The 288,358-nt window shown below is 42.6% G+C and overlaps 4 protein-coding genes and 1 long non-coding RNA gene across 9 annotated transcripts; 2 read left to right on the top strand and 3 right to left on the bottom strand.

Annotated features, from left to right (window-relative positions):
* Positions 1-3,453: 3,453 nt before the first annotated feature.
* On the bottom strand, positions 3,454-4,089 carry LOC117065838 (thioredoxin-like). The gene is made up of 2 exons (XM_033181157.1): positions 3,847-4,089; positions 3,454-3,534 (listed from the first exon to the last, which is right to left on the bottom strand). The coding sequence occupies exons 1-2, from the start codon at positions 4,087-4,089 to the stop codon at positions 3,454-3,456; spliced, it is 324 nt and encodes a 107-aa protein (XP_033037048.1).
* A 12,311-nt stretch (positions 4,090-16,400) lies between these two features.
* LOC117065833 lies at positions 16,401-31,675 on the bottom strand. Its single transcript, XR_004430057.1, has 3 exons — positions 30,958-31,675; positions 18,144-18,285; positions 16,401-17,597 (listed from the first exon to the last, which is right to left on the bottom strand). It is a non-coding gene; the product is annotated as an uncharacterized LOC117065833 (long non-coding RNA).
* A 20,395-nt stretch (positions 31,676-52,070) lies between these two features.
* Positions 52,071-157,717, top strand: INPP5F (inositol polyphosphate-5-phosphatase F). 2 transcript variants are annotated; one of them, XM_033181111.1, is made up of 20 exons: positions 52,071-52,407; positions 75,995-76,075; positions 110,618-110,754; positions 121,761-121,889; positions 122,113-122,280; positions 122,401-122,457; positions 125,099-125,297; positions 125,835-126,014; positions 126,907-126,974; positions 133,449-133,573; positions 133,708-133,785; positions 134,681-134,801; positions 136,242-136,370; positions 138,406-138,523; positions 140,084-140,282; positions 149,183-149,254; positions 150,683-150,756; positions 151,314-151,442; positions 152,057-152,144; positions 155,216-157,717. In XM_033181111.1, the coding sequence occupies exons 1-20, from the start codon at positions 52,311-52,313 to the stop codon at positions 156,366-156,368; spliced, it is 3,402 nt and encodes a 1,133-aa protein (XP_033037002.1). In that variant the 5' UTR covers positions 52,071-52,310; the 3' UTR covers positions 156,369-157,717. The 2 variants fall into 2 exon arrangements, with proteins under 2 accessions (XP_033037002.1, XP_033037013.1); XM_033181122.1 differs by lacking the exons at positions 52,071-52,407; positions 75,995-76,075; positions 110,618-110,754; ... (10 more) ...; positions 138,406-138,523; positions 140,084-140,282 and adding an exon at positions 147,025-147,843.
* A 649-nt stretch (positions 157,718-158,366) lies between these two features.
* On the bottom strand, positions 158,367-204,695 carry MCMBP (minichromosome maintenance complex binding protein). 2 transcript variants are annotated; one of them, XM_033181133.1, is made up of 16 exons: positions 204,266-204,695; positions 190,911-190,996; positions 190,163-190,303; positions 190,006-190,047; positions 188,471-188,572; positions 183,889-184,033; positions 180,127-180,278; positions 178,369-178,469; positions 172,571-172,749; positions 171,780-171,903; positions 170,154-170,271; positions 167,516-167,681; positions 165,699-165,832; positions 164,352-164,516; positions 160,578-160,666; positions 158,367-160,171 (listed from the first exon to the last, which is right to left on the bottom strand). In XM_033181133.1, exons 1-16 carry the CDS (start codon positions 204,321-204,323, stop codon positions 160,045-160,047), a joined length of 1,929 nt encoding a protein of 642 aa, XP_033037024.1. In that variant the 5' UTR covers positions 204,324-204,695; the 3' UTR covers positions 158,367-160,044. The 2 variants fall into 2 exon arrangements, with proteins under 2 accessions (XP_033037024.1, XP_033037029.1); XM_033181138.1 differs by having other exon boundaries at positions 172,577-172,749.
* Positions 204,696-223,985: 19,290 nt separating this feature from the next.
* Positions 223,986-274,253, top strand: SEC23IP (SEC23 interacting protein). Of its 3 annotated transcripts, none has more exons than XM_033181096.1 (19): positions 223,986-224,368; positions 229,822-230,354; positions 234,653-234,863; positions 235,999-236,192; positions 240,251-240,340; positions 243,564-243,684; positions 246,413-246,502; positions 247,413-247,554; positions 249,488-249,696; positions 250,050-250,168; positions 251,087-251,239; positions 252,530-252,625; positions 258,039-258,230; positions 261,610-261,765; positions 262,339-262,441; positions 264,146-264,331; positions 265,054-265,213; positions 265,732-265,833; positions 272,716-274,253. In XM_033181096.1, exons 1-18 carry the CDS (start codon positions 224,206-224,208, stop codon positions 265,811-265,813), a joined length of 3,000 nt encoding a protein of 999 aa, XP_033036987.1. In that variant the 5' UTR covers positions 223,986-224,205; the 3' UTR covers positions 265,814-265,833; positions 272,716-274,253. The 3 variants fall into 3 exon arrangements, 2 of the variants coding, with proteins under 2 accessions (XP_033036987.1, XP_033036980.1); XM_033181089.1 differs by having other exon boundaries at positions 265,051-265,213; XR_004430047.1 differs by lacking the exon at positions 262,339-262,441 and having other exon boundaries at positions 265,051-265,213.
* The last annotated feature ends 14,105 nt before the right edge of the window (positions 274,254-288,358 follow it).

Here is a 288,358-nt window from a genome sequence, read left to right as displayed (position 1 = left end):
TGAGACATTCCATGGGCATCAGGACGGGAGTTATCCAGCGTGTGTTGGTGGCCCCTGGGCATAGAGCTAGCTGTACCCTCTTGGTGACTCAACTGTTTCGGCCCCTGTAAGCGCTGGGGGGCTACAGCCACTGAGCATCTACCGAGCGTCAGGGCTATTTCCTGCGATGCCTGCACGGGCCCCCCCATCTGCTTTTCCAAATCTTCCCACTCCCCCCCCCCTTTTTTTTTTTTTTTTTTTGAGACGGAGTCTCATTCTGTCACCCAGGCTGGAGTGCAGTGGTGCAATCTCAGCTCACTGAAACCTCTGCCTCCCGGGTTCAAGCAATTCTCCTGCCTCAGCCTCCTGAGCAGCCAGGATTATAGGCGTGCACCACCACGCCTGGCTAATTTTTGTATTTTTAGTAGAGATGGGGTTTTGCCATGTTGGCCAGTCTAGGATAGTCTCCTGACCTCAAGTGATCTGCCCGCCTCGGCCTCCCAAAGTGCTGGGATTACAGATGTGCGCCACCATGCCTGGCCTCCAGATCTTCCCACTCTGAGGCCCACCTTGGGTTGAAAGTTTCCCGGCCTGGACCACGCATTCCTTCTCAGACTCTCCCTTCCCAAAGCTCCCAGCACCCTTCTGTGCATTTGCCAAAGCCCAGTTGTTTTCTCAACACCCTGAGTCATTTCCTCAGCAAGACTGTGAATCCCCGGAGGGGTGGCAGGTCCATTCCAACACTTCCTTCTTCCCACACTGTTGTCCGGACCCGGGCACAGAGGCACCCTGAATGGCCAGGGGGTGCTTACAACTCCCTTCTGCTTAAGATGTGATGATTCTAAGGCTAAATTGATGTTCCTGCACAAATAAATACCATCTTTAGGAGATGTGAGTTTAGGACCAACTCTTTCACCAACTGCCTTTCATAATTCCCAGATACATAATTTATTTAAGTTAATTTATGTAAGTTATTTCCTCTCTCTGTGCCCTTTGCTCTCATCTGTGAAAGGAGGGCCTTGCCCAAGTCGCCTCTTGGTGATCTGGATGTTTCTGGCAGGTCTGCACTTGCTACTGTTGTGGTCTCTGCCTTGGTATTTCTCCCTTGGCAGCCTAGCCAGGATGCATAGCATGGAGTTCCATTATGGGCTGTGCGGTCCTGCAAGCCCCTGTGTGAGTGTGGCTGGCTGGCCGGCCCACTGTCTGTAACATTATACAAATGTAATCGAATGCCAACAGACAGGATCCAGGGTTGCAGTTATTTTGAGATGTGTAGAAGCCTGTGGGAAAATGCTGGAACATGTCTTAGTCACTTGGGCAAATACCTTTCTTTCCCTGTTTCAGCGTGTTTTGAACTTTCAGGCAGCACAAAAAAAGCTCCAGCAGGCACACCCACCCTTTGTGATTCTGGTGCCCTTCCACATCCTGTGGCTCTAAAAGTGTGAGTGCAGAGGGCTGAGAGCGGGGCTGGAGAAGCCCTAGACACCCACCTATGACAAAAATTGCAGCGCTTCCCTCAATACGTAATTCAAAATAAAAACAACAAAAGAAATGTAAGGAAGATCTGTAATTCCCACGTTATACTTTGTCGCTGTGTGAAAATTCCTCCACTCGTGTATGTGCACTTGGCCAGGTCCCTGCCTTCCTGCTACTCTAAGGTATTGTCCAGCACTACCCAGTAAGAACCAGTGGAGACCAGGAAGAGCTGCATCAGTCCCCGGGGAGCATCTGAGCAGGTGAGGAGGTGCAGGACCACAAGAGAGGGCAGCAGAAGCCAGCAATGGCGCCATCCTGTGCTTGGTGGAAGGGATGAGGAGGCAGCCACAGGTCCTCCTGATGGGCAGGGTCGCCCCCGTACCTCACAAGTGGGCCCAGAGTCCCTGGTGCAATTAGAAGCCAGCCTGAAGGTGCGAAGGGGGTTGGAAAAAGCATTCCAGATGGAAAGGGTCTTTTTCTAAAACATTCTCTTGCCTGTCCTTGCCTTCTCTAGCCAGAGCTTTGCCCTAGGATCTGGGCGGCTGCATGGAGGCTGAGCAAGAAGGTCTCCTCTAGTTTGAAGAGGGAAAATACTCCTGCCAGCCCCTCACTCACTGTCTTCCACTTCATCTCTTTCTCTCTCCACTGGCTCTTTTCTTCTCCTTAGCCTACAGGAAGCACAAACCAAAAAGAAACACTTCCTCCTCACTGTACCCCCGCCCTGACTTTTTTTTGGTGATACAGGGTCTTGCTCTGTTGCCCAGGCTGGAGTGAAGTGGTGCAATTTCAGCTCACTGCAACCTCCGCCTCCCAAGTTCAAGCGATTCTCCCACCTCAGCCTCCCGAGTAGCTGGGATTACAGACATGCGCCACCACACCCAGCTAAATTTTGTATTTTTAGTAGAGATGGGGTTTCACCATGTTGGCCAGGCTGCTCTTGAACTCCTGACCTCAAGTGATCCACCCACTTTGGCCTCCCAAAGTGCTGGGATTACAGTTGTGAGCCACCCTGCCCGGCTCACCGCCCCCGGCTCACCGTCCCCACCTTCTGATCACATGTCGTGGAAGAGTCAGCTAAGCCCCCTCACCTCCCACATCCTGATCCACCCATAGCCATCCATTCCTGCACTCACCCCTACCGAAACCACTCCTGTGGACACACTGTCACCAGTGTTATGCAATGTCTCCAGCTCTCCTCCCCAGCAGGCTCTGACTCACCCTCTTCCCTCGCCCTCTCTTCAACATCAAGGTCTCCAGGGTTCCTTCCTCAGCCGTGCTCTTCCCACCATGTGAGGGTGCTTCAGGCGGCACCTTGGCTGGACCATAGCACCCAGCTACTTCACTCCAACACTAGGTGCTGCTGAGCACATATTCTGCAGGCTCCGTTAACATATACCATCAGCTGACTTCTCCCGGAGAAGAAATTCTGCCTCAAGACTACAGCATGCACCCCAGCTGAGTTTCTAGCCTGATGCCCTGCCCTGCCCTGCCCTACAGCTTTCCAACTTGTCTGTCCTCACAATCATGTGAGCCAATTCTTAAAAAAAAAAAAAAAAAAAAAAAAATACACACATGGCTAGGTGTGGTGGCTCATGCCTGTAATCCCAGCGCTTTGGGAGACCGAGGAGGGTGGATTGCTTGAGCCCAGGAGTTCAAGACCAGCTTGGGAAACATGGCAAAAACCAGTCTCTATTTATAATAAAAATGAAACCCACACACACATACACATCCCCACCACACAAGCATTGTATGTTTTGTTTCTATGGGGAACCCTGACTGACGCATACTGTTCACGCTCACCAGTTCTCCAGCTTCCTCCTCCCAGACCCCAGTCATCTCTGGGTCTGTTTCTGGTACCCTCTTTTTTTTTGGGGGGGGGTAGAATTAATATTTTATTGTCATCCAGATGGCAGTTGGATTTATAGCCTCCATACTTTATACTTTATGTAAATAAAAATAATTACAAGTTTTAAATAGCCATGTTTTCAGAAAACATGATTAGACTAATTCATTAATGGTGGCTTCAAGCTTTTCCTTATTAGCTGCAGAAAATTCACCCACCTTTTGTCCCTTAAAAAACTGGAAGGGGCCAGGCGCGGTGGCTCACACCTGTAATCTCAGCACTTTAGGAGGCTGAGGTGGGTGGATCACCTGAGGTCAGGAGTTCGAGATCAGCCTGACCAACATGGAGAAACCCCATCTCTACTAAAAATACAAAACTTAGCCAGGCCTGGTGGCGCATGTCTGTAATCTCAGCTACTTGGGACGCTGAGGCAGGAGAATCACTTGAACCCAGGAGGTGGAGGTTGCGGTGAGCCGTGATCTTGCATTGCACTCCAGCCTGGGGGACAAGAGGAAAACTCTGTCTCAAAAACAAGCAAGCAAACAAACAAACAAAAACTGGAAGGTTGGCATGCATTTGACTTCACATTCTGAAGCAACATCCTGACAGTCAGCTACATGTACTTCAAAGAATACCATGTTGGAATACTTTTCAGAGAGGGAATGAAAGAAAAGCTTGATCTTTTTGCAAGGCCCACACCACGTGGCTGAGAAGTCAACTATGACAAGTTTATCACTTGCAGCCTCCAAGGCTTCCTGAAAAGCAAACTTGCTCTCAATTCGCTTCACCATCTTGGCTGCTAGGGTCTGAGGAGAACCGATGGAAATGGATCCAAAGCGCTGGAACAAGTTTGGAGCTCTGGTACCCTCTTTCTCCCGAACGCCAAACTTATCTATGCCTACAGGGCACACAGAAAGGAGCCTTCAGCTGATATCCTCCAGGAACCTGGAATTCAAATTCTGAGGTCCCTTCAGGGATCTCCCAGCACTGAGCCAGCTCTATCCCAGCACAAGCCTTCTACAAGGTGTGATCTCAAAGTTCACAAGACCAGCCAGGTGGAGGACTGACAGAGCCAAGCTGTCACAAGTGGGATGTAGGATGGGGGCAGACCCAGGGACTGAGGCTCGGCCCCAGGCAGCAATAGTCATGTGGAGCGTTGGTCCAGTGTCACAAGAGATTTCCAATTTTCCAGAAAGACCAGAAATTTGTTCCTGTGAAGTCTCTCAATTTTTATTTGTATGTATGTAGGTATTTATTTATTTAGAGATGGAATTTTACTCTTGTTGCCCAGGTTGGAGTACAGTGGTGCAATCTCAGCTCACAGCAACCTCCACCTCCCTGGTTCAAGTGATTCTCCCGTCTTAGCATCCCAAGTAGCTGGGATTACAGGCACCCGCCACCACGCCCGGCTAATTTTTGTATTTTTAGTATTTTTCTATTTCACCATGTTGCCCAGGCTGGTCTCAAACTCCTGACCTCAGATGATCTGCCTGCCTTGGCCTCCCAAAGTACTGGAATTACAGGCATGAGCCCCAGGCCAACAATGAAATTTGCCCATCAAGAGGTATTAAGGGAGGGACAGGCTTCATCAACCCTTTAAAAAAATGTTTGTCACTTTTCACTCAGGGCAACCAGTGCTTACTTGCCCTACATTTTCATAACCAAAAGAGTGCACACAAGACTCTTGCCTAAATGTGACTGTTCTCAGCCAACTCTGTCCAGCCTCTGACATTGAAGTAGCTGACATATTTTTAAAATGTTTCGGCCGGGAGCGGTGGTTCACGCCTATAATCCCAGCACTTTGGGAGGCCGAGGCGGGCGAATCGCGAGGTCAGGAGATTGAGACCATCCTGGCTAACACGATGAAACCCCGTCTCTACTAAAAATACAAAAAAAAAAAAAAAAATTAGCCGGGCGAGGTGGCGGGCGCCTGTAGTCCCAGCTACTTGGGAGGCTGAGGCAGGAGAATGGCGTGAACCTGGGAGGCGGAGCTTACAGTGAGCCAAGATTGCGCCACTGCACCCCAGCCTGGGCGACAGAGCGAGACTCCGTCTCAAAAGAAAAAAAAAAAGTCCCCCAAAAGGTGCCCAGTTTCATTAACATTTTTTGGAGATAATTTTGACTAATGATTGGGTCACAAATTTCCTTCAGACAAAAAAAAAAGACAAAAAGGTCCATTATCCCAAATATATACCTTTCAAACTCTTAGAATTTAAAAATATGAAAAACGGCCGGGCGCGGTGGCTCAAGCCTGTAATCCCAGCATTTTGGGAGGCCGAGACGGGCGGATCACGAGGTCAGGAGATCGAGACCATCCTGGCTAACACGGTGAAACCCCGTCTCTACTAAAAAATGCAAAAAACTAGCCGGGCGAGGTGGCGGGCGCCTGTAGTCCCAGCAACTCGGGAGGCTGAGGCAGGAGAATGGCGGGAACCCGGGAGGCGGAGCTTGCAGTAAGCTGAGATCCGGTCACTGCACTCCAGCCTGGGCCACAGAGCAAGACTCCGCCTCAAAAAAAAAAAAAAAAATATGAAAAACATGGTAACTTCTCCATTTTAGTGTTTTGTTCCTTATATTTCACTCTAATGAGCAAGATATAAGAAAATACATGGAGGCGATGGATATCTCGGCTACTCTGATTTGATCCTGTGCATTGTATACACGTATTAAAATATCACATGTATCCTCACAATAAGTACAACTATAGTATATCAACAGAAATTCAAAAATTAGGTCGGGTGCAGTGGCTCACGCCTGTAATCCCAGCACTTTGGGAGGCCGAGGTGGGCCGATAACGAAGTCAGGAGATGGAGACCATCCTGGCTAACACGGTAAAACCCCATCTCTACTAAAAATACAAAAAATTAGCCGGGCATGGTGGCGGGCGCCTGTAGTCCCAGCAGCTCGGGAGGCTGAGGCAGGAGAATGGCGTGAACCCAGAAGGCAGAACTTGCAGTGAGCCGAGATCCCGCCACTGCACTCCAGCACTCTAGCCTGGGTGACAGAGCGAGACTCCGCCTCAAAAAAAAAAAAAAAAAAAAAAAAAATTAAAAATTAAATTAATTAACAAAAGAGTCTGGGCATGGTGGCTCACGCCTGTAATCCCAGCATTTTGGGAGGCCGAGGCAGGTGGATCACTTGAGGTCAGGAGTTTGAGACCAACTTGGCCAACACGGCTAAACCCCATCTCTACTAAAAATACAAAAAAACAAACAAACAAAAAATAGCCTGGCTTCGGGGCGCATGCCTGTAATCCCGGCTACTTGGGAGGCTGAGACAGGAGACTAGCTTGAACCCAGGAAGGAGAGGTTGCAGTGAGCCGAGATCGCCCCACTGCACTCCAGCCTGGGCGACATAGGCTCTGTCTATAGAAAAGAAAAAAAAAAAAAAAAACTAAGAATTAACAAAAGAAAATATATTGTTTTAAAATAAAATTACTTTTAATAATCATTGCAAGAATAGATAAGGATGAAGTTTCAGGTTAGAATGAAAGAGAGAAGGCATGTGTTTACAAACAAGCACAAGGCCCAAGAATTACTTATTGATCAGTATAAAATGTAAATGGTTGATTTTGCACAGATGCGATTTTTTTTTTTTTTTTTGTGGTCCACTGGAATGAGAAACTCAAAATCTTTCTTTAGAGCTAAGGCTTTTTTTTTCAATCGAATTCCTCAGGTTGGAAGGAGTTAAGGCTTTACCAAAGCAATTTGAAAGTTTGAAATCTCCAGGGAGATTGATTTATGAGTACAGTACAAGTTAAGGCTACCTCTGACCTTGGCAGATTGTGGCTGTGAAATGAGGCCCTGGAGTCCTGAGACAGGGGCTCTTCATCTTAGCCTCCTTAGTATCTCACTGTGTGTTAGCAATTCCATGAATCCCGTTGGATTCATGAAATTTCATTCATGGAATTGGATTCCAGCTCATGGAATTTAATGTAATTCCATTGGATTCATGGAATTCCACTTCAGTTCTGGGATTCTCAGTACATTTTCTTTTCTTTTTCTTCTTTTCTTGAGACAAGGTTTCTCTCTGTCACCCAGTCTGGAGTGCAGTGGCATGATTTAGGCTCACTGCAACCTCTGTTGGCCTCCCCGGTTCAAGCAATTCTCCTGCCTCAGCATCCCCAGTAGTTGGACACCACCACACCCAGCTAATTTTCTTATTTTTATTTTTTGGTAGAGAGGGGGGTTTTGCCATGTTGGTCAGGCTGGTCTACACCTCCTGACCTCGTGATCCGCCCACCTCGGCCTCCCAAAGTGCTGGGATTACAGGCGTGAGCCACCGCGCCCGGCCAGTTCTGTGATTCTTTGGAGTGCACTGGCGCCATCTCGGCTCACCATAACCTCCGCCTCCCGGGTTCAAGCGATTCCCCTGCCTCAGCCTCCCAAGTAGCTGGAATTAACAGGCATGCACCACCACACCCAGCTAATTTTTGTTATTTTACCAGAGACGGGGTTTTAACCATGTTGGCCAGGCTGGTCTCAAACTCCTGGCCTCAAGTGATCCACCCGCCTCGGCCTCCCAAAGTGCTGGGGCTACAGGTGTGAGCCACTGTGCCCCGCCGCGCCCCGCCTCAAGTCTGAGGTTCCAGGCTGGAGTGCAGTGGCACAATCTCGGCTCACTGCAAGCTCCGCCTCCCGGGTTCACGCCATTCTCCTGCCTCAGGCTCCCGAGTAGCTGGGACCACAGGTGCCCGCCGCCACGCCCGGCTATTTAGTAGAGACAGGGTTTCGGGACAGGGTTTCAGCGTGTTAGCCAGGCTGGTAGCCAGGCTGGTGTCGATCTCCCGACCTCGTGATCCGCCCGCCTCGGCCTTCCGAGGTGCTGGGATTACAGGCGTGAGCCACCGCTCCCGGCCGGGTCTGAGGTTCTTAATTTAGGACTCATCCGCACTAATTTGGCCGGGCGCGGTGGCTCAAGCCTGTAATCCCAGCACTTTGGGAGGCCGAGGCGGGCGGATCACAAGGTCAGGAGATCGTAGACCATTCTGGCTAACACAGTGAAACCCCGTCTCTACTAAAAAAAGTACAAAAAACTAGCCGGGCGCGGTGGCGGGCGCCTGTAGTCCCAGCTACTCGGGAGGCTGTGGCAGGAGAATGGCGTGAACCCGGGAGGCGGAGCTTGCAGTGAGCTGAGATCTGGCCACTGCACTCCAGCTTGGGCGACAGAGCGAGACTCCGTCTCAAAAAAAAAAAAGAAAAGAAACCTGAGGTGAGGGATTTCTCCTCACTGACCAGTAGGGGGCGCATCGTGACTACGCCTTCTGCTTTCACTCCCCGCGCAGGGAAATCCTGTCCTGCCCTCTCAGGGAGCAGTTCCTGACTGTGGGCTCCATTTTATAATAAAATGACTCACCTGAAGAATCACTTCTGTCATTATTTCGTATTCCTTACAAAACCAGTGATACACCAAGGCCTCATCTGAAAACCAAGTAAAGGAAGCGAGCACAGGATGTCTGTGCGGGTCTGGTCGGCGTTTATCTCAGCTGGTGAGAACGCAACCATGCCTCCATTCACACTGTCATTCCTCCAGTAAATGAGACATCCCTGTTTTCTGAAGGAGGGAGATTTATGAGTCAGAAGTAATCGGATCCACAATCTGATTAGAATTCTATCCTAATAACGGGAGCTGACCGCATCCATTTGTGATCCGGCCCAGTCACCACTTGCTTGGTTTTCCAGCACTGTAAGCCAGACTTTGGGGTGGGGGGAAGGTGAACGCTCCCCGCTCTTTAATGCCAGGCTTATTCTTTCCTAAGGCGCAGGATCAAAATAACGTTAGCGGGAAAAATATGCTTCCTCGTATGAGACTGCAGCATTTTACCTTGTATGAGAAAGGAAAAATGAAGGGTGAGACCTGCTTGTTTCTTACATAACTAGGGAGAAATCCACCCCCTTCTCACCCCATAGCTCTTCCTGGTGGTAGTAATGATCAGAAACAGGAGTACCCAACTTCTTCCACGCTTGGGGGACTAGAGCTGCCCACTCTATGCAGAATGGGCAAAGTAAGGGCGGAGGAGAGAGTGTTAGCATCACAATAGGCCTAAAGCCTGCATTTGAAAGCTTCAAGAAAAGACTGAGAGGCAATCTCTTGCTGTTTCCCCTAAAGGCAGATTGGCAGATCAGCTCTCCTATCCAGAGCAGCTAGAAAAGCTGGCAAAACAAACAAGACATATTTGAAGGTGAGCCACCAAGGGGGTGCGGGGTTGAGGGTCAAGGTCCTGGAAAGAAGGGTTAGCAGAGCTTTGAATTTTGAGGCATTTGCCTATTTCATGAGGCAGAGAAGCGCCCAGCAGTCTCATGCTAAGGAAGGAAGAGCTCAAGTAGTCGTCGCCAGCTTTCAACTTCCAAAGGGCCTCACTCTTTAGAAGGAATAGGAATGAACATAGAGAAACTCTCACAAAAACTGAAACCCAGCTTCCCATTGGCTTAACGTTTGATTGTGTTACAGGAAAGGGGTCCTGATCCAGACCACAAGAGAAGTTTCTTGGATCTGGAGCAAGAAAGAATTCAGGGTGAGTCCATAGAATAAAGTGAAAGCAAGTTTACTAGGAAGGTAAAGGAATAAAAGAATGGCTACCACATAGGCAGAGCAGCCCCGAGGGCTGCCCGTTGCCCATTTTTATGGTTATTTCTTGATGATATGCTAAACAAGGGGTGGATTATTCATGCCTCCCCTTTTGAGACCATATAGGGTAACTTCCTGATGATGTCATGGCATTTGTAAACTGTCATGGCGCAAGTGGGAGTGTGGCAGTGAGGACAAGCAGAGGTCGGTCACTCTTGTTGCTATCTTGGCCTTCGTGGGTTTTCGCTGGCTTCTTTACTGCAACCTGGTTTATTAGCAAGGTCTTTATGACCTGTATCTTCTGCTGACCTCCTATCTCATCCCGTGACTCAGAATGCCTAACCTTCTAGGAATGCAGCCCAGCAGGTCTCAGCCTTATTTTACGCAGCCCCTACTCAGGATGGAGTTACTCTGGTTCAAACGCCTCCGATAATTGGATTAGTGCAAGCTTTCTCAACCTCAGTGCTATTGACACTGATATTGACATGATCGGTGGACCATCCGATGCAATGTTTAGCATTTCTGGCCTTTAACCACTGGATGCCAGTAGCAGCTCCCCTTCCTCAAATTCTGACAACCAGATTTTCTCCAGACATTGCCAAATGTCCCATGGCGGGGAAAATCACCTGTGGTTGAAAACCACTGGATTAAGGGTGTCTGCCCAGACCCCAGCTGCCTTTTTGCCACAAGCAAAAACAAATCTTACTATCATCTAGGGCCTCAAATGATATCTATCATTTTTCACACATGATGTGCAGCACCTAATAAAGAACAAAGCTTTAAAATACATAACAAAGTTGACAGAAGTAAAAAGAGAAATAGACAAATCCACAATCATAGTGGGAGATGTCAAGACACATTTCTGAGGAAATGCTGGACTAAGCAGGAAAAAAACAAGGTTAGGGTAACGGTAAACTGTGAAGAGAAGTATCTGGAGGAAAAGAGAAAGGTATCGGGTCTAGTTGCGGGAAAGGGGTTGGCAGGAAGAGGGGTATTGAGGGCAGATGGAGAAATGGAGAGAAGGGGAGGGTCTTTGTGTGCCCCTCTTTCTGGAGGCCTAATTCTGTAAGACCCCTTCAGCATGAATGGTACAAGGGAACTGCGTCGTTTCCTTTGTTCCTTCATCCAGACTGTACTGGCTGCTCTGTGAGATCTACCTGTACCTCCAGTCTATCAGGCATGTGAACCAGAGCAACTCCACCTTGAACATGAGCTGGGTAAAATGAGGCTGAAACCTACTCGGCTGCATTCCCAGAAGGTTAGGCATTCTAAGTCACAGGATGAGACGGGAGGTCAACACAAGATACAGGTCACAGAGACCTTGCTGATAAAACAGCCTGCAGTAGAGCAGCCAGCCAAAACCCACCGAAACCAAGATGGCAATGAGAGTGACCTCACTGCTATGCTCCCACCAGCACCGTGACAGTTTGCAAATGCCATGGCAACATCAGGAAATTACCCTATTTGGTCTCAAAAGGGGAGGCATGAATAGTCCACTGCTTGTTTAGCATATCATCAAGAAATAACCATAAAAACGGGCAAGCAGCAGCCCTTGGGGTTGCTCTGTCTTTGCTGTAGCTAATTTTTTTTTCTTTCTTTTTTTTCTTTTTTTGAGATGGAATCTCACTCTGTCGCCCAGGCTGGAGTGCAGTGGTGCGATCTCAGCTCACTGCAAGCTCTGCCTCCCAGGTTCACGCCATTCTCCTGCCTCAGCCTTCTGAGTAGCTGGGACTACAGGTGCGCGCCACCATGCCCGGCTAACTTTGGTATTTTTAGTAGAGACAGGGTTTCACCATACTTGTCAGGCTGGTCTTGAACTCCTGACCTCAGGTGATCCACCCGCCTCGGCTTCCCAAAGTGCTGGGATTACAGATGTGAGCCACCATGCCCAGGATTTGTTTTGTTTTGTTTTGTTTTGAGACAAATCAGCTCTGTCACACAGGCTGGAGTGCAGTGGCGCGATCTCGGCTCACTGCAATCTCTGCCTCCTGGGTTCAAGCGATTCTTCTGCCTCAGCCTCCTGAGTAGCTGGGATTACAGGCGTACGCCACCACACCCGGCTTATTTTTGTATTTTTAGTAGAGATGGGGTTTCACCATGTTGGTCAGGCTGGTCTCGAACTCCTGACCTCATGATCCGCCCCGCCTTGGCCTCCCAAAGTGCTGGAATTACAGGCATGAGCCATTGTGCCTGACCACACTAGCCATTCTTATATTCCTTTACTTTCTTAATAAACTTGCTTTCACTTTACCCTGCAGACTCACCCTGAATTCTTTCTTGTGAGAGATCCAAGAACACTCTCTTGGGGACCCCTTTCCCATAGCAAGTATGTTGTGGCCTCTTTAGCAGTCAGTGGGGACTAGTAAGGTGGCCAAACGGGTGGTAAGCACTTTCTGATCAACTGGGTGAGTGTCTCCAGCAGAGCTGTAGTCCTCCACCCCTGCCATGGAGGTGCCACCAGGTGTCACTAAACTTACAGAGTCCTATGGTCTGAGGCAGTTTCAAAATTGAGAGTGAGACTGAATATTTAATTCCTGTCCCATCTCTCCCTGCTGTATTTTAGCAAGAAGTACTCCAGGACACAGAAGAGAAGCCTGTCCTACGTGGATTACACAGGTATATTGATACCTACTATACAGCAGACATTATTCTAATTGCTGCTAAGAAACAGAGTAGGCCGGGCGCAGTGGCTCATGCCTGTAATCCCAGTACTTTGGGAGGGCAAAGTGGGAGGGTCATTTGAGCCTAGGAGACCAACCTGGGAAGCACGGTGCGACCTTGTCTCCCCTGAAAATACAAAATAAAAAAGCTGGGCATGATGGTGCATGCCTGTAGTCCCACCTACTTGGAAGGCTGAGGTAGGAGGATCACTTGAGCCCAGGAGTTCGAGGCTGCAGCAGTGAGCCATGATTGTGCCACTGCACTCCACAGCCTGGGTCATAGAGTGAGACCCTGTCTCAAAAAATAAAAAAGAAAAAGAAAAAGAAACACAGTGAGTTTCAGACTGGAATATAAAGATGGGTAAAACCTTTCCATTGTCTTCAGACCTAATAGGGGCAAGGGGGTAAGGGCAGTGAATCGAATAAACCAGCAGTTTGAATACAGTATGCTGGGGTAACTCAGGACAGAGCACAATAGGCTAAAAAGATGAAGAGTAATCGGGTGCTGGAGGGGGGAGAGAGAGACAGTAGATTAGGAGAATCTAGTTAAGAGTCTGAAATGGGAAGAGGATCTTCTGGGGAGCAGGAACATCATGAACAAAAGCCTGCAGGTGCGAAAGCATGACGTGCATTCAGGGAAAATTGTATCCCACAGGTATTACTGAATGCTACTCTATACCTGGCACTGTGCTAGGAGTTCGATGTACCTTGACGAACAAGACTCAGTCCTTCCCCGCAAATTGCTCAGGGATCTTTAGTAGGGCAGACTGAAAAGGAATGGGGAGCCGTTCTACCGTGAGCTGTCTGGAGCAGCTAGGGCATACAGTGTTTGCAAAGAAGTAATGAGAAATGGCCAGGTGTGGTGGCTTTGGCTGGGCGTGGTGGCTCATGCCTGTAATCCCAGCACTTTGGGAGGCCGAGGCGGGCGGATCACGAGGTCCGATCAAGACCGTCCTGGCTAACACGGTGAAACCCCGTCTCTACTAAAAATACAAAAAATTAGCTGGGTGTGGTGGTTGGCTCCTGTAGTTCTCCTACCTTAGAGGCTAAGGTAGGAGAATGGCGTGAACCTGGGAGGCGGAGCTTGCAGTGAGCCGAGATCACGCCACTGCACCCCAGCCTGGGCAACAGAGTGAGACTCCATCTCAAAAAAAAAAAAAAAAAGAATGAGAAATATGCCTGTCAGGTTACGAGGGGCTGTCGTACACCTTACGAGGTGAAGACACAGCCAGAATATAACCAGCTCCACCTTTGAAGCTCTGTATTAGAGCTGGGTGCTGCTCAAGAGTCCCAGCACAAGTGATCACACACAGCTGTCAATGCCTCCTGGACGTGACTTAGCAAGTCTGGGAGGCATTTGAAGTGAAATATCAGGCATCCAACCCAAGGTGCTAGCAGCCTGATTAGAAAGGCAGGGTTGATGAAGACAGGGCGGCAGTCACTGTGCCTCCTCACATTCCAGGGAGGTAAGAAAAGAAGAGGCCTCTGAGAGGAGACCCACCCTGTCCTGGGGAGGCCAAGGGCCCAATGCATTGATGTCAATGACATGGGGCTCACAGTCTCTGTTCGAAGACGATCCCACCATCCACTCTTCTGAGACCTTGATTTTTCAGTTGTCCCAGCTCTGTTGTGTGTCTAACTTCTCCTCTTGATTTATCCCAAGCAACATAAATATATCTTTAAGTTAATAGGCCTGGCGTGGTGGCTCGCTCACACCTGGATTCCCAGCACTTTGGGAGGCTGAGGTAGGTGGATCACGAGGTCAGGAGTTCAAGACCAGTCTGACCAATGTGATGAAACCCTGTCTCTACTAAAAATAGAAAACTTAGCAAGACATGGTGGTGGGCACCTGTAGTCCCAGCTACTCACGAGGCTGAGGCAGGAGAATCACTTGAACCCGGGAGGCAGAGGTTGCAGTGAGCCGAGATTGCGCCACTGCACCCCAGCCTGGATGACAGAGTGAGGCTCCATCTCAAAAAACAAACAAACAAACCAAAAAAACCATATCTATCTATCTATCTATCTATCTATATTTCTATATATCTTTAAGTTGTTCTCACCACTCTATCCTGTTGTTGCCCCATCTCTCTCCTCCCTGCAAAATTAAACTTCTTAAAGGAGTTATCCACACTCACTGCCTCTACCTCCTCACTTCCTGTTCTGTTCCCTCTACCTCCTCACTTCCTGTTCTGTTCCCTCTACCTCCTCACTTCCTGTTCTGTTCTAGTTCCTTTGGAATAGAGACCCATCTGGCTGGCTCTAGGGAGCTTCTTCCTGTAGGGACACACTGGCAACCAGGTGCAAATCTAGCAATAGATCCTCTGGGTCTGGATTTCCCTTTCTTTTCCAGAGTCCTTTCTAGCCCCTCTCCAGGCTGTCTCCCTCTACCACATGGCCTCAGTCACCTGCTCTACACAAATCCGTTCCGACTTTCTGTATCTTCTCATCCTCACCCCAGACCTCTTATCCAAGACGCTGAATGATAGCTGGCCTCATGGAAACCTGGAACAGAGGCTGCGAACTCGTCAGGATGGGCTCCTCCTCCTCTCTACCCTGCCCTCTCCTTCCTCATCTGTGTATGTGTGTGTGTGTGTGTGTGTCTGCGTGTCTGCTTCTCTCTGACCATCTCTGCCATTTCCCCCACTCTCTACTTACCCATCTGGCACCATCCCGTAATGACCACTCCAGCTTCAGTCAACTTCAGGATCTTTAGCCCAGCTCCTACCATCAGCAGATGCTCAAGAGATGGAACCTAATTAGCCTGGTAATTTCTCCAAGTGAGGAGACAAGTCATAGGTCACTGGCCTCAGATTACACGATGTGACTCTTTAGGGCCACAGGATGGTGGACAGGACAGCCTCCCTTAGAGGTGGGGGGGAGAGCAGGCCACGAGAAGCAGCTTTGTATGCCTTCCATTCACGCCTCCACCCAGGGCATTGGCCTATGTGCTCAGCAACCCGGAAACTGCTTTCACTGAGGTCATAAACAGTGTCGTTGTTGTTGAATCCGATGGACAGTATTCCTTTCTTCCTGTGTATGAATGTTCAGTGGCTTCTGGAGCTGTTGACCCTTTTCCTGCCCCCTTCCCTGTAACTCCCAAGAGATTTACCATCTTTAGTTTTCCTCTTGTATTTTGGCTATTTCTTTCCAGCCTATGTTGTGGGCTCCTCTTTCTCTGCTTGTGCTTTCAAAGCTGACCATCCCTTGGTCTGGATTTTCCTTTCCTTTCCAGAGTCCTTTCTAGTCCCTCTCCAGGCCATCTGCCTCTTCCACATGGCCTTGGTCACCTGCTCTATACGAATCCGTTCCGACTTTCTGTATGTGCACGACCTCATCCCAGACCTCATCCAGCTGGACAGCTCCACCTAGACGTCCCACAGGTATCTCAAAGTCACTGTATGCACAGTGGCACTCCATCCCCCTTCTACCTTCTTCTCCCTGATGTTTCCTACTTCAGGAGATGGTGCCACCCACTTGCCTAGGCCAGAAACAGCATCATGCTTAATACCTTCTTTCCTTCACTCTAAACCCAACTAAACACCAAACATGAAAGAATTGACAGGCCAGGTGCAGTGGATCACACCTGTAATCCCAGCACTTTGGGAGGCTGAGGTGGGTGGATCACCAGAGGTCAGGAGTTTGAGACCAGCCTGACCACATGGTGAAACCCCATCTCAAATACAAAAAATTAGCTGGGCATGGTGGTGTGTGCCTGTAATCCCAGCTACTTGCGAGGCTGAGGCAGGAGAATCACTTGAACCTGGGAGGCAGAGGTTTCAGTGAGCCGAGATTGTGCCACTGCACTCCAGCCTGGGCAACAAGAGCAAAACTCTTTTGCTCAAAAAAAAAAAAAAAAAAAATCAACAATAATCCCTTCATATATCAAATATCCAGTGTTCTACTTTCGGAGCTTCCATCTTTTCTTTTTCCTTCCTGCCACCACCATCATTCTTGGAGTCATTCTCCTAAACGGACTCTTCACTTACAGTCTTCCAACCACCCAATCCAGTAACCCCCACTGAGTTACTCTCCCCATGGCCAGAGGGCTATTTTCCTGCCTCCTTCCTCCTTTTTAAAAGAAATGTAGTTTTGTCACAGGATCCTTGGGGTGTCATTTTTCCAGATGGAAAACCTCTGTGGCCAGCAGCGCCTTCTGCCTGAATATTGCTCCTGCCCACTGGGCTCATCCCATCCACTTGGCCCGGTAGGCTGTGTCGGGTCCCACACCTGCCAAGGGCAAGCCAGGCGTGGAGTGGTGGGTGTGTGGGCGAGCAAGCATGGGGTCTGGCCACTGTGCACAGCCAGGAATGCTGGCTGCTATGGTGGGACAAGCAGCTCCAGGTGCCACCACAGGTGATGGCTCCATGAAAAGCTGTGGCTGGACCAGATGTACTGCATGTGGCTTCTGCTGCAGGCGCCCATGTCTGAATGAGGGTAATGTGGTGGCACCTGCAAACCTGGAGATGCCAGGAACTGCAGAGCCCCAAAGAGCTGTCGCAGCCCTGGCATGGAGAGCCCCTAGGTCTGAGGTCCCCGAAGGGCCAGAGCTCTTCTCTTCTTGTTGCCTGCAATGTGGTGAGCCAGGGGGTTGTGTTTCAGCCCTGTTTGTGTTACAGTTCTTCCGGTCCCACCATTCGGCAGGTCCCGAGTTCTTGTCATGCATCTAGGAAGAATGAGGTACACAGACAACTAGAGGGTGAGTGAGGTGGAGAGGAGCTTCATTGAGTGACAGAACAGCTCTCAGGAGACCCAAGTGGCTAGCTCCTATTCACAGGCAGGTCATTCTGACGAGTCAAGGAGACCGAAGCAGGTAGCTCCTTCCGGCAGCTGGTAGTCCCAACGTTGGTCTGTAGCCCTCAGCAGAGAGGAGTCCCAGAGCAGGTAGCTCCTATCTGCAGGCAGGTCGTCCCAATGTCTGCAGCCCTCAGTGGAGAGGAGACCCAGAGGAGTTAGCTCCTATCTGCAGCAGGTCATCCCAAAATCTCTGAGAGTCTGGTTGAGTTGAGGTTTTTTATGGGCTTCAGAAGGGAGAAAGTGTGTGCTGATTGGTCCATCGGTGGCCATGAGCGGGCCTGAAAAAAGCACCATAAGTTCTCACTTCAGGCTGCAGACTGCACCCAGAACTGACCACCCAGCCCCCATGATTTAGGCTCTCCCTGGCTTGAAGGTGGGGCTTCACTGGGGACCCACCTCTTTCCGCCCAGAAGCCTGTCTGCCTCCTGCCACCATCTACATGTCACCCACCACACTCAGGCTGTTCATGCTGAGGGTTTCCTGAAGACCCATGCCGAGCCACCCTCACCACCCGCTTGGCCTCCCTCCCATGATCTTTGGTGTCCAAAGTCTGGAGGGGGCCGAGGTGCCAGGGGACTGGTTTGTCAGCTCCACCCCAAGTGCATTCACACCCAGCTAGGTTTCAACAGCACATGGGCTTGGCCACAACTTTGCTCTGAATCAGAGCAGACACCAGGAGTGGGGAGAAACCAGGCAGGGGGAGCAGGTGCTTCCGAGCCTTCAGGGGCAGGGGGTCTTCCTGGGTCCCCGAGAGGGCAAGGGTTCCTGGGTCTGCAGCTGCGGCTGGGCAGCTGCAGCTGTGCCTAGGAGTGCAGGGCTCCCACCTGTTCTTGGCGCCGGCTCTGTGGAGCGCACAGCCAGGGCTGTGCCTCTGCTACTGCAGCTGGTGTCTTCACAGCGGCTGCTCGAGATGGGCCGCCACTCCCGTCGGTTTTAGTACTTTCATATATACACAGACTCAAACCACTATAAAAAAAAAAAATAGAGGCAGGACAGTTTCAATATAAATACATACATATGTTACTTTTTTTTTTTTTTTTGAGATGGAGTTTTGCTCTTGCTGCCCAGGCTGGAGTGCGGTGGCGTGATCTTGGCTCACTGCAACCTCCGCCTCCCAGGTTCAAGCAATACTCCTGCCTCAGCCTCCCGAGGAGCTGGGATTACAGGCATGCGTCACCATGCCAGGCTAATTTTGTATTTTTAGTAGAGATGGGGTTTCTCCATGTTGATCACGCTGGTCTTGAACTCCCCACCTCAGGTGATCCACCTGCCTCGGCCTCCCAAAGTTCTGGGATTACAGGCACGAGCCACCGTGCCCTCTTTTGTTACTTTTAACATTTTTATTGTGCAGGTTTTTTTTTTTTTTTTTTTTTTTTTGAGACAGGGTCTCACTCTACTGCCCAGGCTGGAGTACAGTAGTGTGAACACTGCTCACTGCAGCCTCAACCTTCTGAGCTCAAGTAATCCTCTCGCCTTGGCCTTCTAAGCAACTGGGCCACCATGCCTGGCCTAATTTTTGTTTTTGTATACATGGGGTTTTGCCATGTTGCCTGGGCTGGTCTTGAATTCCTGGGCTCAAACCATTCCCCCACCACAGCCTCCCAAGTGCTGGGATTACAGGCTTGAGCCACCATACCCGAACTATTATGCGGAGTGTTGAACATTCATTAAAGAAGACAGAATATTATAATGTTCCTGTGTTCCCATCCTCCCAATCCCAACAACCGTCAACCCGAACCAGGCCTACTCCATCCCTATCCTAATCCACTCCCTCTCACATCATATTTTGAATCACATCCCATACAACCTATCATTTCATTCATAAATATTTCAGTACGGATTTCTAAAAGATTAAGATTTTGGCCAGGTGAGGTGGCTCACACCTGTAATCCTAGCACTTTGGGAGGCCAAGGCAGGCAGATTGCCTGAGGTCGGGAGTTCAAGACCAGCCAGGACAACATGGCAAAACCCCATCTCTACTAAAACTACAAAAAATTAGCTGGGCACAGTGGCATACACCTGTAGTGCCAGGTACTTAGGAGACTGAGGCACAAGAATCGCTTGAGCCTGGGAGGTGGAGGTTGCAGTGAGTTGAGACTGCGCCACTACACTCTGGCCTGGGTGATAGAGACCCTATCTCAAAAAACAAATAAACAAAGATTTAAAAAATACTATTACCATATCTGAAAGAATGAACAATAATTCCTTAATATAATCATTAAATATCTCATAATCAGGTTTCTAATTATCTCACAAATGTAACACATTTATGAAAAATTAGGATCTAATTTAATACCTATAGATTGTGATTGGTTGCTGTAGCTTTAAATGTCTTCCAATTTTAGTTTCTCTTTCTAGCTCTTTTTCTTTTCCTTGCAGTTTATTTACCGAAATTAAAACAAAACAAACAAACAAAAAACAAATATATTGTCTCTTCTGGAGAGTTTCCCACAGTCTGGATTTTGTCCATTGAATCCCCATGGTATCATTTAACAAGATCCCCAGCCTTTTGTATTTCCTATAAATTGGTAGAGTATCTTTTTTTCTGCAGCATCATTTTGTCAGACATGTAACATGAAGATCTTAAGGTTAATCGGTTTTCCTTAGTAGTTTAAGCTGCCTTGCTTGCCCAGAAAAGGGACCTGAAAAAAATAAAACAAACTTCCTGTACAAGTTTCTAAATTGGATCTACTGAAAGTCCTTGACTGTCAAGTCCCCCATTTTCCTTAGGCTAGAGCCCATGGGAGGGAATCACACGATTATTTCTTAAGCACTGTGATTGGTCAAGGGTTGAGCATGTGACCCAAGCTGGGCCAATCAGAGCCCTTTCCCAGCTTTTTCTGCGTGAGCTGTGGGGACTCTGCTGTGGATTGATCCTAGGTGAGGTTCAGAGGGAAGCCTTTGCAAGTTTTATTGTTTCCACAAAGGGACTTCTGTTAGCAGGGATGGTTCTTAACTCTGGCTGTACAATCAGTGAGATTTCAAAAAAATACATAAACCCATGAAGGAAGCCAGGCACAAAAGGCCACATACTGTATGATTCCAATCATTTGAAATGCCCAGCAGGAGCATCTCCCTAGAGAAAGAAAGTAGCGGATGGACATGGTGGCTCACACCTGTAATCCCAGTACTTTGAAGGTGGAGGCGGGTGGATCACCTGAGGTCGGGAGTTCGAGACCAGCCTAACCAACATGGAGAAACCCCGTCTACTAAAAATACAAAAATTAGCCGGGCCTGGTGGCGCATGCCTATAATCCCAGCTACTCAGGAGGCTGAGCCAGGAGAATTGCTCGAACCCGGGAGGCAGAGGTTGTGGTGAGCCGAGATTGCTCCATTGCACTTCAGCCTAGGCAGCAAGAGTGAAACTCCGTCAAGCAAAGAAAAGAAAGAAAGGAAGGAAGGAAGGAAAAAGGAAAGAAAATAAAGAAGTTTGGTGGTTGCCAGGAGCTGGGAGTTGGGGGCAATGGGAAGGAATCTGATGGGTTTCTTTTTGCGGTGATGAAGATGTTCTGGAATTAGATAGTGGTGATAGTTGCCCAACTTTGTGAATATACTAAAAACTACTCAATTGTACACTTTAACAAGGTGCATAGAAACAATATACTTGTAACAAAACAAGCCCACATTTACCCCAGACCCGTTAAATAAAAACTCTACAGGAGGGGCCCAGATATTGACAAATTTCTTTTTTTTTTTTTTTTTTTTTTTTTTTGAGACGGAGTCTCGCAGTCGCCCTGGCTGGAGTGCAGTGGCCGGATCTCAGCTCACTGCAAGCTCCGCCTCCCGGGTTTACGCCATTCTCCTGCCTCAGCCTCTCGAGTAGCTGGGACTACAGGCGCCCGCCACCTCGCCCGGCTAGTTTTTTCTATTTTTTAGTAGAGACGGGGTTTCGCCGTGTTAGCCAGGATGGTCTCGATCTCCTGACCTCGCGATCCACCCGTCTCGGCCTCCCAAAGTGCTGGGATTACAGGCTTGAGCCACCGCGCCTAAAGTTCCCCCAGGTGAGTCTAAAGAACAGTATCTGAAGACCACTGTTTGAGTAAAAAGCCTGCTCTGTCTTCAAGAAGTAGGAAGACTGGAGAGAGAGGTTTCAGATGCTTGCTTGACTTGTGTCTCTGTCTCTTTCTCCGTTCCTCGTCTGGATCTCCTGACCTCCTAATCCGCTCGCCTCGGCCTCCCAAAGTGCTGGGATTACAGGAGTGAGCCGCCGCGCCCAGCGTATTTTTTTTTGTTTTTTTAGACGGAGTTTCGCTCTTTTTGCCCAGGCTGGAGTGCGGCGGCACGATCTAGGCTCACTGTAACCTCCATCTCCCGGGTTCGAGGGATTCTCCTGCCTCAGCCTTCCAAGTAGCTGGGATTACAGGCATGTGCCACCACGCCCGGCTAATTTTGTGTTTTTAGTAGAGACAGGGTTTCTCCATGTTGGTCAGGCTAGTCTGGTGTACTCTTTTTTAAAAAAAGAAGTAATTAAAGTTAAATGAGATCATAGGATGGGGTCCTAAGCTAATGCAACCAGAGGAATGAACACCAGGAACGTACCCCACACGGAGAACAGACTGTCTGCAAGCCAAGGAACGAGGCTTCAGGAGGAACCAAACCTGCTGAACTTTGATCTTGGACTTTCAGGTTCCAGAACTGTGAGAAAATAAATTCCTGTTGTGTAAACCCCCCAGTCTATGATATTTTGTTATGGTCACCCTAGTAGATTAAAATAAGGTCCAATCTAGCTGCTTCTGTAAGATGGCAAGAGGTAGACAATCATATCTATATTATGATTAATTATAAATTAATTTATCCTATGTTGCACCTCCTATTTTTTTCTTTTCTTTTCTTTTCTTTTTTAGACAGAGTCTCACTCTGTCACCCAGGCTGGAGTGCAGTGGTGCTATCTCAACTCACTGCAACCTCTATCTCTCAGGTTCAAGTGATCTCCTGCTTCAGCCTCCCGAGTAGCTGGGATTACAGGTGCTCACCACCATGACTGGCTAATTTTTTGTATTTTTAGTAGAGACGGGGTTTCACCATGTTGGCCAGGCTGGTCTTGAACTCCTGGCCTCAAGTAATCCACCTGCCATGGCCTCCCAAAGTGCTGGGATTACAGGTGTGAGTGACTGTGCCCAGCCTCTCTTATTCTTTTTATTGTGCTATTGCAGTGTCTAGCAAAAATGCTGAATAATATCAGGAATAACAAATATCCTTGTGTTCCTTGACTTAAAGAGAATGCTCCTGGCATTTCATGGATAAATATGATGTTTCCTGTTACTTTCTGATAGCCACCTTTCTTCAAATTAATCAGTCTTGACAAATCGTCTTGCACCTGCCTGGCTGCTTAGACACTTCTCCTGTTGTTTCCTCCACACAATGGCTATGCTTCAGACAAAATAAACTACTGACCCTTTTCTGGACTTGCCATGATCTTTTGTGGTTCCATGTCTTTGTATATCCTTCTCTTCAAGCCGTGAACACCCTCCCCAACTTCCAAATAGCTGGTAGCTTAAAGAGAACCAGATAGAAGTTTAGTTCCTCTTTAGACCCTGGATGTGGAGAAGATTTCTGCTTCTCTTCCTATTTGGAAGAACATTTTGAGGAAACACTTCCATCATCCTTCTCCTTTCCTTTAGTTGCTTCCTCCCAGGTGAGAGGTTGAAGATCTGATTGGGCCAGTCTCATTGGTGGGTAACTGGTCTTAAAGGCCAGACCGCAGGTCTCACCCTTCTTACTTTGCCTGAGCTCAGATATAATGCTTCTGTGGGGTTAGCACCCCTTGGCAGGACCACCTCTGTGGCAGAAGAAGCGAGGATCTATCATTCTCTTTCTTCCAACTTCTCCACTATGACTGGATGGGTAGGTCCAGTGACTCCTGCCCTGTGAATCTTCCTCTGTTCAGTTCAGTGGAAAAGGAGGATTATGTCTCCCTTAGGTCTAGGTTTAAGCCATGTTCAAATCCAGTTTTTACTAGAGCTTTGTGACAAGGTTGGTTTTCTGTTTCCTGCTTGGCTAGAGATCCTTGGACATATATTCTATTGGTGTGACTCTTAGAGTGGGGGTAGTGGGAGTGACTCCCTAGACCCTTCAACACTGAGTGTGTGCTCTCATCAAACGTTTGCTGGATACATGAATGAATTGATTGATGTACCCCAGCCTTTCTCACCTTCAACGATAACTGTTGTTTACTGAGTGCCTTCTGTGAGCCAGGCATTATTATCTCATTACATCCTCCCAACAACCATATCAAATAAGAATTAACATTTCCATTTTATGAAAAAGGGCATTTTATATTCCACTACCATATTAACTATCCTAAGGCAAATCACTGCTTTAAAAAAGTAGCAGTTTGGCTGAACGTGCAATGGCTTATGACTATAATCCCAGCAGTTTGGGAGGCTGAGGTGGGAAGATCAGAAGTTCAAGATCAGCCTGGGCAATGTAGTGAAACCCCATCTCTACAAACAATTTCTTTATTTAGCCAGGCCCGCTACTCGGGAGGCTGAGGTGGGAGGATTGCTTGAGCCTAGGAGTTTGAGGCTGCAGTGGGCTATGATGTTGCCACTACACTCCAGCCTGGGCATCAGAGTAAGACTCTGTCTCTAGAAAGTAGACTGTGTTTCCCATCCTTCCTTGCGTCTGGGCTTGGCTGTGGGAGGTAAGCGGAAGTGTGGGGTGCTACTCAAGATGTGTCCTCAAAGGGAGGGAGTGAGCTCCTTCTTTCCCCTTCCCATCCCAATGCTTGATGGATATGAAGCCTGGAGATCTATCTTGGATTATGCGGATGAGAGCCAACTTGTAGGGATAGTGGAAAGGAAGCTGGAAGTAGCCTGATCCCAGATGCCCCCCAAAACCATTATATCAGTGTTCTACAGTCACCATAACAATCACAAGCTAGGCGGCTTGAAACAATATAAAGTTATTCTCTCATAGTCCTGAAGGTTGGAAGTCTGAAATCAAGGTGTCAGCAGGGCCATGCTCCCTCTGAAGGCTCCAGGGAAGAATCCTTCCTGCCTCTTCCAGCTTCTGGTGGTCCCAGGTGTTCCTTGCCTTATGGCAGCATCACTGTAATCTCTGCCCCCATCTTCACATGACCTTTTTTTGTGTGTGTGTTCCTCTACGTCCTCTCCTTTCCTTATAAAGACACCAGTCGTTGGATTTAGGGTCCACCCTAAGTTCAGGATGAGTTCATCTCCAAATCCTTAACTAATTACATCTGTAGGGGCCCTGTTACCAAGTAAAGTTGCATTCTGAGATTCTGGGTGGATATGAATTTTTGGGAGATCCTATTCAATCCACGACAACTACCATATGAGCTCTAAGCTGCCTACATACAGCTGTTCAAGAAAGGAAACAAGAACTGCTTTATCTGTTGATACCGTTATTATTTGGGGTCTCTGAACCCATATCCCAACCAACAGAGTCATCTTGGAGGGAAGGCCTGTGGAGCCTGCCAGTGACTGCTTTTGGGTGACTGCCTACCCCACTCACAGCAGGGGCTGGAGGGCGGCAAGACCCTCCTCCAGTGACCATATTATGGGGCCACAAGCACACACTTAATTCAAGCTAAAGTAGTAATATTTTCTCTTGAGGGGATTGAGACTTTAGGGAATTAGCCTGAGAGACAGCCAATACCTGAACTTACTTGGATTGAGTGGAGGAAAAATTAATTTATGGATTATGGGATAGTTACCTTCTGTTTATCATGTGAAGAGAGAAGCAGAGAAAACTGATCTCTACATGAGAAAATAAAGAAACAGATGTTCCAAGAGGGGAAGAGATGTGACTCTGACAGGGCGTCTGAGTGGTTCTCATTCTTGGTTCTGGGGCTGACCCGAGGCTTGGCTGCATTTGTACTGACTGCCTAGCATGAGTCAGGGCCAAGTGCTTCACCTGCATTACTTGGTATTTGGTCCAAATAATATACCCTAGACCAGGCGTGGTGGCTCGTGCCTGTAATCCTGGCCCTTTGGGAGGCCAAGGTGGGCAGATCACTTGAGCTCAGGAGTTGAGACCAGCCTGGGCAACATGGTGAAATCCCATCTCTACAAAAAGTACAAAAATTAGCTGAGCATGGTGGCGTGTGCCTTTAGTCCCAGCTACTTGGGAAGCTGAGATGGGAGGATTGCTTGAGCCAGGAGGCAGAATTTGCAGTGAGCCACGATCGTGCCTCTGCACTCCAGCCTAGACGACAGAGCGAGACCCTGTCTCAAAACAAAACAAAACAAAACAACAACAACGAAAACCAATCTCTCCTAGCTTCTGCAATGTTTCAGTGGCTTAACACAATGCAAGTTTATTTCTTGGCTCACATGAAGTCCATAGGGGTCAGGCAGCCCCCTTCTAGCTTGTACCACTATCATCTGGAATAGTGGTCTGTAAGGTTGCTGGAATAGAGAAAGAAAGAGATAGAGGAGATATAGTTCCTCTTCTTCTCTTTTTGAGATTGCCATTTTCTTCTCTTTTTGAGATTGCCATTTATAGAAAACTATACACATTTTCCCTACCTTGCTTTTTTCTTTTTTTTAATTATGGGAAAATATGCATAACATGATATTTACTGTGTTAACCTTTTTTTTTTTTTTAGAGAGTGTCTCTCTCTTTATTTTATTCTGTAATTATATAAAATATCTACACAATTTCAAAATCTAATCTACAAAGCAAGGTATATTCAAATAAGTCTAGCTTATATCCCTGTGTTTTCTACCCTGTTGTCTCTTTTCCACTATAGTTAACAATTTAAAATTTAAATCTATTTTTCTTTGTAATATATAAGTAATAATATATCTAGATTTATCTCCCTCCTTACTCAAAACTATACACATTTTCCCTACCTTGCTTTTTTCTTTTTTTTAAATTATGGGAAAATATGCATAACACGATATTTACTGTGTTAACCTGTTTTTTTTTTTTTTAGACAGTGTCTCTCTCTGTCACCCAGGCTGAAGTGCAGTGGCGCAATCATGGCTCACTGCAACCTCCACCTCCCTGGCTCAAGCAATTCTCCTGCCTCACTCAGCCTCCCGAGTAGCTGGGACTACAGGCACATGCCACAACACCCAGCTAATTTTTGTATTTTGGTACAGATAGGATTTCACCATGTTGGCCAGGCTGGTCTTGAACTCCTGACCTCAGGTGATCCACCCGCCTCGGCCTCCCAAAGTGCTGGGATAATAGGCATGAGCTACCGCACCTGGCTGGATTCTTTCTTTCTAACTGGTAATATTCTTGTGCTGCTTTTCAAAATTAGAATTAGAATATTGGCATTAAAAGAACCCTGAATCCAGAGTTGAGTCGATCTTCTAATTTAACTTTCTCTAGACCACATATTTATGTCAGTCAACATTTATTAGACAAAGTGCACGGAGCACTTGGGATGCATCAAGAACTGTTGGGATTGTGGGGACACAACATTGTATAAAATTTGCTTCCACTCTAATTAGTTAAAACATCAGACTGTAATTACTTGTTTGACCTATGACCCAAGTGTTTTATTATTAGATTGTGCTACTGACTGAAATCTTATGAGTATACCATGAGCATATTTTTGAGTTGTACAATTTCACTTCCTCTTTCTTTCTCAAGAATTACCACTTTTACTACTGGTAAAACTGTATCAAAATTTCCCCTTTTGTTCTTTGTATTTCTCTTTTTCATAAAATTAAATAAGGAAGCTGCATTTCACAGATTTCATGAAATCGTCTGCCATCTACTCAGAAAAATGACACCTCAAACCTTTTAAGCACCAGAATAACTAACTCTATACTTGCAGTGAGCCAAGATCACACCACTGCACTCCAGCCTGGGCAACAGAGACCCTGTCTCAAAAATAAAAATAAATAAATAAATCCATACTTGATGGCCCGGAGCCTACGATTTGACATTAATATGCAGCACAAGAGATCAGCAAGTATGGCAGGGATATGAAGATATCTTATATGAAGGTGGCATTAGATATAAAGAAGGAATTGGAGCTGTATTCAGGTAACCAGGACACTTGGGTTCCAGTGCCAGGTCCTCCCACAAATTAACTGGAATACTTTGAACAAATTAACTGGAATACTTTGAACAAATTCCCTAAACCTTAGCTCTTCATCTGTAAAATGGTGCTGCTAAACTAACTGAAAGTCCCTTTTCATATTAAATTTCTACACTTTTATGATTCTAGAGAGAACCATAAGAAAGAGAGAGTGGGCTGGGTGCGGTGGCTCAAGCCTGTAATCCCAGCACTTTGGGAGGCTGAGACGGGCAGATCACAAGGTCAGGAGATCGAGACCATCCTAGCTAACACGGTGAAACCCCGTCTCTACTAAAAAATACAAAAAGCTAGCCAGGCGAGGTGGCGGGCGCCTGTAGTCCCAGCTACTCGGGAGGCTGAGGCAGGAGAATGGCGTGAACCCGGGAGGCGGAGCTTGCAGTGAGCTGAGATCTGGCCACTGCACTCCAGCCTGGGCGACAGAGCGAGACTCCGTCTCAAAAAAAAAAAAAAAAGAAAGAAAGAGAGAGTGAAATAGCTGGGACAATTAGGAAACTGAAGAAGAGGGGGAAAAATGGGGGCAAAGGAAAATTCTAAGAACAAAGAAGGCAATAAAATAATTCAGAACAGCAGAAAGCAAGAGAGTAAAGTAAAGTATGGTAAAAAGGAGAAAATAAAACATTAAATATTTTCTTGGAATTGCAAAGATAAATCACATGAGATTTCATTTTTAAGTCCAAAGAGAAAGAAGAAATCTGGTTATTTGTATTTCTCTTGCATTAAGAGACAATCTTCAGGAGTTATTTTGACTTGTCTCTCTATGGTTTCGCAATTCTAAAGAAAAAAAAAAAAGCCGGGTGCGGTGGCTCACGCCTGTAATCCCAGTACTTTGGGAGGCTGAGGTGGGTGAATCACGAGGTCAGGAGTTCGAGACCAGCCTGGTCAACATGGTGAAACTCTGTCTCTACTAAAAATACAAAAAATTAGCCGGACGTGGTGGCGCATGCCTGTAATCCGAGCTACTCAGGAGGCTGAGGCAGAAGAATCGCTTGAACCCTGGAGGTGGAGGTTGTAGTGAGCCAAGATTGAGCCACTGCTACTCCAACTCCAGCCTGGGCGACAGAGCTAGACTTCGTCTCAAAAAAAAAAAAAAAAAAAAAAAGACCAGGTGCGGTGGCTCAAGCCTGTAATCCCAGCACTTTGGGAGGCCGAGAAGGGCGGATCACGAGGTCAGGAGATGGAGACCATCCTGGCTAACACGGTGAAACCCCGTCTCTACTAAAAAATCCAAAAAACTAGCCGGGCGAGGTGGCGGGCGCCTGTAGTCCCAGCTACTCTGGAGGCTGAGGCAGGAGAATGGCCTAAACCCGGGAGGTGGAGCTTGCAGTGAGCTGGGATCCGGCCACTGCACCCCAGCCTGGGCAACAGAGCGAGACTCTGTCTCAAAAAAAAAAAAAGAGAGAGAGCTGATGTCTACCTCTTTGAGTTGTCAGATTGTTAAAACTAGCACACAGCAGTTGTTGAGTGAATAAATGCTTTTGTAGGAGAGGGTGGAGAAAGAATATTTGGGGTCAAAGGAGGTAGCTGGGGTCAGGAATGAATCATTGAATTGTGTTGGGCTGCTTCCAGGCTCAGAAAGAATGCTTACATTTCATGATTTCATCCAACCTCCAAACAACGCCCGTGACAGAAACAGATCAGGGGAATAATGCTTAGCTCTCAGCCACCTGACTTCCATGACAATGGGTCCCTGTTGTCGGGTGTTGTGTGAGTGGCTTATTCTGGTTCTGTTGGTAGGTCAAAAATTTGCTGAGGTGCAGAAGCAGCACTGCACAAACGGGAAACAGTGGCTCCTGAACAAACAGCTGCTTGGTACAAAAGAAAAGAAGGAAGCTTCTGTTCCTGGCCTTTCTCATCCCATCCTCTCTACTCTTTTCACCTGTCCTAGTTTTGTTGCTCTTGGGGTCAGAAGTAGGGTGCATCTGTCTGTAGCTTACCCTTTACCCTCTTACGGTCCGTGAGACCTTGGCAAGTTCCTTTTGTGCCCCGCCCCTCATTTTCCATGCCCCTAAATGGACACGGTCACGTGTATTAAACAGACTGATGGTGTCTACCACAGTCTTAAGCAGAATGGAAGCTCAAATATGTTGATTATTCTTAATATATGTTTTTCCGTCTGTGAACATCCCTCTCCTTTCCTTCTAAAGAATACATGAACTGTTTAGAACAAAACACTCCATTTCAGGACAAGTTTCCTCTAAAAAAAACAAAAACAAAAACAAAAAAACGCTGTTACCAGCTTCAAGGATGGGGATGTGAAAATGTTGTAATGGAAAAACTGCATATAGAGAGACAGTCTGTGACATGGTAAGTTTCAAGTCATAGAATCATGAGTCTTAGAGGTGGGAAGAACATCTAGAGAGAGCTTACTGAGAAAGACATTCCAGGCTATTTCAACAGTAAATATGATGCTATCTCCATTTTTGGGGGGAGAGTCATGGCCTTTGGTAGTTTTAAGTGTATTTACCACTAGGTAGTAATATCTTGTTTTCAAACTGATTGTTGCTGATTGAATCATGTCCCCTTAAAGATTTGCTCAAGTCCTGATCCCTGGTACCTATGAACGTGATTTTACTTGGAAATAGATCCTTTGTAGATCTAAAGAAGTTAAGAGGAGGTTTTACTGGAACACTAGTTCAATGACTGGTACCTTTATAAGGGGAGAAAAATTTGAACACTGATACAGACACAGACATACAGGGAGAGTGCCGTGTGGCAAATGAGACAGAAATTGGAGTGATATATGTACAACCCAAGGAACACCAAGAATTGCAGGCAGCCTCCAGACGCTGGAAAAGGCAAGGAAGGATTCTCTCCTGGAGGCTTCACAGGGAGCCTGGCCCAGCCAACACCTTGATTTTGGATTTCTAGCCTCCAGAATTGTGAGAAAATACATTTCTGTTGTTTACTGCAACCCACTTTATGGTCATTGTTACAGCAGCCCTAGAAAACCAATATACTGATCAAATGACCACATCTCTTTGTCCCCTCTCTTATTTTATTTATTTATTAATTCACTTATGTTTTATACAGATGGGGTCTCACTATGTTGCTGAAGCTGGTCTCAAACTCCTGGGCTCAAGTAATCCTCCCACCTCAGCCTCCCAAAGTGCTGGAATTACAGGCATGAGCCACTGTGCCCAGCCCCTTCTCTTATTGTAATCAGTAGACTAATCCTGGTTCTCAATAGCCTTGAGATTTCTGATAGAAATTGTAATATCATTATTAACATATTTTTTTGTTTTGTTTTTTTGAGACAGAGTCTCGCACTGTTGCCCAGGCTGGGGTGCAGTGGTACGATCTTGGCTCACTGCAAGCTCCGCCTCTTGGGTTCACACCATTCTCCTGCCTCAGCCTCCTGAGTAGCTGGGACTACAGGCGCCCACCACAGCGTCCAGCTATGTTTTATATTTTTAGTAGAGACGGGGTTTCACCGTGTTAGCCAGGATGGTCTCCATCTCCTGACCTCGTAATCTTCCCAAAGTGTTGGGATTACAGGCGTGAGCCACTGTGCCCAGACAATATATTCTATTTTTACATTAAAATAAAATATATTTGGATTGGGGAAACCTTCTGATGACTGAGTTGGTAAGCTCCTAGGAAAGACAGAAACTCACTCTCCGGGCACCGTCCTGCGCAGCTACCAGATGCTGCAGGGAGAACTAGGCATCCCCCAATGATGTGATGCTTCAGTTTCACCATCTGTAAACGCTGCTGATATTTCCTTCCTGCTACTTCAGAATAAAAATACGTCTTTAAAGTATTTTGAGCTCTATGGAGCCTGCTATAGAAACTTAGAGGTAGCATCATGATAATCTTCCTTCATCTCCTTTTTTTTTTAAGTCTCACTAGGTCGCCCAGGGGGCTGCTTTTTTTTTTTTTTTTTTCTTTTTTGACTTCCCTTCTTCTGAACTTGCTATTCACATCTTGTCCTCAAGACATTTTCTCCTTGGTACCTAGCAATAATTTTTGTTCTGATGTCATTGGTGATTCCACACCTATGGAAAGGTGTTATTTTCCATTTTATCAGGAACTCAGGGATTTATTTCAATCTGTTCGTAGCAGAGAAGAATATTTCTGTTGACTATTCCTGCTCTTGTTAGGTTGTAAAGATAAGTAGAATGGGATGCCTCGCTAGCGCTGTGAGCTGTTGTTGTTGTTTGTAATATGTGAAATTGATGTAAACTCTCCCGACTTCAAGTGTTTGAAACCTCCCACTACTGCAATGAGTCAGATAGAACCAGGAACTGACACTAAGCTGATGACCCGAAAAGGGATCCTTTGTTGAATTACACCATCATTAGTGAGAAACTCCCTGATCTCCTACTTGCTAACTCCAAGGAAGGTTCTTTTTTTTTTTTTTTTTTTTTTTTGAGGCGGAGTCTCGCTCTGTCGCCCGGACTGGAATGCAGTGGCCAGATCTCAGCTTGCTGCAAGTTCCGCCTCCCAGGTTTACGTCATTCTCCTGCCTCAGCCTCCCGAGTAGCTGGGACTACAGGCGCCCGCCACCTCGCCCGGCTAGTTTTTTTTTGTATTTTTAGTAGAGTCGGGGTTTCACCGTGTTAGCCAGGATGGTCTCGATCTCCTGACCTCGTGATCCGCCCGTCTCGGCCTCCCAAAGTGCTGGGATTACAGGCTTGAGCCACCGCGCCCGGCCAGGAAGGTTCTATTTTGCCAGTTGACAGAGAAACCCAGCCACAGGTGGTGGCGTATGCCTATAATTCCAGCACTTTGGGAGGCTGAGGCAGAAGGATCACTTGAGGCCCAGAGTTCAAGACCAGCCTAGGCAACATAGTGAGACCTTGTCTTTACAAAAATAGATAGGGATATTTTTGTATGCTTCCTTTCTGGCTCCATTATAACCTTCTTCTAGAGCGTCTTTGTCCTCAAACCCTAAGGAAAATATGAATAGCTGTTTGGTTTTGTTTTTCAGTGCATACAACCTTTGGGCTCTTATTCTGTCTGTAAAATCTAGACATTTTTGTTGCTCATTGCTCATCGTCTTAATTTTTTTTTTTTTTTTTTTTGTGAGACAGACTTTTGCTCTGTTGCCCAGGCTGGAGTGCAATGGCGCAATCTTGGCTCACTGCAACCTCTGCCTCCTGGGCTGAAGCGATTCTCCTGCCTCAGCCTCCCAAGCAGCTGGGATTACAGGTGCCTGCCATCCAACTAATTTTTGTATTTTTAGTAGAGATGGGGTTTCACCATGTTGACCAGGCTGGTCTCGAAGTCCTGTGATCCGCCCACCTCAGCCTCCCAAAGTGCTGGGACTATAGGCGTAAGCCACCGCACCCAGCCACCTTCTTAATATTTTTAAGAGGAAGATACTTTCCCACATTGGGTGTTGATTATGATTGACGTTTTTGTGATTTAAAAAAAAAACCTGTTTATTCTCAGTGTGCTTACTCAGTCAGAGAGTCTGAGTATTATTTTTAGCACACAGCAAACATGTTATTTTAGATTAGACTAATAATGAAACTATGTCAGTTTCTTGACTTTTTTTTTCCACTTTCTCAGTTAAAACATATTTTCAAGATGTCTCTGAAAGGATCTTATTGATTGATTGACTGAGACTGGGTCTTGCTCTGTCGCCCTGGCTGGTGCTCAGTGGCACAATCATAGCTCACTGTAGCCTTGATTTCAAGTGACCCTCCAGCCTCAACTTCCCAAGTAGCTGGGACTACAGGCATTTGCCACAACACCTAGCTGATTTTTTTTTTTTTTTTTTTAATTTAGTAGATACAAGGTCTCGCTTTGTTGCCTAGGCTGGTCTTGAACTCCTGAGTTCAAGCAATCCTCCCACCTGGGCTTCCCAAAGTGATGGGATTATAGGTGTGAGCCACTGTGTCTGGCCTGAATCATTTTTAATAGGCACTCCCATTTATCCAAGAACCTTAAGAGTGTATCAGTCATGAATAGGTTGTTGCAAGCATCTGGTTTCTATATGTCTATATTATTTCATATATTTCATATTGTGCATAGGGAAGGGACTCCACATTTTGTAGGGCAATTTGGATAGGCCCTAAGGTAGGGAATGATGGGGGGAAGAGGGAAGAGCAGGTAAGCTGATGATAAGATCTTTGGCTGGTGTTATGGGCTGAACTGTGCCTTCCTGAAATCTACATGTTGAAGTCCAAACCCCCAAGTACCTCAGACTGTGACTGGGTTTGAAGACAGGGCTCTTAAAGAGCTGATTAAGGTAAAATGAGGTCAATAGGTTGGGCCCTAATACAATATGACTGATGTCCTTGTATGAAGAGAAGATCAGTACACACACAACACATAAACCTGAGATAATTATGTGAGGACGCAGCAAGAAGAGGCCAATGGTAAGTGAAGGAGACAGACTGCAGAAGAAATCAACCCTGCCAACACCTTGGTCTTGGACTTTGATATGGTTTTGCTGTGTCCCTACCAAAATCTCATCTTGAACTGTAGCTCCCAAAATCCCCATATGTTGTGGGAGGGGCCCAGTGGGAGGTAATTGAATCATGGGGGTGGTTACCTCCATGCTGTTCTTGTGAGAGCAAGTGAGTTCTCACCAGATCTAATAGTTTTTTTTTTTGTTTTTTGTTTTTTTTGAGACGGGGTCTCGCTCTGTGGCCCAGGCTGGAGAGCAGTGGCCGGATCTCAGCTCACTGCAAGCTCCGCCTCCCGGGTTCACGCCATTCTCCTGCCTCAGTCTCCCGAGTAGCTGGGACCACAGGCGCCCACCACCACACCCGGCTAGTTTTTTGTATTTTTTTTAGTAGAGACGGGGTTTCACCGTGTTAGCCAGGATGGTCTCAATCTCCTGACCTCGTGATCCGCCAGTCTTGGACTCCCAAAGTGCTGGGATTACAGGTTTGAGCCACCGCGCCCGGCAATAGTTTTTTTATAAGGGAATTTTCCCTGCTTCACTCTGCTTCTCCTTGCTGCTGCCATGTGAAGGACATGCTTGCTTTCCCTTCCGTCATGATTATAACTTTCCTGAAACCTCGTGAGTCAATTAAACTTCTTTCCTTTATAAATTATCCAGTCTCATGTATGTCCTTGTAGCAGTGTAAGAATGGACTAATACAGACTTCTAGCATCCAAAAGTGTGAGGATGTAAATTTCTCTTGGCTAAGCCTGCCACTCTGTCACACTTTGTCAGTTAGACTGCAGCTTGAGCAGTCTAAGACAGCTGGGTCCTGGCCACATGATCTTCCCCATTCTGGAGCTCAGCTTGAAGGGTAGGGGAGGGGCGGGGAGGAGGATGAATGACAAAGCCATCTATTTGGCCATCTGCTTCATACAGCTTTGAGAGCTCTGAGCAAGTCGTCAGATACAGGTTGGCTGCAGAGTTGGAGCCTTCTTGAGAGCAGGGAAGGGGAGAGGAAGTATGAATAACAATAAAACATACTCAGGTAGTGGGGGCAGTGGGAGAGGCTGCAAATAGTCACTATTTAACAGTTTGGCTGCTGTCATACTTCATTCCCTCATGCTGATGTTTTACTTTTCCTTAAGAGTAAATAGATCTGTACTCTTTAAAAATAGAAGGAAACAATATGATTAATTTAAACAGGCTTCTATTACTCTCTACATGGCTTTTTCTTTCTGAGTGACTATATTAGTCCATTTTCATGCTGCTGATAAAGACATACCCGAGACTGGGTAATTTATAAAGAAAAAGAGGTTTAATGGACTCACAGTTCCTCGTGGCTGGGGTGGGGCTCACAATCATGGTGAAAGGTGAAAGGCACGTTTTACATGGTGGCAGGCAAGAGAGAATGAGAGCCAAGTGAAAGGGAAAACTGCTTATAAAATCATCAGATCTCGTGAAACTTATTCACTAGCATGAGAACAGTATGGGGGAAACCACCCCCATGATTCAACTATCTCCCGCTGGGTTCCTCCCGCAACACACGGGAATGATGGGAGCTACAATTCAAGATGAGATTGGGGACACAGCCACACCATATCAGTGACATAGGAATTGGTATATTAAAGGGAGCAGTAGAAGCCATTCAAAAAAAGGTACAATCCCCCTTGGGCACGTTTACTGGGTTAGTGTTCTCCCCAAATTCCTGTCCACCAGCAACCTGTGAATGTGACCTTATTTGGAGATAGGGCTTTTGGCAGATGTAATTAGTCATTAAAATGAGATCCTACTGGATTAGGGGGGTGGGTGGGCTCTACATCCAATTTGACTGGTGCCCTTATAAGAAGAAGAGAACTGGGTGGGTGCGGTAGCTCACACCTGTAATCTCAGCACTTTGGGAGGCCAAGGCTAGAGGATCATTCGAGCCCAGGAATTCGAGACTAGTCTGGGCAACATAGGGAGGCCCTACCTTTCCAAAAAAATAAATAAGCCAGGCATGATGGCATGTGCCTGTGGTCCCAGCTATTTGGGAGGCTGAGGTGGGAAGATTTCTTGAGCCCAGGAGGTTGAGGCTGTGGTAAGCTGTGATGGCACCACTGTACTCCAGCCTGGGAAACAGAGTGAGACCCCAACTCTTAGGAAAAAAAAAGAAGAATGGAACTGAGAGAGACACGTGCAGACAGACAGGAGGAAAATGCCATGTGACAGTGGAGGCAGACATTGGAATGATGCAGCCACATGCGAAGGAACGCCAAGGGGTTGCCAGAAGCCATGAGAAACTAGGAAGAGGCAAGGGAGGATCCTCCCCCACTGCCTTCAGAGAGCACATGGCCTTGCCAATGCCTTGATTTCAGACCTCTAGCCTCCAGAATTGTGAGATAATAGATTTCCATTGTTTTCAGCCACCCAGTTTGTGGCATCTGGTGATGGCAGCCCTAGAGAGCTGATACAGGGAGCAGTGCAGGGACAGGTGCAGTGCTTGACAAGTGCTTGTGAATTTCGTACAGTAGCTGCAGGTCCAAAGAAGAGATCTCAAACCTGTGTTAGGATTATACAAGTGGTACAGTGTCAGCTGGGTGCAGTGGCTCACACTTGTAATTCCAGCACTTTGGGAGGCTGAGGCAGGTGGATTGCCTGAGCTTATGAGTTTGAGACCAGCCTGGCCAACATGGCAAAACCCCACCTCTACTAAAAATACAAAAAAAAAAAAAAAAAAAAAAAAATTAGCAGGGTGTGGTGGCGTGTGCCTGTAATCCCAGCTACTTGGGAGGCTGAGGCAGGAGAATCACTTGACCCCGGGAGGTGGAGGTGCAGTGAGTCAAGATCATACCAGTGCACTCCAGCCTGGGCAACAGAGTGAGACTCTGCCTCCAAAACAAAACAAAACAAAACAAAAAAAGAAAAGCAAGTGGTGTGAATTATCTAGCACACACCCACAGAAATAGTTTCCTTCCCTTTCAAACATACTGCACGACAGCAACTACTGACCAAAATCCCTTGAGGAGATCTCTTGAGGGTATTCATCTGCACAAGTAACACGTACAAAGGGCTTTAGAGCCAGAGAACTCATCACGAACTGAGAGGTGATTATTTTTCCTTCAGTGCAAAGAATCTTCTACATTCTGAAACATCAGGATAGCTGCTTAGGGGCATAAAGGCAGCTAGCTTTTGAGAAATTTTTCCATTTATGAGAAAGAAAATCATCATTTAGCAACAAGAACAGGAAGATAAGTATTGGAATCATAATGTTTTCTTAAATTTTTCAGACATCAACTTGAAGTATGGAAGTATGACGCCCATGTTTAGTGTATGGTAGGCTTGTCTTTTCTGCCAAAAGGGATTGTATGAAGATTGGCAATGCAGATATTTGAAGCTGATTTTATTTGTTTGTTTGTTTTGAGGCAGGGTCTCCCTCTGTTGCCCAGGGTGGCTATAGTCTTGAATTCCTGGGTTCAAGTAAGCCTCCCACCTCAGCCTCCCAAAGCAATGGGATTACAGGCATGAGCCACTTCACCTGGTCTGAAGCTGATTTTGAATGGAATAGCATTGTTCCCAGGTAGGGAGTTACGTGAGAAGCTGAGTGGTGCAGTGGAAATCATGCTGGGTTAGAGATTCTGATATTGGTTTCTATGAGGCCTGTTGTCAGAAATTTGTTGCCTGACTGTGGGCAAGTTGCTGCAACTTGCCAAGTCTTCATTAGGCTGGGTAAGTGACTGCTGGATTCTCTATCCTTCCCCCACTGAGTGGGAGGGGAGGATATTAGCCCCTGTAATGAATGTCCTTCCAAAAGATATGTCCAAGTCATAATTCTCAGTACTTGTGAATGTGACTTTATTTGGAAGTAGAGTTTTTGAAGATGCAATTAATTTAAGGATCTTGGGATAAGATCACCCTGGATTAGGATGGGCCCTAAATCCAATGACCTGTGTCCTTTCAAGAGACAGAAAAGGGGAAGACACACAGAAACATGGGGAGGCCTGGCGTGGTGGCATAAGCCTATAATCCCAACACTGTGGGAGGCAGAGGCAGGAGGATCAATTGAGGCCAGGAGTTCAAGACCAGCCTGGGCAACATAGCAAGACCCTGTCTGTATGAAAAAAAAAAAGTATATGTTAGGCTGGGCATGATACCTAATGCCTGTAATCCCAGCACTTTGGGAGGCTGAGGTGGGTGGATTGCTTGAGTCCGGGAGTTTGAGAGCAGCCTAGACTATATGGCAAGATCCGGTCTCTATAAAGTATACAAAAATTAGGCATGGTGGTGCATCCCTGTAGTCCCAGCTACTCTGGAGGCTGAAGTGAGAGGATCACCTGAACCCAGAAGGTTGAGGCTGCAGTGAGCCATGATCATGCTATTGCACTCCAGCCAGGGCAACAAAGTGAGACTCTGTCTCAAAAAAAAGAAAAAAAAAAAAAAAGAAAATCACACACACACACATACACACACACACACACACACACAAATAAATAGAAACCCATGGAAGAAGGCCTAGTGAAGATTCATATGAGGGTGGAGTCAGAGATTGGAGTGATGCACTATAAGCCAACACACACCAAGGGTTGCGGGAGCCACCAGAAGGTAGGAGAGAGGCATGGAACGGATTTGCTCACAGAGTCTCCACGAGAAATTGACCCTGTCAACACCATGACTTTGGACTTGGCCTCCAGAACAGTGAGATAATCAATTTCTGTTGTTTTAAGCCACCAAGTTTGTGGTCAATTGTATGGCAGCTCTAGGAAACTCATATAGACCTCTACAGGTTAGGAAGGGGCACTGGCCCAGCAGGCCCTCTGATATGCTTTGGCTGTGTCCTCATCCAAATCTCATCTTGAATTCCCACGTGTTGTGGAAGGGACCTGATGGGAGGTAACTGATTCATGGGGGCAGGTCTTTCCTGTGCTGTTCTTATGATAGTAAGTCTCACGAGATCTAATGGTTATTATAAGGGGGAGTTTCCCTGCACAAGCCCTCTCTTTGCCTGCTGCCATCCATGTAAGATGTGACTTTGCCCCTCTTTGCCTTCTGCCATGATTGTGAGGCTTCCCCGTCCATGTGGAACTGTAGGTCCATTAAACTTCTTTCTTTTATAAATTGCCCAGTCTCAGGTATGCCCTTATCAGCGGCGTGAAAACGGACTAACACACCGTCTCCACTAGGAACCCCCCAGGAATCATCACTGCGTCTGATGATGAGACGCCAGGGCTGCCCATCTTTGTCAGGCCACACGCATGGGATTCTGAAAGAGGTTGTATTTGTTTCCTGTGGCTGCCATAACAAATTAGGACAAACTTGGTGGCTTAAAACAACACACTTTTATGCTTTTAAAGTTCTGTAGCACAAAAGTCTAAAATCAGTCTCACTGGGCCAAAATCAAGGTGTTGGCAGTGCCTTTCTCCCTTCAGAGGCTCTAGGGGAGAATCAGTTTCTTGTCTCTTCCAGTGTCCAGTGGGGGCTGGCATTTCTTGGCTTGCTCATCCTTTTTTTTTTTTTTTTTTTTAAGACAGAGTCTCACTCTGTCGTCCAGGCTGAAGTGCAGTGGCATGATCTCAGTTCACTGCAACCTCCGCCTCCCGGGTTCAAGTGATTCTCCTGCCTCAGCCTCTTGAGTAGCTGGGACTACAGGTGCATGCCACCACACCCGGCTAATTTTTTGTATTTTTAGTTGAGATGGGGTTTCACCATGTTGGCCAGATTGGTCTCAAACTCCTGACCTTGTGATATGCCCGCCTTGGCCTCCCAAAGTGCTGGGATTACAGGCGTGGGCCACTGCGCCCAGCCCAGTTTGCCCATCTTAAAGAACAGCACCTTCAAATATCTCTTGGCTTTGTCTTCCTACACTTTCTCCCATGTGTGTAAAATCTCCCTCTGCCTCCTTTTTTTTTTTTTTTTTAGACAGAGTCTTGCTCTTGTTGCCCAGTCTTGAGCGTAGTGGTGCGATCTCGGCTCACTGCTGCAACCCCTGACTCCTGGGTTCAAGCAATTTTCCTACCTCAGCCTCCCGAGTAGCTGGGATTACAGGCACCCATCACCACACCTGGCTACATTTGTGTATTTTTAGTACAGATGGGGTTTCACCATTTTGGCCAGGCTGGTCTTGAACTCCTAACCTCAGATGATCTACCTGGTTCGGCCTCCCAAAGTGCAGGGATTACAGGCGTGAGCCACCATGCCCAGCCCTCTGCCGCCTTCTTACTCACATACACGTGATTGCATTTAGGGCCCACCTGGATATTCCAGGATAAGATCCTTAATCACATCTGCAAAGACCCTTTTTCCATATAGATAACATTTACAGGATTCTGATATCATTGAGGGCCATTACTCAGCTGACTGCAGGGGGTTAGACATGATGGAAATGTCAGACAAGCGAGTGAAAGCCATCCCCGGATAGGAAGCTGCACCTTCATCCCACCATACCACTCAGGGTGAAAGTAACGTGGGGCAGGCCTCTCCGTTCAGGGCTTCAGAGATTATTCTGAAGATGTGCTTAGGCAAAGCTCCCAGCTCTCCAAGGTCCGTTTCTCCCTATGTAAAATGGAGATAAAATATAAAATTTTCTCTACAAAGTTGTTAGCAGAACTATATGAAGTTTTTGAAAGGGTGTCTTAAACTATAGTGTTACAGAAATGTTTATACTTTTAAAAAATCTATTTTATATGTAAAGTTTTCCTTCCCAAAATCATTATTTGACAAATTCCTAACATATGTGTGTGTGTATATGTATATGTGTGTATATATATGTATGTGGGTATATATATGTGTATATATATACACACACACATACATATATATAATAGTAACAAAATTAAATGTATTAAGAGAATATTCTGGCCCAGGCACGGGTGGCTCAGGCCTGTAATCCCAACACTTTGGGAGGCGGAGGTGGGTGGATCACAAGGTCAGGAGTTTGAGACCACCCTGACCAATATGGTGAAACCCTATCTCTACTAAAAATACAAAAATTAGCCGGGCGTGGTGGGGGGCACCTGTAGTCTCAGCTACGCAGGAGGCTGAGGCAGAAGAATCATTTGAACCCAGGAGGCGGAGGTTGTAGTGAGCTGAGATGGCACCACTGCACTCCAGCCTGGGCGACAGAGCAAGACTCTGTCTCAAAAAACAAAACAAACAAACAAAAACAACAAAAAAAGAGAATATTCTGAATGGATACTATGTGTTTTCTCCAATTTTTTTTTTTGAGACAGAGTCTTGCTTTATCACCCAGCCTGGAGTATAGTGGCGTAATCTCAGTTCACTACAAAATCCACCTCCAGGGGTCAAGTGATTCTCGTGTCTCAGCCTCCCAAGTAGCTGGGGTTACAGGCATGCACTACCACGCCTGGTTAATTTTTGTATTTTCAGTAGAGACGGGGTTTCACCATGTTGGCCAGGCTGGCCTCCAACTCCTGGCCTCAAGTGATCTGCCTACGTCAGCCTCCTAAAGTGCTGGGATTACAGGCATGAGCCACCGCGCCTGGTTTTCCCCTAATTTTGGATTGTCTCCTGCTCTCCTTTAATTCCCCTCCCAGTACGAAATGTCCTAACCCCTACCTTGGAAATTCCAACCCTTCCCACAGGCTGGAACCTGCCTTCTATCTCCCCAAGTATCCCATAATCCCTACCACTACAGCTCTGATGGCTCTGGAGTTGGGGGGCAGTGAGCCTGGATTCCTATGAATTGGTGGAGGACTGTGATTCCTTGCTGCTTCCAGGCAGTGCCTTAACCAGCAGTGGCTGAGGCCAGGTTGGTCCTGAATCCCCCAAGGACAAGCACGCCTTGCCACTGAGTATTACATTTTTTCCTGAAACCACCCAGTCTAGCATCACACGATGAAAACACTCTCTGCCTATTAATAGTACTTTTGAATCTACTCCTGGAAAATCTATACCCTGGCATTACTGAATCAAAGATGCTTCCTAGCTCTATTTTCAATATAAGGGCTCCACATGAACTGGGAATAGCTCTGTCTGAGTCATTGGGATGAATGGTGCCATCTTTAAACATAGTTTCCCATCTCTAAATTTATCTCTAAAACAAATGTGTGTATGTGTGTGCATGTGCTCATCCAGCTCCATAATTGTTAGTGGATTAGAGAACTGGAGGGAGCAGAAAGTGTATCTGAGCTCAGAAGAGGAGGAGTGGCTAAAAGGACATGACAGAATGATCACAGAGGGGAGACAAGCCAAGAGAAGACAACGAATAGGCACAGATCCTCCTGGGATGTAGAAGCACAGAAAGTTCTTTGCTGCTAGCGATGGGGCAAGAACTGTGATGCCTGAAGCTTCTTCCAATAAGGAGGGTCCTCTTTAGAAAGGAGAATACAAAATAGTGAATACAGAATTAGGGCTTTGGATGAAATCAAGGAGTCTTGAAGCTTAAGTTTCTTTTGCCTTAGGACAAATCCTCTGTCTCTGGCTGGGAATCAAGGCCAACATCCAACTTATAGTTACATAATTAACGTCCATTACTTCTATATTCTGGTGATGTGAATTGAGCTAAAAACGTGAATCCCTTACATATATAAAATTAAAATGTGTTTAGTTTTACATATATATGTTACTATATATATTAAAATATATATATTATATATATGTTAGGAAATTGTCAAATAATGAGTGTAGAGGGGAAAACTTTACACATAAAATAGGTTTTTTTTTTTGAGACAGAGTCTCGCTCAGTCAGCCAGGCTGGAGTGCAATGGCATGATCATGGCTCATTGCAACCTCTGCCTCCTGAGCTCAAGTGATCTTCCCACCTCAGCCTCTTGGGTAGCTGGGACTATAGGTGCGCACCACCACACCCAGCTAACTTTTTCATATTTTTTGTAGAGATGGGGTCTTGCCATGTTGCCCAGGCTTGTCTTCAACTCCTGGACTCAAGTGATCCATTCATGTCAGCCTCCCAAAGTGCTGGGATTATAGGCCTAAACCACCGTGCCCAGCCATAAAATAGATTTTTAAAAAATATATGCAAAATAATGTTTTGATAACTCTTTAGAGTTTAAGACACCCTTTCAAAGAGATGACTTCATTTAGTTCTGATGACAACCTTGTGAAGAACATTTTATATCTTTTTTTTTTTTTGAGATGGAGTCTCGCTCTGTCGCCCAGGCTGGAGTGCAGTGGCCGGATCGCAGCTCACTGCAAGCTCCGCCTCCCAGGTTTACGCCATTCTCCCGCCTCAGCCTCCCGAGTAGCCGGGACTACAGGCGCCCGCCATCTCGCCCGGCTAGTTTTTTGTATTTTTTAGTAGAGACGGGGTTTCAAGAACATTTTATATCTTATCTCCATTTTGCCTAGGGGGAAACTGATTTAGGACAGCTGCGAGATTGGCCTTAGCACATCTGGCTGGTGAATAGGTGAGGTGGGTTGGGACCCCAGTGACACTTGCCAGTGTTGACTGGGGGGTATATACAATTGGCAGGCTGTTCTGCTTCCCAGGGCTGGGGGTGGGTAGAGGAGAACAAGAGAGCAGAGGCCACCGCAGCTGCCCCTTGGCACTCATTTCTTCCCTTGGATTTCTCAGCTCCAGGCTCCACAGGCAGAAGAATCAGTAATTCGCTCCAAATAGGAGCAAATGCGGGGGCGCGGGGGGAGGCTCTGGGGAATCACTTCAGATCCAGTGCTTGTCCCTCTCTGCAGGCAGGCAGCCCTGCAAACTTGCTGTCCTCCTCTGAACCAGACTGTCTAGTTCCAATTAGGAAATCACAAGGGAAAAAAAGTCCAGAGACCAGCCGGCAGCCTTTGAATGTACGGACCCTGCATCAAATTGTTTATAGGACACATTTTGTTCCCATTCAAAATGAAAACACTTGTTACTGAATCCCAAAGGGGAAATATGTTTATGCTGAGATGATGGGCTAGACTTGTCAATGTTTGAGCGTTTCTAGCCTTTCCTCTTCCCCCTGCCCCAGCCGCAGCTAGAGTTTTCTGGCTTAGCTTTGTGCTTTTTTCTCCCCACTGCGCCCCCCCCCCCGCGCTCCCCCTCACCCTCTAGAGAAGGCCAGGCCTTGCCAGGGGAAATAGCCCTAAGTGGTTTCGTCAGATTTCACAACAAAGAACTGAAAAAGGTGCTGGAGGGAGAAAGCTTTCTTGAATTTTGAGAGGAGAGATATGGGAATATTTGTGCTAGATGAGGACAATGGTGAGAAGAAAAAAAAAGATGTAAAAGAAATTATACAGGGCTTTAGAATATTTGAGAAATACACACAAAGGATTTGAGTTTTCTCAAATTGTTTTTAATTGTATAGAATGAGTTTTTTTTTTAACCTCAATGTTGCCTGGACTGAATCCCACGGATTGTAGCTTTATAAGCATCGTACCTACAAGTTAGAATCCCCACTCGATTAACTCAGAGAACAGCAATGAGAAAAGCCATGAGAAATGATGTGCCACTTGGGAGTAACTGAAATGTGAATATCTTGCAGGGTTTCAGAAGCAGCAACAGCACTCTAATCCTGAAATTAGCGTGAGGGCCAAATTTTCAAAATATATTTGCCACATTTTTGCAGTTGGTGTCTGGTTACCCATCAGAGTTAAAATCACCATCTTGGGAACTTGTAAATCACATTTCATGCTTCATTCGCTCCCCCCGCCGCCCCCGCCTCTATACCCCCATGGCTTTGCTTCTGTAGTCAGAAGCTGTCCAAACACCCCCACCTGCAACACACATCCCCTCACTGTACTTCTCAGTCTTGTTGGAGGATTGCTGTAAAATTGAAGGGAAAGAACAGCACTATTAGGAAAACCAAAACCCCATGTTTCCTTGTCACTAAGTGCAACTTTTATTAAATGGTGAAACACTGTAGGATATTATTTTCTTTAACCAGGAGAAGTAACAATAAGTTCAAAATCCACTGGGCAGCTTTTAGGATGTACCAACTTTCTACCAGAGTAACATCCCCCTGTTGTTTTTCTGCGCAGTGCAAAGCATGATTTGAAAAATCTCTAACATGATTATCTAACAATGCATTTTTTTTTTTGAGACTGAGTTTCTCTCTTGTTGCTTAGGCTGGAGTGCAATGGCATGATGTTGGCTCACTGCGACCTCTGCCTCCTGGGTTCAAGCAATTCTCCTGCCTCAGCCTCCTGAATAGCTGGGTTACAGGTGCGCTCCACCACGCTCAGCAATTTTTTTTTTTTATTTTTAGTAGAGATGGGGTTTCTCCATGTTGGCCAGGCTGGTCTCAAACTCCTGACCTCAGATGATCCACCCGCCTCGGTCTCCCAAAGTGCTGGGATTACAGGCGTGAGCCACTGTGCCCGGCCAGAGGTAAAAGACTTTAGATCCTTAGGTAATACACTGCCTAAAAATATGTTTTGATGTGTGGTAGAGGACTGATTTGTGTATATATATATATACACATATATACATGTATATACACACACATTAGTTTTTTAAGGTGTAAAACATTAAGAGCACATGGTTTTTTTTTTTTTTTTGAGACGGAGTCTCGCTCTGTCGCCCGGGCTGGAGTGCAGTGGCCAGATCTCAGCTCACTGAAAGCTCCGCCTCCCAGGTTTCCGCCATTCTCCTGCCTCAGCCTCCCGAGTAGCTGGGACTACAGGCGCCCGCCACCTCGCCCGGCTAGTTTTTTGTATTTTTTAGTAGAGACGGGGTTTCACCGTGCTAGCCAGGATGGTCTCGATCTCCTGACCTCGTGATCCGCCCGCCTCGGCCTCCCAAAGTGCTGGGATTACAGGCTTGAGCCACCGCGCCCGGCCTAGCACATGTTTTTTTAAAAAATCAAGAGCATAAAGCTGTATCAAGACATCTCATGTATCCCATAAATATACACATCTACTATATATCCACAAAATTTTTTTAAAAAAAAGTGCATAGGAATATAAAGTGAAAAACGTCTCCACCCTCCTTCCTATGTTCCTCATTTGCTTTCACAGCCCCTCTACTCACCACCCCCATTTCTATCCCTCAAAGGGAACTAGATTTTGTGTTTTGTTTCAGAAATGTTCTGGACTTATAAAAATATAATCTCTCTTCCATTCCCTCATTTTAAAAACTCAAATGGGATACTAGAAAATTCTGTTCTGCAATTTGGACTTTTTTTTTTCTTTTCTTTTTCTTTTTGAGACAGGGTCTCACTCTGTCACCCAGGCTGGAGTGCAATGGTGTGATCTCAGTTCACTGCAACCTCTGCCTCCCAGGTTCAAGCGATTCTCCCTCCTTCAACCTCCTGATTAGCTGGGAGTACAGGTGCATGCCACCATGTCCAGCTAATTTTTGTATTTTTAGTAGAAACGGGGTTTCACTATGTTGGCCAGGCTGGTCTCAAACTCCTGACCTCAAGTGATCCACCTGCCTCAGCCTCCCAAAGTGCTGGGATTACAGGCGTGAGCCACCATGCCTGGCCTAACTCGGACTTTTTCTATTTAACAGTGCATCTGGACATTTTTTCCAAATTAGCTTATTTAGAGCAAATGAATTTTTTTTTTAATTGAAGAGTAAATGCATAACAGAAAGGAAGTGAGAGACAGCTGGTTTTAGACGACTATGAAATTATCACTGAACAAGGCTAATTATCTTCTCTGCAAGGACAGAAGAGAAATATTAGATGCAGAGAAGACATGCTCTCTCTCGCACACGCACACACGCACACATACACACAATTATGGCTGGTTTAATCAATTTTTTTTTTTTTTTGAGATGGCGTTTTGCTCTTGTCACCCAGGTTAGAGTACAATGGTGCAATCTTGGCTCACTGCAACCTCTGCCTCCTGGGTTCAAGTGATTCTCCCGCCTCAGCCTCCAGAGTAGCTGGGATTACGGGCGCCCATCACCATGCCCAGCTAATTCTTGTATTTTTTTTTTGTAGAGATGGGGTTTCACTATGTTGGCCAGGCTGGTCTCAAACTTCTGACCTCAGGTGATCCACCCACCTCAGCCTCCCAAAGTGCTGGGATTACAGGGATTACAGGTGTGAGCTACCACACCTGGCCTAAATTTTCTTTTCTTTTTTCTTTTTTTCTTTGAGATGGAGTTTCGCTTTTGTTGCCCAGGCTGGAGTACAATGGCGCGATCTTGGCTCACTGCAACCTCCGCCTCCTGGGTTCAAGTGATTCTCCTGTCTCAGCCTCCTGAGTAGCTGGGATCATAGGCGCCCGCCACTACGCATGGCTAATTTTTGGTATTTTTAGTAGAGAAGGGGTTTCACCATGTTGGCCAGGCTGGTCTTGAACTCATGACCTCAGGTGATCTGCCCGCCTCAGCCTCCCAAAGTGCTGGGATTACAGGCGTGAGCCACCATGCCTGGTTCCCCATTTTTTTTTTTTTTTGAGACTGGGTCTCACTCCTCGCTCTCCTGCCCAGGCTAGAGTGCAGTGGCTCAGTCATAGCTCAATGTAGCCTTGAACTCTTGAGCTCAAGTGATCCTCCCACCTCAGCCTCCTGAATAGGTCCTTGACAATTTTATCAGGCCATATAATGAAAGAGCCAGTAATTGTTAACCCCCAAAGTATAGAAGTGAAAAAAAAGTGGTCTTCTACATTAAATAAAATGGCCTCTTTTAGGCCTATATGACAGTCTTTCTTGTAGGGACTTTCCTTTTTCTTGGTCCATGGTGCTTCTCAACTGAACTATTTTATTTTATTTTATTTTATTTTAGAGACAGTCTCGCTATGTGACCCAGGCTGGAGTGCAGTGGCGCCACCTCGGCTCACTGCAACTTCCGCCTACCAGGTTCAAGCGATTCTCCTGCCTCAGCCTCCCGAGTAGCTGGGATTACAGGCACCCACCACCTTGCCTGGCTAATTTTTGTATTTTTAGTAGAGACAGGGTTTCACCATGTTAGGCTGGTCTTGAACTCTGGCCTCAAGTGATCCGCCTGACTTGGCCTCCCAAAGTGCTGGAATTAAGGTGTGAGCCACCTTGCCCAGCCTGAAGAACTTTATATATGTCAAAGTGCTCCAACAGTACAATTTCCAGCCATCCTTGATGAAGTTATGTGAGGAGGTAGCATAAGTTTGCTGGCTGATAAATCCATGAGAAATTGGCTGTTTGGCCAAATGTAAAAAATTGACTTGTGTGTTAGTCTGTTTGGGCTAAAAAAAAAAAAAAAATACCATAGACTGGGTGACTTATAAACAACAGAATTTTTTTTTTTCCCCAACAGTTCTGAAGGCTGGGAAGTTCGAGATTAAGGCACTGGTAGATTCAGTGTCTGGTGAGGGCCTGCTCTCTGGTTCTTAGATGCACATCTGTTTCCTTGAGATGCCCTTATGTGGTGGAAGGGGCAAGGGACCTTGCTGGGGTCTCTTATAAGCGCTCTAATGAGCTAATTACTTTCCAAAGGCCCTGTCTCCTAATATTATCACCTTGCAGGTTAGAATTTCAACATATAAATTTTGGGAAAGCAGTCCATTGCATTCTACCCTCATGGTTCTCCAGAGAAACAGGAACAATAGAATATATATACATATGTAGAAGAAAATTTATGATGAGCGATTGACTCATAAAATTATGAAGGCTGAGAAGTCCCAGTCTACCTTCTGCAAGCTGGAGAACCAGGAAAGCCTGTGGTATAGTTCCAGTCCAAACCTAAAGGCCTAAGAACCAGGGAGATCAATCTGGGTCTGAGAGCCCTGAACTATATCTGCTCCGATATCTGCAGGCAGGAGGAGATGAATGACCCAGTTTAACAGGGAACGCATTTGTTCTTCTTCCACCTTTTTATTCTATTCTTGTCCTTAAGGACTAGATGACCACCACATCGGTGAGGGGAGTCTTCTTTACTCAATCTACCAACTCAAATGCTAATCTCTTCCAGAAACACCCTCACACACACATACCCAGAAATAATGTTTTACTAGCTTTCTGGGCAGCTCTTTTCTAGTTATGTTGACACACAAAATTCACCATCACAGCTTGTGAGTGTTTGGGGTCCTTAACCCTAAAGTTAAGCCATCTGTTACACCTGCAAGCCTGGCATTTTGGGAAGCCGAGGCGGGTGGATCACGAGGTCAGGAGTTCAAGACCAGCCTGGCTAACATGGCAAAACCCCGTTTCTACTAAAAAAACAAAAAATTAGCTGGGCGTGGTGGCTCATGCCTGTAATCCCAGCTACTCAGGAGGCTGAGGCAGGAGAATCACTTGAACCTGGGAGGTGGAGGTTGCAGTGAGCTGAGATCGCGCCATTACACTCCAGCTTGGGCAACAAGAGTGAAACTCTATCTCAAAAAAAAAAAAAGTTAAGCCACCTAGACTGCTGACCTGCAACATGAGCAGCCTCCTGGCAGGCAGGGGGAGGGGGGAATATATTTATATAAATATAAATCTCTTCTTTTGGGAGATTTCTCATAGACAAGACTTAAGAAAGTTCTCACAGACAACAAACAAGACTATGAACAAGTAGACAGAAGACAGGAGATGATGTTAAAGTCAAAGCTCACCAGAGGACACCAAAATCTAATCCAAAGATCTCGGAGACAAATAATAAACCTGACACTGAAGGGCTAAATCGGTCATCAGAGTTGGCTTATGTACCATCATTATTTGTGTAGGTTTAACCACGTGGATGCATTTCCTCACACTGATTTCAGCACTGGAAGGGAATACTTACTCATCATCTCTTTTCATAAATAAGGACACTGAGACCAAATGAGACTGAGTGAACTGACCAAGATCACACAGAACTGGCTAGAACCAAACTCCTTAGTGATTATACTTAAATTAGCATACATATGCCATACATGTAAAAGAAGATATATAATATGTATGATGGTCATCCATGTTTAAAAAGGAGAGCAGGCTGGGCGCGGTGGCTCAGGCTTGTAATCCCAGCACTTTGGGAGGCCGAGACGGGCAGATCACGAGGTCAGGAGATCGAGACCATCCTGGCTAACACGGTGAAACACCGTCTCTACTAAAAAATACAAAAAAACTAGCCGGGCGAGGTGGCGGGCGCCTGTAGTCCCAGCTACTGCGGAGGCTGAGGCAGGAGAATGGCGTAAACCTGGAAGGCAGAGCTTGCAATGAGCTGAGATCCGGCCACTGCACTCCAGCCTGGGCGACAAAGCGAGACTCCGTCTCAAAAAAAAAGGAGAGCAGCATCACGTGAACTTTCCACTAAAACCTGGGTGGCATCGGGGCAGGAGGACCTTGAATTAGGAAGCTAGAAGAGGGTGATGAGGCTGGCAAGTTAGCCACAGGCCGAGGATAGGCCAGCCAGGGAGTGGAGAGGCTGTAGGGGCCAAGGTTCAGGAAGTTCATAGCAGAAACGGTGGCAGTAGACTGGGGATGTGACATCTACCAGGGACAGAAAACATGTGCTCTTTTCACTCATTTTGTTCAGCCAGGCTAGAGCTGTGCCTACCCCACAGCATGCGTTTGGAGCCTGAGGAAGACAGCAGTGTGCATTGGGGTCAGATAGATTACAGAAGCATCACCCCTCCATGTTTTCCTCTCTCCTAAAGACTTTGCTTGTTAACTTTGGATTTACAGGTAACCAAGCCCATATGATGGCATTAGTTAATGACTGACTGCTGTTTTTTCTAAGCTGCTGTCAGGCAGATTTTACTAATTAATTTCATTTAAAATAGTGGTGTTCAAGCCTGACTGCATATTAAAGTCATCTGGGGAGCTTAGAAAAAACAAACAAACCGATGCCAGAGCCCCACCCCAATTAAATTCTGATTTAATAGGTCTAAGGTCCAAGCATTGATAGGTCTGAAAAATTCCCCAGGTGATTCTAACAGGCAGCCAGGGTTGGAACCACTGATTTAAAACATCAGGAAAAGTTTCAATGAACTAATCAATTGTTTTAAAACAGAACAGCATTGTTTTCTTCACATCTGGCAATGTAATTCATAAAACAATAATGAAATAATTTGCGGGATACAACGTCTTCATAGGATTTTCTCATTCTCATTTTTGCTAAGTCAACATAGGGCTGAATTCAACAATCAATCTGAAAGTGATGGTTTCACTAAAGCTTCTTATAGCTTCATTACCTTCTGTCTCCAAATCACATCACGAAGATTTGCTAGAGTAACCACCTCCCTGGACCTTTATGTTGAGGTGTCTGGACAGCACAGAGGCATGGTGCTTAGAAAAGATTCCAGGACGCTTTGTTGTCATTGGACTTTCTGTGCTATGGAAATTCAACACTGTGGGCTGCAATAATTAGTCATGTGGAACTCCTTCCTGCTTTTGTACCCTCTCACTTTTTACTTGGGCAAAAGGTTAAAAGTATTGCCTTCTAAGAAGTCCCATTCGGGCACCCCTCTCTCTCGCAAGAGAGAGAGAGCTGTTCTCCCTTCTCTTTCTTTTGCCTGTAAACCTCCGCTCCTAAACTCAAAAAAAAAAAAAAAGTATTGCCTTCTTTTTCTCATCTCCTACCTCTTGTCTTTTTCTCTTATTTCCGATTCAGGCATTAGAGAAGATAAGGAGTTAGGATTAGAAAGACTCACTGATTTATAGAACTGGGAGTGTAATAAAAGGTCATTAGTTCAACCACCATCTGAGATCAAGAGACTTCCCCAAGATCACACAGCTAGACAGTCCTGCAACTGGCCCCGGAAGTGGGGGCCTCATTCCCCAGACCCATTCTGTTCAGGACACCAACTGGTTTTTCAAGACAGACTGAGCTCAAGGATGTTTGGGGGAGACTCCTCCTTCCCCGAGAGATTCTCCATTCATCTTATCCTCGCCAAACGATATTCCTTCCGCTTGCTTCATTAACTGGCTCCACTTGTGAAGTCTTCTCCAACCCGCCCTGCTTAATTCGGGAAAAACAGCAGCATCTGTACATTCCTCCTTTCCTCCTCGCTCTTTAGCCCTGTGCTGCTAATGCTTGTGTGTTTTCTATTGTTACATGCTCTCCCTCGTTGATGTGCATTTATTGAATGCCTCTTGTTGTCAAACTTCTAATAGGAAATACGAAAACAGAAGACGCCTTCGCTTGGCTGGTGATGAACCCCTGTAGCCAGGCCCCGAGGTCTTGCCTGGTTTCGGTAGGGGCAGGCAGCGCAGGCCCGCGGGGAACGTACCCCGCGCCGCCCCGGGAGAGCGGGTGTGGGGCTGGATTGCAGGACTCGGCCTGGCTTTAGAGGGCCTGGTGAAGCGTGAGCGCCCGCCGGCACGGAGGGGAGGCCCCAGCGGTGGGCGCCTGTTCCCAAGGCCGCGCGGAGGGAAGCGGCCAGCCCAGCCCGACTCGGCCGAGCTCCCGGGAGGCCACCGGTGGCCACAGCAAGAAGGCGGGCGCGCCGAGGGAGGGGCCTGGGGGAAGAGCGGGAGGGGTGGGCGGAAGGAGGAGAGGGAGGAGGAAAGACCCGCGGGTAGGAGCTGGGAGGAGACACCTAGGAGAAGGCGGAGGAAAGGGCAGGAAGCGGGAGGGAACTGAAAAGAGGAGGAGGCTGAAAGGCGGAGCCGGGCCCGGGGCGGAGCCGGGGAAGGGGCGGAGCCGGGGGGAGAGGCCTCTACGGCCGCCACCGCTGCGGCCGGGGCGCGTTCTCCTCCTACCGGTCGGGTCCCCTGGGGCGTTCCCTCGGCTGCTGCTCCTCGGCGCCGTTCCTACCCGGCCGCTCCCCGAGGCGCGGGCTCTGGCGGCCGCGACCGACTAGGAAGCCGCGTGCGCCGCCCGCGGGCCGCCGCCTCCCTGGGCGCGCGGGGCTGGCATGGAGCTCTTCCAAGCCAAGGACCACTACATCCTGCAGCAGGGCGAGCGCGCGCTGTGGTGCAGCCGCCGCGACGGCGGCCTCCAACTCCGACCTGGTGAGGCTGGCGGTGTGGGCTGGGGGCGCCCCGGGCCAGGGCGGGGAGAGGAGGGGGCGCGGCCAGACCCCTCAGCCTGGCAGGAGGAGCAGCCTGCGGGCCTGGCGAGGCGGGGCGGGGCGGGCTGCGAGCGCGCGAGCTGTCATTATTCCCTGACTGGAGGGAGCCTGGCCTTTCTCCGAGGGCAGCGCCGAGCCCCTGCCCCAATGCGGAGCAGAGGGGGCTGGCGACCCTCGTCCCTCCCGCCGCGTCGCGCGGCCGCCCTTGGGGCTTGGGGCCCAGGCCTAGGGGAGGGGGTCTCCCGGGCAGAAAGTTCCAGCAAGGTGCGCCTGGCCTTAAAGGCCTCTTTCTCCTTGGAGTGGTTCTTACATGGCCTTCGCCAGAAGTTCTGGGTTCGAATTCGGATCTGGAGCGGTTGCGCTAGTTCCGTCGACGGCTCTGCTGGACACTCACTCCCTGTTGCCATCCCATGTATTCTTGGTTCCTTATTATTAAAGGTGTGACTTCACTATGGTTACCTCATAGGCACTCGGTTTAAAGCCTTTGTCTTTGGCTTTAATACCGCAGCATAATTAAACTGTATTGTAATGTATAATTTTGAGATTTTTGTGTGACTTGATGTTGTGCGACACAAAATGTATTGCGGGTCCATGTTTGGTGTCATGTAAGCTGTTCGGAGAGGCTTAAGTCTACAATTAGCTTGCTTTAGGAAAATGTGTGTGCAATTTGGTTTTAACAGAGCAGTCCCTGCCCTCAGAGCGCAGACAGTCCAGTTTCTTGTAAGATGGGGCTGGGTGGCACCTGCCCCTTTTGGCTTTCCAAGCCTTTCCCCATATCACTCAGGTTCTTTCACTTAAGGAAAAGTGAGAGGATAGAGTTCTTTCAGGCAGGAGCCAGAGCTTTTCAGACTGACTTGTAATTCTTATGTGCAGTCTAGACAGAAGGATTACATGATATGAATTGAAAAGGATAAAAGGTTCAGATGAGCTTTTCAGGTCACAGCGTGGTACCACTTATAGGATGGCTTTTAAGGACAGGCCCTTTAATATATTATTCCCAATCCCCACAACCTTACAGGACACGTGTGGGATCCTCTTTTTCAGGTGAGGAGAAAGGAGTGAGAGGTTATTAGTAACTCGTTCGGGGTCACAGCCTAGAGTCGAGACACTGACACAGAGCAGTTCTGTGACCTCCAGAACACTTTTGGGCAGGCCCCACTGCTTTCTTAGGAAAGGCTACTAGTTGCTTTGCCAGAGCAGTGAAGGATAACTTATTTTTTTCCCAGGCTCTGTCTGTATTTTCTTGCTATTATGTTTTATTTCCTCTTTTTCAGAATAGAGGATAAACTCCTTGGCCCAGATAAAGTTCTTGATGATCTTGGGATAGAGGTGTTGTAGATAGGCTAATTTTGGCCAGTCTTCTGTCATTCTCTTCTCTGATTTGACCATTTGCCTGGCTTTCTCTTCTTCTCTCCTTTCACTCCCCCAAATTTGGGTAAGGCTTCAGTACAGCTTGAAGTAAAGCAGATTTCAAAATTCCTAGGTTGTCAAAAGAGTCAACTCCTTGGATTCTAAAAGTTTAGACTATTAGAGCTGGATGGGACTTAAGATCGTCTCCAACTCATCTGACAACAAACTTTTCTACACCCTAGTTTCTTCAACTATAAAGGCTAACCTGCGCCTAGATTCTGTTATGAAGCCATGCAGTTTGGATTACTGTTTATCCAAAGTCCATGTCAGAAGGCAAATTTAAAACTTTTTTGGGGGAGTAAAGTAGCTATAGCCTTTGCACTTGAGATTATCATACTTTTTAGAATATAGCAGACCACAGACCAAGTAGACCAAATGTCTAGAGGAAGGAAGAGGTCATATTTCAGAAGTGACAGCCAGTTTTGATCTTAAGGTGTTCGGGATAGCCAGGGAATAAAGAATCCCATGCACTTGATTTTCCCATAGTTTATCCTGTCCGGGACTGAAGATCCTTTCTAACTAATGGCTATTTAAGAATGGCATTTTAATTGAATAAGTGCTTTTCAGATCTTTTTCTATATATGGAATCATTTAACATTCTCTTTATTTTATTGGAATTTTTCCCTCTGCTTTTTCTCCTCTGTTTTGCTGCTGTTTGTAGTGACAGCATTTAAAATCTTTCATTGTTTCCTACTGGTTATTTAGCTGAATAGATGACTAAGTCCTTTTCTTTTTTAAAAGGGCAGTATTGTAAGCTTGAAAAAGCTTGTGGGCATCGTGGTTTTTACATTCGTGGCTATTGAACAACCCGAAACAAGAGTTTTCCTTTTTCTAGAGACATCAGAAGGATAAGTAATGATGATATTTAAGATGAAAATACTCATTTAGCCTGGAATGTTTGTTACTGTCATCCCCTTTTCCTACCTAGTTCATTCTGTAAGATCCAGCTCAGATGCTACCCCTCATCCTTGGGGCAGAATTATTGGCCACCTTTATTATAGTGTTTCCAGGCATTTTCTACACTTAGTGCACACTTCAGTTCTAACCCTATGCATCGTCATATAATAAAAGTTTGCCTACTTCTTCCCCAGTGGGAAGTCCCAGTGTGTTCCCCAAGGCAAGGGCTGTATTTACTCCTCATCTTGGTGTCTCTAGGCTTTAGAGTACTTAGGACACAGAAGGCGTTTTTGTTTGAGTTGAGCTGAATTAAAGTTAAGTCTAAGTTCTCTCTCAGTAATATCATTGCCTTAAAAATAAGATGTTGTGTTATGTTTGTTGCTCTTTTTAGGCCTGTTTTTTTGCTGGGACGGGGAAGGGGTGGGGCGGGCGGGTGGTGGACAGAGTCTTGCTCTGTCTCCCAGGCTGAAGTGCGGTGGTGTGATCTCGGCTTACTGCAACCTCCGCCTCCCGGATTCAAGTGATTCTCCTGCCTCAGACTCCCAAGTAGCCGGGACTACAGGTGTGTGCCACATCACCCAGCTAATTTTTGTATTTTTTGATAGAGACAGGATTTCATCATGTTGGCCAGGCTGGTCTCAAACCCCTGACCTCAGGTGATCGCCCACCTCAGCCTCCGAAAGTACTGGGATTACAGGCTTGACCCACTGTGCCCGGCCTCTTTTTAGGGCTGTTTTGAATATATTTTAATTGGAGTGGAAAATCTCTGTCCATTTAGTTAAAGAAATATGAGGAAAGGTACACCGGCACTTGTATTGTATTTCTATCTGTTGTAGCATTATCTCATTATCTTTTTTTTTTTTTTTTCTTCTGACACAGGGTCTTGCTCTGTCACCCAGGCTGGAGTGCAGTGGCGTGATCATGGCTTGCTGTAGCCCCTACCTCCCGGGGTCAAGCTATTCCTCCCACCTCAGCCCCCCAGATAGCTGGGACTACAGGTGTGTGCTACCATGCCTGGTTAATTTTTTTTTTTTTTTGGTAGAGATGGAGTCTCACTGTATCACTCAGGCTGATCATGGCCTCCTGGGCTCAAGTGATCCTCCCAAAGTGCTGGAATTACGGGCATGAGCCACCACACTGGGCTTTTAAAATATCTTTTTGGTAGTATTCCTTACTTTCCTCTTTAACATTATTTAAACTTTTTCAGTTTTTTTTTTCTCCCAGCTAAAAAACCAAGTATTTTTTTTTTCTGGTGTTTCTAATTTTTTTAAGGGTAGTGAGTAATCTGTATTCATACATAGACTGTTTTTTGATAGATGCATTTGTCTATTGTAAGATAATGACTACCAGAGAAAAATATTTTGGTTCTTTCCTTTTCTTTTCTTTTTTTTTTGTTGAGATGGAGTTTTGCTCTTGTTGCCCAAGCTGGAGTGCAATGGCGTGATCTCGGCTCATTGTAACCTCCGCCTCCCAGGTTCAAGCGATTCTCCTGTCTCAGCCTCCTGAGTAGCTGGGATTATAGGTGCCTGTCACCACGCCTGGCAAGTTTTTGTATTTTTACTAGAGACAGGGTTTTGCCATGTTGGCCAGGCTGGTCTCGGACTCCTGACCTCAGGTGATCCACCTGCCCTGGCCTCCCAAGGTGCTGGGATTACAGGCGTGAGCCACTGGGCCTGCCCTGGTTATTTTATTTTCTACAGGGAAGATGATAAAGCACTGTGTAAACATTCAGTAATCTTCTGAGAGTAGAGTCTAATATCTCAGGATAAGAATTGTAATTTAAAGACTTAAAAAGAAATATAATACAATCCACTTTAGGGGAATGGTAATATGGTCTTATCTCTTTGGTCTTAAAATTGCTTCCCCTAGTCCTTGTGGCTTTGTCTGATATGACAGTATTATATAATTTATAGCTGTGTGTAAATTATATAATAATTCACATTCTGTTCTGAGACTGAGTGACCAAGAGATCTCAAAGCATCTATCATACACATAACATTCATAAACTTAGAAACTATATATGGAAAGGTGATACTGTAATTGATGAATCCCAGTGAACTTTTTCTTTCTGAGATGGAGTCTTGCTCTGTTGCCAGGCTGGAGTGCAGTGGCGTGATCTTGGCTCACTGCAACCTCTGCCTCCCGGGTTCAAGCAGTTCTCCTGCCTCAGCCTCCCCAGTAGCTGGGACTACAGGCACGCGCCACCATGCCTGGCTAATTTTTTGTATTTTTGGTAGAGATGGGGTTTCACCATGTTGGCCAGGATGCTCTCGATCTCTCGACCTTGTGATCTGCCTGCCTCGGCCTCCCAAAGTGTTGGGATTTACAGGTGTGAGCCACTGTGCCCGGCCTGAACATTTTTTTTTTAGAGGAGTACTAGGTATTAGTTAGAATTCACAAAAACATTAAAAAATTTTCCTGTTCTTCTCAGAGTTAATTTTTGATAATGAAATTATTTTTACTATGTCATATGAGGTTAACTTTTTTGAATGAGAAATCATAATTATGGAATTGAAATCCACCTGGAATTTTTTTTGAAGAATCATTTTTTTGAAATGATTCTGTTTATTTGGAGTTTTGTGGCATTTGGTATTGACTTAAAGAAAAAAAGGATTTTGAACTTTATCTTTTTAAAAAATTATGTTTATGGCGAGGCGTGATGGCTCACGCCTGTAATCCCAGCACTTTGGAAAGCCGAGGTGGATGGATCACCTGAGGTCAGGAGTTCAAGACCAGCCTGGCCAACATGGTAAAACCCTGTCTTTACTGAAAATACAAAAATTAGCTGGGTGTGGTGGCGGGCCTGTAATCCCAACTACTCGGGAGACTGAGGCACGAGAATCGCTTGAACCCGGGAGGCAGAGGTTGCAGTGAGCTGAGATGGCGCCACTGTACACTAGCCTGGGCAACAGAGTGAGACTGTCTCAGAAAAAAAAATTGTGTTTACTAAAAATTTACAAATTACCATGACAAAATGTAATAGGGCACTTTAAATTACATATTAAATATGTTTACAAAATCTTTCTAATCATTTTTGTTGTTGAATAACCAGTTTTTTTCTTAGTGTATTTAGTCTTCAGTTTTTATAATGGGTTACTAGTTTTATATCTCGTACTACTTTTTACTCCATATTTTATATTGCTGACAGGCTAACAGTTGGATTAAATAGATCTGTATGTTTATTTTTATGCTTGTACATATTTGTATGACTGTACATTTATTTCCCATTTGAAGGTAGAAAAGACTTATCTTTACCAAGTTTTCACCCCCCAACCCATTTTTGGCTTAAATAAAAGAAGACAAGTGGTTTTGTGTGTGTGTGTGTGTGTGTAGAGAGTCTTGCTCTGTCGCCCAGGCTGGAGTGTTGTGGCATGATCTTTGCCCACTGCAACCTCGGCCTCCAGGTTTCAAGCAATTCTCGTGCTGCAGCCTCCTGAGTAGCTGGGACTACAGGTGCCTGCCACCACGCCCGGCCAATTTTTTGTATTTTTAGTAGAGACAGTGTTTCACCTCATTGCCTACACTGGTCTCGAACTTCTGAGCTCAGGCATTCCGCCTGCCTCGGCCTCCCAAAGTGCTGGGATTGCAGGCGTGAGCCACCATGCCTGGCAGGAGGACAAGGTCTTTCTAAGGTGACTGATAATTTTTGGGATCAGGTTTTACAGATTGAGGGAGGTTTTTGTGTGTATTTTGTTGTCTACACCATTACCTGAGATTGAGTAGCTAATAATAACAGCTTTTATTTCTTGAGCAGTTTTCTTTTCTTTTCTTTTTTTTTTGGAGGGACGGAGTTTTGCTCTGTTGCCCAGGCTGGAGTACAATGGCATGATCTTGGCTCACTGCAATCTCTGCCTCCCGGGTTCAAGCAATTCCCTCTGCCTCAGCCTCCTGAGTAGCTAGGATTACTGGCGACTGCCACCATGCCTGGCTAATTTTTGTATTTTTAGTAGAGATGGGGTTTTGCCATATTGGCCAGGTTGGTCTTGAACTCCTGACCTCAGGTGATCCGCCCGCCTCGGCCTCCTAAAAGTGCTGGGATTACAGGTGTGAGCCACCGCAACGGGCCTGTGATTCCAGCTGCAGCTGAGTACTTTTCTGAGCCAGACATTGTTCCATGACGTTTACATGTATTATTTCATTTCATCTCCACAGTAAACCTTGGGAGGAGGGTTTCATTATTATCCTCGTTTTACAGATGAGGAAACAGGCACAGAGAAGTAATTTGACCAAGTTCACAGAGGGAGAGCCAGGCTCTAACCCAGTGTTTGACTGTAAAACCAGGTTTTCCTCAGTATTGACAAAAACGTTTTATGAACCTTTCTACCTTCTTGACTAGAAAGTGTTAGGATTTATATTTTCATGGTTAATAGCTGAAATGTATCTTTAGCTATCCTAATCATTATAGTGTAGCCTGTATAGAGAATTAAATAGCCTCTCAAATGTCAAAGCAAGCACATTGAGGAAGGCGCTATGTAGAAAGAAAAGGCTAATAATGTGATAACTGGTTTGTTCATTGACCCTATGCCTGCACTGACTTTCTTGCAAAATTCATATAGTTACAGGGAATGTTGTTATGTAATGAATTGACTAGTAGTGGTTTTTCCAGGTGCGGTCAGTTGATCAGGTTTCTCTTCTTAAGTGTTTGGAACATCTGCAGTTTGGGAAGGGAACAGATACAGGGTAGATCTTTGAGCAGAAACATTGATATGTTACTCATTGGGAACTATTTCCTCCAGGAATGAGCAACCTGAAGCCTTTCTCAGTGTAGCTTTTCACCAGTGCTAGATCCAGTTTCATAGACATCCTTTCAGAGCATGCACAGCAGAGGTGAAATGGAGGAGAAGCCTGTAGGGCAAAACTACCTTCAAAGAAGGGAGAGCCTTTGTAGAATCACTGGTTCCTAGACACTTGTGTTTTGGCCAGGCCCTGGTCAGCAGAGGCCAAGACTTGCCAAAGGCATGCTTTAGAGGAGAGGTAGTATCAAGTTTTTTTTTTTTTTTTTTTAGTAGATTGTGAAGGTGCCAGAAACTGAGGTGCACTTACAGCTTGGTCTTTGGGGAACCTGGCTGCATTGGTTCAGGTCCCCGCTTGTCCCACTTGCCTGGCCTAAACACCCCCCTGGCATGGAGAAAGAGTTTGAGACTCATCACCTGGCCCATAGCAGGTTTTCTGCGAAAGTTGTATTGAATGAATTGAAATAATTCTAGTCCCTGGTCTACCTTGTATAGTTTGAGCAGCAAAGGGGTTGTAGGGAAGTTTAAAGGGAGAATCTAAGAACAAAAGACTAGAACACACTGCCCCTCTTGCCACCTAAAAAAGTCGTGCAAATTTCTCACTGTCATTTTATTCAGTGAAGTAGGAATTTCACTGTTAAGCCTGTGGAATTCATTAAATTTATTTTCTTTCTGAATAAAAATAAATGGGACCCATAGACTTCTTTATTTTTTCCAAACTGGCCCTTGTGCAGAGAAGGTTGTTGTTGCTAATTTTAGTGATGGAATTTTTATGGTGGAATTTGTTCATGTATTTGCAGATAATACTGGACTACTGGAAAATCAAACTAGTTTGATCAAACTAGTTTGGGGTATATCGCAACACATTGCCATGTTTCTTGCGTGCATTATGAATGCATCACCCAAAAATTTATCTAATCTTTGTTTGAGGTGGTTGTTACTTTCAGGTTCTTAAGGTAATGAGTTTGGAAAGTTGTAATTTAAGCTGTACTTCCTTTTTCGTTCCCAAACCATGATTTTTCGTTTTTTTTTAAATAATAGAGACGGGGGTCTCACTATGTTGGCCAGGTTAGTCTTGAACTCCTGGCCTCAAGCAGTCCTCCTGCTCAACCTCCCAAAGTTCTCGGATTACAGGCATGAGCCACTGCACCCAGTAGCAGAATCAATCTGCTGTTGATTCAATACATTCTCAGAAGCATAGTCCAACCTTGTTTTGGCATGGTTTTATGGGGAATTAAATGCATTAGAACTTTACAAACTGTATTACTACCTCTTTGTGTGTCTTTTTGTAAACGGTTCTATTCCTGTTGAAATATATTTTAAAACATAACCTTTAAAAGTCTACCTTTGCGGCCGGGCGCGGTGGCTTAAGCCTGTAATCCCAGCACTTTGGGAGGCCGAGACGGGTGGATCACGAGGTCAGGAGATTGAGACCATCCTGGCTAACATGGTGAAACCCCGTCTCTACTAAAAAAATACAAAAAACTAGCCGGGCGAGGTGGCGGGCACCTGTAGTCCCAGCTACTTGGGAGGCTGAGGCAGGAGAATGGCATAAACCTGGGAGGCGGAGCTTGCAGTGAGCTGAGATCCGGCCACTGCACTCCAGCCCGGGCAACAGAGCGAGACTCCGTCTCAAAAAAAAAAAAAAAAAAAAAATCTACCTTTGCAAACAGAGGTTTGAGAAGTAGCAGCAATGTCACAGAGCCTCTCGTCAGTCTAAGTCCTTAGCTGATGTAAGTCATAGTCATTATGTGTCAGCTGCCCATAATTGAGCTGGGGAGAACGTTTGAATCAGTATGTTTAACAACGTAGGGAAATAATGATTGTTAAAGGTTATTGGTAGCTATTGATAACACATTAAGTGATAATGTATAAATAATATTTGTAAAGTGAGGATGAACACTGAACATTCAGCATTACAGTACCTTCACAAGACTTACTGGTGGTATCTTAATTAAATCACATGTTTTTAGGATGACTCATTTTCTGGTTGTTGGAGACTCTTAAGGGATCTGCTTTCATTCACAAAATAGCATCCACACATTCTTGCTTTGGTAAGTCTGAAATACAGGTTGATTTTAGGTCAGTGTTCCCTGATTTTTTTTTTTCATTTAAGTTATTTTATTTTAATTTCAGGTTCCTTCAAGTTTACCCTTGCATTTTTTAAACTTGATAGTGGGATACTTTAAAATACTGAGGCAATTTTCTTTATGAATCTCATTCTTTGAAACAGCTTTTCACTTTGAAGTTAACACTGAATTTCAAATTTCACAATTTCTGCAATGTCAATATGGATGATTTGAAGCAGTTATCTAACTGAAATGTTAGGAAATTAAAAACATCCCATAATGCTCTCAATTTTAGTAATTTGCAGGTATAATATTGATGTTTCGCAGTATCATTATACATTGTTTTTATACCAGATATAAACATTCTCCTATTTCCGGCTTAAAGAATGTCCTCCCAGGGAGCAACTGTGTTGGGTGGACCTGGGAGTTTAGAAGAGTAACAGTCTCTTTTCTAGGCAGGGACTTCCAGAATTCATCTGTGTAACTGTGTCATTTACTCCCATTTGCACCTTCCAAATACTTTTCTTGAAGAAGCAGCCCTCACCCCCAACATCTAACTAATTTAGTATTATATTTATTTCTCCTAACAAATTACATCGCCTAAAATTCTGTGGGCCGGGTGCAGTGGCTTATGCCTGTAATCCCAGCCACTTTGGGAGGCTGAGATGGGCAGATCACCTGAGGTCAGTAGTTTGAGACCTGCCTGGCCAACATGGTGAAATCCGGTCTCTACTGGAAATACAGAAATTAGCCAGACGTGGTGGTGAGCGCCTGTAATCCGGCTACTCTGGAGACTGAGGCAGGAGGATCGCTTGAACCCAGGAGGCGGAGGTTGCAGTGAGCCGAGATGGCACCATTGCACTCCAGCCTGGGCAACAAGAGCGAAGCTCTATCTCAAAAAAAAATTCTTTGAAGTCGTTTAATCCTTTTACAAACAGTTATTGAAGACCTGTCTGCTAGGCATATGCCAAAGGAAAAAGATACTTAAAACACCATCCCCATCCTGGCAGAGGATGTGGCCTGATGGAGGAGAGACACACATTCTATAGAGGCAGATACCCTGATGGAGCTGTAACATAGAGCTCATTTGAGGTCAAGTAAAATGGCAAATCCTAGACCTGATCAGGTTTGAAGGTAGCTTTCTGTTGGTGAGGACTTGTGGTGGTATAATGACTGTACAAACAATTGTAGGTGGGATAGAGTAAATAAATTTTGAAAAACAGTTTCAGGAAAAGATAGGAAATTTTTTTTTTTTGAGATGGGGTCTCGCTCTGTTGCCCAGTCTGGAGTGCAGTAGTGTGATCTTGGCTGGCTGCAACCTCTGCCTCCCGGGTTCAAGCGATTCTCCTGCCTCAGCCTCCCAAGTAGCTGGGATTACAGGCATGCACCACCACGCCTGGCTAATTTTTGTATTTTTAGTAGAGATGGGGTTTCACCATGTTGGTCAGGCTGGTCTCGAACTCCTGACCTTGTGATCTGCCCGCCTCGGCCTCCCAGAGTGCTGGGATTACAGGCTTGAGCCACCGTGCCCGGCCAGGAAATTATTTAAACACCAACTGGTAGAAAGGTTACATCTATTTAATGATGGAAGTGCTAATTTTATACTTCTCTGTTAATAGCTCTAACATGAGGAAAGGAATATACCGATTCTTAGCTCATCTGTGCTTTGATTTAGCTCTCAAAATCCTGTTTTTGAAAGTGATATCAAAAGACAGTTTTGGGGACAGCAAAAGGTGAGGGGTATATCGCAACACATTGCTATATTTCTTGGGTGATGCGTTATGAATGCATCACCCAGGGATTTATCTAATCTTTGTTTGAGGTGGTTGTTACTGTCAGATTCTTAAGGTAATGAGTTTGGAAAGTTGTAATTTAAGCTCTACTTCCTTTTTCATTCCCAAACCATGACTTTTCTTTTTTTTGAGTAATAGAGACGGGTCTCACTATGTTGGCCAGGTTAGTCTTGAACTCCTGGCTTCAAGCAGTCCTCCTGCTCAACCTCCCAAAGTTCTCGGATTACAGGCATGAGCCACTGCACCCAGTCCAAACCATGACTTTTAAATGTGTAGATTTTCTATACTGGTATTAAGTGGTATACCGTTAAGTTGATATCTTTCATGATTGTGTTCATTTCCATCAGGTCCTCCTAGGCTGAAATGTCCTAATTACATTGTGTGACCTTTCATGAAAGTCCTTTTCTTTAGTTGTCCTCTGTTCTTTTTTGAGTTGCTTTGGGTCTTTTCTTGAGATGCGACAGTTAGGACTTTATGCTTCGTATACAGAATCAACAATTTTGTGTTTGGATATTGTAAAGTTTAAGAACCAATTTCTAATTTCCTTCATGATGATCAAAACTTTGTGGCTGTCTTGCTGTGCTGTAATTAGATCCCTTTTTAAATAAAAATGTCTAGAAATTTTTGTTTTTTTTAGAGACAGGGTCTTGCTCTGTCACCCAGGCTGGAATGTGGGATAGCTCACTGCAGTCTTGAACTCCTGGGCTTGGGTAATCCTCCCGCCTCAGCCTTCTGAGTAACTAGGATTACAGGTGGGCACCACCACACCTGGCGAATGTTTTTTTTTATTTTTTATTTTTTATAGAGACAGAGTCTTGCTATATTGTCCAGGCTGGTCTCAAACCCCTGGGCTCAAGTGATCCTCCTCTCTGGGCCGTCCAAAGTGCTGGGATTACAGATATGAGCTGATGTGCCTGGCCTGGAAATTAAGTTTCTTTTCTAGGTGGTATCTCTAATCTTTTAAATATTCTTGTGGTTACTTTTTGAAGTGTATTTCCTTCTGCTAGTTTAGACCAGCTTTTATGCCACCTCCCTATATTATGAGATCTTTATGCAGTTTATATTACTTTATTACATGAGAGTTTAAAGTTGTATGTGCTACAGGCATCATCTTTCAGTCAGACTGATAAGACCAAGTTAGTAATACAGGTCCTTCCCAGTGACCTATAATCATTTGCACTAGTGATTCTCAAGCTGGCTGTACATTAGAATCACCAGAGGGAGATTTAAAGAATACCTATTCCAGGGCCCTGCCCTAATCAATTGAGACCATCTCTGATGCTCAGGGATTAGTACTATAAAGCTCTTAGATGATGGTAATGAGCAGCCAGCACTGATAACCACTGAGTTAGATTTAAGACTGGGGAATCACCAGCTGCTAGACCTTCTAAATTGGATTAGCTCTTTAGCTTGTGGAATGCTGGAGAATAATTACCGTTAGAGAGTTCAAGGAAATGTGTATCAAACTTTGCATTTGTAAGATAGCACCTGAATCAAATTATTCCTTAACCTGTTTTCCTGGCCTAATTAAATTCTGAGAATTAAAGCATAGATGAGCTAACAATGGGAACTTTTAGTTTCTCATTCTAAAACCCTTTTCCTCATCTGTTTGATTTTGTGTTGGTGATTGTCTTTTTAGAGCAGTAATATCCTTTGTCTTTAGCAGGAAATGAAATATGGGTCTGATTATTTATACATGCCCTGATACCTTTTTTTTTTCTTTTAAGACAGAGTGAAAGTGCCTATAAGCTTCAGCAGCTGTGCTTTAAAACCCAGGCTTGTTCTTGGGCCGAGGGCGTGCCTTCATTCTTCCATCTTGGAATGAGTGACTCATGCTCTGTGCAGGCACACAGTACTTAATCAGTTGTTTTCTGTGTACCAGGAAGAGGAGGGCATATGAAAATAGAAGCCATGTACTGCCAAGTGGATCTGCAATAAGAGTGGAAATGTTGACCTGATGGGTCAGACAATGAGCTTATTGCAAATACTTATTGGTTTCGGGTGTATGTTACATTATTAATTCACTAAAATTTGGCATTATTTCAAAAATGCTATACTCTTATAAGCAACCCTTCCTTATAGATAACGTTGATGATCTTAGCTTTTACAATTTGTGAATTAAAAATTTTTTTTTGAATTTGTATGCCACATTAGAGTATACCTTCTGAAGGAAAGATCAGAAAACAATACATTTGTTGGATTAGATCAGTTACATGGTTATTCTTTGCAGAAGGATAGTATGAGTCTGGCCATTTTCTCTGCCATTCCAGTGCCTTCTGTCCCCAGAGTAGCCATTAATATGGTCAGTAGGATATCCACTACTGAGGGCAATTGCTGCTTATGCCTGGACTAATACTATCTACACATGTCCTCTGTACAGACAGACTCTTTAATGCCAACTTGTTTTATTTCTTTAGTGAAGAACCACAGATTTTAAATACATACCCACATTTTGAAGTGTCAGCTGTATGCCAGGCGCTGTACCAGGCAGCAAAGTCAGAGCAGCTCGACACAACACACATAGTCTCCCTTCTTGTGTCAATTACAGTACCTGCTTCAGGACTTCCTCTATCGTCTTGTGTCTCTTATCTCTATATTAGTATGAGAAGTTATGTGCACCTGCTAGAGTTTTCAAGATAATATAAAGATTTCAAGATAATTTAAATTGCCCAGGCCAGGCATGGTGGCTCATGCCTGTAATCCCAGCATTTTGGGAGGCTGATGCAGGAGGATCACTTGAGTCCAGGAGTTTGAGATCAGCCTGGGCAATATAGATAGACCTTATCCCTACTAAAAAAAAAAAAAAAATGAGCCGAACATCATGGTGTGTGCCTGTATTCCCAGCTACTTGGGAGGCTGAGGTGAGAGGATCGATTGAGTTCAGGAGTTGGAGGCTACAGTTAGTTGTGATCAAGCTACTACACTTCAGTCTGGGTAACAGAGTGAGACCTTGTCTCAAGGGAAAAAAAATATTGCCCAGAAGTTTTAGGTGAGTCTTTCATTTTAAGAAACCATATTCTCATCATGTATTATATTTATTGAAAGAGAAATGCATTTGTTATTAAAAGCACCTGAAATTAAAAATCCAAGCTCATTCCTGGTTTGTATAAAAGAAGAAAATAAATACATAAATAAAAGTGCCTGCATAGCAAAGACTGATATTTTGGGGCTAACTTCAAAAACAATAAAAACTTAAGATGGTATTCTTATTACACGTCAATGAAAATAAGCAATTGGGAGGAAAAATTTATTTTTACTCTTTGATGCTTTTTAAAAATTTTGTTCAATAACTATTGAATGAGTGCCTGTTATTCTGGACTGCAGGTGTATAGTGGTAAACTGTAAATTGCCATAGAATTAAATAAACTGATAGAGGGGTTCAGACTTATTCGTTTGTCTTTATTTCTTTATTTTTTTTTTTTTGACATAGGGTCTCACTTTGTCACCCAGGCCGGAGTGCAGTGGCGTGATCATGGGTCACTGTATCCCTGACCTCCTGGGCTCAGGTGATACTCCTACTTTAGCCTCCTGGGTGGCTGGAACTACAGGTGCCTGGCTAATTTTTTGTATTTTTTTTTTTTTTTTTTTTTTTGAGACGGAGTCTCGCTCTGCCACCCAGGCTGGAGTGCAGTGGCCGGATCTCAGCTCACTGCAAGCTCCGCCTCCTGGGTTTACGCCATTCTCCTGCCTCAGCCTCCCGAGTAGCTGGGACTACAGGCGCCCGCCACCTTGCCCGGCTAGTTTTTTGTATTTTTTTTAGTAGAGACGGGGTTTCACCATGTTAGCCAGGATGGTCTCGATCTCCTGACCTCGTGATCCGCCCGTCTTGGCCTCCCAAAGTGCTGGGATTACAGGCTTGAGCCACCGCGCCCGGCCAATTTTTTGTATTTTTTGTAGAAATGGTGTTTCACCATGTTGCCCAGACTGGTCTTGAACTCCTGGGCTCAAGCAGTCTGCCTATCTCAGCCTCCCAAAGTGTTGGTTTACAGGTGTGAGCTACCACACCCAGCCAATAGTCTGTCTTTTCATTGGTTAGTTGAAATTGTTTACATTTATTGTAACTATAAAATGTATTAGAAGTTATTTCTACCTTTTATTTATGTTTTCCATTTATTATGCTTTCTTTATTTGTATTGCTCCTGCCATTTTCCCCCTCTTTTCTATTGGATGACTGAAATTTTGTCAGGCATCTTTCTGTTGCTCATTAAAAGTTACACTTGCTATTTATATTCTTCTGTAGTTTCCCCAGCCTTAGGACCTCATACTTATTCACATACGGAACTGGAGTTTACCAGTATCCGTGTCTTTCCCAAGCATGTTTTTACCTCCCTTGAGATTTCTGCCTTTTCTAGATTCTCCATCTCTCATGTGTATGTAGTGGGTTTGGGGCGGGGGAGGAAGTTTGCAGTCATGCTTGATTTACCATTTGAACCAGAATTTGGTTATTGGGACTGGATGCTGGATGCCCAGTTTTATGCTGTATCACAACTGCAGGTAATGTTTCCCATTCTGAGAAAATAGAATTCTGGGGCATATCTAGGCATTAAGGTATTTCCAGGAAGCATTTATTACTCTGAGAAGGCATTCAGAAATTACGGTTCTACCGTGAGGTTTAGTAATTGAAAAATGTATTGAAGTTGGGTTTTTTCTTTCATACTTTTTTCTTTTTTTTTTTTTTTTGAGACGGAGTTTCGCTCTTTCGCCCAGGCTGGGGTGCAGTGGCGCCATCTTGGCTCCTTACAACCTCCGCCTTCCGGTTTGAAGTGATTCTCCTGCCTCAGCCTCCCGTGCCTGGAATTACAGGCACCCACCACCACACCCAGCTAATTTTTGTGTTTTTAATAGAGACAGGGTTTCACCATGTTGGCCAGGCTGGTCTTGAACTCATGACCTCATCATCCACCTGCCTCGGCCTCCCAAAGTGCTGGGATTATAGGCGTGAGCCACTGTGCCTGGCCCCATACGTTTTTATTTTAAGCCATATGAAGACCCTAAAAAAAATTATGGAGAGGTTACTGAATGGTAGGAGCCTGGAGTTTTAAATACATACACGTTTCTCAACTTGAGGTGAAAGTTATTAACATTTATTATGTGACAGATGCTGGGCACTTTTCACATAATGCGTGTAATCCTCATGAAAACCTGGGACTACAGGTGTCCGGCTAAGTTAGATGAAACTCTGTTTACAAAGGAGGAAACTGAAGGTGAGAGGGATTCAAAGACTGTAGTAGAGTGAGGATTCTTCACCCAGCACACCAAATGCAGACTGCATCTATAGCACATCCAAGTAGCTGAATTCTGTCCAGCTTTCCAGTTCTACAGTCAGCCCCAGTCCTTGCACATTCTTACCTGTAACCTGACTCTCTGGCTTCAGGCCCCTTCACGTTCATCCTCTACACATTTGTCCTGTGTTCTATCTCAAATCCAAATCTGCCCTGCTGGAGGAGGCGGCTCCTGATTTTACTACCTGTTGTCCCACTGAGTGGGTTCCTGTTTAGTTCTTCAGCCTCATTCTTCCTGCTCCCTGTCTTATTCTGCATGGCCAGCAGTACCAAACTATTTAGAGTCTTCTTTGCCTTCAGTAGACATTTGAGTGTCTGTTATATGTTCAGCAGCCTGCTAGAGGCCAACAACAGCTTTTTGTTTTTATTTATTATTATTATTTTTTGAGACGGAGTCTCACTATGTTGCCCAGGCTGGAGTGCATTAGTGAGATCTCAGCTCACTGCAACCTCTGCCTGTCAGGTTCAAGCGATTCTCCCACCTGGGCCTCCCAAGTAGCTGGGAGTATAGGTTCCCGCCACCACGGCCGGCTAATTTTTGTATTTTTAGTAGAGATGGGGTTTTACCGTGTTGACCAGACTGGTCTCGAACTCCTGACCTCAAGTGATCTGTCCTCCTTAGCCTCCCAAAGTACTGGGATTATAGGCATGAGCCACCGCGCCTGGCCTGACAACAGCTTTTTATTTTTTTATTTTGTGTATTTATTTTTGAGACAGAGTTTCGCTCTGTTGCCCAGGCTGGAGTGCAGTGGCGTGATCTCAGCTCACTGCAACCTCTGCCTCCTGGATTCAAGCAATTCTCTGCTTCAGTCTCCCGAGTAGCTGGGATTACAGGTGCTCACCACCACGCCTGGTTAATTTTTTTTGTATTTTTAATAGAGACAGGGTTTCACCATCTTGGCCAGGCTGGTCTTGAACTCCTGACCTCATGATCCACCTGCCTCGGCCTCCCAAAGTGCTGGGATTACAGGCATGAGCCACTGCGCCTGGCCAGACAGCAGCTTTTTAAATGATTCAGATGGTGAAGGTCTTGTCCCTGGGCAAGGATAGTAGCAGTAGGGGTCAAGAGAAGTGAAATATTCATCAGTTATTGGGGAGATACAACCAATAGGACTTGGTGAAAAAAAAAGGCATTTTGGAGTACTTGGGATAATGGTCCTGAGCTGAAAGCCCCATACAAATATGAGAGGATTGCACCAGAGAGAATTTGGTAGGGAAACTTACAGTGTTAGAAAGAGCCCTGGTCTGACTGGGTGTGGTAGCTCACGCCTGTAATCCCAGCACTTTGAGAGGCCGAGGTGGGTGGGTCACCTGAGCCTGGGAGTTTGAGACCAGTCTGACCAATATGACCAAACCGGTGGCGCATGCCTGTAATCCCAGCTACTTGGGAGGTTGAGGCAAGAGAATTGCTTGAACCTGGGAGGTGGAGGTTGCAGTGAGCCGAGATTGCGCCATTACACTCCAGCCTGGGCGACAAGAACAAAACTCCATCTGGAAAAAAAAAAAAAAGAGCCCTAGTCTGAGAGTGGGAAAGTGTTTTGATGTTAACAAGCTGTGCAGTGTTGGGCAGTTACTTTACCTATGCCAGCCTTAATGTCTTTGTCTCAAATAACCCAGATGAGATGACTTTACTTTTGCCACCATAAATAGTAAATCCTTCCAACTTGATTCAGTGATGACTTTATCTTTTGCCACTTTAAGTATTAAATCCTTCCAGCATGATTCTGTGCAAATTATCTCATTTAAACTTGCCTCCACTTTCTACATCATATGTTGACCCACCCATTTGGGAGCTTTCTGTGTACCATGCGCTGGGAACAGAAGCTCGAGGAGACAAGGTCTAAATGAGCTTCCTCTTCCTGATGAATTGCTGTTCAGTCAAGGAGACAGGCAAGTCAGTAATGACATATGGACTAAACCAAAGTAAGGTGCCGTGATGGGAATATGCGCAGGGTTTAGGGGATCCACATGAGAGAGTCTGGTCAGCTCTGCTGGGTGTGGGTGGAGTGGGGAATGTGTCCGGGAAGAGGACTGACCCTTGTTCTAAGTCTGGAATGAAGGGCAGGCAGAAGTGGGTGGGGAGTCACATTCCAGGCCCAGGCTGCACATAGTTCAGGATGACTGAAGGCTAGGTTGCTGGGGGTGGGGGGCAGGAGAGGGATGGAGAGGACTAGCCCATGCAGGGTCTCACAAGCCTTTCCAAGGAATTTGGACTTTATTCCCAAGGCTGTGGGAGTTGGACTGGTAGTTAGCAATATTCATATTTATCCCTTTTTTAATGCCTAATGTGTTTCTTTCACAATATTAATGTTATACCAACTAGACTGTAGGGCAAAAAGTATTATTTGAAATAAAACCAGTTATTACATCCTGATAAGCAGAGCAGTTCACCAGGAAAATATAATAATCCTGAAAGATATAAAAATAAGGAAGAAAATAAAGCGTGAGATCTTAAAAAGTAAGACCTCTCTCAAAAACTAACAGGTGAAGCAGTCAGAAAAATTAGCAAGTACGTAGAGGAGTTGGACAAAATTCACAAGGTTGTGCCAGAAACCAAAGTTTCATTAAATATTTCTCCTTAACACTGTGGTTTTGTTTTCTCTTCTATTCTGTTTTAGTGCTATTAATGCTGATCTCTTTATACGAAATTGATTTGATGACCCACTAATGGATTGACTCCCCCCCTTTTTCTTGACAACACTGAATTTAAAAATATACATACATTTTAAGCGCACATAGAACACTTGCAAATTGACTTTCCAAATTCCTTTCCCACACCTAGCCTCCAGTGCCCCATTACTCCTCCGTCCTTCCCCTTGCTAAAACAAAGACGACTTTGACTCCTGTTTTTACTGAGTCAAGGGCACAGGATACACTCATCTGCTTCTCTTCTCCATTTCTATGTTTAGACTTTCATCTTTTCTTCCAGACTTAGAAGAAACAGATAGTATCTTCTTTCCTTTCCAAGGTTAACTTTTATACCTGTAGCTTTTTTTTGTCCACCTGTCTTCTTTTCCTTATTCAACATTTTATCTCTTTCTTGTTTTTGTTTTTTTGTTTTTTTGAGATGGAGTCTCGCTCTGTCCCCCAGGCTAGAGTGCAGTGGCACCATCAGAGCTCCCTGCAGCCTCAAATTCCTGGGCTCAAGTGATCCTCCTGCCTCAGCCTCCTGAGTAGCTGGGACTACAGGTGCGTGCCACCACACCTGGCTCATATTTTGTAGAGAGAGGGGATCTTGCTGTGTTGCCCAAGCTGGTCTCAAACCCCTGACCTCAAGTAATCCTCCTGCCTCAGCCTCCTAAAATGCTGGGATTATAGGCATGAGCCACTGAGCCTAGTCCCTCCTCTTGTTCTTAAACCAGTTGTTTCTTCTTGATCATCTCATCATGAACTCAGTCTTATGGGTTTAACTGGTTTTCATTCTGGACTACTAATGACTATTGTTTTTAGTACTTAGACTACAACACAGACTTTTTTAATAGTTTTTTTTTTAAGTTGAAATCTTATTTTCTTGACTGGATGATGCATTTACATGGTTCACAATGCCAAAGATGGAAAAGGGTATTGAATGAGGAGGTTCTCGCCAGCCCTTCCTCTCAGCTGCAGTGTGCCGTATCCTCTCTGCCACGCTTCCTCTTGCTCTTCTCACTCATATCCTCCTCCATTCCCACTCAGGAGAGAATAGGTGCCTCAGTGTCGCCTTTGATTTGCTCTCTACCTGGCCTCCACATAGCTTCTTTTGAGGACTTTCTTTTTTTTTTTTTTTTTTTTTTTTTTTTGAGACGGAGTCTCGCTCTGCCGCCCAGGCTGGAGTGCAGTGGCCGGATCTCAGCTCACTGCAAGCTCCGCCTCCCGGGTTCACGCCATTCTCCTGCCTCAGCCTCCCGAGTAGCTGGGACTACAGGCGCCCGCCACGTCGCCCGGCTAGTTTTTTTTTTTGTATTTTTAGTAGAGACGGGGTTTCACCATGTTAGCCAGAATGGTCTCGATCTTCTGACCTCGTGATCCGCCCGTCTCGGCCTCCCAAAGTGCTGGGATTACAGGCTTGAGCCACCGCGCCCGGCCGAGGACTTTCATGTTCATCTCCTCCTGTGGATTCTTCACCCACTACCAGCTTACTCCCTAAGCTCTTTTCTTTTTCTCTCTTTTTTACTCTTTTTTTTGTTATTTTTTCTTTTCTTTTTTTTTTTTTTCTCGAGCTCTTTTCTCCATGACCTTTCATGTCATTTCAGGCCAAGACTTTTGCAGTAATCCAAGTGGGTTTCTTACTCCCAATCTCCACCTCTTTTCAAATACTATTTCATGAAACTTTTGTTTCTGGTACCTACATACGTCTATGTGTTCACTAGTTCTTGATGTAAAAGTATCTCTTACGATGGACCTTCTAAATGATTGAAAACACAGTTTAACTTTTGGGTAAGGTTTCCTTAGTTACATCAACCTTGTGATGTAATCCCTGACTGTAATCTTGTTTTACCTATTTTATTTATTATCTGCTTTCCATGGTCTCTAGGAAGCTCAGGCTCATTACTGGTTTTTTTTTGTTTGTTTGTTTTGTTTTTTGAGATTAAGTCTCGCTCTGTCACTCAGGCTGGAGTGCAGTGTCGTGATCTCGGCTCACTGCAACCTCCGCCTCCCAGGTTCAAGTGATTCTCCTGCCTCAGCCTCTTGAGTAACTGGGATTACAGGCATGCACCACCATGCCTGGCTAATTTTTGTATTTTTAGTAGAGACGGGGTTTCACCATGTTGGTCAGGCTGGTCTTGGACTCCTGACCTGTGATCCACCCGCCTTGGCGTCCCAAAGTGCTGGGATTACATGTGTGAGCCACCGTGCCTGGCCAGGCTCATTACTGTTTATTCAAGTTTTTCCACAGTTGGCCTTAGTTTACTTTTCCAGCATTATCAGTTCATATCTCCGGTGTACCTACTGGTCTTCTGTTATCTACACTGTTTGCTTCATTATTTTTATATCATCTTAACGTGATATAGTGTCTGGTTCCTGGCAAGTACTTGGTATGTGTTTTTCCAATGATGGGGCACATACCAGAACAAATCTTGTACTTTTTTTATCCGCTGTATTATTTTTTCTTGCTGCTGTCCTTATGCCTGATGCACCACTTCTTCTAACTCTGCTTTAACTCTGTTTTTGCCTTCCTCTTCTGTATTCCTAAAGCTTATTTGGTACCCAAGGGATGGAGTCCTACAACTGTGGTCTGTTCATCTGAGGTCAAGGTGGCAGAGTTCTGGGTAGCCGGAGCTCTTTCCTTAGCAGGGGCATCTGTGTTGGCAGATGTTGAGACATGGCCTGCCTGATACAGGATTCTGCCTCACTATTTGGAAAGAAATCAGGGTTATCTTTGTTCCACTGGCATTAGGGTTAAATAGTTAACAACTAACAGAGATGAAATCAGTAAATACAGTAACTGATACTAAGGAACAACTTTGTAAGCCAAAAGATACAAAAATTAAAAACTGAAAATGTTTGCAAACGTGTCAAAGAGTTGAAGTCCTTAATATGAAAGGAACTCGTAGGTCAATGAGGGATATAAAGAAAAATCGTTAGGAGGCATGAACAAGAAAATCATAGAAGATGACATGACATATAAGCAGCCATTTTTTTTTTTTTTTTTGAGACAGAGTCTTGCTCCGTTGTCCAGGCTGTAGTTGAGTGCAGTGATGTAATCTTGGCTCACAGCAACCTCCACTTCCCGGATTCAAGCGATTCTTGTGCCTGAGCCTCCCAAGTAGCTGGGATTACAGACGTGTGCCAACACACCCAGCTAATTTTTGTATTTTTAGTAGAGATGGGATTTCTCCATGTTGGCCAGGCTGGTCTTGAACTCCTGACCTCAGGTGATCCTCCCGCCTCGGCCTTCCAAAGTGCTGGGATTACAGGCATGAGCCACCATGCCTGGCCATAAGTAGCCAATTTTATAATTAAGTGTTTAATCTTATCAGCAATAGAAAAGAAATAAACATCATGTTAGGCAATAGATGCCAGATGCCATCAAATTAGCAAAATTAGGTAAATTCTAAATTTTTAACTCAAAATTATTATTATTATTTTTTGAGACAGAATCTTGGTCTGTCCCCCAGGCTGGAGTGCAGTGGTGTGATCTTGGCTCACTGCAACCTCTACCTCCTGGGTTCAAGCCGTTCTCCCACCTCCGCCTCCCGAGTAGCTGGGACTACAGGCGCATGCCACCATGCCTGGCTAATTTTTGTAGAGATGAGGTTTCACCATGTGGGCCGGCTGGTCTCGAACTCCTGACCTCAGGCTATCCACCCTCCTCAGCCTCCCAAAGTGCTGGGATTACAGGCATGAGCCATCGCATCCAGCCAAAGACAAGTCAGTTTTTTTTGCCTTCCGTTGAATGTATCATAACAAAGACATTCAAGATACAATAGTCAAAACTCAAATGAATTTGTGGGGCTAAACTATTAAGTGTATAATTACTCTGCGAGTTACAGATTAAGTGTAAGTTTCACTAAAATAAACTGCAAATGATAATAATGAAAATGTAGTTTTAATTTTCTGCCAAGACAAATATTGTTTTCATTCTTGCTAATCTTCACCTGTTGAACTACCACAAATGTTACATGTATTACCATGTATATAACCTTTTGCAGTCTGGGTCACACAAGAGAATAAACCCTGTCCTTAGGCATCTGTTGCATGTAATGAATTTGCTTCTCTCTTGTGTGTCTAGAATGGAACCAGCTTGTGTCATCTAATTTCTCATATGGAAGAAGTGAAAAAACTGTCACCCAAATCACTGTTCTGTGGTTTAGATGAGGAACACTGATTGAGATGAAGGCACTCAAATGGAAACAGTTCCTATTGTATTCGTCCTGGAAGTCATATAAAAGAGCAGTTGCTTTCCGGATTTCTTTGTTTGGTATAAGCATCTTTGGGAAAAGGTATTTTCCAGAGTATGATCCAGTAAGTGGACAGCTCTGTGGCAATTTCTTAGGCCCTGTCTTTGGATCCGGAACTGGCTCTATGCTGTAGGACCACAAGCAGCTCCTCCATTTGCCTTCTTGTAGTGTAATGGCCCCGTTCCTCCACTGTAGGGCGCCAAGGTACTGCTTCCTATCTGGGAAGATTTTCTGATTGTTACTGCTCTCCCCTTAACTATCAGAAGCCTTACTATATCCAAAGCCTTATTCAGGCCTCACATTTAATACTTTGTCACAAATTGCTTTATGGTAATGTATTCCATTTGGATATTCATACTACTTTTTTGGGACATTGATTTTTTTTTAATACACTGCTAAAGATATTGTTTTAATATATTTTCTGGTGAATATTTTCTCATCACTGCTTCCTATTTCCTTTTAGCTACTGATCTACTTCTTGCCTGGAATCCCATTTGTTTGGGGTTGGTAGAAGGTGTTATTGGAAAAATTCAACTTCATTCAGGTATGTTTCTGTAAACTCCTTAAACTTGTCAGATTTATTGTGGTATTTTTTGGTGTTTTCCTCTTTGAGGATACATGAGATTCTCTTACAGCTTTGATTCCTTTGTCTTGATTTTGGGTCTGCTCAAAGTGGCTGTATTTCCATATAAGTTTAATGAAATAAAAAAGAAAACTTTAGAAAAAAGGTGACATAATATTACACTTCTTCCTGTTACAAAACTTACTGAACACCTGCTGTGTGTCAGGAATCGTGCTTGTTGGTAGAACACAATAATGAGCAAAGACCGACCGACCTGTTTCTACCCTTATGGAGCTTACAGTTTAGGAGGAAAGACAGGTATCAAAGAGTAGTCACGGAAATAAACGTATGATTATTTGATAATTGTGGAAGGTGCTGTGACGGAAAGACATAGCAAATGCATTGATCTCAAAGGAGAGCAGTAGGAATAAAGCTGGAGAGGCAAGCAGGTGGCAGACCATGACTGATTGGCTTTATGTCGGCTGTCTGTTCCTGATGCAGTCAGCTCTGCCAGAGGAGTATGGGTCTCTTAGCACACAGTGTGGTCCTATCAGAGAACCCTGTCCAGGACAGGCAGATTGATGGGAAGTCCAGGTCACTCACCAGGCCCTCACTTGGAATGACAGGCACCTGTGTCCTGAGCTTAAAGGGAATTTTGTTGGTGGGAAAGTATAACAGGTATTATACAGGCAGGTCCCAAAAAGCTAACGAAAAGGGGCCAAATGAAATTTTATTTTTTCTTTTTTGGTGCCTTGCGCTTCAGGGAGCTTTTTAAAATTAGAGATGGGTTCTTGCTATGTTGCCCAGGCTGGTCTCAAACTCCTGGCCTCCAGCGATCCTCCTGCCATGGGCTTCCAACGTCCTGGGATTACAGGCATGAGCCACCATGCCTGGCCTAAATGAAATATTTTAAGCACTACATTTAAATAAATATTTTTCCTTTGGTATCAATTTTGATGAGTTATGAATTATAGGAGGCTTTGCCATTATTTCTGTGTAATTGCGAGTATATATCTCTATAGTGTGTCCTTTTTATTTAAAAATAATATTAAGCATTTGGGAGCTAGATTGATTTTTGTGTATCAGAAATAAGCACATATATCTGGAACAAGCTAATTTTCCTTTGCTAGATTCCTTGGTTGTTTTAAAATATGAGCCAGGTGCAGTGACTCACATCTATAATCCCAGAACTTTGGGAGGCTGAGGCAGGCGGATCATCTGAGGTTGGGAGTTCGAGACCGACCTGACCAACATGGTGAAACCCTGTCTCTACTAAAAGTACCAAAATTATGTGGGTGTGGTGACGCATACCTGTAATCCCAGCTACTCGGGAGGCTGAGGCTGGAGAATTGCTTGAACCCGGGAGATGGTGGTTGCAGTGAGCCAAGATTGTGCCATTGCACTCCAGCCTGGGCAACAAGAGCAAAACTCCATCTCAAAAAATAAATAAATAAATAAATAAATAAAAAAAGGAAATATGACCAATGTGTTTGGAGCCATCTCTGTGCCTTTTCCCAAATGTTTCCTATTTCCTTCCCCTTAAAGGAACCTGCTACTTTGAATTTTGTATTTCCTTGGTTTTTGTTTTTGCTTTTATTAGATATGTATTCCTACAGATGTTGCTAAGGGTTGTATTTTGGGGATTTTATATAAGTGATATTAAGTTGTTTTTGTTCTTTCACTTATTTTTATTTATATTTTTGAGATGTATTCATGCATGAAACTGTAGTTCCTTATTTTCACTATTTATGAATATATCATGATTTGTTCTTTTTCCTCTCACTGGGTAATTGAGTTATTTCTTTTTTTGTTTTGCTATTAGAACTAATACTGCTATGAGCATTGTTGTATATTCTGTATTTGGTAGGTTTTTTAAAAAAATTCTTTCAACACAGAGAAGAAAAGCATTTAGTCATTGTGTAACCATGTAACCAAGTATTTTAATAACATTCTCCTACCTGTCCACATTTACATACATATATTTTTAATTCATTTACATGCTGACAGGATAATTTCACAGCTGGGTGTTCTGAGCTAAAATTCGTTTTCTGTTATTTAAATGACATGTATAAAACTTTTGAGTTATTTTTCCTCATTTTCAGTCACATCTTAGCACAGTGAATAAATCACTGCAATCAGTTAGGAGACCTGAAGACAAGCTGTATTTATTTAGCTTTGAGATATAGGAGAAGCTGCCTAACGTCTATTTCATGTATCTCTTGTTATGTAACAAGCCAGTCCCAAAAGTTAATGGCTTAAAACAACAACAGTCTAGAATTTCTCATGATTCTATGGGTTGACAGAGCAGCTCTGCTCTCCTCTGTTGTGTTGGCTGGGGTCACTCACGTAGCAACATTCACTGGGAGTTTGCCTGGGTGGCCTTAGTTCTCCTTCACCTGGCCCCTCTCTCCATGTCTCTCGTCTCACAAAGCCTCTCCTTGAGTCCTCCTCTCTCTCCTGGATAACCTGGATGTCCTTTCAGGGTAGTGACTGGGTGCTGAGAAGACAGCTACCAGTGTTCAAGGGCCTGTATATCTTAAGTTGTTACACAAGGTAAAAGAAACTGCTCTCTTCATTTCCATAGGATATTGTGAGTCCCAAATGAGCTAACTATCGTACCTGCAAGTGTTTAGTAAATTGTAAATCACTATTTTATCAAGGCTCTTTGGTTGCAAATACAAACCTATCAGCTTATGCAAAAACACACACTTTTATATGAAGAACTCAAGGGACCAAAAACAAGACAGAAACGGATGTTGTACAGGATCCAGGATTACTTTATTGGGGCAGCTGGTCTCTGACAACTGCCTCTCCTCCTATGTCTCTTTTATTCTTCTCTCTTTTTGACTTTCTCTGTTTGTATGATGTAGGACAAAATATCTGCCTTCAAAATGACACCCCTAGCCTCAAACCAACTGACAACTGATATTCCCTGTAATGACTGGAAACTGACCAGCAATCAGAAAAGATTGAGTAGTGAGTACACGTTAGACTTCTAGGTAAGAGACTTATTTGCCCATCTTGGGCCATGGGACTCCTGGCCAGGGTCACGTAGGTCAGACATGCTCCAGAGTCCCAATCCTCTAGGTGGAAGTCAGAGCAGGAGGGTTTGGACTTGGCAGACAGCTCAGAAGCTATCTCCTAAAACTAATGTGCAAATTAAGTTAGTTGATGGCTGATGAGTTTGTGATACAGTCAAAGTATGGTCATTTAGGAGGTGGTGAAGGTATGGCCATCTGTAGTCAGCCCCCTTTATATGTACTGCTCCTCCTTTCTGTTCTTTGGTCCCAGAATAGATGGTTGATAGGCAGTGAGAATACCTGTGATGTAGGATATTTTGAAAGAGGGAGAGGTGGAGAGTAGAGTGAACTGGAGGAAGTATAAAAAAGGAAAAAAGGGCAGGGAAATTCTCTTAATTTTTCATTCTCCTAATCCTTGGACCTTTTTTTTCCCTTCTTCTTGTCACATCACTTGAAAGGTTTGGCTCTTAAGAAAGAGAGTGGGGGCCGGGCGCGGTGGCTCAAACCTGTAATCCCAGCACTTTGGGAGGCCCAGACGGGCGGATCACGAGGTCAGGAGATCGAGACCATCCGGGCTAACACGGTGAAACCCCGTCTCTACTAAAAATACAAAAAACTAGCCGGGCGAGGTGGCGGGCGCTTGTAGTCCCAGCTACTCGGGAGGCTGAGGCAGGAGAATGGCGTAAACCCGGGAGGCGGAGCTTGCAGTGAGCTGAGATCCGGCCACTGCACTCCAGCCCGGGCGACAGAGCCAGACTCCGTTTCAAAAAAAAAGAGAGTGGGGAGGCAGCAAAGGAAACCCCTTGCTGGGCACCTGCTGCTTTTCCCTCCCTCCCAACCCTCTCCATGTCATTCCACCCCCAGCCCCTTGCCTGTGAGCACCCATCTTACTTACTCTCCTTATCTGTCCTCAGGGATGCCTCCTCCTCTCCTCTCCCTGCCCCCTATTAAAGCTCTTGCCCTGGGTCAGATTGGCTAGAAGGGAGGTATGTGCCTGCTGTGTGTGAGAAAGAATTGAGAAAATTACTTGACGGGCATTTTCCCTGGGAACATCTTATCTTTGGAGGATAGTGGTTGAGGGGAATAAAATGTCTGTACTGAAACTCTCTCTTGTTTCCCTCCTACTTATTTTCCACATATTAATGCACAAATTTTTCTTCTTGCCTAGGGAGATGGGAACATAAATGTATTTGAACAGATGTCATTGACAGTCTTAAAGTGGCGTGGGTGAGCCATGCCGCTGTTCCTGACTGTCACTGAACTCTGAGCTCTGTGGAATGAAGCAAGTGCTCGTGACTTAGGAACTGTATTAGTTTGCTGCCATAGCAAAGTGCCACCAGCTGGGTGGCTTAAACAATGGAATCGTATTTTCTCACAATTCTGGAACACAAGTCTGAAATCAAGGTGTTGGCTGTGTTGGTTCCTCCCGAGGCCTCTGTCCTAATCTTGTACATGGCCACTGTCCCCTTGTGTCTTCATGTGGTCTTCCCTCTGTAACTGTGTGTCTGTCTAAATTTCCTCATCTTGTAATGACACCAGTCATTTTGGATTAAGGCCCACTCAAACTCATTTTAACCTAATTACCCCTTTGAAGACCCTGTCTCTAAATATAATCATATTCTGAGGTCCTAGGAGTTAGGACTTCAGCATATGAATTTTAAGGGGACACAGTTTAGCCCATAACAGGAACATAATATCCACCAAAATGCTTCATTACAAAAGCATGTCAAAAAGAATTCCTTCTAGTCTGGTGTTGCTGTTTCCTGCTGCTTGCCCTTATTTCAGTGTGATAGGCCAGTCCTTGAATATCATTGACTAGGAACCCACTCCAGATGTGGACTAATTCTGCAAGATCACACAATTGCCTTGAGTCAGGTGACCTCATCTAAGCCTCAGTTGCCGTCTATAAGACAAAACTGATTATAGTTTCTTGATACAGTTATTGCGAAGATTTAATAAAACTCACATAAAGTGAGTTCTTGGTAATAATATGCATTCAGCCAGACGTGGTGGCTCACACCTGTAATCTCAGCACTTTGGGAGGCTGAGGTAGGCAGATCACAAGGTCAGGAGATCGAGGTCAGCCTGACCAACATGGTGAAACCCCGTATCTGCTACAAATACAAAAATTAGCTGGGTGTGATGGCACACGCTTGGAATCCCAGCTACTCGGGAGGCTGAGGCAGGAGAATTGCTTGAACCTGGGAGGCAGAGGTTGCAGTGAGCCGGGATCATGCCACTGCACTCCAGTCTGGGTGACAGAGCAGGACTCTGTCTCAAGAAAAACAAAAAAACAAAACAAAAAAAACCATTCAGTATATGCTGATTACTATTTTTTTTCCCTCTTAAAGATCCTTATGGGTATCAGATATTCTACTCAAGAACCACTTACATTGTGGCTATACAATTTTGAACAAATTTTAAACATGGACTATTTTTCTAATGTTAATTTTTGCTAAAACTGTAATAAGAACAAGTCACAGGCCAGATGTGGTGACTCAGCCTGTAATCCTGGCACTTTGGGAGACCAAGGCAGGTGGATCGCTTGAGGTCAGGAGTTTGAGACCAGCCTGGCCAACATGGTGAAACCCTGTCTCAACCCCGCCTATAATCCCAGCTACCCGGGAGGTTGAGGCAGGAGAATCGTTTGAACCCAGGGGGTGGATGTTGCAGTGAGCCAAGATCGCACCACTGCACTCCAGCCTGGACTAGAGAGCAAGACTCTGTCTTAAAAGACAAAAAAACAAGAAATGAAAAACAGAACAGAACACGTCACTAAAGACTACATTGTGAAAATTTATAAAAAGTAGTATTTTTGGTAATAACAGATTAGTAGCATTAGTGAAAGTTATTTTGTAATCCACATGTTTCTTTTAAAAAATATGATAGAAGAATTTCAAACTGTTTTTGTTTGTGTTATCCTTTGTTGACAATTGCCTGCCCTTTTAGTAAGCTCTGCCAAAAAAAAGGTTCTGTGTACCCTAATGCCTAGAAAATATCTATTTAGAACCATTAGCCTGTTTTTGGGTTGCAAGACTTCTTCCTCAGACATTTGCAGGCAGATGGACTTCAGCCAGGGTGTAATGTAGTCTGTCTTCTGACAACTCAAACGTATCTGACTTTGGTTTGACCAGTTGAGATTTATTTATTTATTTATTTATTTTATTTATTTTTGAGACGGAGTCTTGCTCTGTCGCCCAGGCTGGAGTGCAGTCGTGCGATCTCGGCTTACTACAACCTCAGCCCCCCCGGGTTCAAGCGATTCTCCTGCCTCAGCCTCCTGAGTAGCTGGGATTATAGGCACGTGTCACCACGCCCAGCCTATTTTTGTATTTGTAGTGGAGAGGGGGTTTCCCCATGTTGGCCAGACTGGTCTTGAACTCCTGACCTCAGGTGATCAACCTGCCTCGGCCTCCCAAAGTGCTGGGATTACAGGCATGAGCCACTGCACCCGGCCGAGATTTTCTAATATGAGGAACAGAAAGTAGGAGGGATGTGTAATGTATCAAATAGGTGAAAGAAAAGTGTGGATCTGTGAAAAATCAACATTAAAAAAATTCATTGTAGTATCCAGGAGGAAATAAAAATGGTAGTCAAGGCCGGGTGCGCGGTGGCTCACACCTGTAATCCTAGCACTTTGGAGGGGCCAAGGCAGGCAGGTCACTTGAGGTCAAGGATTTGAGACCAGCCTGACCACACGGTGAAACCCCATCTCTACTAAAAATACGAAAATTAGCCGGGCACGGTGGCATGTGCCTGTAATCCCAGCCACTCGGGAGCCTGAGGCATGAGAACTGCTTGAACCCAGGAGGTGGATGCTGCAGTGAGCTGAGATCTCACCACTGCACTCCAGCCTGGGTGACAGAGTGAGAGTCCATCTCAAAAAAAAAAGAATGGTAGTCAATTTCATATCACAATTGCAATTACATATTAATTTTTTCTTTTTCTTTTTTGTCTGTCTTCTCATGGAAATAACCTCCAAGAAGACAGCAGTTAGGGCCATGTCTGTTCTGCTTACCTGCTGTGTCTCTCTGTGCTGGCCCACTACAGGGCAATTCAGAAATATTCAGTGAGTACTTCTGGATTTAACAAGTATCTACGGAGTACCTACTGTGCCCCATGGCATGTACTCAGTGCTGGGGCTGCAGGTTGAACAAGCTGGGGCTGCAGGTCGAAGCTTCTAGAAACCTAGACTCAGAATCTGAGTGATAGATGTTAATTACCAGTCACACAGTTTTACCATTACAAACGTAACTGTCTGAAGACAAGTGTGGGGTGCTGTGGTGTGTATGACAGAAGAGCCCAACTGGGTGGAGCTGGGGCTTCTGAATGGAAAGCATCTCATATGGGTGGAGCTGGTGCTGCTGGTTGGAAGGCATCTCATATGGGTGGAGCTGGGGTTCTAGGATGGAAAGCATCTCATACGGACAGGGCCAGGGGTGGGAGGGAGGCATTGAGAGGAGAGGTGGTTCTTGGCAGAGTATGCAGCTGTGCAAAAGGCCCGCATGATTGATGTGTTTCTTCCCTTCATTTTCTGTGTAATGTCTGGGTATAGTCATGTCTTCACACAGATATCCAGGAAAAGACTGCTTTAGGCTGGAGATTTAAAATAGATCACAAAAGCTCTTCAAGTTAAAATGTGTTTTCAAGATTGAGAAGAGGATAAACTCAATTAGGGTAAGAAGTAAAGATAAAAAGCAAAAAGATTCATTAGTAAAGGAATATATCCCACGATATATTCAGGACTACATGAAGAGAACATTGTCAGGAGTCTTGATTAATGTGGCAATAGAGGCTCTTTGTTTAGTAATTAACTGAATTACTACTGATAGTACTGAACAATGCTAGACAAAAATTCACTCAAGTAGGTCTCATTCATTAAAATAGTACTCGCCATCTGCTGTTCTTTCACTTTGGAAGTGGTGACGATGTCTCAATCATTAAGATGGTAAAGTGTATTATGCATATGATTTTAATACTGATTTTAGTCCTCTGCTGTCTATGGAGACTTTGCTATGGCACTAGTGACATGGAATTTTTATATATTTTAGTGGTGAATGAATGGAGTGTCACTAGCATTGTTTTAGTGCATGCCTTAAAAGCCGTTGGAAACCTCACTCCTTAAGGACAGTGGAGAGAAACAAGAGGGTCTGACAAGGTCCCTGCAGAGCTTTCATCCTCTGCTGCAGGCCTGGGTTGTGGCACAAACCTTTTAGTTATTGCTTCTGTTTAGATATGAGTTTGCCTGTGTACAGCTATATGTGGGAGAAGCAGGTTGTTTTATTGTCTACTGACAACTCACGTAATTAAAAACATGTAGGTATTGTGATGCTGGTTACCTAACTCTATACATGTATTAAAATCATTGACTTGTTTCCTTACAATGGATGAAATTTATAATATGTAAATTATATATAAATATATCTTGAGGTACAATTTATATCTTGTAACATAATATTTCTATCAAAATATAAGTGATCTAAAATATAAATCAAATATAGTCTTTTTTGGCCACATGCAATGGCTTACGCCTGTAACCCCAGTACTGTGGGAGGCCGAGGCACGTGGATCACCTGAGGTTGGTAGTTTGAGACTAGCCTGACCAACATTACTAGCCTCCCTAGTAGCTAGTAATCCAAGCTACTTGGGAGGCTGAGACAGGAGAATTCCTTGAACCCGGGAGGCAGAGGTTGCAGTGAGCCGAGATCATGCCATTGCACTCCAGCCTGGGCGACAAGAGCGAAACTCCATCTCGAAAACAAAACAAAACCAAATACAGTCTTTTTTGTTTTGTTTTTGTTTTGGAGACAGAGTCTCACTCTGTTACCCAGGCTGGAGTGCAGTGACATGATCATGGTTCACTGCAGCCTTGACCTAACTGGGCTCCAGTGATCCTCCCATCTCTCTCTCAAGTAGCTGGGAATGCAGGCACATGCCACCGTGCCCAGCTAATTTTTGTATTTTTTAATAGCGACAGGGTTTTGCCATGTTGCTCAGGCTGGTCTTGAACTCCTGGGTCAGGCTGGTCTTGAACTCCTGGGCTCAAGCAATCTGCCTCTCTTGGCCTTTCAAAGTGCTGGGATTACAGGCATGAGCACTGTGCCCAGCCTCAGATACAGTCATTTTATATTCATTTTCTCACTTACGAGGATCTCAGAGTTACTGACTTTCAGAGGTAAGATTTACTTTTTTTTTTTTTTTTTTTTTTGAGACAGAGTCTTGCTCCTGTAGCCAGGCTGGAGTGCAGTGGCACAATCTCGGCTCACTGCAGCCTCTGCCTCCTTGGTTTAAGTGATTCTCGTGCCTCACCCTAAGGTGGCTAATTTTTGTATTTTTAGTAGAAACAGGGTTTCATCATGTTGGCCAGGCTGGTCTCGCAAGTGATCTGCCCGCTTCGGCCTCCCAAGGTCCTGGGATTACAGGCCTGAGTCACCACGCCTGGCCTAGAAGTAAGATTTTCATCGGCGACCAGATTCCTAGTTAACCCTTAGAAGATTCTTTAACTATAATTTAGCTGACCCATTCTCTTAACAGACTTGAGTCTTAGACGCAGGCAGCTAAATGGTGTTAGAGGATTACATTCGCTGGTATCTTCTCATTCATCTTGTTTTTGCTTCTCTCCTGTTCCTTTTCCTTTCCTCTTAGGTACCTAGATGCTGAGTGCTTCATCCTTCTCTCTTTGCTCCTCTCAGCTTGTCCCTACATTTTATGCTTCACAATTTCCCACCTCCCTTGTTCCTAGTCTTGAGCCCGTCTGCTTGGTGCGGATGGTTCCACCTCCGTGGTAGAAGTGATGCTTGAACAAGTCACATGAATGTGACCCACAGTTCTGAGCTCCCCAGAGCGTAGTTACACAAGTATGCTTCTTACTCTTGAGCATATCTCTAAGTGGCATGGCAGATTTTTATATTTTCAGGCAGAGAGATACTTGAGAGGCAGGCCGGCGTGCCTCATGTGCTATTCCACTGTCATTCCTTTTTCTAGTCATAAACCCATTTTTTCTTTTTCTTTTTTTTTTTTGAGACGGAGTCTTGCTCCGTAGGAGTGCAGTGGCGAGCTCTCAGCTCACCGCAAGCTCCGTCTCCCGGGTTCACGCCATTCTCCTGCCTCAGCCTCCCGAGTAGCTGGGACTACAGGCGCCCGCCCCCACGCCTGGCTGATTTTTTTGTATTTTTAGTAGAGACGGGGTTTCACCGTGTTAGCCAGGATGGTCTTGATATCCTGACCTCGTGATCCGCCCGCCTCGGCCTCCCAAAGTGCTGGCATTACAGGCGTGAGCTACCGCGCCCGGCCCATTTGTTCTTATACTCCAGTTTTCCTCAGTGATTTCAATAGCAGCGATATTAAAGGTTTGGTTTTTAGCCTCAGAAAGAGGGGAGGAAAGCTGGGTGCAGTGGCGTGTGCCTGTAGTCCCAGCTACTTGGGAGGCTGAGGGTAAGAGGACTGCTTGAGGCCAGGAGCTCGAGGCTGCTGTGCTCTATGATCATGCCTTTGAATAGCCATGCACTCCAGCCTGGGCAACCTAGTGAGACCCCATCTCTTAAAAAATAAAACTAAGGGGCAGGGCGCGGTGGCTCATGCCTGTAATCCCTTCTCTTTGGGAGGCTGAGGCAGGCAGATCACGAGGTCAGGAGATCGAGACCATCCTAGCCAACACAGTGAAACCCCATATCTACTAAAAATACAAAAAAAAAAAAAAAAAAAAATAGCTGGGCATGGTGGCTGGCACCTGTAGTCCCAGTTATTCGGGAGGCTGAGGCAGGAGAATGACATGAACCCAGGAAGTGGAGCTTGCAGTGAGCCGAGATTGCACCACTGCACTCCAGCCTGGGCCATAGAGCGAGACTCTGTCTCAAAAAAAAAAAAAAAATAACAAAAATAAGAAAAGGAGGATTACTAAGGTAAAAATGACTACGTGGGCCACCTATACAGGTGCTTTCTGTATTTATTTCCTCCTTTGTATTACTTTTTGGACTTTTTATCTTACTGAACATTTAAAAGTAATTCTAGTCAAATTATTGTCAAAGCTAATTGTGTTTAAGAAAGGAGATTCTCGACAAATATGTTAAGTTCTCGCTTACTTAGGCTTGGCCAGTAACAACGATTGACAGCAAAAAATGAAGGTTATTTAATTGACTTGGATAGCAGGTTTGTTACAACCCGTGGGTCTGATTCCCTTTGTGTACGGACCAATCACCTCCAACCTTGAAGCATTTTTATGTCATTTTTCAAAGCATTAATTTATCTTTATGATGATTAACTTGCATCATGAGTAAAAATCCTGATTGTCTTTAGTATGCTGGAGTTTAATTGGTAGGAAAGTATTAAAGCTTTCAACATACAGGAAAACATTTTAGTGTTTTAGGGGGATAAGCTGTAGTTATCTGGAAAATACATTTTTATATAGAAAATCATTTTGCCTAACAGTACTTAATAAGTCAGGCTTTTCTAGTTTTCTAAGACTTTTCTATTTCTTATAGATACAAGAGTTTATATTTTTTATAGAGTATAATACATTATTTCAAGATTATTTCATTTTATGGAAGATTTATTTAGGAATTTAACTACAGTCTTAAGCTTTACAGGCTAAGCAGAATATACATCTAATGGCACCATTTGGTACTTTTGAAATAGAGCCTATTAAAAATGTCTCTTGTGAGTCATTGTCAGTTTTCTATAAACCTAGACTTAGGAAACTTTAGTAAGGAACAGAACAACCAGTCAGGAACCATGGAATAGCTGCTATGTTTAGAAGATGAACAAATTAATAGGTAGCTCTTTAGTCACTGAGAGCATTAGAAGCCTAATGTGATGTACTTTTAGCTATTAGGTACCTGACGCTGAACAAGCCAGCACTGGCGTAGTGGTGGCATTACTTGTTATTCCATTTACTTGATGTATGTTGTTCCCTGAAATACAATCAGGGAAATGGTGCTCTGCTTTCACTAGGGGGATGAAACATTTCGCTTAATGTAGTTTTTTTTTTTTTTTTTTTTAAAGACATGACTTCAAATATAAAACAGAAAAACTCACTAAACGTACTGTGAATTCATATTTTTAGTTGAAACTTAAATTCATGCATAAGTGTGCATAAAACCTACTTTATAGACTCACGTTCTATTCACTTGAAAGTGCTAAATAGGCAGTTAATAACTTATGTAGCAGGTATCAATGAAGTAGGTTTTATGCACACTTAGGACTCAATTTACATTCCTACCAAAGATTTGTAAATAAAATTGGAGCATAATATGCCTTGGGATAAACTACTAAGATATGTTCCTAATTATTTCTCTTAGCATGTTAACATTATAGTTCAGTTGTCTCTTGGTATGAGGAGGAGGGATTGGTTCCAGGACCACCCACGTATACCAAAATCCATGCATGCTCAAGTCCCGAAGTTGGCTCCGTCGAACTTCCATATATGAAAAGTTGACTCTGTTTATGTGGGTTTCTCATGCCACGAATACTGTCTTCAATCTGCATTTGATTGGAAAAAATCTCCATGTAGGCGGACCCTTGCAGTTCAAACTTGTGTTATTCAAGGGTCAACTGTGTGTAATACTTCTCTCTTTGTCTGTTCTGGCTGCTATAACAGAATGTCATGGACTAGGTGGCTTATAAACAACAGAAATGTATTTCTGACGGCTCTGGAGGCTGGGCAGCCTAAAATCAAAGCCCCAGCAGATTTGATGTCTGGTGAGGAGCTGCCTTTTATTCATGGATGGCATCTTCTCACTGAGTCCTCATATGGCAGGAGGCGTGAGGGAGCTCTCCTGGGTCTCATTTATAAGGGTACTAATCCCATTTGTGATGGTAGAGCCCTAATAACCTCATCATCTACCAAAAACCCCACCTCCAAATACCATAACATGGGGGATTAGGATTTCAGCATCGTCATGGTCCTCCCTATCTGTAGGTTCCACATCTGCAGATCGAAAATACTTAGGAAAAAAAAACCAATAAAAATAATATAACAACTATTTAAACAGCATTTATATTGTATTAGGTATTATAAGTAATCTAGAGATGATTTGAAGTATACAGGAGGATGTGCGTAGGTATATGGAAGTATTAATACTATGCCATTTTACATAAGGGACTTGAACATTTGAGGATTTTGGTACCTATAGGGGGTTCTAGAACCAATCCCCTGCAGATACTGAGGGGTGACTTTATGAATTTGGGGGGACATAAACATTTAGCTTATAATATTCTGCCCTGTCCCCCCAAATGTATGCTCTTCTCATATACAAAATACATCCATTATAATCCCAACATTCCCAAACTCTTAACTCATTCCAGCATCAACTCTTAAAGTAAAAAATCCAAAGTCTCGTTTAAATACCATCTAACTCAGATGTGGGTGAGGCTCATGGTGTGATTCATCCTGAGGTAAATTGCTCTTCAGCTGCAAACCTGTGAAACCAAACAAGTTATGTACTTAGAAAATACAATGGTGGGACATACTTGGGCTAGACATTTCCATTTTCAGAAGAGAAATAGGAAAGAAGAAAGGGGCAATGGAGCCCTATTAAGTCCAAACTATAAGGCAAACTCCTTGAGATCTGAAGGCTCGAGAATAATCTTCACTGAGTCCTTGTTCTGCACTCCAGGCCCACTGCGGTAGAGGTTCTACCTTCCAGACCTGCTGAGGTGGGGGGCCTGCCTCCACAGCTCTACCCAGGAAGGGTTGTGCCCCTAGGGCCCCGCTGGTTGCTCCTATCCCCACGGTGTCTGGCAGAGACCATCTTGCCTGTTGAATAGGGCAGTCCCCGCCTACTCCTTTGAAACCAAAGAACCAGCCCTGATGATCTCTTAATCACCTTCGGACTTGTTCTGCCCTTGTCTTGAAGAATAGTGCACATTCTCTGCCAAAAAGCTCTGTGGTTCTGGCCTGTAAAACCCAGGAAGACCGACAGTCATCCTTCATTCCTTCCCAGTTCATTCCCTTTCATCTCACACTGGCTGTTCTCCTGCTGAAGTGGCTTATCAAGTCCATGGTTCATACCCATATTGCTCTCCTTATCAGAGGGACTTGGGCACACCTGTAGTGTTTTCCCCTGAACAGGCCTTTTTTTTTTTTTTTGAGACGGAGTCTTGCTCTGTCGCCCAGGCTGGAGTGCAGTGGCCGGATCTCAGCTCACTGCAAGCTCCGCCCCCCGGGTTTATGCCATTCTCCTGCCTCAGCCTCCCAAGTAGCTGGGACTACAGGCGCCCGCCACCTCGCCCGGCTCGTTTTTTTGTATTTTTTAGTAGAGACGGGGTTTCACCGTGTTAGCCAGGATGGTCTGATCTCCTGACCTCGTGATCCGCCCGTCTCGGCCTCCCAAAGTGCTGGGATTACAGGCTTGAGCCACCACGCCCGGCCTGAACAGGCCTTTTTTAAAACCTGTAGTCTGGGTAGAACTTTTCAAATCTTTAAGTTCTACTTCATTTTTGCTTAGCAATTCTGTCTTTAAGTCATAGCTCTCTTCTCGCATTTTACCATAATCAGGCAGGAGGAGGCAAACTGCACCTTTGACATTTTGCTTAGAAATTGCTTCGGGTAGGGCCGGGCGCGGTGGCTCAAGCCTGTAATCCCAGCACTTTGGGAGGCCGAGACGGGCAGATCACAAGGTCAGGAGATCGAGACCATCCTGGCTAACCCGGTGAAACCCCGTCTCTACTAAAAAATATAAAAAACTAGCCGGGCGAGGTGGCGGGCGCTTGTAGTCCCAGCTACTCGGGAGGCTGAGGCAGGAGAATGGCGTAAACTGGGGAGGCGGAGCTTGCAGTGAGCTGAGATCCGGCCACTGCACTCCAGCCTGGGCGACAGAGCGAGACTCCGTCTCAAAAAAAAAAAAAAAAAGAAATTGCTTCAGGTAAATATCCAATTGCACTCTAAAGTCCTCCCTTCCACGAAATACTAAAACATGCACACACTTCAACCAAGTTCTTTGCCACTTTATAACAAGGATCATCTCCATATTGTCCAGTAACACATTCCTTATTTTAATCTGAGACTTCATCAGAATGCTCTTTACTGTTCATGTTTTCTACTGACATTCTGCTCAGGATTACTTAGGAATTCTCTGAGAAGATTGAGGCTTTTTCTACAGCTCATCTCTCTTCTTTCTGAGTCCTCACCAGCATCACCTTTAAAGGTTCATGCAGGGCAGCGTAGGCTTTTACTAATAGCATGCACCTCCAAACTCTTCCAGCCTCTACCCATTACCCAGTTCCAAAGCTGCTTCCACATCTTTAGATGTTTGTTATTCCAGCACCCCTGCTGCTTGGTACCAAAATCTTTATTAGGGCTTTCCAGAACTAGTAGTGTATATGTGTGCACATGCATGCACACACACATGTGCACACACACACACACAGAGTTGACCCTTGGACGACACAAGTTTAAACTGTGTGGGTTCATGTATAGTGTATTTTCTTTTGACTCTGCCACGCCTTAGACCTCAAGACCAACCCCTTCTCTTCTTTCCTCTTCCTCAGCCTACTCAACGTGAAGATAAGGATGAAAATCTTTGTAATGATCCACTTCCACTTAATGAGTAGTTAATACATTTTCTCTTCTTTATGGTTTTCTTTCTTTCTTTTTTTTTTTTGAGACCGAGTTTCGTTCTTATTGCCCAGGCTGGAATGCAATAGTGCGGCCTCAGCTCACTGTAACCTCCGCCTCCCAGGTTCAAGCAATGCTCCTACCTCAGCCTCCCAAGTAGCTGGGATTGCAGGCATGCACCACCATGCCTGGCTAATTTTTTGTAGAGATGGAGTTTCACCATGTAGGCCAGGTTGGTCTTGAACTCCTGACCTCAGCTGATCCGCCTGTCTTGGCCTTGCGAAGTGCTGTGATTACAGGTGTGAACCACCAAACCTGGCCCCTTGTGGTTTTCTTAATAGCATTTTCTTTTCTCTAGCTTACTTTATTCATATGTTCATTTTTTTTGAGACAGAGTTTCCCCCTTGTCGCCCAGGCTGGAGTACAGTGGCGCGATCTCAGCTCACTGCAACCTCTGCCTCCTGGATTCAAGTGATTCTCCTGCCTCAGCCTCCCAAGTAGCTGGGATTACAGGTGCCTGCCACCGTGCCCAGCTAATCTTTTGTATTTTTCATAGAGATGGAGTTTCACCATGTTGGCCAGGCTGGTCTCAAACCCCAGACCTCAGGTGATCCACTTGCCTTGGCTTCCCAAAGTGTTGGGATTACAGGTGTGAGCCACCACCGTGCCCAGCCCAGCTTACTTTGTTGTAAGAATACAATATATAATATAGCATACAAAGTATGTGTTAATCAACTATTTATGTTAGGCTTCTGATCAATAGTAGACTTTTCATAGTTAAGTTTTGGGGGAGTTAAAAGCTGTATGTGGATTTTGTTTTTGTTTTTGAGACAGGATCTTGCTCTGTTGCCCAGGCTGGAGTGAAATGGAGCGATCTCAGCTCACTACAGCCTCGACTGCCTAGGTTCAAGCAATTCTCATGCTTCAGTCTCTTGAGTAGCTGGGACTACAGATGCACGTCATAGTACCTGGCTAATTTTTGTATTTTTTTTGTAGAGATGGGGTTTTGCTATGTTGCCCAGTCTGGTTTCAAACTCCTGAGCTCAGGTTATCCACCTGTCTTGGCCTCCCAAAGTGCTGGGATTACGGGTGTGAGCCACCGCACCCGGCCGAAAGTTGTATGTGCATGGGGAGTCAGCATCCCTAACTCCTGCATTGTTCAGGGGTAAACTCTGTGTGTGTGTGTGTGTGTGTGTATAGAGAGATTTAACATCTATACAGAGATTATTATATACAGAGATTTGTTATTTAAGGATAATTATTATAAGGGATTGGCTTATGTGATTATGGAGGCTGCCATCTGCAATCTGGAGAACCAGGAAAGCTGGTGGTATAATTCTAGTCCAAACCCAAATAACTGAGAACCAGGGGAGTCAATGATGTAAGTCTCAGTTGGAATCCAAGGGCCTGACGGCCAGGAGCACTGATGTCTGCAGGCAGGAGAAGATGATGTCCCAGCTCAGAGAGCAAGGTAGCCCATCCTCTGCCTTTTTGTTCTATTCTGGCACTCAGTGGATCAGATGATGCCCATCTGTATTGGTGAGGGCAGTCTTTATTCAGTTTACCAATTCAAATGCAAATCTCTTCTGGAAATACCCTCACACGCAAACCCAGAAATAATGTTTTACCAGCAATCTGGGCGTCCCTTCCCAGTCAAGTTGACCCACAAAATTAACCATCACAGGGTCATTTACAGATATTTCCTACACTTTAAAAATGAGATCAAGAAAACTAGTCAGAGGTTCTGTTTTTGACAGCAGCAGTATTTGATGAGATAATGGCCAAGAATTTTCTAAAACCAACTATAAATACAAGCCACAGATTCAAGAAGTACTTTGAATCCAAGGGGAAAAAACATAAAACCACACTCAGTTACCTCATAGTAAAACTGATGAAATGTAAAGACAGAGGATATCCTAAAAGCAGCCAAAGAAAAAAATACACATTAAATTCAAAGGCATAAGCATTGATAGAAACAATGGAAGCCAGAAGACAATGGAATGATGTCGTCAAAGTGCCTGTCCAGAATTTTATACCTTCAGAAATTAAGAAAAATAAAGACATTTTGAGACAAACAAAAACTGAGAGAATTTGTCACCAGGAGTCTCTGCATTAAAAGAAATACTAGAGAGGACTGGGCACAGTGGCTCATACCTGTAATCCCAGGATTCTGGGAGGCCAAGGCGGGTGGATCACTTGAGGTCAGGAGTTCAAGACCAGCCTGGTCCAACATGGTAATACCCTGTCTGTACTGAAAATATGAAAATTAGCCAGGCGTGGTGGTGGGCGCCTGCAATCCCAGCTCCTCGGGAGGCTGAGGCAGGAGAATTGCTTGGATCTGGGAGGCAGAGGTTGCAGTGAGCCAAGATTGTGCCACTGTACTCCAGCCTGGGCAACAGAGCGAGACTCTGTCCCCCTCCCCCTGCCCAAAACAAAAATAGATTTTCAGGCAAAAGGAAAATGATTCCAGATGGGAGCATGGAGGGGTAGGAAGAAATGAAGATCAATGGAAAGGGGAAATAGTAAATTTAAGTGAATTTGTCATCATATGTGGGGCTTAACTTTAAATGTAGAGTTAAAATACACAACAATAATAGTAACAGTGGGGAATTAAAAGGAGTTGGTATCTAAGTCCTTTCACTGTCCAGCAGCTGGAAAAAGTATGAATTTACATTAGGCTTTTGTAAATTAGGGTTTGTGTTATCCCCTACAGTGTAACCACTAACAGAATAATATTGTAAAAAGCTCATAAAGGGGAAAAGCAGAATCATAATTATTTAAAAACTTAATCTAAAAGAAGGCAAGAAAAGGTATGTATGGAACAAGTGGGACAAATAGTAAGATGATAGTTTGATTCCTAAATATGATAGTCATTACATAACAAATGAGTAGACTTAATGCTTCTATTAAAAACCAAAGATATTTATACTAGAAAAACAATAAAATCCATCTACATGCTTGCTTTCAAGACAAATGCCTTGGATATATGAATACAGAAAGTAAAAGCATAGAAACTGTGAACATTAGCCTAACAAAAACTGGTGTCACTGTGCTAATATCAAAGTAGAATTTAAGGCAAGAAGTAGAGAGAGAGAATCATTTCAAAAATAACAAAATTTTCAAGTCACCAGAAAGATAGAACAGTTTGAAATTTGTATGCACCTAAGCATAACCTTAAAACCAGCCATATATATATATATATAAAGCAGTGAGTAATTTGGCTTACGTTTTTTAGTTTAGACTGTCAATTTGAAATGACAGAGGAACGTGAGTATTCCTGTTAGCAATGTGACAGAGAAGAAAGGAAAGGCGAGCAGACTTTTCCCCTTTTCAGATTATGTTTTTTCCTTCTTTACCAACATGTCTCCATCCTCTGATGTATCCAGTGCAAATATAGACTCTTCTGTGGCGCTTGGAGCATAATCTGCAGAAGCCCTTCAAGAAATATTTGTATTTGAATATTCTGCTACAAAAGACTTTGGAGTATATAGTATGCACGTCTGTCTTTGGGTTAGTATTTGTTGATGGGTCAGTATAATTATAAATTCTTGTCAAGTGTGGTAGCACACACCTATAGTCCTAGCTACTAGAGGGCTAAGGTGGGAGGATCACTTGGGCCCAGGAGTTCTGGGCTGGGGTGAGCTATGCTGATTGGGTGTCTGCACTAAGTTTGGCATCAAACATGGCAGCCTCTTGGGAGGGGAGACGACCGGGTTGCCTAAGGAGGAGTGAACTGGCCCAGATCAGAAATGGAGCAGGTCAGAATTCCCATGCTGTGATCAGTAGTGGGGTCAAGCCTGTGAATAGCCACTGCTCTCCAGCCTGGCCAATATAATGAGAATCCTGTCTCTTAAAAGGGAGAGAAAGAAAATTAAAAAATTACAAATTCTCCTGTGCTAGCTCCTCAAGTCATAATTGCACAACCATGTGAGTGTTCAGGCCGGTGGGTGCTCTCTGACCATTTCCCAGCCTCTCTGTGACTGTTCCAGTGGACCTAGGAAAGGTAATCTTGGCCTCAGGAATGTAGTGTGCAGTATTAGAGCATACTAAAGGAAGTAAACACCTGAGACTCCTTAGTAAATGCACCTTCTCTTCCTTTTTGCCTTTGTTCCTCACATGAATGTTTATAGAGATAAATTGCAAAGTGTTCAAAAGAGCAGTGAAAATAGAGCCTACAAAATAAATTATGGTTGTATGCTGTGAACATAAGTCATTTTAAGTTCTTAAGTAAAATTAAAAGGACTAGTGCCAAAGTAACTGGTTACTTTCCATTTCTCCTGTTTTCCTTATGTGAGAGAACTAAGAAAGCAGGGTTTGGATTAGGTTTAAAGAATTTCCATGGAGTGGGGAATAGTGGTCAAAGAGAACTTCAGATTTATCTGTAGTGTTTAAACTTTCAAAAAATGGGATATATTCATATATTCCGTATATAATGTTAATAAAAATAAAAATGCTGGACATGCATTGGTGGATTAAATGTATATCTTTTCTGTATGTCAATAGGATGGTTAGCCATGTCTAGAAATATGTAGTTGCAGTACCCCTTAGAGGTAAGGTCATGAGTAGGGAGTCGGTTAATTTAAAAATTTTTATTTGTATTTATTTACTTTTTGAGACAATGTCTCACTATGCTACCGGGCTCCAGTGATGCTCCTGCCTCAGCCTCCTGAGTAGCTGGGACTACAGGCACACGCCACTGGATCTGGCAATAATGTTTAACTTTTTGCGTCAACTTGACTGGGAAAGGATGCCCAGAAAGCTGGTACAAAATGATTTCTGGTCATGTGTGTGAGGGTGTTTCCAGAAGAGACTTGGGTTTGAGTTGGTGGACTGAGTAAAGAAGACCCATCCTCACCAGTGGAGGTGAGCATCATCCCATCTGCTGAGGGCCGGAACAGAACCAAAAAGGAAGTATGGATTCACTGTGTTTGAGCCTGGGCATCTATCTTCTCCTGCTCTTGGACGTCAGAGCTCCTGGATCTCAAGCTTTCAAACTCAGATTGGGACTTAAAACCTCAGCCTCCCAGTTCTCGGCCTTTTGGACTTGGACTGGGACTTTGACCGTTGACTCCCTTGGACTTGGACTGAATTATACCACAGGCTTTTCTGGTTCTCCAGCTTGCAGATGGCAGATTGTTGGGACTTTTTGGCTTCTATAGTCATATGAGCAATTCCAATAATAAATCTCCTCTTATTTATATATCCTCTTGGTTCTGTTTCTCCAGAGAACCATAATGCAGGAGAAAATTTTTTTTTGTAAAGTGGTATGAAAATCTTTATCCTACAATTGTTCGTCTCCTTTTGAGTGAGTCACTTTCTAAGTCAAGCAATTCAATGTTATCCTACAATTGCTCATCTCCTTTTGAGTGAGTCACTTTCTAAGTCAAGCAATTGAATGTTTTCCAGGAGTATTGTTTTAGCTTGCCCTCCTGGTCATGCTTTTCAAGATAATCACTTCCTAATCAGTTTTTGTTATCTTGCTGGGGAAGTCAGGTTTCCTTGTCTCTTTTTTCCTGGAAGAGGCAAGGTTACAAAATTGACTTTCCCCTTATTGTAATATGTTTAAAAAGTTGGAAAAAAAATCTTTATGCTGTCAGGCCTTGCTAGATTCTATTTTTTTTTTTCCTTGTTATACTGTGTATATCCGAATCTCAAAATGGCACTTTAATTGAACCAAATTTCTTTTCCTGGTGGATGACAAATAAATACATAGCCTACTTTGGTGCTTTTAAAAATTTTATTGTAAAATGATACCTGATGGATAATAGGATTACCAAAGAGTAGTGATGCTGTACCTTTACATTTGTCTTGTTTTAATTCTAAGTATAAAAAGTAGAGATCATTTAACCCTGTAGCTCAATACGCACATTCCTGCCGGACATCTCAGGCTTTTAATGTGGCAGTAATGTTGTGTTTTGTTTCACCTAAGGCAAAATAATTACAGGAATAGAAACTACTGTTATTTTTTTTTTATTTTTATTTTTTTTTTTGAGACGGAGTCTCGCTCTGCTGCCCAGGTTGGAGTGCTGTGGCCGGATCTCAGCTCACTGCAAGCTCCGCCTCCTGGGCTTAAGCCATTCTCCTGCCTCAGCCTCCCGAGTTGCTGGGACTACAGGCGCCCGTCACCGCGCCCAGCTAGTTTTTTGTATTTTTTTTTTTTTTTAGTAGAGACGGGGTTTCACCGTGTTAGCCAGGATGGTCTCCATCTCCTGACCTCGTGATCCGCCCGTCTCGGCCTCCCAAAGTGCTGGGATTACAGGCTTGAGCCACCGCGCCCGGCCTACTGTTATTTTTTGTGAGGTTTTGTTTGTTTGTTTTATTTTCTAGAGTGCGTGTTGTTTTTGCTTGGAAATAGCTCAGTGTTCAGTTCATAATTTTTCTTTTTGTGATAATTTTGATTATTCCCTTGAACACTATTCCAGACTGCTACATCTTTTCACTAGTGTTGATACATTTCAAGAGTTAATAGGCTGTCCTATCCTAACCTCCATTTTTGGTAGAAAGTATACTTTTTAGTTTTTTATCATCTTCTTAAGGCTCCTAACAAGTTCTTTTGTTCTTCAGAAGGAGCTTTTTAAAAAACCAAAAACCAAAAAAACTTGAAATTTAATTTACATACCATAAAATTGACCCTTTTAAAGTGTACAGTTAAGTGGTTTTTAGTAGATTTGCAAGGTTATGCAACATTTATCACTCTCTAATTCCAGAACATTGTCAGCATCCAAGAATGAAACCTCTCAGATGGCCAGTTATTTCTCATTACCCCTTCACCCAGCTCCTGGCAACCACTCACCTAATCTACCTGTCTCTAGGGATTTTCCTGTTCTCGATATTTCACATAAACAAAATCATACACATGTGTGGACCTTTGTGATTGACTTTTTTCACTTAGCACAATGTTTTTAAGGATTGTCCGTGTTGAAGCTATGTGTCAGCACTTCCTTCCTTTATAGCTGAATAATGTGCCCTTGTATGGATAGACCACGCTTTGTCTGTTCCTTCATCCCTTGATGGATGTTTGGCTTGTTTCCGCAGAAGGACTTTTTTTTTTAATTTAAATTTTTAGGTAGTATAAGCGCATGGTTTAACAATGTAAATAGTAGTAAAAGGTATTCGGCGAAGCCTCCCTCACTCCCCTGTCCCTATCTGCCCTATTTCCACTACTTCATCCAACGTAGCACCATCATTATTGGTTTCTTGTGAATCCTCCCAGAGTTTCTTTATGCATTTACAAAAAAAATACAATTATTATGCTTACAGTCTTCATTTTCCCAACCTTCTCAAGTCTATAGAATACATTGCTAGGAGAGGAACAGATTGAATGAAGCATATACACAGTTTGAATTTTTATGCATCTCCAATTTTGTTACCTTTCACAAAGAGATTTCTTTTTGACAATCTGATGGAGAAAAAGTGATCTTCCTATTTTAATTTATATCTATTTGATTATTGCTGAACTTAATTATATTTGTAATGTTTATCATCTGTACTCCCTCCATAAAGTGCGCATTTATATCTTTTTTTACTTTGGGGACATTATCTTTTCCTTTTCTACAGATTTTATTGAGGAACTGTTACAGAAGGGGAAAAGAAACCTCAGTCTAGGATTGTACTCAATTCCAAATATAGTAAGGAAAAGAGTGTGGTGGGTAAGAATATATAGCAAAAGAGTGTGGTAGGTAGGAATCTGTGGATGGAAAATTACTGAGAGGAAACTTACTACGTTTTTCTTGTTGGTTGATACAGCTCTTTATATTTCATAAATACTTACCTTTAGGATGCCATGTGTCGCAAATACTTTCCTGTTTGTCATTTGCTTTTCATTTTGTTTATAGTGTGATTTACCACCAAGATATGTTTCATTTTTAATGTAATCAAACCTGTTCATTTTATGACTTCTGGATTATGTATCATGCTTCCAAAGGTCCTTCTGCTCTGAGATGATAAAGAGTCTGCTATATTTTGCTTTGTTTACATTTTTAGCAATTAGCTCATCTACAATTAATTTTTGGGCATGGCCTGCAGTGGGAATTTAACTTTTTTTTTTGTATGGAGAACCAATTATTTCAACATCATTTTAAATTTTTTTTTTTTTTTTTTTTTGAGATGGAATCTCGCTCTGTAGCCCAGGCTTGAGTGCAGTGGTGAGATCTTGACTCACTGCAACCTCCACCTCCTGGGTCCCGGTTCAAGCAGTTCTCCTGCCTCAGCCTCCTGAGTAGCTGGGATTATAGGCACGTGCCACCATGCCCAGCTAATTTTTGTATTTTTAATAGAGATGGGGTTTCACCGTGTTGGCCAGGATGGTCTTGAACACATGACCTCATGATCCGCTTGCCTCAGCTTCCCAAAGTGCCAGGATTACAGGTGTGATCCAGTGTGCCCAGCCTAATGTTTAAAAATTATTATCTTTTTTGAGACAAGGTCTTGCTCTGTTGCCCAGGATAGAGTGCAATGGTTGGAACTCGTCTTACTGCAACCTTCGCCTCTTGGGGTCAAGCGATCCTCCCACGTCAGCCTCCTGAATAGCTGGAACTACAGACGTCTGCCACCATGCCTGGCTAATTTTTGTATTTTTTGTAGAGACAGGGTCTCGCTGTGTTGCACGGGCTAGTCTCAAACTCCTGGACTCAAGCAATCCACCCACCCTGGCCTCCCAAAGTGCTAGGATTACAGACATAAGCCACCTCTCCCAGCCGGTTTTTTATTTTAAAATTAAGTAAAAACCTTAAATTTTAGTTTCAGGGGGAACATGTGTGGGTTTGTTACATGAGTATATTGCATGATGCTGAGTTTTGGTCTTCTGTTGATCCTGTCACTCAAATAGGTGAACATACTACCCAATAGCTGGTTTTCCAACCCTTGCTGCCTTCCCACCATCCCCCGTTTCGGAATCTCCAGTGTCTGTTGTTTCAATTTATTGAGACACCATTCTTTTCCCTTCTTTATCATCATTTATAAGATGTTCATTTTTACATAAGTCATGTCTGGCTTCTCTATTCTAGTGATTCATTTATTCCTTTATTAGTATCAAGTTTTAATTCCTATGCTTTTTTCCTCCCGCGCTTGCTCTGTCTCCCATGTTGGGTTTCACTCTTTCCCCCATGCTGGAGTACAGTGATGCAATCATAGCCTACTGCCAACTTCTTCAACTCCTGAGCTCAAGCAGTCCTCTTGCCTCAGCCTCCGAAGTAGCTGGAATTACAGGTGCGAGCCACCACGCCTGACGTTACCATAATTCTGCCTAGGAAGACAAATAGTCTCAATTCTTTTTCTAAGTTTTTACTGGATGTTTTTACACTTGTAGTGTTTCAAGTGAAATTTAAAATATATTTAAATTTCCCATCTGGGCTCAGTGGCTCACGCCTGTAATCCCAGCACTTTGGGAGGCCAAGGTGGGTGGATCACAAGGTCAAAAGATCGAGACCATCCTGGCTACATGATGAAACCCCATCTCTACTAAAAATACAAAAATCAGCTGGACGTGGTGGCGGGCGCCTGTAGTCCCAGCTACTGGGAAGGCTGAGGCAGGAGAATTGCTTGAACCCAGGAGGCGGAAGTTGCAGTGAGTCAAGATCGCATCAGTGCACTCCAGCCTGGACGACAGAGTGAGACTCCGTCTCCAAAAAAAAAAAAAAAAAAAAAGCCGGGCGCGGTGGCTCAAGCCTGTAATCCCAGCACTTTGGGAGGCCGAGACGGGCGGATCACGAGGTCAGGAGATCGAGACCATCCTGGCTAACACGGTGAAACCCCGTCTCTACTAAAAATACAAAAAAACTAGCCGGGCGAGGTGGCGGGCGCCTGTAGTCCCAGCTACTCGGGAGGCTGAGGCCGGAGAATGGCGTAAACCTGGGAGGCGGAGCTTGCAGTGAGCTGCGATCCGGCCACTGCACTCCAGTCCGGGCGACAGAGCGAGACTCCGCCTCAAAAAAAAAAAAAAAATTCCCTAGAAGTCCCATTAGAATTTTGATTGAAATTGAATTAAATTTCTATATTAATTTGAGAGATACCAACAAGCTTGAAATACTGAACCTGTGCATCTAGGCGCATGGTGCTTTCACGTATTTATTTTCTGTATGCTCTAAATGAAACTCCTGTGGTGCTTTTCATGTAGATATTAGACCTTTCTTTAGTTCGTTTGTTCGTTTTGTTTTTCTTTTTTTCTTTCTTTCTTGAGACTGGGTCTGGCTATTTTGTCCAGGCTGGTCTTGAACCCCTGGACCCAAGCCATCCCTCTGCCTTGGCCTCCCAAAGTGCTGGGAGTACCACGTCCAACCTAGACATTTCTTAATTGGGATTAGTCCCAGAAACCTTATTGCTCCTGTTGCTAATGTTCTGACACCTTTTTTCTATTACATATGGAAGTGGCCTATATTAATGCTTTTGTGTATGTATATATTTATTTATATGTGGCCACATCAGTGGACTCCCATCTATTAATATATTAGTGGTTTCTCAATGTCTGAAAAACTTTGCTAAATATATAATATTCCATTTCTTTACAACATGTATAGTTAGTTTATAACCTTTTATATTACATCTAGAGTCCATGCTTTTTCCACAAGGCTGAGGTTTAGCAAATGAAAAATACACAGCACATAGTAAAGCTTGATGTTAGTTTTTTTCCTCACTGTTTCATTCTTACAAATAGATCAAAAATAAAAAAAAACTAAACTAAGTAAAATTTGTAAGGAAATATCTACATGTTATAATCTAAGTTATCTACCTTAATTTCTCTCTTCTTTGGAAAATGGTATGATAAGTGGTTGGAAGCTTTCTTCACTCACATTCTCTTTAGGTTTCCTTACAGGGAAAAATCAGTCAAAGAAAATTTTATATATTTGATTATGCTAGAATCTAAAATTTTTTTTTGCCATTTATTTCTGGAAGAAACTGGATGATCAAATATAATTCCTTTTTTCTTTCTTTCTTTCTTCCTTTCTTTCTTTCTTTCTCTCTCTTTCTCTCTCTCTTTCTCTCTCTCTCTCTTTCCTTTCCCCTTCCTTCTGTGTGTCTCATTCTTGTTGCTCAGGCTGGACTGCAGTGGCGTGATCATGGCTCACTGCAGCCTTGACCTTCCTGGGTTCAGGTGATCCTTCCACTCTCAGCCTCCTGAGCAGCTGGAACTACAGGATTGCTCCATCATGCTTGGCTAATTTTTAAAATTTTTTTTGTAGAGACAGAGTTTCCCCATGTTGCCCAGGCTGGTCTCCTGGGCTGAAGCAATCCTCCTGCCTTGGCCTCCCAAAGTGCTGGGATTACAAGCGTGGGCCACCGTGCCCAGCCTCAAATAGAATAGAACTCAGGTTTTTAACCCAAAGCCCATGGGGTTTCTTTTTTACTTTCTAGATTTGGAATTCTTTAAAATTAAAAGACAGGTACAGAGTTATTGGGGAAAAAAAAGTTGGACGTCATAGAAGACTGAGTCATGGATTGATAACTGCTGGGTCTAGGTGGTGGGTGGATTTGGTTTGATTATATTGCTCTCTCTACTTTTATGTATGTTTGAAGATGTCTAAAAGGGAAGTTTTAAAAAAATCCTATTGGCCAGTTGCAAGCCTGGGGCACATTATTTGAATGTTTTTTAGTTTTTCAACTATAGGTTGGAAATGGAATCTATTAGCAGGGTGTAGTGGTAATAAAAATAGACACAAGGCTGGGCGCGGTGGCTCACGCCTATAATCCCAGCTCTTTGGGAGGCCGAGGCGGGTGGATCACAAGGTCAGGAGATCGAGACCATCCTGGCTAACATGGTGAAACCCTGACTCTACTAAAAAATACAAACAATTAGCTGGGTGTGGTGGCGGGCACCTGTAGTCCCAGCTACTCGGGGAGGCTGAGGCAGGAGAATGGCGTGAACCCTGGAGGCGGAGCTTGCAGTGAGCCAAGATCACGCCACTGCACTCCACACTGGGAGAGAGAGTGACACTCCGTCTCAAAAAAAAAAAAAAAAAAAGACATAAATTGCCTTGTGATACTTACAGTAGATGTTCAATAAACATTTTAGGAATAACATCATGAATTATACAAATTGTTAATCCTCATAGCCATTCTCTGAAGTAGGCAGTTTTATCCCAGTTTTCATATGAGAAAACAGAATCGGAACAGCTAAGTATTATGCTTTGAAGTGTACAAGAAGTAAATGATGGAGCTAAAACTTGAGTCCAAGTTCTGACCTCATAGTCTAGGACATTTGAAGCCTCCTTGAAAAAGGAAGGCTACTATTGAGAAGGCTTTGTTTCTGTTACATTATATTTTCTCAGATTTAATCTTCATCATAACTGCAAGGCATATTGAATATCTGTAACCTTTTAAAAAGCACATAGATTTTTCACATTTTTGTATATGAGTAGTTAACGCTAAAAAATGTATATTTTATTTTAAAATGTATTTGAATGTGTAAGTTGAGTTTAAGTATTGGCAATACCAGTGTTTTTTTTTTTTTTTTTTTTGAGTCGGAGTCTCACTCTGTCACCCAGGCTGGAGTGCTGTGGCCGGATCTCAGCTCACTGCAAGCTCCGCCTCCCGGGTTTAAGCCATTCTCCTGCCTCAGCCTCCCGAGTAGCTGGGACTACAGGCGCCCGCCACCTCACCCGGCTAATTTTTTTTTTTGTATTTTTAGTAGAGACAGGGTTTCACCGTGTTAGCCAGGATGGTCTCGATCTCCTGACCTCGTGATCCGCCCGTCTCGGCCTCCCAAAGTGCTGGGATTACAGGCTTGAGCCACCGCGCCCGGCCCAATACCAGTGTTTTTGTGGGAAAAAAGATGCCTCTTGGTTTTCCAAGTGAGTTTGTATGTGAAATAAAACCTGTGTTTGAAAGTTAAAAATTTTATATTTTTGGCACTATACCATTAGATGGTTTATTGGAAAGATACTCTATTTGATAATGTACATTGTGGTTTTGTTATTGAATTTATTAAAATCATAATTTGTAATGTTGATGTGAAATGAATCCAGAGCAAATCAGGGCAAGAAGATGTAAACTAGGAAGGGCCTTCGTGTGTGTGTGTGTGTGTGTGTGTGTGTGTGTGTGTGTGTGAGAGAGAGAGAGAGAGAGAGGTCTTTGAGTCATAAAGATTTATTATTTATTTATTTTTTTAGAGACATGGTCTTGCTCTGTCATTCAGGCTGGAGTACAGTGATGCAGTCATAGCTCACTGCAGCCTTGAACTCCTGGGCTGAAATGATCTTCCCCGCTCAGCCTCCTGAGTAGTTGAGACTACAGGCATGTACCACCATGCCCAGATAACTTTTGTATCTTTTGCAGGGATGGGGTTTTGCTGTGTTGCCCAGGCTGGTTTGAAACTTCTGGACTCAAGCGATCCACTCACCTCAGCTTCCCAGAATGCTGGGATTACAGGCATGAGCCAGTGCACCTGGCCTTGGCTAATTTTTTTTTTTTTAATTTTTTGAGACGGAGTCTCGCTCTGTCGCCCAGGCTGGAGTGCAGTGGCCGGATCGCAGCTCACTGCAAGCTCTGCCTCCCAGGTTTATGTCATTCTCCTGCCTCAGCCTCCCGAGTAGCTGGGACTACAGGCGCCCACCACCTCGCCCTGCTAGTTTTTTGTTTTTTTTTAGTAGAGACGGGGTTTCACCGTGTTAGCCAGGATGGTCTCGATCTTCTGACCTCGTGATCCGCCCGTCTGGGCCTCCCAAAGTGCTGGGATTACAGGCTTGAGCCACCACGCCCGGCCTAATTTTTAAAAACAATTTTTATAGGGCTGGAGTCTTGCTATGCTGGCCAGGCTGTTTTTGAACCCCTGGCCTTGAGTAATCCTCCTTCCTCAGCCTCCCAAAGTGCTGGGATTACAGGGATGACCCACCAGGCCTGGCCCAACTGTAAATTGTTCACTATAAGATAGAAATGGTCGGGCGCGGTGGGTCACGCCTGTAATCCTGGCACTTTGGGAGGCCGAGTCGGGCGGATTGCAAGGTCAGGCGTTTGAGACCAGCCTGGCCAATAGGGTGAAACCCCGTCTCTACTAAAAAACAAAAAAAACCACACACACAAAAAAAGCCTACAAAAATTAGCCAGGTGTGGTGGTGGGCGCCCGTAGTCCCAGCTACCCAAGAGGCTGAGGCGGGAGAATTGCTTAAACCCGGGAGGTGGAGGTTGCAGTGAGCTGAGATTGCGCCACTGCACTCCAGCCTCACAGCAGCACGAGACTCCATCTCAGAAAAGAAAAATAAATAAATAAGATAAAATAAGATAGAAATTATTCCTGTGAGGTTAAGAGACCTATTGTAAGAATTTCTTTTTATTCAACAAAATTTATTGACATTGAACGGTTTATCTGTTATATGCTTTTTAGGAAGATTTACATGTTAGGTTTGTTGCCAAGCAGCTAACAGGTAATGTTTCACATAACCCCTACAAGATGCTTGGTAATGTCTATTCATGCCTGATTAATTTCCTAGCACATGGTGGGTCTTCAGTTAATGTTTAATGATAATAGGGAAATGGCCTATAAAAGCCTTAAAACTTTGAAGTAAATTTCCACCCTATTTTGTAAGGAATTATGAAATGTTTCCAAACTTTTGCATTTATGAAACGCTTAAAGCATATCTCCAAAAGCACCATTTCTAAAATGAGAGTTGATCAATACTTGGGGAATAAATGGGGGAAATGAAGATATTACATATCCTTTTTATTTTTATTTACTTATTTTAAAAAATTTGTTTTTGAGGCAGAGTCTCACTGTTTCGCCCAGGCTGGAGTTCAGTGGTGCCATCTTGGCTCACTGCAACCTCTGCCTCCCGGGTTTAAGCGATTCTCATGCCTCAGCCCTCCGAGTAGCTGGGATTACATATGTGCACCACCATGCCTGGCTAATTTTTGTATTTTTAGTAGAGATACAGTTTTGAAATGTTGGCCAGGCTGGTTTTGAGCTCCTGGCCTCATGTGATCTGCCCACCTTGGCCTCCCAAAGTGCTAGGATTATAGGTGTGAACCACTGTGCCCAGCCTGTATATCCTTTATAAAAATTCTTTTATATGGGAAATACATGGTGTTATTTTTCTATAATAAATTCCTGAAACACCATTTCAATAATTTTTGGTTGGGGGTCTAATTGGCGAGTGTTTTTTTTGATGGTGTAGTCTCATAAACTGAAAAATTGCTTTTGCACGCTGTCTTTCTTAGACTATTTTTCGTTTAATTAAAAGTCTCTTGTGAGAAGTAGAAATTTGGATTGGAAAGATTGGGTGTTTGCTTCTTTCTGTCTTGTATTTATTAAAGGTTTCTTTAGGTTGTTTTATCATTTTCCCTCCATTCTCCTCAATATATTTAGTTCTCTGTTCAGTCCTAGTGTACACACAAAGTAGTTGGAGAATTACCAACCCATACTCTTCTGAAAAATAAATTTAGTAACCAGAGTACAATAGTGAATACGGTTTTTTTTGTCTTTATCTTTACCAAATAGTTTTCTGAAGTTACTTTGGTTAATTTTTTCTTTTTCTATCTCCTACAGTTTAGTTCTATTCTTATTTATTTGTTTATTTATTTATTTACTTTTTGAGACAGAGTCTCGCACTGTCACCCAGGCTGGAGTGCAGTGGCGCGATCTTGGCTCACTGCAAGCTCTACCTCCCAGGTTCACGCCATTCTTTTGCCTCAGCCTCCCGAGTAGCTGGGACTACAGGTGCCCGCCACCACGCCTGGCTAATTGTTTGTATTTTTTAGTAGAGACGGGGTTTCACTGTGTTAGCCAGGATGGTCTCGATCTCCTAACCTCATGATCCGCCTGCCTCGGCCTCCCAAAGTGCTGGGATTACAGGCTTGAGCCACCGCGCCCGGCCTAGTCTTAATTTTTTTTTTTTTTTTTTTTTTTTTGAGACGGAGTCTCACTCTGCCCCCCAAGCTGGAGTGCAGTGGCCGGATCTCAGCTCACTGCAAGCTCCACCTCCTGGGTTTACGCCATTCTCCTGCCTCAGCCTCCTGAGTAGCTGGGACTACAGGCGCCCACCACGTCGCCCGGCTAGTTTTTTGTATTTTTTAGTAGAGACGGGGTTTCACAGTGTTAGCCAGGATGGTCTTGATCTCCTGACCTCGTGATCCGCCCATCTCGGCCTCCCAAAGTGCTGGGATTACAGGCTTGAGCCACCGTGCCCGGCCTAGTCTTAATTTTTAATAGAGTTGGGTTTGCAGTTTGAGGTTCTCCCACATTCTGGTTGATTTGAACTATTTATTTGAAGGGATATGTGAAACATTACCATTGTTCTAAGAGTCAGAATTCTACTCAGAGACCAGTCAGTCATTTGCCAGGGCATACTCAGAGAACTGTCATTTCCCCCTCATCTCTTTTATCCTATTCCCATCCCCTCTTCTTTCTACCTCATTTCCACCTACTCTGTGGAGATAACTAATCTCACTGACTTCTCTCTCCTCTTGTTTTTGTACAAATGCGTGGATACATATAGTTATGCATCACTTAATGAGAAATGCATTGTTGGGCAATTTCATCTAAACATAGAAATGGTACAGTAAAAATACTGTATAAAAGATATGGTATAAAAGATAAAAATGGTGCACCTGTATTGGGTACTTAACTATGAATGGAACTTGCGGAACCAGAAGTTGCTCTGGATGAGTCAGTGAGTGAATGTGAAGGCCTAGGACATTATCGTACACTACTGTAGAGTTTATATACACCATACGTGTAGGCGACACTGACTTTATTTTAAAATTTCTTCTTTCTTTTTTTTTAATTTTTTTTTGGTTTTTTTTTTTTTTGTTTATTTTTTATTTTTTATGAGATGGGATCTTTCCCTGTCACCCAAGCCGGAGTGCGGTGGCATGACCATGGCTCACTGCTGCGTCAACCTCGCAGGCTTAAGCGATCTTCCTACCTCAGCCTCCTGAGTAGCTGGGACTACAGGTGCGTGTCCCAACTCCTGGCTAATTTTTAAATTTTTTGTAGAAATGAGGTCTCCATATGTTATCCAGGCTGGTCTTGAAGTCCTGGGCTCAAGCAATCCTCCTACTTGGGCCTCTCAAAGTGCTGGAATTATAGGCATGAATGAGCCTCCATGCCCTGCCAAAATTTTTTTCTTTCTTCAATACTAAATTAACCTTAGCTTACTGTAACTTTTTTACTTTATAAACTCTTTAATGTTTTAAAACTTTTTGACTCTTCTGTAATAACAGGTTAAAACACAAACACATTGTACAACTGTGCAAAAACATTTTCTTTTTACCCTTATTTATAAATAGGAGTACACCTAAAATAATGATAAAAAGTACAGTATAGCAAATACATAAACCAGTAACAGTCATTTATTATCATTATCAAGTCTTATGTACATATGTAATTGTATGTTGTATACTTTTCTATCACTAGCAGTGCAGTAGGTTTATACCAGAATCACACACACACGTAATATGTCATGCTACATTACGATGTCACTAAGTGACAGGAATTTTTCAGCTCCATTATAATTTTAAGGGACCACTACTGCATATGTAGCCCATCATTGACTGAAACATCATTATGTGGTACGTGACTGTATGTATAGATATGTATCACCTCATATTTTCTTTCTTACATGAAGGGTAGTACACTCTAGGTATTCTTTTATGCTTTGATTTGATAATATATTTTATTGGCTGGGCACGGTGGCTCACTCCTATAATCCCAGCACTTTGGGAGGTCAAGGCTGGCAGATTGCTTGAGCCCAGCAGTTTGAGACTAGCCTGGGCAACATGGCAAAACCCCATCTCTAAAAAAAAGTACAAAAATTAGCTGGGCATGGTGGTGCATGCCTGTGGTCCCAGCTACTTTAGAGGCTGAGGTGGGAGGATTGCTTGAGCCCAGGAGGCAGAGGCTGCCATGAGCTGAGATTGCACCACTGCACTCTAGCCTGGGTGACAGAGTGAGATCCAGTCTTAAAACAAAAACAAAAACATATATTTATTATGTTATTGTAACATAGCCTTATTATGTAGAGTCGGCCCTGTGTATCCATTGAGTTCTCTATCTGTGGCTCTAACTAACCATGGATGGAAAATTTTTGGAAAAAAAAAAAGGATGGTTACATCTGTACTGGACATGTATAGACATTTTTTCTCATCATTATTCCTTAAACAATACAGTTTAAAAACTGTTTACCATAGCATTTAGATTATATCAGGTATTGTAAGCAATCTAGAGATGATTTCAAGTATATGAGAGGATGTGCGTTGGTTATATACAAATACTATGCCATTTTACATGATGGACTTGAGCATCCGTGGAGTTTGGTATCCACGGGGGTCCTGGAGCCAGTCCCCCGCAGATACCGAGGGATGGCGGTATGTTAATAATATATTCAGTTTATCTACTTAATGCATCCAGGAATCCTTCCTTATTAATTTATAGAATACTTTTTTTTTTTTTTTTTACAGCTGCATAGTACTCCATTGCATGGATGTGCCATAGTTTATTCAACCACTGTCCTGTATCTGGACATTAGGCTGTTTCCAGTGTTTTGTAATTATAAAATAGGCTTCAGTGTATATACTTTGTTGTTGAGGTGTACCCTCAGGGTAAATTCCCAAGGGTGGGATCACTGGACTGATTAAAGGTAAGTGCATTTGTTGTATTGTTAGGTACTGCTAAATTTCCTTCCAGAAAAGTTGTATTTGTCATTGGTATTCTCACCTGCACAGCTGTTTTCAGTTTTCTCACAGCCTCGCCAGCACATGTGTTGTCATTCTGGTTAATTGTTCCCAATCTGATGGGTGAGCATGGTGTCACAACTGGTTTTAATATACATTTCTCTGATTATGAGTGAGATTGAACATCTTTTCACATGTTTAAGGGTTATGTCTTTGTGACATGTTTTACTTTAAAAGTTTATTTTGGATGCACATTTTTTTTTTTTGTTATCATTGTTAGGTTATTCACCTTCAACTTGTCAGAACAGTAGCACTCTAAAAACGCCAGACTTTATTATGACTTTCCTCTTTCAGATCTTCCATGGTGGCTTATTCTAATTCGGCAGAAAGCATTGGTGGGCAAACTCCCAGGAGACCATGAGGTCTGTAAAGTTACCAAAATTGCTGTGCTATCACTTTCTGAAATGGAACCTCAGGATCTTGAGCTAGAGGTAAGATGAAATAAAGAGAAATTATATGGAAACCTGATATAAATGTAATAGCAAATATGAGGATTTGGTTCAGTAGACCACAGGCTTACATTTTTAGAGCTGGGTAATGTTTTTAAAATAATTTAATCCTATGATTTTCCAACTTCATTTTAGTAGTGGAACCCTTGTCTCAAAATCCATGAAATCTAGTATAGAAGACACATAAAAGCAGGGCCACTGTGGTTGAAGTAGTGTTGGGGGAATCTCTAGGGCTCTGTCCACTTGATCTCTCCTTGGAAGCCACTTTCTGTTTCCAGGGAGCCCTAGGGCCACAATACAGTTTGAAAACTTCTAGGGAAAAGGAGTGAGTTAAGAAAAGGAGACCTCTTATTATATCCTCTTTTATCCGCATTTCTTGAACATTTTCTAATTACCCTATTACAGTTTAAAAAGAAAGGTTTTTAAAAGGAAGACAGTCACTCGTCTAATGTAATCTGTATATTTTCCAGAGAAGAGCTCAAGTCCACAAGTAGAGTGATTGAAGGACGAAATATATGAGATTGCCTAGGGCTAGTGTTTTTTACCACAAAGTGCTGCCTCCTAGTAGAAGTAACCCATGAAAGCATTTATGTCCTGTTTGCTCTCAGTGTGGGGATTTGATGCCTAGGAATTGTCTTCACTCTGATGTAGCCATAGTCTGTTTTGTTCACTGTTTGTTCATTGTGCCAGGCCGGCCCTATGTATTACATAGATGATAATATTTAGTCCTTAGGACCACCCTATGAAGTGGGCATTACTACAAATAAAGAAAGGAGGCTAGGTGGGTAGCTCCTTTCTTTGACAGGCTGAGGCTGGAGGATCGCTTGAGCTGAGGGGTTCGAGACCAGCCTGGGTAACATAGCCAGACCTTGTCTTGTGGGGGGAAAAAAAAATGAGTGGATTTCAGAAAATAAAATAAAAACAAAGGCAGCCTGGCAAGGGTTAAGTCACACAGCTGGTGCAGGTGGGGTCTGGATCTAGACTCAGGCTGCCTGGTCCTGTGTAACTCTGCTGAGCTGCCGCCCTGTTACCTGAACAGCAGGTAATGATAGCAAAGCACACACTGCCCCACAACTCAGCACATGTTTTTCCATGTAGAGTTCTTGGGGAGGAAGTTTGGGGACAGGGTTAAATTGCCTTAAGAATAAGTAAAAATGAAGCTATTTTTATGCTTTAAGTGTCACTGGAAGTTTGACAGTCGAATTTTAAGAAACATTAAAATGAATTGAAGCGGACTCTGATTATTATTTGTTACAGGAATCGAAAAAAGTTCAGAGTTCTTATTCTCCTTTTGTTGGTACTTATGCTAGAACACTATTCACTATTGCTGATGGAGAGACAAAAAGCCTAGGCGGCAATTAGGCCTATTAAAAGCAGATGTTTATAGTTTTTGTTTGCGTTTTTTTTTTTTTTTTTTTTTTTTTTGGTGAAGAGCAGCCAGACTAGCAAAAATTGTATTAGTTTCCTAAGCCAATAAATTTGCTGGCAATGTCTTTTGGATGGTTTTGCTGACACACTGAAAGATCAGGATGGCTTGTTATCACAGACCTTTCCCTTGAAGGTGGGCACCCTTTGGCCTGGCATTCGGGTTTGAGCACTAAGCCTGGGGTCTCTGGCAGTTTGATTTAGAGCCGGGAGCCAGCCCTCTCAGCACTTTGTCCATCCGCCAGTCAGGATTTGCATATTTGGCACTCCCAGTTCTGGGGAAATTAAATGTCACACCTCATTTAGAAAAGGTTGAGGCCTTCAGGGAGGTTTTCTGATGTCCTTCATGGCCACCAATCTGTAACATTTTTGAGACTAGTAGCTGACTATTTAATAAATAGGGAAAAAACCAAGATGGCTTTAGGAACTAACATTTACATGGAGTTTTTAAGCCCCAAAGTGTGAATATTATCAAAGCTTTAAGAACTTCTTTATTCTTCTTACTTTCCCTTTTCTTTCTCTCGATAATCTAAGGGAAAGAGATTATATTCAAATAAAAAGGAAAGTGAGATTTCCTCCATAGACATAATTATTTTGACAGCTGTTGGGCTGTACGGCATAAACCACTGCACTTCTCAGGGGCGGCAAGATCATGCTTCACATTAAGAGCTGAATATACGTAATGACTCTGCTAATTAGGAGTAAAAGTAACAACAGAGAAAGTATTTCCAGATCCTATCTCAGTGAATAGTTTGGTACACCTTTCTCAAGAGATTATAATTTTAGCAATTTGCACTTCCGCCATTTTTTTCTTTCCTTGTAATCCTGCTTTATGGTAAAGGAGCTTTACCACAGTGAACAGCAGGAAGGGCAAATAACCACATGTTGAAAATCACGACTTTATTTTCTTTTAACATGTTAATTTAAATCTTGGTATCTTTATTTCAATTTCCATATAACTCAATTTAAAAGAGTTTTTGGAAGCTTCATCCTTTTTACATTGTGTTTTTTGATTATACAGTAAATTGTAAAAGAGAAGAAAAACAATTCCCCCACTTGGAAATAATTGTTATCAATATTCTACTGAGTTTTGGTGGGTGTTTCCATTTGTACCTAGGCTCTTTGGAGGACCAGTGTTACTTTCACATGTTTCAGAATAGTTTTTCTGTTTTGCATTTTTACATATTTTCCTCTAGTCTTATTATTTTTTTAAGAACACAGGAAGACTTTGTTAAACAAAACTACTTATTCCTCCTTAGTATGACTTTCTGATTTGGATGTCTGTGTATCAGTTTGAATAAGCTGCATTTATTCCAGCAGCATCCTTTAGTGTGGTCACTGTTCCCAGATTTGCTAAAGCCTAAGTCTGTGTTCTGTAATTGGAGCAGAAGCAATCTTATTTCAGAGATGGGTATTAGTAGAATTTCTAGTTTTCTGCCTCTGTTGTCTTTTTATCTCAAATATATGCCTTATTTGTTTGCCAATTAAAAAAAACAATTCAAATACCATACAGTTCATCCATTTAAAGTATATAAGTCAATGGTTTTTAGTGTATTCAGAGTCATGTGGTTATCACCACAATCAATTTTAGAACCTTTCATCATCCCCTGAAAAATCCCCGTCTTCGTTAGCAGCCACTCCTCATTTCCTTCCAAACTCCAGCTCCCCAGCACCATGCAACCACTAATCTCCTTTCTGTCTCTATAAATATTTGTCTGTTCTGGACATCTCATATAAACAGAATAATACACCACGTGGCCTTTTGTGATGGACTTCTTTCACCTAGCATAGCTTTTAAGTTTCGTTCCAGTTGTAATGTGTAGCAGTACTTTATTTTTCTTTATTGCCAGTTAATCCTTTGGATGGGTATGTCACATTTTATTTCTTTGTTCATCAGTGGATGGACATTTGAGTTGTTTCCACCTTTTAGCTATTATGAATAATGCTGTCATAAACCATTTTGCGTACAAGTTCTTGGTGGTATATTTGTTTTTATCTCTCTTGGGTGTGTACCTAGGAATGGAATTGCTGGGTCTTATGGTAACTCTAACCTTTTGTGGAACTGCCAGACTGACTGTTTTTTTTTTTTTTTTGAAACAGAGCCTTGCTCTGTCCCCCAGGCTGGAGTGCAGTGACGTGATCTCGGCTCGCTGCAACCTCCGCCTCCCTTGGTTGAAATGATTCTCCTGCTTCAGCCTCTCGAGTAGCTGGGACTACAGTTATGTGCCACCACACCCGACTAATTTTTGGTATTTTTAGCAGAGATGGGTTTTCACTGTGTCAGCCTGGTTAGATGGTCTTGATCTACTGACCTGGTGATCCACCCGCCTTGGCTTCCCAAAGTGCTGTGATTATAGACGTGAGCCACTGTACCTGATTTTCAAAACAGTGTGCTATTTTACAAAAATGATGTAAAGAGGCCAGGCACAGTGGCTTATGCCTATAATCCCAGCACTTTGGGAGGCCGAGGCAGGGGGATTGAGACCAGCCCGGGTAACATGGTGAGACTCTGCCTCTACAAAAACGGCCATGTGTGGTGGTACATCCCTGTAGTCCCAGCTACCTGGGAGATCACCTTAGCCCGGGACTTTGAGGCTGCAGTGAACTGTGATCGTGCCCCTGCACTCCAACCTGGGCGATGGAATGAGACACTATCTCCAAAAAGAGAGAGAGAGAGGTAGGGGTCAAGTGCAGTGGCTTATGCTTGTAATCTCGGCACTTTGGGTGGCCGAGGTGGGAGGATTGCTTCAGGCCAGGAGTTCGAGACCAGCCTGGGCAACATAGCAAGACCCTGTCTCTATAAAAAATTTAAAAGTTAGCTGGGTGTTGGCCGGGTGTGGTGGCTCACGCCTGTAATCCCAACATTTTGGGAGACCGAGGTGGGCAGATCACCTGAGGTCAAGACCAGCCTGACCAACATGGAGAAACCCCGTCTCTACCAAAAATACAAAATTAACCGGGCATGATGGCACATGCCTATAATCCCAGCTACTCTGGAGGCTGAGGCAGGAGAATCGTTTGAACCTGGGAGGCAGAGGTTGTGGTGAGCAGAGATCATGCCATTGCACTGCAGCCTGGGCAACAAGAGTGAAACTCCGTCTCAAAAAAAAAAAAAAAAAAATTAGCTGGGTGTAGTGGTGTATACCTGTAGTCACAGGTAGTCAGGAGGCTGAGGCAGGAGGATTGCTTGAGCTCTGGAGTTTGAGGCTGCAGTGAGCTGTGATTGCACCACAGCACTCCAGCCTGGACGGTGGAGTGAGAGACCCTGTCTCTAAAAAAGAAAATTTAGAAATCTGTATGAGGGTACGAAGAATCTGTAATGGTTTAAACAATGAGGACATAGATGTTGCTTCTTTAGAAAAAAAATACCCTTTAAAGTTATATAGGTTTTGTTCTATGTCTGCATATCTTATTTGCGTATCTCATTGCCTTAATAGATAAATGCATCATTTTCCCTGTTTAGTTTCCATCAGACATCTGTTTAAAATTTTAGCTTCAGATGGATATAGATACCAGCTTTTCACATAAAATTATTTATGTCCCCTTTCTTAAATGGCAGCAGCAACATCAACCCTTAATCTCAGTCATAAGATGTAAGTTGCAAGCACAATTAAAAAACTAGGGAAGTGCCGTGGAGCTTGTGGAGAAGTAGCTGGGAGTTGTAGCTGTGGTGTTTTCTTTTTGAAATCTCGTGTTTCAGAGTTGTGATAAGGACCTAACCACGTACCACACAAAACTGGCTGGGCCTCTGGAAAAGGGAAGGTGACCCTGTTGCCAGTGCTGTGCATTGTAATCCCTGGAGCTCTGTGTAAACAAAATACCTTAGGACTGGGAAAGAATCCTAAGTAATTTTCTCTATCCCTGTTTTTTGTCAGGACTGAATTTAACCGTTTCAGAAAGGTAGTGCTCTGTACTTTATTTTCTAAAGGTAACTGTGTAGAAGATTCTGACATACTCATTGGAAATGTTTACATTTATAGTAATCTCATTTGTTTGTTTGAGACAGGGTCTCGCTCTGTCACACAGGCTGGAATGCAGTGGCACGATCCTCCTGCCTTCAGCCCTCCAAGTGGCTGGGACTACAGGCATGCGCCACCACCCTCGGCTAATTTTTTTTTTTTTTCTATTTTTTGAAGAGATGAGGTCTCACTGTATTCCCCATGCTGGTGTTGAATACCTGGGCTTAAGCGATCTGCCTGCCTTAACCTCCCAAAGTGCTGGGATTATAGGTGTGAGCCCCAGCACCTGGCCAGCAATTTAAAATTTTTATTTAGAAAAAAATCACTTTTAAGAGACAGAGAAAGCCTTCCAGTAAAGGTGTTTCCGTGAGTTTGAACTTTGTTATACAGATCCACAATCCTTATCTGAACTTCCTGGGGCCATATTTGTTTTAGAATTCAAGTTTTTTGGGGTTTTCAAATGGTTATTCCATGTATTTTCTACAGTCTAAAGTGGTTCTGAAGCATTACCCTACAATAAAACACATTAATGTTTTTTAAAGAATTGTATGACTATTCATACTAAGGGAGGTAAGTGATGATTATCAGTATCTTCATATCAATTCAGGGCATGCTTTGTCATTAAATGAGTTTTTAACTTAAAAAATACACTTTCAGGTTTTAGAGTTTTTTGGATTTTGGAATTGTACATAAGGAAGTTAAGGGATGATGGGCTTATATTAACTCTGTTTCAAGGCCAGGATGAGGGTAGATAAAAGAAATAAAAATAGAAGAGACCAGATGTGACTCATGCTTGTAATCCCAACGCTTTGGGAGGCTGAGGTGAGCAGATCAGTTGAGGTCAGCAGTTCAAGACCAGCCTGGCCAACATGGTGAAACCCTGTCTCTATTAAAAATACAAAACTTAGCCAGGCATGGTGGCACGTGCCTGTAGTTCCAGCTACTCCAGAGGCTGAGGTGGGAGAACCGCTTGGATCTGGGAGGCAGAGGTTGCAGCAAGCTGAGATTGCGCCATTGCACTCTAGCCTGGGCAACAGAGTGAGACTCTGTCTCAAAGAAGGAAAGAAGGGAGGAAGGAAAGGAAGAAGGAAGGAAGGAAGGAAGGAAAGGGAAGGGGAAAGGGGAGGGGAGGAAGGAAGGAAGGAGGGAGGGAGGAAGGCAGGCAGTAAGGAAGGAAATGCCAAGCTTAGAGAATAAGTAATTTTTAAAGTAGATCAGACTGAAGCCATAGCCTTTCTGGGTCTGCATCTAGAAGCAGACAGTAGCAGGTGGGAATTTGGCCCCTACACAGTAAAGAGGACTAACCCGGCTTCATGGGAGATGGGAGCCTGGGGCCATGCTTAGCACTTGAGGCCTGGTGCTCAGGTGGAACTCCCTAGATCATGAGGGGAGCTGTTAGAGTGTCTGCACTGAGTTGGATAATCAATCCTGCATGGAGCATCTCCAGTGTGCCATACCAGTAGCACTTCCGTGAAGAAATACTGGTCTGGACAAAAGATAGGGATCTGAATCAACACCATAGCAATGAGGATGAAGTGGTTGGGGTTGATAGGAGAGACTTAGAGAAGGAGAATGATGGAAGATGATTCCAAGGTTTCTTGCTTAAATGATCCTGTGGTTGGTGCCATCATTACCTGAAATAGGACATACCAGAGAAGGAACAATATTTGGGGAGCAGATGTTGCTCAGTTCTAGAGATGCTGAGTTTGAGAGTCTAGTGTGTCTCAGTGTAGGGGAGACGTCACATGTATCAGTCTTGAGATTAGGGCGAAGGAGTGGAGTTAGCAAACGTAGTAGTAGTTAAAATGAGGAAAGAGGGTGACATTTTCTAGATGGAGCATGAAGACTGAGAAGAGAGTTAAGGGTAGAACACTGGGAATACCATCAGTTTTAGAGAAGAAAGATAGACCCACAAAGGAGACTGAGAAGAAACAGCCAGAGGTGGGGAAGGACCCGGGGAGATTGTTGTCATGGGGGTCAGAGGAAGAGACAGCAGGGAGTGTTCATGAGCGCCACATTCCGAGAGACAGAGTTAGGAGGCCTAAGCAGTGTCACTGGAGCCTTTACTCCTTGACCTGCCCCAATCAGATTATAGTCATTGCAGTTCCAGGGGCTGGGACACTGTCCCCTGCTGGCTCTCAGAGTGGATTCCAGGTTTGAGGAATGGATTTAAAAGAAGATTCTCACATGTGTAAACATGTCCCAGGGTGCTAGGAAAGGGGCTATTAGAGGTTGGGACAAAGGAAAGGGGTGAATGATGAGCCCAGGTCGTAATCCCAGAAACTAACCTTGAAGAGAAAAATGGACTCCGTCTTCCTGAGTGAGGAAAACCTGGGTGCAGACTAGGTGTGCTGTTGCACATTTACTTGAAATAGCCAGACCTTTGATAGATTCCCAGGGGGAGGATTTTGTTGGCTTGAGTGCTCTTAAGGAATGATTGTGTTGGCCGGGCGTGGTGGCTCACGCCTATAATCCCAGCACTTTGGGAGGCTGAGGCGGGCAGATCACATGAGGTCGGGAGTTTGAGACCAGCCTGACCAACATGGGGAAACCTCGTTTCTACTAAAAATGCAATATTAGCCGGGCATGGTGGTGCATGCCTGTAATTCCAGCTACTCTGGGAGGCTGAGGCAGGAGAATTGCTTGAACCCAGGAAGTGGAGGTTGTGGTGAGCCGAAACCGCACCATTGCACTCCAGCCTGGGCAACAAGAGCGAAATTCCGTCTCAAAAAAAAAAAAAAGGATGACTGTGTCTGTGTATCCCGTTTTGAATACTAAAATTGTAACAATCTGTAGCTCAGTCTTGAGCAAGTAAGCATGTTTTCAGGTTTTTAAGCATTATTCATAGGCCTAATCATTAACATTTTATATAAAAATTGCTAGCCAACAGTGGCCTGGTGCCACAAGCAAAGCAGTAGCAGGAGACCAAAGGGGAACATCTGTTTAAAACTGCTGCTCTGCTGCCCCAGTGATGCTGTATCAAGGAGGGTGGGGTGTGTGCGACATGTTCATGGGAGAAGGGAGTGATGGCTGTGAAAGCTCCAATGGCAGCCACTGCTAAGGCACTAGAGGTAGGAGTCAACAAGACAAAGATCCTGCCTTGAAGGAGCTTACATTATAGAAGGAGGAGACAGATGATAAACATCAGCACAATAACTATAGTATGTTGGAAAGTAATAAATGCTGATGGAAATGAAAGTTGAGCACAGTAAGTGTGGTGGAGGGAGTGCCCAGGAGTGAAGATGGAGGTAAGATATCTGGGGAGGGGGTGTCCGGGCAGAGAGGACAGCTGTGTTGAGGAATAGCAAGGAAGCCAATGTGGGTGGAGTGGGGTGAGCAGGGGGCAGAGAGGACTAGGAGGTGAAGCTGGTGGAGGGGAGGGGAGGGTCTGGTTTTGGACGTGTTAAGTTTGAGATGTCTGGTAGACATCCCAGTGGAAATGTTGGGATATGTGAGGCTGGAGTTTTGGGAGAGAGCTGGGCTGGAAATAAACATTTGGGAAGTTGGGTTGGCATGTGGATGGTACTGGAATCCATGAGTCTGGATGAAATCACTGAGGGAGTGAATGCAGATGAGAAGGGAATCAGGGACTGAAGCTTGGGGCACCTAGACATCAAGCAGGAGGCTGGAAAGGAACCAGTCAAAGCGGTAGAGGAGGAGTGACCAGTGGGAGCCAGGTGAAGCCGTGTATTGTAGGATGAGGGAGTGACTCAGATGCTACTGAGAGGTTAAGAACCAAGAGCATTGGATTTAGCAAAGTGGAGGTCATTGATCATGCTGGAGACAGCAGCTTGGGAGAGTGGTAGGGGTGAAAGTGGGGTGGAGGGGTGGGTTAGGGAGAGAATGGGAGGACTGGAGCTGGAGGCAGTGAGGAGTGCAGAGTGAGAGGACAGCAGTGTTTGAGGAAGAGGAGTCGAGCGGGGGTGTGCAGAGCAGAGGGGCACAGGAGGATGGGCCTGTGTGCTAACAGAAACCATCACAGAAAGAGGGGTGCTGTATCCATACACTTGGTTCTGTCTTCTCTCCTTCACTGTCACCTGGAGTTCTTGCTAGTTTTTTTTTTTTTTTTTTTTTTTTTGAGACGGAGTCTCGCTCAGCCGCCCAGGCTGGAGTGCAGTGGCCGGATCTCAGCTCACTGCAAGCTCTGTCTCCCGGGTTTACGCCATTCTCCTGCCTCAGCCTCCCAAGTAGCTGGGACTACACGCGCCCGCTACCTCACCCGGCTAGTTTTTTGTATTCTTTTAGTAGAGACGAGGTTTCACCGTGTTAGCCAGGATGGTCTCGATCTCCTGACCTCGTGATCCGCCCGTCTCGGCCTCCCAAAGTGCTGGGATTACAGGCTTGAGCCACTGCGCCCGGCCTCTTGCTAGTTTTATTTGAAGGGAAATAAAGTGAGCTGTTCTGGCAGAAGGAATATAAAGCTTTTCTGCCTCATCTTTAGTTCCCTTGTCTTTAATGGTAGGGCAGGAGCAGCTTAAAGCTGTAATCATGGTGTGAAACCCGTGTGGACAGTTTTTGATAGCCATAATTTTGAAAAGGCTTGAAATCATCTGGAGATTCCATTGCACATGAAAATTTGGTCCGGTTATTAGTTTCTACTTCCAAATTTAATAAAACAGGGACGCGCTCTCTCTCTCCCCCTTTTCTTAGATAATCAAAGTTTAAATTCGCTTTTCTTCTCATTTTATGTTAATAGTTATTTTGTAACACACTGATGATAATAAGCATTTATTAAGTATTAGTTCTTATTAAGAGTCTCCTACTTAGTGTAGCAATGAAACTAGTTTGTTGAAAAAATGGAATTGGGCTGCATATTGTTAACAGAATTTGTGTGTACATTTCAGAATATTTGCTTTGTTTCCTGAGCTACATGAAATTATATGTAAAACCCTCAACTTTAACCAGGTAGCCTTCTTTAGAACCTTCTGTGCCTACTCTTATCTTTACACAGCTGTATTCACGCTCCCATGCCCTTCCTTACCCTTGTCAGTTGTGCAGCACTTCTCCTGCAGCCCCTAATTACAGTTTCTTCAAGTTTAACTAATCTCTGGACCCAAGGCGTATGTTATTAAGCTGATTTCATTAGTGCATGTGAGCATAGGAGGAGAGGGAGTGGTTGAAATGTCCAGCTTTTAGGGCTCCCACTAGAGCAGGCTCTTAAGCCATCTTCTCAACCAAAACACTCAATTAGCATTGGTGTTTAGCACGGATACCTGTAAAATCATAACCCTGAAGCATAGCAAATGTGCATTTTGCAATTTTTATATTCTTAGATACTAATTTCCAAAGCATTAATAACCTCAGCCAGAACATTTCGTTCTTCAGTTACGTTAGAGGAGAACTGATTATGAGCCTAACCTGAATTTTCCACCTCTAAATCCTAAGTCTATCCTGCCCTGTATTCTTTGTGTTTTATCCTCTGCTGTAGCTTTCTCATCATGGGACTCACAGCTATGTGTGCCATCAATTGTCTACTTGATAATTTTTCTAAGTCTTGAGGTTTACTGTTAATCAGAATGCCTGAGCAGTAGCATTTAATTTTGCACTCGAACACTTAACAAGCAGATATTAATAATAACAAATAATCTTTCTCTTCCTATTTAGCTCTGTAAGAAGCATCATTTTGGTATTAACAAACCAGAGAAGATTATACCATCTCCTGATGACTCAAAGTTTCTACTGAAGACCTTTACTCATATTAAATCCAATGTGTCTGCTCCTAATAAAAAGAAAGTAAGAGTTTAATTGATATGGGCTTTGAATTCATCTTTGATTATTTTTAAATGGAGAGATAATTCTCTACTCAGAAAATTTATTTTCAAACCATTTGTTATATTGAAGCACTGTCTCCTTATGTCCTTGGGATTATTTTCACTTCTCTCTTAGGAATTTATGTGTTATCCTCAGACTACTTTACATTTAATTTCTGTAGTAATAGTACATTAATTTCTTATAGGTTAAGGAAAGTAAAGAGAAGGAGAAGTTGGAGAGGAGATTGCTTGAAGAGTTGCTGAAGATGTTCATGGACTCGGAATCCTTCTATTATAGCTTGACCTATGACCTGACCAATTCGGTGCAGAGGCAGAGCACTGGGGAGAGGGATGGTCGGCCCCTCTGGCAGAAGGTACCACTCACAGCTCATAGAGCAGGGTTTGCCCTTGGGAACAAGTGATGGCCTGTTTTGGCTTTTGTAGGAAAACTGAAATAATGTGTTTCTGAACTGTTGTTTCTGCACCTTTTCTAGGTTGATGACCGATTTTTTTGGAATAAATACATGATACAAGATCTTACTGAGATTGGTGTGAGTAGTTGTTTCTAAAATATTCTAACCCTACTGAGATTGGTGTATTTGTTTCTAAAACATCTGGATATAATTGTTAAGCAAATGTTTTTTAATTAAGATACATTTTTAAAGATCACTATGTTTTCCCCTATGGAATGGGAATCTTCAGGTAGGAAAACCAAGGCATTATTTTAAGGCAGTTTACAATTCCACTGCCTCGTCACAGGCCTGTCTTTTTAGCAGATTCCCATAGGATGGTGGTAAGTTAAGGCTGTGGAACTCATGTTCGTAGAGGTCCTGCAAAAGAGGTATTTTCTTTTTTCTTTTTTTGAGATGGAGTCTTGCTCTGTCGCCCAGACTGGAGTGCAGTGGCACGATCTTGGCTCACTGCAGGCTCCACCTCCCAGATTCACGCCATTCTCCTGCCTCAGCCTCCCGAGTAGCTGGGACTACAGGCGCCTGCCACCACACCCGGCTAATTTTTTGTATTTTTAGTAGAGACCAGGTTTCACTGTATTAGCAAGGATGGTCTCGATCTCCTGACCTCGTGATCCACCCACCTTGGCCTCCCAAAGAGCTGGGATTACAGATGGGAGCCACCACACCCGGCCAAAAGAGGTATTTTCTTTCTACCTATTGGGAAAGTTGAAGCCCAGTTTTCCTGTAATGGTACCAATTATTTTTACTTTCGCCGCACCTCTGTTTTCCCATCTGGGAATTGGAATAGACAAATCTCTAAGGCCATTGCTGTACTACTGGTATTTGATTGAGGGAAAATACAGAATATGATCAGATTATTGCATGAAGTTCCTCTGGTTTGATGATTGCTTTCTTCCTTTTCTTGGTCATGTATGTTGGAAAATTGACTGTCTGAAGACAATTCATTCAATCAACAAATATTTATGGAAGGCCTGTTATGTGCCACTTGTCTTTTCAACACTAAACAAAGCAGGCAAATAGGTGAATAAAGTCATACATTATCTTTTAACCTTTCAGAAATTTCAGACCTTTTCCTTTTGGTTTATCCCCCTTACTGGTGGTTAGTATCAGTGATTTTCCCACACTCTATGGTGTCTTCGCTAGATATCCATCAATTGCCTCTATGGAGAATGAGGCCTGAGATTATTCTTATCTCTGTTTGCAATGCTGATCAAACTGTGACCACCAAAACCCAGTGGTAGAGGAGAAAAGCAGGGGCATCTGTAATGAGCATTTATCCTGTGTGCTGACAAGATCGAGCTCTAATTGTTTTTGCTGAGTTTTTGTCAGAATGCTTTTACATTACCATTTAAAACTGACGACTTGAAGTTGTCATATTCAAAGGTGACATTTGGCAGCATAAATTTCTCTATGCCTGTCAAGAGTTTTGCATTTATTGCTAGAACAGAAATATAAATGATGGGAATGGTGATAAGAATGCAGATAGATCCTTTACCTCACCATTTTCAATTTTTACCACTTTCCTAACATCCTATCTGCAGGCCCCATAAAACAAAACAAAACCGCGAGATAGGATCTGGAGTGTTTGGTGATGGAAGAAGAGGTGGATTTGAAGTGGATGCTGAGATTAAGCCTGGGTACACTTATGGAGATAAGAGAGAAAGTAGGACGAAGAACAACTTTCTGGAGCATTTTTATCCTTTACTGTCACTGCAGACAATAAGTTGAGAAATCTGTCTTCTTAGTCTAACTGAAAGGAACAGAAGAAGAAATCTTTTTTATTTATTTGTTTTTTTGACAGAATCTCGCTCTGTCACCCAGGCTGGAGTGCAGTGGCATGATCTCAGCTCACTGCAACCTCCACCTCCCAGGTTCAAGCGATTCTCCTGCCTCAGCCTCCCAAGTAGCTGGGATTATAGCTTGCGCCACCATGCCCGGCTAATTTTTTGTATTTTTAATAGAAACGGGGTTTCACCATGTTGCCCAGGCTGGTCTCAAACTCCTGACCTCAAGTGAATCACCTGCCTCAGCCTCCTAAAGTGCTGGGATTACAACGTTGATCCACTGCGACTGACCAGAAGAAGAAATCTTTAATCAATACTGTCCTAATTATGTTGGATGACATTTTAAAATAAGACATTTATGAAATGGGGTTTTTTTTTTTTTGTTTCATTTGTGACTTAGATTTTAGCTTGAGGAAGCGAAATTTTTTTTTTCTAAGCCAGAGAATAAAGTAGACCTATGTGTTTCATAATAAAGTGATCAGAGTTGGTTTTATTTTATTAAAGCCTTAATACAATTGGGAGTTGAGAATCATAATCATAAACATTTGTTAAATACTTCCTATATGGCAGGCACTGTGCTGAACACTTTATGTGTATTATCCATTTAATCTTCACATTTTCATGAAGTAGTTGTTACTGTTTCACGGAGAAGGACAGCGATGGTGAGGGTGACTCCCCTCAGTGAGTCAATAAATGGTGGCTTGGATTTGTACCCAGGCAGCCCGGCTCTTAGGCTGCATTCACCAGAAAGAAAAGGAAAGACCTCCTCTGTCCCTTCCTTCCGTGGTGTTCTTCAATAAGCAGAAAATATAGTTGAATAATGGAAGGTTTCTGCTTCTAATAAACTGAGAAATATGTGCCGACTACTGTTTGGGTTTAAGAAAGTAGCAGTGCTGTACAGAATAGAAACAATATGATGTTCATTTTGTTTTCAGACCCCAGATGTGAACTTTTGGATTATCCCCATGATCCAAGGTTTTGTACAGATTGAAGAACTTGTGGTTAATTATACGGAATCATCTGATGATGAGAAAAGCAGCCCGGAGACCCCCCCTCAGGAGTCCACCTGTGTAGATGATATTCACCCACGATTTCTAGTGGCTCTCATTTCACGCCGAAGTAGGCACAGAGCAGGTGAGTGGAGGGCTCTAATAGCATGCAAATCAAATCCAGGCGAGAATGGAAAAGCTGCAGATGTGTTGAAATGCTAATGACAATAATGGATTTGGAAACACAGTTGGCTTCAAAGTGCTTGGGGACTCTAAATACTGTGATATAATTGGAGACAAATTTTTGAAGAGGGGTGAATAAGAGTTAGCAAAATGAAAAGGAGGTACATATAGAGAGAGAAGAGAGAAAGTCACTTGAGATGTGCTTCAGAATACTGGCACTCCACTGACAGCCTGTACCACCGTGATAAAGCCTTCCTGTGTGCTAGTGCCTTTGGGAAAACCTTTCTCTTTCAGTTCAGAAGAACTGAGCTTCAACTTGTTAAAAACAATGATGCATACAGTTAAGATTTGGGGTAAGTTGATACTGTTCTTCTTGGCAGTTGCACACTGAATCCCCAAGACTATCCTGGAAGACATACATTTGATTAGGAAGCATAATCTAGTCAGACTAAATAAATTCTTAAAAACGTTGCTGTTTTCTGTTTTAATTTTCTTTCAGGAATGCGCTATAAACGCAGAGGAGTGGATAAAAATGGAAATGTTGCAAATTATGTGGAGACTGAGCAGTTAATTCATGTTCATAATCATACCCTGTCGTTTGTTCAAACACGAGGCTCTGTGCCTGTCTTCTGGAGCCAGGTTGGGTATCGATATAATCCAAGACCGCGGCTGGACAAAAGTAAGCAGGTCAATTCTGTTGTTTGCAAATGATGATTTCAGAGAGAATAGTTTTTAAGAAATTAGATACCTGTTAGGTTTGGATTTGCTTTGCCAGATACTTCATTCAAAACAATAACTTGTATTTGAAAAATGTAATAGAAAGTGGTGTAATAATCATAGGAATAAAAATAGTTGACTAAGTCATTTAACAGTACAAAATTTCTCTAACAGTAGAGCAAAACAGCTGACTTCAGAGATTTTCAATTGCTATTGCTTTGAAGAGTACTGTATTGAATGTTTAACTTTGGAAAGGAGCAAATCTAGCCAATATTTGTAGAAGCAGGAAATAGCTTAAGATGGAATCTACCAAAAATCAGTAAGACGCCTTTACTCCAATATTTTTCTCTGAAAGTTTTTTTTTTTTAATTTTTTAAATTTAAATCTTGAGTATTTTGTTTCTTCCAGTGTCTTGTCTTTAGTACTGGAATAGCTAAGTCACTTAAATCTAATTATTGAATGAGGCTGATTTTTAAAAAATTGTTAAAAGTATATTTCTCTCTCAAAACTTAGTTGGTATTCATGAGAATTCAGTATAGCTTTGGTTTTTTAAATATTGTTTTAGAGGCGTTTTATTCTCTTAAACTACGTGAAAGCGTTTCTGAGAAGTAGGCTGGATATATAAGTAATCTCATAATGTCATAGTTTGCACTTTCAGATATATTTTAGTATAGTGTAATTGGAAAAAAATCAGATCTTTGACTTAGCATTTCATTTTTAAATGATGGTTTTAGGCAATCTTAGTTCATTTGGGCTGTCAATAAATCATTTAAAAGTAAGAATAAAGATGGAGTAGACACTAATATGTCTTAAACATGGGAAGGAAAAAAAGATTTTGTATCACTTCTTTGTAGGTGAAAAGGAAACTGTTGCCTATTTCTGTGCCCATTTCGAAGAACAACTGAACATTTACAAAAAACAGGTGGGCTTTGATCTACAGTAGTAAAATGTTCCTTCATCTTTAGAAATAACTATCTTTTTCTTTAAATTTCATAAAAATGATATTGTACTATTCAAAATTAAAGCATTTGTCATGATGTTAAACACATTTAAGCTAAGAGTTTTCTTAATATTCTTTAAGAATAATCATTGAGTCAGCTACCTTTTTTTTTTTTTTTTTTTTTAAGAGATTCTGCCTTACTATGTTGCCCAGGCTGTACTCAAACTCCTGAGCTCAAGCAATCTTCTCTCCTCAGCCTTCCTAGCAGCTGGGACTACAGGCACGTGCCACTGTGCCCAGCTGAGTCCGCTACTTTAGACTGTGTTTGGATAGCATGAAGAGATTAGACTATCAATTAATTATAACAGTCTAAGAAGCATCTAGACCAAGGAATGAAAGTCATGTCTCAGTACCACCTACAGTTCCACCTCCTAGAGATAACTTGTTATGTATTTTTCAGTATCTTTTTTTCTCTGCTCACCTTCATATGCACTCCCATATAGGAATGCAAGTGTATAAACCAAAATCAACTGAAAACTGGTAGGTGAGATACAAGTTCAATGATTTTGATACAAGACAAATATATAATAGTAATGCTATTATCCATTAGCAATGACCAGTGTGAATGAGTAATGCCCTGTAATGTGTAATGAATAGGTAAATGCATTTTTTTCAGCAACAAAAATGAAATAGGAAGAAACAACCTAAAATAACATACAAAAATATAGCATGTATATGGAGAAAAAAAAGAAAAAAACTACTGAAGAACACAACAGAAAACCTGACTTAAGTGGAGAGAAAATACCATGTTCCTGGAAGGGAAATTTCAATATTAAATAGATTTCAGTTCTTCCTAAATTAATATATAAATTTTGGGCAATCACAAAGTCTCAGCAGGGAAATAGCAAACCCTCAGATTGAAAAAATTATGAGGTTTGATGATAAGAGTTAAAAGGGGTGAGTATTTAGGTTTTGAAATAACTGTCACACACTGGTTGAAGGAGCATAAATAAGTTGGTACAGCCATTTTGAAGGTATTAGCAATTAAATTAGTAATTAAATTAATACTTACATTGCTTAACCCAGTAATTTTAATTTTTGATATCTATCCTATATACCCTATACAAAAATCAGTTGAAATGGATTATGAACCTAAATGTGAAAGGTTAAGCAATAAAGCTTTTAGAAGAAAAAATAGAACATCTTTTTGACCTGGTATCTTAAATAGAACTTTAAAAAGCACTAACTATTATCTTCCCATGTTTTCAATGTATTATTATGTATCACGTATTTTATTAGTTATTTAATAAGAGGTAGTGCCCATCTAGGAAATAGTTTTTATTTTTAAAAAAACACTCTAATGAAAAAATTGACAAATAGACTTTAAATTTGTTTTTATTAAAACTTTACTAAATTATAAATATTAAAATACTACTGTAAATATTCAGATTGTATTAAAATTATATGACTTTAGAAAACACTAAGTGAAAAATAAATGATAAATTTGACTTTATTAAAATAAAAAACTTCTGTTTGTTAAGGCATAAGAGAGGCCGGGCGCGGTGGCTCTTGCCTGTTATCCCAGCACTTTGGGAGGCCGAGGCAGGTGGATCACGAGGTCAGGAGATCGAGTCATCCTGGCTAACACAGTGAAACCCCGTCTCTAACAAAAAATTAGCCGGGCGTGGTGGCGGGCGCCTGTAGTCCCAGCTACTCGGGAGGCTGAGGCAGGAGAATGGCTTGAACCCAGGAGGCGGAGCTTGTAATGAGCTGAGATCACGCCACTGCACTTCAGCCTGGGCGCCAGAGTAAGGCTCTGTCTCAAAAAAAAAAAAAAAAAAAAAACAACACGAGAATGGAAAGGCAGTTCACAAAGTGGTAGAAGATATTTAAGATTTTTCAGTGTATGTATGACAAAGGTCTCACATCTAGAGTATATTTTAAAATGCCGGCCAGGTGCGGTGGCTCATGCCTGTAATCCCAGCACTTTGGGAGGCTGAGGTGGACGGATCATGAGGTCAGGAGTTTGAGACCACCCTGGCCAGCATGGTGAAACCCTGTCTCTACTAAAATAAAATAAAGTAAAATAAAATATAAAATAAAATAAAATAATAAAATAATAAAAATTAACCGGACATGGTGGCTTGTGCCTATAATCCCAGCTACTCGGGAGACTGAGGCAGGAGAATTGCTTGAACCTAGAAGGCAGATGTTGCAGTGAGCCGAGATTGCGCCACCGCACTCCAGCCTGGGCGACAGAGTGAGACTCCGTCTCAAAAAAAAAAAAAAAAGCCTATAAATTTATTCAAAAGGATGTACAACCCAAAAGAGAGCTGAACAAAAGAGGATATCCAGAAAGTCAGCAGACGTATGCAAAAGGGCTCCGTTTTATTAACTGTCAGGAAAATGCAAATTAAAGCCACTACTCAACACACCAGAATGGCTAACATAAAGTCAGGAAGCCTAGGCAACATGGAGAAATCCTTTCTCTACCAAAAATACAAAAATTAGCTGGGCACAGTGGGATGCACCTGTAGTGCCAGCTACTCAGGAGGCTGAAGTGGGAGAATCACTTGAGCCCAGGAGGCGGAGGTTGCAGTGAGCCAAAGTCATACGACTGTGCTCCAGCCTGGGTGACAGAGCAAGACTCTGTCTCCAAAAAAAAAAAAAAAAAAAGAAGGTGGAGGGAATACCAAATTTTGACAAGGGCGTGGAGCAACTAGAACTGTAATAGAAAAAATTGTTAAATCTGTCTGAGAGAAACATACTCAGTCAAGGAGGCATGAACACGGACACTCATTGCAGTGTAGAAACAACCTAACTGTTCATCAGGAGGACAGTGGGTGGGAAAATCAAGCATGGTGCATCTAAAGTATTGAATATAAATGGTGGAAAAGAATGAGGTAAATCTACGTGTACTAACATGGGAAGATCTTAAAATCACCTTGTGGAGTAAGAAGAGAAAACTTTAACAGCATATGGTATGTTAGCCATTTAAAAAATCCCACAAAACAAAATTAGGTCATTTACATACAGGCGATTCTCTTCCATCTATTCTATCCACACACCTATGACATGCATATTTGTACAGAAATGCATTTATGTGGGCTGAATGGGGACACACCCAACTGATAACAGAGGTTACCTCCAGGGAGGGCCATGGGATTGGGTTGTGGTCAGGAAGGATTTGACCTTACTTTACATTTGAATTTCTTTCAGTGTGAATAAATTCATGAATTAGCAATATGTATAATTATAAGTAGCTATAAAGAATAGAGGCTGTCTCTACAAAAAAATTAAAAATTAGCCAGGCCTGGTGGCATATGGCTGTAGTCCCAGCTACACAGAAGGCCAAAGTGGGAGGGTCACTTGAGCCCAGGAGGTGAAGGCTGCAGTGAGCCATGATTGTGCCACTGCACTCCAGCCTGGGTGATGGAGTGAGACTCTGTCTCCAAAATAAATAAGTAAATAAGTAAAATTAAAAAATAAAAATACAATAACGAATAAACCACATTTTAAATGTAACATGCGATTATAAAACAACACAATATTAAGGTGTGTAAGCAGAGGAAATAACCGTTTCCCCCATACATCCCTGCTCCCTGTTGACTTTCACATCAATTTTCTAGGTGTGTGTATTGAACAGACACTTCCTGATTTCTAACAGTACCCCAACAGTGTTCATTTATCCACCTTTTCCTGGGTAATTGCTTTCCAGGGCGATGGGCCCACGGTCGGTCTGACTCAGTCATGGTGGTCCCATTGCTCTCACCAGTGACTGGTTCAGGTGTGGACCTGTAAGTCCCCTGGGAGGCTTCTGGGAACAGGTTTCCTGCTCTAATAAGAGACACAGGAACCAGTAGTCCCCCTGTGGTTGCTGTGTCTGGGTTTCATGTGGAACTGCTACAGCTCTCTCAAGACTGTGAAGGAACCAGCCTCAGGATCAGCCAATATGCTGGCAGAATAAAAAAGATGGGAAGAATGTCAGAGTAAAGGGATGGAAAGAACCTGTGTCCTTAATGGTATTGGGTATCACTGTTAAGCCATGTTGGAACTGTCCTACTTCCAGACTTGTTCTGAGGTATGAGTCAGTTGACTCAAATTTGTCATACGCAGCAAAAAAACCACCTTGACACACGCATATACACAATTAAAAACTCGAGTCAAAACAAAACTATGCCATATATACTATTGTGCCGCTGTTTTCATTTAAGATCTCATGGCTGGGGCCGGGCGCGGTGGCTCAAGCCTGTAATCCCAGCACTTTGGGAGGCCGAGGCGGGCGGATCACGAGGTCAGGAGATCGAGACCCTCCTGGCTAACACGGTGAAACCCCGTCTCTACTAAAAATACAAAAAACTAGCCGGGCGCGGTGGCGGGCGCCTGTAGTCCCAGCTACTCGGGAGGCTGAGGCGGGAGAATGGCGGGAACCCGGGAGGCGGAGCTTGCAGTGAGCCGAGATCGCGCCACTGCACTCCAGCCTGGGCGACAGAGCGAGACTCCGTCTCAAAAAAAAAAAAAAAAAAAAAAAAGATCTCATGGCTGCTGTTTAGCCATATCTCTTTTGGTGGACCTTTAGGGTATACTAGTTATTTTGCTGTTAATATTATAAAAATTCTCCAGAAAATATCTCTTTTTAAAAAAACTCCATGGACTAGGAACAGAAAGCATTTTATATATTTTGGGAACTTGTATGTTTTATAGAATGAATTTATGGAAATGAAATTGCTGGATCAGACAGTATGTATATTTAAACTTGATGCTCACCACTCTTTTGCTTCTGAAAAGAGCACACCAGTTTTTTGTTTTGTTTTGTTTTGTTTTTTGTTTTAAAGCAGCAGTAGGAGCTAGTGCCCATTTCCTCACATATTGACCAGTGCAGTCTGTGTTTAGTAGTCACATTTGCCTAGGTATAGGTGAGAATTCATTTTCTGTTTTAAATTGCATTTCTTGAGTATTAAAGTTGTCATCTCTTCATTGAGTATAGGCTCAGAAATTGTAGTTTCATGTTTATTAGCTATTTGTATATTTTCGCATGTGGATTTCCTCTGTATCCTTTACCCATTTTTTTCCTTATTGTATTTAGGACTCTTTATGCATTATTGGTTTTTATGTTGCAGGTGTATTCTCCTAGGTAGCACTTTGCTTTCTTACCTTTCTTTGCTTATACTGTCATTTGGTACACAGGCTTAAAATTGTTTAATGTTATGCTTAGAAAGTCATGCCCCAACCTACATTTATAGAAACATTATTCCAAGTTATCTTCTAGCTCTATTATAACTAGAAATGCTATTTAGATTATTAATGCATCTAGAATTTATTTGTGTATAATTAATGAGGTAGGGAGCTACCCCACCTTACCCCACACATAGACATCCCAGTATCATTTACAGACTAGTCCATCTTTGCCCCACAGTGGTATCGTGAGTATATCTTAGATTCTTCAGTGTTTACCTAGGTCTGCCTTTGGGCCGCCACTCCTGTTCTGTTGAATCACTTATCTATTTCTACATTAGTATGACAGTTTTAATTGCTACAGATTTAGAGTATGTTTTGCTCTCCAATGGGGCAAGTCCCTTTTTTATTATTAGTTTCCAAATTTTTTCCACGTATTTACTCTTCCAGATGAACTTTTGAGTTGTCAAGTTCATTAACAGATCCTGATGGAATTTTGATTGGGATGGTTCAGTGTATAGATTAATTGGTGGAGAGTTGAAATCTTTACAGTATTGAACCTTGATGCCTAGCAACATGGTATATGTTTCTGTTTTTTTTTTTTTTTTTTTTGAGACAGAGTCTCGCTCTGTCACCCAGGCTGGAGTGCAGTGGCCAGATCTCAGCTCACTGCAAGCTCCGCCTCCCGGGTTTATGCCATTCTCCTGCCTCAGCCTCGCGAGTAGCTGGGACTACAGGCACCGCCACGTCGCCCAGCTAGTTTTTTGTATTTTTAGTAGAGACGGGGTTTCACCGTGTTAGCCAGGATGGTCTCGATCTCCTGACCTCGTGATCCGCCCGTCTCGGCCTCCCAAAGTGCTGGGATTACAGGCTTGAGCCACCGCGCCCGGCCTTATGTTTCTGTTTATTCAGGTTTTCTATCATATGCTTTATGTACTTCAGCAGCATTTTATCGTGTTCAGTATTTAGGCTTTCTCTATTTCTTTTTAAATCTAGATATCTGAAATATTTGCTATTACAAAGGACCTTGTTTTCATTATTTCATTCTAATTGGTTATTGCAAATGTATAGAAAAGCTATTACTGTCATTGATGTCAGATCTCATAAACTTAAATGTAGGTGACAAATGAAAAAAATTGGAAAAAAATTGATGTTTGAGTGAATTAATTTCTAAGCATGGCTATAAAGTATTTCTAACACATAATTCCAAATTGTTAAAAACCACATTATGATTCTAACATCTAATTAAACTTAATTTTTTCTGTTTCTTTGCTCTTATAGGTTATTATTAACTTGGTAGACCAGGCAGGAAGAGAGAAGATTATTGGCGATGCTTATCTGAAGCAAGTGTTGCTTTTCAACAACTCACACCTCACTTACGTTTCCTTTGACTTTCATGAGCACTGGTAAGATGGCTTTCTGAGAATAGCGTTGATCAGTTGCAGTGTTTTCCAAACCGCATTAAATAGCATATCTTAAGTTTTAAAACAAATTTATGATTAAATTAAAGATTTTTTCTTTCTTTTGGCATGGATTTTAGCCGAGGAATGAAGTTTGAGAATGTTCAGACCCTAACAGATGCCATTTATGACATTATTCTTGATATGAAGTGGTGTTGGTAGGTATTTTACAAGTTCTTTTTACAAACTCTGGAATCTGTGAAATCATATTGCCACTGAGCATTAAACTGATAGCAGTATGCAGAGATCTCATGTTTTTGTTGTTCGTTTTGCTTCCCAGTTCCTGTTCTTTTCAAGAGAATGTTGTTGACCCTTAGGCAGGTGGTGTTAGCTTTGAACAGGGAGAAGGTGTGAAATGGTCAGGCCAAATGAAGTGAAACACTCTGACTGTTCTTTAAAGAGATGAATTGATTCCTTCTCATGCCCCATGGTCCACATTTTCTCTTTCTCCTCTTACTGTTCCTAACACAGGAAGGAAGGCTTAGAGGTACTTGGTCTCAGTTTTCAGGCATTTCAAAATTATCAGAGACGGAAAATGGTTCTGAATACAGGAAGTTTAAATTGGCTTAAAGGACAGAACAGAACATTCGATTAGATGTTAAGACTACACGGGTGGCCAGATAAATGAGATGAGCAAGCCATGCTGCATGACTCCTCACTGGGTGGTAAAATAATTTCATCTGTTTTGGAGAGTTTAGATGCATTTCTACTTTAAAGGAACAACGGTGTTTTAAAGTGCCTTCTGGTTTTTAACATGTAGGAAAACATAACTTGGGATGATGTCAGCTCTGCCTAGTAGTTGTAGGACTTGGGGCAAGTCACTTTGCACCCCAATTTTTTTTCCCTTAAGATGAGGATAATATCTTCCTTGCCATGTTACTGTGTAAATTAACAATGATGTCTATAAATGACTCAATAATGCATAGCATATAAAGATACACCAAGCAAATTACAGCCAATGCTGCTGTTTTATTGTTATACTTTAAAGACTTGTGTCTTTTGAAAACCCTATTATTTTATATTGTAAAATAATTCTGTATTATTTTTAAAAAGGGTTGATGAAGCTGGGGTAATATGTAAGCAGGAAGGGATTTTTCGTGTTAATTGTATGGACTGCCTGGATCGCACCAACGTGGTCCAAGCTGCCATCGCGAGAGTGGTCATGGAACAGCAGGTAATTTGGAGTCTGTTGGATTGCATATACTCATTTTGAAATGCTTTTTTTCCATGAGTAAGTAAATAGCTAAATATTTTTCAAATGTCAAATATTCTATAGAACGCTTACAGCATCCAAACACCCTTGTTGCATTAAAACCTGGAAAGCACAACCTGCACTGGAAATAAGTTAAATAAAGTGAGATTTTCTTAATCACTCGTTTCAAAAATGTGACAGCCAACATTTTAAAGTCCGTTGGGTGGCACTGTGTGGTCATTTACCTTTTCCTTCTCACCTCCAAGCCCACCTTCTGTGTTTGGGGCTGGGAGTCTTGATACTGCATTTCTTTTTCTTTTTTTTTTTGAGATGGAGTCTTGCTCTGTTGCCCAGGCTGTTGGGGAGGGAGCTGCTGATGGGAGGAACACAGGTGAAGGAACCTGTGTCTTTTTCCTCCTCCTGTGTCATGGGCTTCCTTGAGTGCCTCTTATTGGCAGATCCAGCAGGCCAAGCAGAAATGTGGTGTGTAGGCTGGGCGCAGTGGCCCATGCCTATAATCCGAGCACTTTGGGAGGCTGACGCAGGTGGATCACCTGAGATCAGGAGTTTGAGACCAGCCTGGCCAAAATGACAAAACCCCCGTCTACTAAAACCCCTTCCCTACTAGCCGGGCATGGTGGCAGGCATCTGTAATCCCAGCTACTCGGGAGGCTGAGGCATGAAAATCACTTGAATCCAGGAGGCGGAGGTTGTAGTGAGCCCAGATCGTGCCACTGCACTCCAGCTTGGGGGAGAGAGTAAGACTCTATCTTTAAAATAAAAATTAAGAAAATAAAATACATAAAATAACCTTATGACTGTACTTTGAGGACATGAATCTGTTTATCTTACGTAGTGTTTAAGCCAGGTTTGAGTTCAAGCCCTGACTCTGCCACATGCAAGGTTTTGACTCCGTACAAAGAACTTAACCTCTCCAAACCTCAGTCTCATCATTTGTAAAATGTAGGTGATAACAGTAGTGATTACATAGTGTTGTTAGGACTAGTGAATGTGAAAAAACAGTGTAAAAAAACTCTTAGAACCCTATCCTTGGCACAGAGTTAACACTTACCAGGCACTTAACTATTCTGCCACTATTAGTATTGTTTCTGTGTGCTTTTTTGATATTCAGTTTCACTTCATAGGCAAATTTAAAACAAAGACAAAATATAATAGTATGATTCTGCACATTAAAAATTGTACCAAAACAGTATAAATATTTCATTATGTGTGTTCACCTTGTAGCAATGTATAAAGCCGTCCTTCAAGCCCCGCTTCATTAACAACGAGTCTGGAAAGACCGTTTCTTGTATCTAAGGGTCCTGAATTGTATGTGAATATGTTTCCTTTTTCTGCAGTACACATTTTTTGCTATGGTTTTCTGGCCCGTATACAGTTAATCCACCAATGTGTTCATTTTAGCTGAAAAAATTAGGTGTGATGCCCCCGGAACAGCCATTACCTGTGAAATGTAATCGCATCTACCAGATAATGTGGGCCAATAATGGTGACTCCATTAGCAGACAGTATGCTGGGACAGCTGCTCTGAAGGTAAATACTTGCAGCAAGCATCTGTGGGTCATTATTTAGGTCACAGATTAGACTGTGGTTTAAAACCACAGAAAGGTATGTGGGCTCCAGGTTGGGGGTGTGTGTAGTTGACTCTTTTCTGAAATGTTTGGCTAAGGCAGGGCCAGGTAATGTGACTCAAGCAGGCCACGCATTACATCAGAGGGAGAGGGGGGTGTGTGGACCTGAGGAGGAGTGTGTGCTCTCTCTGGAGGGGCCTGTGTTGCCAGACCCTCCAGTTTTTCAAGGGATTCTGGAAATCCAGAATTTTATATGAAATGGTTGGTTGTCAAAACTGACAGAACAGAGCATGTCTGCTGGCAGGTTTTGGCCACCAGTGTCATACTTCATCTTTGAGTTTGAATCCCAACCCTGCCTCTTAACTAGCTGTGACCTTGGGCAAGTCACTTAATCAGTCTGATTTGTCACACAGGAATTATACTAGACGTATTTCAAAAAACTTCTATGGGATCATATGAGTCAGTGCATGTAAGGGCTTAGAATATTCTCTGACACATGTAAATGCAGAAGAAACATTTTAGTTATTGTTAAAAGTAAAGTCTTTTGAAGATCCTATAGAGCTAGTCCTCATAGAATATTAAGTTAAATATAAAATACATTCTCTAGTAAATAAATTCCTCCATCTGAGGGCGTTGTCCTCTGTGGCAGTAGGAAGTGTTAGAATTTGTTTAAATTAGGTTGTTAATCATTCTTCAAGGTTCTAGTTCATCTCAAGGTACTTCTTATACAGATTGTACCATCAAGGACTTAACAGGCATCAGTCCTTTTTTTGCATTGAGTGATAAATATCAAAAGCTTTTTATTAATTACAGAAGGTAAACTTTAGAAGTCTTGGTATAGGCCAGGTACAGTGGCTCACCCCTGTAATCCCAGCACTTTAGGAGGCCGAGGCAGGTGGATCACCTGAGGTCAGGAGTTCAAGACCAGCCTGGCCAACAAGGTGAAACCCCATCTCTACAAAAATATAAAAATTAGCTGGGCATGGTGGCGTGAGCCTGTAATCCCAGCAACTCAGATGGCTGAGGAGTGAGAATCACTTGAACCCGGGAGGCGTAGGTTGCAGTGAGCCGAGGTTGTACCATTGCACTCCAGCCTGGGCGACAGAGCAAGACTCTGTCTTTAAAAAAAAAAAAAAAAGGCCTGGTATAAGTTAGTGCTTACAGCGAAATACTTCTCTTTTTTTCCCCTTGATTTTACACTTCTTCGAGATGAGTATTCATACCTTTTTTCTGTAATAGAGACTTGTTGCTCTACTAATATTCCCTGTGACTGGCCTAATTGGCAGCATGTTCTTCCTAAATTGTCAGTTTTAGGACTGAGATTTCTGAGATTGCCTTGGAGAGAAATAGAGGGGTTGGGATGGGGAAAATTAAACTACACCTGCCTTGCTTTAAGTCACCACTTCTCTAGGGACTTGCTCTGACATCTTTGTTGTAAAAAGTGCAAGGGAAACAAAACAGTTTAAGTTGTCACTGGGTTCTGCAGGTGCTGGTGATGTGCACATCAGCAAGGTATGGAAACCCCTGCTTTTCCTCACTGTGTAGAGCTCCTCACCTACACACCCAGGCTAAAAGCCCATTGTGATAAACTGTAGGGAGCTATCCACATTTTCCCACATCAGAAACTTGGTTTTTGAATATTACACCAGCTTGAGATGTAAATAGTTTTTATTGTTTTGGTGTTTGTCATATAATTTGTTTTGACCTGTAAATTCTAGAAATTCTACAAATTGCTAAGAATGGCTTTACCCTAAAGCACCATCTAACTGTGAAGACTTGATGCCACAAATAGCATGTGTAATTATTTGATGAGCTTAGATCAGGGTAGAATACTAGTAGATATTTTAATTTAACTATACTATTTGAAAATTATAAAAGTCAGACCTTGGAAATTACAAAAGCCTGTAGAATTCCATACTTGAACTGAAAGCTCACAATTTATTTTGGGGGCATTCTTGTGTTTAAATAAGGTGTCAAAATGAGTTTTTGTTTGACAGGGTGACTTTACAAGGACAGGAGAAAGGAAGTTAGCAGGAGTTATGAAAGATGGAGTGAACTCAGCAAACAGATATTACCTCAACCGATTTAAGGATGCTTATAGGCAAGCTGTTATAGGTAAGAAGCAGAAAAGCTTTTCTTTCCTCAAAATTTATGTCTTCTGTGACTAATACTTTACAGAAACCAGCTTCATTAACATAATTCATGTTTTGTAATATACTTGTGTTTCTGTATTGAGCATCTTACCCAATACATCAAATTCAAATTTTTACAAGATTAGAATTTGACAAATATTTCTGGCTGGAGCAACAAAAGAAACCATCTATTTTCTATGCATATTCATCAGTTTGTTACCCAGGTAATAGAAAGCAGGGTTTGAAGCTCCTGGAGTGTGGAATAAGGTGCCCTAAAATCTCAACAATTTAAAACTTCTTATTCCGTTTGTTTTCTCATTACTCAAGACTGAGCAATGTAACCAGATTATTTTTCCTGTATGCTATTTGTTGTATGTTCTTGCTGTGGACAGATATACCAGCCTTTTCCATAAGCATGGTTTAACAGAGTATTAGGGTACCAGATTTAGAGATGACCCTAACCAACTCATTTTTTTGGAAGAGGAAATGGAAGGATAGATTGCCCAGTAGAATTTTTGCATTGACATTTTTTAAATTTAATTTTCATGAAGATGTTACTGTATGGGATTAAAGTCAATGCAGTGTGTTCTGGATTAGAACCAAATGTAACATAGCTGACCTGTGGTCCCTGAGGGTCTTTTTGAAATCTTATTTCTTCACCTGATTATTTAGTGCACACATCCGTCTAGTAGGGCCTAGACACAGGCCACTTAGGAATTTGAGAAGTCTGATATAAAGAAGTTTGATTCATTTGCCAGACATGGAGGGTGCATGCATGCTGTGACTACCGAATTGGATTTTAGCAGTTGATAGTCAAGGAAAAAAGAAGGTATCTTGCTTCCATTGGTTGACCTAGCTACTCAGTTATGTCATTGAGGACCCCAGTTCTGTCTCTTCTCAGTTCAGCCATCCATAGCATCAGCTGCATCTAGATCCTGAAGCTGGCTGAGAGATCTTCAAGGTTGAGAGATAGAAGCCAGTAGCAATCTGTGTTTGTCTCTTTCCTGTGTGGGGCCGGTGGTTGGCAGGTCTTTTTTCGCCGAAGCCTCCTTGAGTGTCGTCGTCCCGTGAGACAGTGAGATAGGGAGGTTGGGGAATGGGATTGTAATGATTTATTAAGGCTGCGCCGCACGCCCCGCCAAGAGGAAGTTAGCTTGTCTGTTCAGCTCTTTGCTCATTTTACAACTGGCTTTTCTTTTTATTATTGATTTGTAGGGGTTCTTTATTCTAGATTTAAGTCCCTTACCAGATAGATGAATTGTAAATATTTTCTCCTGTTCTAGGGGTCATCTTTTCACTTTTGTGATGGTGCCCTTTGAAACACAGTTTTTAATTTTTATGACGTCCAATTTGTCTATTTTTTTCTTTTGTTGCTTATGATTTTAGTATCATATCTTAAAAATCATGCCTAATCCAAGGTCACAAAGATTTATGCTCCTGTTTTCTTCCAAGAGCTTTACAGTTTTAGGTCTTATACTCTTTTGTTTTTTAAAAATATATTAGTAAACTAAAATGATGATAGATATTAACAATTCCACCCTAGATTTGATGCAAGGCATTCCAGTGACAGAAGATCTTTATTCCATATTTACCAAGGAGAAAGAACATGAAGCTTTGCATAAGGAAAATCAGAGAAGCCACCAGGAACTAATTAGCCAGCTCTTACAAAGTTACATGAAGTTACTACTGCCTGATGAGGAGAAGTTCCATGGGGGCTGGGCCCTCATTGACTGTGACCCCAGGTAAGTTGGAGTGGTGTCCAGGTGACCAGCCTGCTTAACAGATGTTGGGAAGTTGTCATGATTAACACTGGCAATTGCCCCTAAAGCTGTGGGAATGGATGCATGGCGCTTGGTTATTTCCTCTATGGGCTGGTAGTAAGGCAAGCTGACTGAGGCACTTGCCTTGGATGCAAAATTAAGGGGTTTCTAAAAACTTGGTAATGAAGAAAAATATTTTGGTGCAGTATTTGATTAAAAAAAATTTAAACTGCTGAACTATAGCCTGCAGCTGGCTGTGGGTTTCCCCCTCCTTGCCCTAGAATCTAGGTTTATTGTATTAATGCACATAAGTGAGTGCAACAAGAGGTGCAGTGAGGCTGGGTATTTTTATTGGTTATAAAGTGGTCCTGGCCTTGCATAAAATAAATAGGACAACTAATATTCTTTTTTTTTTTTTAAATAACAAAAACCATCCAGTTTCAAGTGGTTCTTAAAAATATCAATGAATAGTGGGATCTAAATTTATCCACTAGATTGAATGCTTGCCTTTAGGCTGAAATCTAAAACGATAATCTTTAATATTATAAATCAGAAACATTTTAGGAAATTGTAACCCAAGCTTTAAGAATAAAGCACTGTAGTTCGATTTTATCTCATACATTTTGCGTGTTTTTAGTAAGAGGGGCATAAAATGTGCTTGAAAGTACAATTAAATGAAAGATAGTATTTATATATTAAAAGGAATAAAAAACAACATTGACTTGTGGATTCATAGGGAAACATCCCATGACATTAAACTCATGGATTTTTTTCACTTTGATAGTAAATACTGTTATGTATGGATGTAATTTGTGGACTTTAAAAATAAGAGCTGAAGTTTTCCTCACACACAACGTAGCAGAAGGTTTTTGTGTTTGTTTAAGTCATTTGGTAAAGCTATTTTGATTCACCTCCTTCACTTGTTTTTTTTAGTGGCAGCAATCCAAGTTAATGTAGCACCAAAAAAAAAAAAAAGAGTACTTTTAATTCCCATTCAAAAATAACTGCTGGCAGCACACCTGCATTTTTCTTGAGTTTTAACTGCACTTAGATTTTTAAGAGGGTATCAATATCATCATGATTGTCAATATCATCTTTCTTCAATCAAATATTTTTGTGTCTACTTTGGGATAATCAAAATTGGGAAAAACCAAAAGGTTTCTTGCTTGTGCTGGCTACCATTTTGTAGGGTACATTGCACTTGTTTGATTTCCAATTCTGTAATTTTTATGGAAAATTGGTACCGTGGGGTGAAGAGTATTAAAAAATGTAAAGTGTATATAGCTTTGCTATTTAAAGTTTGCAACAAAGTTTGGGTAAGGATGCTTTAAGAGTCATTAGAAGCCTCTTGCAAAGATTCATAAAAACATACTTCTGACAATTGTATTAATCAAAATAATGAATAATGGTATGGTGGCTTGCACCTATAACCCCAGCACTTCGGGAGGCCGAGGCAAGAAGATCATTTGAGTCCAGGAGTTTGAGAGCTCATCTCTACAAAAAAATTTTAAAATTAGCCTGGTGTTGTGGTGCATGCCTATAGTCCCAGCTACTCAGGAGGCTGAGGAGGGAGGAACTTTTGAGCTCAGGTGTTTGAGGCTGCAGTGAGCCATGACTGCAGCACTGAACTCCAGCCTGGGTGACAGAGTGAGACCCTGTCACAAAAAAACAAACAAACAAACAAACAAACAAAAAAAAAACCGTGTGGTGAAACAAGAATAGTCCTCTAGGATTAGGTCTTTAAATCACTGGCTGGGCACTGTAGCTTATACCTGTAATCCCAGTGCTTTGGGAGGCTGAGGTTGGAGGGTCGCTTGAGGCCAGCAGTTCAAGACCAGCCTGGACAATGTAGTGAGACCCTGTCTCTTTAAAAAAAAAAGTCACTGTTGGGTGATTAGAGTCTCAAATCTTTTAAGTTCTCAGCTACCAAATATCTGCCTCAGAAATACCATTGTGCTTCAGTTTTCTTTTATTCACTAACGTGATGAAATGCTTCTCTTTTTTTTCCTGATTTTTGACTCCCACCTCTTTCCAGTGCCCAGTAAATGCATTTCCTATTTTTCTTTAATCCGGCACTATAGAATTTGACTTTCCGGTAACAGGGAACCAGTGAGTATCTTCTGTTCTTCTTTAATTAAAGTTCCTAGGGCCGAGCGTGCTGGCTCATGCCTGTAATCCCAGCACTTTGGGAGGCTGAGGTGGGCAGATCGTGAGGTTAGGAGTTTGAGACCAGGCCAGCATGCCGAAACCCTGTCTCTACTAAAAATAAAAAAAATTAGCTGGGCATTGTGGTGCGTGCCTGTAGTCTCAGCTGCTTGGGAGGCTGAGGCAGGTGAATTGCTTGAACCCGGCAAACAGAGAGGTTGCGGTGAGCCAAGATCACGCCATTGTACTCCAGCCTGGGCGACAGAGTGAGACTCCGTCTCAAAAAAAAAAAAAAAAAACCCAAAATAAATAAATAAATAAAAATAAAGCTCCCAATGAAGAATAACTTACCATCAGTCACACGTAACTTAGCATCAGTCACACGTGTTAGTGAAGGCCAGTGCATTCTTCCTGTTGCTTATTGCTGCATTTGGGCTGTACAGCTGAGTTCTTCCCCGAAAAGCAGCTGCCCACTCTTCCTTCATGACAAGTGAAGCCGAAACACACGCATTCAGTGTGTTATCAGGTTTTCAGCACATGGGGCTCCCCCTAAAGATGACCCAAATAGTCTCACATGGCATGATGGATAATGAAACCTTTAAGTTACTTTGTTCAGTCCTTATCACTGCTTTGTCTGTAGATGCTAACCTGGTCCAGGGCTTCCAGCTGCCCCACTGCGGGTCTCAGGCTGAGCTTTCTGCTGAGTTTGCCTTTTAGTTGTATTTTTGTTTCTTCTACTTTTTTTTTTTTTTTTTTTTTTTTGACAGAGTCTTGCTCTATCGCCCAGGTTGAGGTGCAGTGGCACGATGTCGGATCACTGCAAATTCCGCCTCCTGGGTTCATGCCATTTTTCTGCCTCAGCCTCCCAAGTAGCTGGGACTACAGGCGCCCGCCACCATGCCCGGCTAATTTTTTGTATTTTTAGTAGAGATGGGGTTTCACCGTGTTAGCCAGGATGGTCTCGATCTTCTGACCTTGTGTTCTGCCTGCCTCGGCCTCCCAGAGTGCTGGGATTACAGGCGTGAGCCACCGCGCCCGGCCTCTACTTCTTTGTTCTTTTATTTTAGGATAGCTTCCACTGGGAGCCTCTGAGTCTCCCAATTACTTTCCAATTTGTTGTCGGATTCCCTGACTCTCTTGCTCAGATGCTGCTACACAGTGTTTTCTCCTCTGATTCTTTCTTAGATGATCAGTTGCCCAGAATGATTGTGAGAGTATTCTTCACCTATGTTAAGTGCCAGAGCCTCCACTGCCATCCTCATCTTCTTCCTTGTGGTCATTGGTGTCCAAAATAGACCCGTCAGAGTCATTGGCCCAGTGATTCCCTTTGATCGTCATCCTTTGGGACACTGAAAGATTCTGAAGATTTTCCCATCAGTGCAGGAATTGTTAGCTGAGGTTCTATCTTTCCTGATGTGTTGCTAGTTGTGAAAATGTTGTCTTCTCTACTGTGTAAACCAGTGTCTGATGCAGAGTGGTTCTGTCTCTTGGCTCTCAGTCCAGAGAAGCTGACTTGGGTTTAAGGCAAAGATGGGCAGGGGAGCTCCATCACTAACCAGGACAGCAGGAGTGTCTGAGGGAATGATGTGTTGATTGTCACGAGGAGGAGGTGGAACATGGGACACAAGGATCACAGACTTGTGGAATTTGCGTGCGGTCTGCTCTTTGGAGACAGGCATGGTTGCTAAATTTTGAGACTCTCCACTGTGTTCCGGAAAGATCTCCTCTAAAGCTCACCATGCCAGACTGGTTGCATCTCATAATAGTTGAGGTGTTGGCTGCTTGCTAGATTTTCCTTGCTGTTGGTGGTCCCCGTGGTTAATGTTTTGCTCGACACTTGTTCCTTTGAAGATTGGGGACAGGAAGAGGTGGACGTAGGAGCCAGCGAAGCCAATGTTTTGGAGCCAGTGGTTTCTCAGGTCGTTTTCCTTGGCTTGTGTAGCAGGATGAGGGCTGCCTACCAGGGGTCTTGGTATTTTTTTTTAACGGAAGGCACTTAATCTCCCTGTGGCTGGCTCCACTGTGAGCCCCTTTTGGAGAGCCAGGTGGTTTAGGGATTTAGGCTGGGGCTTAGGAGCTGGAGGAGGTGGAGCAGGAGCTGGGTCTCAGAATGGTTTTCAAGCGGTCTCTTTTCTTCTAGAGGTGGTGCTTTTTCAGATAGAGAACTGTTACCTTCTTCCTACATTTTCCTCTCCTGTGGATTATGGATTACCCTCGGGGGAGACAGCAGGTATCACGTGCTGTTTGAGTTTTCAAAGTAACTACTGCGTTTCCATCTTGATTAGAGAATTCTTTAGCAACTCCTCTTCATACAGGCACGTCTTTGTCTTGTGGGTGTGATTCTTTCTAATACTGCTGATATTTCTTTGAATTTGCCATCGATATTTTTCTTCCACTTACTGCAAGGCTTAAAGATTTTCCTAATGGTGCTGTTTCCCTTTCTCTTGATAAGAGATTTGGAAACCTCCTCTTGGGCCGAGTTTGCTATAGAACCTCTGTACAATCCATCAGCTCCGCTGGAGGTGTTGACCCAGAACAGAGGCTCCTGCTGGAGGACAGGAGGTGGCTGGAAGTGGCAGTGGGGGTGCAAGTCTCTGGAGAGCCAGCCAGTGGAAGGCTCAGCTGTCAGACTTAGGGATTTGCTCTTAACTGCCTGCCTGCCTCAACCATCCACTCGTGAAATACGTGTGTGTGTTCAAACAGTTTTATTGAGACATATAATTCATATACTATATAATTCACCTATTTAAAGCATGTAATTCAATGGTTTGTAGTATATTCAGAGTTGTGCAGCCATCACCATGGTCAATTTTAGGACATTTTCATCACCACAAAGAGAAGCCCCGTACCCTTTAGCTGTCCCTTCCCTATGTTCCACACTCCCATCCCTAAGCAACTACTAATCTAATTCTGTCTCTGGATTTGCATATTCTAGACATTTCATTCAAGTGGAATAATATAATTATGTGCCCGTTTGTGACTGGCTGCTTTCACTTAGCACAAGGTTTTCCAGGTTAATCCATGTTGTGGTGTGTGTCAGAGCTGCATTCCTTTTTGTAGCTGAATAGTATTTCATTATAGACCACATTTTGTTCATTCTTCTGTTGATGGGCATTTGGGTTATTTCCACATTTTGACCATTGTAAATAGTGCTGCTAGGAACATTTGTGTACAGGTTTTCGTTTGAACACCTGTCTCTATTAAATAGCTCTTTTGGGTGGAAATGGCCAGATTATCCAATAATCCTGTTTAACTTTTGAGAAACTGCCAAACTATTTTCTACAGTGGCCATGCCATTTTACATTTCCACCAGCAGTGTATTTCAGTACATTCCAGTTTGGAGGGTTCCAGTATCTCCAGTCTTTGCCAATACTTATTCACTTATTTTCTTTTTTTGCTAATTGTAGTCATCCTACTTAGTGTGAAGTGGTATCTCATTGTGGTTTTGATTTGCATTTCCCTAATGACAAACGATGTTAAGGATTTTTTTTTGTACTGTTGGCTATTTCTGTGTCTTACTTGGAAAAACATGTATTCAAACCCTTTGCCCATTTTTTAATTCGATTGTTGATTTGTAAATAAAGTTTTTTTGGGAACAGGGCTGGGATTAGGGTCGAGTGAGTGAGGTACGATTATGCAACTACAGGGGTGTATTCTATCTTTACTTAAATGTTTGATGCTTTGTCCATCATATATTTTTGCATTTTGATTTTTAAAAATATTGCACTAATTGGTTGACAAAATTAATGACACCCTTTACAATTTGTACCAGAGACCAGTACCTCCTCACTCACCTCACTGCAGTCCCAGCTGTGTTTAAATATCTGGTGGAAAAACAGGCAAGCAGTTTGGAAATGCGCGGTCCCAGGCAGGGAAGTAGGCCTGGCTGCGGGGTCCCGGCCTAGGGCATTGGGCGCTGGATACAGAGAACTGGGAACCGGGAACTGTCCAGCACGCCCGTGCCTGTCCTGGCCCTTTTCCCTTGCAAGGCTGAGCGCAGCTCTGTCTGGGCCACCCTAGACGCCCTCCGGCGTGGCCAGGGCAGACCTCTCTGCCTTTCTTGTCCTTTCCCGCCCGTTATCGCAGGAAACCCCCGACTCGATTGACAGCGGGAAAGAGGCTCTGAGACTGGAGAGGCAACTGCGGACCTGCAGGGCCCGCGTCACCTCTCTGCGAAGCCAAGTGGTGTCCCCAACTTGCTTCAGCTCGCTTCCGTGCGCTCAGGCCGACTGCCCGGTCCATCCGTGGCAGTGGAGTGGCCAGGCACACGGCAGCCACTGTCCCTTAGACATGCGATGGCCTAGGGGCCAGACGGCGCGGTATCCTGGACCGGCCCGCCAGCGTCCCTCTCCAGCCGCAGGCACTGACCCTGGCGAAGGCGAAGGCGAAGGTGCCGCAAACTCTCGCGGGAGTGGCCACCCTGGCGCCCCTCCCCCGCCGGGCCGGGGTCCGTGCCCTGCTTGGAAGGCGTAGGATGCGGAGGATGGAGCGCGCATGCGCACTGGCCGCCAGCCGAGGCCGGAAGTGAGCGTCCGGAAGCTAGATGTGTCCCCTGGGCGTGACTTGGCACTGCCGCGTCGCAGTTGCCGCATTCGCTGCAGGCGCGAGGTTGGGTGCAGGCGGCTGTTTGAGCCTCGAGGCATCGACGGACAGACGGACGGACTGACTGACGATGCCGCGCTCTCACAGGCCTCCACCTACCGCGCAGCGGGCTGCCACTGCCGCGGCAGCCGAGCCCAAGTCTGAGGGCGTTGTGGCTATGACTTTCAAGATTTTTCTCCTTTTTGCAGGACTTATGGTTAAAGTTCCTGTGGGGTTATATTTTTCCTGCAAATTACTTCTTTTCCAAACTCTGATGTTGATGTCCCCGGAAGACAGCGGCTTTTACGCGACCATTGTCGCAGTGGTCGGGCTTCATGTGGTGCTGGCAATTTTCGTCTTCATAGTGTGGAAGGAGGGCTTGCCCCAGTGGCGGGAAAACAAAAACGAGTAGAGCAGCTTCTTCAGAGCTGCAAACGTGGGGGGTGGGGAAATACCTAAAGGGGTTTTCGTCTTGTTTCTTGTTCGTATTGAACGTGCTTTTATTTTTATTTTTTTTTTTTTTAAGGGGAAGGGTGGGTGGGGAGGGAATTAAATATTTACTGCAGCTAAGACTTCAGTAAAATTGGGGGTTGGGGGGAGGGTTGACATTTTCCGACTGCCTGTTACGTGCCAAGTGCTTTTTGTTAAGGACATAATGTTTTTGACTGGGAATCATGTTTGGCTGATGTAAATATTAATGCCAAAATAGGAAGTCAGGGTGAAAGTAACACTGTAATTAGTAGAATTTATTTCGTATTAAAATGTGTCGTGACGTAATTTTTATGGCTTGGCTCAAGCAACAATTTTCAGAGTGCACGTAAGTATCAATGCATAAAACTTAACTACGTTTTACAGTGTTATTTGCTATTATTCTCCATGAGGCTGCTTGGATCGTTGTCCTTTTCCCATTGATTAATTGGTTAATGCTCAGATTTTGGCTCCTAGAATTGATCTCTGTTTCCGGTCCTGGCATCTCATTATGTCATTTGTTGTATTTTTCGATACTGTACGTGCAAATTGAGGTGAATTTGTTATTTTAGATTAAGACTGTCAGACTCAAGCTACAACAAGGTGTCTCTGATGTAAAAAACTGCAGTTTAAGATTACGGTAAATCCTTCCCTGCAGTACCTGTTAAACAGTGACCTCATTCTTACGCAGATTTAGACCATGGTTTAAGTTTCACCTACAAACACTTTTTTTCCACTATTATTTTCTGCTTGTATTTAGTAGCATTTTGATAAGGTCTAGGGAATAGGTATGAAATCCCAAGGGAGAAATGTCATCTTTCTTACAGTGGAATTTGGAGACCAGTATAAGAATGCAGAAACATCTCTACCTTTTGCTGGAAAGGCTATTATTGTTAGATTAATATTAGACTAAAAGTTTCATTTTAATTCAGATTCTGCCTGTGTTGTTAATTATTTGTAGATTTTATACTTTAAGAATTTTCTTATTGGTAATTTTATAAGGATGTACATTTTACTGTAGTTTTGGTTTCATGGTTCATCAACACTTACTACCTGGATTCTGATTCTTATTTTCATAATTGATTTTAGAGTGGGTATAAACATAGCAAAATAGACTTAGAATAAGGGTGTTTGTTTATTGAAAGCCAAATAAATTAATCTATAATGACAAACATGCAAAAGTAGCTTGGACTTGTTCCGTTTTTGCACATAAGTACTGTATTCATGTAAAAGTCTTTCAAAAGATGTATTCCACATGAATGTAAAGATATCCTGAATGTACAGTGTGTTATTTTGAAGATTAGATAATGTGAGATAATTTAGATTTCTCCCTTCTCACTCTCACGTTTTTCTTTTTTCTTCCCTTACCTATTTCTCTGTCATCCTCCAATCCCACCACTCCCCCACCTCAAATTATCCCATTTCATGAGGGACTCCTTCCTCCTTTGGCTGCCTTTCTCTACTCTCCATCCCTCACTTCCCAGATCTGCGTTTTCTTGTTTTTTAAAGACTGTCCAAATGGATAGATTGTATTACATCTAATTGCAGTAGAATTCATTGATTCTCTTCTTTTTTTCCCCTCCCCCTGACCAATTTTTTTGTCCTAAGTATCTCTGCTTTAGAAATATGCTTGGCAAAAACTGCAGATGAAAATGAAAATATTAAACTCCTGTGTCATATTTGTTTAGCCTCATTGATGCTACTCACAGAGATGTGGATGTGCTGTTACTGCTTTCTAACTCTGCCTACTACGTGGCCTAGTAAGTTGCTTATTGATTTAAAGCTTTTGATTTTGTGTTTTAAATTTGAGTAAATTTTCTTTTTAGAAATCGTAACAAAAAAATGAGAATATGGTTTTGTTATATATTTTATGAAACTTCATTGAACCTCTTTACCTTATATAACTGTTACATCATTCTAACTCCCTTTTATCTTCATTGGTTTGAAAGCATGATTTTACAGTTAAATTAATATGTTTATGGTGTATTCTTTTGGCATTTGGTATTGTTTCCTATATATCTCCCAGATTTTGATGTATTCCATACATTTTTATCACTAATGACCACATATCATTGTTTATATTACTATAGTAAAGTTTTTCCTCACTGTTAGGTATTAAATTACTTCCAATTTTTTGTTGCTACGAATAATGCAGTTGTCTTTATGCAATAACGTGTCTGTGTGTGCGTGTGTGTGTTTATGCATCTGCGCACTTCTTTGGTTACAAGGGTATGATGAATTACGACTTCTGTGGTTTGTTGTCAGATTGATCTCCAGAAAGACCCTGAATGAATAAGCACTTGTTTCCCCACACCTTACCAGTGTTGTTCTAATTTATATTTACTAAGTAAATATTCACTTTAGTTTTGGCTTTGTGTAAAATGTTATTTTTTAGTCATTTGCCCAGATGCCTGTTGGCATATATCATATGGATTTTTCATTCTTGATTTTGGATATCATATTTAACAGTTGTATTGTTCCCAAATACATAGGTTGTTTTTTTTTCTCTCTCTGCCTCCCCCCTTCCCTCCCTCCCTCCGTCTCTGTGTGTGTGTGTGCGCGCGCGGGCTCATTTGCCTTGTAGGTTAGGTTTTAGGTTTGTTTTCATTTTATATGAGTTTCTATAAAACTTATTTTAACCTTGTAGTTGCTTTTTTTTTTTTGAGACAGAGTTTTGCTCTTTTTGCCCAGGCTAGAGTACAATGGCATGATCTCGGCTCACTGCAACCTCCGCCTCCCGGGTTCAAGTGATTCTCCTGCCTCAACCTCCTGAGTAGCTGGGATTACAGGCATGCGCCACCATGCCCAGCTAATTTTGTGTTTTGAGGAAAGACGGGGTTTCTCCATGTTGCTCAGGCTGGTCTCGAACTCCTGACCTCGTGATCCACCCGCCTCGGCCTCCCAAAGTGCTGGGATTACAGGTGTGAGCCACTGCGCCTGGCCCTAGTTGCTTTTTTTAACTGTTAGATCTGTGAACTTATTTTCCCTTAGCTGTTGAACTATATATGTTACTCTTGTTTCATTTTTAAAATAGTCCTTATGTTTAACATTTTACCCCAGAATGTATGTGCTGTGGAAGATTTTGTTAACTGTATGTATGTAACAGTTTGCAGCTACTGTGCCTGCCCTAACAAGCCAAATATGCTTTTGATTTAAATCCTCTTTTAACTTCATTTCCCTTTATCTAGTTATGATGATGAAGTTGATAAAGTAAACCAGTATCAACGACTAAGTCTAGAAGACCTGGAAAAAATCGAAATAGGTAAGTTTTAACTTACTAATCAAGTCATAAAAAGCAAATGCTGTTGTTTCCAAGAGGGGGTCAAATTATTTAAGCAAGTACCTGGTTTAAGTTTCACCTACAAATGCTTTTTTTTCACTATTATTTTCCATTTGTTGTTAGTAGCATTTTGATAAGGTCTAGGAATAGGTATGAAATCCTAAGGCAGAAATGTTGGCTCTTCTTACAGTGGAATTTGGAGACCAGTATAACATCTGTTAGAAACCACAAAGGGATATTCCAAGCTGTCTACTTCTTAGAACTTCCTTTCTATTCGTTATGGGTTAGTGATGGATATAGTCTTATCATAATAACCGTATGCCTTTTATTATTTACCTTGTGAAGATTACCCTAGGGATCAAGAAAGCTTAAATGATTGAAAGAGTTTTTCTAGCTTTATCAAAGCAAATGGTCACCAGAAGTTTGTATTTTGTGTGCTGTCATTTATATTACAAAGAAAAATGTGTTGGGTTTTTTGAAGATAATAGAAAATGTTATGTGAAAGAGTTAACTTTATACATATTCATTTGGGTTTTTAGGCCCTGAACCCACTCTTTTTGGTAAGCCAAAGTTCTCCTGCATGCGACTGCACTACAGATACAAAGAAGCGAGTGGCTATTTCCACACACTGCGAGCTGTAATGCGTAATCCTGAAGAGGATGGAAAAGGTAAAAAGAGGAGGAGATGAAAGTATTCAGTGGAAACTTTCTATTTATTCTTAAAAGCCCAAAAGGAATTGGGGACATTTCATATCATAACCAACTGAATGAGAGAGGGTCCTGGGAATAGCTTTGGAATATGAGACCTTGAAATAGCAGCTCTGTTTCCAGCAGCCCAGGGAGATGATCTGAATGTGTTATTTAGTTTGGGGCAAAGTTCTCTTTAGCAGGGATTCTCAGTGAGTTTGGCCCCATCAGTGATCATATGGGTGTCAAGGCTTTTCACATGTCATGTTCTTTTCATTTGTAGCAGGCAGGAACCATGCCTGCTTTGTTCATGGCTGTTGCCTCGGCATCTGTCACAGTGCTTGAACAAACATGAGTTAGAACAAACTTTTAATTCCTCGATTTCATTCTTTTTGTTCTTTTCTCTTAAAATTTTAGAACATCGTGAATCAGTGGGGAGAGTAGTGAACAGGTAGCATTTTTCTATAAATTGAAGCCAATAAATTTGTATTTAATTATACAACCACAAATTTCATTCAGTGGTATATGGGTTAGAACTGCTATTTTTTAAAATATGTTCATGGAGAAATCGGCAAGCAGTTATATTTGGGTTGCAGATACCCTTCAGTGCATTGCAGAGATGCTGCAGATCACCAAGCAAGCCATGGGATCGGATGTACCCATAATTGAGAAGAAACTTGAGAGGTGAGCATACTGCTTCTCTCAAGAATAAAGGCATTCTTATCCAAAGTCTTATTTCTTTAAAATTCTTTGCAGGGGGAAAGGGGAGGAGATCACATTATGGTAAGGTGTTGGTATTTAGAGAGGTAAGGATCAAATTTCTGCGGACCAAAATACTTTTTGACATTCTTCACGTATACAATTTTCAGGTAAGTTTTAGACTTACAGAAGAGCTGCACAGGTAATTTAGAGGGTTTCCCTATATCCTTCCCTTCGGTTTCCCTTCATGTTACCCATTTATAACCATAGATCATTCATCCAAACTTCAGAAAGTAACCTTGGCACAGTAAGATGAATCAAAGTACAGATTTCACTCGGTGTTCACTAGCATCCTTTTCTGTTCCAGGATCCAGTTGGGATTCCACACCGCATTTAGTTGTCTCTATAGTTTAATGTTACTTCCTCAGTCTTGTCTTTTCTCTCATAATTTTGACATTTTTTAAGAGTACTGGTCAGCTGCTTTGTAGAAGAACATCCCTTAATCTAGGTTTGTCCAGTGTTTTTTACTGATGAAGCTGAGGTTACGCATTGTCGGGAAGGACACCGCAGAAGCCATGTGCACTTCTCAGAGCCTCATGCTGTGGGGAGGGAGGGCATGACAGCCTGTGTAGTAGTGTTGAGAATAAGCTTGGTTACTTGGCTGGGGTAGCATCTGCCAGGATTCTGCACTGCAAACTTTGTGTCTTCCTCTTTATAATTACTAAATATTTAGGGGAAAATACTTTGAGACTATGTAAATATTGTTTCTGTGTAAACTTAAGTCTATTCATTTTCATAACCATCGTGGATCTTGTCTATGGTATTTATTCCTGTCATGATCTGTGGTGATTTTTCTAATTCTCATTCCTTCTACACTTGTTAATTGGAATTCTTCTGGAAAGCCACTGCACCCAGCCTCTTGTACACATTTTTAACCTATACAGGTTAATAATCTTTCATTGCTAAAGATTGTATTTTATGCATTTTCCATATTACTGTAGAATGCATAACTACCATTTAAATAGATGCCTTCTGTGATCTGTTTGGAAATGTATTGTGTGGGTTCAGAACGTGGACTCTGTGACTCCTGGTTCTATCAATTACTCTTTAACCTTGGAAAACATACGCCTTTACTTCAGTTTTGTTGTCTGTAAGATGAGAGAAAATCCATGTCAGTGCATTGCATGAACTGAATGATAACGCACTTAGACCTGGCACACAGCTATTAAACCCAGTTGCCAAGAATTTTGGTTGCTAGCATTTTTTCCTTTTATAAAAAAGTCATGACAGATATCTGTCATGTATTACTTTCTCATGTTTAGGATAATTTCTTGAGAATATCATCCCCAGGTTGTGAATCTGGATTAAAAGACGTGAATATTTCACTTGTCCCTAACAGTGCCAAACTGATTGTCAGACTCCTTTAACCCTGCACCCCCCTCCTTAAAGGTTATTGCTTATCCTCAGTTTCAGGAAAAACTCTGAAGACCCAGAGTTTCATTTTCTTCTTCTTTTTTTTTTTTTTTGAGATGGAGTCTTGCTGTCATCCAGGCTGGAGTGCAGTGGCACAATCTCAGCTCACTGCAAGCTCCACCTCCTGGGTTCCTGCTATTCTCCTGCCTCAGCCTCCCAAGTAGCTGGGACTACAGGTGCCCACCTCCACACCCGCTAATTTTTTGTATTTTTAGTAGAGACGAGGTTTCACCGTGTTAGCCAGGATGGTCTCGATCTCCTGACCTCGTGATCTGCCCACCTTGGTCTCCCAAAGTGCTGGGATTACAGGCATGAGCCACTGTGCCCGGCCCACCCAGAGTTTCATTTTCTTGAGTGATACGGCATTTAAAATATGCTTAGGCTATCCCTCTAGGTATGTTTAAAAGTTTTGATAGAGTAACACTATCTCCACAAGTACTTAGGTAGGTGGTATTTTGCCAAGAGAATGGGTCTGAGAGCAAGCCCCTGCAAGGATTTTGCTGTCCTTGACACAACTCATGTGGCCACAAGGGATACATTTTTAACTCCTAAGTAAACTGATGAGAGGAAACATTGAAATTTTTTCTAAGTACTTTGTAAAGAAAATAGTATGTTTTAAACATTAGGCTTTTGCATTTGGAAAAAGAATGCCTATCAACAGATTATTTCACATTTAAAAAGTGTGGCTTTTCTTTCTAATGAGCATCTGTCAGGTTTTGTGGTCCACATTCTACTAGTGAAGAGAGCCATTTGGCCAGAAGAGAATTGTTCAGACTTTTGCTAAAGAATTACTTTAACCCAGAAATTTTCTGTAGTATGCTCATGATCAGTGACCTTGCATGACCCAACAGGACAAATGCACAGACTGAGACATTTGTGGCAAATAGCATCAACTTTTCTCTCTTATTTATAGCTGTCAGGAGGGATACCAAAGGAGAGAAGACACCAAGAGTAATTGTGTTAAATGTCCCAAATCTTTTTAAAAATAAATTCAGGTAACCCACAGGACATATAAGAAAATGGAAGTCTTACCCCTCTCTCCCTGCACTACCTGAATTGAGCCACGCTGGGATGTGTCCGAACCCGAGTTCAGGTGCTGCTGCAGATTCCCATTTATAGTTAGATGGTAGCGGTGCTAGACCCGCACCGCCCACAGTGGTAGCCACTCACCACATGTGGTTGTGAAGCCTTTTAGAATGCAGCTAGGCTGAATTCAGGTGTGCTGTAATTATAGAACACTACACATTGCCTATATTAAATTAGTTCAAAAAGGAGTATTAATCATCTTTTAATATTTTTATGTTGAAATATTTTGTATATATTGGGTTAAATATTAAAATTAATTTTCATTGCTGCTTTTTAATGGGGCTGCTAGAAAAATTGCAATTATGTATTTCACATATTTCTATTGGATAGCACTGTTTTAATGTCAACTCTGAGGGGTTAGCTATCAATTAGCAATGCAGTGTTCTCAAGAAGTTGGGACCAATTTGAATAAGTAAGTGTTTTCACTTATATTAATAACTGGAACTGGTATATTGGATTCCATGGGGGATTAACTTCTTTTCTCTTCTAATTTGCAGGAAGAGCAGTAAACCTCACGAAGACATCATTGGTATCAGATCTCAAAACCAAGGTTCTTTGGCCCAGGGAAAGAATTTTTTAATGAGCAAATTTTCATCTCTAAATCAAAAAGTGAAGCAGACCAAATCCAATGTAAATATTGGCAACCTCCGAAAGCTAGGAAACTTTACCAAACCTGAAATGAAAGTTAACTTTCTAAAACCAAACTTAAAAGTAAATCTTTGGAAATCAGACAGTAGTCTTGAAACTATGGAAAACACAGGAGTGATGGATAAAGTTCAGGCAGAGTCTGATGGGGACATGTCTTCAGATAATGACTCATATCACTCTGATGAATTCCTAACAAATTCTAAGTCTGATGAAGACAGGCAGCTAGCTAACTCATTAGAGAGTGTAGGGCCAGTAGATTACGTTCTTCCTAGTTGTGGTATTATTGCTTCAGCGCCTCGATTGGGTAGTCGGTCCCAGTCTCTTAGCAGCACAGATAGTAGCATTCATGCTCCTTCAGAGATTACTGTTGCTCATGGGAGTGGGCTTGGAAAAGGCCAGGAGTCTCCTCTGAAGAAAAGCCCGTCTGCTGGCAACATACACATATTGACTGGCTTTGCCAAGCCTATGGATATTTACTGCCACAGATTTGTGCAAGATGCACAAAACAAAGTGACCCACCTAGCAGAGCCCAGGTCTGTGTCTCAGCAGGCTAGTCAGGAAAGAAATCAAATGACCAGTGAAGTTTCAAATGAAGAAACCCAATCAGAATCAACAGAACAGACACCTTCTCGGCCATCTCAATTAGATGTCTCTCTCTCTGCAGCAGGCCCACAGTTTTTGTCAGTTGAGCCAGTGCGTTCAGTTGCATCTCAAAAAACCCCCAGCTCTGCTTCCAGCATGCTTGAACTCGAGACAGGGCTTCACGTAACTCCTTCTCCTTCAGAGAGCAGTAGCAGCAGAGCAGTCTCTCCCTTTGCCAAGATTCGAAGTTCCATGGTCCAGGTTGCTAGTATTACCCAAGCTGGATTAACCCACGGGATAAACTTTGCAGTGGCCAAAGTTCAGAAGAGTCCTGCAGAACCTGAAGTCATTAATCAAGTCCAGCAAAATGAACTTAAAAATATGTTTATACAATGCCAGACACGGATAATTCAGATTTAGCTTTTAGCCATAAGAATCCTTCCATGGCTTTTATTTAAAAATAGGAAGTTTTTATCTCTTGGGGTATTTTAATTGTACTGTCTGAATCCAGGGATCACAAATTCTGTTCATTGGAAAGGGTTTTAAAAGGAGTCTGAACCTGAGTAGATTCCCAAATTTTAAGAGCCAGGACTACAGAAGCGCATCATTCTAGAATGTGTAGACCTGAGTAGCTTATACACTACGGAGCACTTTGCTTATTTGAAAGTAATTCAGCAACAGGTCACTCTGGGATAAACTGAACCTTTTTTTGGAGTGGGGTGGGTAGACTACATTAAGTAGACACGAGGTCTGGACATGCAGATGCTTAGGGGATTAGCGTTTTTCATAATTTGTTCTGTTTGTCAGTTCCTTCCTGTGTGTTACCTCTACAAATTACACATTCAGTTTTTAGTGACTAACATGTTACCGAAGCATTTGAAAATAAAGCTATTTTAGTTTTGATGGCTTAACTATTCCCTGAGGGGTTGAGGGTTATTGACACTAAAGAAATGAATTCTCATTTGATCCTAATTTTCCCCATATTCTACTTGAACACATTAAAAACACTCTGCTGCCTATACAATGTAAACCTAGGAATATTCAGACTTGTCACACAGTAAACCTGACACATCAGAGGTGAATACCAGCACCTATTAAATTTCATTTTGCTGTTTTCAGGAACGTAAGAACACACATATATTGGCTACTGGAAATCCTAGAAGTCAGGTTTTAATTTATTCCAGGATCCTCGACATCTAACGTAGACGATCAACAACTTCAAAATTTAGTCTGGGCCAAGTGCAGTGGCTCACACCTATAATCCCAACACTGGGAGGCCAGGAGTTTGAGACCAGCCTGGGAAACATGTCTCTACAAGAAAATACAAAAATTAGCTGGGCTTAGTGGTACATGCCTGTGTTTCTAGCTATGCAGGAAGATTGCTTGAGCCCGTGAGGTTGAGGCTGCAGTGAGCTGTGATTGTGCCACTGACCTCCAGCTTGGGGGACAGAGCAAGACTGTCTCAAAAAAATTTAGTCTGAAGCACAACCGTGCCGAATCTGTCTGACTATAACTCTGACCACACAGAACCAGGGTTTGCCCCTGTAATCCCCACGGTAAGAAAGTTGTACGGCATATTCCAGCAAGTATTGGTTCGTCTGGTATCTTGAGAGCTTTACTCTGTTGATGTGATTGATTCTCGGCTGAACATTATGTCTGTTGTAACTTTGATAAGCATTCCACTTTTGTTATTTATTAGTGGTATCTTTTTTTTTTACGTGTTAAATCTTGTGATTGTTAAAATAAAGTACCATTGTAATTTAAAGTGACAAATGTGTATGAGAATTCCTTGCGTAACAGATTAAAGAATTTGTAAACGGGGCAAATTTGCTATAACTGAACACTTGGTCTAGCTGTTGCCAGTATTTTACTCCTTTGAAGTATACTCATGATTTAAAAAGTAAAATGGATCAGAAACTATACTTTAAATCCAAACATTCAAAACTGAATGCTTTCTTCTACCAACTTTTCTTCCAGGTCCTGAAAATATTAAGGGTTCCCAACATGGGAGAAAATACAACCCAACATTAGGTGATAAAATACATGTTTAAACTCCACAGAAACAGTTTTGAAAGAGATTTTTGAAAAGTTAATTTAAGAAGGCAAAGTTCCACGCAGGGTTACACAGGAGTCTACTCAGTTTCCTGGCCATACAGGGTTAACGCTGCGCCTTACATTAGAGCAACAAACTTGACTGTCCATGTGTATTGTATATAGGTGAGGGACAAAGGATTTCTGCAGCCAAGCGCTGCACTCCATTCCGCTGCCTGGGTGGGCCTTGAGCAGGAAGGTCCCTCTTGCACCACCTTTTCCACTTCAGTTCACCTCTCTCATGTCTTCCACCAGGAGGACATGGCCTTTTCCCACACAGATCACATGGGATGGTGAATCTTATCATTCATGAAAAACAGCCCAAGGTACTGGTAATTTGGGAAGTTTTATTTATTGGAAAGATTCTTTCAAGGGAACTTTTCTGCAAGACCAAGCAATGTATGTATTTTTCTTTGGTAAATTACAATTTACATTGGCACAAAAAACACATGGTGACTAATCTACTTTGCTGTAGGACAGTTAAAGAAAATGTATTTTATCCTCACAAATCCAGGTTAAGCCTTCATTTTATTTCTAAAAGTTTAAGGAAGGTCTAGTCTACCAGTTATAAAAATGAAAACCAGTTAAACTCTAATATAAACATTATTTACATTAGTTTATAAAAATAGATTTGCGTTTAGGAAAAGTTGAACAACTAGTAATTTTTACTTCAGTTATTAGGTACAATGAATTCCTTGATTTTTCAAGGCTGACCCTGTTTCCTTGGTTAACAATGTCAATTTAGGCCTTACAGGAAAAAATGTAAGCGATCCTTTATCTGTCTCCACTAGGAAAGTTACTTCATACCATTGCCAGCTTAAAAAATAACGTCCTAACCTTTCTGAAGATTCTGGTTGCCATAACCACGCTACTATAGTCTGTTAGTTTGCTCTATTGAAACTAATTGGTCTGGAGAAAACCTACCTGCAGCTGTATGAGGCTGTTACTGGAGTAGCAGATGTTAGCTGATCTAACACACTTGGAACCAACGGATGAACCTACATAAAATGCCAAAAATCCAATAGAATCAAAGCAACTACATGACGTTAAGAAAATAAAAACTTTCTAAAGGAGGTACTGGTTTTTAAGCTTACTGTTTTGTTTTCATATTTGGACACAGCTTTGTAGCACAGAATTCCCTTATGCATGGTTCTCAAATGCACTGGGATAGGAGAAGATAGACAATGTAGTGTCTCGGGTTTTTTTGCCCCCAAAAGCTACATTCATTCCATTTAAAGGACTCTTATTCAGAGATTGTCCTTGTATGAAAAAAATGGTGATAACACTGATTTATTCAAATTACTTGGCAAGGTAGATTGGCAACCTTATAGTCCCCCAGATTTTTGGAAGTATTACTACTGGTCCATAAAATACAGAAGTCTGGGAACCCCTGCCATGTACAAGTCTAGTTTTGCAGGCTGTTGACAAATGTTAAGTGGGAAAAAGTTTCTGTGGCCAAACATCTGGGAAATGACAGTACAGAATTTTACGTAGTCATGTGAATCAATGGCAAATACGCCTCCGTTCCCCGAAGATGGACTACTGGATGCACCCCAACCCAACCCAACCCAACCCAACCCACTGTGAACTGGAAAACCAGAGAACTGGAAAACGTAAGGAATCCGAAGCATGATACCTCTGACTCTGAAATTGCAACAACCTTCTTCATTTCAGCATTTCAACAGTCTGGCCTATGACTCAGCTGAAGCTAAGGAAAAGGTATAATCAGCAACATTATCAATATTAAACTTTTAATATCAAATACTTTTTTTTACATCATTACTAATTTATATAATTATAAAACAAACTTCAAAAGCTCCATGAAATCAGTAAGGTAAAAGTCCTTACTATCATATAAACATCAGATGTTACCAGGCTTGATTTCAGGAAATGTCATTGGTTTGTGATAGAAATTACCTATAAAACAATGTGGTATAAATGAACATCTGAATTTTACAATCATGTGGCTACAATTTGCCCATTACTCTTCATAGGCATCAGATCTTTAAAGTTCATTTCCATTCACACATTTCTGCTGCTGAAGCCGCGTTCTTCTTAAAGACTCTAGCTGCTTTGCTCTCAGCCATCGTTCTCTTGACAGCGTTGTCTGACCAGCACTGAGAGACAGACACCTGGTTGGAAACACGGAAACAAATTTAAGTCTAGAGCTGGGAAAGTAAGTTTTACATTTTTTTAAGACCTAGGAATACTTGGTGAAAACACAGACCATGTTAGGAGACAAGACCGTCTGGCAGTTACACGTCAATAGCCAAGTCAGGCTTCTACAAAGAAAGTGTTGAAGAGTCAGAATTGGAGGGTGGCTCACTCTTTGAAGCTTAGAAAACAAGCAGCACGCCTGTTCCACTGAAGAGATCACCAGCCAAACTCGATTCCCCCTCAATGAGCCCTTTCATAAGAGCGTTTTTAAAAGGCAAAGTTCATTTCCGTTTTTAGAAGTCTGCCTCAGTTATTGCTGAATAACTCAGAAGACTTATATACACAAGCTTACTGAAAAAATGACGCACATGCGCCACTTACCGAGCCACCACGAGCAGCTGGTGAAGATCATCAGCAGTGATGCTCTGAGGGTCATTCTTCCGCATTTCCACAAAGTCATCTTCAACTGCCTTTATCAAAAGAGTAAAGGTAAATGATGTACATTTTTGTAAGGAAGAGAAAATGAACGTGGTTCCTTGACTGATATAATAAGGTGGATGTCAGCCTCTTAGACAAAGGAGGCAATATAGGTGAAAGTACCAAAGCATATACATAAATAATGCTGCTGATGAAGAAAATAAAATAATGAAACTCAGATTCATTTAAGGTCAAGCAAACATATAAATCAGCAACTGGCATAGGAAACAATGCTTTTCAACAAAGGAGGAGTGATGTTAGTGAAAATGGCAGAGAAGGGACTGCAGAAAACTGTCTCTACTGTTAACACTGATCAAAATCAGCTTTTTAAAAACTAGAAGTCAAACCACACTTGCAGCAATCCAGAGAGCATTTATGCCAGAAAACCAGGTGATTACTGGTAAGAATGTTGAGCCTCGCGGCGTTTTAACATGTCCTACTCCTATATTCCAACCCCTTCCCCTCCAGGCGGTAATTAATAGCTTCTTCGAAAACCAACAGCCTGGCAGCCACCGGAGAGAGAACAGGGCTAGGGCTCCTTCAAAGTGCCATTCCTGGAGAACTGTCATCTGACCACCTGTCTGGTGGTTCCCTGGAAGGACCCATTTGCAAGGTTGTCTTTATTTAACGTGAGTGGAAGCCTGTCTACTATGAACTACCTCTTTCCCTAGGGCATTTATCAAAAACAATCAGAAGAAATTATCAATCACCTCAGCTACCTGAGACACTGGGTAACAGTTGTGGCAAACAACAGACTAACCCAAACCCTTAAAACAGAAAAGCTAGCTGAGAAATGAGATGTCCACAGAGGGCTCTGAAAACCTCACGTCTCTAACTCCTAGGAACTCGGAAGGCTGCAGACATGCTCAGAGACCTTAAACTCCCACCTCTGGATAACCTGGAGGCTCTGTGCAAGCAGGAAATGAAGGCTAAGGCAGGCTTGTAAATTGTATGGCTAAGTGTTGAAGGGTTGCCCCAATTTTTATTTTTATTTATGATTATTATTCACCCTTAGACTGAGAGACTGACTACTTCCTGGCATTTAAGGAAATTTCTTTCCAATCATTAACCACAAAACTAACAGAGCAGAGACTTCAGTGCCCACATGTGACAAAGATACAGACTTTATAGATTAGTCAAAAAAGTTACTAAACAACCTACCAACAGTAACAAATAGCAACAACAATAAACCCTAGGGAGGTTTAATTTCCAGAGTCTAACTTCCCAGGCAGAGTTGTCATAATATATAATTTAAAATGTCTGGTTGTGGCTGGGTGTGGTGGCTCACGCCTGTAATCCCAACACATTGGGAGGCCAAGGTGGGAGGACTACTTGAAGCCAGGAGTTAATCAGCCTGGGTAATAAAGCAATACCTCATCACTACAAAAAAAAAGAAAAAACAAAAAACTTTAGTTGGGCATGGTGGCGCACACTTATGATCCCAGCTACTGAGGCAAGAGGATCACTTGAGCCCAGGAGTTTAAGGCTGCAGTGAGCTGTGGTTGTGCTACTTACTATTCCAGCCTGGATGACAGAGTGAGACCCCACTGACCAAATAAAATGTCTGGTTTTCAACAAAAAAGTACAAAGAAACCAGAAGGTATGGCTCACACTTTGGGGATAAGGGAGTCAGTAGAAACTGTCCCAGAGGAAACTCAAACATTAGACAAAAAGACTCTAAATTGGCTATTTTAAACATTCAAAGAACTAAAGGAAACCACATAAAAAGAACTTCAGGAAAATATGAGAATCACCAAATAGTATCAATAAAAAGAGAAATAATTTTTTAGAAGGAAGTAAAATTTCTGGAGTTGAAAATACAGTAAAAATTCTCTATAGAGGTACTCAGATTTGATCAGGCAGAAGAAAATCACTAAACTTGAAGATAAGTTCACTGAGATTAGTCTAAGAACAAAAAAGGAAGAATGAGGAAAAATGAACAGAGGCTTGAAGACCTGTGGGATACCATTAAATGCACCATCAGATACATAGTGGGGGTGTCCAGAGGGAGAGGAGAGAGAAATGATGCAGAAAGAAACATAGCCAAAACCTTCCCAAATTTGTTGAAAACTTCCCCAAAATGTGAATTATTCTGCACCTCCAAGAAGCACAACAAACTCCATGTAGGATAAACTCAGAGATCTACACACAGACACATCATAGTCAAAACTGTCAAAAGCCAGAGAATCTTGAAAGCAGTGACAGAAAAATGACTCAGTGTGTACAAAGGATCCTCATCAGAAACTAGCTGGATTCTCAGTAGAAACCAGAGGCCAGAAAGTGGTGGGAGGACATATTCGAAATGATGAGACAGACTATAAACCAAGAATTCTACATCCAGCAAAACTAGCCTTAAGGAGAAATTAAGGGGCCAGGCGCAGTGGCTCAAGCCTGTAATCCCAGCACTTTGGGAGGCCAAGACGGGCGGATCACGAGGTCAGGAGATCAAGACCATCCTGGCTAACACGGTGAAACCCCGTCTCTACTAAAAAATACAAAAAAACTAGCCGGGCGAGGTGGCGGGCGCCTGTAGTCCCAGCTACTCGGGAGGCTGAGGCGGGAGAATGGCGTAAACCCGGGAGGCGGAGCTTGCAGTGAGCTGAGATCCGGCCACTGCACTCCAGCCTGGGCCACAGAGCGAGACTCCATCTCAAAAAAAAAAAAAAAAAAAAAGGAGAAATTAAGACATTCCCAGATAAACAAAAACTTAAAAGAGGGCTGGGCGTGGTCACTCACACCTCTAATCCCAGAATTTTGGGAGGCCAAGGAGAGAGGATCACTTGAACCCAGGAGTCCCAGACTAGCCTGGGCAACACAAGGAGACCCCTGTCTCCACACACACACACATATATCAAAGAATTAGCTGGGCACAGTGGCACATGCCTGTGGTCCCAACTACTCGGGAGGCTGAAGTGGGAGGATCGCTTGAGCCTGGGGGGGTTGAGGCTGCAGTGAGCCACGATCACAACACTGCACTCTAGCCTGGGTGACAGAGCGAGACCCTGTCTCAAAAAAAAAAAAAAAAGAATTTGCACAAGTAGACCTGCCATGCAAGAAACACTAAAGGCAGTTCTTCGAGCTGAAATGAAAAGATACTAGGCAGTAACATGAACCCACATGAGGAAATAAAGGTTGCTGGTAAAAGTGACTGCATAGGCAAATAGAAAAAACGGTACAGAAGTCTTTTCTGTTTCTAACTTTTTTCTCTAAAATTAGACAACTGCAAAAGCAGTAATTCTAAATGTGTTGATGTACATACAATGTATAGAGAGGTAACTGTATGACAGCAGCACAAGGGAGAGAAGGAACGGAATTATAAAGGGGCAAAGTCTTTGTATATTATAATTAAACTGGCATTAGCAACACAAATTTTTTTTAATTAAAAATAACTAAACAAACTGGCATTAATCCTTAATAGATGATTATACTAACATGTTAAGTTTATCCCCCCGGGGCAGCCACTAAGAAAGTAACTTCAAGAAACTTCAAGGGATTAAAATGGGACACTGGAAAATATCTATTTCAAACAAAAAGACAATAATGGAGTAACAGAGGAATAAAAAAAGACACGACAGAAAACAAATAGCAAAATCACCTCATCAGTAATTATGGCAAATGTAAATTGGCTGCATACTGCAATTCAACACAGGAAAATCCTTTATTTTAACCTAGACATACCTTGGTTATTTCATCAGATATGCTATATTCCAGGAATCTCAAAAGGGTTAGATAAATGCGGAATTTGTTCAGCACGGAAGGCAGCACCGCTGAGAGAAGGCTGTTCATATACTCTTCCATGTTTGGTGGAATTAGCTGGGGCTGTAAATGAATCTGGCAGTCTGCCTGAAAAGAGAAGAAATACACTGTATTTTCTGAGTTCCTAAATTAAATCTACATTTTTAGAGAAAGATGCATCATCTCTGTCAGCCCCTATAGGAATTAGAAAATACCATTTATTATTTAGGGGGAGGGAATAATTTTTTGTGTGTGTGTGTGTATGTGTGTATGTGTGCAAGACAGGGTTTTGCTCAGTCGCCCAGGCTGGAGTGCAGTGGTGTGATCAGAGCTCACTGCAACCTGCCTCCCAGGCTCAAGCGATCCTCCCACCTCAGCCTCCTTAGTAGTGGCACCACAGGTGCACGCCACCACGCCTGGCTAATTTTTGAAATTTTGTAGAGACAAGTTTTGTCACATTGTCCAGGCTGGCCTCAAAGTCCTGGGCTCACGCAATCCACCTGCCTTGGCCTCCCAAAGTGTTAGGATTATAGGTGTGAGCCACTGCACCCAGCGAGAATCTATTTTTAGTATTACTTTACATGCTTTATAACTACCTCAGAAATAATTATGAAAGTTAGCTTTTTCTTGGTTACTTATGTTTCCTCAATGGTATCAGTAAGCACACAAAAATGTAGCCAACCTCTAAAAAGCAGCTAATTGAAAAGGTCTATCACACTTGCACACAGAGAACATATCCTTGAGCCATTTCATTCTTAGTCAAAGACTGTTTCTCATCAATCACAGGTGAATACTATTATAGAGAGACTATAAACCATTTGACAACCGGGAGCATTTCCCATCATCCTCAGAATTAAAAGCGCTCTTTACCAGCCACTCTGAGGACATACCAGAGCATTTCATTGTAAAGCATGAAAATAACTACCAAGTGACCAAGGACATTTTCAAAGGAACTCTAAAATATTTTTCACATAAGATTAGCAGAAAACAATGGGTCAAAGGCAGCAAGAACAGAAGTCTGGAGGTTAAAATCAGGCAATCTTGCTGTGCTTCGATGTGGGTGTTTCTGCTGCCAGCAGCCTTGCTGGTCTCGTGACTTGCTGGTATCTGAGCTTGGTAGATGTAAGGTTTTCATCCATGGCAGTGCAAAATACTCAGTTCCCTTAATGATTGGCAGTCACAGTTTTTTACAACAAATGTAATTTACTAATAAGCAATACCAAGAAACAGCAAAAATGTAGGTATTTTTCCCATGTCAACCTCCCTCCATTTAAAAATGACTCATCGTACCGGGAGGAGTGACCTCCCCTCCGAAGTAATGAGAACGTTGATATTGCAGGGGAATTCCATCTGATGGTAGCTGAAGTCATAATCCACCTTCTGCCACGTTATGAGGTTGCTCAGGGCAGTCACATTATGAACACCTATGAAGGCAGGAAAACACTTTCGGTCATTTGACTTTAATCATCTCAACAAATCAGTTTTGCTGACACCAATGATGAGCCATGAAGTTTCTACCGCTTTTAATAAAGGGTATGAGGCGCTGTCCAATTTACTAAGCTAAACATCACGAAGTATGTAGGCTTACAACACTCTTGGTCAAGGTAGAACTTTCTGGGGCCAGGGGATCCCCCCACAAATCTAATACCTAGCATCTGGTATGCACCTAGACATAAAGTAGTTCCCAAGCAAGTACGGTTATTTCTAAGTGGTGTATTTACAGGGCTAAAATAAGGAAACACTAAAACTACTTTCATACATAGATCAGCCTAGTGAATTTCAGATTCTATATTCCCCTTTGCCTTAAATGTGCCCAGTCTACCTCATTTTTTCTTCTACCTTTACCTCTTGAGCTGATCACCAGCAGTGTATTCTTAACTGTCTTCATTTGAGCACTGGTAAACAATCTGCTTTCTTCTGATTTTATAATATATTCCATAACTGAGGTTAGTGCAAACCATTTGATCTATTATTTTTCAGACATTCTCTGAAAAACATTTAAAAACTTTACAATGGGAGGTTAAAAAATAATTAGCCAGGCATGGTGGCAGGCGCCTGTAGTTCCAGCTACTTGGGAGGCTGAGGCAGGAGAATGGCGTGAACCTGGGAGTTGGAGCTTGCAGTGAGCCAAGATTACACCACTGCACTCCAGCCTGGGCAACAGGGCAAGAGTCTGTCTCAAAAAAAAAAAAAAATCTATTAGATCAGCTTCCTCCCATTTCAGTTTTTTAAAAAGCTATTTGGGGCAGGTGCAGTGGCTCACACCTATAATCCCAGCACTGTGGGAGGCCAAGGCAGGAGGATCACTTGAGCCCAGGAATTCAAGATCAGCTGGGCAACACAGTGAGACCCTGTGCCTACCGTTCCTTACACTCACTGAATGAAAAATTTTAGGTTATATACAACGACACAAAGAACCCAACGTTGTAGGCCCATACATATGGCTCCAACCATCTGCTGATGCAATAAAACTTTTCACCAAAGAACCCTTATCACCCTCAACATCTAATACTACCCTTTATATTACTGCTCCTTTATATTAATACTACCCTTTATTATTACTCCATTATAAATAATATATACATATTATGTATTATTTTTATATTAATTACACATTATTTATATATATTTTATATTATTGCTCCATATATTATGTTATTTATAAGTTATAAAACATAAATATGTATATATAATATATATTATATATTAGGATATATGATACATAATATATATAGTATCTGTTCTATTGTACTCCATTATATTAATACTATCCTTTATATTATTGCTCCATTATAAATATATAAAATACATATTATATATAAAATATATAAGATATATATTAGATAGAAGATATATGATACATTATATATATAGTATCTGTTCTATTATACTACTTTCAGAATACTATGGCAAAACAGAGTTGGTATATACAATTTAATTTAGTTTATAACATGCTTTAATCAAATTCACATGCCAAGCCTTTATCTTATGTTATTTGTTAAATGTGAATTTGTCTTTGTCCATAGATACTCTTCTAAAAGTTATTCCTAGATCTGGCTTTAGTGGAAAGGAAGTCAGAAATGGAAGGGAAACATCTATGTACGTACCTGGGGTATCCAGCTGCCCCTGTTCCAGGAGAGTCTCATCAATGACAAGGGAAGTATTGCTGGGCAGCTGGAGGAGCCCACTGACCAAGCGATTGGCTGTGTAGTCTTTGTGGGGAATGAATTTCAAATGGTTCATGTTCTCTATAGTCATCTGTAGACGAAAAGACTGCAAAGAGAAATTTTTTAGTGAACAAGAATTTGTTTCCATTTTAAGAAAATATGTACTTAGAATTAAACATTGTGTTTCATATGGAAAAAGTGATCTTACAAATTTCTAAGGGAGTAGTGATATGGTTTCTTGAACTCTAGAAGCAAAAATGGTATCTAGATCTTACATTTGAATTTCATCCATTCTATGAGCTGCTTTATTTTCAAATGTCTTGTTCAATATTCTTGAAAATCAATTTTTTTTTTTGGCCAGGCACGGTGGCTCAAGCCTGTAATCCCAGCACTTTGGGAGGCTGAGACGGGCAGATCAGGCTGAGACGAGGTCAGGAGATCGAGACCATCCAGGCTAACACAGTGAAACCCCGTCTCTACTAAAATACAAAAAAAATTAGCCTGGCGAGGTGGCGGGCACCTGTAGTCCCAGCTACTCGGGAGGCTGAGGCAGGAGAATGACGTAAACCCGGGAGGCAGAGCCTGCAGTGAGCTGAGATCTGGCCACTGCACTCCAGCCTGGGAAACAGAGAGAGCCTCCGTCTCAAAAAAAAATAAGTAAATAAATAAATAAAAAAGAAAATCAATTTTTATTTAACCAATGAAACAAATGGTAGATAACTGACATACAAATATTAAATACCCCAAAGCCTAACCTCTTTCACCTAACACATGCTAGCTAGCAAAAAGAAAATGTTAATTTATTTTTCAAGACAGGGAGAGAAAAGCTTAATTTTCCTCTATATTCTTTGAGTTAAAATTATATTCATTCATCATAGACATTTTTGAACAAACTTTTCAGAGAAAAATCAAGGAGCAGAGCCCACTGAGCTGTGGGGCACCTGCTGCAGCTCTCGGGAGGTGCCTCCAGGACGCGTGCACCTTCTCGCTCAGTGTAACGAGAAAGCGACCCTCTAGCTCCTCCTCTAGCTCCTGAGCCACCATTCCCAACACCCTCTGTGCTCTGCCTCATACACCAATCCATTCTTCCACCCCTCCAGCCTGAAACAATGTGGCAGGGATGGAGAAGAGGGTATGGTAGGGGAAGGCTGTTAAAGAAGAAGTAAGATATATTGCAAAAATTTAGAGGAGTTTTGTTATCTCAGTGATTCTAAGAAAACAGGGGGAGCTGAGGGGTGCTTAAACGACCTACCATGTATTAATTTGTTTGTTGGTCTTCTACCTAAATTAAACTCTGTGAGGGCAAAGGATCTGACTGTTTCAATAATTCTCAAAATGTGGTCCCAAGAACTCCCAGGGAATTGCTTAAACCCTTTTATGGGGTCAATCAGGTTAAAATCATGCATGGATAAAAGATCCTTTCAATATATGAGACTAATGAATTTTACCATAGCAGACTATGGAACGTTTACGAATAGGATTTCAGATTCCACACTTAACTATCTTTAAGAAAATGTCATGTGGACAGTTTTGGTCTAGTATCAAAGACCACCACCCAGTTATCTGCAAAGGCTATCGAAACCATCCTTCCTTTACCAACTACTTTTCCATCTGTGTGAGGTCAGCTTTCCTTCACATACTTCAATCAAAACCTGAGATTACAACAGACTGAAGGCCGAAGCAGATACAAGCATCCATTGTCTCCTATTAATCCAGACATTAAAGAGATTTGCAAGAATGTAAAACAATGTCACTTTTATCACTAATCATTTTTGGCTTGGGAAAAGTTTTTATAAAAATATTTATATGTAATTTTTTATCTTTAATAGATGTATTTGCTTCATCATCTAGTTTGGTAAATTAATGATAAATATAATCATAACATGAAAAACAGCTCTTTGAGTACTAATACATTTTTCAGAGTGTAAAGTGAGTCTAAGGAGACTGAGAACTGCTGGTGTATTCTGGTCCACTTCTGCTTCTTGAGGGCCTGGACAAGTGCTAGCACTGAGACACTCAATACATTTGGTTCAATAAGGATCTAGTGGACCTTCTTCAATTTCCAAAGAAGTGATCAGTATTTTCAGTCACACAACCGATCAGAAGCAATTCCCGTTCCCAAGATCCTACCACCATACAAGTACTGCATTCCAAATACCCTGGCAAATAAAGTGAGCTCAACTTTCCAAACAGGAATTAAAATTGAGGCAATGGAGATAAAGAACTTTATTACCTCAACTAAAATAATTATGCTCCTATAATTTAGAATTTAGATTTAAGACTTTAGTGTACAAAAAGGATACCAAATTGGACAAATTGGTATCAACAGAGTATAATTTTAAGGGAGTTACTGCAATTGTGTTAATTGTTAGACTTACAGAAATTTGTGCTTAGGCAAAAACAAAAAAAAAGTGAAACGTTTAGGGGAAAGTACGTTTTAAATTACGTAACTTGGCAGGCTTTGTTTCCCCTTAAATAAGCTCTATTAAAAACTCTAAGTTAAATATTTGAGGTGAATGAAAGAGATGGATTTGTTAATTGTGCTTAGGTTTATAATACATATTTATATTCATCTTACTGCTGGAACAAGATGTTGAATAATTCGATACAAGTGTTCCGTGAAGGTACTATTCCGTGGGCAACCACTCAGATTAACTGTAAATTTTCCTAGTGGAAGGACATCTCTTCTTGTATATCTAGAAAAGAAAGAAATCAATCAGTAAGATGCTGAAGTGATTTCCTGATTTCTATCGAAAAGCAAAGAGTAGAAAAATTAGCTTAATATGGTCATTAAAAATAAACCAGAATATTCTGACTAGTTATTTTATCAGAATAACAGCAATAAAAGTAATAGCCAATATTTGTATGTAAGTGCTGCTGGTCATGTGCCAAAGACTGTTCTGAGTACGTAAATGCTCCCTCATTTAACCCCTAACCATTCAGAGGTAGGTACCGTTGTCTTTGCTATACAGATGAGAAAGCTGAGGCACAGAGATGATAATAAGCAACATACTCATCTAGCCGGAAGCTGCCAGAACTGGGATATGAATCCGGATAGTTTGGTTACAGAGTCTGTGCTCTCAACCATTATGCACTACTGTCACAGAATGATCTGAGAAAAGATAAGATTTACAGCACAAAGATGTTTCCTGCAACTTTGTAATAGAGAAAAGCTAGGAAAACCTTAACATTTAGGGAAATGGTTACAGTATGGTACAACTGCATAGTGAAATACTTTGCAGCCACTACAAAGTTCATGAAGCATTATGATGGGAAAATGTTTAATATATATCAACTGCTGCAGACAAGACACGGATCTGTGCTTACAGTATAACTAAGATCTATGCAGGGATGTATACGTATGTAAACAAAAACCAGTGAACGTGAACCAAGAGGATAACAGAAGTTCTAAGTGGTGAAATTACAAATGATGTGCATTTTCCTCTTTATGTTCTTGTAACCTGTCAAAGGTCCACATTAATTTTAAAATCAGAAAACAAATACAGTGGAGTCAAGGGATGCAGTGCTAGTGTCAATGTCCACGTTAAATGTGCACATGACGTTGTGCCTTGGGATGTATAAACAGAGTGTTCAGAATGCAAAAAGGATAAAATAGCTCATTTTACTCATCAGCCAGGTCCTTTATCTCAGGGGTCCCCCACGCCCAGGCCGTGGACCAGGACCCGTTAGGAACCGCGCCACAACGCACGAGGTGAGGGGTGGGCGAACGGGCATTACTGCCCGAGCTCCGTCTCCTGTCAGATCAGCAGTGGCATCAGACTCTCAGAGGAGCGCGAACCCTACTGTGAACTGCACATTTGTGTGTTCCTTATGAGAATCTAACTAATGCCTGATGATCTGAGGTGGAACAGTTTCATCCTGAAACCATCCCCACTCTGGTCCATGGAAAAATGGTCTTCCATGAAACGGGTCCTTGGTGCCAAAAAGGTTGGGGACTACTGCTTTATCTGATTTTGGCTCTAAAATTTAAGGGGACATAATCAAAATGCTAAATTTCTCACAGTGAAACTGTGAGAAAAGGAATTTGTTTGTGATTTGGTTTAACAGTTGTTACACTGAACAGATAAAAACCATCTGATGAAGCCCAATAAGGAAAACACACAAATTACACCAGCAATATCCCCGCTCTTCCACTGCTACACACACCAAACTCCCCTAATTCCCACCAGGATACAGCACTTACACTGTGGAGATGAGATGTAATATTAGGTATTCAGCAGCCAAACTATCCCCTAGAAGGGCATGAGTGAGGAACCCAAGAAGTTCTGCTCTGACTGGAGACAATTCGGACATGAAACTTGAAACAACTGAAGGAGAAAAGGAGACCTGAGTCAGGACACACACACCAGTTCCTCTCAAGTGTCTTAGGTGAAAAGTAACTACGTGGGCAAAGCGCAACAATTCAGTAGACAGTAAGTAAAGCTTAACATATCAGTAAGTGACACTAATCTTAAAAATAAGACAGTTTGCATCCTCCTTTTTTTTCTTCTTTTGAGACTGAGTTTTGTTCCTTTTTGCCCAGCCTGGAGTACAATGGCGCCATCTCGGCTGACCGCAACCTCTGCCTCTGGTTCAAGTGATTCTCCTGCCTCAGCCTTCCGAGTAGCTGGGATTACAGGCACGTGCCACCACACCTGGCTAATGTTGTATTTTTAGTAGAGATGGGGTTTCACTATATTGGCCAGGCTGGTCTCGAACTCCTGACCTCAGGTGATCCACCCACCTCGGCCTCCCAAAGTGCTGAGATTGCAGGCGTGAGCCACTGCACCCAGCCTTGTATACTTCCTTTTTGTCCTCATTTCAATGAAGAGAATTAATGTAAGAGAAAAATGGGGCAATAAGACAGAGATTACTGAAAACACTGATTGTGAGGAATGAAGACCTGACTCTTAATTCCACTATGAGCATGTTACAGGCAGCTCTAGACACACACTGAGGCTAACAGTCGATAGTTCACTAGGCTGTAACACTTACACTTACAGGTTTTGCTCTCCTCTTTGTTAAGGCAGGCAGGCAATAACGGGTTGATGTGTTGCAACTTCTGGGCTAAGATCACATGAATTCTCGGCACTAATGAAGCAGGAGGACTGTGTACTCTCTGCTCCTCTGCTGTGTCCGTGCACTCCATCGGATCCAGCAGCGCAGAGGCATCCCTGCGGAGAGACAATAAAGTTTCAATTTAGAGAGACATCAACTGCACAGATACAAAAATAATATGCACCTTAGAAAACAAAATTACAGTCCAAGCCAAGAATATTTCCACCTGTACATCTCCTTAAAGAACAGAAAGTGGCCTCTCATTCTAAAGTGTTAACATCACACAGACTTCAGGCTTGTTAAGACATATGATGAAATAATGCATTTATTCCATTTTTCAAGAACAGTATTTTTTTTTTTTTGGATGGAGTCTTACTGTGTTGCCCAGGTTGGAGCGCAGCGGTGTGATCTCGGCTCATTGCAACCTCTGCCTCCTGGGTTCAAGCGACTCTCGTGCCTCAGCCTCCTGAGTAGCTGAGATTACAGGTGTGCGCCACCAAGCCTGGCTAATTTTTGTATTTTTTTTTTTTTTTTTGAGAGGGAGTCTCGCTCTGTCGCCCAGGCTGGAGTGCAGTGGCCAGATCTCAGCTCACTGCAAGCTCCGCCTCCCGGGTTCACGCCATTCTCCTGCCTCAGCCTCCCAAGTGGCTGGGATTACAGGCGCCCGCCACCTCGCCCGGCTAGTTTTTTTGTATTTTTTAGTAGAGACGGGGTTTCACTGTGTTCGCCAGGATGGTCTCGATCTCCTGACCTCGTGATCCGCCCGTCTCAGCCTCCCAAAGTGCTGGGATTACAGGCTTGAGCCACCGCGCCCGGCCGAATTTTTGTATTTTTAGTAGAGACAGGGTTTCACTATGTTGGCCAGGCTGGTCTTGAACTCCTGAACTCAAGTGATCTGCCTGCCTTGGCCTCCCAAAGTGCTGGGATTACAGGCGTGAGTCACCGTGCCTGGCCAGGAACAATAATATTTTTTATTCAGTGCTTCAATAAATGGAATGTAGGATGTCACTCATAAGGCTATTTCAAAACACAGGTACTCCTTGAACTATTGGCTGAGACATCGAATACTTGACAGCAGATCTCAAAAACTGGGGTCTTTTTCTCAAAAGCCATCCGGTATCTATTAGTGTGTAGAGAATCCATTCATCTCCTATCTTGCTAATTGTATTTCCTAAATTTTATTCTTACATGATCCCTCAAATACTGAGTAGACAAGCAATTGAAAGTTATGAATTTTTCAGATTTGCTAAATGAATTTGCAGATAGATTTGTGAGACGACTGAAACAAATGGCTAAAATGCTTTTAGATCTTGACTTTATAGATTCTATAGACACTGAAGTAATAAATTCATACTCCTGTATATTTTAATGCAAGCATAATAACCTTTTCCATAGTACGTACCATGTGACAGACAATGTTCAATGCTTTACACGTACAAATTCACCAAAACCTCACATCTACCCTGATTTACAACAAGGAAACTAAGCCCAAGGTCACACAGCTAGTAAGTGGCCAAGTCAGGACTCCAACCCAAGCTGTCTGCCTGTCTGTGCTCTTAACCTCTGTGATGGTTAATACTGAGTGTCAATCTGACTAGATTGAAGGATGCAAAGTATTGTTCCTGGGTATGTCTGTGAGGGGGCTGCCAAAGGAGATTAACATTTGAGTCAGTGGGCTGGGAGAGGCAGACGCACCCTCAGTCTGGGTGGGCAGCATCTAATCAGCTGCCAGCATAAAGGCAGGCATGGAAAGAGCAGACTGGTTGAGTCTTCCGGCCTCCATCTTTCTCTCATGCTGGATGCTTCCTGCCCTCAAACATCAGACGTGCAAGTTCTTCAGTTTTTGGACTCTTGGACCTACACCAGTGGTTCACCAGGGCCTCTTAGGCCTTCAGCCATGGACTGAAGCCTGCACTATCGGCTTCCCTACTTTTGAGGTTTTGGGACTCAGACTGGCTTCCTTGCTCCTCAGCTTGCAGACGGCCTATTGTGGGACTTCACTTTGTGATCGTGTGAGTCAATTCTCCTAATAAACTCCCCTTCATATATTCATCTATCCTATCAGTTCTGACCCTTTAGAGAAACCTGACTAATACAACCTCGAAACTAAACTGCATCAATAGTGAAGTAACTAAAGCAGGAAAGTCATCATAATCAGAAATTGCCAAGATGAACAATCTCATACACTATTATTAAGGGATGGTTAAGCTCAAAGTTGTTTAAAATTTTTGTTTTGTACCATTTTTTTTTTAACTGTGAAAAATGTTAAGTTCATCTTACACAGAAACTAAGATGTAAGATGATGAATGTCCAGTATTCAACAAGAGGACTCTGGTGTAGATGAGGGACATTAGCCCTTGCTTTTGGCAATCTCAAAGCAAAACAAAAAAGAATGAGGAAGATCTAGATTTCCAAGACATGTTGTTAATAAAAAAATTAAACAGTGTAAAAGAGTACATATACTATGCTACCTTTTATAGAAGAAAAAGGTAGAAATAAAATGTAGACTTATCTACTTATTTTTGTGTAAAAAAAATACAGGACAGATAAACCAGAAACTATGGTTCCCTAAGGAGGCTGGGTGGGAACAGACAGCAGGAATGGGGATAGCTGAGAATGACACCTCTAAGAATCTTTTTGTATAATTTGAATTTGGCAACAATGTTAATGTTTCCTATATTAAAAAGAAAAAAAACCAGTAAGGATGGAGGAAAAACTGAAGTGAAACATAATCAGACATAAATGAATCTAAGTAGAATAAATAATGAAATCACACCGAAGGGGAAGAAAAGTTACCAGAGTAACTGGAACACAGCTCTGACTACACAGCTGCATTCTAAAATAAAAATGAACTGGAAACGTACTGAACACTCATTACTAGTTTGTTTTGTAGTAGTATGGTTTACCAATTCTGAAATTCCCTTCTGTATATGGCAGAAATGGGGAAACGACAGATTGTAAATAATGGGAATCAAATTTGTTAGAAAAGGAAGTCATAAATATAGAAAGGAGACCAACTAGAACATGTGACTCCTGCTGTGCTGAACTGGAATCAGAAATATGAACCCATGGTTTCTCATAGATGTTAGAAATATACAAAACATGCATGTGTGAGTATGTATGTGTACATTTAAATGTGTATGCATATATATGTAAACATATGTTGCATATATCCTAGCTCTGTCTGCTTTAAGGGCCTAGACGCAGAGCTAACCCAGTACCAACGAGCACATCTAGGACTCAGATCTTCAAAGTATACGATGAAGCTGCAACAGCTTCATATGCCAGAAAATAAATGTTAAAAAATAATAAGATCTTCTCAAAAAAAGGACCCAGCACCTGCTTAAAGTGGCTCCCACTAGCCACATCTGGGAAAACTTGGGTCTCAAAATAAAATAATGATATTAACATTGAATAAAATCAGAATCTATTAGTCCATACTAAATATAAGTAAATAAATTACTTGAATAAACAAACGGAAGAAATATCTTTTATAGTAGAATGCCAATAAATAAATGTACTGAGTTAGAGAATTGCCAACATAGTAATAACTGATTCAAGCAAGAATCATCAATTAATGCTAAAACAAACTGGTGAAAGTTTAGTAAGAAACTGGATATTTACGTCCCAAAGTATCTTCCTCCAAGTTACTTGTCAATTACAAAGTGAGAAATGTAACTTTAGAGAAGAGGCATCTGGAAGACACCACCTTAACCAACCCATGAAAATTAACCTCACCAGTAAGGCGACAGACTGACATCACATGCCCCCTGCTGTAACATACTGAGGATACATCACTTCTGTAATATTCCTGCCAAAAATGCACAACATTGAGTCTAACCATGAGGAAACAAGTAACTAGTAACTGGCTTACACTCTTCAAAAACGTCAAGGCTTTCTGCTCTCTACCACGTGAGAAGACAGCCATCTGCAAACTAGGAAGTGGGCCCTCACTAGAAACCAGATCTGCTGGGAACTTGATTTTGGACTTCCCAGCCTCCAGAACTACTGGAAGACATATATTTCTGTTGTTTAAGGGGGGAAAAAAAAGGTGGCAAGACCATGAAAGACAAAGGCTGAGGACTATTTCAGATTGAACTCTAGTTATTTAGGTTTATGTTTTATAGAGGTATGAGTTAACAATTCTGAAATTCCCTTCTCTATGTTGTACAAATGTGCAAATGACAGATCGTGAAAAATGGGAATCAAGTTTAAGAGAGTTACACTAGGCCGGGCGCGGTGGCTCAAGCCTGTAATCCCAGCACTTTGGGAGGCCGAGACGGGCGGATCACGAGGTCAGGAGATCGAGACCATCCTGGCTAATACGGTGAAACCCCGTCTCTACTAAAAAATACAAAAAACGAGCCGGGCGCCTGTAGTCCCAGCTACTCGGGAGGCTGAGGCAGGAGAATGGCGTGAACCCGGGAGGCGGAGCTTGCAGTGAGCTGAGAGCCGGCCACTGCACTCCAGCCTGAGCGGCAGAGCAAGACTCCGTCTCAAAAAAAAAAAAAAAAAAAAAAAAAAAAAAGAGTTACACTAACATAGAAAGGAGAACAAGTAGAACGACACCTGTGGTGCTGAACTGGAATCAGAAATACAGTATGAACTCAGTAGAAATAGAGAATAAGCAAGCTTCCGAACCCTGGACTGGGGGATACGGAAGGGAGAACTGTAAGAAAGAACATGATTAAGACAATTAGTGAAATTGGCCGGGCGCGGTGGCTCAAGCCTGTAATCCCAGCACTTTGGGAGGCCGAGGCGGGCGGATCACGAGGTCAGGAGATCGAGACCATCCTGGCTAACACGGTGAAACCCCGTCTCTACTAAAAAATACAAAAAACTAGCCAGGCGAGGTGGCGGGCACCTGTAGTCCCAGCTACTGGGGAGGCTGAGGCAGGAGAATGGCGAGAACCCCGGAGGTGGAGCTTGCAGTGAGCTGAGATCCAGCCACTGCACTCCAGCCTGGGCAACAGAGCAAGACTCTGTCTCAAAAAAAAAAAAAAAAAAAAAAAAAAAAAAACTCCAACTACACCTAAGGCAAGGACAGGAGTTGTAATTAAAAAGATAATTAGTGGCCGGGCACGGTGGCTCAAGCCTGTAATCCCAGCACTTTGGAAGGCCGAGACGGGCAGATCACGAGGTCAGGAGTTCAAGATCATCCTGGCTAACATGGTGAGACCCTGTCTCTACTAAAAAATACAAAAAGCTAGCCGGGCGAGGTGGCTGGCGCCTGTAGTCCCAGCTACTCCGGAGGCTGAGGCAGGAGAATGGCGTGCACCCGGGAGGCGGAGCTTGCAGTGAGCTGAGATCCGGCCACTGCACTCCAGCCTGGGCGACAGAGCAAGACTCCGTCTCAAAAAAAAAAAAAAAAAAAAGACAATTAGTGAAATTAAGTACAGATTGTGGATAAGTGTATTGTGTATTTGTGGCAAATTTCCTAGTTTTGATACCTGTACTCTGATTACATATGAGAAAGTCAGTGCTCTTAGGAGATGTTGACAAGCAGTTGGGGTAAAAGCGTTTGATTTCTGCAACATACTTTCAAGTGTTTCGGAAAAATGTGCGCATCCATAGAGAGCACAAATGAATGACAGAGCGCATGGGGTGCACGTGTTTACAACTGGTACATCCAGGAAGAAGGAAAAGGGAGTTCTTCAAAACCATCCTGTAACTTTCCCGAAAACCTAAAATTACATAAAAATAAAGGAGACCAGAAAAAGAGCACACAGACTCACCTTTCATCGTTATTCAGTATACTCAGCACAGGATCCACAGACAGTATGCCATATAGCTCAAGAATGTCATTTACTTTGAAACAATCCCAATCTTCATAAACCTAACAAGAGACCACATGAAATCATACTAATTTTAGATCAGGAAATGGACCTTAAAGCAAGTCCTTTATTTTATAAATTTTTATAAATTGAGACCAAGAGTTACTCTGCTAGTTAGCAAATAAGTGAAAAACCAAAACACAGGATGCTTAACTTCCAGACTAATATCTGTTTTCAATATACCGCAGTACTATAAAAAAAAAGTCTTTTCCTAAAATTAAAAAAAGGCTTTTCCCAAAGGCTGACAGTTAAAACTAGAAACGTGCACTATCTCAAAACCTATTAACCACACCAAGAAAAGTAAAAAACAAAAACAAGACGATTAACTTTGCATGTATTCATAAACTGCAACATCGGACTAACACAAAACTTGGAATGGCCAGGAGATTTTTCACAATTAAAAAAAAAAAAAAAAAAACTTTCAAAATTGTCATGATGGACTTTAGTAATAGTCAAGGCCATTTATTTACTGATCAGACCTGGTAGAAGCATGGCAGGGGAAAAAGTGGTAATTTTGGTCCCTGTGCTATATGACTGAAGTGTCATTTTAATTAAAACCACTGAGAATCTGGGTGCAGTGGCTCACCCCTGGAATCCCAGCACTTTGGAAGGCTGAGGTGGGTGGATCACTTGAGGTCAGGAGGTCAAGACCAGCCTAGCCAACACAGTGAAACCCCATCTCTACGAAAAATACAAAAAACTAGCTGGGTGTGGTGGCGCACGCCTGTAATCTCAGCTACTCAGGAGGCTGAGGCACGAGAATCGCCTGAACCCAGGAGGTAGAAGTTGCAGTGAGCTGAGATCATGCCACTGCACACCAGCCTGGACAACAGAGTGAGACTGCCTCAATAAAACAAAACAACCCCCCCTGCCCCCAAAACAAGAAAACCCACAATGCACAAAGGATGGAAATCCTTAACAATCATTTTAAAAACCTTCTGTCACTTTCTCATTTATCAGCATCAAAACATTAGAATAAGTAAGATGGAAGAACAAACTATTAAAAGTTTTCTTCCTTCTGTTTTATTTTAAATACAAGTGACAAACAGGTTTTGCTGAGAGAAGGAAGAAGACAAAAATGAAGATTATATGTTAGAAATGATACAGGAAGGGAACAGACATAATTTAAAAGTTGTTCTGCTTCTGCATTTGAGATGTTCTTCCATTCTTTTAACTTGTGAATATGTTAGCTTATATGGAAAAGGAACATGCAGAGGTGTGATTAATAACCTTGAAATGGGGGGATTATCCTCGATTAACTGGGTGGGCCCCATGTAATCACACAGATTCTTAAAACCGGGGAACCTTTCCTGGTTGTGGTCAGATGAGATGTCACCATGAAAAAAACGGTCAGACAAATGCAATGTTGCTGGCTATGAATATGGAAGAAGGAGCCACAAGCCAAGGAAATTCTCCCTTAGGGGTTCCGAGAAAGGAATGTAGCCCTGCTGGCACCTAGAGTTTACCTCGGTGAGACCATGTTGGATTTCTGACCTAAAGCCTATAAGATGATAAACTTTTGCTGCTTTAGGCTATTAAATTTGCAGTGATTTGCTATAGCTAGTCCAGCATAAGAAAACGAATGCAAATGCTCAGACACTAAGCTACTTTCTGAGACACATAACATGTCAATGTCGGACCTAAGAAAGGTTTTGTTACCTTCACAAGGCACGCAGGGCCCTTCTCTCCTGGCAATGGAAAATTCAAATCAAAAGGAGAAGAGAAGTTCAGAGAGTTCAGCTGTTGCCCAGCAGAAGCTTCGGTTTCTAAGCGTTTTGGCTCTCCACACCACTGAAGACCACCAACGCCCCCTAAATTCAAAGGATAGCATTGCACTTAGTCATTTCTAAGGCCTCCTGGAGAAAAAGAACGTTCCATAAATGCCTTTCAAGTTTGACATATGTGATGCTTCTGAGCTCGCAAAGTTCAAGTTGTTACAGTTTTTAAGGAAACAGCACATACTAACAGTCTTTTGTTTGATCTGTAAGAGAACAAAGATAAATATGAAGATCTAAAAATTTTACTTTTTTCCCTTACTATAAAGGTATCAAAAAATTCCTCCCATCAAATCTCATGTATAACCAGTTTCAAAAGCTGATTTGCAATATGGTTACTTTGACATCTTTGATTTAAGAAATACATGGTCTACCAACAGCAAAACTCCTTGGTAGAACATACTTTTTCTATTAATTAAGCAGAATAAAACCATACAGCAATAAATTAATTTACCAAATACTTGCTAATATCCAGTATGTATCAGGAATCAAACCAGTTGTTGGGGATATACAAGTCATTAAAAGAATAACCCCAACTCCTGAAGTAGTTACACCTTAGGGCTGATAACATGAGAATCAAATGATACCTGCCATACCATGAAATACCACTCAGCAATAAAAGGGACAAACTACTGAAATATTCCCGATCCTAACTGTGGTAGTGGCCACATGAATCTACCTATGTGATAAAACTGCAAAGAACAGGCCAGGCGCGGTGGCTCACATCTGTAATCCCAGCACTTTGGGAGGCCGAGGTGGCTGGATCATGAGGTCAGGAGATCGAGACCATCCTGGCTAACACAGGGAAACCCCATCTCTACTAAAAATACAAAAAATTAGCTGGGCGTGGTGGCAGGTGCCTGTAGTCCCAGCTACTCGGGGAGGCTGAGGCAGGAGAATGGGGTGAACCTGGCAGGCGGAGCTTGCAGTGAGCCAAGATCGCGCCACTGCACTCCAGCCTGGGCGACAGAGTGAGACTCCATCTCAAAAACAAAAACAAAAACAAAAACAAAAACACCCCACAAAACTGCAAAGAACTAAATCTTCACAAGTAAGTACATGTAAAAATGTGATTGTATCACCTGGGTATGGTGGCTCACGCCTGTAATCCCAGCACTTCAGGAGGCCGAGACGAGAAGATTACAAGGTCAAGAGATCAAGAACATCTTGGCCAACAGGGTGAAACCCCATGTCTACTAAAAATACAAAAATTAGTCAGGTGTGGTGGCGTGCGCCTATAGTCCCAGCTACTCTGGAGGCTGAGGCAGGAGAATCGCTTGAACCTGGGAGGCGGAGGTTGCAGTGAGCTGAGATTATGCTGCTGCACTCCAGCCTGAAAGACAGAGCAAAACTCCGTCTCAAAAAAAAAAAAAAAGAAAAGAAAAAAATGATTGTATCAATGTCCATTTCCTGGTTATGATATTCTACTATAATTATGTAAGGTGTTACCATTGGGGGAAGTAGAGGCTAAAAGGTATACAAGATCTTTCTGTATTATTTCTTTTTTTTTTTTTTCAGACAGAGTCTCGCCCTGTCACCCAGGCTGGAGCATGGTGGCATGATCACGGCTCACTGCAACCTTCGCTTCCCGGGTTCAAGCAATTCTCCTGCCTCAGCCTCCTAAGTAGCTGGGATTACAGGCATGCACAACCGTGCCCAGCTAATTTTTGTATTTTTAGTAGAGATGGGGTTTCACCATGCTGGCCAGACTGGAAATCCTGACCTCAAGTGATGTGCCTGCCTTGGTCTCCCGAAGGGCTGGGATTATGGGTGTGAGTCACCGTGACCAGCTTCTCTGTATTATTTCTTACAACTGCATGTAAATCGATACTGTGTCAAAATAAAAAGCTTAAAAATACGTATAGTCTAAAAGATTGACTAAACATTAACAAATTTTACTTTATATAAAGAACTCAAATGCATAAAAAGCCTGCATTAAGACATTCGAACAAGAATGGTAAGAAATAAAAAGTAGCGTCAACTGCTTAAGTGATAAGAGAATTAACATATTTCCTGGACTCAAATACATACTCGAATATATTACAATATATAAGTTACTATGATATTTATTTGAGATGGAGTCTCTGTCACTCAGGCGGGAGTGCAACGGCATGATCTCAGCTCACTGCAATCTCCGCCCCTCTGGGTTCAAGTGATTCTACTATCTTAGCCTCCCGAATAGCTGGGATTACAGGCACCCGCCACCATGCCTGGCTAATTTTTGTATTTTTAACAGAGATGGGGTTTTGCCATGTTGTCCAGGATAGATGATAGACCATTAATTTTAATATATTCTGGGGATCGGTCCAGAAAAAGAATACTATGACATTTATATGTATTTATAGTAAAACATTCCAATTTTAAACACATTAAAATAGATCTCAGAATTAAGAAAATTTGGAAATATCAATTTATAAAGTAGAGTGATATATGGGTAAATAAAATCCATTAGTAAATCCTTGTTTACCACTAATTGTTAAATTTGCCTTGGCCGGGCATGGTGGCTCCCGCCTGTAATCCCAGCACTTTGAGAGGCCGAGGCGGGCTGATCATCTGACATCAGGAGTTCGAGACCAGCCTGACCAACATGGAGAAACCCCTTCTCTACTAAAAATACAAAATTAGCTGGGTGTGGTGGTGCATGCCTGTAATTCCAGCTACTGAGGAGGCTGAGGCAGGAGAATCGCTTGAACCCAGGAGGCGGAGCTTGCAGTGAGCTGAGATTGCACCATTGCAATCCAGCTGGGGCAACTAGAGTGAAACTCTGTCTCCAAAAAAAAAAGAAAATCAATCTGCCTTCTCTACCCAATCTTGCAGATAGTAAATGACCAGACTGATTTGTTTTGCCTCCTTGTCCTTTAATCTTCCTCCCGATTAAAGGTGCTGAAGGGAAGTGAATAGCACATAAAAGGAAAAATAAAGACAAATTTAATATACCCGCCATAACGAAGAAATCCACTGCTTATAAAAGCTAAGACTGGTTGGGAGTGGTAGCTTAACGCCTGTCATGCCAGTGGCTTTGGGAGGCTGATACAGAAGGATCACTTGAGCCCAGGAGTTTGAGACCAGCCTGGGTAACACAGTGAGATCCCATCTCTACATCTCTACAAAATTTAAAAAGTTAGCTGCGTGTGGTGGCATGTGCCTACAGCCCTAGCTACCAGGCAGGTTGAAGTGACAGGGGATCACTTGAGCCCAGGAGGTCAAAGCTGCAAGTAAGCCACGATTATGCCACTGCACTCCAGCCTGGGTGATGGGAGTGAAATCCTGTCTCAAAACACAAACAGAAAATGAGAAAGCATGTTTTCAGATAAAAATAACTCATTTTTAGGGTAAAGTACCAGGCTTCTGTATTATTTAAGAATTAGGAAAAAAATAAATATGAAGATAGAAAAGACCTTTCCAGATAGGCACTTGTGACTCCAAAAACATACATTAGCGCAGCCACTTGTCACAAAGTGATGCCTAATTGCTCATTTGCAAAGCACAGTCTGATCAAATAGTACTGTAAAAACTCTCCACACTGTCCGTAACTCTGACAAATTGCCATCTCCTAAATATAGAGCCATATTATGTAACAATTCACTCTGAAAACCAATCTACTTAAGAGAGCAAAGTCTAGAGAAAACCTGTTGGCACACACTACCTGCTTGTCTGGCACTTGCATGTTGGTCTTTCTGTTTATTGGGCTGTAGGTCCATATCGTCATCATCTTCATAACTCCTCTTGTGGCGACTGGGAGTGTAGGACGTTGAGGGACTGACTCGAGCTTGGTTTGCATTAACATAGGCGTTAAACAAAAAGTTAAGAAAAAGACTATCATAAACTGAGGATTATCCTAAATGTTTTGCTAATTATATGACTTAAAAAAAATTACTAGTTTGGCAATTCAGTTAAAATGGAAATGCATTTTTAAAAGGAGGCTAGACTTCTAGTTTTGGTCATGAGAGTAACAGGTATCAACCTTATGCTGCTATCCTTGCTGTAAACAACAATGTAACTGGACAAAATATGTGAAGCAACCGTTTTCAGTCACTGGACAACAGGGAGCACAACCTTATGATCCTTGAATGAGGAGAAACACAGCAGGTAAACTCCAAATTCTCCCAGCTCTCTCCTGGAGACATTCTCCAAACTGCAACAAAGAGCAGTAGAGGCCCTGTTCTTACTGGAGAAGACAGAGCACTAGTTCAGGGCTAGTGAAGCAACTGGAATTTGCAAAGAAGAACTAGAAAGGAAGTAGTTACAGATAAAAGACCCAGAAGGTTCCATTTGGATCTCTGACAAAACACTAAACTGTGGATATACAAGTCAAGATTCCCTGAGGTCTAGCAGAGAACAGCTGCTGATTGGCACAGAGTTAAAATGGAGACTCTGGAAGTAGTATAATACTAGAATGGACCCTGCTAGTCATCCCAGGCATTTGCTTAAGACCCAGAAATAGCAGACCTCATGAATAAGGACAACCTACTGCACAAGGGCTGTTCTGCACCACTCCTAACAAATCCCAGGTGGATGCAGTGGCTAACATTGGTAAACCCAGCACTTTGGGAGGCTCAGGTAGGAGGATCGCTCAGTCCAGGCGGTTGACGGTAGCCTGGGCAACATAGTGAGAACTCATCTCTTTTTTTTTCTTTCCTTTCTCTTTGAGACAGAGTCTCGTTCTGTTGCCTAGGGTGGAGTGCAGTGGTGCAATTTCAGCTCACTGCAACCTCAGTCTTCTGAGTTCAGGTGATCCTCCCGTCTCAAGCCACCGGAGTAGCTGGAACCACAGGTGCCCACCACCATGCCTGGCTAATTTTTGTATTTTTTGTAGAGACAGAGTTTTGCTATGTTGGCCAGGTTGGTCTCAAACTCCTGGCCTCAAGTGATCCTCCTGCCTCTGCCTCCCAAAGTGCTGGGATTATAGGCATGAGCCACTGTGCCTGGCCTGGTTTTTTTTTTTTTTAATAAATAAAATACTAAAATACAAAATAAAAATTCTATATCCAATGAAAATGTTCCTCAAAAATTAAGGTGAGGCTGGGCGTGGTGGCTCACATCTGGAATCCTAGTGCTTTGGGACGTTGAGGCGGGTGGATCACTTGAGCTCAGGAGTTCAAGACCAGCCTGGGCAACAAAGGGAGAGATCCTGTATCAAAAAATAAATAAATAAAATAAACAAAAATGAAGGTGAAATAAGAGACATTTTCAATTGAACAGAAACTGACAGAATTCGTTACCAACAGATCTGTAGTTAAAAAAAAAAAAAAATTGCTGGCCAGGCACAGGGGCGCATGCTTGTAATCCCAGCACTTTGGGAGGCTAAGGTGGGTGGATCACCTGATGTCAGGAGATTGAGACCATCCTGGCCAACACAGTGAAACCCCATCTCTACTAAAAACACAAAAAAACTGGCATGGTGGCACACACCTGTAGCCCCAGCTACTTCAGAGGCTGAGGAAGGAGAATCACTTGAATCCGGGAAGCAGAGGTTGCAGTGAGCCAAGACTGCACCACTGCACTCCAGCCTGGCGACAGAGCAGGACTCTGTCTCAAAAAAAAAAAAAAATCATAATCATAATAATATCGCTAAGGGAAGTGCTGCCAAATATAAAAGAAGAATTCTTCTTGCTTCTTAATTTATATAAAAGACAAATGACTGTTCGGAACAAAAATAGTATGTTGTGGGCTCTATAATCTAAGGATGAGTGAAATCTATGACAAAAATAGCACAAAGAATGAGAATACACAGACTGTTGCAAGGGCGAAGGATCAAAGAAGAAATCACAAGGGAAATTAGAAAATATTTTGAATTGAGTAACAGTAAAAACCTAAGAAATGAAAACTTGTGGGATGCAACTAAAGCAGTGATTGGGGAGAAATTTATAGCTTTAGTTGCTAATATTAGAAAACAAGAAAAATTCGAAATCAATAATCTGAGCATCCACCTTAAAAAGCTAGAAAAAGGGCCAGGCACGGTGGCTCACACCTATAATCCCAGCACTTTGGGAGGCTGAGGCAGGTGGACCACGAGGTCAGGAGTTTAAGACCAGACTGGCCAACATGGTAAACCCCATCTCTACTAAAAATACAAAAAACTTAGCCAGGCGGGATGGCAGGCGCCCGCAAATCCCAGCTACTTGGGAGGCTGAGGCAGAGAACTGCCTGAACCTGGGAGACAGAGGTTGCAGTGAGCCGAGATTGTGCTACTGCACTCCAGCCTGGGCGACAGAGCCAGCAAGACCCCATCTTAAAAAAAAAAAAGACAAACAAAAAACACACCAAAAAAAACTAGAAAAAGACCAATTAAAACCAAACCAAAAAGAAGGAAATAAAGCAGAAATGGATGGAGCAGAAAACAGAAAACTGAAGTGAAAAATAGACTAACATTATTGGGAATGAAAGAGATCAATCCTAGATATCCCACAGACATTAAAAAGAAAATACTCTGAGACAAGCTTTATGTCAATAAATTCAACAAGTGGGCTTAAATGACTTCAAAACAGTCCTTGAAAGATACAATTTATCACAACTGACTCGAAATATGTTAAAAAACTGAATTAGTCACTCCTGTAATCCCAGCACTTTGGGAGGCCAAGGTGGGCGGATCACGAGGTCCAGAGATTGAGACCATCCTGGCCAACACGGTAAAACCCCGTCTCTACTAAAAACACAAAAACTGGCCAGCATGGTGGCATGCACCTGTAGTCCCAGCCACTCAGGAGGCTGAGGCAGGACAATCACTTGAACCCAGGAGACGGAGGTTGCAGTGAGCTGAGATCACGCCACTGTACTCCAGACTGGCAGCAGAGCGAGACTCCATCTCAAAAACAAAACAAAAGAACAAACAAAAAAACTGAATCAGTAGTTTAAAATGTTCTCACAAAGAAAATGCCCAGCTTAAAACTGTAAACCACCTAAATGCTCAAAAAAAAAAAAAAAAAGAAATGAAGAACTACTGATATGCACAACATGGATGACTCTCAGATGCATGATGTTAAACAGAAGATGCCAGACGCAAAGATTATATACTATATGAGTCCATTTAGCTGTCATTCAAGAATAGGCAAAACCAGGCAATATCAAAGAATTCAGGATTGTGCTTGCAGGGGAGGGGGTAGTGACTAGAAAAAGGCAGAAAGGAATTTTTTAGGCACAAGTTCTTTACTTTGGGGTATAAATTATATGGGTGTATGCATTTATCCAAATCACTGTGCATTACCTTAAAATCTGTGCATTTCAGTGTAAGTGGGCCATGCCTTAAAAAACTACTATCGTAAATAAAAAGGAAATGTTTCTACAATCCCCTCTCAAAAGAGCCAACACGTTGTTTTCCCTTAAGAAAATTAGAATGGGCCGGGCGCAGTGGCTCAAGCCTGTAATCCCAGCACTTTGGGAGGCCGAGACGGGCGGATCACGAGGTCAGGAGATCGAGACCATCCTGGCTAACACGGTGAAACCCCGTCTCTACTAAAAATACAAAAACTAGCCGGGCGACGTGGCGGGCGCCTGTAGTCCCAGCAACTCGGGAGGCTGAGGCAGGAGAATGTCGTAAACCCGGGAGGCGGAGCTTGCAGTGAGCTGAGATCTGGCCACTGCACTCCAGTCCGGGCGACAGAGCGAGACTCTGCCTCAAAAAAAAAAAAAAAAAAGAAAATTAGAATGAATTCTAATTTTAAACTATTTTTTAACTTTAAGTATTATATTTGTTCAGTACCTTTAAATGTGCCTTAGGTGGAGTGTGGTAGCTCACGTCTATAATCCCTGCACTTTGAGAGGCTGAGGTGAGAGGATCACCTGAGCCCACGAGTTCAAGACCAGCTTGGGCAACAAAGTGAACCCTCTTTCTAAAAGAAACCAAAAAATTCGCCAGGGATGGTTGCACACGCTTGTGGTCCCAGCTACTTGGGAGGCAAAGGCAGGAGGACTGCTTGAACCCAGGAGGTTGAAGCAGCAGTGAGCCATGTTTCTGCTACTGCACTCCAGCCTGGGTGACAGTAAGTCCCTATCTCAAAAAAAAAAAAAAAAAATTACCTCAATTTTTTTAACAGTATTTCACTACAGAAAGGTACTGTAATTCTAGCATTCCTCGGTGACACATACTTAGCCTGTTTTACGGGTTTTCTCAATTAGAACAAATGAAACACATTTTATTGAAATAAAGCCAAGCTTTGCAGAGGAAGAATAATTAAAGGCTAAGTTTTTAGAAACCATCAACACAGTAAGAAAGTTCAAATAAAGGATATTTCTTTTACCCACGTAGATTCCCCAGGCACTGGAACACAATAGAAAGTCTGTCTTTCCAAAGTGGTATTTCGTGGAGAGTTTAAATCAAGTTCTTGTTGAGGCTGTGATATATATAAAAAAGTATTTTTAAAAATTGATTTAAAAACACCACAGAATTTATTTTAAAATTAGCAACCACATTTTCACATAGCACCACAGCAAATATTTTACAGAGTTAACAAGTAACTAATTCCAAACTATCACTTTTTAAAAGAAAACTGATATAAAATCACTTCAAATACAGTCATCAAACACTTCCTCCCTCAAATCCAGAAAAATGGGACCTCTGTGGAGTGACTTATAATCTGGGTCTAGTTTTCTGCTTTGTGGATCTAGAACTTTACTTTTATGAGGTTATCTAGGCCTTTTTATATTCTTGGAGTCTAACTCTCGGCTTACTCAAACCTTAGGAAACTGATTTATCAAACCCCAATATCAGTTCGTTAATTCACAAAAGTTGTTGCTAATTAAATATTCTAGTTCAGTAGGCAGATCTGGACAGAAAAACTGCCCTAATTTGGAAGGTTACTGCAAAAATTATATTAAACAAAAATGTAACTTCTGACAATCAGAGTAATGAACTCATTTGAAAGACAGATTTATGTAATCTTACACATGATGAGCTTCAGGTCTGTTTTTCTTTTAGAGTGTTTCCATAAAATAAATACTGTGCCAAGCCTAATGGATCAACTGTATTAATGATTACGGTATCCCTCGTTTAAGGAACCCTAACACATTGGGCTAATATATTACATTACTGTATACTAGAAAAGGCTGAGTATTAATGTAACTCAGTAATTCCAGCATCTGGAAATGGGTCAATAAAATAGATGAGGCTGTCCATGTTTGACACCACCAAAGGCTAACAGAGAGTTGGTACATATGTTGCTCAAGAGTCATAAATAAAAGACTCATTCTAGGAAAAAGGTACCTTGGGCCTAGAGAGAAAAGCAAACAAAAAATCCTTGCTTGTATGTATTAGGCTCAAACTTGATGTCTCTTGGGTCCTTTCCACTTCTTAAGAGTTTTCTAAGTATATATGAAAGAGAATATGCCTTTCCTAGGGAATAATATATGACTTTTGAATCTCATCTCGGCTACCTAGGAATGAGTATTTCATTAAATTTCTGTATTATAGGCCAATTCTGACAGTTTTCTATGAAAGAAACAGTGGAATTACCACTGGCTTTGTCTTTGAAGGAATTAAAAATGACTTAATTTTGCATCCTAGGGTATTTTGTTTTACATATATTATATACAGATATTGGAGAGAGGAATTAATTTTGGCATTAACAGTATTTCCCCTTCTAAAAGATCTCTGGAGGATTAAAAAAAGTCACATCAAACTCCTAAATAAAGTCAAACAAGGAAAACATTTCACATGATTTCTTGTAACTTATACACAAGATAAATAAATTTAAGATTTGCTAAACAAATTCTCTGTTTAGGAAAAAATTCTTACTGAAAATGTTTCATATATATTAAAGATACCTACCCCACACTCTGCTACATCTCTATATTTTCCAAAATGAAGAACCTATGACCCAAAACATAGAAAAACAGAACTATATCAATATATCAGAACCAAAACTACCACAAACAGTACAAGGACAAAATTAATACCACAAATTCATGAAAACAGCAATACTTACATGTGCTTTTGTGTTTTGGTTAACCGTTTCATAAACTCCCATGTAAAACTCAGGGTCAAACATATCCTGAATCATGCAACGAAATTTCACAAAACTATTAGGTTTCAAATAATGAAGGGGAACTTCGTTCAGTGATGGTACCTTAAAGGAAAATAATCAAGTTAAGTCAACTAAATATCCTGTCTATACAACATTAAGCATATATACACAAACTTTATGTCCAGACTCGAAATTGTTAAACACACACACCCCCATGCCTCGTCAGGGAGCCAAATGATCTCAATGGTCAACATAATTGCTGGAACCCAACTTCTCTTCCATTTCTTCCAAGTTTTAGATAACATTTGACCATAATGTAAAAGAATGCTAAAAAATGCTTTTAATTCAGAACACTTTTCAATGATCAAAAAGGCATTTACTTTGTTGAGCTCTTCTCTTAAAACTAGTACGTGCCAATTCTTTTAAAATGAAGGTAATAAAACAAAGGTAACTGACACTCTTGCAACTAAAGATGTGTCTCAGGAAGTAACACAGTCAGTTACTGCCACCTAGAGGCATAATGTATAAGTATTTATTTGCTTAAACTTAATTAGCAAAAGACCAAAATCTTTTAATACAAATGTACTTGAAGCAGAAGTACACATTAATTTACATATTTTTAAATTACATGTGGGTTACTTGTTTACTCTACTAAGAGAAACTTTGTGGTCTGTCCAACCTTCTCCCTGGAAAATAGCAATAAGCTTACCCACTTAGGAGCATTATTTTCCTTCAGCTTTTCCTTAAAATATTCAATTACTTTCTTCTCCCAGTCAGGATTAACTCCATTTTGGGCTGAAAGAGAAATATACTTTTCAAAGCTAATGTACATGCAATATATAATAAGAGACTATGATCAGGTGAGTCACACAATAGTTTAGCCAGCAGAAAACAAACTAAAATTTGCTACTATGATAGAATGAGTTTTAGATAGGATGAATTTTATACTTCAGTGTGTCTGAAGCACTACACAAGACACATTCAAGAAGCTGTACTGAGCGGGGGGAGGGACAGTTACAGATCAGGAGGATGCTGACCTCCTGCAGGCTCTCTGGCACCCACAGTGTATAGCTGGGGACACCTACAGAATGTGATACAAGGCCACCTAGATTCAGCAGCATTTGAGCCACTGCTTGTAAAGCACTCTGTTCTTTTAATACATTTTTATATAGTTTTTTGTTTATCTTTACAACTATCCTGAAATAGAGCTGAAATTTTTTTGCTTATAACTTCATTTGGGAATAATTCCAGATTCGAAAAAGTTGGAAAGAACACCTGTATCCTTGCCCCATTTGCTCATCATCTGCTCCATCTCTTATATTTTTCTGACTCATTTAAGATTAAGTTGTACTATCAGGTATTTTTGCCTCCAAATATTATCAGTGTGTCTCCTAAGGAACAGTACTAACCACAGTACTGTTATCAACCTCAGGAAATTCAAAATTGACACAATACTTTTTATCTGGTCTACCATCTATATTCCAATTTGTCATATCACCCAATACTATCCTCTACAGCACTTTTTCCCCTTCAGTACAGGACCCAGCTTAGGATCACTTTTGCATTTAGCTATCAGATCTCTTTAATCTCCTTTAAATATGGAATCGTTCTGCAAACTTTATATTTTATGATATTGCTATTTAAGAATAAGGTCCTTTTTAAAAAACCGAATGCTTCTCAATCTGGATCTGTCGGTTCCCTTATGATCGGTTTCCAATCAAGTATAACCAAACTGCTGTTTAAATGATGTTGTCAAACTGCTGTATAAGTGATGTTTGTCCTTCCAGGTGTCTGAAAAGACATGATGCTCATCTTCCCTTCATTGGTGATGTTAATTTTGATCACCCAAAGTGACAGCCAGTTTCTCTACTGTGTAGTTACTATTTAGTCCTTAAAATTAACAAGCCATGTACAGGAGGCACTTATGGGAACTGGCCAAGACCAAAAAGTGAGCTATTGACGGAATACAGATTTATGTGAACTAAAACCACCAAACCACACAGCTGGCCACTCCTGCCACCATTTATATTCATCACACAAGTGTTATGAAGATTGGGAGTAAAAAATAAAAAGTCTACACTTGTTATGGAGCTGCATCTGTTGAAAAGGACCATAAAGGCCGGGCGCGGTGGCTCAAGCCTGTAATCCCAGCACTTTGGGAGGCCAAGACGGGCGGATCACAAGGTCAGGAGATCGAGACCATCCTGGCTAATACGGTGAAACCCCGTCTCTACTAAAGAATACAAAAAACTAGCCGGGCGACGAGGCAGGCGCCTGTAGTCCCAGCTACTTGGGAGGCGGAGGCAGGAGAATGGCGTGAACCTGGAAGGCGGAGCTTGCAGTGAGCTGAGATCCGGCCACCGCACTCCAGCCTGGGCGACAGAGCCAGACTCCGTCTCAAAAAAAAAAAAAAAAAAAAAAAGAAAAGGACCATAAAATCCTAACACCATGTTTGAGCAGGACTTCCAAACACGTTTACTTAACTGGACAAGAGCCAGTTCTGAAAAAGAAGTAGGGATGGGGACTCTGCAGGTGATTCTAATGTGCAGGCATTAAATCCACTAACAAACTGGTCCTCAAAGTTGGTGCCCTGACCAGCATCATTAGCATCACCTGAGTACTTACAAGAAATGCAAATTATTCAGCCCAACCCCAAACCACAGAATCAGAAACTCTTAGGGGTGGGGCCTACCAATTCATGTTTTAAAAAGCCCTCTAGGTGACTGACTATAATGCACACTGAAGTTTAAGAATCGCTGCTCTACTAGATACAGTGAATTGGGTAAAAGATAAGTGGGTATTTTCGCTTGTAGTCAAAATGGATGTTTAAACAAAAGACACAGCCATGACTGCTACACCAACTATTTTGCCTGCAATTGTGTAAAAAATTTAAGAATACCACATAACAAATAGTAAAGCTACATCAAGCAGTGACTGGGGAGCAGCAAGTTATTTCTAAGTTACCGGAATGTATATAAATACAATTTTCTTTTTTCAGACAGGGTGTTGTGTTGCTCTGTCACCCAGGATGGAGTACAGGGGTGTGGTCCTGGCTCACTGCAAACTTAATTTCCTGGGCTCAAGTGATCCTCTGGCCTCAGTCTCCTAAGTAGCTAGGACCACAGGCACGTACCACCACGCCCGGCTAATTTTTAAGTCTCTTTGTAGAGACGAAGGTCTCCCTATCTTGTCCAGATTGGTCTCGAACTCCTGGGCTCAAGTGATCAATCTTCCTGCCTCTGCACTTGAAATGAAAAAAATTCTCTTGGCTGGGCGTGATGGTTCACACCTGTAATTCCAACACTTTGGAAGGCCGAGGTGGGCGGATCACCTGAGGTCAGGAGTTTGAGACAAGTCTGGCCAACATGGTGAAACCCCTTTTCTACTAAAAATACAAAAATTAGCTGGGCGTGATGGTGTGTGCCTGTAATCTCAGCTACTCGGGAGGCTGAGGCAGGAGAATCGCTTAAACCCAGGAGGTGGAGGTTGCAGTGAGCCAAGACTGCCCCACAGCACTCCAGCCTGGGCGACAAGAGTGAAGCTTCGTCCCCTACCCCTGCCCCCTCCACCGCGCAGAAAGAAAAAATTATCAAGACACTGGATTCCTCCAGACTCCATGTGTGTCCTTAGGATCAACTATGTATCCTTACTATATTGCTGCAATTAATCTTAGGAGGCATACAACTATACAACGAATCATGTAAGTCCTTTTAGTAAATCTTCAAGCATATGGGTGGTTATGGGACTCCCTAACACATCTGTATATCAACACTTCATTTCTTTTCATTGTTATTATTCTTGTGAATAACAACTAATTTGTTTATGTATTTGCTTGCTGAAGGACATTTAGATTGTCTTCAGGTCTGATAACTATAAACAAAACTATAAAACACGTATCTACAGATTTTCACATGAACATGAGCTTTCATTTCTCTAGAATGAATATCTAGATATGACACAGTTGAGTACACAGTAAATGTATGATCAAGATTCTACCTGTCTTCCAGAGTGGCTGCACCATTTTGCTAAGAGATCCAGCTGTTTGCATCCTTGCCAGTACTAGTATTATCACTATGTATTTTTAAATTTTAGCTGTTCCAATATGTAATACCATGGCTTAAATTTGCATTTCCCTAATGGCTAACAATGCTGAACTCAGGGGGATATTTGCCATCTTTGTATCTTTTCTGGTGAAATATCTATTTAAATCTACTTAAATCTGTTGCCCCTTTTTAAATTGAGTTTTTAAATTACCACTGTGTTTTCTTTTATATTCTGGATTCAAGTTCTTTTTCTGATACTGGATTTTCAAATATATTATCCCAGTGTATAGCTTGTCTTTTCACGCTCCTAACAGAATTTTTTTTTTTTTTTACAGAGCAAAAGTTTTAATTTTGATGAAGCCCAATTTATCAAATTTCTGTTTTATACACTGTGCCTTTGGTGTCATGTCTTAAGAACTCATTGCCAAACCCCAGGTCACAAAGATCTGTTTTCTTCTAAAAGTTTTATAGTTTCAGGTTTTATACTTAGATCTATGATCCATTTTGACTTAATTTTATATGAAATATGAGGTATAGGTTAAGGTTTTTATTTTTTCATGTAAATGTTGAATTGTTCACGTCTTTGTGGAAAAGAATATCCTTTTTCCATTTGAATTAGCTTTTTGTATCTTAATTAAAAAGCAGCGAGGGCTGGGCGCGGTGGCTCACACTGTAATCCCAGCATTTTGGGAGGCCAAGGCGGGCAGATCACCTGAGGTCAGGAGTTCGAGACCAGCCTGGCCAACATGGCGAAACCCCGTCTCTACTAAAAATACAAAAATTAGCCAGGTGTGGTGGCACATGCCTGTAATCCCAGCTACTCGGGAGTCTGAGACAGGAGAATCGCTTGAACCCAGGAGGCGGAGGTTTCAGTGAGCTGAGATCGCACCACTGCACTCCAGCCTGGGAGACAGAGTGAGGATCAGACTCAAAAAAAAAAAAAGAAAGAAAGAAAGAAAAAAAGCAATGAAGACAACAGGAACAAACCTTGAAAACATTATGCTAAGTGAGATAAGCCAGACATAAAAGGTGAAATATTGTATGATTCTACTTATATGAGTTAACTAGAGTAGGTAGGTAAATTCAGTGAGAAAGTACAACAGAAGTTCTGGGGGGAGCCTAGAGAGAAATGGGGCCATGGGAACAGTTGGCTACCTACTTGGGTGAGTTTGTATAGTTTACGGTTGTGATCAGCAGAATAATGCCACCCCCCACCACCCAACCAAGATATTCATGTCCTAATCTCCAGAACTTGTAAATATATGTTATATGGGAATTAAGGTAGCAGATGGAATTAAGGTTAATAATCAGTTGAACTTAAAAAAGCAAAATTATCTGGGTGGGTTCAATGTAATCACAAGGGTCCTTAAATGTGGAAGGATGCCGCAAAAGAGGAAGTTAGAGTAAGATGTGAGAACAACTCAACTTGTTGTCTTTGAAAATGGAAGGGGGTCACAAGCCAAGAAATGTGGGCAGACTCTAGATGTAGGAAAAGACAAGGAACAGATTCTCTCCTAAAGCCTCCACAACGGAATGCAAGTCCTGTCAACAATTTGATTTTATCCCAGTAAGACCCATGTCAGACTTCTGTCTCCAGGACTGTAAATAAAAATCCTTTGTTTTAAAGTCACTACATTTGGCCGGGCGCGGTGGCTCAAGCCTGTAATCCCAGCACTTTGGGAGGCCGAGACGGGCGGATCACGAGGTCAGGAGATCGAGACCATCCTGGCTAACACGGTGAAACCCCGTTTCTACTAAAAACTACAAAAAACTAGCCGGGTGAGGTGGCGGCGCCTGTAGTCCCAGCTACCCGGGAGGCTGAGCAGGAGAATGGCGTGAACCCGGGAGGCGGAGCTTGCAGTGAGCTGAGATCCAGCCACAGCACTCCAGCCTGGGTGACAGAGCGAGACTCCGTCTCAAAAAAAAAAAAAATAAATAAAGTAACTACATTTGTAATTTGTTATAGGAGAAATAGAAAACTAATACAGTGGTTTTTGAGGAACTGGTCCATTTCATTGAAGTTGATGAATTTATATATGCAAAGCTGTTTGTATTATCCTTTTCATGCCTGTATAGTCTACGGTGGTATTTCCTCTTTCTTTTCTAATATTGGTCATTTGTCTTCCCTTTTTTCTTTTCTAATATTGGTAATTTGTTTTCCTTTTTTTTCTTTTTCCAGTCTTGCTAGAGGTTTACAATTTTATTGATTTTTTTTGAAAGAGCTTTGAGTTTCACTGATTTTTTTTTTCTCCCGTTTTCTATTTCTCAGATTCTTGTTCTCTATTATTTCTTTCTTCTGTTTAATTTGGGTTTATTTTGCTCTTCGTTTCTAGTTTCACAGGTGGAAGCTTAAATTATTCACTTGAGACTTTCTCTTCTAATAAAGTCAGTTAATGCATCTAAGCACATCTTTGGCTGTATCCCACAAATTTTGATATGCTGAGTTTTCATTTTGGTTTAGTTCACAATATTTAAAGCTTTTCTTTGAGAATTATTAATCCATGGATTGTTTAGAAGTGTTCTTTTTATATATAAAGTTTACTATTTGGTTTATGACCCAGAATATGGTTTATCTTGGTGAATGCTTCATGCACACTTGAAAGGCATTTGAAAAGAATGTGTATTCCGCTGCCATTAGGTAGACAAAAGTCAATTAGATCTACTTGGTTGACAGTGTTGTGCAGTTTTGTGTTGTTCAGTATTCTTTTTGATTTTCTATCCACTATTGTGTCAAGTACTGAGAGAGGAGTAGTAAAATATCTAACTATAATTGCAGATTTGTCTGTTCCCTCTTTTACTTCTGATGGTTTTTGCTTCATGTATTTTGAAGCTCTGTTGCTTGGTGCATATATAGTTAGGTCTTCTTGGTGAACTGACTGTTTTAACATTATATAATGTGCCTCTTGTTCTCTTCTCACACAACTTTTCTTAAAAGCATTTTAGGGCCGGGCGCGGTGGCTCAAGCCTGTAATCCCAGCACTTTGGGAGGCCGAGACGGGTGGATCACGAGGTCAGGAGATCGAGACCATCCTGGCTAACACGGTGAAACCCCGTCTCTACTAAAAAAAATACAAAAAATTAGCCGGGCGATGTGGCGGGCGCCTGTGGTCCCAGCTACTCGCGAGGCTGAGGCGAGAGAATGGCATAAACCCGGGAGGCGGAGCTTGCAGTGAGCTGAGATCCGGCCACTGCACTCCAGCCTGGGCGACAGAGCGAGACTCCGTCTCAAAAAAAAAAAAAAAAAAAAAAAAAAAAAAAAAAGCATTTTAGGCCGGGTATGGTGGCTCACGCCTGTTATCCCAGCATTTAGGGAGGCCAAAGCAGGCAGATTACCTGAGGTCAGTAGTTTGAGACCAGCCTGGCCAACATGGTGAAACCTCATCTCTACTAAAAATACAAAAGTTAGCTGGGCTTGGTGGCGGGTACCAGTAATCCCAGCTACTTGGGAGGCTGAGGAAGGAGAATTGCTTGAACCCAGGAAGTAAAATGGTGCAACCACTGTGGAAAAGTTCAGCAGTTCCTCAAAAAGTTAAATATAAAACTATCATATGACCTTGCAATTCCATCCCTAGGTATATCTGGGAAAGAACCAAAAAATTTATTCATACAAAAGCTTGTACATGAATGTTTATAGCAGCACTATTTACAACAGCCAGGAAATAACCCAAGGGTCCATCAGCAAATATGTGGATAAACAAAATGCAGTATAGACACACAATGGCATGTTATTTTCAGTCATAAAAAGGAAAGCAGACTGGGTACAGTGCCTCACATCTGTAATCCCAGCACTTCGGGAGGCCGAGGCAGTGTGAGTGGAGCCTGGGCAACATAGTGAGACCCCAAATCTACAAAAAATGATTTAAAATTAGCTGGGTGTGGTAATACATGCCTGTAGTCCCAGCTACTCGGGAAGCTGAGGCTGCAGGATCACTTGAGACTGGAAGTTCAAGACTGCCGTGAGCCATGATCTTGCCACACAGCATTCCAGCCTGGATGACAGAGCTAGGCTCTGTCACTTAAAAAGAGATAGATAGATAGATAGATAGACAGATAAAATAAGGAATGCAGTACTGATTCATACTATGACATGGATGAACCATGAAAATATCATGGTAAATGAAGCCAGAGCCCAAAGGCCACATGTTGTATAACTTCATCTACACGAAACGTCCAGAACAGGTAAATCCATGGGCAGAAGTATAGTTGTTGCCAGAGGATGGAAGAGGGGAAGAAATGGGAGAGACTGCTAAAGGTATGGGGTTTCTTTTTGGAGTGATGAAAATGATAGTGGCGGCCGGGCGTGGTGGCTCACGCCTGTAATCCCAACACTTTGCTAGGCCAAGGCGTGTGGATCACCTGAGATCAGGAGTTCAAGAGCAGCCTGACCAACATAGTAAAACTCCATCTCTACTAAAAATTAAAAAATTAGCCGGAAATGGTGGTGCATGCCTGTAATCCCAGCTACTTGGGAGGCTGAGGCGAGAGAATCGCTTGAACCCGGTAGGCAGGGGTTGCAGTGAGCTAAGACTGCGCCACTGTACTCCAGCCTGGGCAATAGAGTGAGACTCCGTCTCAAAAAAAGAAAAAGAAAACAAAAAAGACAAAGAAAAAAATAGTGGTGATGACTGTTGCACAACATCATTATGAATACAGTTAAAAAATTAAATTGTACATTTTAAAATAGTAAATTTTGTTATGTGAATTATATTTCAAAGAAAAAAAATTTTTGGACCAGCCTGAGCAATACAGTGGAACACCGTCTCTACGAAAATACAAAAAGTTAGCAGGGTGTGGTGATGGGCACCTGTAGTCCCAGCTACTCAGGAGGCTGAGGCAGTAGAACTGCTTGAACCTGGGAGGCGGAGGTTGCAGTGAGCCGAGATCGCATCACTGCACTCTAGCCTGGGTGACAGAGCGAGACTCTGTCTCAAAAAAAAAAAAAGTGGTTACTTCAATGGAGGGAGTACATATTTCACTCAGTTCATACCATCATGTTGAATTTTTAAAACCATGTGTAAGTTATTATAACTTAAAAACTCCTACGTATGCCATTTGCCATGGCTGCCAGAGCTATTCTTCTCTGAGAACGCCCCCACTGTTGAGGTGTGGATAATAATCACGACTGTCCCATCTAACTCTGTGCCATGGCCACAGATGACTGATCCCTGAGTGAATGGATTCTTGACTCCATGTTGTGTCAATCAGATTTTCTATGCCTGAAAATAAAGATGCTAGCTAGCGTGGGTTGGAACTGAGAACAAGTAAATTTGGGAGACATGGAGTAGAGAAAGAGAAAGTGTGCAGAGATGAATGTAGCCCAAGAGAGAAATACTGAGTTGCTTGGATTCCTGCTAGCTTTCCAGTTCCTGATTCCACTCAGTCTCTTCGAATACCCAACCACTCTCCCTGCTGTTGGGTTTTATAGCCTTAATATAAATTAACTTTTTTCAGTGGCCTACCAAGGACAGAGTGGTAGGAGAGGTCCAAGGTGGGTACAGACAATAAGGGCATGGATTGTCTGCTTAGATTCATGGTGATAATAAAAAGCAGATCAACTAACTTTTAGTTCATTTTATTATTGCTTTAAATTCTCTAAAACGCTAGTGATAAAATAGTCTGCTCTGTCCCCCTCCACCTAACACTGCTCTTTTTTGCCTGAGCTAGTCTAGTTCTGTTACATACAACCAAAGAACCTTAAATATAACCAGAATAATGATCTTGGTCTAACCAATAATTGAAGGGAAAACAGCTAAAGAGGCTGGGCACAGAGGCTCACGCCTGTTATCACAGCACTTTGGGAGGCCAAGGGGGCGGGGGAGGGATGGATCACTTGAGGCCAGGAGTTCGAGACCAGCCTGGCCAACATGGCAAAATCCCATCTTCTACTAAAAATATAAAAATTAGCCGGGCATGGTGGTGCACGCTTGTAATCCCAGCTACTCGAGAGGCTGAGGCATGAGAATGGCTTGAACTCAGGAGGCTGAGGTTGCAGTGAGCTGAGATCGCGCCACTGCACTCCAGCCTGGGAAACAGAGCAAGACTCTGACTCCAAAAAAAAAAAGAAAAGAAAAATTTTGAGATTTGTGATCTCACTAGCCATTTCAATTAACAACATTTCTGATTAATCAGTCTTTCCACTGCTTTTGTTCAACAAGTGTCCACTGAGCACTTTCAACGTACAAGGCATATTCTAGGAAATTAGGATACAGTGGTGAGTAATGCAGATACAGGCCCGAATTCGCAGGGTCAAAATCCAGCAAAGGAACTTCTGAAATAAGGAATTTCAAAAATGCGCTTTACACACTATTTTTCAAAGACATGTATAATAGGATCCTGCAGTACCGTGGAGCAGGGGTACCCTACTTCAGTACCTAACTTAGGTTCCCAAAGGAAAAGTAAGACTTAGCCAGAAAAGTGGACATGGGATCAGAGGGGGAATCAGGCACAAGAAATAGCAGACGCACAAGGCCTAGACACAGGTTCAAAATCAAAGAACTGAAAGAAGGTTCAGTGCGGCTGGGATGGAGAGTATGAGGAGGGGGCACGCAGTGATAAAGTCTGAGAGCAAGGCAAGGGTGGAGCCAACAAGGGCCTCATAAACCACTTTAAAAGGCCTGGATCAGATAGTAAGGGTAACAAGAAGTCACTGAAGGACTTGGTTCCAGTGTGGAAGGTGGAAGAGAAGCAAGACTGGAGGCAAGAAACCAGTTACAGGGCTGTTCCAGCATCCAGGAAAGAGACTACAATGGCCTTAATTATGACAGTAGCATTGGAGATGAGGGTCTGGGCCAGGCACGGTGTGGCTCACGCCTGTAATCCCAGCACTTTGGGAGGCCGAGGTGGGTGGATCACTAGGTCAGGAGTTCAAGACCAGCCTGGTCAACATAGTGTAACCGTCTTTACTAAAAATACAAAAATTAGCTGGGCATGGGGGCATGCACCTGCAATCCCAGCTACTCGGGAGGCTGAGGCAGGAGAATTGCTTGAACCCAAGAGGCAAAGGCTGCAGTGAGCCAAAATTGTAACACTGCACCCTAGCCTGGGCGACAGAGCGAGACTCAGTCTCAAAAAAACAGAAAAAAAAAAAAGAAAATTAGCTGGGCATGGTGGCAGATGCTTGTAATCCCAGCTACTCCGGAGGCTGAGGCAGAATTGCTTGAACCTGGGAGGCAGAGGTTGCAGTGAGCCGAGATCACACTGTTGCACTCCAGCCTGGATGACAAGAATGAAACTCCATCACACTCTCACACACACACACACACACACACACACACACACCCCTAGAATGGATAAGACACAGTGACCAAATTCAGATCCTGAAAGAGAGTGATTAGCTGGTTATCCAAAATAACTAGCATCACGTGCTAAAAAGTGGTGTACTCTGGATGAGCGCTGTACATGGGTACACAGAACTTCCTGATGTTAGGAATTTCTAGATCTGTGCTAATACAATACCCCCTATCCACATGTAGCTACTGAGCACTTGAAATGAGGTAACACCCAGGAGCTGAATTTTTAATTTTGTGTAATTTTAATTAATTTACGTTTAAATAGCCACACACGGCTACTGCCCTGGACAGCACACTCTAGATTACTGTGACATCTAATTTAAAATATATGACAGGGTTAATAAGTTTATACAACACTATATGACAAGGACAATAAGAAAGGGAAAAACTCAGGCTGCCGGGCACAGCGGCTCACACCTGTAACCCCAGCACTTTGAGAAGCCTAGGCAGGCGGATCACGAGATCAAGAGATCGAGACCATCCTGGCCAACATTGTGAAACCCTGTCTCTACTAAAAATACAAAAATGAGCCGGGCGTGGTGGTGCGTGCCTGTAGTCCCAGCTACTCGTGAGGCTGAGGCAGGAGAAACGCTTGAACCCGGGAGGTGGAGGCTGCAGTGAGTCGAGATCATGCTACTGCACTCCAGCCTGGGAAACAGTGCGAGACTGTCTCAAAAAAAAAAAGAAAAAGAAAAAGAAATGCATATTTCAAAATAAAACACACAACCAAACTTAACTTTTCAGTTTAAAAAAAACTGTCTAAATATATGCAGAGAAAATAAACTACACAACCACGAACCAGTGGTTATCTTGAAGATGAAGGATCTTTAAAGATCTTTCCTTTTCTGCGATATGTTACTGAACTGTTTTTTTTCTTTTTGTACAATACGTATGCATTACCTATTTGGGGGGAAAACAATTTCCTATCAAACCAAAAAGTGCCTGTACGTTATCACACAAACATACTTGTAACGCTGTTATGATAAAGGTATGCAATATAATCACAGTGATAGCTTCTACAAACACATTATGATTTTTCTGTAAGACACAACATACATGGGAACAAGACATTCTGGGGAGAAGCACATCAACAAACTTCAAGTTCCCACAACAATCCACAGAATTTAAAAAATACTCTAAAGCTATTATTTTATATCTAAGTTACATCCTTCCTGTACTATGATGAGATGTGTCCCTTAGGATCATACACTTAGGAGACAAAACTTGACATAAATACATTCAAATCTCTATCAAATATGAAATCATCTCATTTATCCAGCAAAATCAGAGTATAGGGTATTTCTCATAAACAGACTTTCTAATATTAGTAACTGAAATTTAACCCTTTAAGCACCGAAACTTTTTACTTTGGAAGGGTTTTTGCTAAAAAGTATCTATGCATCTGCACCCTCTTAAACCAATGCTACAATTGAATCTTCACTTGACATCTTGGGGCCATTATCTTGAGCATCGATTATCAGTTCTAGGATTATTATGAAGATCAATTACTAGGATTTAGTGGAGAAATACATGCCCCTTCCTCAAAGCACCCTTGACTGCTATATAGTGAATTCGCCTTCTTTTGTTTGTTTTTTGAAGTATGAAGGTAGTTTAAAATTTCTTCATCAGGCTGTCAGTGTTCACTGGCTAAGTCCGGACGTCCATCTAGGCTTTCTTCTAACGTAATGCCTTTAGTTTCAGCCTAGGAAGCCAGATAACTAAACTAATTAAAATTATAGGTAAATTAATAAGGACTTCCTGAGCACAAGAGGCCCTCCTATAAGAAATACCACACATTGTGTGCCGTCAGTTTTGGCTGCTGAGGATGATTTAGCTTCCTATTGCCTTTTCTCCCTAGTACCCCAAGATGTTTTTTCAATAAGCTAAGGCCGCTCTACAACTCTAACTTAACTCCAGACAAGTCAGGTGTTGCCATCCACAGTGATTTCTCGTTGGGTCTGACTCCACCACTCATTACGTGCAAAAAGACACTGGGGGATGGAACGGTTGTCAAAATGCCCAGTTACCGATAACAAATATAAATTTTTCTTTGTATACCCTTCGCAGTAAAGTAGCAACAGCAATCGCAACCAAAATTTACTAAGCTCGCCTGCAGCGTTCTCAGCCCCACGTACAAACTCAAGTAGCTCAATATTTCTTACTGGCTCAGGCACAGGAGCAAATCCAGACTAGATGGATTCTAAAGTCATCCCAACAGGAAAACTAAGCTATGAACATTAAATCTTATCTCTGAGAGAGAGAATGAGGGTAACATAGGAGTTAGAAACAACTTCTGTCCAAGCGAGCACTCCCCGACGCACCGGAAGTTTTGAAATATCCTGCGGGCTTCCCACAGGCAAAGTGGTTTCCCTCCCCGCGAACCTCCCCAGGGTTCGAGGACCGCCCCGAGTTTGTTGCGCCCGGGACCCTGACCCTGCCACAGGCTCTGAGCGAGACAGTCAATCACAGCCCGCGCCCCACGACTTCACCTTGGTGGCTCGCGAGCTGCGACTCGGGCAGGTGGGAGGTACCTGCGGCCCGACTCCTACCCCTACCTGCTGCGACCAGGGGAGAGGCTGTCCCAGCTGGGGCTGGTGCAGGCCCCGGGGCGCCGTCTCGGGCCGCGCGAACCCTCGAGGTGGTACCGCGTGGGGGCCGCGCGGCGGGGCCCAGCCGCGGGTCTCGGCAAACTCGGCTGCCCGCCCGGCCCGCCCCCCGGCGCCGCCACTCACCGAAGAAGCCCTGCACGATTCCCAGCGGGTGGCTGAGCCAATCCTCCCCACACGGCATCTCGCCAGGGGCCGGGGCCGGCGTGGACCGGGCTGAGGCGATCCGCGGGCAGAGCGCGGCCGGGCGGCCGGCGCCCAGCTCCTCTTCGGCGGCTCGGCCGCTCCTCGCTCGCGCCCTCCCACGCACAGCGAGCGGCGGGGCGCGGGCCTCCCGCGCCTCAGGGAGCGGCGGCTGCGGTGGGGCCGCCGAGGAGCTGCTGGCGATGGGCAGGCGGGCGCGTACGGGCCCCTAGCCTTCACTTCGCACAATGGCGGGAAACAGCCGCCGCCGACCGCGCTGCCTGCGACCTGGGTGGAGCTCGCGCGGGGAGGGGCGGCGGGAGCGCGCGGCGCGGCGCGGCTCTGCGGGGCGAGGAGGAGGGGCGGGCCGGGGCGGCGGCAGCGCCGCCATCTTGGAGACGGGCAAAAGGAAGGGCACGCAGAGCCGCTGGAGGCTGCGCGGCACGGGCCAGGCGTTGTGTTCCAAGGGCGGCGCGTTGTCGTTTGTCCCCATGTGCCGGCGTGTAGCGGTAGCTCCCATAGTGTGCTTATAAGAGCGCAAAGCGAGCCTTTGCACAACAGCTGAAAAGCATAAGCTCAGAGACCTCGGAGTCATCTCTGGGCAAAATTAGTGGGCGGAATCCTCTTCGTGCTTTTTTCTTTTTTTGGTGATGGCAGCTCTTTTATCTGGGCCCCTGGCCCGAAACCCTGAGTGGTGACTTTCCCTCAGCTGCACAAGGTCTCTCTGAGGAAGGTGCACATTTAGAGAAGGGGAACCTCAGAGGACCCCGCGCTCCTTCTGCAGTCGCGTCAGACCCTGTGGCACGGGGATGGTTCCTTACCGAGGGGCGGGGGCTCTAAACTCGCCAGACCTGGCCTGCGCCCTGGCTGCGAACACCGGGTCGGCCTCTGTCTGGAAGCTGGCAGCCGCCCTCAGGGAGCGGGGCGAGGCGCCTTCGCTGCGCGCCGCCGGGATACCCTGGAGAAGGAAGCTACGAAGACCGACTATAGCAGCTTTTTGGGAAAATACCCAAGTTCAAGAGTGAAACTGTGGGAGTCGCTCTGAACTTCTGGTTCAGGAGGCTGTCCGATAAAAAAAAAAAGAAACTCTGTTTCCCCTGGGCCTGGAATGTACCTAAGAAAACCCCAGGCCCATCAGATATATCTACTCAATGAAAAAAGGGCATGGTAACGGGAGGGGAATGACCTGAATGCAATCTACAAAGTGAGGAGCCGAAGGAAAAGAACGGAACCCGCGTCTCAAGTCCTGCTTGAAAAATCCTTCTACCTTTCTAGGTTCTCCACTGGAGCCCTTATCACAAAGCACGGATTGGCAAGAGAAAAATTTAGTAACATGTACATCTTATATGGCCAAAACTCAAGGAAGAGTAACTCGAAGAGGTGGCTTAGAATGGGGGATTACGTAGCATTTACAGTGAAGAACAACAACTTTGTGGAGAAATGAGGAAAGCAGTTTGAGGTTTCCAAAAGCAGCAGAGTGGGAACGTAGAGATATGAGAAACTAATGGTAGTTACAGGTAGTGAGTGAAGTGTGTTACGTAGGTTCTTCTAGTGCCATCTCTGGCTGATAAGGGTCTAAAGTTGTCTCTGGTGATTAACTTTTGTCCCTGGTAGAGAGAGATGAGGTGGGACACTTTTGAAAATGTCCTGCTTTTAGGCACTAGTGGAAGGGTAGGGAGCTTGTTTTGTACAGATGCTCCTCTGCTTATTCTACTTATGATGGAGTTACATCCCAATAAACCCACTGTAAATTGAAAATGTCATTAGTTGAGGCCCAGCGCGGTGGCTCACGCCTGTAATCCCAACACTTTGGGAGGCCAAGGCGGGCAGATCACAAGGCCAAAAAATGGAGACCATCCTGGCCACCATGGTGAAACCCCATCCCTACTAAAAATACAAAAATTAGCTGGGCGTGGTGGCACGCGCCTGTGGTCCCAGCTACTCTGGAGGCTGAGGCAGGAGAATCACTTCAACCCAGGAGGCGGAGGTTGCAGTGAGCCGAGATCACGCCACTGCACTCCGCCCGGCGACAGAGCGAGAATGCGTCTCAAAAAAAAAAAAAAGAAAAAAAGAAAGTATCATTAGTTGAAAATGTGTTTAATACACGGAACCTGTCAAACATCAGTAGGCTACTGCAAACGTGCTCAGAATATTTACATTGGGCAAAAGCATCTAACACGAAGCCCGTTTTATAATAAAATGTTGTATATCTCATGTAATTTATTGAATACTGTACTGAAAGTTAAAAACAGAATGGCTGTATGGGTAATTGAAGTATGGTTTCTACTGAATGCATGCTGTTTTCACACCATCATAAAGTCAAAAAATCTTGTCAAACTATCGTTAAGTTGGGGACTGTCTGGATCTGCTTTTCAACTATCAAGATAATACTACTATAATTAAATTAATAATATTAAAATAATCCTTATGCCAAAGTGGCACATTTTGGAGTGACATTCTGGTTGACTTCAGGGCAAAAACGAGTAGTTTGTATTTTTTAGTGTAAGGCAATTAATTGACACACTAAATTGTATATCTGGTTCTTGTGAGTTTGGGTAAGTTGAGAAAACTTGAGTTTCAAATCCAGGACATTACCACCATTCCATTCATTCATTTAGGGGACAGGGTTGCCAAGACCCTGGCATCAAATGGGGAAATCCCATATTTTTGCTTCATGGCCAGTAACAGGCAAATTAAATGTATGATATAGAAATGTCTGCTCTTAAATCATTGTAAATTCAAATTTACTCTATCTAAATTGCAGTTTGATACCAACTCAGCAGCGGCTAGTATAAGGGAGGAAAAATATTTTTTCCATCTGCCCTTCTAGATTCTACATTGGACCCCTGTAAAAAAAGATAGATTAACAAGAGAAAAATATGCACTTCATTTCATGTATGTTTTACAAGTAATGGGAGCCTTCATAAGGAAAGTAAGATCCAAAGAAGCAGTTAAAACCAAGTGTTTTTATGCTAGGTTTGATGAAGAGAGTCACGGAAGAATGTGAGCGAAGTCCAGCAAACTAGGGGAAATTTAGCAAGGCCTGTGTGTTAGATTCCTTTTTGTGTCCCTTCATCTTTAAGATAGGATGCTTCTGTCCTCCAGGAGGAGGGAGGGCAGCTCTCATGACAGGGTCTTATAATCTGCTTCAGGGGAAGGCCAGGGAGCCATTCCTGCACGTGCTGTTTCTCAAATTCCTTCAGCTTAAAATATTTAATTTGCCAAGGTGCCATATTTCGGGGTAGCAAGTCATGAATCCCATCTCTGTGAATACTTCAACTTCTAGTTTCTTCTTTGGTAGCGTATTTAGTGATTTATTTTTTAAAAAATTGCTCGGATTTTACTTAAGGAGACACTGTGATCCTTCTGAAATGTAATTATTTTATAATGCGAATAACCCTCCAATTTTTCTGTGGCAAGATGTTTTGCTACTAAGTAGTTATGGAGCTGGGGGAGGTGGTGTGCACTTGTAGTCTCAGATATTTGGGAGACTGAGGTGGGAGGATCACTTGAGCCCAGCAGTTCGAGGTTACAGTGAACTATGATCGCGCTACTGCACTCTGGCCTGGGAGACAGAGGAACACCCCATTTCTAAAAATAATAACAATGACAATAATAATGATAAGTAGTTATGAAAATGTAAAAGGCCAGGGGAGGGTTCATGAAGGTCTGTCTCTATGGCAAGATTTCTTTTTTCCCACTATCAGTAACCACACTTCTGCCCTGACCCAAGCCTGTTTTTTTTTTTTTTTTTTTTTGAGACGAAGTTTCACTCTGTCACCCAGGCTGGAGTGCAGTGGCGTGATCTCAAAAACAAAAACAAACAAAAAATTCCTGAGAGAGCCCTGGAAATACTGGGGTGAAAAAAGAGATTCCATCTCTGCCCTCATGGAACATACAGCCTAGTAGAAGACTTATTACTAATTACTCACAATAGGTGCTAGGCAAGAATAGGTGAAGATTTATAAGAGGAATAAACAGAGGTGTACCTGTTCTAGTGAGGGAATGCTAAGGGTTGAATGTGTGCCCCAGAGTTTGTGTGTTGGAAACTTAATCCCCAATGCAACAGTGCTGAGAAGTAGGATCTTTATGGGGGCAGGGCCCTTATGAAGGGATTAATGTCACTATTGCAGGAGTAGGTTGGTTATAAAAGTGAGTTTGGCTCTTTCTTCCGATGTGTGTGCAGGGACGCACACACGCACACACACACACACATGCATGCTCTTGCTTATGCTCTCTTTCTTTCACCTTCTCTCACCCTCTTTCCGTTTGCCTTATGATGATGCAGCAAGAAAGCCGTTGTCAGATGCCAGCACCTTGATATTGAACTTCCCAGCCTCCAGAACTGTAAGAAATACATTTATGTATTTATATATTTATATATGTATGTATGTATTTATTTTATCCTTTTTTGAGAGGGAGTTTTGCTCTTGTTGCCCAGGCTGGAGTGCAGTGGCGCAATCTCGGCTCACCGCAACCTCCGCCTCCCAGATTCAAGCGATTCTCCTGCCTCAGCTGGGATTACAGGCATGTGCCACCACGGCTGGCTAATTTTGTGTTTTCAGTAGGGATGGGGTTTCTCCATGTTGGTCAGGCTGGTCTCAAACTCCTGACCCCAGGTGGTCCACCTGCCTCAGCCTCCCAAAATGCTGGGATTGCAGATGTGAGCCACCGCGCCCAGCCAATCAATTTTCTTTATAAATTACCCAGTTTGTGGCAATGTTATGGCAGCACAAAATTTTCTAAAACAAGGGAATGGGGAAGAGTTGTGGGTAGGAGAAAAGGATGCTTCAGGGCTTCTCTGAAAATGTGACATTTACACTAGAATTTGAAAGATAAATAACAGTAAGGTGAAAATTGTCGGGGAAAGATTTTGTAAGCTTTAAGACTACAAAAACAAAAACCTGTACATGAAAACCGAAACAGCTACAGTTTAGTATATGACTTGCTATTGAAAGTGTTTACATAGTCACAATCAAGTTACAATTTAAACATTGATCTAACCAACTTTATAATTAACTATTTTGGGAGGCTGGTGGGGAGGTGAAGGACTCACATATGTGATGATGACCAAGAAGATAAAAAAAGAGCAAAATCCTAATCTTTCATTTGAAAACTCAACAGATAATGCAATGGAGGAAAAAAGGGAAAATCACAAGTGGCAATGGAATCATGTTAATTTAGGAATACAGCAATGCTGAAAGAACCAGCTGAAAGAGGTGAAAGTAGTTACCTCCAGGTTGGGGTAAATGGGGTAAACATTTGCCAGTTTTCTGTGTACTTATCAAAAATGCAATACCAACTAGATTTCCACTCGGTTATAAGATCCCTGAAGCAATTATTTTGGTATTTGTATGCTGTTTTGTTTCCCAGCACCTAGAATAGTGCCTCACATATAATAGATGCTCAATAAATAGTTGCTGAATGAATAATGCCAACTTTCTATAAACTGCCTAAATATCATCTCTAGATATTTAGACACATCAGATACTTAGATATACTACTTCATTTTCTTGGACATCTTTTCCAGAGTCCTTTGACCTATTCCAGCCTGGACTTGCTGCCTTTTACTTCTGGTCCAAAATTGTCTTCCTAGGATCTTCTACCACCATTACCTTAAAGATTATCTTTTTTTTCCTCTTTCTTCTTTTTATTGAGACCTCAAAAAAAAATCTGTTCTCCTCCTCTTCCATAGTTATAGATAGGTTGCCCAGTGAAGAACTGCATTTCTCAGCTGTAGACATGTAGCTGAGGTTGGTTTCCCAGCAAGGGACCACATTTCCCAGACTTCTTTGCAGCCAGATAAGGCTGTGTGATTAAGTTCTTACCAATGAACTCATGAGTGAGTGAGATGTTTGGAACTTCCACTTCTATTTCTTTTTTTTATAGAGACAGTATCTTCTCATGTTGCCCAGACTGGTCTCGAACTCCTGGGCTCAAGCAATTCTCCTGCCATGGCCTCCCAAAGTGCTGGGATTACAGATGTGAGCCACTGTGCCAAGCCGAACTTCCATTTTTTATGGAAAAAAAATTGGCCCTGCATGTTTTTTTCGTCCTTCCTGATACATGGGAGGGTGATAACTAGAATGACCTGCTTAAAGACGCCTTGGATTTTTATGTGAACATTGCAGTCTGAGGTCTCTTTATATAGCTGCCAGCATTTGCTCTTATTAGTTCAGAAATTCGTATCAGAAGTGGGGTGCTATCATAACAAACAGAAAATAATGTGGCTCTAATTTCGTGGTCAGATAATGGGTGGTGATACGTGAAAGCAGAATGCTCCAGAAAAATAAGGGGATGATTTGATTCAGACTGTTGCAAGCGGGAGAGCATCCATTCATGAACATCGCTAACAGGAGGGTTAATATTTGGGGCTTTATAAAAACAAAGGAATCATTGAGGAAAGGTGGAGGCAGGTCTTATGTTGGAATATGCAAGAGCAAAGTGGTCCTTTGCAATTAACCCTTTCTCAGAACACAAAAAGGTAGCGGGGATTCCTGAACTGTTTTTGTTTTTTGGGAGTAGGAAAAATTGGGAAGACGGCATTGACCAAGTTACAACATTTCTGGTCTAATTGCTGCAGAGGTTGTGGGTCAGAGTTTTATTGTTAACTATAGTCTGACTGCTGGGCACAGTGGCTCATGCCTGTAATCCCAGCACTTTGGGAGTCCAGGGTGGGTGAATTGCTTGAGCCCAGGAGTTCGAGACCAGCTTGGGCAAAGTGCTGAAACTCCGTCGTCTGTAACAATAATACAATAATTAGTTGGTGTGTGCCTGTAGCTATAGCTACTTGGGGGTGAGGTGGGAGGATCACTTGAGCCCAGGAGGTTGAGGCTGCAGTGAGCCGTAATTGTGCCACTGCACTTCAGCTTGGGTGACAGAATGAGACCCTGTCTAAAAAAATAAAAATTAAATATAATCTGACCATTGTCTGTATATGTACTTCTCTTAGAAATATTGTGCGAGCCATGTATGTAATTTAAAAGTTGTCAGCAGTCATACTTTAAAAAGTAAAAATAAATAGGTAAATTAATGTTTAATTTTTTTATTTTTTGAGACGGAGTCTTGCTCTGTCACCCAGGCTGGAGTGCAGTGGTGTGATCTCAGCTCACTGCAACCTCTGCCTCCTGGGTTTAAGTGATTCTCCTGCCTCAGCCTCCCGAGCAGCTGGGATTATAGGCACGTGCTACCACGCCTGGCTAATTTTTGTATTTTTAGAAGAGTTGGGGTGATCCACCCATTTTGACCTCCCAAAGTGTTGGGATTACAGGTGTGAGCCACCACGCCCAGCCATAAATTAATTTTAGTAGTATATTTAACCCAGCATGTCAAAAATAATACAATTTGAAAAAAGAATCAATACAAATATTATTAATAAGATATTTTACTTTGTTTCCTGTAGTCTTTGAAATTCTGTATGTATTTTATACTTATGTCTAGTGCTCACCAAACACGAGTGGCTAGAGGCCACCACATTGGACAGCACAAGAGATATTGGGACTTTACAGGGCTGGAAATGCCAACCAATTCAATATTCAAATCATAGGAGGTTCAATTTTTTGCTGAAAACTGTTTTCAAGGGTGCTTTGAGGCTTCTTGGGTAATCAGAAGAATCCAGCCTTACGGCAAAGTTCAAATCAAGGATGGTCCTCTCCTACGGGAGCCTATTTCAAATCACTTCAAGGCAACCCCAATTAGGCTGAAAAATAAGCTTGAATCAGACAAGGAAGTAAAGAATTTGGAACTGACTGGAAATAAAATACCAGGAGTAGGGCCTGAAAACACCAGCAACTGTCCAGCCTAGGCAACATAGGGAGATCCCATCTCTACAAAAATTAAAATGAAATAAACGAGCCAGGCATGGTGGCACAGGCCTGTGGTCCAGCTACTCAGGAGGCTGAGGTGAAAGGATCGCTTAGGTCTGGGAGGTTGAGGCTGCAGTGAGCCGTGATCATGCCACTGTACTGCAGCCTGGGTGACAGAGCAAGATCCTGTCTCAGAAAACAAACAACAACAACAACAAACAACCTAGGAACTTATACAGGCCTCAAAAGCAAGTCTTAGGCCTCAAACTTTTACCAGCAAGAAATGGGCTGTCAAAGCTGTACAGCCCACCAAAGAGGGACAGACATGCTTCCCGATGCCCCTCCCCCCTGTTTTTTTTTGAGGTAGAGTCTTGCTCTGTTGCCCAGGCTGGAGTGCAGTGGCATGATCTCAGCTCACTGCAACTTCCACCTCCCAGGTTCAAGTGATTCTCCTGCCTCAGCCACAAGTAGCTGGGACTACAGGCATGTGCCACCATGCCTGGCTAATTTTTGTATTTTTAGTAAAGATGGGGTTTCACCATGTTGACCAGGCTGGTCTTGAACTCCTGACCTCAAATGATCTGCTCACCTTGGCTTCCCAAAGTGTTGGATTATAGGTGTTAGCCACCATGCCTGGCCCTGATGCCACTTAAAAAATTTTTTTTTTGAGACAGGGTCTCACTCTGTCATCCAGGCTGGAGTGCAGTGGTGCAATCACAGCTCACAGCAGCTTCGACCTCCCAGGCCCAACTGATTATCCTGCTTCAGTCTCCAAAGTAGCTGGGACCACAGGGATGCACCGCCATGCCTGGTATTTTATTTTATTTTATTTATTTTTTATTTTATTTTATTTTATTTTGAGTAGAGACAGGGTCTTGCCATGTTGCCCAGGCTGGTCGTGAACTCCTGGGCTCAAGTGATCCTCCTGCCTCAACCTCCCAAAGTATTGGGATTACAGGCATGAACCACTGCACCTGACCCCCTAATGTCACATTAGATATGGCCAAGGAAGATCATGGATCAGGACATATCTCCCTGTGTTAGTTCACATTTTGTGTCGCTATAAATACATGAGGTTGGGTCATTTATGAAGAAAAGAGGTTTAATTGTCTCACAGTTCTGCAGGCTGCACAGGAAACATGGTGCTGGCATCTGCTTCTGTTGAGGCCCTCAGGAAGCTCACAATCATGGAAGAAGGTGAAGGGGGGCAGGTGCATCACATGGCAAAAGTGAGAGCAAGAGAGGGGGGCAAGTACCATAATCTTTTAAATGACCAGATCTTGCCTGAACTTAGAATGAAAACTCATTATTGTTGTGAGGACAGCACCAAGACATCCATGAGGGATCTGCCCCCATGACCCAAATACCTCCCACCAGGCCCCACCTCCAACATTGGGAATCATATTTCAACACAAGATTTGGAGGGGACAAACATCTAAACCATAGTACTTCCTGAGGGCAAAGCCAGTGCCTCAGACGACTGTAGACTGAGGAGTTATTTCCAGCGGGCCAGGGAGTTATTAACATACCCGAGGCAGCCAGACTAACCATGAAAATTTTCCACTCTGAGAGCAGGGCGCATTTCCAATTCATGCCTGTCAGGATTCAATCATTTCTGTGAAAGTGATTGCTGTGTTTTCCATTCCTCCTTTTTTTCCAGTGGGGGCTTGATGGAAGTTACATGGTTCTTGCTCCACTATTGGCTATTGGGCATCTTACAGTCATGGTTCACTAGACTATAAAGAGCCACATTTGGACGCAATCAGAAGGGTTGAGCTATGCTTAAAGATCCTGGAATTTTAAGTTGGATGTAGGTGGTTGCCTCCCTTGGGAAGGGACATAGACATATGTTCTATGTCTGGGAAGGGTGGGAATTTGCTAGCCAGAGGGGCAGACTGTGGTAGCAATTGTCATTTGCCCACCAAATCTTCTTCCTCCACAGTTATATGTAGTTAGAATGTAGTTTCCCAGGTGGAGACTGTATTTCCCAGCTCTTCGTGCACCTAGACATGCCTTTTGTGGAAGTTCTCGTCAATGGAATGTGAACAGAGGGATGCAACTTCTGCCCCACTTGTTAAGATGAAATATTTTGTCCCTCAACTGCTTTGACCTTTCCTGCTAACTTGGATGGCAACAACTAGAGCAGCCTTGGCAGCCCTATGTTGAAGACAGAAAGCTGGGTACCAACATGTACTCTTATGAGAGTAAGGACTGAGCTTCTATCTTGTTTGAGCCATTGCATTTTTGGGTCCTTTTGTTAAAGTAGCTTACTGTCCCCTACTATACCTTAGAGCAGTTACTTTAGAAAGCTTGGAATTATAAACCCTTCCTCTGCTACTTAGACATGTAAATCTTTGACACACCAATCAGCACTCTGTAGAAACACACCAATCAGCGCCCTGTGTCTAGCTAAAGGAATGTAAATGCACCAATCAGCGCTCTGTGGCTAGCTAAAGGATTGTAAATGCACCAATCAGCACTCTGTAAAGTGGACCAATCAGCACTCTGTAAAATGGACCAATCAGCAGGACATGGATGGGGACAAATAAGGGAATAAAAGCTAGCCACCCCCAGCCAGCAGCGGCAACCCGCTTAGGTCCCCTTCTACACTGTGGAAGCTTTGTTCTTTTGCTCTGCACAATAAATCTTGCTGCTACTCACTCTTTGGGTCTGTGCCACCTTTAAGAGCTGTAACACTTACCACAAAGGTCTATGGCTTCATTCTTGAAGTCAGCAAGACCAAGAACCCACCGGAAGGAACCAACTCTGGACACATCTTGGCGACCACGAAGGGACAATCACCAAGCGGTGAGTACCATCAGACCCCTTTTGCTTGCTATACTGTCCTATTTTTCCTTAGAATTCGGGGGCTAAATACTGGGCACCTGTTGGCCAGTTAAAAGCAACTAGCATGGCTGCTGGACTAAAGACATGAGTGTCAGGCTTTCTGGGAAAGGGCTCTCTAGCAACCCCCAACTCTTTGGAGTTGGGAGCACTGGTTTGCCTGGAACCAGCTTCCACTTTTCCTGTACTTCTGGGCTGAGCTGAGGGTCAACAGAGAGGAAGGCCTTTCAGCCCTGGGGTCCTGACAAAAAGTTGGTTGACCCTGTAGCCATAAGCGGAACTCCCAAAGTCCCATCGCCCAAGCGAGATGCACCCATCTATCCTATCTATCCTGATTCTTGCCTCCTGGGTCCTAATGCCTGTCAGACAAACTTCCTCTCACCTCTCTTATCTGAGGCTAGTCCTGCTTCTAAAAACCACTCCCTGTCTCTGGTGCTTTTCTAGTTTCTCCTATAAGAATGATTTCTAGTATGAACTTCAGGACTCTGTTCCCTTCTTTAGGCACCTGGGCTCACCAATCAGAAAGACATAAATTTTTGCCCAAAGTGCCGCTGAGTGGGGAGACCGACTATCCTTTTAGGATCCCTCCTCAGACAAGCAGGCCTAACAAAGCCTATTCCTGAAGCTAGGATATGGGGAGCCTCAGAAATGATATCCTTTCCTATTCACATGATGATAAGTGAGGACAAAAGACACTCTTCCAACCCTGGGAAAATCCTTTACCTCCCTCAGGGTATGGCCTTCCACTTCATTTTTGGGGTATAACATCTTTATAGGGCAGGGGTAAGGTCCCAGTACTAACAGGAGAACACTTAGGAGTCTAACAGGTTTTTGAGAATGTGTCAGTAAGGGCCACTAAATCTGATCTTCCTTGGTCCTCTTTGTGGTCTAAGAGGAAAATTGGGGTTTCTGCTGCTGCGTCAGTGAGCGCAACTATTCTGATCAGCAGGGTCCAGGGACTGTTGCGGGTTCTTGGGCAAGAGAGTTTTCTGCTGCTGTGTCGGTGAGCATGACTATTCTGATCAGCGGGATCCAGGGACCGTTGCTGGTTCTTGGGGAAGAGGGGTTTCTGCTGCATCAGTGAGCGCAACTATTTTGATCAGCAGGGTCCAGGGACTGTTGTGGGTTCTTGGGCAAGAGGGGCTTCTGCTGCTGCATTGGTGAGCGCAACTATTCCGATCAGCAGGGTCCAGGGACCATTGCGGGTTCTTGGGCAAGAGGAGAAAACAAACAAACCAAAACTGTGGGCGGTTTTTTCTTTCAGATGGAAAACACTCAGGCATCAACAGGCTCATCCTTGAAATGCATCCTAAGCCATTGGGACCAATTTGACCCACAAACCCCGAAAAAGAAGTGGCTCATTTTTTTTCTGCACTATGGCCTGGCCCCAATATTCTCTCTCTGATGGGGAAAAATGGCCGCCTGAGGGAAGTATAAATTACAATACCATCGGCCGGGCGCGGTGGCTCAAGCCTGTAATCCCAGCACTTTGGGAGGCCGAGACAGGCGGATCACGAGGTCAGGAGATCGAGACCATCCTGGCTAACACGGTGAAACCCCGTCTCTACTAAAAAATACAAAAAAAAACTAGCCGGACGACGTGGCGGCGCCTGTAGTCCCAGCTACCCGGAAGGCTGAGGCAGGAGAATGGCGTGAACCCAGGAGGCGGAGCTTGCAGTGAGCTGAGATCCGGCCACAGCACTCCAGCCTGGGTGACAGAGCGAGACTCCTTCTCAAAAAAAAAAAAAAAAAATTACAATACCATCCTGCAGCTTGATCTTTTCTTTAACAGGCAAGGCAAATGGAATGAAATACCTTATGTCCAAGCTTTCTTTTCACTGAAGGAGAATCCACAACTATGCAAAACTTGCAATTTACATGCTGCAAGAGGACCTCTCAGCTTACCCCCATATCCTAGCCTCCCTATAGCTCCCCTTCCTAGTAATGATAAGCCTCCTCTAATCTCCCCTGCCCAGAAGGAAATAAGCAAAGAAATCTCCAAAGGACCACAAAACCCCCTGGGCTATCAGTTATATCCCCTTCAAGCTGTCGGGGGAGGGAAGTTTGGCCCAACCCGGGTACATGTCCCTTTCTCCCTCTCTGATTTAAAGCAGATCAAGACAGATCTGGGAAAGTTTTCAGATAATCCTGATAGGTATATAGATGTCCTACAGGGTCTAGGGCAAACCTTCAATCTCACTTGGAGAGATATCATGCTATTGTTAGATCAAACCCTGGCCTTTAATGAAAAGAATGCAGCTTTATGCTGCAGCCTGAGAGTCTGGAGATACCTGGAAAGGTACAAATTCCCTACCGGTCAGCAAGCCATCCCCAGTATGGATCTCCACTGGGACCTCAACTCAGATCATGGGGACTGGAGTCACAAACATCTGTTGACCTGTGTTCTGGAAGGACTAAGGAGAATTAGGAAAAAGCCCATGAATTATTCAATGATGTCCACCATAACTCAGGGAAAGGAAGAAAATTCTTCTGCCTTCCTCGAGCAGCTATGGGAGGCCTTAAGAAAATATACTCCCCTGTCACCCAACTCACTCGAGGGTCAACTGATCCTAAAAGATAAATTTATTACCCAATCAGCTGCAGATATCAGCAGAAAGCTCCAAAAGTGAGCCCTGTTCCCTGAACAAAATCTGGAGGCATTATTAAACTTGGCAACCTCAGTGTTCCTCCAAGAGGAACAGGCCAAAAAGGAAAAGCGAGATCAGAGGAAGGCCGCAGCCTTAGTCATGGCCCTCAGACAAACAAACCTTGGTGGTTCAGAAAGGACAGAAAATGGAGCAGACCAATCACCTGGTAGGGCTTGTTACCAGTGTGGTTTGCAAGGACACCTTAAAAAAGATTGTCCAACAAGAAACAAGCTGACCCCTCGCCCATGTCCACTATGTCGAGGCAATCACTGGAAGGTGACTGTCCCAGAAGACAAAGGTTCTCTGGGCCGGAAACCCCCAACCAGATGATCTAACAACAGGCCTGAGGGTACCCGGGGCAAGCGCCAGCTCATGTCATCACCCTCACTGAGCCCCGGGTATGTTTAACCATTGAGGGCCAGGAAATTGACTTCCTCCTGGACACTGGCGTGGCTTTCTCAGTGTTAATCTCCTGTACTGGAAGGCTGTGCTCAAGGTCCATTACCATCCGAGGAATCCTGAGATGGCCTGTAACCAGGTATTTCTCCCACCTCCTCAGTTATAATCGGGAGACTTTGCTCTTTTCACATGCCTTTCTTGTTATGCCTGAAAGTCCCACACCCTTATTAGGGAGGCACATATCAGCCAAAGCTGGAGCTACTATCTACATGAATATGGGGAACAAGTTACCCATTTGTTGTCCCCTGCTTGAGGAGGGAATCAACCCTGAAATCTGGGCATTGGAAGGTCAATTTGGAAGGGCAAAAAATGCCTGCCCAGTCCAAATCAGGCTAAAAGATCTCACCACTTTTCCTTATCAAAGGCAATATCCTTTAAGGCCTGAAGCTCATACAGGATTACAGGATATTGTGAGACATTTAAAAGCTCAAGAATTAGCAATAAAATGCAACAGTCCCTGCAACACCCCAATTCTAGGAGTACAAAAACTGAATGGTCAGTGGAGACTAGTGCAAGATCTTAGACGCATCAGTGAGGCAGTAATTCCTCTATATCCAGTTGTACCCAACCCCTATACCCTGCTCTCTCAAATACCAGGGGAAACAGAATGGTTCACTGTTCTGGACCTCAAGGATGCCTTCTTCTGTATTCCCCTGCACTCTGACTGCCAGTTTCTCTTTGCCTTTGAGGATCCTATAGACCACACATCCCAATTTATGTGGACAGTCTTGCTCCAGGGGCTTACGGATAGCCCTCATCTGTTTGGTCAGGAACTGGCCCAAGATCTAGGCCACTTCTCAAGTCCAGGCACTCTAGTCTTTCAGTACGTGGATGATTTACTTTTTGTTACCAGTTTGGAAGCCTCCTACCAGCAGGCCACTCTAGATCTCTTGAACTTTCCAGCTAATCAAGGGTACAAGGCATCTAAATCGAAGGTCCAGCTCTGCCTATAACAAGTCAAATATCTAGACCTAATTTTAGCCAGAGGAACCAGGGCCCTCAGCAAGGAACGAATACAGCCTATACTGGCTTACCTTGCCCTAAGACATTAAAACAGTTGCAGGGGTTCCTTGGAATCACCGTTTTTTGCCGACTATGGATCCCTGGATACAGCAAGATGACCAGACCCCTCAACACTCTAATCAAGGAGACCCAGAGGTCTCATTTAGTAGAATGGGAACCAGAGGCAGAAACAACCTTCAAAACCTTAAAGCAGGCCCTAGTACAAGCTCTAGCCTTAAGCCTTCCCACAGGACAAAACTTCTCTTTATACATTACAGAGAGAGCAGGAATATCTCTTGGAGTCCTTACTCACACTCGTGGGACAACTCCACAACCAGTGGCATCCCTAAGTAAGGAAACTGAAAGAGTTGCAAAAGCCTGGCCTGTTTACAGGTAGTTGCAGTGGTGGCCATCTTAGCGTCAGAGGCTATCAAAATGATATAAGAAAAGGATCTCACTGTCTGGACTACTCATGATGTAAATTGCATACTAGGTGCCAAAGGAAGTTTATGGCTATCAGACAACCGCCTGCTCAGATACCAGGTGCTACTCCTTGAGGGACTGGTGCTTCAAATATGCACATGTGCGGCCCTCAATCCTGTCACTTTTCTCCCAGAGGATGGAGAACCATTCGAGCATGACTGCCAACAAATTATAGTCCAGACTTATGCCGCCCGAGAGGATCTCTTAGAAGTCCCCTTAGCTAATCCTGACCCTAACCTATACACTGATGGAAGTTCATTTGTGGAGAATGGGATACGAAGGGCAGGTTATGCCATAGTTAGTGATGTAACAGTACTTGAAAGTAAGCCTCTTCCCCCAGGGACCAGCACCCAGTTAGCAGAACTAGTGGCACTTACCCAAGCCTTAGAAAGGGAAAAAGAATAAGTGTGTATACAGATAGCAAGTATGCTTATCTAATCCTACATGCCCATGCTGCAATATGGAAAGAAAGGGAGTTCCTAACCTCTGGGGGAACCCCCGTTAAATACCACAAGGAAATCATGGAGTTGTTGCATGCAGTGCAAAAACCCAAGGAGATGGCAGTCTTACACTGCTGAAGCCATCAAAAAGGGGAAGGAGAGGGGAGAACAGCAGCATAAGCAGCTGGCAGAAGCAGGGAAAGACCAGCAGAGAGTAGGAGAGAGAGAGAGAGAGAGAGAGAGAGAGAGAGAGAGAGAGAGAAAATCAAGAAGAGAAGGAAAGATAGACAGGGGAAAGACAGAAAGTCAAAGAAACAGAGGAAGAGACAGAGACAAAGAAGGAGTCAAAGAGAGAAAGAGATAGAAAGTCAAAGAGAAAGAGAGAGACATAGTAAAGAAAAAACAGTGTACCCTATTCCTTTAAAAGTCAGAGGAAATTTAAAACCTATAATTGATAATTGAAGGTCTTTTCCATGACGCTATAACACTCCAACACCACCTGGTTGTCAGTGTAAACAAAGGCATAGCCTGAAAGCACTGAGGCCACTGACAACCCATAGCCTTCCTATCAAAAATCCTTAACCTAGCAGGTTTCCTAACAGGGGTCCTAATATTAATTACCATACAAAGGTCCAACCAGAGCTAGGAGGAACTCCCTTCAGGACAGGACTGATAGATGGTTCCTCCCCAGTGATTAAGGGAGAAAGACACAATGAGTATTCAGTAAGTGATAAGGAAACTCTTGAATAAGCAGAGTTAGGAAAATTGTCTAATAATTGGTCTGTTGAAACGTGCTTGAGCTGTTTGCACTCAGCCAAACCTTAAAGTACTCACAGAATCAGGAAGGAGCTATCTATACCAATTCTAAGTTAATATGGACTGAACCAGGTCTTATTAATGCAAAGAATAATTGAAATCCCAAACCTACAAGGTTTTCAACAAAAGTAAAGTTTGCTAAAAGTTAACAGTGTAACATGTATTGTCCTACTACCACACACTCTCAAAGGATTTCTCAGACAGTTTGCAAGAAATAACAAAATCTATCCTTATTCTACAATCCCAAATAGACTCTTTGGCAGCAGTGACTCTCCAAAACTGCCAAGGCCTAGACCTCCTCACTGATGACAAAGGAGGACTTTGCACCTTCTTAGGGGAACAGTGTTGCTTTTACACTAACCAGTCAGGTATAGTATGAGATGCTGCCTGGTGTTTACAGGAAAAGGCTTCTGAAATCAGACAACGCCTTTCAAATGCTTATATCAACCTCTGGAGTTGAGCGATATGGCTTCTCCCCTTTCTCGTTCCCATGACAGCCATCTTGCGATTACTCGCCTTCGGGTCCTGTATGTTTAACCTCCTTGTCAAATTTGTTTACTCTAGGATCAAGGCCATCAAGCTATAGATGGTCTTACAAATGGAACCCCAAATGAGCTCAACTAACAACTACCGAGGACCCCTGGACCAACCAGCTGGCCCTTTGACTGGCCTAAAGAGTTCCCCTCTGGAGGACACTACAACTGCAGGGCTCCTTCTTCACCCCATCCAGCAGGAAGTAGCTACAGCGGTCATCGCCCAATTCCCAACAGCAGTTGGGGTGTCCTGTTTAGAGGCAGGATTGAGAGGTGAAGCCAGCTGGACTTCCCGGGTTGAGTGGGGACTTGGAAGAACTTGTCTGTCCAGCTAGAGAATTGTAAAAGCACCAATCAGCACTCTGTGTCTAGCTAGAGGACTGTAAATCCACCAATCAGCACTCTGCAAAAACGCACCAATCAGTGCTCTGTGTCTAGCTAAAGGATTGTAAATGCACGAATCAGCACTCTGCAAAAACGCACCAATCAGTGCTCTGTGTCTAGCTAGAGGATTGTAAATGCACCAATCAGCATGCTGTAAAAATGCACCAATCAGCACTCTGTGCCTAGCTAAAAAGGACTGTAAATGCACCAATCAGCGCTCTGTAAAATGTACCAATCAGCACTCTGTAAAATGGACCAACCAGCAGGATGTGGGGGGGGGGACACAAATAAGGGAATAAAAGTTGGCCACCCCCCCCCCCCACCCCCCGCAGCCAGCAGCAGCAACCTGGGTCCCCTTCCATGCTGTGGAAGCTTTGTTCTTTCGCTCTTCACAGTAAATCTTGCTGCTGCTCACTCTTTGGGTCTATGCCCCCTCTAAGAGCTGTAACACTCACCGCGAAGGTCCGAGGCTTCATTCTTGAAGTCAGCGAGACCAAGAACCCATTGGAAGGAACCAACTCCAGACACATGACCACCAAGAACTGTCTTCTCAAGGACCCGGGGATTTGTCTCTTGAACTGCAAACATTCAAGGAGGTGGTTCTCGTTCTCATTCCCAGTCCCTACGGCTACCTTGCTCTCTTACACCACTGCTTGTCATGAAAACAGAAGAATTATGTGTCTCCTCTGGATAAGCATGGATTAAAACACCCAGGTGGCCTAGTTGCAGGACCAACCACCCCTTCACACTCCTTAGTCCTTAGCACACCACAGCCTCTAAAAAGCCTCCAATCTTTTGTTTCAGCAAAGTTGTGTTCAGTTCATGCTGGACCCACTTCCCTACTGCAATAGTTTTCATTAAATAAAATCTAATTTACTGCTTTAACGAGTGTCCCACTTAAAAAATTTTTTTTGACAGTAAGCACATGAAATCATTATTGAATTAATAAATTTAGGTTCTACATAGGTGTAAACAGCTGGGGAGAGTTTCATTATTTTGAGTGTTCTTTTGGGATCTCCTCTCCCAACCTCCAAGAAGCAGAAAGATTGCTTAAGTTATATTTTCTTTCAAAATCTCTAACTATGAAAGACGACAATTATGTCCAAGTTATCCACAGTACCTTCTGGATTGAACCAGTCAGCTTACTGTGGATATAGAAAGCTATCTAAAATGTCAGATCTCTAATTTCAATGTCCTGGTTTCTTTTCTTTCTTTCTTTTTTTAACGAGACAGGTCTCGCCTTGTTGCCTGGGCTGGAGCACAGTGAGTGGCAAGATCAGGGTTAATTTAGCCTCAAGCAATCTTCCCACATCAGCCTCCTGAGTAGCTGGGGCTATAGGTGCCCTGCCACCACGCCTGGCTAATTTTTGCATTAGTAGAGACTGGGTTTCGCCATGTTGGCCAGGCTGGTCTCAACCTCCTGGGCTCAAGCTGTCCTCCCGCTCTGCCTCACAAAGTGTTGGGATTGCAGGCCTGCGCCACGGCATCCGGTTTAATTTCTCTTTTAAATATTTGTTTTTGGCCCGGCGCAGTGGCTCATGCCTGTAATCCCAGCACTTTGGGAGGGTGAGGCGGGCGGATCACAAGGTCAGGAGATTGAGACCATCCTGGCCAACACGGTGAAACCCCATCTTTACTAAAAATACAAAAAATTAGTCAGGCGTGGTGGCAGGCGCCTGTAGTCCCAGCTACTCAGGAGGCTGACGCAGGAGAATCACTTGAACCTGGGAGGCGGAGGTTGCAGTGACCCGAGATCGCGCCACTGCACTGCAGCCTGGACGACAGAGCGAGACTCGTCTCAAAACAAAAAACCAACCAAAAAAACAAAAAACAAACGAAAAACACAAAACAACAACAAAAAAATAAATCAAAGATTTTTTTTCTCCCTATGTATTAAACACTTAAAACAATTTTACTATTTCTATTTCTGGGTCAACGCCAAAGTTCAGTTCAGTCCAGAAAGACAAGTGGTTTTGGAGAGGGTGTTTGGTTCGGCCTTGCATGCGAATTCCCACACAACCCTCTTCCTCCTTTCCTCCTTCGGGCAGCGTCCAGCAGGATTCCGCTGTTCCTCCAAAATCTTTGTCTGGAGAGTAATCCTGACAGTACTTTTAGGAAGCCCATAGGTATCCGCCACAACCTGTGACTTTCAGGGTCAATTGCGTATCAATTCGCACGTCCATCCAGAACCTGCGGGGACCACGCCCCCACGCTCCCTCCCGGCCTTTGCCCCAGCCCCTCTCCGCCTCCAAGGGTGTCACCTGCCAGACTCGGGCGGGAAGACATTGCCGCCATGTTGATTTCTGGCGGCGCTGGCCGGGGGAAGGGAGAGGGCGGCTGACTAGCTACCCGTAGTTCCGGCTCCTGTGCGCAAGTGCGGAAGTGCGCTGGCCGGGAGAGTGATCGGTTTCCGGTCAGTGGTGCGGTACTGGGTACCGGGAGACGTGTATCGGAAGCTGGGCCGCAGCCATGGCCGAGAGAAAACCTAACGTTGGCAGCGGCGGCGTCTCCACCTCCTCGTCGGGCACTAACTTACTTTTCTCCTCCTCGGCCACGGAGTTGAGCTTCAATGTGCCCTTCATTCCAGTCACCCAGGCCTCGCCTTCCCCGGCCTCCCTGCTCTTGCCCGGAGGTAATAAGGGGAGGGCGGTCCCGTGTGTGGTGGGAGGCGGGCGGGGGGACGTGCAGTGACAAGGGTCAGACGGGAGATATTCCTCTTGCCTCCAGCTACCCTCTCGATAGCTTGCCAGGATCATTAGTGACCAGGTTTGAGTGGGTCGGGGGCTTTGGGATCTTGGAGGCGGCAGGTGATGCGACTTGGTCTTCCTTGCAGAAACCCACTGTTCCGAGTTGTCCAGAGTGCTGGACGTTCATTCGTACACTGGCATTCCACAAATCTTTGCTGAACACCCGTTGTTGTTACGCCAGGTGCTGGCAGGGAGTGCAAATAAACAGTGGCTCTCTCCTAGGGTACAGTAGTCTATCTCCCACTAGGAGACTCCTAGGATACAGTAAGATACCTCCTAGGATGGACTGTGCCTCTCTCCTAGGATACGGTACACTGTGTCCTACTAGGAGATTGTTGTGATACAGTAGGATATCTTCTAGGTTACAGTAAGATATCTTGTAAGATGGACTGTGCCCCTCTTCTAGGAGAAGCATGTAATATTTGTGAAGTAGACATATAAAATGCATTCCTCATCTTTTTTTTTTTTTTCGAGACGGAGTCTTGCTCTGTCGCCCAGGGGGGATTCCAGTGGCGCGATCTTGGCTTACTGCAACCTCCACGTTTCGAGTTCAAGTGATTCTCCTGCCTCAGCCTCCCGAGTAGCTGGGACTACAGGCATGCATGCCCTGCTAATTTTTGTATTTATAGTAGAGACGGGGTTTCATCATGTTGGCCAGGATGGTCTCAGTCTCCGGACCTCAAGTGATCCGCCTGCCTTGGCCTCCCAAAGTGCTGGGATTCCAGGTGTGAGCGCCCGGCCCATTTTCATCTTTCAAGACAATCCATCACTTCGTCCAAGAAACTTTTTCTTGTTCCCTTAGGCCCCCACGCCTATGTGCACTCCTAGCTCTTTTTTCATATTTGTATTATTGTCCAGGGAGGTTGCTTTTTGATGATGATGTAGCATAGCCCAGAGCATGGTGTTTAGGAGCACGGACTGTATTCCAGTCCTTGCTCTGCCAGTAACTTGCTGTGTAACTGTAGGCATTTTAGTTTACTTCTCTGTGCTTCAGTTTCTATATATGTATAGCCTCACAGAATTATAATTAGAAATGCTTTAATTTTTGAAAAGCACCAAGTATACTGCCTGCCAGACAGTGTGATTTAATGTTTGTGAAATAAACACACCTGCTTCTCCATTTGGACTGCGGTCTCCTTCAGCAGCTATGACCTAATTGCCTTTTTATTTCCAGGATGTTGTTTAGGGCCTAGTAAGTAGATCCTCTTTGGATACTGAGTTTGCAGTGAGTAATTTATTCTTGTTTGAAGGACTAAAGACAGTTTCATGGAGAAGGGAAGACAGGCACACTGGGAACAGCTGTACATGTGTTAATGTTTCTTCTTGATGCTGGTCACTACCTGACATGTACACATACTTGTTTATTCCACTCCACTAGGATGTAAGACCATGAAAGCAAAAACTTAGTTTTTTTCATGATTGTATTCCCACTGCGTAGAACGATGTGTGGTATGTAGTAGACCAGTTATTCAGTGGATGTTTGTTGAATGAGTGAAAGGATGGGAGTCAAAATGATGTCTCAATTTGACCTGTGGTTGAAAGGTTAGGCGTTGCTGTCTTTGGTGAAGAACCAGCATCATTGGAGCAGAATGCTATGAGAGGATGCAGGAATAAATAAGGCTTTACCTGGGGTTTTCTAATCGTCCTCTGCACCATTAAAGTTGTTTGGTTATGTCCATCTTCCTTGCTATGTAGTATTTAGTTTGTGTGTGTCACTGTGAATTCATGCTAAACATTTTCATTGTGAAGTCTAGTATAGCTATACCTGTCTTTAATGGTCTTGTTTCTTGGAGACAGTCTTTGTGTGTGTGTGTGTGTGTGTGTGTGTGTGTGTGTGTGTGTATGTGTGAACATTAATAGCTTTTAGAACTAAAATTCATCTCTAAAAATCTCAGAAACCCATTCAGAGAATTTCCAGAGAAAAAGAAGAAACTGTCTCCTTGGAAGCAACAGTTAATCATATAAGTGAAAGAGACACAGGAAGCAATTTCATCCATTCCACAGACTTGGAAGGCCTGGCACAGTGGCTCACGCCTGTAATCTCAGCACTTTGGGAGGCTGAGGTGGGTGGATCACCTGAGGTCAGGAATTCAAGACCAGCTTGGCCAACATGGCAAAACCCCATCTCAACTAAAAATACAAAAGTTAATCGGACGTGGTGGTGGGCGCCTGTAATCCCAGCTACTCGGGAGGCTGAGGCACGAGAATCGCTTGAGAAGGAGGTTGCAGTGAGCTGAGGTCATGCCACTGCATTCCACCCTGGGCGACAGAGTGAGACTCTCTCTCAAAAACAAAAACAAAAACAAAAACCAGACGTGGATTGAGTAGTTTCTATTTGCCAGGCACTGTTCCAGAAGCTGGGAGACACAGAAGAGCAGACAGCCCTGCCCTCAATGACTGCAGAGTATATATGTATACACACACCCACCTGTGTAAGCAACTGTGATACAGTTTTAGAACAGTTAGAAAGAGGGATTGATAGATGGCTGTGAATGCTGCGGGTCTCAGGCTGGCTGAGCTGGGGAATGGATGTCCCTTAGGCCTTCAGGGCCTCTTAGGGGAGGTGATGCTTGAGCTGAGTGTTGAAGGATACATAGAAGTGAGGGAATCTGGAGAGACAGGCATATGTGAAGTCTGAAGGTGTGAGAAAATCTGCAGATTTGGCAGGAGTTAGTGGTTGGTGGAATGGGACAGGGATGGAGCTCATCCCTCTCTCCTGTGTCTTCACCTTTGTCTCCTTTCCCTTGTGTCTTCTGCCCCCAGTAGATCACTTTGACTAGAGTGTGTGCTGTGGAGTGGCCTCAGTGGTCTATGGGTCACATATACCATACTCAGGAGGAGTTTGTAGTTCAACTTGTTGGGTGTTGGGAGCCTTTGAAGGATTTTCAGCAAGGCAGTGAAATTAGACGTGTGTTCCAGAAAGACTGGAGTTTTCTCTAGTTACACTGGAATAAGGTTGACTGTAGCAAGAGGATTCGGTTGGGAGGCATAGTGAGAGGCTGGCAGTGGCGATGGCAGTCTAGCCCGAGTCAGCCACATTGGGTGTGAGGAGCAGGGAGCAGATGTGTGAGATGTGTAGACTACACAGTTGTAGAGACTCACAGAAGACCAGAGTGTCAGCTCTGTCAGCACAGAGGCCCATTTTTGTTTCGTTTTAGACCCAAGACTGAGCTCTGTACCTGGCACATAATGCATCCTTAGTAAATATTTCTTGAATAAATATTTGAATGATTAAATGAAGGGTATGAGAGAGAGGGAGGAGTCTGAGAGACTTGAGGTTTCTGGTTTGAGTGTCTGAATGGATGTTGGCAAACATCGGTGGAGATAGTGAAATATGGAAAAGGGAGCACGGAGGTGGGTAGTTAAGATAATAAACTCTGTTTTGGGCTTGCTAAGCATGAGGTATATGTGGCTGAATCTGCCAAAAACATTGAGGAAGTAGTTGGAAAACAAGTTCTGGAACACATGACAACAGTCTGGGTTTGTGATAGAGTTGGGAGTGCCACAGATATACAAGTGCCTATTAAAGTTGTGGCTTTAGATGACATGTGTCCAAATGAAATGAGAAAGTGCCCCTGAGGTGAGGGCAGCAGTATGTGGAGAGCATTTCATTTGTAGTTGATGCTAATCAGAAAAAAGTTTCTTGGATCAGGTTGATCTCAAGTTTTTCTAAAGGATGAAAGATACCACTGAGGTTTTTTTTTTCCTTTCTTGCTTTTAATTGTTGGGAATGAATTAAGAAATACAGATAAGTCCAAATGAGGGTCACTGACCTGAAAAGAGGGGTGGGAGCTGCAATTGTATCAGAGAAGTGGAATGATACAGACTGACGCAGGGCCTCGTGCAGCAAGGGATATTTTATTTTTAGTTACAAAGAAAATATCAAGAGGAGTATTTCGAATGGTGGAGTATTTTAGTTAAACTGATGTGTGTGAATTATGAGAGCTCAAGAAGCTCAAGCCCTAGTCTCAGCAGAGGTCAAGAAGCTTGGAGCCCAGAGCTTGGAAGAAGGCTGCCTTTGGGCAGGTCTGCAAGGGCAGGGACCAGAGTGTGCCTGTGTGCTGTGAGTGAGTCCAGCCCTCTGATGGATTCCATGCCTCCAGCAAGGAGGTAAGAGGGAATGAGGCAGGAGCAGGGAAGATTAGGAGGAAGAAGATGAAAGCTACAAGCTAGTGAAAATAAAAGTTTAGTAAGGAATAATAGGTGGACTTTTGAGGTGTTGTATAGGGAAAATGCTTTTATTTTACAACTTGGAAGTAGAACAGAAGCTAAATTTGAATTGTTAATACCCACAGTGAACATCAGGTTGGGCAAAGGGATGGGAGATCTTCCCTTGGTTAGAAAGTGACCTTTTCAACAATTTGGTGTTCTAGAATGATGAGTGTGTGGTAGTACATGATTTTAGGAAATGGCAATTAATGGTTGACCTACTTTGCCTTGGGAATACAAATACCGCGTGTTCATTTGTATAATAAGTGCTTTGTAGGTAAGATTCCTGACACACTCCTTCTTGTTAACAGAGTTATCTTTAGTCTCTCGGTATCACTATAGAAATAAAATTATGCATATTTGGATAGTAGAGTAATAATTGCATTATTTCTTACCAAGAAAAACATAAAAAATAATATGTAAGGCCGGGCATGGGGGCTCATGCCTGTAATTCCAGCACTTTGGGAGACCAAGGCAGGCAGATCACTTGAGGTCAGGAGTTCGAGACCAGCCTGGTCAACATGGTGAAACTTCATCTCTACTAAAAAAAAAAAATACAAAAATCAGCTGGACATGGTGGTGGGTGCCTGTAATCCCAGCTGCTTGGGAGGCTGAGGCACAAGAATTGCCTGAACCTGGGAGGCAGAGGTTGCAGTGAGCTGAGATCGCGCCACTGCACTCCAGCCTGGGCAACAGAGTGAGACCCCGTCTCAGAAAAAAAAAAAAAAAGTAAAAATACTAAGTATAGATTTTTTCTATTTTGAAAAACTTCTATATACAAATATATATTTACAAAATAACGAATAACTATTTATATTTATTTTAAAAGTATGGAAGGGTATGTAGCAAAATGTTAACTGTTAACAGTGCGATTGTCTCTGGGAGGTGGGCTTATGAATGAATTATAATTGTTTCCTCTTATGTTTTCTTATTCATGTTTTCTAGTTTTTCGTTTCTAAAGAGCAAGTTTTCAAAGAAAAAAAGAAAGAACTTTTTTTTTTCTGTAATGCAGAAATAGCAAGTTTGAAGAACAAATAAGGAAGTATAATTGCTAGCCCTTCCTTATAGAATCGTATCTGTGGAATGATAGAGTACCCTTTAAACCACATGCTCTCTTGTTCCATTTCAGAGGATTCCACAGATGTTGGTGAGGAGGACAGCTTCCTTGGTCAAACTTCTGTTCACACGTCTGCCCCAGAGACAGTTAGTTACTTCTCTCAGGTATCAAGCAGCAGTGATCCTTTTGGGAATATTGGACAGTCACCATTAACAACTGCAGCAACCTCAGTTGGACAATCAGGATTCCCCAAGCCCCTGACTGCTCTCCCTTTTACAACTGGATCCCAAGATGTCTCGAATGCATTTTCACCATCCATTTCGAAGGCGCAACCTGGTGCTCCACCTTCCTCACTGATGGGAATAAATTCTTACCTGCCTTCTCAGCCAAGTAGTCTCCCTCCTTCACATTTTGGGAACCCACCCCAAGGAATTCTCCAACCAGGATACAATCCATATCGCCATACCCCTGGCAGCAGCAGGGCTAATCCTTACATTGCACCACCCCAGCTGCAGCAGTGTCAAACACCAGGCCCTCCTGCTCATCCTCCACCGTCTGGACCCCCTATTCAGATGTACCAGATGCCTCCAGGATCTTTGCCGCCGGTATGGAGACATAATTTTGTGTCCTACTTCCTGACTCTGTTTCTTCTTTCTCACCTGAACCTGTGTTTTAAAAAACATTTCACATCTTATAATCAATATGATGACAAATTAGTTTTAGAGGGTATTCTTTGTAAGCTACATGAAGTAAACATTGTCTTAAAGATAGCTTATTGGATGGCTCATATTTTAGTGTGTATTACTTGTTTATTGAAGTAGTAATTGATTTTAATGAGTTAGCTACATGTCAGTATTTCCAGATTTTAGAGTAAGGTAAAAATAATAAGTGTTGTCTAAAGACATAGGAGATGAAGCAGTTAATGTCTTAACAGACCACTAGTTTCTCATCTTTCAGTTACACTAGTCAATCAAAACAGTCAATTACAGGGACTAAAATTGATTACTCCAGTAATTTCTTTTTATTTATGGAGTTTGGATCTAGATCAGTCAAACTCTATCTAAGGGGAGTTGGTGGAATAACGTATGCATTGGGTACATTTTATGAAATTCCCATATGCATTTTTCCCAACTAATTGTTCATTTGATTTCCAAAGAAAAATCAGTGGAATTAAACAAAAGGAGAAATGATTAAAAAGAATTAAGAACCCATTTCGGTGTAGTGGAGATAGCAGTATTGTGATCAGAATGTAACTAACTTCTCTGTTAGAGAATAGACTCTGTTTTATCATTTTGTTTAAATCATACCAATACACAAATTTTTGACAATGTTGGATTTCGGCATTCTGAAAAGTAACCAAATTCACAGCGTGTAGTATAGTTAGTATTTTTGCTAACTATAACGAACTAATTATAGTTTGTTGCTTAAAATTTTTAAAAGGTTTTTAGATAATAATTTAAAAAATGATAATTTCAAACTTGAAGAAAAGTTGCAAAAATAAAAATAGTACAAAGAGTACTCTGATATCCTTCACCAGGTTTACGTATCATTAACATTTTATCCCATTTGTTTTTTAATTTGTGCCTGTGCACAGGCTGGTATATGTGAGCCTTCTCCCTTTCCCCCATGCCTTTCTCCCACCCCTTCCTCCTACTTCTCCTCCTGCCCCTCCCTATTCCCTTCCTTCCCCCCATTGTTTTTTTCTCTTTCTGTATATATGCAGTTTTGGGGGGAACATTTGAAGGTCAGTAAAATACATTATGATTTTTTACTCCTAAATTCCTAGTGTACATTTGCTAAGCATAAGGACATTCTTCTGTATAACCACAGCGCAGCTATGGATCTCAGGAAATTGAGTGTTGACATAATACTTCAAAATGATTTTTTAGAAATTATATGTATGTATGTATATATACGTGTGTGTGTGTGCATATATATATATATATATATATATTTTTTTTTCTTTTCTTTTTTTTGAGGCCAGGTCTTGCTCTGCCACTCAGGCTAGAGTGCAGTGGCATGATAACGGCTCACTGTAGCCTTGAGTTCTCAGGTTCAGGTGATCCCCCTACTTCAGCCTCACCAGTAGCTGGGACCACAGGCACGTGCTGTCATACCTGGCTAATTTTTTTTTTTATGTTTTGTAGAAATGAGGTCTCACTATGTTGCCCAGGCTGGTCACAAACTCCTGGGCTCAAGCAGTCCTCCTGCCTTGACCTCCCAAAGTTCTGAGATTATGGGCTAAATTGTATATGTTTTTGAGACTGCGTCTCTGTTGTCCAGGCTGGAATACAGTGGCGCAATCACAGCTCACCTGCAGTCTCAAACGCCTGGGCCTCAGGTGATCTTCCTACCTCAGCCTACCAAAGTACTGGGATTACAGGTGTGAGCCACCACACCTGGCCCAAAATGGTGTCTAATTCAAACATTTAAAAATAAGTATAGTCTGATTTTAAAATCATTTTTGTAGAAAATTTGAAAAATGCAGAATATTGAATTTAATAAAAAATGTCTGTAGATAATCACTGTTTTCATTTTATTATATGTCTTTTTTTTGGCAAACATCATAGAGTACCTGTGGTTTCTATAATCTATTTTTTTTTTTGTGAACATACTTTAAATGTTACTTAGATTTTTTCTAAAACATTAATTTTTCTTCTTCTTTTTTTTTTTTTTAAAGAGATGGGGGGTCTTGCTCTGTCACCCAGGCTGGAGTGCAGTGGTGTGATTACATTCCACTGCAACCTTGAACTACACTTCAGCCTCTGGAGTAGCTGGGACTACAAGTGTGCCCCACCATGTCCGGGTGATCTTTAGATTTTTTTGTAGAAACAGGATATTGCTGTGTTGCTCATGTTGGTCTCGAACTCCTGGCCTCAAGTGATCCTCCTTCCCTGGCCTCCCAGAATTCTGGGATTATAGACATGAACCATCGTGTCTATCCTCTAAAACTTTTGTTTTTGTTTATTTACTTATTTTTATTTTTTTTTAGCTATCTCCTGCAGAAAGGATATAAGACTTTTTTTTTTTTTTAGTAGAGACGGGGTTTCACCGTGTTAACCAGGATGGTTTCGATCTCCTGACCTCGTGATCCGCCCGTCTCGGCCTCCCAAAGTGCTGGGATTACAGGCTTGAGCCACCGCGCCCGGCTGATATAAGACATTTTTAATGGCTCTGGACGATCTAGCATTTGAGTGAAATATGATTTAATCAGGCTTCTGTTAGGCATTTTGATTATTTCCAGTGATTTGCTATTTTATTTTATTTTTTTGCAAACATTCCAAATTTATTAATTATGATTTTATAATCAATATTATTGAGGTATAATTTACATACAGTAAAAGGCATCCGTTTACAGTGTACAATTTGATTTATTTAAAGTGTACAATTAGCTGAGTTTTGACAGTTGTACACACTGATTTCCTATTTTAAATAACCTTTTGGTGTACATCCTTGTGGGTAAATTTTTATTTTTATTTTTATTTTATTTTTTTATTTTTTATTTTTTTTTTGAGACGGAGTCTCGCTCTGTCACCCAGGCTGGAGTGCAGTGGCCGGATCTCAGCTCACTGCAAGCTCCACCTCCCGGGTTCCCGCCATTCTCCTGCCTCAGCCTCCCGAGTAGCTGGGACTACAGGCGCCCGCCACCTTGCCCGGCTAGATTTTTGTGTTTTTTTAGTAGAGATGGGGTTTCACCGTGTTAGCCAGGGTGGTCTCGATCTCCTGACCTCGTGATCTGCCCATCTCGGCCTCCCAAAGTGCTGGGATTACAGGCTTGAGCCACTATTTTTATTTTTTATTTATTTTAGGAGACGGAGTCTCGCTTTGTTACTCAGCCTGTAGTGTAGTGGTGCAGTCTCAGCTCACTGCAACCTTCGCCTCCCGGGTTCGAGCGATTCTCCTGCCTCAGCCTCCCAAATAGCTGGGATTACAGGCCCATGCCACCACATCCAGCTGATTTTTGTATTTTTAGTAGAGACAGAGTTTTACCATGTTGGCCCGGCTTGTCTCGGACTCCTGACCTCAGGTAATCCACCCACCTCAGCCTCCCAAAGTGGCAGGATTACAGGCGTGAGCCACCACGCCTGGGCTATTTGTTATAATTCTATCTTTAGGATAAATTCTTAGAAATGGAATGAGTAGGTCAAGGAATAGGCATATTTTAAAGGTTAAATAGGCCGGGCGTGGTGGCTCACGCCTGTAATCCCAACGCTTTGAGAGGCCAACGCAGGCGGGTCATCTGAGGTTGGGAGTTTGCAACCAGCCTGACCAATCTGGAGAAACCCTGTCTCTACTGAAAATACAAAATTAGCTGGGTGTGGTGGCACATGCCTGTAATCCCAGCTACTCGGGAGGCTGAGGCAGGAGAATCGCTTGAACCCGGGAGACGGAGGTTGCGCATTGCGCCATTGCACTCCAGCCTGGGCAACAAGCGCGAAACTCCGCCTCACACACACACAGGAAAGGTTAAATAAATCATGGAAGAAGTATTGCTAGATTGATTTCTATAAAGGTGTTAGTTTACTTTGTTCTGTGAGAAGGTCTAGTTCACCTTGTAATTGATTTTTTTCTAAATTTTTAAATTTTTAATTTTTGTGGGTACATAGTAGATGTATATGTTTATGGGTTACATGAGATATTTTGTTACAGGCATGCAATGTGTAATCATCACATCAGGAAAAATGGGGTATAGGTATCCCTCCCCTCAAGCATTTATCCTTGATTTGGGGTTTTGTTAGGTTTAAAAATTCTTCTTAAAATTGCTTTGGGGTCTAGTTATTACACTATATAATTGTCCAGATATACATGTAGGATAATTACTACTAACATCAGTTTGGGTGTGAAGCATATTCAGAATTCTTTTGGACAAGTATGACAGTCTTAACTTTGCCGTCCCCTCCAGGTTCCTCCTTCAATGCAGTCTCCGGCACAGCAGCAGATACCCGCCAGACCTGGGGCTCCCTCTGTTCAAGTGCCACCTCCTTTTCTACTTCAAAACCAATATGAGCCTGTTCAGCCCCACTGGTTTTACTGCAAGGAGGTAGAATACAAACAACTCTGGATGCCTTTTAGTATGTTTGATTCTTTGAATCTTGAAGAAATCTATAATTCAGGTAAACATTGGTCATGCATCATTCATATCTGATTTTACGAAGAGAAGGAATGAGTATTTATCCATGATGTATTTTCTGTGAATGTCAAATTCTTTGATCCTTGTAGACCCCAGACTCTGTACCTTAAGATGACGATATTAATGTAAGTCCTGAGTTACTGGGGTAAGGTATTTGAAGAAGTGTTTTAGTAATTTACTTTGTAGTTTAAAGGTATTTTGAATCAGAGAACTTGAGCAGTTCATATAATCCAGGTTTCAATTTTTCTGTTTCCCTTATTCATTTGGGAATGAATTTCCAAATGAATAAGGGGCATTTATAAAGGGCTTTCTGTGGAACTCTCGATCCTGGAGATGCTCTGTGAAAAAAGTGTTCCCTGGTCAGATGAGTTTTGGAAATGCTGCTCATTGTACCTAGGTCTTGAGAGAGATGGTGTGCAGGAGCGCGTTAATGCTTTGAGAAGTCGTGCAGTGTAGAAACGTGTTTCTTTGTGTATCCTGGTATTATTTGATTGTGGACTTAAAAGTCACCTATTAATGGCCTTTAGAAACATATTCCATGGAACATTGTTGTATGTAGATATTATTGTTCTGATTTAAAAAAAAATCCATCAGTTCTTTGAATTATGTTTTTAAAGTTTGCCTTGACTGTTTCTTTTCTACTTAAGAAGAGTCATAATTTTCAACAGCACAGATTAATCTTAAACTTCTATTTTTAAATAAAAATGAGCTTAGTTTTTTGTCTTTAAAGACTGAGTAGTCACCGTATTCATTAGTTATTTTATTTTTATTTTCTTGAGACAGAGTCTCACTCTGCTGCCTAGGCTGGAGTGCAGTGGTGCAATCTGGACTCACTGCAACCTCTGCTTCCTGAGTTCAAACAATTCTGCCTCAGCCTCCCAAGTAGCTGGGATTACAAGCATGTGCCACCACACCTGGCTAATTTTTGTATTTTTAGTAGGCAGGGGGGTTTCACCATTGGCCAGACTGGTCTCAGACTCCTGACCTCAAGTGATCCACCTGCCTCGGCCTCCCAGAGTGCTGGGATTACAGGCATGAGCCACTGTGCCCAGCTGATTATTGATTATTTTAAAATACGCCTTGCAGCAGTCAGGAAAAGTGTTAATTTTGTTCTCTAGTTCAGCCAGATCCAGAGAGCGTGGTTCTTGGCACGGATGGAGGGCGCTACGATGTTTACCTCTATGACCGAATAAGGAAGGCTGCCTACTGGGAAGAGGAGCCAGCTGAAGTGAGACGCTGTACTTGGTTTTACAAGGGGGACACAGATAGTCGATTTATTCCCTATACGGAGGAGTTCAGTGAAAAACTAGAGGTATGGGAGCTTTATTTCTTTATGAGTTTCTTTAAAAAATGTAGGTCCTGTATACATTGGTGAGTAACATTGACAGTGGAGCTGACTTTATTTACAAGGCAGCTTGTCTTGATGCTGTTCACGGAGAAGATTACTTTTTAAGTGGTGTCATCACTCATGAGGTGCTAATCGTGGCATCTGTGTCTAAAGATAGACTATGATTTACAGAGGCACATCACAGATCTAATAAGGTGCTTGTGTCAAGCCCTCAGTAGTACCTAGGCTGCTGGGATTTGTTGTTGATAGAAAATGCCAGGCATATGTACATTTTCAAATTAATATTCAGTAAAAGGCTTGAAATTAACCTCTGATTTGTGAAAATAAATAAATAGAATTGGAAGAAGTATCATGAGCCTTATTAGCCATCTTAAATCTATAATTTCTTTGTATAATTGTGTTAAATGCTTGTGTTAGTTCTACTTAAGAGTTGAATGTTAGATATTTGAAATACGTTCAGTGAATTCAGTTGCATAGATGGGAAATGAGATACAGAACGTTTTAGTTAACTTTTGGCTGGGTGTGGTGGCTCGTGTCTATAATCCTAGCACTATGGGAGGCCGAGGTGGGCAGATCACTTGAGGCCAGGAGTTTCGAGAACAGCCTGGCCAACATGGCGAAACCATGTCTCTACTAAAAACACAAAAACTAGCCAGGCGTGGGGGCACACGTCAGTAGTCCCAGCTACTCGGGAGGCTGAGGAGGAAGGATCACCTGAGCCAGGGAAGTCGAGGCTGCAGTGAGCTGAGATCATGCCACTGCACTCCAGCCTGGGCAATGGGAGTGAAACCCTCCCTCAGAAAAAAAAGAAAGCATATATTTATATATGTGCATATGTGTGTGTGTATATATATGCGTGTATATATGTATATATAAAGAAAAATGTAAAGGAATGCTGATATCTATAGCTTAATTTTAGACATAAAGATATATTGTAATTTTTGGTACCTTTGGTAGGCCCCTACAAAGCTATCATGTCCCCAGATTAAATGTTTAGTTTTACTGTTTTGAAGCTGAAGTATATATTTTCAAGTCCAATCTGTGTCTGAAAGTCTACACTTTATCTTAACTGTATTTGATTTTATATGGGTGACATAGACTTTGAGGCAGGATAGATATCCACATACCGACCATTGCAGCAACACATGGCTACCTAGGGAGACCTTAGCTTTTGTTCGGCTTCTTCCAGGAAACTCAAACCAGATCGGGGAGAGGCACAGAAAGTTAGGAAGTGAGAAAGCCAGTAATAGAAAGGGAACAAGATACATATTGCTCAATATCCTGTTGGTGATTCTGTCCTATCAGAGCACTAAGACAAAACAATGGAAGGGCTGGAGACAGAGAACACCTTTAATTTGATGAAGACATGATTGTCTACGTGGAAAATCAGAAGAACCTCTAGAAATATTATTAGCACCAATACAAGAGTTTTTTGCAAGTCCGTGTATATAAAATTAACATACGTAAATTAGTAACATTCCTGTGCCATAGAAATAACCAACTAAAAATTGAAAAAGAAGATACTATGTATTTATAACAGAGAGACTATATATTTATGAAACTACAGGCACTGTAGGAAAAAAGTCCAAGCAAAGTACCCGTGAACTTCATGGAGATAAACTACAAAACAGAATTGAAGAATGTAAAAGGCGACCTCAACAAATGGAACTAGGTTGGGCGTGGTGGCTCCTGCCTATAATCCCAGCACTCTGGGAGGCCAAGCTGGGTGGGTTGCAATTAGCCGGGCCTGGTGGCCCATGCCTGTGGTCTTAGCTGCTCAGGAAGCAGAGGCAGGAGGATTGCTTGAGCCTGGGATCTTGAGGCTGCAGTGAACTGTGATGGTACCACATCACTTTAGCCTGGGCGACAGAACAAGACCTTGTCTCAGGAAAAAAAAAGAAGAAACGGAGCTAAACATTATGTTCAAGTAGGCACTATCATAAAAGATATCAGTTCTTCTCAAATTATCTGATAAATTTTAGGCAATCCCAATCAAAATTCACATCGGGTTTTTTTTTTTTGGTAAAATTTGCAAGCTGCTTCTAAATTTTTTGTGGAAGTTCGAAATGTCAAGGATAACCAAGACCATTTCGACAATGGAATGTGCAATCTTTACCAGATAATACTTACTATAAAGCTGTGAATTGACAGGGAATATGAAGAAGTGAAAATTATTTATTTTTTAAGCAAAGTCTCATTCTGTTCCTCAGGGTGGAGTACAGTGGCACGATTTCGGCTCACTGCAACCTCTGCCTCCTGGGTTCAAATGGTTCTCCTGCCTCAGCCTTCTGAGTTGCTGGGATTACAGGTGCCTGCCACCATGCTCAACCAATTTTTGTGTTTTTAGTAGAGGCAGGGTTTCACCACATTGGCCAGGATGGTCTTGAACTCCTGACCTCAGGTGATCCGCCTGCGTTGGCCTCCCAAAGTGCTGGGATTACAGGTGTGAGCCACTACCACACATGGCCTGAAAATAATTTTTAAGATGGTGAAAGTTTTCTTTCTTGAATCATTGTTGTTTGTGGCCTTGCTTTTAGAAATGATAAATTATATTTAAAGTTTCTTTTGTTTTAATCGAAGAGAAGGGTCAAAAGCACAGAAGGCTGGGCCGGGCATGGCGACGGACTCCTGCAATCCCAGCACTTTGGAGGCTGAGGCGGGCTGATCGCTTGAGGTCAGGAGTTCGAGAGCAGCCTGGCCAACATGGTGAAACCCTGTCTCTACTAAAAATACACAATTAGCCGGGTATGGTTATGCCTGCCTGTAATCCCAGCTATTCAGGAAGCTGAGGCAGGAGTATCGCTTGAACCCGGGAGGCGGAGGTTGCGGTGAGCTGAGATCGTGCCATTGCCCTCCAACCAGGGTGACAGAGTGAGACTCCACCTCAAAAAAGACACAAAAGTACAGAAGACTGATGAAGAGGAATTGTTACTGAATGATTGTCCAAGACACAAAAGGAAATACTTCTATTTTCACATGATTATCAAATACTCACTGTGACTAGTTTTAAAAAAAGACTTTGTAACAATTTTTACTTGTCAATTAAAAAAACAAATGAGCAAAAAAAAAAGGACTTGTGGATATGCCAGAGGCCCTGCCTTACTTTGTGTTGAATCTCTCCTCAAGAGGTCCTCAGACTTGTGCTTTATAGAAACTAGAATAGTATGATTGGCCCTCGGTGTCCACAGGTTCCACATCTGCGGATTCAACCAAATACTCTGAAAATATTTAGAAAACAACAACAATAAAAATAACACAGGCTAGGCACGGTGGCTTACACCTGTAATCCCAGTACTTTGGGAGGCTGAGGCGGCGGATCATCTGAAGTCAGGAGTTTGAGACCAGCGTGGCCAATATGGTGAAACCTTGTCTCTACTAAAAATACAAAAATTAGCCAGATGTGGTGGTGCATTGCCTGTAGTGCCAGTTACTCGGTAGGCTGAGGCAGGATAATCGCCTGAACCCGGGAGGCGGAGGTTGCAGTGAGCAGAGATTGCACCACTGCACTCCAGCCTGGGCAACAGAGCAAGACTCTGTCTCAAAGAAAATAAAAAATAAAAATTACAGTGTAACTATTGATATCCCATCTACATTTTATTAGATATTATAAGTAATCTAGAGAGGATTTAAAATATAAGGGAGGATGTATGTAGGTTTTATGCAAAAACAATGCTATTTTATATAAAGGACTTGAACACCAGGGATTTTGGTATCTTTGAGGGGTCTTGGATCCAGTTTTCCAAGTCACTGTTTGTGGTACTTGGTTAATGCAGCCCTAGGAAATGAACAGACTGCCTAAAACTTGGTTTTCTTCATTATATAATGGGGATCCTATTATTTAGGAGTGATTGAGAGTAATTACTTGAACGATATGTATAAGGTGATAAAAATGTTAACCAGTCAGGAGATGAGAACTGCTATTACTGTTATTTTTATCACGATTATAGTTATGATTTTCCTCCATACTTTCAATATGGTATAAATTTGTCTTATTGGAATATATGTTGTTTCTCCCATTATAGGCTGAATATAAAAAAGCTGTAACCACTAATCAGTGGCACCGAAGATTAGAGTTTCCAAGTGGAGAGACAATTGTTATGCACAATCCAAAGGTAATGATGCTATTTAAAATATTAAGGTATTAAGTTCATTTAAATATTTTTCTGTATGTGTTTGATAAATTGTTCATTTTTAGTAACTTCTACAGTGGGAATGTTTTTATAACAAATGCATCGCTTTTAAAATAGTTTCTTACAGAAACAAGTATGTTTCTATGATTCACATTGATCATAGAAACAAAAACACAGATTTTTCATAGGGCAAGGTTCATGCCTGTGAGAGGCTGAGACAGGTGCAATGCTTGAGCCAGGGGGACAGCAGAACCCTGTCTCTATAAAAAATAGAAAAATTAGCTGGGCAGGGCCGGGCACGGTGGCCCAAGCCTGTAATCCCAGCACTTTGGGAGGCCGAGACGGGCGGATCACGAGGTCAGGATATCGAGACCATCCTGGCTAACACGGTGAAACCCCATCTCTACTAAAAAAATACAAAAAACTAGCCAGGCAAGGTGGTGAGCACCTGTAGTCCCAGCTACTCGGGAGGCTGAGGCAGGAGAATGGCGTAAACCCGGGAAGCGGAGCTTGCAGTGAGCTGAGATCCGGCCACTGCACTCCAGCCTGGGCGACAGAGCAAGACTCCGTCTCAAAAAAAAAAAAAAAAGAAAAATTAGCTGGGCATAGTGGCACGTGCCTGTAGTCCCAGCTACTTGAGAGGCTGAGGTGGGAGGATTACTTGAACCTGGGAGGTTGAGGCTGCAGTGAATCATGATTGTGCCCCACTACCCTCCAGCCTGGGTGGCAGAACAAGACCTCATCTCAAAATAAAAAGTAAATTTTTCTCAGGCTGGGTGTGGTGTCTCACACCTGTAATCCCAGCACTTTGGGAAGCCAAAGTGGGAAGATTGCTTGAGACTAGGAGTTTGAGACCAGCCTGGGCAACAAAGAGACTCTATCTCTACAAAAATTAGCTGAGCATAGTGGTGTGCACCCGTCTAGCTACTCGGGAGGCTGAAATGGGAGGATCACTTGAGCCCAAGAGTTTGAGATTGTAATGAGCTGTGATCACGCTCACTCCAGCCTGGGTGACAGAGCAAGACTCTGTCAAAATAAATAAATAAAGTAAGTATTTCTTACGAAGTTTCTGTTTGTGACAACATGATAACTGGAGTTTAGTATGCACTGTAGAAGTTGCTTGATAGTTTTTATCACTTGATCAGAAGTTGGCAGGCTTTTTCTATAAAAGGCCAGAGACAAAATATTTAAGGCTTTGCAAGTTACATGTTCCCTGTTGCAGCCAGCAGCTCTGCCACTATGGTGTGAAAGCAGCCAGGGACAATGTGTAAACCAATGGGTATGATATTTTCAATGAATCTTTATTTATAAAAACAGATAGTGGGCCACATTTTTCCTGTGGGCTGTAGTATGCCTGTCTGTCCGTGATGTGGTTTGCTCTAACCTTTCAAGTAAAAATGTGTCCTTTTTCTTTTTCTTTTCCTTTTTATTGTCTTTATGAATTTATCTTGTTTTTAAAAAAATATTGATTGCTGGTGTTCTGATTCTTTCATTTGCCAGCCTTAATTTCTCTGAGCTCCAAGTTCCTCACCTGCAATAATGATCTCCCAGGGTCATATTTTAGGTAAAGTGAGGTAATTTATGCAAAAGCATCTGGCATGGGGTTTAGCACACAGTAGTTTCTGAGAACATAGGTTTTTTATTTATTCATTTTTTAAAAAGAAAAGTATATAAAAAAAACTTATAATCCAACTACTTCTGTAGTCCTTATTGATACTGAAATAAAAATAAAAACATTCATATGCCAACAAAATGTAAACAGTTTAAAAGGACATTAAATGAAAAATAAAAGCCTCCTATCTCTGCCTTCCTCATTTCTCCTCTACATAGTAACTGCTCTTAATCTTTTTGTTTTTTTAAGAGACAAGGTCTCACTCTCTTACCCAGGCTGCAGTGCAGTGGCCAATCACAACTTGCTACATCCTTGAACTCTGAGCTCAAGGGATCCTCCTGCCTCAGCTTCCCAAGTAACGAGGACTACAGGTGTGCACCACCTTGCTTGGCCAGTTTTTAAGATTTTTTTGCAGAGATGGGATCTTGCTATCTTGCCCAGGCTGGTCTGGAACTCTTGGGCTCAAGCCTTCCTCCTGCCTCCGCCTCCCAGAGTGCTGAGATTACAGGTGTGAGCCAACGCGCCTGGCTAACCTTTTTTTTTTTTTTTAGACAAATATTTTGCATACTACATCAAGTATATATTCTTTTTTTTTTTTAAAGAAAATTTTCTATGTGGTACAGGGCTGAATTTAATACAGTTGGTTTAACAGAATGTATTTCCTAAAAAGTGGTAGGGTTTTGTCATTATGTTTTTGTCATTGAAATTGAAATTTTATTTTAATTGGGAATCTTAGTATTTAAAGGATTTTGCTTTACATGTTGTTATAAGACAAAGACTCCTCAATTGCAGGTTACTTGTCCTTGATTTCTTTTTTTGTTTTTATTTTATTTTATTATTATTATTTTTTGTAGAGACAGGGTCTCTAACTTGGTTGCCCAGGCTGCTCTGGAACTCTTGAGCTCAAGTGGTCCTCCTACCTTGGCCTCTCAAAGTGTTGGGATTACGGGCATGAGCCACTGCACCGGGTCTGTCCTTGATTTCTTTTGTGTAAACCTGAAGTTTTATTTAGCTTTTATTTTTGTTTATTTTTGGTTTTTTTCGAGACAGGATTTTGCTCTGTTGCTCAGGCCAGAGTGCAGTAGCGCAAACACAGCTTATTGCAGCCTTGACCAACTGGGCTCAAGTGATCCTTCTGCCTTGGCCTCCTGAGAAGCTGGGACCACAGGCATGCACCACCATGCCTGGCTAATTTTTAAATTTTTTGTGGAGACGGGGTCTCACCATTTTGCTCAGGCTTGTCTTGAGCTCCTGGGCTCAAGTGATCCTCCCACCTCAGCCTCTCAGGGTGCTGGGATTATAGGTATGAGCCACCATACCTGGCCTATGTTATAAGTTTTTAAATCAAGGTGTAATACTTCTGATTTAATTGTATAATTTTCAACATAAGCATTGGAAAGAGATTGATTTGCTTGATTTTGGTGGTTAGTGAACACTAGCAAGACTCCTTTAAAGTTTGTTTTGGGGGAACAGCACTAATAATTTATAAGTCTCCATACTCTGAGGTGTAGCTTATTATGTATTAAACTACTTAGCCTGTAGTGGAAAGTAATTTGTTAATGAGCTTTGTCATAATTCTGTTGCATCTTGAAGGTTATTGTTCAGTTCCAGCCGTCCTCAGTGCCAGATGAATGGGGGACCACGCAAGATGGACAGACAAGGCCCAGGGTTGTAAAGCGTGGAATTGACGATAACCTTGATGAAATTCCTGACGGTGTGTATAGTTTGTTTAGAACTGAGGTCTGTTTTAGTCCTCTCCATTTTAGCGTAATTCTTTAGAGTGATGAAGAAAGAAACAGTTATTAGAATTCCCTGCCACAGCGGCCATGGCATGCAGAAATCAGCCAGTTTGGCGCATATCTTTTTTTTTTTTTTTGAGACAGGGTCTCATTCTGTCACTCAGGCTGGAGTGCTGTGTAGTGAATGAACACGGCTCATTGCAGCCTCAACCTCCTGGGCTCAAGTGATCCGCCCACTTCAGCCTCCTGAGTAGCTGGGATGAAAGGTGTGTACTACCACTCCCAGCTAATATTTCTATTTTTTGTAGAGATGAAGTTTTGCCATGTTGCCCAGGCTTTTCTCGAACTCCTGAGCTCAAGCTGTTTGCCTACCTCGGCCTCCCAAAGTGCTGAAATTATAGGCGTGAGCCACTGTGCCTGGACATATCTTTCTTTTTGATTTTATTACTTTTGTATCTTTATTTTTTAATTGATGCATAATAATTATACATATTAATGGGGTACACCTGATATTTTGATAAATGTATACAACGTGTAATGATGAAATTGAAGTAAATAGTATGTCCATCACTTCAAACATTTATCATTTCTTTGTGTTGGGAACATTTCAGATCTTTTCTCCTAGGTAGTTTTCTTTTTCTTTTCTTTTTTCAGACAGGGTCTCACTTTGTTGCCCAGGCTGGAGTGCAGTGGCATGATCTTGGCTCACGACAGCCTCCACCTCCCAGGTTCATGCGATTCTCCTGCCTCAGCCTCCCGAGTAGCTGGGATTATAGGCGTGTACCACCACACCCAGCTAATTTTTGTATTTTTAGAAGAGATGTGGTTTCACCATGTTGGCCAGGCTGGTCTCACACTCCTGGCCTCAAGTCATCCACCTACCTCAGCTTCCCAAAGTGCTGGAATTATAGGTGTGAGCCACTGCATCCTGCCTCTCCTAGGTATTTTGAAATATACAATAAATTATTTTTAACTGTTGTCACCCTACTGTGCTATCTAACAGAAGTTATTCCTTCAACATACCTGTATGGTTGTACCCATTAATTGACCTCTTTTTATCTTTACTTCCCCATGACCCTTCCCAGGCTCTGGTAGCCATCATTCTGCCCTTACCTCTGTGAGATAAACTTCTTTAGCTCCTACATATGAGTGAGGACATTCAGATATATCTTTATCTTTAAATTTGAAATTCTGTTAAAATACATAAAGCACATAGCATAGATTCTAAAATATGTTTTGTTGTGGAGAAGCACTTTGCTGATTGGAACTAAGGTTTGGCAACGTTTTTAAGCTTGTGTTTTTACACCCCACTGGTTTGTATTACTCTGGTGCGGGGATTGCAGACTTTTTCTGTAAAGGGTCAGATAGCAGATAGGCTTTGCAGGCCATATGGTCTCTGTTACAGCTACTCAGCTTTGCCATTGTTATGTGAAATCAACTGAAGACTGTATGTAAACAAATGGGCATATCCATGTTCCATAAAACTTATTTTTTTTTTTTTAAATGAAGTCTCACTCTGTTTCCCAGGCTAGAGTGTAGTGGTGTGATCTGGGCTCACTACAACTTCCACCCACTGGGTTCAAGCGATTCTTGTGTCTCACCCTCCCGAGTAGCTGGGATTACAGGCACCCACCACCATGCCTGGCTAATTTTTGTATTTTTAGTAGAGACAGGGTTTTGCCATGTTGGCCAGGCTGGTTTTGAACTCCTGACCTCAAGTGATCCATGTGCCTCAGCCTCCCAAAGTGCTGGAATTACAGGCGTGAGCCACCACACCCAGCCCATAAAACTTTATTTTATTTTTATGTTTTTCCTTGAATGGTTTCACTTTTGTCAAAAACTTTGTTTATAAAAACAGGTGGCTGGGCCTGGTGGCTCATGCCTGTAATCCCAGCACTTTGGGAGGCTGAGGTAAGTGGATCATCTGAGGTCAGGAGTTCGAGACCAGCCTGGCCAACATGGTGAAACCCTGTCTCTACTAAAAAAATACACATATAAAAATTAGCCGGGCATGGTGGCAGGTGCCTGTGGTCCCAGCTACTCGGTAGGCTGAGGCAGGAGAATCGCTTGAACCTGGGAAGCGGAGGTTGCAGGGAACTGAGATCGTGCCATTGTACTCTAGCCTAGGCAAGAAGAGCGAAACTCTGTCTCAAAAACAAAACAAAGTAAACAAAACAGGTAGTGGGTAGGATTTGGCCTGTGGGCCATTGTTTGCCATTGCCTGCTTTAGTGTATATGCTTTGGTTTCTTCTATACTATTATTTAAGAATGGATTTTATTTTTACAATTACATATACTTCATGTTTATTGAAGTGTATGTAAAATGTATATTTATTATAAATCAATACTTGCACTATGAAATCTGAGTAATCTCCATGTGGGGCTTAGTGTCCTGGGGAGTTGTGAAGCCTCACAAGGTTGTGGAGCCTCCGTAGATACAAACCTGCTGTTCATCATGTGCTAACCGCGTCTGGGAAGAGAGAGAGCCTGCTGCCTTCACCTCTTGTTCTGGTTCACTTTTATTTGCCGAGAGGGTCAAACTGTTCCTCTAATTTGATAGGGGTAACGCGGCTTATTCTCTTTGAAGGGTCATGAATTTCTTTGGCAAGTTTGTGATGACAAAAGAGATATCTAGAATATTGCCATTGGGAAAATCCAAGCAAATTGCCATCTTTTATGTATGTTTAAAATTTTTTTTGATAGGGGAGATGCCTCAAGTTGACCATTTGGTGTTCGTGGTGCATGGCATTGGACCTGTGTGTGACTTACGCTTTAGGAGCATTATTGAGTGTGGTAAGTGTTGGGCATATTGTATTTCATGGGATGATCTGAGAACTAATAGAAGGGCTTTGGAGTATTCGTTTTTAGGATAGTTCCCAGCTGTGTACTACTTGCTGAGGGGGCTGTAAGAGGAGATTTAAATGGTCAGTGGGACATACTAATTTGTACTTGATTTGCTCTTGTGACACATGTGACTCATAAAATCCCAGACTCTGAGGAATTAGAAGGGATCTTGCTGACAGCCTTTGCCTGAGCACCTGCAGCAGCTAGGACCACCTCTGCATTGAAGGGATTTATAGTCAGTGAGTTGGGAGAAGTTGTTTAATGGAAACGTGAATCTGCCTGGTTGACTTAAATTTTTGAAGTTTTATTTTTATGTCCATGTAATAATAGTTGGTATTTATTGAATATTTGGTATATGCCAAGTATCTTGGATGTCTTGTCATTTGACCCTCACAGATAAACCTTTGGGGTATAGGCACTGTCACTGTTACCTCCGCTACTGTGACTAATGAGGAACTGAGACCCAGGGCAGTGGGGGTTGGGGGTGAAGAGGTAGGTAGGGGTGGGGGTGAGTGAAACTCTCCGTTCTCACAGTCAGTAGGGCCTGGAACCTGGAGCTGGCAGTGTGATTCCAGAGCCTTTCCCCAAGGTGCCGTGCTGCCTCCTCCCAGCAGTGGTGGTTGAACTGATTCATCCCAAGCATCTATTCTTCTGCAGTGATGGAAAGTTGAAAAGAGCTTCCCAAAAGTTACTTATTCCTTTCTTTTTAAAAAATTTTACTAATTCTCTTATCCTCATTTTTTTCTTAAAAAAAAATGTATCTTTATGTTATTAAAAATACTGGCATGTTTGAAGTAACTGCTGACTAGCTATCAAGCTAGGAGAATTTAATTTATTTTCTTTGTTTTTTTTTTTGAAGTGGATGATTTTAGGGTGGTTTCTCTCAAATTGCTGCAGACACATTTCAAGAAATCTTTAGATGACGGGAAAATAAGCAGAGTGGAGTTTCTTCCAGTTCATTGGCATAGTTCTTTGGGTGGGGACGCCACAGGTGTTGACAGGTTTGTGGATTTTGATAATTTGTTTTTCAAATTAGTCAAATAGAAATTGAAAATTTAAACCATAATATGAAATAGTTTATTGTAGCTTCAATCAGTGTTTTTTAAAATTGTGTACTTCTGACATGATTAAATATTGGCTGTAAAGTTTGCACACTACTTTTCTCTCTGTGTGTGTGCATTCCTCTTGTAAATATTTAAGAGAATCTAAGAAATTTTAGCTGGTTTTAAAATACAATTTTAATCTGTAGCGGTTTAGACAGGGGGCTGTCCTTTATATAGTAAGATGCCCAATGGCCTTTCCACCCAACCAAAAATGTCTCCAGAAATTGCCAGATATGCCCTGGAGGGTAAAAATCACCCCTGACTGAGAGCCACAGATTCAGAACGTTGTTTCTCATTGGAGATGCTCTTGTCGGGACAATTCTTTGCTGTCACAGTGCAGACCACTTAACTTCCTTAGTGTGAAGACCACTCAGTACTAGCAGTGCTCACCAGGCACTGTGACAATTAAAAATACTCTGCTCAATTTTGAATGCTCCCAACTGAGAATCATAAATACAGGTAATAGTTATGCTGGCACCTGTCTAGATTTTAGTGAACGCCATAATGTTTCAGGGTCCATAGTTTAATAAAACTATTTCCACAACAGCATTTTATCTATGTTAGGCCCTGTTGTAAGGGTGTTTTCTTTGTGTGTATTCCTAAATTTCATTTCGGTCATTCTCAACTTTGGAAAGATTTTTCATTCCATGTCGCCCTGTTTTTTCTGTTTGATATTCTCTTTAGTCCTTTTGACCCACAAGTTTTGTCAGGTGTCCAGATTTGCAGTTAACTGGAAGAAAAATGGAGGAGTAATCTTCCCTCTTTAAAAATAAAATAGAAATCTTTGCATATGACTTATATAGCAGCTGACTCTTCAGATAATCCCACAATTCATAGTATAGTTATAGGCACAAATAGCTTAAAAAAAAAAAAAAAGAAATTATTTTTGAGACATCTCACTCTCACCCAGGCTCTGGAGCACACTGGCATGATCATGGCTCACTGTAGCCTTGGCCTCCTGGGCTCAAGGGGTCCTCCCACCTCAGTCTCCTAAGTAGCTGGGACTACAGGCACAAGCCGCCTTGCCTGGCTAATTTTTAAACTTTTTGTAGACATGGGGTCTCACTGTGTTGCTCAAGCTGGTCTTGATCTCCTGAGCTCAAGCGATCCTCCTGCCCTAGCCTCTCAAAGTGCTAGGATTACAGGCATGAGCCACCACATATGGCAGCACACATTTTTTTGGCTTTATTTTTATATTTTTAATTTTTTTTCGAGGTGGAGTCTCGCTCTGTCGCCCAGGCTGGAGTGTGGTGGCACAATCTCGGCTCACTGCAACCTCCACCTCCTGGGTTCAAGCGATACTCATTCTTCAGCCTCCCAAACAGCTGGGTCTACAGGTGCGTGCTACGACATGTGGCTAACTTTTGATTACAAAAAAAATTTTTTTTGAGATGGAATCTTGCTCTGTTGCCCAGACTGGAGTGCAGTGGTACAGTCTCGGCTCACTGCAACCTCTGTCTTTCAGGTTCAAGCAGTTCTCCTGCCTCACCCTCCTGAGTAGCTGGGATTACAGGTGTACGCCACCACACTTGGCTAATTTGTGTATTTTTAGTAAAGACGGGCTTTCACCATGTTGGCTTGGTTGGTTTTGAACTCCTGACCTCAAGTGATCCACCCATCTTGGCCTCCCAAAGTGCTGGGATTGCAGATGTGAGCCACTGCATCTGGCCTATCTTGATTTATTTATAGTGACTGTCTACAGAAAGAACTCAATATTTAGTCTGTGGGGTTTTCTTAGTGTATTTTCAGGAGTCAAAAATCTAAACTTTAAAAAATCTGTAAATTTAAGGTAGATGCTGACTGAATGTGCTGTATTTTTCTTTTTAAACAGGAATATTAAGAAAATCACTTTGCCAAGTATTGGTCGATTTCGTCACTTTACCAATGAAACTTTGCTAGATATTTTATTTTATAACAGCCCCACCTACTGTCAGACAATTGTGGAAAAAGTAGGAATGGAGATAAACCGTCTGCATGCACTCTTTATGAGTCGGAACCCAGACTTCAAAGGAGGTGTCTCTGTTGCTGGTCACAGTTTAGGTAAAACTGTCAAATATTCACATTTAAATACAATTTTTGTTGAGTTATAACTGCTTTCAATATAGGTGATATTGTTAGTGCAAAATTAAGAATTATAGATTTTAAGTTTCAGAAAGGGTAGAAATGAATGCTTTGAGTTTAGATTCTGCCTTTTCTATATTCATCTCTAGTATTACCTAGGGAATGCTACGTATTTTAATTTATTCTGCTGTTTGATAAAATAAAATTATTAATGATCAGGTCTTGAGTAACATGTAACTTCTGTATGACTTTTGACTATAGACATTGAAAAATGAGTTTAGTGTTATAAAAGCACCTACTACATTATAAGGCAAAATGTTTCTTTTTCTTAGGTTCTTTAATCTTGTTTGACATCCTGTCTAATCAAAAAGATTTGAATTTATCAAAGTGCCCTGGACCTCTTGCTGTTGCTAATGGAGTTGTGAAGCAGCTACATTTTCAGGAAAAGCAGGTATGTCTGTACATGGCCAATTAACATTTTGATTTAGAGTCTATGGAGCTGAACAGTTTTCAAAAGTCTGAACTGTTTCCTGAAACGTTTGTTTGTTTGTTTGTTTGTTTGTTTTAACGAAGCCTTGCTTGGTTGCTTGGGCTAGTCTTGAGTTCCCTCCTGGCCTCAAGCGATCCTCCTGCCTTGGCCTCCCAAAGTGCTGGGATCAATAACTCTTCAGAGAATCCCCAAATTCAGAGTACAGTTATAGGCCCAAATAAAATAGTTGCGGTGTCCAGCCCTGAAACTGGTTTTACATATTAAAGTACACCGAGGTTTAGAAATGGAATGGAATCATATAGCTCATTATTTGAGTTTCTCACTCTTCTTTATGGATTATAAATTTAAATATGAAAGTTTATGATTTTTAAAAATGTAAATTATAGGAAATGGAGACATGAGTGATTTATTAAATTTATATACTTTTCAGAATATTCAAATTTTTTTTTTTTGAGGCAGAGTTTCACTCTTGTCACTCAGGCTAGAGTGCAATGGTGTCTCAGCTCACTGCAACCTCTGCCTGTCGGATTGAAGCGATTCTCCTGCCTCAGCCTCCCAAGTAGCTGGGATTACAGGTGCCTGCCACCATGTCTGGCTAATTTTTGTGTTTTTGGTAGAGACGGGGTTTCACCATGTTGGCCAGGCTGGTCTTCAACTCCTGACCTCAGGTGATGTGCCTGTCTCAGCCTCCCAGAGTGCTGGGATTACAGGCGTGAGCCACTGGTCCTGGCCAGAACATTCAAACTTTGAATGGCAAAGTACTGTACCTAAAATTATGATTTGTCTATAGAGCAAAATTGTTTCAGATTTTTCATAGATAAGGAGTTGTTATATGGGAGTTTTTCTGAGCTTGTAATTTTTTCATACTTTTTTTTAAAGTTACCTGAGGAGCCAAAGCTGACTTTGGATGAGTCATGTGACCTTGATGTTGAAAATGAAGAAGTCCTAACTTTGCAAGAAACTCTGGAAGCACTTAGCCTCTCTGAATACTTTAGCACTTTTGAAAAGGAAAAGATTGATATGGAATCTCTGGTACTGATCATAGTTTGCTTCACTTTGTTTGAAATTGTTTTTCTTGTGTGTAGATTGAAAATTAAGAATAAACACTTTTGTATCAAAATATATTCCAGAGTAGACAAAGACTGAAATGGTTTAAAAAATTGAAAAACACAGAAGATTATTTTTTATAATCTGAAAGGCTTTTCTGAGTATGATGCAAAATCCAGAAGCCATCAAAGAAAAAAATTGTGTAACAGTAGACACCATAAACAACATCTAAAGGCCAATGATACATTTGCAACACACATTATAGGCAGAGGGCTTACTTCATTAATATTCAAAGCTTCTACAAATCAGTTACAAAAGACCATCACATCAGTGTGATACGTAAATAGGCAAAGAATATAAATGTGATTTGCAGAAAAGGAAATAGCAAATGGTTTCTTAGCATGTGAAAACTCATAAGAGAAATGGAAATTGAAAGTACAATGGGATTTTTTTTTAACTTACCAGTTTGAAAAAATAGGACGTTTGATAATACGCTGTGTGGCCAGGATGAAGGGAAGTAGGCATTGTGATATATTGTTGTTCAGACTCTAAATTGGTACAGATTCTTTGGAGGGCAGTTTGGCAATATCTTTAAGAATATAAAAATTACCCTTTGCTTCATCAATTTCATTGCCAGGAATATTTCCTATAGAGAAGTATTCACACAAGAATATCTACAAGGATACTCACAGCAGTGTTTGCAATATAACAGAACATTAGAGACACCATTGGTGTTGAGGAGTAGTGTGCTAGTGAAATCATTTATGGTACATCCACATAATGGAGTACACTACAGCTGTTGAATGAATGAAGCAGTGTCAGAGATACCTGTCTCTGAGATACATTTACATGAAGAGAGCAAAGTTCAGTACTGTCTGCATAGTAGACCACACACACAGAAAAAAACACGTAGGGGTACTATGCATACGTAAGACATCTCTTCAAAGAGCGAATTTCCACAGTTGCTGCTGAAAGGAGAATTGTATGGTTGGGACAGCAGTGGAAGGAAGATATTTCATCGTATGCTTGACTATATATAGCTTTGGAATTTTGTATAACATGTATTTTCTGTTAATTAATAGAATGATTTAGGTGTGGAGGCCTAAGATTTTATAACCTAAACCAGTGCATGATTTAAATACGAAATAATTAACTTTTAAAAAGTTGAGTGGCTCTTAGATTGCTTTAGATGATGTGGTTTCTTTATAATTTTCATATTCTCATTTCAGTTCTATCACTAGATTGATTAATGTGCTTGTCTGTTTCCTTTTAAAGCTTATGTGTACAGTTGATGACCTGAAGGAAATGGGGATACCCCTTGGACCCAGAAAGAAGATAGCTAACTTTGTAGAACATAAAGCAGCCAAACTGGTAAAGTTCACCTCTGACTCAAGCAAAACTAAAACTCGTGGTGTGACCAGCTTGTTTATATTGTAGAAAATTTTGATACTGCTATGGTTAGGTAAGCTAGTTTGCTCCCTACCTAGGGCACAGTAAGGGAGCTGATGGAAACCCAGACTTAGGAGTCAGTCAGTGTTGGGCTTAAGTCCACATTAGGCTAAGTGACCAGCCGGGTTTTCCTGGGACTAAGTTCCTAGGATGAAGGGCTTTCAGTTTTAAAATGGATATTTAAGGTTTTCCTGGTGCAAAAACTGGTTAAGTTCTGACAAATAAATTCTCAGCTCAACCATTCATTAATTGCATATTAATGAGCAATTTTTATTTGGTTTTATTTGTTTGTTTATTTTGAGATGGGATCTTGCTGTGTTTCCCACTGCTGGTCTCAAACTTCTGGGCTCAAGCTATCCTCCCGCCTGAGCCTTCTGAGCATGAGTGATTTTCTTAATTTTTCTCATCCTTTGTTTTCTTCATTTCTAAAATGGAAGTAATAATACCTTCCTCATAGGGTTGGAGTAAGGATGAAATAATGCATGCAAAGCTTAGCACCAAGTAATAGCGTACTTTCTTCCCAGTCCTTATCATCTAAAGAGATGAGGCAAAACATACACACTAAAGTCTCATTAAACACTCAACAGCAAAAATTTTTAACAATACAAAACAAGGCAACAACTAAAAAGCATTTAAAACTAGAACAACTGGAAAAATATACGTTTTATTAATTTTAATTTATTGATCAAATTAATTTTACAGAGGTTTTCTAATTAGAAAAATTAGATGACAGGGTGGCTGTCTTGTTTTTATTGTTGTTAACATGCTCTTGGATGATCCTTCCATCTTTTGAATTTCTATGGTTCTATTATTTTACTACCTATTTGGAACTTAACCTACGTCATTTCTTTATATGGAAAATGACTATAAAGTCATAGGACTGATTTTTTTTTTTTAGTTAGCTTAAGGAATTGAGTCTTTCAGCATTTTATTGAATAGCTGCCTCTTTTAAGTCAGGCACTGTGTTCCATTCTTGGGAGCCGGAGATTAACCAAGAGTGTGCTATCTAGTTAGGGGGAGCGGGTTGAGCTCAAACGACAACATGCCAGCCCCATAATAGCCGCTGTGTGTTCTGTCCTGAGGCAGATGGGAGGTGGCGGTTCTGGCTTGTTGAAACAAGCATGGGGTTGGTGAGAGAAGACTTCCCCAAGGTGATGGTGCTTGAGCTTGAAGGAGGGGTAAGATTAGGGGAGATGGCCTTCTGGAAGCTGGCATGTTGTTTTCCTGTAGCATCAGGGAAGCTGGAAACTGGGAAGGGCAGAGGGTTCCAAAGGTCCAAATGGCAGGTGTGAGGGCTTGGATTTTGTCTTGTAAGGGAGTGGTTCTCAAACATGTTCTTATGGCCGTGAAAGTCATGATGTTTTTAAACAAACATTACAAAATACTGACCTGCTTATTCTATCACAAGTTATGATTTAGCACCAAATCATCTGTGTAGTCTAAATTTTAATTTGAACTTTTGGGTTGTAGAGAGTTTACTTGGTCACAGTGCACAGATGAAGTTGGAAAGGTGTGAAGTGGAGGTGGCTGCAATCTTACACAGTAGTAATTGTAATTGTACCATGACTGAAAGAGAGATGATAGGGTATAAGGTAGCAGGTGGAGAGGAAGGGAGCAACTCAAAAGACGTTTTAGACATAGACAAGCAGTATTTGATTAAGTGCTGAGAAAGGTTATTAGTTAAGAGGTATCTTTCGTGTCATTTTTCTTATATGTTGAATTGTTCTGTAATTCCAGTTTACAAAGAGCTTTTCATCTCATGTGAGCCTCACAGCATCCCTGTGAGTAGATTCCCAGGCATCTGTCTCTGATGAGCCAAGTAGTCAAACTGAGACTAGGACTCAAGTGTGTCAGTGTTGTTCCTGTATACAGGCTGCATGCTCCATACATAAAATTGCTTGTCTCTGTGTATACATGTTTATACATCAGTGAAGCAAAGCCTGTAAAAAAAAAAAAAAAAAGCGAAAACAAAAACAAGAAATGAGAAGCTTTGTATTCAGGCCCTATACCATGTTCTTAATTTATTCTGTAATGAAAGGGAAAAAAGTAGAAAAGGATTCTATAGTTCTTGAAGAATTTGTAGGAGACTGGTTTATGGACTGCAGTTGCTTAGATATATAAATTATGGCATTTATAAGAATGTTTTGAAATGAGCAAAAATCTATAGAGTGACATTATTTTTTAAATTAAAAGGTAATTGCCTTTGGATGAACCATGAAACTTTCTCAGCTGAGTTGCCATTGATTGCTTTACAGATAACAAGGTGCTACTAGATCAATACAAAAGTAATATGGTGTGTCCTGTTGATTTACTGTAACTGAAATAATGGGACCAAAATTAGCGATTATTTTATAATAAGGAGATCAAATATTTGTGATATTTGTGACTGTGCACTTTTTTTTCTTTTTAAAGCATCTTAGTAATTTTCATTTGAAAAGGAATTGTTTCTAGTGTTGGGAATATTGATAGTCAAGTATGTATATGTTGGTTCAGTGTTTTTTTTTTTTTTTTGAGAGGGAGTCTCACTTTGTCTCCCAGGCTGGAGTGCAGTGGCATTATCTTGGCTCACTGCAACCTCTGCCTCCCAGGTTCAAGTGATTCTCCTGATTCAGCCTCCCAACTAGCTGGGATTATAGGCACCTGCCACCACGCCCAGCTAATTTTTTTATTTTTAGTAAAGGTGGAGTTTCACCATGTTGGCCAGGCTGGTCTCAAACTCCTGACCTCAGGTGATCCACCTGCCTTGGCCTCCCAAAGTGCTGGGATTATAGGAGTGAGCCACCACGCCCAGCCTATGTTGGTTCACTTTTAAACACTGTTGGTTCACAGTTTAAAAATTATTGCAAAATTTTGAACAAAACAACTCTTGGCAACAGGACAGTTTCTGATTTCCTCAGACAGCTCTCAGCAATTTAGAATGTTTTATGAATTTAACGGGAGGCACTCCTGAGTGAGAAAGCACTCAGAAGTGAGAAACCCTGAAAATGTTCCTTATTTCGGATTTTAGGCTTAATTTTGTATTGCCTCCAAAGGGCAGAGATAACCTAGCCTTCTAAAACACTAATGGAGGAAACAGTTACAAGCTCGCTAAGAGTTTTCTTTTTTATAGATTACCTTTTCAATTAACCAGTTAGACTTACTTTCCTGATTTCCTGGTGTTTGGAATTCAATAGTAGATAAATCATTTTGGCCAGCTGTGTTGTTTAGGCACTGTTAATAGCTGTTTAAACAGAGACTAACACTCAGTCATTCACAGCCTAACTTGTGTTATTGGGAAGTAAACAACTCCCTCTCCCACCCAACTGTTTAAATTTCTCCTGTGTTACTGTTGCTGCTGTATTCAGGGCAAACTACAAACCAGTGTGAATGACTTTTCTCTCATTATAGAGATAACACCTTTTTTTTTTTTTTTGTCCTGCTCTGTCGCTCAGGCTGGAATGCAGTGGTGGATCTTGGCTCACTGCAACCTCCGCCTCCCAGTTTCAAGCAAGTCTCTTGCCTCAGTCTCCCGAGTAGCTGGGATTACAGGTGCATGCCACCATGCCCGGGTAACTTTTTTGTATTTTTAGTAGAGACGGGGTTTTGCCATGTTGGTCAGGCTGGTCTCAAATTCCTGACCTCAAATGATCCACCCGCCTCAGCCTCCCAAAGTGCTAGGATTACAGGCGTGAGGCACTGCGCCCAGCTGAGATAACACCTTTTATGTAGATGCCCCAAAGCTTTTGTTCATTTATGGAAACGCATAGATCTTTTAAAAAATTATTTATTATTTTTTGAGACAGGGTCTCACACTGTCACTCATGCTGGAGTGCAATGGCGCACACATGGCTCGCTGCAACCTCCACCTTCTGGGTTCAAGCAATCCTCCCACCTCATCCTCCTGAGTAGCTGGGACTTCAGGCATGCACCACGTGCCCAGCTAATTTTTCTGTAATTTTTTAGAGATGGCGTCTTGCCATATTGCTCAGGTTGGTCTTGAACCCCTGAGCTCAAGTGATCCCACCCACCTCAGCCTCCCAAAGTGCTGGGATTACAGGCATGAGCCACTGTGCTGAAATGCCTAAATTGTAAGTGTGCAGTAGGGTAAGTTTTCACGATTGCATGCACTTGCATCATCACTGCCTAAAACAAGAAATTGAACATTTCTGTGTTCATTTCTATGTTTTGTGTTCATTTCTATTTCATGAGAGAGCTCAGGTAGCTCCCTCATGCTTCTTTCTAGTTAACTCCTCCCACCACAGAACCGCTCTTCTGATTTCCTTCAATATGGAATAGTTTACCTATTTAAAAAATTCATAGGCCGGGCACGGTGGCTCAAGCCTGTAATCCCAGCACTTTGGGAGGCCGAGACGGGTGGATCACGAGGTCAGGAGATCGAGACCATCCTGGCTAACACGGTGAAACCCCGTCTCTACTAAAAAATACAAAAAATTAGCTGGGCGAGGTGGCGGGCGCCTGTAGTCCCAGCTACTCGGGAGGCTGAGGCAGGAGAATGGCGTGAACCCGGGAGGCGGAGCTTGCAGTGAGCTGAGATCTGGCCACAGCACTCCAGCCTGGGCGGCAGAGCGAGACTCCGTCTCAAAAAAAAAAAAAAAAAAATTCATATAAGTAGAATGAACAGTTATGTATTCTTTTATACTTGGTTTCTCTTACTCAAAGTAATATTTTTGAGATTTGTCTAATGAGAACCAATAGTTATACTTAGTTGTAACTGTTTTGCTATATTTTCTTTGTTTCTTAATTATTTTTCTTAAGAATTTTCAACTATAGACATCATGACATTTGTTCCCTAAATATTTAGTATGCATTTCTAAAAAGGACATGTAAAAATTTTTTTCAATTAAACTTTTTTTTTTTGAGACAGGTCTCTCTCTGTTGCCCAGGGTGGAGTGCGGTGGCACGATCACAGGTCACTGCAGCCTTGACCTTCTTGGCTGAAGTGATCCTCCCACCCTAGCCTCTTGAGTAGCTGGGACCACCGGTCTGCATTACCAGACCTGGCTAATTTTTAATTTTTTCTAGAGATGGAGGTCTCACTGTGTTGCTCAAGTTGGTCTTGAACTCCTGGCCTCAAACTATCTTTCCCCCTTGGTCTCCCAAAATGCTGAGATTACAGGGGTGAGCCACTGTGCCTGGCCTGTACATTTTTTTTTTAATCAGCTGAAGCAAAAGCTGCAGGTAATAAAAAGGACATTTTTAAAAGTAATCACAATGTTGTTACTATTCCTGAGAAGTTGCTAATCATTCCTTAATACTGAGATAGCATGTTTTGTAATGATAGCTGAGAGCTGAACCTTTCCTCATGATTATGTTATTAAATTTTGGTATTTTACAGAAAAAAGCAGCATCAGAAAAGAAGGCAGTGGCTGCCACTTCTGCAAAAGGACAAGAGCATAGTACCCAGAAGACTAAAGACATGGCTTCCCTCCCCTCAGAATCTAATGAGCCAAAGAGGAAACTTCCAGTTGGTGCTTGCGTGTCTTCGGTGTGTGTGAATTATGAATCTTTTGAAGTTGGTGCCGGACAGGTAAGTTTACGTATTGACTAGGGCTACATAGTTCATGTTGAAATCATACATCTTTATCATGTGGCTTGGCTTTAAGTTCTTTAAATATTTATTTAACATTTATTTGGGATGCGGAGAAAACTGATTTTTCTCTTAGTGAAAATTTTTTTCTTCTTCAACAGTGCTCAAAATAAGGGATTAAATGCATACAGAACGTGTTGTCTGACTTTTGAAATTGTCTCTATTTCAGTTTTCCCACCACTCGTACTTTTATAGCATCAGTCTGTTATGGCCACTAACAACACAAGTGGCCATAGTTAAAAAATTATGTTCAGAATATACTTCAGTTTCTATGAGAGCAACTTGGCTGTATTGACTCAACTTATGTTTCCTAGTACTCATAATTCTTCCCTTGGGGAAAAAGTCTTATAAAAATTGACCAATGCTGCATTTAGTAATATGCTTTAACATACTTATATCACAGTGGCTTTTAGGATTATTAAAATCCTTTTAGACAGTGTTACTGTCAGGATATTTACAGTTGAGTATGTAAAGATGCATTTCTATAAGTGAGTTCATGAAGGTACAAAATGAAATTGGATGTTTGATTTGTATTAACAGTTAAGTTTTAGAGGAATATATTCTTATGTAAGTAAATATTCCTTTGCAACTTCATTTTCTTTTCTTTTTTTCTTTTTTAGAGACAGTCTTGCTCTGTTGCACAGGCTGGAGTGCAGTGATGTGATCATAGACCATTGTAACCTCAAAACAAGGTTTTGGGGTTTGGGTTTAAGGGACACCTCCTACCTCAGCCTCCCAGGTAGCTGGGACTGTAGCCATGCACCGCCACACCCGGCTAATTTTTTCATTTTTTGTAGAGACAGTCTTACTGTGTTGCTCAGGTTAGCCTCGAACTGGCCTCAAGCAATCCTCCTGCCTTGGCTTCCCAAAGTGCTGGGATTATAGGCATGAACTACTGCATCGGGCCTACAACTGCATTTTTAATGACTGCTGTAATCAGTAATGACTAATTCCACTGTTTGGAGAGAGAATGACTTATTCTTATTTCCTTATCATTGAAGGTATTAGTTTCTTAAGGCACCATAACAAAGTTCCACAACCTGGGTGGCCTTAAACAGTAGAAAATTGTTGCCGTACAGTTCTGCAGAGCAGAATAGGTAGGGTGAGGGCAGGACCATTTTCTCTCTGAAACTTGGAGGGGAATCCTTTCGTGTTTCTTCCCAGCTGCTGGGGATTTGCTGGCCATCTTTCGCAGTTCTAGGTTTAGATGCATCCCTCCAGGCTTCGTTTTTATGTCATATTCTCCTTATCTCTTAATATCATCTTCCCTCTGTGAGTGTCTGGCTCTGTGGCCAAATTTCCCTTTTTTATGTATCAGTCAGATTAGGGCCACCACAGTGATCTCATTTTAACTTGATTACCTTTTTAAATACCCTATTTCCCAATAAAGTCACATTATGAGGTATTGGGGGTTAGGACTTCAACATAAATGTTTTGTGGGGACACAGTTCAACCCATCATATTTAACATATAGGCAATTTCTACTTTTTACTCTTTTAAGTTGTCTAGTGATGAATATTTTAAAGCCAGTTTTCTGTGCACATTCTTTATTATTTCTTCCAGTTAAGTTGGTAGACATAGGATAGCTGGGCCAAAGGATGAAAACAGTCCCTTCCCTGGGGAACACATCAATCTGGATTCTCACTGGCACTTTAGAAGGTTGCCTGTTTCCTCTGTCCGTTGCCAGTACTGGTATTATCATTTTCCTTTAAAAATAGGTAGTAGTTTCACTTTGACAACTTGATTCTAAAGAATTAGTTTTTTGTGTGTATTTTCGTGCAATTTTTTTTTTCTTTCTTGTTAGTGCTTCTTACTTTCTTTTTAGTAGTTCATTTACGTTTCTGATAACCCCATAGGGAAAATGGTATCACACTGTATTTCTTTGAGCACTAGTGAGGTTATTTTCTCATATGTTTTTTAGACATTTTTCTTTTGTGAAGTGTTGAATTTACCTGTTTTTCTATTTGTTTTCTTTTTTCTTTACTGACATTTACAAAATATTTACATATTAAAGTTATTAGCTCCTTGTCATGTATGTTAGACATTTTTCTTCCAGTTTGTAATTGTTCTTTAACTTTCTTTTTCTTCTTTTTGTTTGCTGGAACAAAACTGTCGAATTTGCAAATATAAGGGCAAGCCTAGGAATGTGAAGTCTAGACTTTGTTAGAAGGGACAGCTTAGTGTAGTAGAAAGAGAATTGGATTTGGAATTAGAAGTCCCACATCTAAACCCGTACTCCACCACTCACTGGCTCTGTGTTCTTGGGTAAGTCGTGTCACATATTTGGGCTTCACCATAGGCACAATGGTTCTTGCCTTGCCTTGCTTCCCTCTTTCTGTGTACCTCTGTTGAACACTTGGATTATGCCATTCATTGTGCTTCACTCTCAAGATACTCAAGTAAAAAGACACATTTCCTGCTACTGAGAACCAAATGAAAGAGCTTTGCAAATTGTACAGTGCTATTCCGATAACTGTGTTTTCTCTTGGAGAGGCTACATGTAAGCTACTCAAAATGTGCTCTTTCAGGACAAATCATTTTCTGATGGAAAGAAACTTAACTGGAGAGGATGATAGTTATAATAATAACAGAAGTAACGCTCATTGAGTGCTTAAGCTGTGCCAAGCTCTGTGCTAACCACTTGATGTGGATTAGGTTATTTATTTTTCAATCATATGTGAGCTTGGCATTGTTATAATCCCCATTTTATAAATCAGGAAACTGAGGTGGAGCAGAGAGAGGTTAAGAAACTTGCCCAAGGTCACACAGTGAATGAAACCATGATTCAGACCCAGGCAGTTTGAGTTTAGAAGTCTAAAGTTTTAACCATATTTATAACCCTAATAAATATAGTAATTCTTATAGACTATTATGCTGTGCTAGACAATAAGTAAAAGTATAGCCAGAGGATATAATAGTCTATAAAGATTTTAAAGATAACCTTTTAGTACTTTTTTTTATTTTGAGATGGAGTCTTGTTCAGTCACCTAGGCTGGAGTGCAGTGGCGTGATCTTGGCTCACTGCAACCTCCGCCTCCCAGGTTCAAGAGATTCTCCTGCCTTAGCCTCCTGAGTAGCTCGGACTACAGGTGCATGCCACCACACCTGACTAATTGTTCTATATTTTTAGTAGAGACAAGGTTTCACTGTGTTAGCCAGGATGGTCTCCATCTCCTGATCTCGTGATCTGCCCACCTCGGCCTCCCAAAGTGCTGGGATTACAGGCATGAGCCAGCAGGCCCGGCCTGAAAATTCAAAAGAATTTTCTACTATGTAACATTGGAACAATCATCTTTTATTGTTATTTGATTCTTTCCAGGTTTCTGTTGCTTACAACTCATTAGATTTTGAACCAGAGATATTCTTTGCCTTGGGGTCTCCAATTGCTATGTTTCTCACTATTCGAGGAGTTGATAGGATAGATGAGAATTACAGCCTTCCTACCTGTAAAGGATTCTTCAATATTTATCATCCGGTGAGTAATTGAATTTACTTTCTTTTTTAAAATCTTTTTTTCTTTTTTTAATATTTTTTACTTTTTTATAGAGATGGGGTCTTACTATGTTGACCACGCTGGTCTCAAACTCCTGGCCTCAAGTGATCCTTCCATCTCAGCCTTCCAAATTGCTAGGATTATAGGCATGAACTACTGTGCCTGGCCTTTTACTTTCTTTTTTGAAGAAGAAGATGAAGAAGCTGTCCTCTTTATCCTAATAAATTCTCATATTCTTATTTCTTGGGAATTAATACCTATCTTGATTTTATAAGATTCAGCTCTGTGTTCTAAGAGGTATAGTCTGACACTTTCCAATAAACTTACTTATCAAAAACTTTTGTTCAGGGAAATAATTCTTTTGCTTTGCTTGCAAAGTAATCTTACACACAAACTAGAAAATCTTTTCATAAGTGTCAGTATTTGAATAAGGTGTGGAGAAAAATAAAAATCTCTGGTTTGCCATGTATCCATTTTCTTACCCAGTGAAGGCATATAACTCAAAACAGCTTTCATAAATTTCTTTTATTTATTCATAAATTCTTCTATTTATAGCTTGATCCAGTGGCATATAGATTAGAACCTATGATTGTTCCAGATTTGGACCTAAAAGCTGTTCTCATTCCACATCACAAAGGCAGAAAAAGACTTCATTTAGGTAAAAAGCAAATACTATAAAAACTTTTTTTCCTGTCATTTGTAATCTGTAATGAATTATGAAAATTTTGACACTAAATCGTCTCTGAGAGAATTAATATTATTTAAGTGCCTACTATGTTCAGAACTTTTAAACTAAGAATTTGGAAGAGCTTTAACAAAGTTACAAATGAATTCTTTCTCTTTGATGGCATTCTAACTGTCGAGGTAATTAGGAGTAGGGAGAAGTTGGTAATAAGGCAATAAGATGCATAATTAGATTTTGATAGAGTTTGGTCATAAGTTTTGGAATTAGGAAGAAGAACAGTTTTTAAAGTAATGACCAGACCATCAAGAAAGAAACTTGATGTTGTCTAAGTGAGCTGTTATTTTCTTGCTAACTAGACACACTTTTCTAGTAGAAAAAATTCATTAAACATAATGGATTGGTGATTCCAAGTAGAATTAGTTTTCTCTCCTTCCTATTAATGGTGTATATTAACCCTACATTTAAAAGTTTGGCTGGAAGGGATGGGAGGGGTAGAAGAGAAGGAAAAGTGATCGTGCACTCTTATGTGAAAGTGTGTTTTTTGTTTGTTTTGCTAACATGCTTTTTAAAAATACTGAACTCTAAGACGTGTGTTTGATAACTTAGAGACCTTGAATTCACACGTGATTATTAGACAATAGTAGAAAAAGTGAAGGAGCAGGGGTTTCTTCATTTCTAATTTGGAGTTTAAATTGTGGTTTTATCAGAATGTTTAATTCTCCACTTGAACATGGGAGGCGAAGGTAGCAGTGAGCTGAGATCGTGCTGCTGCACTCCAGTCTCCACGAGACTGCGTCTCAAAAAAAAAAAAAGGAATCTTAAATTCCCAAAACCACTTCCTGTTTACGGATTAGAAAAACAGTGATTTTTAAATCTTGTAGGCCTCTTTTTATTTTTATTTGTTATTTAAAATAGAGACAGAGTCTCACTATGTTGCCCAGGCTGGTCTTGAACTCCAGATCTCAAATGATTCTTCCCTCTTGGCCTCCCAAAGTTTTGGGATTACTAGTGTGAGCTACTGTGTCTGACCCCCGTGTTTAAACTTACAGTAATAAAAAGGGGGAAAAAAAAAGCATAAAAATGTGCTTACTTTTTTTTTTTTTGAGTCGGAGTTTTGCTCTGTTGCCCAGGATGGACTGCAGTGGCATGATCTCGGCTCACTGCAAGCTCCGCCTCCCGGGTTCACGCCATTCTCCTGCCTCAGCCTCCCGAGTAGCTGGGACTACAGGCGCCCGCCACTATGCCCTAATTTTTTGTATTTGTAGTAGAGACGGGGTTTCACCGTGTTAGTCAGGATGGTGTCGATCTCCTGACCTCGTGATCCGCCCGTCTCGGCCTCCCAAAGTGCTGGGATTACAGGCGTGAGTCACCACGCCTGGCCGAATGTGCTTACATTTTTATGGTATTTGAACTTCTTTTATTTGGAAAGAGGAAATTTATAGATTTTGGCTGGATCAGGTTTAGTCATTAAAAACAAAAAAAACCCAAAAAACAGAATAAGACTCTTCATGACATTTTAACATGTTGGTTCTTGGCTGAGGCACTCCATATATTTGACATTTAAAAGAGGAAGAAGCAGTCTTAACCTGTCTGAGAAGAGTGTTAACTTGTAATTTTTGTGAGGCAGAAGTTTACCCAGTGACTAATTAACTTGTTGTGTCATCTTAATCTCTTTAGAATTGAAAGAAAGTCTCTCTCGTATGGGATCTGATTTGAAGCAGGGTTTTATTAGCTCTCTCAAAAGTGCTTGGCAGACATTAAATGAGTTTGCCCGTGCTCATACCTCTTCAACCCAGTTGCAAGAAGAATTGGAGAAGGTGGCCAATCAGATCAAAGAAGAAGAAGAAAAGCAAGTAGTTGAAGGTAAATTTGACATTTGAGGCATTTTCTAATACAGATGTTTTATATGAACATAATACTTAAAAGTTATATGATGATGCATTTCCTTTCTAGACTTTTTGGTTAAATTATAGAAGCTCTTTAAAGGAAAATCTGTGAAGATAAACTGTACTGTCAATTGCATTACTTCAAAACCCATGGCATCTTTTTTTAGTGGGTTTTTATCTGATAGTTACTGAACTTTTCCCTCTGCAATTTAAAAATTATATTGAGATTCTTAAGGCCAGAGTGGAATATCTGAGTTGAGAACTCAATTTGTTTTAGTGTTTGCATTTTAAAGACTCACTCTGAGAAGTTTTTTCCCTGATACTGTTGTTTAACTAGACTTGTTGTTTAACTAGACTTTAACTACTGTTGTTTAACAGACTTGACATGCAATGTGAAGGTCATTGTGCCATGATGTTTTTTGACTTTTTCAGATTCTAATCCTATTTCCTTTCTTTCTACAATGCTTTGTCACCCCTTATCTTCACAACTTCTCTCAGCTTGTTGGCTCGTTCTCCTCTCTCTTGGGTAACCAGCCCCTCTTCCTCTGGCTCTTTGGAGAACCGGGAGTGAGGCTGGTAGTTCCTCAGATTGCTACCTGCGTCAAGCAGTATTCTCATTGAGCCCAGAAAGTCAACTAAAGTCAAAGGATAATGATTAAGTGATTGACTTTGATATTGAAATGGTTTAAATTCTAGCAGAAAAGGTTGTTGAAAGTCCAGATATTTCCAAGGATGAGGACTACTTAGGAAAGGTTGGAATGCTAAATGGAGGCCGCCGAATTGACTACGTTCTCCAAGAAAAACCAATAGAGAGTTTTAATGAATATCTTTTCGCTCTTCAGAGTCACTTATGCTATTGGTAAGTGTTCTTCAATTTGGTAACATTTGAGTGGGCTTTTGGTGCTACCACGTGCAGCAATTTTAGTTTTAGTGAGATTCTTTTACTGATACTATGTGCTATGAATATTCATTTGAACTCCTATATATTCAGAATCGTTATTTTTCCCCTTTAGTTACCCACAAGATGGCAGTATGTCATCTGCTTTTGGTCAAAGACCCTTGATTCTTGCACAGTTTTTGTGGGAATGCCTTTCACAGTGGGAGTGGTAGGGACTTTGAAATCAGTCATTCTTTCCTGTATCCCTGTCACCAAGGAGAATTGCAACACAGCTGTTTAGGAGCTAATCAGTATCCATCTGGTTTTTAAGGACAGCTCTGAGATTACACTGCTTTATTTATTACACTGAGATTACATTGCTATCATTTGCCCTTCTTAGATAGAGTTGAATAGAATAGAACCTGCATTTTCCACCATTGTGCGTAGAAGTTAATTTCTACTAATTGTCTCTTAAGTAAATATGCTTTTCCTTTTCATAGGGAATCTGAAGATACTGCTCTGTTATTACTTAAAGAAATTTATCGAACAATGAACATTAGTCCAGAACAGCCCCAGCATTGATCAAACTTCAGTTTTACTGTGTGAGTTTATTCCTTATTGAATGTATAAATTCTGAATGTTTGCATTCTCAAATGTGTTGTGTGGAGTTGATGTTGACTGATTTTGCTTTTTTCTGTTTCCTCTGAGTTTTCATTGTCGTTTTTAAAAATTTACAATAGAGACATTAAGGAAGAAAATTGGTTTGTAATGTACACTTCTGATTTATTACAGTCTTCTTTCTAAATTTACATAGAATTTGAGTTCATTTATTTTTAGTTTCTTTTTAAAATAGATTCCGAAGAATATCAGTTAGGAATTCTTTTGGCTGCAGGTTCACAGAACCCAGTTTACAATACATTAAACAAATAGAGGTTTATTTTTATTCTGTAACAAGAAGGGTTCCTCTGTTGAATGACTTTACCAGACACCCAGAGTGCTCGCATCTTCCCACCTGAATGTTGGCTCTTGCTGCCTCATAGTTACAAGATGCCCCCATAGTTGCAGATACCATGCCTGTATTCGCAACATGAATAAGAGGGAAGAGGGGAGAGGGTGGTACTCCTCACATCTGTCACTCTCTTAATTAGGGAAGCAGAAGCTTGTCCAAAAATTTACTCATACCTACTGACTAGGCCTGTGTCTAATGTCCAATATCTCCAGTCTGTGTGAAAGATTGTAGAAGTGATATTTTGAGCATTCCCAATCTTTATAGAGGCAAAGAATAGAGAAGGAGGTTAAGTCTGTGATGAGTCAGCCGACCTGCAACTCAGCCACACTCTGTATTCCTAACTGTCCTCCTGAGACACCAGATACCTGTTTTTCTTCACTAGATTATGCATCACTTTTAAAAATTACTAATGTGTTTTTTACATAGTTAGAAATTTTAAAGCCTTTGAAAGAATCAGATACAAAATGCTGAGCTCTAAATTACTGAAATCAAAGGAAGTTCCTGCCATTTTTGGTTTTCTAATCGTGAGTGGTAGATGAACATTCCTTCAGTCTCATCTTCTGCCTCCTTGTTTTAGAGAGGTAGCTACTTTTAGTAGGGTTTCCTTAGAGAAATTTTTTAGCTCCATTTCCAAAATTAAACTTGTGACAGAGTAAAAGAGAACTAAAGTGTAGGCCAGGCATGGTGTCTCACACCTCTAATCCCAGCACTTTGGGAGGCTAAGGCGCAGAGATCACCTGAGGTCAGGAGTTTGAGACCAGTCTGGCCAACATAGTGAAACCCCGTCTCTACTAAAAATACAAAAATTAGCCGGGTGTGGTGGCGGGTGCCTGTAGTTGGGAAATGCAAAGCCAGAAGTGAAAGATTGCTCTCCCATAACTCACCCCCAACCTCCCTGCCTGAGGCAACCAGGGTTCCAAGTTTTGTGTATCCTTCCAGATATCTGTTAACATATCACATACACTTTTAAGTTTTTCTTTCTTAAAAGACAAAAGAGACTGGGCGTGGTGGCTCAAGCCTATGATCCCAGCACTTTGGGAGGCTGAGGCAGGTGGATTACTTGAGGTTAGGAGTTCAAGACTAGCCTGGCTAACATGGTGAAACCCTGTCTCTACTAAAAATACAAAAATTAGCCGGGCGTGGTAGTGGGCGCCTGTAATCCCAGCAATTCAGGAGGCTGAGGCAGGAGAATCGCTTGAACCCAGGAGGTGGAGGTTGCAGTGAGCTGAGATTGCGCCACTGTACTCCGGCCTGGATGACAGAGAGTCCGTCTCAAAAAAAAGACAAATGATAGCAAAATTGACACACCGTTATTACCTTTGTATCTTTGAGATTGTCCCGTATCTATCCATCCATCCATTCATCCATCTGTCCGCCCATCCGTCCATTCATCCATCTGTCCAGTATCTGTTGAGCACCTTACTTAAGTGCCAGGTGCTATTTTAGGTATTGGGCTTCACAGCAGTGGACCAAAGCCTCTGCCCTCAAGGACCTTTTTTTCCTCTAATGGAAGGCAGACAGCACGTGGACAATTGAAATGTACCACATGGTAAAGATTGAGCAGCTGGACAAGGAGGAGAGGAATTCATTTGGGATGGGAGCAAGTTGTTATTGTATATAAGATGGCAAGGGACCCCCTTCACGGGCAAAGTATCATTTGAGCAAGTGAGCCAGGTGGATATCTGGAGGAAGAAGACCATTCCAGGTGGAGAGAAAAATCTGGATCAGACCATGAGAGTGACCTTGTTCTTTTTATGTATTCTGTTGACTATTGCAACCATAATTTGCTTAACCAGTCCCTTACTCATGGGCATTTCAGTTATTCTAATCTTTTATTAGTATGAACAGTACTACAGTGATGCATGGTATTTTAATAGTTGCATTTCATTCCATTTTATAGTTCTTGTATTAAAATACTTAATTTTACCCCATTGTTGGGTGTTAGGTGATTTTCCAAATTTTCTTCATTATAAATAACTCTGATATGTAGTTTTACACACTTTTTGCCCATCTCTGTTTGCTTTGGATACATTCTTAGAAGTAGTGTTTTTATTTCTGAGAATATTGCACATTTTTAAAAGATTTTTGGCCGGGCGCGGTGGCTCATGCCTGTAATCCTAGCTTGAGTGGCCGAGGCAGGCGGATCACTTGAGGTCTGGAGTTTGAGACCAGCCTGGCTGACACAGTGAAACCCCGTCTCAACTAAAAATACAAAAAAAATTAGCCAGGTGTGATGTCACCTACTTGGGAGGCTGAGGCAGGAGGATCACTTAAAACCCGGGAGGTGGAGGTTGTAGTGAGCTGATTTTGCGCCACTGCACTCCAGCCTGGGCAACAGTGTAAGATTCTGTCTCAAAAAAAAGAAAAGCTTTTTGATCCCTATGTTTTGCTAAATTGCATTCCAGAAAAGTTGCTCAGTTTTCATATTCACCATCAGTATGTAAAGGCCAGTATTCTTGCACTCTTGGAAACAGTGGGTGTTACTGATTTTTTTTTTTAATATATATATTTTTTGAGATGAAGTCTCACTGTCGCCTGGGTTGGAGTGCAGTGGCGCATCTCGGCTGACTGCAAGCTCCGCCTCCTGGGTTCGTGCCATTCTTGCATCTCGGCTGACTGCAAGCTCTGCCTCCTGGGTTCGTGCCATTCTCCTGCCTCAGCCTCCCGAGTAGCTGGGACTACAGGCGCCTGCCACCACGCCCGGCTAATTTTTTGCATTTTTTTAGTAGAGACGGGGTGTCACCATGTTAACCAGGATGGTCTTGATCTCCTGACCTCGTCATCAGCCCGCCTTGGCCTCCCAAAGTGCTGGGATTACAGGCGTGAGCGCCCGGCCGGTATTACTGATTTAAAAATTTTTTTTTTGCCAATTTGGTAGCCAGAAATTGTTATAATACCATTTTTACTTACATTTCTATTACTAGTGAAGTTGAGCTCTTCGGGTGTATCTTAACTGGCTGATTATGTTTCTTTTGTCAGTTGCCTGTTCTTGACCTTTTTGCATTTTCTTGGAGGTGTGGGGTAGGGTCCTTTTATTTCTTATGGATTTATAAATATATTTAAGGATATCAGCCTTTGTCATTGCAAATATTTTTTCCCAGTTTGAAATTAGCCTTTTAGTTTTCCTTATACTTTGGATTTTTTTGGCGGGAGTTGAGGGGAGCATGTTTTAAAAACACGTAGCCCTACGCCGGTCAAGATGTCTCATGCCTGTAATCCCAGCATTTTGGCAGGCCGAGGTGGATGGATCACCAGAGGTCAGGAGGTTGAGACCAGCCTGGCCAATATAGAGAACCGCAGCCTCTATTAAAAATACAAAAATTAGATGAGTGTGGTGGTGGTCATCTCTAATCCCAGCTAGTTGGGACGCTGAGGCAGGATAATTGCTTGAACTCAGGAGGCAAAAGTTGCAGTGACCCCAGATTGTGCCACTACACTCCCACCTAGATGACAGAGCGAGATGCGTCTCCAAACAACAACAACAACAGCAACAACACCATAGCTCAGTCTTTTATGATTAATTAGTTTTTAGATTTTTACATTTATTTTCTTTTAGTTCTTTTTTTTTCTTTCCCATTTGGCTTTGTAATTTAGAAGAGTAAGGTGTGGAAAGCAGTTTAACTTTTTTCTCACATAATCATGTCTGTCTGTAACATATATTGAATAATGTACCCTTTTGTCATTGGTTTGATGTTTTTATCATATGCCAAATATTTTGGTGGTGTTTGACATTTTAATTAATATTTGTTTCCTAGGCTTTCTCATCTCTTCTAGCGATTTATTTGTCTATGGTACTTCATTGATTTCAAGTCATATATTTTCCACATTTTAACATCTTTAAATTTGTAATGCATCTTAAAATCAGCTGCTGGGGCTGGTGCAGTGTCTCATACCCGTAATCCCAGCACTGTGGGAGGATTACTTGAGCCCAGGAGTTTTGAGACCAGCCTGGGCAACATAGTGAAACCTCATCTCTTTAAAAAAAAAAAAAGAAGAAGAAGAAAATTTAAGTCAGCTGTTGTCTTAACAGAAGCTGAGTTCTTTGTGAGAAGCCATGCATTTTCTTCTGCTAGTTACTGGGGGAAGGGCTTTACCAACCTGCCTCTGCTTAAGCTAATTTCTCTGCTTGAGATTTTTTAGGACTATGCTGATAGTGTGAATTCAGCACCCAAAATTTGCAGGGATTATCAGTTCAGATATCGGAGGTTTTATTCCCATTTTCCATTGTCAAGGAAGAGGGGTGCAGGCCTCTTTGCCATCCCTTATGCATGTAGTTGCTTGCTTTTATCCCGCACTGAGACTATAGATGTTTGGTACCCCCACTTTTTGTGAGGGCTTTTCCTTTGAGACTCCCTTTCTGGGCATCTTTTTATGGTACATAACAGCGAAGTGTCACAATCGATGGTGTCTTAGATTTGGTGAAATATGGTGTTTTAATAATTGTAATTTTATGCATAATATCTGGCAGCGGAAGTCCTCAGTATACCATAGTCTTCGCAGTTATCCCGAATGAAGTTGGAAATAATTTAAGTTCCCCTGACGCTCTCTCCCCCAACAAAACAAAGCAAAACAAACAAAACCAAAAGAACAGTAAGTCTACGATTTTGCCATCACCTTTTATGAAAAACTCAGTAAGAACCTTCTATTTCACATATGATTCGTTCACTGTAATTGTTTTATTTATTTCTTCCTATACTTGGCTGTAAAATTTAGGCAAGAATTTAAGTTTCTAATACTATACTAGTATCATAAGATAATCCATTTAAAATGTTAACAGTCATTCTATACATGGTTCATTCAAGCTTAGAGCAGTTTTGCTGAATGGTTGTTTTATGTTTATGTCCTTTTAGTCCTTTTTAGGATTGTTCTTTGAAAAGCCTCAAATTGGCCAGGCGTGGTGGCTTACACTGTAATCATAGCACTTTGGAGACTGAGGCAGGCAGATTGCTTGAGTTCAGGAGTTTGAGACCAGCTGAGCAACATAGCAACACCTCGTCTCTACTAAAAGTAAAAAAAAAAGAAAAATCACTGGGGGCATGATGGTGTGCACTTGCAGTCGCAGCAACTTGGGAGGCTGAGGTGAGAGGATTGTTGGAGTTCGGGAGATTGAGGCTGCAGTGAGCTGTGATCACGCCACTGCACTCCAGCCTGGATTGTAGAGGGAGACCCTGTCTCAAAAATAAATAATTAAATAAAAATTAAAAAGCCTCAAGTTAACAAGGCAAATAACTAATATTATTTTTCATTAATATTTTATTTTAGCCGGGTGCCGTGGCTCACGCCTGTAATCCCAGCACTTTTGGAAGCCGAGGCTGGCGGATCACGAGGTCAGGAGTTTGAGACCAGCCTGGCCAACATGGTGAAACCTTGTCTCTACTAAAAATACAAAAATTAGCCAGGCATGGTAGCATGCGCCTGTAAGTCCCAGCTACTTGGGAGGCTGAGGCAGGGGAATATTTTGAACCCAGGAGGCGGAGGGTGCAGTGATACGAGATCGCGCCATTGCACTTCAGCCTGGGCGACAGGGTGAGACTCTGTCTCAAAGAAGAAAAATAAAATAAAATACTTTATTTTAATTTTTTGAGAAGGGGTCTCACTCTGTCACCCGTCTTGGAATGCAGTGGCGTGATCTTGGCTCACTGCAACCTCTGCCTCCTGGGCTCAAGTGATCCTCCTAACTCAGCGTCTCGAGAGGCTGGGACCACAGGTGTGTGCCACAAGGCCCGGCTAATTTTTTTATTTTTTGGTAGAGATGGGGTTTCCCCAAGTTGCCCAGAAACTTCTGAGCTGAGATGATCCCCTTGCCTTGGGAGATGATTCACTTGCCTTGGCCTGCCGCAGTGCTGGGGTTACAGGAGTGAGCCACAACACCTGGCCATAACTAACTTTAAATTGTGTCTTTTACTCTCTGTACTGGCTTTGCTATGAAGATTATCATGCTGGTTAATCTTACTGAGTGTTTCCTGGGCACTCTTGTCTCTTTGGAAGGCCTGTCTGAGGACTTGTTCACAGGCTGTGCTCTTTGGAGGCGGTTTGCAGTGTTTGTCAGTAAAGTTGAGCACTGGTGGATTGTCTGTTTTTTTTTTTTGAGATGGAGTCTTGGTCTGTCCCCAAGGGTGGGGTGCAGTGGCGCGATCTTGGCTCACTGCAAGCTCCACCTCCCGGGTTCACACCATTCTCCTACCTCAGCCTCCCAAGTAGCTGGGACTACAGGTGCCCACCACCATGCCCAGGTAATTTTTTGTATTTTTAGTAGAGATAGGTTTCACCGTGTTAGCCAGGATGGTCTCAATCTCCTGACTTTGTGATCTGCCTGCCTCGGCCTCCCAAAGTGCTGGGATTATAGGCCTGAACCACTTCACCTGGCCAATTGTCCGTTCTTTTACTTAAGAAAAGACAACGGTGCATTATATTTGACTGTAAATTTGTAGAGTTCACTGATGTTTTTGTTTTTGTTTTTGTTTCTCTTTTGAAGACTTTCTTGTCTGCACAGAAAATCCCAGTACAACTTGCATTGCTGAGAAAATCCGCAGAGGACGTTCCCACTTCGCTCCTGTGATGGACGACAGAAGAGCGGTTCATCAGCAATTGCTCAGCCACAGTCCTCGGATATAGGGATTCAAAAGACAGTACACAGAACTAAGACGGTGAAAAATCAGTACCACATTTGGACAGTATCGGTGAGAAAACGGAATTATAAAAATGATGCCATGAAACATTTCATAGATCAGTTTAGTTGTATAGTTGTCAAAGTTATATGTGATATCAATGAAGAAATATTTGTAGCATGTAAACGGTTATTTCTGTTTCTTAAGAAGTATTGTTAGTGGGCTATTAAACTTGGATTTTTCTTTTTATTAATGCAGTATTTTTTTTTTAATTCAAGTACGAACTTGTTGAGAAACTATAGTAATATGATTTTTAAGAGATTTATGTTCTACTTTAAATGTGAATTGTACTTCTGAGCTGCCTTAATGCAAGATCATTTATATTTGTTAAGAGGAAATAATCAAGATCACTCATATCCCAACTGAATCTGAGGTTTTATAAATCTCTCAAACTATTGCTGAGAGCCTGATTGTGGAAGGAAGTGAGATGCACCTTATTTTCCAGAAGTCTTGTGAAGCGCTCTCCTAGCACGTCCATTTCCAGGAGGAGAAGCGAGCAGATGAGAGGTTTTCCATTTTGTCATCCAAGGTAGCTGTGCAATTGCCTTGTTGCTGAAGTTCCAATAATGTGAAAACCAAAGTAGAGGTTTTTTTCTTCTTCTTCTTTTTGCTTTGTATTAATTTCACTTATACCAAAGTGTTTGAGAGTATGAAATGTATTGCTTCTGGGCTATATAAGGCTACTTCATGACAAGACTGCTTTGTAATATTTCATTTTGTTTTACTATAAATTCAAATTATCTAAATATTTTCCTAATACTACATGGGAATGCTGATTTTCTTCTTTTGTTACGTAGTGGAAACATTTTGCATTGTTTACATAGTTCTCATGGAACATGGAAATTTTTGAAAGTGATATATGATACACATTTTTTGTGTATATATTCTAATTAGTGTGAATAAAGCAGTAACATTAATGCATTTTTTTAAGCAGCAAATTTCTGTATTTCTCTTGTCTTCCTTAAAAGTATCTTGATGAACTCAGTGTCTATTCCCTTTGTATTGTGAGTATCTGCTTATATGGTCAATACATAGCATTAGCATTGGCTCCTAATGGTAAAGTTAGAACAGCAAAATTTTAAGAACTGTAATTGACTCTGGACAACATAGAGTTCAGTCACCTCATTCTGCAGCTGAGGCCAGGACACTAAATGCCTTTCCTAGACCGGGTAGTGGCAGATCTGGGATAGAATATGGTTTTGTTGATTCCCTTTCAGCCTTCATTTCTCTCAGGACTACTACTTTTTAGTTAATTTTCACTTAACTTCCCAATACTGATGAAATAAAGAAAAGAGAGGGTTATTTATATATATTTCAATAAAATCCAGTTTGATTTTTCAATTTACATCTGGTTTTGTTTGTGTCATTCAGCCTGTCTTCTGAGTAATGGGCAGAGAAGGACCAGGGTTTGTAGAAGAAGCATATGGCAACTAAGTGGCAGCAGTCTTGCCCTTTCCTTTCAATACTTGAGGAAACAGAAAATAGAATTTTTGGGTGATTCTGCGTGTGGATATATACATACCTACATACAGATATACATATGTATGTATGTATTACTATTCAATCTCTTAAAAAACAAAAAACAGTAGGTTCCCTGAGGGCAGAGTCTATGAACATATTGTTCACTGTTGTAACCACCTTGCAGGATTTCAGTCTATAAATTAGGTGAGAGTCCAGCCGCTGAGTGAAGCTTGACCTCTGCCTCTTCCTCAGGAGCAGCTCATCCCCTGACAACCTCCCCTCCCAGCCCCTAATCTGGTTTAATGCCCTCCTTTTCCCCAGATAAAGAAAGTCATGTCTCTAGTTATTCCAGAAGTGTTTCATGTGTAGAGTTTGGCACAAAAATTAAAAAGCACCAGCATCTGAAATCAAAGGTGAAAGAGTCGTCACAGTACTGATGAAGACACCCAGGCCTCGTCTGCTATGTTAACGTGCTGTATGATAAGAGGAACCTGCTTTCCAAGTCTGCTGGACATGTGTGCTTCTTGAATCCAACCAGACAAGCATGTTTTTTCTTTTTTTTTTTTGAGACGGAGTCTTGCTCTGTTGCCCGGGCTGGAGTGCAGTGGCCGAATCTCAGCTCACTGCAAGCTCCGCCTCCTGGGTTTATGCCATTCTCCTGCCTCAGCCTCCCGAGTAGCTGGGACTACAGGCACCCGCCACCTCGCCCGGCTAGTTTTTTGTATTTTTAGTAGAGACGAGGTTTCACCGTGTTAGCCAGGATGGTCTCGATCTCCTGACCTCGTGATCCGCCCATCTCGGCCTCCCAAAGTGCTGGGATTACAGGCTTCAGCCACCGCACCCGGCCGACAAGCATGTTTTTTCAAAACCACAGTATAAGACAAGGAAACTGCACAGATTCGAGTGATTTTTGAGGTAAGTATGTTATTGGAAAGGTGTGATCTATATAGAACCTTGAACATGAAAAGGAGGAGATGCCGCTATCTTGGCAGGGATGATCATGTATTTGAAATAGTAACTCACAGCATTTGGTCTCATGATAAGAGTACTGAAGATTATCCCAGAAAACCTAGGATGATACTGGTATTTATAGTACCGTTGTTTCAGGTTTTTATGACTTGAGGCATCTAACTATCTTAATGCTGTACTTTAGTGTTTACCAAGCAGCTTTCTGGTGGAAACTTGAACTGCAGACACTGAGTGTTTTGGTTTTCCTCCAAGTTATAGTTCTCATTGTAACTTAATAAGTTGGCATTCCGGCTTAGTTTGAGTCGGTTTCCCAGGGCTGGGTCCTCAGAGGAGAGTGGTTAGAATTCAGTTCGTCTATGAGCTGGGGTGCTGACATTGTGTTCCTGCTGTTGACTGTCTCCCTGCGGTGCACAGGACGGACTGTCAGCTAACCTGTCTTCATGACATTTCTGTAATACTTCCCAGGGGGTTATCAGTCTTTTCCTGGTATTTCACCTCCTAATTGAGCTTACCAAAACTTAATAGCATACTAAAGAGCTCTAGTGTCCACCTACTTTTATTTGTGTCCAAGCTCTATTTAGCAGTGAATCCTTGGGCAAGATCTTTCCCCCTAACCTCTCAGCAAAGTGTTTTTGTCTTGTTTTTGCTCAGTTTCCTTTGTCATTAAATTCCTCAACCTCATAGAAGAGTTGTGAGGATTAAACAAAAATATGAATAAAATACCTATTGTGGTGCTCAGCACACAGTGGGCACTCGGAATGTTAACTGATTATTACTACTGTTGTTCTTTTACCATGAGCACTTGAGTCTGGGAATGACCCAGGCCTTCATTCCAGGTCACCACCACTTCCAGTCCTCCCTGGGTAGAGCTTTGGCCAGGTTTCTTGTGGTTGAGCCCTGCCAGGGAGAGCACCGTAGAGTCTGCTCACAGAGGCCTCTCAGATATCTGCAGAGGTGTCAAGTGCGTAAGTCTGCAGGAGGCACAGTCATTGGAAAGGGGTGAGGAGCTGTGGAACAGGTGGGCTAGGTGGCATGTGGGGAGGTAATGCTTGCTTCCATGCAAGTCAGCGGGGCTCTTATATAACACTTTTGGATAACTTGTTTGCGCCCTGATTCTCTACTTTAAACTCATTTTGGTATAAGGATCAAGAAAACACTTTTTTTTTTCTTCCTAAATTCTGCCCTCTTTTCTCCCTGATACCGTTTCCTGCTGTAAAACAGCAACTCTTGGCTGGATGCAGTGGCTCATGCCTATAATCCCAGCACTTTGGGAGGCCGAGGCAAGCAGATCACGAGATCAGGAGATTGAGACCATCCTGGCTAACATGGTGAAACCCCGTCTCTATTAAAAATACAAAAAATTAGCTGGGCATGGTGGCACGTGCCTGTAGTCGCAGCTACAGGAGGCTGAGGCAGGAGAATTGCTTGAACCCGGGAGGTGGAGGTTGCAGTGAGCCGAGATCTCGCCACTGTACTGCAGCCTGAGCGACAGAGCGAGACTCCATCTCAAAATAAGTAAATAAAAAATAAAACGGCAAGTCTTGCAGATTTCCCAAATGTATTGGTGCCACAGAACAATGAAAATAATGTCATGTTGTTAACACCAGTGGGAGTTTGGGATATAATTCCGGCTTGTTGTTTAATACTTCTTTCAGCTTCAGATCAAGTGAAATGAGTTTCATATATGAAATTGTATGATGACACATAAAACAGGCCAGCAGTTATTGAGGACACATCCATGAGATAGTGGGCAATGCTACATATTTATTAGTGATTGTGCTGCCGTTCACGTTCATGGACTGGTGGGATTGGTGTAGTTGGGATAACCCACCATGTTTTTCTTTCATTTCTTGTATTAAAGAGTGGTTTTTAAAAGACCTTACTATGGAATTTTCACAAATACTCAAAAGTATAGAGAATGGTACAATGAATCCCCATGTGTCCTTTTCCCAGCTTCAGTGGTGGTGTCAGTGATACGGTTTGGCTCTGTATCCCCACCCAAATCTCATCTTGAATTGTTATCCCCATGTGTCAGGGGAGGGACCTGGTGGGAGGTGATTGGATCATGGGAGCTGTTTCCCCATGCTGTTCTCATGATAGGGAGTTCTCACAAGGTCTGATGGCTTTAAAAGTGGCAGTTTTCCCTGCACTCACTCTCCTGCCACCTTGTGAAGAAGGTGTCTGCTTCCCGTTTGCCTTTCATCATAATTGTAAGTTTCCAGAGGTCTCCCCAACCATGCAGAACTGTGAGTCAGTTGAACCTCTTTTGTTTATAAATTGCCCAGTCTCAGGTAGTACCTTGATAGCAGTGTGAAAACAGACGAATACAGTCAGGGACCTAAAAGACAGGTAAAGAGATGTGACCAGGTGAAGACGGAAAAAGGACAGTGCATTCCAGACCTGTGGAAAGACATGAGGTGGGAAAGAGTATCACAACTTGGGCAACTGAAGAAATTAAGTTGTTAACACAGAATGCAGAGAGAGCTATATGAATGCGTTGAGTGTGATTTTCATTAAACAATTTTTAAAGAAAGCATTTCTGGTGGTGCTTTTATTTTTGCAGCCACTTAATAACATTCACTCTTGTTGAAAGAAGCACAGTTTGGAATATTGGAAAGTGCTTGCTACCAGCTAAGATGCATTATTCTCCTATGCCACTCAACACCTGTGCCCAGCTGTTTCTTTGAGGCCAATTTGCTCCTCTTTTCAGGGTATATTTACTAGTCAGGAGTTGTAAAACTATTTTGAAGCGCGCTTCTGACCCGTCCAGCAACTTCAAGTGAAGGAAGCTGTTGTAGACCTCCTGGAAGAGAGCTGGGGAGGGAACTCATGCGTTTTGGATGCTGACTGTGTCTTAGGCGCTGCACAAGCTCTAGCTCTTGTGTAATCTTTACAGAGGCGATTGAGGGCGTTGTCATCGTTGTTTTACCAGAGGAAAGAAGCAAGGCTCATAGAAGCTCATCATCTTGCCCAAACCCACACAGTTAATGGCAAGCAGAATAAAGAAAGCATGCTTGTGCCTCCAACATAAAAATAAAGGGAAATCCCAGCACTTTGGGAGGCCGAGACGGGCGGATCACGAGGTCAGGAGATCGAGACCATCCTGGCTAACAGGGTGAAACCCCGTCTCTACTAAAAAAAAAAAAAACTAGCCGGGCGAGGTGGCGGGCGCCTGTAATCCCAGCTACTCGGGAGGCTGAGGCAGGAGAATGGCGTAAACCCGGGAGGCGGAGCTTGCAGTGAGCTGAGATCCGGCCACTGCACTCCAGCCTGGGCGACAGAGCGAGACTCCGTCTCAACAACAACAACAACAACACAAAAAAAAAAAAAAAAAAGGGAAACCTCTACTATAGAAAGACGTATTTTCAAGTACTTACAAATTGCCTGCCTCTTTTTGCAAATACTTAGGCAAAGCCCATTTTAATTTTTTTTTTTAAGTGTGGGAGTAAAGACCTTGTGTTAATGAAGATTCCCAAATTGTTCTAAACAGGATAAAGGCCAGGCCTGGTGGCTCATGCCTGTAATCCCAACCCTTTGGGAGGCTGAGGTGGGAGGATCACTTGAGACTAGGAGTTCGAGACCAACATGGGCAACATAGCAAGACCTTGTCTCTACAAAAAATAAAAAACAAAATTCGCTGGATGTGGTGGCACATGACTAGTCCTAGCTAAGGAGGTCGAGGCTGCAGTGAGCTGTGATCGCGCCACTGCACTCCAGCTGTTTAATTAACAGGATCCAGATGTTTGTATAACTACCCTTTGAACTGAAAAGGGAGGAATACACGCAAGATGATCTATTTGTCTTCAAAAAAGAGTGTGGAAAGTGTTGACCTAGGCTGTGTGTCTACCGAGTTTCTTAGTGGTCACTGCCGGCCTTGTTTTCCTTGGATTGGTCCCCTCCATCCTCCCTTCATTCTCTGGTTTTCCGTTAGCTGGGGCTGATGCCCACGTACCACGACTGCAGTCCGTCCGGAAACCTCTGCCCTTCTGGCTCATCCTTAAAAGTCTTCCCGGCTCCCCTGAACCATAGGAGAAAAGGAGCTGATTTCCTGTGTTCAGAATTCCCTGGCCTTCCCTGCCTTCCTCCAGCCTTTCTCCCAGCCGGACTTGCCTTTGCTCCCTCTGCGTGAACTAAGCTAGGTTATTCATTCCACTGTTTTGTCTCAAAGGACATTAAAGGGGAGGCAAACCCAGAGTTCCCAGAACAAGCTTATTAGAATGCTTCTTCTCCCTTTCTTGGCATCTGCATCCCACTTCTGCCATGCTGTCCTCAACCTTGCAGCCCCTTCCCCCGACAAAATGGGAACGGTGGAATTGCAGAGGGCACTCAGCACAGCTGGGCCGCGTGAACATCTGTAAGCTGAGGAAAGGGTGTGAATGACGACTTTGCCCTCTGCTCCCTGGTTCTCATGGCAAGCCCTGGTACCCGAGAGAGGAGATTCCAGCAAGCAGCCAGTGACACAAGGAGATGCCCTTGTTCAAAACGTGCAGACATCTTGTGAGGTGGTTTTGCTAGGGTGGGAAGTACACATTTGCTCAAGGACTTTGGATTTAGTGCTCTTTTTTAATCGAAATAAAAAACGATTGGAAAGCTTTTTCCCTGTGGAAAAATTTAAACCTTCCCCTCAAATCATTATCTTGTGTCAGAACACTTACTTTAGTGTCTTTAATACCCATGATCGTTTTTACTAGATAGATTTTTCTGGATAGCATCCAGAAATTCTTAGTTTGAAGCGTCCCTTTCCTTTCATTATCATTAGAACTTTGGCAGTGCTTTGAAGTCTACTTCCAGCTTGTTTTCTTCCATGTGAGTCTGTGAGAGAGAGAGACAGAGATTTTATCTCATTCATTCAGAGTCGGGGTGGCACCTCTCTTCAGAGCCTCAGATTTGGAATAGACAATTGTAGTGGAGGGTTGAGATTTTTTCTTGTTTTTTTTTTTTGGAGTGGGGTAGAGTTTCACTCTGTCACTGGAGTGCAGTGTTACAATGTTGTCGCACTGCAACCTACGCCTCCTGGACTCAAGTGATTCTCGTGCCTCAGCCTCATGAGTACCTGGGACTACAGGCTCGTGCCACCACACCCAGCTGCTTTTTTGCATGTTTAGTAGAGATGGGGTTTCACCATGTTGGCCAGGTTGGTCTTGAACTCCCGGCCTCAGGTGATCCACCCGCCTTGGCCTCCCAGCGTGCTGGGATTAGAGGCGTGAGACTGCGTCCAGCCAAGATTTTTTCTTGATGCTGTGTCTCATTTAACGCAGATACCTTTCAACTAACTTTTGTAAAAATTTGTTTTCTGATACCACTTTTCATTTTTGAACACATTTTAGAATCCAGCCAAATACTTCTACGTTTTTGCCCCTTTTCCAAATCAGTTTTGTCAACATCCGAATCTAGCATGACTGTGACCTTGGATGACTGTGTATGACTATCTCCCTCTGCCATCCCTTTTTATTTCCCGGGTCCTATGGAGTTTTACCCTCTATATAATCAGGGTAATTTTGTTAAGTGACAATAATAGTCTGTTAACCTCAACTGTTGTCAAATATAGTGAGTTTTGAATTGATTTTGAGACTCAATAAGAAAAAAATTAAATCTTCTCCAGAAGAAACATGTTAAAATTAAGGTTTCAGAATCCCTGGGCATCTCTGTAGTCGAACATGTGCTGCTTATGTGTAAAGAATTAAATTCAGTCTGGTGACTGGGTTTTAGAGCCATATCTGTCACTGCTTTCTTTGGTGCTGAGAGAAGAACATCAACGTTCTACTCCGTGGCATATCTGAGAGTTCTGGAAAGCATTCTTGAATTGCGGGAGGGATCATGGGGAGTCAACTGGAACTGAATTCCCACTTGCCAAGATCCAAAAAGAAATGAACATTTGAAAAGTTTTTATTTTATAGATGTTTACATTTGCATAGTATGAATCCCAACCAGCTTGAAAGTGGTCACTTTTTATGTTGGCAGTTAAGTCTCCCGTATTTTTAGCTGTGGAAGAAACTGCTCTACAGATTTTCTTTTTTTTTTTTTTTTTGAGACGGAGTCTCGCTCTGCTGCCCAGGCTGGAGTGCAGTGGCCGGGTCTCAGCTCACTGCAAGCTCCGCCTCCTGGGTTTACGCCATTCTCCTGCCTCAGCCTCCCAAGCAGCTGGGACTACAGGCGCCCGCCACGTCGCCCGGCTAGTTTTTTGTATTTTTTAGTAGAGACGGGGTTTCATCATGTTAGCCAGGATGGTCTCGATCTCCTGACCTCGTGATCCGCCCGTCTCGGCCTCCCAAAGTGCTGGGATTACAGGCTTGAGCCACCGCGCCCGGCCTACAGATTTTCTTACGGTGAACTTTTAGCAACTGAAAAACACGAAAAGGACATAAACAGACAATTCACTAGGGAAAAATACCCAGTTAAAGAAGATGTTCATCCTCATTACTTATCTCAAACATATAAATTAAAGTTTAAAAAGAAATGTCTTCTTTTTAACTGCTCATATTGGCAGATAAAAAGAGATGGACCCACAAGCTCATACATTGCTCGTGGAAATATCAATGGGTGCTTCTTTTCTAGAAAATGACTTGGTATAATATGTATCAAGAGCCTTAAAGTGATCTGTATCTTTTAGTCCAATAATTGAACTTTCAGAAATAGAGTCTTTAAAAAAAAATGGACAGGGCCAGGCACAGTGGCTCACACCTGTAATCTCAGCACTTTGGGAGGCCAAGGCGGGCGGATCACTTGAGGTCAGGAGTTTGAGACCAGCTTGACCAACATGGTGAAACCCCGTCTCTACTGAAAATACAAAAATTAGCTGGGCGTGGTGGCGCGTGCCTGTAATCCTAGCTACTTGGGAGGCTGAGGCAAAAGAATCGCTTGAACCTGGAAGGTGGACGTTGCAGTGAGCTGAGATCGCACCACTGTGCTCCAGCCTGGGTGACAGAGCGAGACTCCATCTCAAAAAAAAAAAAAAAAAAAAAAGACAGAAATTTATATATGCTGGATTATTCTGGATTATTCATCATGGGAAGTTTATAGAGTGGAAACTTGGAAAAATGTTCAGAGTGGCTAAACAAAATAGGATGGTCAGTTTGGGAAGAAACTGGAGGACAGGAGGGAGGATGCCTTGAAATGTCACGAATTTGTAGTTTTGGTCACAGGTGTCTTATCAGACAATAAAAACCCGCAGACATGTCAGTGCAAATCTGTTTATTTCTGTAACTAGGAAAACAACTCAAATGAACGCTGTGATTGGCAGCTTGGCAGCACCATCTGTGTAAAGTCAGCACAGCAGACAGAGGCAGAATGCTGCCTGAAATAACAGGGTGGTCACTTGTATGTAAACATCTCCATTCTGGGAGACCAGTGGATATGCAGACATGTATAGCTTGAACCGTGGCTGGAGTGCAGACTCAGGAATCCACCAACCAGTCCCAGGCAATCTGAGAAGGGAGGAGGTGTGATCACGGTGGTAGATAATGACAAAGCCAGAACCACGGTCCCAGTCTCCTGAGTCCAGGTCCATTCATGTCCACCTCGAGTCCAAAACTGATTAAGAGCTTCATACATCATGTTGACGTTTGTGGCACAGGAATGGGACAGGCACATTTTACAGGAAAGGAAACAGATTTTAAAAGCTGAGTGACTTGTTCAAGATCACAAAATGATTAAGTGGTAGAATTGTGGTCAGAGTAGAGAAGGCAAAAATTTAAAAATGAGACGAAGATCCAAAGTTTTACTTATTTTGTTTTTTCTCTCAAAATGAATTTTTTTCTCAAAATAATAAAATTATTTTGTTAATGTTCTCTCAAAGTTTGGAAAAAATCTCTGAGTGTGTTGATCAAGATTCTAGTGGATTTGGAAGGGAGAGGAATATGTGATTATCTAAAAAAGATGATCTCAGCTGGGCTTGGTGGCTTATGCTTATAATCCCAGCACTTTGGGAGGCTGAGGTGGGAGGATTGTGTGAGCCCAAAAGTTTGAGACTAGCAGGGAAACAATATAGGGAGTCCTCATCTCTACAGGCATTTTTTTGTTTTGTTTTCTTTTTTTTTTTTAGACGGAGTCTCGCCTGTTGTCCAGGTTGGAGTGCTGTGGTGCAATCTTGGCTCACTGCAAGCTCCACCTCTCGGTTTCACAGCATTCTCCTGCCTCAGCCTCCCGAGTAACTGGGAATACAGGCTCCTGCCACCATGCCCGGCTAATTTTTTATATTTTTAGTAGAGATGGGGTTTCACCGTGTTAGCCAGGATGGTCTCAATCTCCTGACCTCGTGATCTGCCTTCCTTGGCCTAGGATTACAGGCGTGAGCCACCGCGCCCGGCCACAAATTTTTTTTAAATTAGCTGGGCATGGTGATGTGTGTCTGTGGTCCCAGCTACTCAGGAGGCTGAGGTGGGAGGATTGCTTGGGCTTAGGGGGTCAAGGCTATAGTGAGCCATGATTGCGCCACCACACTCCCACCTGGGTAGCAGAGCAAGACCCACTCTTAAAAAAAAAAAAAAAAAAAAAAGACCTTGTTCTTCCTTTGTGGATATGTCTCTCACAACATTCCAACCTTGCCCTTTTCTGTTTTTTCTGCCTTATCACTGTTGATAAAGTGTCACTGGGGGTCTGGGACGGCTGTTTTTTCACTGCAGTGGGCCTGGGACAGTTGTTTTTTCACTGCCGTGGGTTTTTGAGTGTGTGTGTGTATGTTAGATGGGATCTGGTTCTGTCGCCCAGGCTGGAGTGCAGTGGTGTGATCATGGCTCACTGCAACCTCTGCCTCCTGGGGTCAAGTGATTCTTGTGCTTCAGCCTCCCAAGTAGCAGGGACTACAGGTGTGCACCATCACACCCGGCTAATTTGTATACTTTTAGTAGAGGTGGTGTTTCACCATGTTGCCCAGGCTGATCTGGAGCTCCTGACCTCAAGTGACCCACCCATGTAGGCCTCCCAAAGTGCTGGGATTACAGGTGTGAGCCACCATGTCCGGCCACACTGCAGTGCTTTTTATAAACATCTTGTTTTTTTCTCTCTGTTAGCTGGTGCTCCCTACCTGTCCAGCAGTCCTGACTTGGTGTTCTGTGTAGGTCCCACATTCACACTGAGGTACCATGTACCTGGTAAGGGTGGCTATATTATCTGATGTAAAATACAGAGCCTTTAACTTTAGAAGCTTGAGTCATAGATCTACAAGAACTTTAAAAGCATTTTTAGGCTGGGTGCTGCAGCTCGTGCCTGTAATCCTGGCACTTAGGAGGTTAAGGTGGGTGGATCGCTTGAGTTTAGGAGTTTGAGACCAACCTGCACAACATAGTGAGACCCCGTCTCTATCAAAAAACAAAAAAATAGCTGAGCGTGGTAGTACATGCCTGGATCCTAGCTACTTGGGAGCTTAGGTGGGAGGATTGCTTGAGCCTGGGAGGTCAGGGCTGCAGTAAGCTGTGATCACAGAGCACTGCAGCCTGGCAAGACCCTGTCTCAGAAAAAAAAAAAAAAAAAAAAAAATTTAATGGTTACTATTTATTTCTTTTCTTGGATCATGCTTCTACTCTGCAGACGGCTTTCATGGACTTTACTTCATTTGACCTTCATGCTTATTGAGGGAAGAAGGCAGGACAGGGATGATGATCGCCATTATTTTATTTTCATTTTTTAAATTGGCAAATAAAAATTGTATGGGCTCTCGAGTCTGATTCAACTAGAAGGAGGGAGTTTACCAAAAGGCAGTAGTTTGTGTCTAAATCCTGGGTTGACCAGTGGATGCTATTTAAATGTGACTTGCACATATAGTTATGGAACATACAACTTTTCTGGAAAGGACTGATATTTTGGAAAGTTTTGAATTATCTAGTGTATGCCATGTATGTGATTTATATTATATTTATTTGTTTTCATTCAGATGCTTGTGTCTAGTATTTGATTTGATCGACATAGCTAGTATTAGCAATATTTTAAGTCCTTTTTGCTGTATCGGTGGCATTTTATTAATTTATTGTGGAATGAAATTTGCCCTTGAAGATGCCCCTTTGCTTTCAGAAAATCTAATTATTAGCTATAGGTGTTATTTTCCCACAAACCTGGTTAGCTCCTCTAATTTATCTTCCTAAAGCTCTTACATCCAGATTATGCATATGAGAGGAGAAGAGAGAGATCAGAGTAGTCCATCCCATGTTTTGTCTTGCCAAGAAATCTTGTCTTCCAGATTGTAACTGTTTCCTTGCTGGCTTTTTTTTTCCCCCATCCAATTTTTAGTACCCAGCTCACCACATTTTCAACTGTAATGACATGAGGGGGATTTGCACGTTCAGTAATGGTGGACTAGCTTATTGTACACCAGCCCTCCCACTGAAAACAACTACAAAATATAATGTATGTAAACAATCTGTTTGAAGGTAGCAGAGCCTCCCAAGGAAGTGAGGACATGAGGGGCCACCATCTCAGAGAGAAAGGAAGCACAGCAAAATAAGTATGGCATTTGGTGCCACTTCTCCCCTTGAGATTCCTGCCAAAGCAGAAAGTGGCAAATGAGAGGCTGAGAAGGTGAGAGGAGAGCCTCTGGCACTCCTAGGATGGAGGAGACCAAAGCTGTATTTAGGGCACAACGAGGAGGCAGAGCTCTGGTGTGCACCTGGGTCTATTGCTTCAGAAGGGAATGAGCCAGAAGTAGAGAAGCCCTCACAAAGACAAGCCCATGGTTAAATCAGCTTAATCATTGGTATTATTAGGGTGATCTACCCCTCTTTGAACTGAGTTCCAGAAGCAAAACAGATGCTTTTGGGAGGAAGATAATGTCACCCAGAGATTCAAATGACTTCTATGCCATACACAATGTCTAATCTATATGACTGAAAACCAAAAGAAAAAAAACACAGTAAAAACAGATCTACAGTAGATCCAGACATTGGAGGTATTAGACACAGACATTAAGGTAACTGATTAATATCAAGACATTAGATCCCAGTTTAGTGACTTCTAGTAAGGAATTAGAGATAAAAAGGAACTGGATGGAAATTCTAGAACTGAGAAATAGAACAACAGAGCCTTGAAGGTTCAATAGTGGGCTTCACAACAGATAAGACAGTTGAAGAGACGAATAGTGAATTGGAAGGTAAGTCAGAAAGAAATGGACTGGAGCAGAGAGAGGAAAAGGGTGGAAAACGCAGGAAAGAGTACGAGAGACACACAGGAGATGGTGAAAGGTTTAACGTGTATAATTGGAGTCCTTGAAGGCAGGGAGGACAGAGATTAGGGCAGGGGCAGTATTTGAAGAGATCGTTAATAAGGATCTTCCAAAACTGGCTCATGGTTTCAGGAAGTACTATTTACCCTAAGCTGGGCAGGAAAAATACAAAGAAAACCCCACCCTGAGGTGCATTATTATAAAATGCTGGGTGGCTTTAAATCACTTCTTAAGTCCTTACTTGACAAAAATGTCTTGTATTGAACAGGCTTTCACATAATAGGCGGGCACCATTTCTGTGAATTTCCACAGTGGCTTTTATAGCTTTGCCTTTCGAATTCTTTCCAGTCACATCTCTTTTTGGGGGAACATTTCCCAAGGACTTGGCCCTTAGTAGCCTTGGCCCTAGCCTTGGCCCTTAGTAAGGTTGCCGTGCACGCACAACTGGTGTCCTCCGTGCACCTTTGTGATCCTAGGGGAGAAGCAGTGCTACGGCCTCATCTGCCCAACAGTGCTGTCACTGTGGCATATCACTGAGGGGTCGGATGGGGTGTAGGGCAGTGGCTAAGAGCACAGGCTGGAAACAGACCACCTATGTCTGATCAAGCTCTTGTTCCAACACTTACTCATTGTGTAATCTTGGACTAGCTGCCTTGTCCTAGCTTTAGTGTACTAAGTATCCAAGAAGGGTTATAACATTTCTTACTTTTTAGGGCTATTGTGAGATTTAAATGAGCCCATGGGTGTGTGTGTTTGACATATAGAAAACAATTAATAGATGGGCTTATTTTTAAATCTCCTTGATCCATTTTTTGAACCATATATTTCTCCCTTAATAATAGCTGAGGCTTCTTCAAACTTTTTATGCCTGGTTTGGTCCAGTGGGAACTGAACATGAAAGGAGAGGAGATGGTGTACATTTTATATCAGAGCAGAGAGCTTAAAAATTAATCTCTTTACGTATGTACAAGAGTTGGTGAACTTCACTCTTTAAAGGAAGAAGTGAACATGAAGTTTGAAAAGTTTCCAGAGTTAGAGAAGGCAGACCCTGATAAAACACCTGGATAGATTAAAGGATTTTCTCCTTATAGTAAAAGTTAACTTTTCTGACCCAATTTAAATTTGATTTCCTGTTTCTGCCTTTAAAAAAAATTGATGCATAGAATGTACCATCTTCTGTATCAGAAAATTCTTTCATAACAATTTCCATTAATGGAATCATTTCTTCCTCCCTTCCTTCCTCCCTTCCCTCCCTTTCTCCCTCCTTTCTTACTTTCTTCCTTCCTTCCCCTTTCTTCCTCCCCCCTCCCTCCCTCCCTTTCTTCCTTTCTCCTTTCCTTTCTTTTCCTTTCCTTTCCTTTTCTTCCTTCCTTCTTCCTTTCCTTCCTTTCCTTCTTTCCTTCCTTCTTTCTCTCTCTTTCTTTATTTGCTTTCTCATGCTGTTGCCCAGGGTAGAGTGCAGTGGTGCAGTGATAGCTCACTGTAACATCAACCTCCTGTGCTCAGGCAATCTTCCTACCTCAGTCACCTGAGTAGCTGGGACAACAGGAGCGTGACACCATGCCTGGCTGATTAAAACAAAAATTTTTTTTTATACAAATGGGGTCTTGCTATGTTGCCCAGGTTGATCTTTGAACTCCTGAGCTCAAGTGATCCACCTGCCTCAACCTCTCAAAGTGCTGGGATTACAGGCGTGAGCCACAGTGCCCATTGAATCTTTTATTTCTGATTCAACTCTGGACATTAGCCCGACTACTTTTACTTCTTGGTTAATACATTTTTTCATGTATTCACATAAATTATTTATTCTACACACTAGATATTTGACTTCTCCTTAAGTAAATACATATGTATACAATTTAAATTGTAAT

The sequence above is a fragment of the Trachypithecus francoisi genome, unplaced genomic scaffold (genome assembly GCF_009764315.1).
Source record: "Trachypithecus francoisi isolate TF-2019V2 unplaced genomic scaffold, Tfra_2.0 Contig01579, whole genome shotgun sequence".
Lineage (NCBI taxonomy): Eukaryota > Metazoa > Chordata > Mammalia > Primates > Cercopithecidae > Trachypithecus > Trachypithecus francoisi.
The sequence above is the reverse complement of the archived record's forward strand: the minus strand, read 5'-3'. Positions and strand labels throughout refer to the sequence as shown.

Bases quoted from the DNA above. Each gene is read 5' to 3' on its own strand.
- SEC23IP (XM_033181089.1), top strand. From the start codon at position 224,206: ATGGCCGAGAGAAAACCTAACGTTGGCAGCGGCGGCGTCTCCACCTCC. The intron at 258,231-261,609 runs GTAAGTTTACGT...GATTCTTTCCAG, and splicing joins TTGAAGTTGGTGCCGGACAG to GTTTCTGTTGCTTACAACTC. The intron at 262,442-264,145 runs GTAAAAAGCAAA...TAATCTCTTTAG, and splicing joins CAGAAAAAGACTTCATTTAG to AATTGAAAGAAAGTCTCTCT.
- MCMBP (XM_033181133.1), bottom strand. From the start codon at position 204,323: ATGCCGTGTGGGGAGGATTGGCTCAGCCACCCGCTGGGAATCGTGCAG. The intron at 188,573-190,005 runs GTAGGTATCTTT...TATATATCACAG, and splicing joins GAGATGTAGCAGAGTGTGGG to CCTCAACAAGAACTTGATTT. The intron at 164,517-165,698 runs GTACGATGAGTC...TTCTCTTTTCAG, and splicing joins AGGGGAGGTCACTCCTCCCG to GCAGACTGCCAGATTCATTT.
- INPP5F (XM_033181111.1), top strand. From the start codon at position 52,311: ATGGAGCTCTTCCAAGCCAAGGACCACTACATCCTGCAGCAGGGCGAG. The intron at 125,298-125,834 runs GTGAGTGGAGGG...ATTTTCTTTCAG, and splicing joins CCGAAGTAGGCACAGAGCAG to GAATGCGCTATAAACGCAGA. The intron at 136,371-138,405 runs GTAAATACTTGC...TTTGTTTGACAG, and splicing joins CTGGGACAGCTGCTCTGAAG to GGTGACTTTACAAGGACAGG.
- LOC117065838 (XM_033181157.1), bottom strand. From the start codon at position 4,089: ATGGTGAAGCGAATTGAGAGCAAGTTTGCTTTTCAGGAAGCCTTGGAG. The intron at 3,535-3,846 runs GTTTGTTTGCTT...GGCCCCTTCCAG, and splicing joins CAACCTTCCAGTTTTTGTTT to TTTTTTAAGGGACAAAAGGT.